Below are 288,358 nucleotides of genomic sequence, written 5' to 3'. Positions count from 1 at the left end.
AGCAACAGCGGTCTGCGCTTGATTGGAGTTGTTTTTTTTTTAATCATATAATATTTAACAGTCCAACTTAGTTGGCAGCAACAAAGAAAAAATCCGTTTGTTGCTTTCTCACACCAAAAGACATTTGTCAGCACTTCCCGGTTGCGGCTCGCGAGTGCCTCGGGCTTGCTGATAAACAAATGCTAACGAAGGATTCGCTTCCGAGGGCCGCAGCTGCCGAGGGACGCAAATGAAAAAGGACAAAAATATCTCAGTTCTCACACAGACGCGCAGACAAAATGGACACTCACACGTTCGCCATTTCATCAAATGTTCATTTAAACATCTTTCTCGCGCCTCCGTCGGGACGCCCGCCGACATCACTTGCCAGATTGTTCTTCAAGCGGCGGCCCAAAGGCCTCGTGTGCGACTCAAGCACATTAATAAAACCATTCTTTTTTTTTTTCTCGCTGGTCCTCCCGCACCTCCACTGCGGAACGCAGACATGTCGCCGCTGAAATTGCCTTGTTAAAGCAACCCCACGTTGGATTTCATTTAAATTCGCTTTCATACCGTTTGCCTCGTCTTTGTTCTCGGGTTGACATCTGGGATGCAAAGCAAAAAAAAAAAACAAAGTTTCATCAAAGAAACAAAGAGAAACTGGTCTCATTAGGACAAATCAACAGGGATCAACGAGGACTGATTTATCTTGGCTAAATCATCAAGAAAAGCCCACAAGGAGAAACAAAGTGAAATAAAGAGAAGGAATTATCGGAGGCGCTGCGAAGGGATATTCCGTTCCCCGACAAAATCCATTTGGGTTGAAAACGACGGAACGCATAGAGACTCGCTGTCGAGTTATTTTTCAATCACTGCTTCCCCTCGTGGGAAAATGTCGGCTTTTATTTGAGGGAGGTGTTTATTTGGAGGCGTTTATTTATGTTTATTTGTCACAAGTGGCGACTGGAGCGATGGCGTCTGTGTATTGCTTTGGAAAAAAAAAAATGCATTTCTGAAATAAAATAGTCACCTCAACTCACACATAAAAAAACTCTGGAATGTAAATTTAAAATTAAAAAAAAAAAAAAAAAAAAAAAGGGTTCAAAAAGTTTCCCGAGAGAATTGGAGCTTCAAATTTGGGTTTCAAGACAGGTTTAGGGTTTTAAATTAGGGTTTCAACAAGGGTAAGGATTTTAAATTGGAGATTTAAAGGTTTCAAGTTGGGGTCCCAAAGTAGGGTTTGACACTTTGGTTTTATTTCAAGACAGGCATGGGTTTTGAAATTGGGGGTTTTACAGATTTCAAACCTGGATTAGGGTTTCAAATTTTGATTTAAAACCGGGATTGGGATTTCAAACCCTGGTTGGGTTTCACTTTCGGGTTTCAAACAAGGGCCGAGTTTTCAAAGTAGGATTAATGTCTTAAAGTAGTTCTGTTCCAGCCCGGGTTATGGTTTGAGATTTGGGTTAAAACCCAGTTTTAAGATTTCAAAGTAAGTCTTTTCAGTGGCATAATCAACAAACCACACAAGAGAGAGACGAGGCGCTAAGGACTTGAAATACAAACCTCGTAATCAGTTTACGCCGCAGATTGATAAAAAAATGAAAAATTGGCGGTCGGTGCTGTGAACGCGCCGCTTATGGAAGCAAATGAGTCATGTGACCAACACAAGCGTGGTCGAAGTCAATGCAGCGTTTACATCAGATAGCACGTGAGCGGCTAAAACAGATCAGATCGTAGCACAAAATGGCGTCGCCCAGTCCAACGTTTTGATGACAGAGGGAGCACGTATGGGATTAGTGGAGCCGGACACTCCCTCTGCTGTATTTGTGTGTGTGTGTGTGTGTGTGTGCGCACTTCTTCTCCACTTCACTCCCACTTGCTATTTGGCACTGCTCTAAATTGTTTCTGTCAGCTTAGATAAACGCACCCCGGGGTTGGTCCATCTCGGCCACACACACACACGCGTACACACACTCACATAGGTTTTTAAAGCAGGTTTGTCTGGTAAGTAAAAAATGTGTGTTTGTGTGTGTGTGTGTGTGCGTCCTCGCTTTGTAGGCACGGGTCCTCACCATGCAACAAGTACAGGAATGTGTGTGTGCATAAATGCAATAATGCTTTGTGAATGATTGAAAATATGAAGACATGATTTTTGTGTTTCGTTTTTTTTCCTCCACTGATCTACTCAACCGTGCAACCGTGTTCCATTGCGGCCTGCAGCAGATAGCGAATCCTCTTTAAAGTATCTTCGTCTTGGCAGCACTTGCACCGTGAATACACTCCGCCATTCACATCATGAATATAGACAGCTAATATGGGCCCGGTTTTATAGGCGAACCGCCCCCTGAGAGGACACAAAGCTTCTGAGCTTCGGGGAGTTGAACACCGCCACTGTGATATATCCCCGCGCTGCGCTCAAATGACAGCTGACGCGTATTACGGCACAGCGCTCGTATATTCCGAGAAAGTCTTGTAAATAACGCCGCGGCAGTTTTTAATGAGCTATCAAAAGTTCATGAAATTCTGCACCGATGCGGCCTCGCTGCCACCGCCAGAGGTGGAAAGTAACGACGCGCGAATACTTCATGAGGGAGGTTTTTCAGGTATTTGTGCGTTTCATTTCCGGATAACAAGATGAAACAAGTCCACACCAAACGCCGGCCTAATGGTTTATTCATTTAATTTTAAATGAAAGTTGGGAAAAAAAGCATTACAACAAAATACACAGTATTTAGAAAATAAAACATTAACAGGATTTATTCTTTTAATTTTTTTCAAGTTCGGCGGGCCGGATTAAAACATTTAAGGGGCCGCATGTGGCCCCCGGGCCGTAGTTTGCCCACCCTTGCTCTAAATGGTCAGGGAGTTGCCTTAAAGCTTCCCGGCGTGACACAATGCAACAGGAGCATTAATCCCACTCAGCGTGAAGGCGAGCGGCGCAAATTGAACGTTACACCTTCTGATGTACGAGCATCGCGTCGGAGGCGACGCTAATAAAGCGGAACCGCGCCGGGGACGTGTATTGATAATCAAATCCCGCGGGACACTGTATCACGTCGGGGGGTTATCGGTGGGTTATTGATTAGAGTCCATGAGGATTAATGCCGAGTCGCCGAGCGTGATGCCGTCGTGCCGCATTGCTCAGCGCCTGAGTGGAAAAGGAGGCAATCCTTAATGGTGACTAATGCTCACCGGTTTACGCTCTCGTTGGCGCGCAAATGTGATGATCACACACGACTTTTTTTTTTTTTAACAATTAAAACTGAGTCCAAGAGCCACCAGGATGGAACCAGAACTTTTCCGGTGCCAGGGTGACACACACACATGGATGAGAAGTCCATCCACAGTCAGGGCTTCATGGAATGAAATACACGCTTCATCAGAACTTGGACTTTTTCATTTTGTAAATTTTCTCTTTATGGCTGTGCGGCTGCTTGTGCGGCACCTACGTGTGATGTGGAAATTATGTTCTCGACGCTGATTGGCTGTCGCAGATAATGGACTGATTGGGCCCATGTGGGTCAGCCTGAAAAACTGACAAATGCCCGCTGCTGTTACTAACTGCCGTATTTTCACATCCATAAGGTGCGGCGTATTAAAAGGCTCGATCTCAGTTACGGGTGCTTTTTTTAAATTTAAGACATATGAGTTTACCATATTGGGCAGCGGTAGCAAAATTGAGTCCGGAGGGAATTTTTTTTAGTATTTAAGACGTCACATTCCCTCTCGTCATTGTCAGAGTAAAAGCCTCGCTGCCCTGTGGTTCTTCAGAAATGCCGTGTTCGCCTTCTGTCTTGCGTTGCTAGCAACGCTCCGTCACGTCCGCCTTTCGTCTATATAAGCAGCGCGTCGGCAGGAAATCAGTCGAGTGCAGCGCTCATGAAAGTCACACAATATTTACAGATTTTGCAACTCTGTACGCTGCATTCTAAGGCGCCCCGTCTATTTTGGAGGACACTTTAAGGTTTATAAGTGCGCTATATGGTCGTGAAAATACAAATATTTCCTTCTCAGCTAACGTATTTTGCGGACTAGAAGCCACTACTTTTTCCCCTCGATTTTGAACCAGGCGGCTAATAGAACGGTGCAACTTTTCTGTGGATTTTTTTTTCACCACTGGGGGCGCTCTATAGTCCAAAAATATGCAATTTTTTTCTCTTGCGTCAGCTCTGTTTTAATTAATAAAAATAAGTTGTTGTCGTGTTAAAAGGCACCGTTTTAAGAATATTGATGTACTTTTATGTGCGTTCACAGTACAAAATTGTTCTGTAAATGCAGTGAACAACTCATTTTTTTCAACATAGAAAACTGCGGCTTATTGGTTCGGAAATTACGGCAAAAACTTAAATTTAATACTACCAAATAAAATCGACATGATACTTAGCCACTTCAGATGATTTTCTTCATTTTTGACTCCGATACCTTTTGTCCATATCATACCAATGCAAATCCCGTCATTTCAAAATGGCCATAAAGGACAGCTTCAGCTTCTTGCAGCACAGCGGCAATGAAATATCCAATCAGGGTTTAATTACAGCCCATAAAAACACCATCTTTCAAGAGCAAATTTTCCATTTTGATATAGAGTTGCAGAAAAAAAGAGGCGGCGAGTCTCAAGGTGATCCCGCAAAGTAATCATGAGCGGACACCAACACGGTTGTTTATAGCACGCGGCTTCTCTTAGGCGTTTCATTTCCATTTTTATAAGGAAGTGGCCCGCTCTGGTCCGTGTAATGAAGGTGTTTACTCGGCACAAAAGAAAAGGGGAGATTAAGACGACGGGATTATCAAAACCCAGGGCCACAAAAGGCAGCCAATCACTTTGAGGAACAAAAAAAAAAAAAAAAAAAAATCCCTCGACATCTTTCACCGCGTTCCTCGGATGCCGTTTATTCCCCATCTGGCTGCTTATTTTCTGCTTCATGTCCTCCTTTTGCTTACGATTTAAATGGGAGGGGGGAAAAAAAAACACAAGTAAACCACTCGGAGTAACTGAGAACAATGACAGTAAATTGTTCGGTGATAGAGAAAAAAAATGGATGCCGTTTATTTATCTCGCAGAGGATGAATTTGAAAACAAAAATCAACCTGACATTCTGGAGATGTATTTGAAATGTCCATTATAAGATTGAACCCTGAAAACAATTAAATATAAACCCCCCCCAAAAAAATTAGGCAGATCATAATCAGTCTTTTTAATTGTTTTTAATAAAACAAATGAACTCATTGACTTTTGAGTCCAAATAAAAATTCCAATCGGTGGAATGTGGCGCCTCACGACGACGCAGCAAATGCTATCCTTTGAGTTAAATCTTGCAATATTCCACTTATTTGCCAATTCTACAAAAGAAGAATTTCATTCCTCCAGTATTTGTAGCGAGACTTGACAAACACCCTCTGAATTAATTCCTTCAATTCATTTGATAGTCCAAACTCACAGCATCACGGTTGTCTTTCCGGCACTCCCCCCCCAAAAAATCACATCACTTCGACAATGAGATGTTTGAGTGCGAAATGATTCAGTTCAAACATGAAGACGAAGCGACTTCTTTGTATGCCTTTTCTTTAGCGGCAATTTAGCTCCATGAGGCGTATTATTCAATGTTTATGATTCCAAGCGACAACTTAACTTGCGCAACATTTTGCCCCAAAAAATCATGTCGGCTTGTTTTGTTATTTCTGTTAAGCGTTATTATTTTTTGCAGCACACACGCAGGCATTTTTGTTTTTAATGACTCGACACAATTTATCGCAAATTATGTATTGAGCTTGAAAACCACAAATCGAGATTCCCCTCTGGTATTTAAATCGGCGCTCCAAATAAACAAGAGGTTGAGGCGCGTACAGACAAAAAAAAGGGGGTTGATTCCAATCAAACGGCGAAAAGCATAACGTGGCTAATTGCACTCAAGTCGCGCTTGTCATCGCGAAGATCAGCGTCTTTCACGTCTGTCGGTGACAAACGCAGGTTGCACCGCCTTGCCCTCGTTTGTCATTTAAGGCGCCATTTGACATCAACCTAGCGCTCCCGCAAGATGCTCTAAGTCTCGAATCACGTCCCGCTCGCTATCGATTACCGACCCTGAAATACAAAGTAGAAAAGCGCTTCACGGGAAGGACAAAAAAAAAAAAAAATCCACTTCTTGAATGGAATATTCACAACACATTTAATCAAATGAACAAACAAATAAATAAACACACACACACACACACATATAAATATTTATATTATAAAAATATATAAAAATATGTAAAGAAAAAATATATAAAAAAATATATATATATATATAAAATATATTATATATATTAAAAAGAATATATATATATATATATAAATAAATATAAAAAATATGTATATATTAAAAAAAAATATATATATATATAGATATATATATATACACACATATATATACACACATATATATATACACATATATATATATATATATATATATATATATATATATATATATATATATATATATATATATATTAGAGGCAGAGACAATATCGAAACAATTCCACCTGAAATTTAAGCTCCCGGCTACCCGTGGAGTCGATACAATCTGCGAGCAGAGGCCTTGAGAAAGGTCACAGATAAGAGCGGGCCCTGCGGCACATGGCATTGTCTCCGCTTCAGACCTTTTATTTTCTATAAAATGAGCCGGAAAGAAAAGTAAGTCGGCAATCAGAAGTAAACTACACATCCGCACAAAAAAAAAAAAAAAAATGTATGAAAATACAAGTAAGAATACACACGTATAAATGAACCCCGACAAAAAGTCCATTGTATGTGTGAACATGGTACTTTCCGTCTATGTCGTTCAAGTAAATTGTTTTCAGAAAACCCGAAATTGCTTTTGAAACCCGAAAGACAATTTAGTGTCGTCAAAGGATCAAATCTGCATTTTTGTAAACATCTCAGATGAACTTCATCGTACTTGTGGCAATTGAGCAATTTCAATGCAAACATTTGATGTCTTTACAGTCGTAGCGCAAAGTTCTGAAGGCAACGTTTCATTTTCGGAGCCGTCATCCGCTTTGCCAGAAAATGAAAGTCGTCACTCCGAGACCACCGCGAGCCAAACGAGCCCGCCCGCACAAAGCAACAAAAGGAAGTGTCACTCTGTGTGCGGATTTCAGGCGTCACACAGAATCAATCTTGTAAATGAGATCGGGGGGGGGGGAGGCCGACAGCAAATCTGCCGCGGCGCTTTGTGCACCGCAGGTGTCCGCTAACCTCCGATGCAGTCGTCTTTTTGGAGTAAACAACCGCAAATATCTGTTTGCCTTACATTTGATACTTGAGCCTGCCTCATATGTGGGAGTGAGCACAAAGACAGAACAGGAACCACTTAGTCGATTTTATTTTTTATTGTTTTGTATGTTAAAAATCATCCATTCAGTCTTAATATTTCAACACGTCTAAATACGGGTTCCAACGTCAAAAACGGAGCGAGTACTCATAGCAGGTACCAGTATTGGCCTAATTTTAACGTATCGGGTAATTTGTGGAGGTTGCCGACCATCGATACTTAAAGGGAAAAAAGAAAATCAGACATTGAGTGAGTCCTCCTCGCCAGTAGTTGGCGCTATACTATGGCAAGCCTGATGGTGAATCCTCATCTGCAGAGGGAAAGGCCTTTGATCACATTTTTTTTTTATGTCGTTTAAAAAGTGTAAACTGGCATTGGTATTGATCTGGATAATAAAAAAATAAAAAAAACAGGTCTCAAAGACAGCTAAAGGCTCCCATAAGAACATGCCGACTATAATTTTCTCGGGAAAATGTGAGCAGTTGCGCCCTTTTTCTGGCTCTGCGTTTTCTCTCGTCCAATCGGATCTGTGATTGACACACACGTCGGATCTGCGCCGAACGACGACATCTCAAAAAACACATTCGTTGGACAAAACGATCAAAGTTCAACATTCTGCTGAATTTTGAATTTTTGACGTTCTGATTAGATTGTATTAAAATGCCGCCTTAGATTCTGATGGCACACATATTGGACAAGGGTGAACTTTTCTATTCAACTGCGCTCAATTAATGGCGTCTGAGGAGGTTTCAGAAACACACAAACGTAGCGAAAAGGTTTTTGTTTTTTTTGTAAACTAAACACATCCCTTATTTGTAGATTTCTTAAGAAGCAAACCGCAAATCGTCAGGAAAACACTGCACATGATTTATTCTCAAGTATGATCATTAAGGCGTTGCAAAAAGATTCTCAGAAAAAAAAAAAAGTACTTTGGACAATTCGGTAATCCAACAAGAGGCTTCACGCTGACAAGAATTTGCGACGGTGAGCATCAAATAGACCCGAGGGCGCGCTTCTGAGCAGGTTTGATGCTGAAATGCAATTTGCGGTGAGCTCCACCTGTAAGATTGCCGCAAAGTCTACAATTCAGTCGGTGGAATAACAATCATCACAAAAGTTGACCTTAGAGACCACTCGTCGTTTTATGCGTTACAATATACAAAATAAATGTGTTTTTAGCTTTGCTCTTTTAAAAAAAATCTTATCTATGAGGACAATATGCACTTGGGCGCACTTCACTCATTAAAAGTCGCGTATGGAAATGTGAATTTTCCACTGTCACTCTTTTCGCAAGGTTCGGAATTACTCAATTAGACAAAGGTCAGCGGCGGACGCTTGCAGGTCTCATTCAAACTCTTCCTTACGTTCGCTTTCAATCTTCTGACAGTGTTTACCTTCACGGGAGAGAGCAAATGTCATTGGAATAATTATTCACGAGCAGCGCCGATTCCTCTCAGCAATTTATTTTTTTTAAAGATTATTACATTTTTTTTTTTACTGTGGATCTTGGAAGGACACTTCTAAAATATTCGGTTTGTTCTCAGTACAAAATAATAATTCACCAGGAATTGTGTGAGGAAGCCACAACAACTTTTACATTGGAATCAAGTCTCGCGGTTGCCAGCCAATCGATCGCAAGGCACACAAACGACAAACAAAAATTTCACAATCACAACCACACTGAGGGATAATTTAGAGTGTTTGATAAATGTTCTCAAAAAAGCCAAAAAATAAGAAATGTGAATTTAAGAAAAAAAAAAAATTTTTTTTCATTTACTGCCATTGACGGCTAAAGACGTCAAAGATCCATTTTTTTTTAAAATGTTTTCTTACTCGGCTGGTAGTGAATGAGTTGAAAAAATAATTAATTTGTTATATATTCATATTTTTTTTAGTCATAAAACCTTGCTTCAGGACCTTGCAATTAATGTGTAAAAAAATTAATATTGCTCGAGAAAATTACAAAATTGCTCCTAAAATGATTTGCAAAACTTGTCCACTAGGAAAAAATAAGAAATGTCACCAAAGCACTGTCGAAACAAGAAAGTAGTACTTTACAGTGTCGAGGAAGTGGTACATCTTGACTGAGAAACTTTTTATATTATTTATTCATTTTTTTTTTTAACTCCAACAGTCGGTGCATCCCTTGAAATGCAAATCAACTTTGAGGGTATTAATTTCCGATGACTTTGAAATGACTAAACGCCTTTGGATCGTCGTTCATTTTGTGATTAAATGATTCCTATACGCATTTTATAATGTTTTCTCGATTCGGATTGCTGCAATCGCCCCGAATAAACTGATATTGTTCTTTGCGTCTTTCACACATATGATTGACAGAACGTTGAATTTGACCGGATGCCACTGCGAAAAAAAAAATAATTTTTTTTTTTACAACAAGTGGATTTTCGAGCTATTAATCTACATAAATATGCGCATAATAAGACGGCAACTCCAAGGTGACGTCAGCGTCGGAAAGATAAGTGAAAATATTTACTTACGAGACACTGGAGTGGAAGCACTCCATGAATATTTCACAGGAGAGACTCTTAAAAGATTCATGACAGGGAATTTTTCAAGGCCTCAGAAAACGTTTTTATTTTGAATGCATTTTTTTTTTGTTTTTTTTTTTGCCAAGATCCATAAACATCCCTTGGAGGACATGGTCGCATTTTTCGAGAGTCGCTCTAAGCTCTCCCCACATGACGACTGTCAAACATTCAATAGAAAGAGGCAGAGTATGTTTAAAAAAAAAAATTAAAAATCCCAAAAACTTTCATCATCATAATTCATAGAGCAGGTGGGATTTAGATAAGAGAACGAGGACACTCAGCACTCGCGTGTGCGCTGATGCGCAATTAAGCAAATCGCACAGGCTCTTAATTAGCTGCGAGGAATCAGCGTTTCACTGACATTTCGCTGATTATCTGTTGCGTCTCTTGCCCATATTTCACTTTTAACGCGGTTTAAAAAAAATAAATAAAAAATCCTGTTTTGATGTTAGCACAAAACAGTCTTTAGCACCTTTTGGTCTGCGGTCGTCATTTTTTTTTTCTCTCATTAAATTTAAAAGGCTGACATGAGCTGAATTACTCAAAGAGTGACTGACTTCTTTTATCCTCCTCCAAATGAAACATTTATTTATTTATTTTTATTATTACAACATTTATTATATTTCTTGCAACTGCAACTAATGAGAAATAAGTGGTTCCTAAATAAGTCCAACGATTAATCGATTAGCAAATTATGTATTGATTAATTTGAGAATTTCTTTTCCCCCAAATAAGTAAAATTAAAAAAATTGGGTTATCTTTGTCTGAAAATAACAATTCGTCTGAAACAAAAAAATAAGAATAGTTTTTCGTTTACAGTGTAATGAAATTTTTAAAAAGATTTGTTTTCATGAATAACAAATGATGGCACAAGACTTTGTTGGCGATGGAATATTGAGTAAAAAAACAAAAAAAATGTGGTCACAAATTTGCAGATAGAAAATATTTAAAAAATGTGACCACAGGTTTTTTAAACTAGGGTTAGGGTTTCAAACTGGGCTCAGGGTTTCATAGTCGGGTTTTAAATGGCTAATGAGGCAATGCAGTGCCCGAACGGGTTGCCGCTCCGTTTGGATTTGAATATGATTAAAATTTTAAAATTGCCGGAACGTCGATGATGATTTCGGTTCTGCACGAGCATGGTTCCGAGATGAAAAAAAATACTTGGAAAAGTACTTACCGAGAAGAGCCACAATCCATGTTGTTGTCATGGAAAAGTTGTGCGTCGATGTCGAGCGTGTCCACCATGACCAAGGTGCGTTTTTCCCTTCTGCTGGTCGTTCTTCATCTTCGGCGAGAGGATTTTGGCAATTTTAAACAGCGTCCCTTTCATCTGCCGTGCTTTGTCTCGTGTTCAAATGCGCCGATGATCGGACAAGGTCGATTTCGTGTTCGGAGATCCGCAGCCAGTAGACACTGAAAAGTGACGTCACTAACGGCTCCCGTCAGCATTTTTCGGATGCGGACGAGAAGATTTGGATTTCTCGGCTCTGAGGACTGTCACTGTCCCATGAAGCTCAGTCTTGTTATCTTTGAGCTCTTCTATTTGTTCGTGCGTGAACTCCAAGCTGTATTTTTTTCTTTTTTAGTTCTTTGAGTGCCTTGATGTAACATTGAAGGAGGGGCCGTTCCCGGTCGGTCAAATCAAAGATGCCGATCTCTCTCTCGGGCCAACCAAGACAGACAGAGTTGCCTCGAGTTCCTATTCCCCCACTCGATGAGAATTTGTTGTCATTTTCCCAGTGACTCTTTCTTCTCCCTCCCTCTTGTCCTCTAATCTTCTGTGCAGAACTGCTCATCCCTCCCCTCTTTGCCCGCGGAGAGAAAAAAAAAAAACGATTGGCCTCTCATTAACTTCCAGTTTGAATATAAACAAACAACTGCCGTTTCTTAACAGCCTTGAGTTTTCACACATAGAGAAGGGGTCTTTCCCCAAAACTATGTACAGGGAAACTCTGTCTTCTCTGAGCAGCAGAAAACACCCAACTCCTCTTTATTTATTTTTTTTAAAAATGTCATATTTTGCCTTCCAAGATGAAATGTCTGTTTTTGAGCTAGTATTTTGGAAAATAAATGACCCGCAAAAAATGTGACTTATAGTGATTTATGGAGATTTTTTCTGAGCTCATTATGTTTTTTTGGGCTGCTTCGATTTATACTTCGGAACGACTTGCAGTCCGTAAATTGGGTAATTGTCAGCCAATCAGAGGAGAGGCGTTCCCTGAGTAGCAGACAAAACGAAAAGGGTTGAGGAGATACATTGAGAAATAATAAAGAATTTATCATTTGTTTTACTTTTTTTTTTTTTTATACCAGATTTACACGCCCGATTTTCAAGCTTCTTGACTCAGCATTTTAACCGACTGCCATTTTTTAGATGACTTGTCACTCAAAAATAATCACCTTGGTTCAAGTCCAGACTTCCTTCAGATGTGACTAAAAAGCATACAATTAATATTTGTCTTCCCGATGTTTGCCACAATTACGAAGAGAACGACACATCTGAGCAGAAGCAAAAAAAAAAAAAGGAGTACAGCGCAATTCCACGGATTCCCGACCCCCGCTGTCCGTTTGAAGTCGGCATAATTGTATTTGTGCACAGATTTGTGGCCGCCGTCAGCGCGTCACTTGGCCAGAAATAAACTGCCGTGCGTGAGCTGTGATGTGGCAGAGCGCGACAGTGGCGGCAAACCTTTCATGAGTCAACACACACACTTTGGATTTGCATACAACAGCCCAGCATGAGCTCGGGGGATATTCCAGCTGGAATGTGATAAAACACAACCATTTTTAATCACATGCAGTTTCAACGTAACATTTGTTGGCTTAGCTTTTGACCGCTATTGGGATTGCGATTTTTACTGGGGATGGTCATAATTAATAATCACTCAGTGTGTGTGGAACTGATTGTTGATTAATCATGTGATTAAATCTACTCAAGTTGGCTGAGACCGAGAGAGGAACAGTCGAGTCGCTCGTTTGTTTGTTGCTAATTGTATTGTCCAATTAAGCAAACTAAAATCATTTTAGAATTAGAATTAGAATTAGAAATCCCTTTATTGTCATTGTACTCAAGTGTGCAACGAGTTTAGTTTTTTAGGGTTTTAAAGCGCTATATGTCACACAGAGAGAGTGAATTTAAGTTATTGCGCAATAAATTCAAAATAAATCAAATAAAAAATAAATTAAGATAAAATAAATAAATAAAAAAAATTGTGGTTATTTTAATTGCAATGAGTAATTGAATTGAAATTCGTATTCAAGCCGTTTTCTTTTTCCTGGTCCAAAAATAAAATAGCTAAAATTAAATTGAAAAGAATAATAAAGTGTAAATCGAAGGAAACAAGACATCGTCTCTAGTATGAAAAATAAATCTCAACGACATTTCCTCATATTCTGAGACGGGGTATTTTTGACCAATAACACCGGAGAGGATTTTTGTTGAGTTCGGTCTGACAGATGGTTTTTGCGTAATCCAAAACTGATTTCAGTTTTTCGCTCTCATGTGAAGTTTTTGAGCCCAGTTTTTAAATGTGAAACATTAAAAAAAAAAAGCATAAAATATAACTTACAACGACATGTTCATGGTTACAAGATAAAGAGAAAAGACAGCACTAATCCTACTCCTAAGCCTTAATTCTTACTATGATCGCTTTCAATTCGCAGATATTGATAGTCGTGACCTACTGGGAGCTGCACACACCTCTCACCGCACTGTCTCAATTATGACCGCAACAACACTGTTGATGATTCCAGTCGTAATCAGTATCTAGCTACGGCGAATTTGTGAAATTTACCGAAAAATGGAGAGTAAACTTTTAGAATTCATCAGCATGCTGAATGTCCTGTGAATAAAAACGTGTAATGTCACTTGGTTACTTTCAAAAGCAAGTACTCAGTTAAGTCACTGTTTCCACAATCAAATAATCAAGAAAGTTACATTTTCTAAGTACACAAACTTCGGCAAAGTTGATTTTTTTTTTCCTGCATTTATTTTATTAAACTTGTGACAGGATGATTTACGCCATTTCAATTCTCGACACGGTGATTTGACTTCTGCACTATTTCTGGACGCTTGGTTGTTTGCATTTTTTATCTTTTGGAAAGGACGTGACGGCCAAGTGCTAAATGAAATAAACACTTTTTTTTCATTTTTTTTTTTTCAATTTCTCAGTCTGGAAGCCTTGCCGTCAATCAAACGTGCCCACTAAGAGGCCGTGAACACAAACTTCAACGCAAACTTGTAATTATTGCACAAAGGCAAAAAAGCTTTTGCAATCTCTATTTTGCATTTCAGGGCGTCGTGGAAGTCACTCGTTGGGTCCGCTTTGTTTAATTTGGACAAAATATCCATTTACGGGTTTAGTCAGACACTTTCCGAGCAGTTGGCAGTGCCGCGCTTTTATTTGATTACAGTAATTGCAAGAGTCGGCTGGGTCAGCGCGTCTCGTGCGCGTTCTGTGACAGCCCGCTTGTGAAGTTCCGCCGCTCAAACGGCGCTGCGGTTGGACGATTTCTGCTCCGATGTTGTCATCTGCTGACGGCTTGCTTCCATAAATCAAGAGGATGGCAGTCCTAACCAAACATCTGAGCAGTTTCTAACCTAATCAACAAAGCAAATTTATCTCCGTCCGATCCGAGTCCATTATCGGCGCGACGCTAACAACAGCTGCTCGCGTGTAATGGGATTCTTAATTACACACATTAATTCTACTTGGATGAATGCAAGAGAAAAATAGACAATATATGAGCCATTATCGTCAAAATCAATTGGACCATGCAAGACCTAATGAAGTACACGCAGATGACTGGGAAATGTGCCAAGCTTAGGAAGCACATTAAAGGCGGTGTTGACACTTGTTCGAACGACTGGTTCACTTAGCGCACTCGCTGGCATTAAAGGTTGCCCGATTAAAAAAAAATAAAGTCGCGGACCAATTTTCCGAATTGGACGACAAATCAATGTTTTGGGTCAATTTCCTGTTGTTTGTGAGCAAGCATTCGGATTCAGAGTTTTTACCAAAAAAATAAATAAATAAAATCGAAATATATCGAGAAATGTATCGAATCATCATTTTTAGTATGAACAAGTTCATTCAAATGTTTGTAAAATGACAACAATAAATTAATTGCATCATACTCTCTCGAACGGAGCCGTATCGTATCGAGTTGGATTGAACGGAATCGTTCCACTTTCAAAATCGAAGCGGCCTTGAATCGTTTCGCACCCAGCGTATCGAAAACCGATACTCACATTTTGCTTCGGAATAGCTTAAAGGGAAATTTCCTTGTACAGTACAGTGACCCCGGCTTATTCGCAGCTCAACATTCACAATTTCATTTGCGTGGAACCGACCCAGAACTAAACATGCTATGGAAACGAATGCGATGACATCTGCCACAACATGGCCGCGAAGCTCAGAATCGGTCTGACCGCACCTCCATCAACTTCAACTAAATCGCCCCCATTTGTAGAGCTTTTTGTTCTCCGTTTAAATTTTCACCTGGGTAGAATCCGCCTCGCAGGAATTGGATTGACAGAATCGTCTTCAAACGTGCAAAGTATGGAAATTAACACGTCATAAAAGCTGATAATCCACTCATTCAACGATATTTTTGTAGCTGCAATTGAGTCCCAACGTGGCAAAAATGAACCGGAAAGCACGTTTTCACGTCAACAAATCAAGAAGACGTTGCATCCGCCTGTGGTCACGATAAACGCCAAATTCACGCCATTGCGTTCAATCGGACCAAAGTGAATTGTGTGACTTCCCGTCGCTATCTTTGAAAAGCGCCAAAGGCCGCCTATTTAGAGGTTTGTCAGCCCGAGAGGGTGGAGCGCTTGGTTCGGATCAACTCGGGCAGCCGCCATATAACCTGCCATCTCCACCACAATCAACGACGCCCTCAAGTCCCGGTGTTTACCCACATGACAGCCTAATCGTCACCACTGGTGCAATAAGGCGTCGCACCTGTCGCCTCGCCCTGCATGACGATTCGGTTCATCCAACTCTGGGACTTGAGAAGCATCTTGTGAGCAACAGAAGCTATCCAAGCAGTTATTACGCTCAACACTGTTCGCTGTGATTGCGATCACATGTCCACAATCTCGTCTCACAGATGCTTCGAGGTCTGTTTGATGTGATTTTTCTTTTTTTTTCTTTGCTTCCCTTGAACAAACAGGCAGATGCACGCAGACTGTGTGTTTTGCTTCTCTGGCTGTCATAACGCCACAAGATGAGATTTTAGGCTGTGACAATGCAATTGTGAGAGAGAGAGAGAGAGAAAGAGAGATACAGAAGGGTGGGTGTGCACTTCGAAGGACTATTTTGGTTGTCATTGTAGTCCATGACAGGACTAGGTAGGATTTTGCCGACACAAGTCAAAATCCGTAAAAATCCTACTTATTTTTGAATGATGGCTGACATGCATGGTAAAAAAGCGACTTTCTGACAAAGTGGTCCAGTTGCTGCCTTGCTTACAGGTATTGCAAGTTTATTTGACTTTGCGACATCAATATTTTGATATAATCCACAGTTTACAATGGGACAAATGCAAAATTAAGAATGTGACAAAAGGCTGAAACATACTGCAAATGTTTGATTCATCTTCTCTATCAAACATTTAATAGCTGTCTTTTTTTTTTTCCAGAGGATGCAAGTGTTGCACGTTAAGAATGGGGCAAAGCTCATCTGAGTCCAACACATTTATTTATTATTTTTTTGGAAGTGGGGGGGAATTAACACGGAAACAAAAGTACAGGGTGTCAGCAGATCGATTGCATCACGTCTCATACATTGTACAGATAACCACTCTCCTTCGACGGTCTTCATAGCTAGGACAACTGGCGTGACTAACGTAGCTAGCGCGGCTACTATCGTTACTAGCGCGGCTAACGTATCCAGCGCGGCAAACACAACCAGCGCGGCTAACGAATCCAGCGCAGCTAACGCAGCCGGCGCGGCTAACGTTGCTAGCGCGGCTAACGTAGCTAGAGCGGCTAACGTAGCTAGAGCGGCTAACGTATCCAGCGCGGCTAACACATCTAGCGCGGCTCACGAATCCAGCGCAGCTAACGCAGCCGGCGCGGCTAACGTAGCTAGCATAGCAATCGTTTCCTAACATGTATTACGCATCATTCGTAAACTTGAAGAACATATTTTACCTGTTAACATAGAAACAAAAGTGTCAGCACATCGGTTGCATCCCGTCTCAAACATAGTATAGATAACCACTTCCCTTTGATGGTCTTGGCTCGATTTTCTTTCACCACCTTTGTGACGCAGTCGCACAGCGCCACCTACTGACCACCGACACAACAGGTAGTTACTTGAATATGCAGTACAGTAATATGCACCCTAATGGACACTGACCCACACTAGGGTGACGCAGTCCATAATGTTGTACTTGCGCATCAGCTATTCACTCAATGTTGAAAATGTAAATGGGAGAAGTAAGTAGGCAGTTGTAACCTTCACATGGTGTTATATCCTCCGCAATGGTTGAATCCACCACTCTAATTACAGTCATTTACATCGAACCGGAGCCTTTTGGATCTGGTCTAAATGCCCATTATGTTTACCGTAATGGACTGTTAAGTGTCAGAGATGTGACTGCCTAATCACATCCTGCGGTATTGACTATTGCGTAAATCGGGATTATTTATTAAAGCATTAGTCCAAGAAAAAGAAATCTTGGTTGGAAAAACGCCGGTTTCCTGTGAATTCAGTCACTGTTAATTAAAAGTTGGCCGTTGACGCCTCCAGGACGATCACACGGGTGATTGATTTGGCTGAAAGCTTCGGGAAAAACAAAGATAATTTGCGTTTTTTTCTTTTTTTTTTAAAAATGGGAATGTAGTGTTGAATTGAAGGTTAAAGAAAAGGTTAAACAAACGTAATCTCACATACTTATTATCATCACACCGAAGGGAGGTCCCTTTTTTATTTTATTTTATTTTTTCAGTGTATTATAGTCCACCTACTAATTATTTTTTTTTTTCTTGCTGGGCGTCGCTATTTTTTAAATTTGTCCCATCTGGCTCGTCTCGGCAGCAATATTGCCCGATGAACTTTTGTCTCCAGCGTTTGTTAAATAGAAATGAATCGTCTGTCCGTCACAGGTGGACGCCGCGTCTGACTGACTCCTGTTAACGTGTTTTTCGACCCGCTACACCTGCGCACGTCCATTTCTTCCTCCACGCCTGCCACTCCAGTGGCTTCATCCTCTGACGGCCAATCACGTCAAATCAATGTTGTCTGATAATCATTCGATTCAGGTGTGTTGGAGGAGGGAGACATCTAAAAGAGGCTGGATAGGGCCCCTCGAGGACACGATACGAAGATTAAATAATGATAATCTGTCTTTTTTTTTGTAAAGGAGACGTCAACCCAATTTAATTCTTTGCAATAAAATGTTCTATGTGCCTTGAATTTTTACAACACACTTGCTTTGGTCTTTTTTTTAAAACTTGCACACAAAGTAAAACACTTTAAAAAAGATAAATAAAACCAATACTAAAACTAAGTTAAGTGAAAACTAAAACTAATAAAACTAACAAAACAGCCCTGAAAATAAAAAAAACTAAATTGAAATAAAAACTATATTTCATAATAAAAACGATCATTAAAATGTCAAAACTATAATAACCCTGGTTTACATATTCGGGAAGAAGTCTTAAATTGATCAGATTGCGACATAGGAGGTTTTGGTTGCTTGCTTCAACCATCCACCCCCCACAAAATAATTGTGGGGGCTTACTGTGTACAGTACAAAAGCAAATCTAGAGTCCTGGGGGAATGTTTTTGATAAAAGTGTGATTTATAGTTAATTTGAGCAGAAAACCACCACACTGGCTTAAAAAAAAAAAAAAAAAAACTCCAATGGCTCTCTGCAGGATTTAATTTGTCTTCAGCTCTGCTATGATGTGAAAGTATATGAAAGCAAAGTGAAAAAAAAAATATGGCTCTTCAACACCAACGTCAGCTTCCTCTCGAGTCTCGACTTGCCCCCTTCCACACCACAGAACTGAAATTGGATCCCGTGAAGAAATATGATAGGAGAGAAATTAACATTTACTCTTTGTGGTTTTCTGGCAGCCGTCATCTTTGTTGATTCTGTGGCGAAAAGTCTAAATTGCTGGAGATTGTTTTTGTGTGTGTGTGTGTGTGTGGTGGGGGGAGGGGGCAAGTTTCACAAGCGAAACACTTTGCAGGCAAACATTTCTTTCCTTCCTCGGCCTCCTGTGAGGTTAACAAGAGGCACATTCAGGCGAGCTGCACGCCACGTCCTTCTTGTTCGCCAACATGGAGGTGAACAACTGCAATTAAACGGAAGAGAAGCCAATCCGCATTATGCAGTCTCTTCTCGGTCAAACTTTTAACCTCATTTAAACCTTTCAGTGGTACAAAAAAAGAGAGAGAATTAATAAATAGTCTTTTCAAAATGGGAAATTAACTCAAATGAGCTCTTTGGCCCACACATTCAAACTTTGGACCTCCTATGGAGTTGAAGATGGTGTGACTCTCGTTTTTTTTTTTTTTTTACAATCCCAACTATTTAATACAACTATTAATATTTGTCAAAAATTCTATTCCTGAATTAAACACTGTGGAACACCAAGAGTTGGGTTTCTAATTTACATACAAAGCAGCCGCTGTCCCACTTCTGAAGACAGTTATTAAAAAAATAAAAATAAATCAATGCAGATTCAGGGTTTGACTCTCAATTTCGGTTTCCTTCCTGTGTGAAGTTTTCAATGTTTTCCTTCTGTTTGTGTGGGTCTCATTTACGTCTGTCAATATTGAATGGTTTTAAAATCGATTATTCCATTGATTATTCGAATAATCTGGAAAAAAAAAATCGTGTTGCACTCAGGTGTATTTACACATATTTTTTTATTAATTAATTATTGTTGTTTAATTCGTATTTTTATTAATAAAAAAAAACAGCTACACAACAATTAGGCAATATCACACAAGAGGAACTGATACTGCACTCACCAAACCTTTTGAAACGGATTCAGCTACCGATTTGGTCATTTCTTTCCCCGAGTATCAGCCATTGTTTGCAAATGTTTGATTTTGATTAAACGCAAAAGATAATCGGTCCGCTTTCATGACGGACCTCAGAAATTAAAGAATAATTACGGTGGAGAAGCTAAAATCAGAAGATTTGGACAATTTGTACTTTTAACAATGACTCGATTAATAAAATAATTGACAATGAATTTGAAAATTGATTAGTTGATTAATTAATTTATTAATTGTCGATTAATCGAATAATTTTGACACTTTTAGTTTTATTTCTTTTTACTTCCTCCGGAGTGAAAATGAATGTTTTTCTACAAAAAAAAAAATCGTACTTTTTTTGGAAGATGTACTCATGCCGAGCAAATTTTATGTTGGTAAGTAAAACTGGCACTGGCGGCAGGATTTTCAAGAACGTATGCCATTTCTTTTTGCTCCTTGGGACACAACAATTATCTAAGTGGCATGACAGAATGTCCATTGTTGGCTCCGTCATTGTTCCCCGCCGCAAAACGGTGATGTCACGGCACCCACGCCGCTGCCGATTTCTCACAGCAACATCTGTTAGTGGGAAGCCGCTTAGCGAGCGCCCGCGGGGTTCAGAACATCGCGCCAGATCTCGCCAAGCGCGTTCTCCCAATTCCCGCTGGCAACAACAACGCGCATTGCGGGCCAAGTGATGGAAAAGCGCGTTTCACACCTAAACACACCTACACAACAAGTGGGCGAGATTAGAGACAAGAGGCTTAGGGCATGAAAAGCACGAATCAGATTTCTCGGGGCATTCCGGCACCGTGGCGCACCCGCGGCCCTCAGATCACTTTATTAGCCGCTTTGCGTGCTTTGACAACAAAAGGACGAGAGAGAAAACGCTCGCCTGCCGTTGGTGATTTGGTGGCTTTTCGGAAGGATGCTGCAAGCAAACTCTTTTCGAGAGAGTCAACGCAGCATTAAAGCCAAATCAAACAAAGTTCAGGCGCGTAATCCATCATTAACAGGGTGAGTTGAGAAAATTGATGAAGCGAAAGGACAACACGATATGTACCATGAAGAGCCCATTTGTCTTGCGGGGAGCGGTTCAACACTCAAGAAGAGTTAATTACGGGGTCGATACCTGCGTCCTTGCGACGGGACGTGCGTTATTTGTGGATTAAGACCACGAGGGGCAAAGATACTCACATTTGGATAAAAAAAAATACTTTGGTGAAAATAGAAGCATGAGTTCAACTGCTTTGAGTAAAACAAAAAGTACGTACTCTTAAAGGGGTAGTCCACCCTTAAAAAAAAAAAAATTTTCAGCAGGCCCACTCATCTAAACACGACATACTGATTAATAATGCGTTTGTGGAATATGAGTTTAGGAACAAAATCCCCTCGTTTTTGTCTGTTTCAGGCGGCGCCCATTTTGTCACTTCCTGTCAACTGAAAATGACATCACACTTGCTCAGGGCTCAGATAACAACCAATCATGGCTCAGCTTCAGACAACCGTCCTTAGTATACAAGAACAAATGTGAACTTCTCAGATTTTTTTCGCCCTCCATGAAATCAGGAAAATAACGATCTTTGTGACATTTGCAAACATCAACTTTGGGTTTTATTTTTGTCTATTTTCTGAAATGTTACAGACCCAACCAAGAACAGAACAAAAACTATTTTATGCACCGTCAATGTCATGTTTTCTAATGAATGCATGGAAATTAAAAAACATATTTAAATTTGATTCATCCAAAAAATAATTGATTAACTGATTACACGGGTAAATACATTTTTACTAAATTTTGTAATCAGAGGTTTTTCTAGATTTATTTTGTGCTGATTCAACACCTGCCCTTGTTTTCTTTTGTCCAGGTTTTCATAATAATAACGATAATATAATAACAATATAATGTTATTGTAATAATATATAGCAATATTAATATTTTATTAATATTTTAGAAATATTCATGTAATATTTATGAAATAAGGATTCAGTTCAGCAACAGGTGGATTTTTTTTCAGATACGTCATAGCTATAAATGATAATGCATCGTAAAATCTGTATTGCATGAGCTTTTATAGGTCAAACTTTTTTTTTTTTAAATAAGCATGACAAATATGTTCAGGGACACAAAGTCATCGCTGATTAAAATGTGCTGTCGATCAGTGTCATAAATCATCCGTCCCGATTCGCGCAAACCCTTTTCCTCGACAAGACCATAAAAGAGTTTTACGGCGAATTGTATCATCGTGGCCCTCTCAAGTTGAGTCTTGGCCACGCTCCCCCTCGGTGCTGCGGATGTCTCCGACATGGATTAGTGGACAATATCTGGCTCATTCCGAGTGCTTCTGTCTGTTTTAATCAGCGCTGTCGACTTGACGGGCAGGTGGGAAGGAAATTTGGCAGGCCGAGTCACACTGGGGCTGCTGGCGAGGTTAATTGGCAGTGGGAATAATCGGCCGCCGGGATCCGTTCGTCTCCGAGACGTTTTCCACGATGGATTCCGAGGTTGGCTCCGGAGAAGCAAAATACTGCCGCCGTTGCTCGCTTGCGTGGATTGTGCTCAGTCGTGTTTTCTACTCAGTGGACTTTGATTTATTGTTACGGAGACAAAGCCGCCATTCCAAAGAAAATGTCAAGTTGTCATTTGATTTCATCAGGTTATTTTTATTTGTGACGTGGATGACACGTTTCATGATCTAATTGAGGCATGATGTTTAAAAAGTTACGATTTGAGGATATACGAATATTTGTTTGCCATTTTTTTTTTTTTTAAACCAGACGAACTGCAAGGCTCGACAGAAAGACACGAAGGTGTCTAGTCACTATATTACTTGTACATTTGTGTGTGTCTTGTGTTCATCTATTAACAGTAACACTCTGAGATTAAATTGGAGACTGTGTTGAAAGAAGTGATAAATGAGGCTCCCGGTTCGGACTGAGTAATTCTTATTTTCCACAGCACGGCAAGCTGAGGCAAATGTGTTTTTTTTATTATTTTTATTGCTGCATCTGTATACGAGTGCTGTAAATAAGCAAGACGTTAAAATTTGCATTCCATAAAAGAAGAGAAGCAGCGGCTCAGACAAATATGAGAGAAGCATTAGGAAGACATTTACATAGCATTTACAAGCAATTTAAAATTTGAAATGAAAGAAAAAAAAAGAGAGCTTTTCGTAAATCCCACTTGCTCGGCTGATGTAAAATGACGTTTTCTTTGCGTCTGACGGCAGCCTCGGAGATGCTTTTTAAGCGCTGATGAATTTTGAGATTTAGCTTGACAAAAATCTCGCCCCTCTGAAAACTTGTATGAATAACAAACGTCTTGACAAAACAACCCGGACACTATCCAGAAACAAAATGGCGATGCACGTGTAGCGGTGAAAATAAAACCCTTCACATCGCCGATTTCACTTTTGACTGGTGCACCATTTTTTTTTGGGGGGGGGCATGTGGATTTTTAAATGTGGATTTTTTTTTTTTGAGGTTTTGAAATGAATGATGAAGCGTATATTGCCTGTTAAGCAGCATTTTTTTGGAGGATTTTTTTGTGATTTGTAATGAATATAAAATAAAATAAATCAATAACATGAATAATAGTTAAGAATAATATAATAAAATTAAATATTTTTTCCCCCATGAAAAAAAAATTCTCTATAACCCAACATCCAATTTTCTAAATTCTTGGTGTGGCTAACGTTAGTTAACGTTAGTAAGTGACAAATGTTTTTTATAAATATTTTTTAAATCTTTCAACCCCTTGTACTCACTGATGATTTTATTTATTTATTTTCTTTTTCTTCAGCAGATTATCATTCATATTAGCAGAAAAACAACAGATGTACCAATATATTTAATTCATATTTTCCCGGGCTATAAGGCGCACCCGTATGTAAAATGCAGCAACAATTTTGGGGGAAAATTTTTTTTATATACAAGCCGCACCGGGCTATAAGCTGCAGTTTTCTATGTTGAAAAAAATGTGTTGTTAAAACAGTGCCTTTTAGCACGGCAACAACTTTGCTCATTAAAACAGAACAGACCCAAAAGAAAAAAAAAATTGAGATTTATATAGCGTATTTTCTAACTATAGAGCGCCCCTAGTGGTGAAAAAAAAAATCCTCAGAAAAGCCTCACCGCTGTATTAGCCACATGGTTCAAAATCGAGGAAAAAAGTAGCGGCTTATAGTCTGGAAAATACGGTAAATCAAGTACACTTATTTGCAAGTTTTAAGCGAGGATTGCAAATCTTATTTGTGAGCGTCAAGTCAAATCGCCCCATTCGGGTCGGAGACGTTTCTCGAAAAAAGAAAAAAAAAAAACAGATCGATGCTGCCGCCAGCCGTAACGTACGATCACGGCCTTACAAGTGATTAAAGCGTTAAGACGTATGAAAGCGGCGCTCTCTTCCCATCAAGTAGAGAATAACCAGATCAAGTAATAGAATTAACTTGTGCAACAAGTCTATAATGCAGCCCAATTGGCACTAAACATGCTCAATGTCATCTCGTGTCGACTAATTTAGCACATTACAGCATGCAGCTGTGGGACGCTGGGCTCCGGCGCACCGAGGCAAGTGAACCTTCCATCCCGGCGCTAAACAATGCACCGCCCACCGTTACCTTTGGCAGCAGGCGAGTTCATTGGGCGTAACGCACCCATCACGCTAATCATTACGGACAGGACATGCAGCTGCTAATGATCTTCTCTTCATCACACTTAATCAGGTAATAATGATTTTTGAGGTTAGAGATGACGTGCCGCCACGCCGCTTTCGACAAACGGGCCGTGGAGTCGTACGGGTTTGCCTCTGCTGGCAAATGGAATCGTTCAACACTTTTCGGTGGGATCGCCATGAGTGTGCATGTGTGATCGTTCGCTCCTAATGGGGGGAAAAGGAGTGGAGATTTATTTTTTATTTTTTTTGGGGTGGTCTTAAGTGAATGAGACCCCGCAACAAATTGGGGTACGGAGGATGGCCACGATTTGCGGACAAACGGCACCGCGTGCATTCCAGAATGTGAGACTCAAAGCAGGTTTTGCACATTTCCCCCTGCTGAAATTCAAATGAGAAAGTTTGGGAAACTATCCGCACTTAAAACTTTCGAATGTGACACACGATGAACTCGAGAGTTTTGCCGAAACACGTTTGAAATGGAAAGATTGAAAATGGAATTAAAAAAAAAAAACACCAGTGAGACATTGCATTAATGATGGTGTTCGCGCGCGTGTGTGTGTGTGTGTGTGTGGTCAACCCAGCAGCAGCCCGATGTCATTTGCAGGTGATTTAATGAAGGCAGACATGCCGGACAGTCGTAATGGCGGCGTAATGGCGCCACTCCCGGCACTTCACACAACACACACGGCTACAGATTTATCAGCGCTGTTTGCCTTAATAGAGACTGAGAGGATTTAATGAAGCACTACCGCAGACACCATCCCAGTCATACGAATTAATGAATTAATGCCACACAAACGCCTTTTGTTTTGGTCTCTTCCTGTGCTAAAAGTATTGAGGTGTAAATCTCAGATTGCATTCCATTATTTGGACATGAGGAAAATAACATTTGAATAATTTCAAGGATATATGACATAAAATGTGAATAATGATCATGAAAAAAATGTTCATACACATGCATCTGGTATTTCAAATTATTCGATTCTAACTGATCTAAACAGTCATTATAATTCATCAATAATTGGAGCATTTTTATAGGGTTGATAAAATCTCAAGTGTGAAATTTCCCATGCCAAGAGCACATTGGGTTCTAAAATTTGAAAAAATACATTTAATTTGAAATGAAAGTGAACAAAGGCAACACATTTAGAAAATAAAACATTAATATTTATTTATTTAATTTTTTTCAAGTTCGGCGGGCCGGATTAAAACGTTAACCGGGCCGCATGTGGCCCCCGGGCCGTATTTTGCCCACGCCTGCCAATGATTAATGATAGCCTAAGCCCAATTCCGATTTATGTCACGTTGCAACACGAGTCACAGAACTCCATCGTCAACCAACTTCTCTTTGCATTTGAGTTGCGATAAGCAAACGGCGTGGGAAAAAAAACTGCACCAATATCACATCAACGTACAAAGATGTCGAGGCAAAAAGATGAAACCAGGAGTCAAGTTGACTTCAACTCCAAAAGCCCAACGACAAACTTCAAACCCTGAGATAAACGTGTTAAAAAGCAAACGCGGCTCCGCCCACTTGGTGGTCTCGCCGACTGGCGGTGAAGCGTGGCCTTTACTAATTGTAAAGTCAATGAAGCATTCTTAACAGATGCCAGTGGAACGGCTCCATTAGGAATTGAGGGGGGGGGGGGGGGCGGCTGTCATCCACATATCACCGCCCCCGGGAAGCCAAAGTGTCATTATCGCTCCACTCCGACTGCATCTATGCGCCCGCCAATTTCATTCTTATTAAATGCACATTAAAAGTGGAGATGGATGGTCTTGCTCGAGTGGACTTGGCGCTTAGCAAAGACTTTTGCTCGGACACGTTTTGCCGGGGACTCGGCGGACCACGGTCTCCTTAAGTGATGACCATTAAGTATTCATAAACAGGAAACTTTGATTGGATCCGTGGAGCGTGATCGCGCGGCAAACTCGTTTTCCCGCAAAGGCTCCACACGTCACAATTAAGCAAGTTTTGCAACGGCGACTCGCCACAGAACCTACAGACCTTGATGCCGCTCTATAGAACGAGGGGATAAATATTGCCTAGCAGACACTGAAAAGAGAGTAAGAAGCTGCATTTAGCAGATAAGTAATACAGTCAGTTACTCCCCCCCCCAGGGGGTAAGAAAAACGGGCGCGGGCTGCTTGAGTGTATTAATAAAACAACCAGGAGAGGCACAATTGGACACATTTTTTCCTTAATTAGCACAAACAAATACCAAACATTAACGGCTGCACATTTCGCAAGCGGCGAATGTTTATGAGCGCTGCTGTGTAAATGACTATTTGATCGACTATTACGCAATTAGCATGCAACAATCATTTTCGGTGTCAGCCATCCAAAAACAAATCAGAGCGATATTAAGCTATTATATCCCAGTGAGAGCCTTTGCCACATTATTGCCTTTTTCGGCATGTAACCCCTTTGCCACATTTAGAAAGGCCGTTTTTTTTTTTTTTTTTTGCTTCAAGGGCCACGACAAACGCCACATGTGCATGTAGCGACTAGCCTGACGCCCCTTCGGGACAGCACCGCTGCAAATATTCATCAGGGGTGCAACACACATATTCAGAGATGATCATTGGCGGATACAACAATGCGCCTCTGATCAAAGGAAGCTCATTATCTCGCCGTCGTGCGGCAGAGTTTGAGAAAAAAATAAAAATAAAAATAGAAAACCCAATCAGTAGCGGCTTAAGCTCCTTTTCTCCCCGTCTCCGCACACCATCGCCTTTGGTCGGGCCACACAAAGAGCGGGACGCATTTAAATCCCGTCCTTTTCACCGAAATCAGATCGGAGTGGCCGCTCAAACGGCACTTAGCTTGCATTAGATGAAGAAGTGTGTCTGATTCGTGTCTGAAGCGGACGTCGATTCCACTGGGACAAAGAACGGCGTTGGTCCGATTGTCAATAGGCACGATATGTAATTGCCAAGCGAGATGTGACATCATCGGATTGGCTGTTAACTGGAAAGGTTGGTGGCTCAAACTCACCAAGGAAGGTTTTGTGGTTGCTGGAGTCCTTTCAGAATCGTCCATGCGCTTATGAGGAAGCCACAAACGTTTATTCTTGGAGTACCAAATTGTCTGAGAGTCAAGATCCACTGTTGAATGTTTCTTGCTGTTCAGTCATGGGTAAACGAAGCTTCAGATCCGCTTCGCGAACCAGTTCTAGTATTTTTGGACTCCTGTAGGTGGCACTCTCTGGCATGAAAGTGTTGAGGATGCACCCAAGAGAAAACAAGGAATGCTGAGCTCAAGGGCACCTCGGCAGGGCAACAGAAAGTGCCGCTCCAGCAACCCCGTCCAGGTTTTACATTGCTTTGGCCGAAAAGAAACCAAAAGGACCTTTCCTTTTTTGGGGGGGGCGTCCATATTGACTCCTTTTATTTAGCGCCCAGCTCATGTCTATGAACCGTGCCCTTCCAAGTCCCAAAGCCAGGTCCTCACGGATGACCCACTGACTTCCCAGAAAGAGAGATATGAGGTGCTTACCAGCAAAGCAAAAGTGCCAGTGGCTAAATTGACTGTAGAGGATCAATACGATTAAATAAGTTGCAGAGAGTGGGCAGAGTCTGGGCTGCAGTGCCTACGCCTGCTAAAGGAATCCATTAAGCAGTTTCTGCTCTTGACAAACTTCAGTGCTCGGTTCCTGCGCATGCTCAAGCAGAGGCCTTGGACAAGACGGCGTAGGTTCTTTTTGTGTGATATACAATCCAGCTCCAGAGTCAAAGTCATCTCGTAAGCAACACACAATCAGGAACATTATACAAACACAAGCCCACCGCGTCCTGGTCAGCGGAGTTCCGCGCATACCATCGAGGATCTTAGTATGACCCGATGAATCATTGAGTGAGCAAATCATTCGCACGAATCGGGATTCCGGACCTCTTAGCTTTCAATATTTCGGATCGGATAGCATTTAAAAGCATTCAAGATCTTGCTCTGACGCTGAACAAGAACCACTGAAAGCTTCAAGTAGATTGGATGAAAATTGATAGGTAGAAAGCTGAACTGATCATGTAGCGTTGACATTTAATCACTTTGAACATAAAATGTACGGTTTCTTTTGGAAGCGATTACCGGTGACCTTTTATCACGGACCTACTTATAAAGAAACAGTTACGACAGGGTAGTGAAGGGAAAAGGACGCTTCAAATTTGCTTCATGAAGCAGTTGTTGTATTTTGGAGTCCTCTAGATGGCGCTGTTGCTTTAAATAAAGGGTTTCAAAAAAATGGCTTTCAGCCCAATGTTGAGTCCAAAAATACTGGTTCATGAAACCGATTTGAAGCTTCACTTACCCATCACGACGACAAGGAACTTGGTCAGCTGGGGTTGGAATCACGACAAACTGATAATGCATTATTTTACGGCTATGTATCGACTTAAGCTAATTCAAGATTGACCGCGACAGCCCAAGCATGTAAAAATGCGCTCATCTATCAGGTCAGCTGGTTAATCATCTCGTCTAACGTGCTAACCGTCGCCTCGGACCCAGAAGTGACAATTACTGGGGCAGTTGAAATAAAACAAGAGAACAGTAAGCGCCACAGAGAAGGTTTAGGACGAGCGACAGCGGTGCGGAGGTCGGCCATCGAGAACGAAAACTTAGATTTTTAAGAAAAGTGCTACGGGACGGTCCTGGAACTGCGGCTTGTTTAACGACGCATTCGACAAAGCAGTAAATTTGTGAAAGCAAAAAAAATAAATAAAACCCGATTGTTTGAAAAAATAACCTTATGGAAGCCGGCGTCGCGCCGTAGACAAGCACGGAGTCCAAATAATTAGCTTGTACCGCTCAAGTAAGCATCTTGCGGCAAAAAGGTTTTGCGGGAAAAAAAAGAAACCGATATTGCTTCTGTACTGTTTCGGAACGTGTACGTTTTTTGAGTACTATGGATTTACTGACAAGCGCTGACTAATAATGAGCTCCGGCGAGCAGCACACGAAGCGGATCCAAACAAAAACAATGGGCATCAAAGTGATGTTTCAGCACTGGTTCAGCAGTCTCGGGAACACGCACTGACACGTTCACCAACATCTCTGTGAACAAAAGTGCTGTCACATTCATCTTTTTTTCCCCGAGATTGCGCTCATGTTCTGAAGTGAAAGTCACAGGGCCAAATCCAATAGCGCCATCGATCCGGTGGTGTGTTACATTACAGCAGGATTTGGCGGCCACTCTCGTCTTTTGCTTGAAAACCGGCAGCGGTTTTTATTCTCGTTTATTTGCCTTAATTTAGTTTTATTTTCGCTGCGCCTCGCAGCTAATGGTCTTCAACGTTCTCCCAGAAGTGCGGCCCTCCCGGGGTTTTTTTTTTCTTTTCAGAGTAATTTGGTTCCACCTGAGGAGGCGCACATGCTCGCTCAAACGCGCAATCAATATTAATCGACTTTGCCGAGGCTGAAGTCCTCAAGCAGACGTTACGCCGGGCGAGATCATATTTTAGCCGGGCTGAAGGGTCGAAAAGTGCACACGTGGTCACCCGCAGTGTTATTGATGACGTGACCTTGAGAGGCTTCTTGTGTCACGATCTTTTTTTTTCTTTTTTTTCTCTCCTTTCTCTTTCACAGAAAGCCCCAGAGCCTCCATTCCACCACTCCTATGACTTTCTTTTTTCTTTCAGATTTCGAGATCAGTTCCTATCAAATGTGTTCAAGGCGCTCCACGCTACAGATGAAATATGGATCACTAATGAGGCCTTGATTAAATGTTAAGCACAGCAGGAATGCTGATCTATTTTACATATCGAGGTGCCGCTGATGTTTTCAGATCTATTTCTGCAGAAGTCTGCTCGCTAAAATTCTAACAGGATTAACTGGAAGGACTGAGATGATCTATTCAGACCCAGCCGGCGTTTCAACAATCAAACGCGGTTGAACAAGGTTACTTTGGTTTACAGGGCTGGACTAAAAATGCGTCCCTGAAGAAGTCGATGGAATTCAGTCACACGGGAGGATATGCAAGACTTCATTATGGTTACCGTTAGTTTTAGAGTTGGAATTAGGGTGAACGTTTTTGTGAGTGGTTCGTGCTAAGATTCTGGGTACAATAAATAAAATTTGTGTTCATGTGACCAAATGGGGCGGGACTTGACAGGTAACCAAATGGTATGATTCGTGCCTTTGTTTTTGGACCACAGTTCAGTCCGTTTTTTGTACGCGTTTCTGTATAAGGGGTCATATTTATACGTTTCTAACTCACTATTATGACCAGTGCAGCCGTAATAGCGACGCCGGCGCTTTCAAACAATCAGTAATATGTTCCCCGACGACTATCGTATCCATTTTAATTAATCGAAAGAGGTTTGAGAGGTTTCTCTGCATTATATATTATTATAATTAATTATGTGAGGTCACATAATTGTTTAATTAGGTCAGACAAACAAATTTGTACTATTAACAGTATTTTTTAATTAAATTTTTTTTTAAAGAATGTTAAGACCATGAGACTGTCCAACTACAAACAAATCAAAACCTAACCAAAATCACCCACTCCTATTTGGAATGTTATTTTCAGCCATCTTGAATTGCCGGCGAGCTTCTTCTTGACATATTTCCATTTAGATGGCGGCGGCGCAATGACAGGCCGCCGCTGAGTGATGCGATTGATCGGCGCGGCACACCCAGGATGTGGACAGGTGAGGTTACCGTCCTGTCACTCAGCCATAACGCTCGTCTTACTTATTCAACCTCTGCAATTAACAGAGGCGAATCCTCCAAATTAGAACGGAAACTAATTCCTGGAGTGTTATATTCCAGAATGCCACAAGAAAACAGATTCTTTTTTTTTTTTAAGAATTAAAAATACAATTAATTATTATGCTTAATCTAGTTAGTTTAATTGTGGGAGCCTTGCACGTCCTCATCGGAATTGTTTCAATTCTGTCCAATTTAATATGTAATTTTATTTTATTTTCATTGCAGAAAATGCTGCTTTACAAAAAAATTAATTTGGAAATACAAGAAAGATGGTGCAGGGGAAATTTTGCAGCGATGAAAAAATATTGGCACCCTATTAAAATAAAATTAAAAAATATTATTTTATTTATTTATTATTTTTTTTACACCTTAAATCTTTCTTAAGGATATTAAAAAAAAAAAAACATTTAAAAAATGTCTGTTTTTCACAGATTTTTGTTAGCTTAGTGACCAAGACGAGTAGTTTGACTTGTTTACAGAGGCGGTCCACCGCCCGTGGTTGGGGACCGCTACCCAGTAGGATGGGCTTAAATGTCCTTTTTTTTTTCAAAGTAAAAAAATGAAGACAGAGTAGGACAGTTAGGTTGACAGCATGTGGGCGCAAGCTGAACAGTTCGACTCATGCTGCAAACACGAGATAACACAAGACCCCATCCCATCGTTCTCCAAGCCATCAAAAACAACACACGAGTTTTACTGTTATTGCTACAAATGGATTTTTTTTTTTCCCCTCCATCTAAAACAAAATTCCACCTCGCCGCGTATGTCATTTTAATGGTTTCGGCTTGCGCACAAAATGATGGCCGAACACCAGAAAGTATAAACTCATGAGGAGATGAGACAATATAGATATAGAGTGAGCAACTTTTTGAAAGTGAGAGCCGCTTCTGGGCACTGATTGATGTGAGGGCCCTCCGGTTGGAAAACACTTCTAAAATAACACGTTTGCTCAAAATACCACTCAAATATTGGAAATGTCAAAATGCGCCGAAACATTCGCTGGACGTTTTTTGTGTTTGCTGCAGCTTGACAGCAACGGAACACTTGTCGTTTTACAGCTTTGAACCGGCAGCAATTTTGAAGTCAGACTCATTTTTGTTTTTTTGTTGAGCCGAGGAATGACAGTGGACTGTCTACGATACTGCAGCGAGGAGTGGCATTGCGTGGATTTGGATTTGGTAAAAAAAAAGACTTTCTCACGTGGGTTATGGCAGGTGTGGTGTATTTTGATTGGAGGAGGATTTTGTCTTTATATTCACGATTTTTTTGTGTGTGATCATGTGCTATGTGTTTAGTTTTGCGTCCAGCTTGTGCACATCACATTCTGAAATGGAAAATTACAGCATGTCATCCAACAAGTAACCACGCAAACTCAATTAGATTTGAAAAATCACACACACATAAATGATCAAAGTGCTGGAAATATATTTACATTTTTTTTTTTTTATTATTTATACTCACATGGCAGCTTGCCACAAAATGACATCTTCTGGTCACGCTACAAGCTTACTTGCTAGTTAGCAAAATGCTAGTCATAACTTTGCGCTAATGGAGCTCCTGACAGACTTAAAACGCAGAGCACGACCCACACACGGTTCGATAAACTGTAAAAAAAAATCATCAAAACCGGGACTGGAGAGAACCGTAATGTATTTGAACAATATCTCAATAAATACATTAATTATAGTTTCTAAAACATTCACGTGTTTTCAACAAGGCATTCGCTTAGCCCTGACCTTTATAAAATGTTGCAGGATCTGATTGGCTAATCATGAGTGACACCAGTTTGCCCAATGCAAAGAAACGGACAAGAGACGTTCAAGGTTTTTATATCAACAAAACCCTTCTTTAAAAAAAAAATAAAAAAAATCCCATTTAATTCATATACAATACAACAACAGGATGTAAAGTCAATTCAGTGAACATAAGCACAAATTATATTAATTTTGTGAAACTAAATAAGTAAACTCTTGTTTAAAAATGCAAATAGCGGCCAGCTTTGATGCAAGAGCCAATGAATCACTCTCCGATTTTTTAAAATTTATTTATTTATTTTTGAAAGGAGTGCATATTTGAGTAATTTTGATGAATGCATCTCATTCCACCAGTTGTTGTGGGTTTGTGCATTTTAAAGATACTCGGTTTGCATCCCCGGAACTCACAAGCACTCTACCTGGGCTGTCCAGTCGGACGTCGAGGCGCCCCAGAAAAAAAAAGAGAAATAAATAAAAACATACACGAGTTTCCACACTTCCGCTGGCTTTTAATGATCCCATAAAGACTTAATTTATTCAGTGCTTAATTTATTTCTGCAAGCTTCTCCAAGCCGCATTGTTTATTGTTGCTAAGAGCTTTTGCAACACTACAAAGCTCAACCAAATAAGACGGCTCGCAATTATTAACTTGTTGCCAAGTGCCTGTCTTGCTGTTTAATTTTTTATTTTTTTGGGTTGAGGGGGCAATAAGAGCCAAAATCAGGATGAAAAAAAAGAAATTATTAAAATAGACCAATAAAAATGGATTGATGCCAAATGGTTTTAGTAGAACAAGGGAACGCCAAGAATATGTTTTGCCTCCTTTATTCGTTTATTTGAGTAAAATCCGAGATGCCGTATTTCCTCATTGCATATCGGGGGTTCAAAATAGTCAATCTGAGGCCCGGGAAATCAAAAAATAATCAGGCTGATTATTCTCCCAATTCTGCCACTTCACCGGATGAACAAACCGCAGATCATTTTATGTTTTATAAGATTTGCCCCAAAAAAAAAAATTCAAAGAAAAGGTCGAGGCCAACACTCTTCTTCGTAAATATTTTATGTGCTCACAATCTTCTACCGCGACTAATACCAAAAATCTAGATGCGTGTGGGAATTCTTGAAAAACAACAACTCCGGGGCCATGACTCCATGACGTGTGACATGAAAGAGAATAATGCAGCTCAAAGAGCAAACCGGCCGTAGATTAAAAACAAAAGTGTCCGACCAGCTCGCTCAGGAGAATATAAAGTTCATTTTAAATCCACATTCTAGAGTGGTGGCGGAACAGAATAAATCATATTTTTAAACAATAAAATAAGATAAAATATCTCTTTTTGTTTTTGACAGGGTCCTTATTTGTACAAATACATTTGATAGGTGGCGCTAGACACACATGACCATTGATCGTCAAAATGTTACATCTACGGGCTGACTTGTTTTTGGGCTCAGTAACTTGGCACTTGCCTAAAACTTGAAGGTTAAGTCTTGCGACTCCCACCTCTGATACTCTACATGGTCATGTTAGCATTAAAAGCCATCCGGTGCGCGATAAGCACCGGAGCAGGCGCAATAAAAGAGCATCCATGTGTTTAGCGGCAGAAGAAGCGAGAAGAGACAGATACGATGTATGAGGCAAAGTCCTCGCCGCCCTCGTTATCATTGCAAATGGAGCTCATTTTTCAAGCCCACCACAGGTCCTGGCCCCTTGAGCACTCGCCCAAGTTGATGTCCGTTTCCGCTTCAATGGAGCGCGAGTAGGCCGATGGCCACCCGAGCGGCTCACGTCTTAAGTGTGTCGCACTCCAGATGAAGCTATCGGCATCTGTGACCGAGAGGCACCGTTCAGTGGGTAAATAGATTTGGGCAACCCACTGAAAAGGATACAGTCGAATCTTGCCACGAGCTCCATGTGGCTTCTTTGAGGGCAAAATCATGACGAGACGAAATGCGAGTTTTTATTAATGATACGAGACTGGACAAAAATGCGTGCATGTTTTCTGTCAGACAGTCAAAATGCACGCTCATACCGGCGGAGACGTGCACGGAGTTTGCCCAGGAGAGATGTCCTCCCCAACTAGCTAGCTAGCTTTAGCTACTAGGATGCCGCTGAGCCCTGCCAACGAGGATATATTACCGTATTTTACGGACGATAAGCCGCTACTCTTTTCCGAGATTTTGAACCATGCGGCTAATAGAACGTTGCGGCTTTTCTGTGGATTTTTCTTTCACCAGTAGGGGGAGCTCTATAATTCAGAAAATACGCAAAAAAAATACCCCAAAAAATTCTCGATTTTTTTTTTTCCTCTTGGGTCTGTTCTGTTTTAATTTGCAAAGTTGTTTTTGAGTAAAAAAGGCACTGTTTTAACAATCTGTTTATGTACCTTTACGTGCATTCACAGTGCAAAATCGTTCTGTACATGCGGTAAACAACTCATTTTTTTCCAACATAGAAAACCGTGGCTTATAGCCTGGTGCGCCTTATATTCCAGAAAAATACGGTAAGTACAACCCCAATAGGTAGTGATGGGTAAACGAAGCTTCAAATCTTCTTCATGAACCAGTTGTAGTATTTTTGGACTCCAGTAGATGGCAGTCTCTTTTCAACATTGGGCTAAAAGCACACTGACTTGCCCTTTTTTAAACCCTTTACTTAAACCAACAGTGCCATCTACAGGACACAAAAATACAACAAGTGGTTCATGAAGCAAATTTCAAGCTTCATTTTCCCAACACTACCAATAGGTGCCGTAATGTGAATGTGAGCGTACCAAGCAGGGTACATTGCACCTTCCACCCAAAGTCCTCTCCGAGAGCTTCCAGCTCATCCGTGACCCTAATGAGGACTAATGAGTGCTTTATAAAAACGGATGGCTGGGTGACATTAGTGGATCATGTCATATTAAACGTAATTTATATGCGGCAATTAATGAGGTCACCATGTGTTAAGAGTCTCTCTCCATATACACTTGAAACCAGTTCTTTTTCTCCACAAACCCAAACGACAAATTCACAAAGTTTAAATCGCACTCAAGAGCCCTCTGATAACTCTTTTTGCCATTTTCATCAGTCACCCCCCTCCAAGAAGTTTTCTCCCCCACCCCCCGCCTGAACGTGCGCTTTACAGAGAGCCTGCGAGAGTGATTGAAAATGTGATTCTCAGAGTGGCTCTAAAAGAAATCAAGGTATTTTGTAAGAGGGTTATATATATTTGAACAAGGGTTGTTCAGGACGTATCCACACGCGGGCCAATTGTGCCGCAGTTGAGGTGGAATTGCTTTCAAGAAGGACGCTCTCCAATGAGGCCGATTGGGCATTTGATTTGATTTCAAATCTCAGATGATTACAATTTGGCCTTTGAGGTGTTCTGGTACTGAATCAAGCCCTTGTGGCATATGACAGGTTGGATTACAACAGAGTAAATATTTGGATGTGTGATCATATCATTTTTGAATATTCATTAAAAAAAATTGAATTTAAAGAATGAGGAGTGGGCATGAAGGCCTTACACATCTCGTTGTTCAACTTAACTTTCACAAAACAAAGTAAGCTCTAATTATCCCTATTTGCCCTTCTGGGGGGGGCAGTCAGTGTGCTTTCAGTCCAATGTTGAACAGAGAGCGCCATCTACAGGAGTCCAAAAATACGACAACTGGTTCATGAAGCAGATTTTCATTTACCGAATACTACCAGCAGTTCATGCCTGAGCAGCCCTAAATCAGATCGCAAATAAAGCCTTCCTGGTTGATGCAGATACAGAATCAGTAGCTGCACAAACCATTAAACTACATCGTAAATTTGGATTAGCGGCAAACCAAGTGGCCACGAATGGAACCAGAGTCAGTCAGATTCGGCAGAATCACTCCCGGTACGACAGGACTCGGATTTTCCATACACGGTAACAAGCCAGGTTGTTTATTTAATATGACAAAGGCGCAGTACACTTTAATTTACCATCGTCATGGTAACGACCATTTTTCGAGCCACATGTTGCTAATGAAACTGTTGCCACGAATGAGTCACGGCAAAGCAACGAGCAGCCAACAGGATGATTGTCCTGATGTGGTGCACATAAAAGCCGAGGGTTGCAATCACGACCACTTTAAAAATAAGTCCTCCCCGGTTTGCAGAGTCTACTCATGTACTGCATCTAGTTTGCTAGCTGCACTGTGGCACGCGAGAACTAAATACAACTTGTATTTTGTTAATACAATGACAATAAAGAGCCCATTTTTTTTATTTAATAAAGAGACTTAAAGAGTTGCTTGTGGTTTTCTGCCAAGCAAAGACGTGAAAAAAAAAAAATCCCACAATTCATCTGGGATCTTTGCACCCAATGTTAAGACAAAAAAAAAAGGGATGATGAACAGAGTTGTTGCTGTGGTTACAAGAGATATCTGCTTGGAAGAGATACTTTTGAAAAAATGAGCGTGTTAAGTTAATATCAGACAAAAAAGAAAAAAAGTATTGGATAAATCAACAGCGTTTGAGAAGACAAGCTGCGGGGACGCCGCTTGAGGCGCTTCTCACACACAATGGACGCCCGCTCTGTTTAAATGAAAGGCCCTCGACGGGATAGAAACGCTCGCGCCGATCACATTGGAAAACTTTGAAATCGCTACTTTGCTTTTGCTTTCATGACTGCACGCTGAAAAATGTTTTTATAGAAGCATCCAATCCTGGTTAATGTGTATCTTGAAGCAAGGCCTCCACTGAGAATTCAACCAATTTCCTTTTAAAGTATCCGAACTTTGTTACTTGCCATCGCTTCATATTTCTAAAGACGATCAGGTTTCGGCGTCTTGGCCGCAGACTGCGTCGCTATTGACAGTTAGACTGAATGGGCGTCCCCGAGGACAAATCACTTCCTCCCCCGCAGAGCCACAAATGGAAAGCGCTTAAGCCGTTTTCACTCGCAGGGCAGCGCAAAGGCCCTCGCGGGAGCCGACGGCGGGCCACCGGCGGGCTGGCGGCCGTGCTGCGATTATTCGCGAGAATCTGACATCTAACATCTGCGCTAGCAACGCAGATGTTATCGGCAGCGGTGCCGAGAGTGGCGATCGTCCGGCAAGCGTCAGATCACAGGGACTTATTTACGGAGTACTTTACGGCTCCTCAGCCAGTGCAAACGGAGGAACATACGTGAAAAGCTGTTTTTTTTTGTTGTTGTTTTTTTTAACTCTTTCACGACCCGCCGAGTAAAAAAAAAAAAAAAAAAAAAAAAAAATTGACGTCTTTAGCCGTCAATGGCAATGAATGAGTTCATAAATACAATATTTGTTAGTTGCCATTAAAAATGATAACACACAGAAAAGATTTCTGCACTCGCCACAGCTTAAGCAGATGCGCCAAAAGGCCATCCACTCCTCCCATCCTCCCGCTGTGGTGCTCTTGAGCAAGACACCAACTGCTTCTCAATTATTTTCAATTATTTGCACCCCCCACCCCACCAACGACTCTCAGCCGCAACTGGAAAAAAAATAGCCTTTTCATTGCAAAACAAACCGACACCGTAGAGTTAATACTCGCAGTGCACAATGGGCAAGGAGAGCGCCACTGCCAACTAGTGGAGTGGAGGTGCAATTACACTTTATCGTAGTACGGCATGTTCCCCTTGTTCACACGTGCTGCCTACTATTTGGGAAGCACTGCGCTAACGGAGCGCCAACAGCAAATTATGACAACGACAGGACAGACTTTTTTATCGAACGTTAGAATTTAATGAGCGCACTTTTGTGGGTTAATAGCATGAAGTGACTTTTTTTTTTCTTTTTACGAGGAATGACCTCACTTGTGTGATGGGCTCAATTTCCTCTCAAATTGACTTACTCGGTGAATTCTGGGACGATTTAGTTGAACACAACGCTGATTTCCGGACTGACAACAGGCGTACAAACAGGTTAATTGTACCTTCTGCCATCTCGCAGAAGAGAATTCAATTTACCTGCCTGTCACTATACGTCACAAGCATAGATGGATGAAGAAAAAAAAAAACATTAAGTGGATTAAATAAATCATCATTGCTTGATTTCCCGCATCACACCTGACTTGGTTGGGATGGACCGCGTTGAACAAATTGCAGAAACAAAAGCGTTTGTTCCGTTAGAACAAACATGGCCTTTTGTCAAGTTTGTCGAAACGTGCCCGGGGGTATAAAAGGCTTGCTTAAAGGAACACATCTATGTTTCACTAATTGCTATCATTTATTTAGGCCTCAAGCCGGGAAATGAAGGAAAAAAAGTGAGCATCGATTCTCATTAGTGTTGCATTTTTTTTTTTCTCGTTGCCGATGGAAATCAATGAGATGCCACTGACTTTAACATCTTATGAAGAGGACAGTGGCGAGTAGTAATGATGTACAAACGGAGCAAGCGCCTTTTTTTTTTTTTTAGGCAAAACAGCGCGCGAGGACTTTTGCCCCCTCCTGAGTGTGGATGTATTGCACTCCCATATCGCGGCCGTCTCTTCTTGGCAATTCTTCCGTTGTGTGTCAACATATTCCTGCATCATCCCCGTTCGCCCCGAGGCACTTCTCTCACTGCAAACCCCTCCCGCTGACCTTCCGCAGGAAGACGCCCTTGGAGCAGGCGCAGCATCCCCTGTGGTGGGCGTGAGCTCTTGCTGGAGCTCCGGCAGGGAATTTTTAGAAGCGCATGCGAGATGTCAATCCAAAATCTAAAAAAAAAAAAAAAGCAGCTCCGAAATCTTAAACCCCCATGATGCGATGCTGAGGGGGGGCACGTGTGAACCTGGGGAACATGCATTTTTTCCCGCCGTACTACAGTAAGGTGTAATTGCACATTAACTCCACTAGTTGGCAGTGGCGCTCTCCTGTCCCATCATGCGCATTATTATTTATAGTTGCGACGGTGAGTGGGTGGGGGTGGGGGCGCGTATTGTTTTCTTCTTGCTGGGGCTTGCGTAACAGAAAATAATTGAGAAGCACTGAGTTTATGGAAGACTCAGAATTCTCCAGATGTGTTCATGTTTGTCGATATGTTCCCCGCAATTGGCTGGTGACCAGCCCAGAGTGTACCCCGCCTTCTCGCTCATTTACAAAATATTTCAGAGAGTACATGAAGGTCCATACCTGGTTTTACTTGTACCCCGTCAGTACTTTTCCATTCAACTGCTTTCCTTGCTCACCTATCTTCACCTGTGAGGGAGCACAGCATAGTTGAAATAAGGTTAGCTGCGTGGTTTGTAGTTCACGTACAGCGTGTACAGTACACGATTGAAATATTTTATGATGGAATACATTTGCTCCTTGGAACAAATCTGGCACTCGTCTTTTTTTTTTTTTTTTTTATGTGAGAATTTGTCCACAAGCCAAGCAAATCAGAGGTCAAACAGCCTCCAGATGATGTTCGACTAGCAACTTCCCAAAAAAATACATACACAAGCAGAGCAGTGATTTAAAAGCACTTGGATCTGACATCTACTAATCGCATTTCTTAATCTCCGTTTTATAGGGATTTCAAAATCCAAAGATGCGCGAGTGACAAATTGCGGCACTCCTCGCCGGCTGGTTCGACTTTGGGCAAGGACGCGGCGGAGCAAACGGACGCCACATGGGACGTTGGCTTTGTCACACTTAGGCCGGACGCTGGCGTGAAATCGACAGTTGACTGACAGCCTCGGCTCCGAGCGGCGATACTCAGGTGGACGGTGATTCCAAGAACATCGCGGTGACCGCTACGGATCGGCGTCCTCGTCAAGTCGCCAGCGAGTACAGCGTCAGTTACAATTGATGACATTTTTTTAATTGTTTTTTTTTTTTTTTTTAGATGCCATCAAAGGCCAAACGGAATTAAAGATGATGGAAAAGCTCAGAAATGATCACGCTTTGAAACCATGCGAGGCAATTTAACCACATCCATCCGTCTTCTTAGTAGGAGTTTGTTGAGCTCTGGAATTTACGCAATACATAAATTTTCACCAGCACAAATGGGCTTGCCAAAACTGGTGACTTCTCGGGCATGTTGATGCAACTGCAGCAACGCTTGCACATCAGCCGCTAAAGTTCATGCATGGATGCAAACACCATTAAACCAGCATTGGTAAAACAAATGCACTTTTTGACGTATATACCCGTCAATGGGAGTGAAGGAGTTAAACAGGACACTTTTTAAAATGTACAATCCGTGAAAAGTGGTAGCACTACCTGATATTTCACAAGTATTTTGCCATTGGCGTTTTGTGTTTTATTGAATTATAATTTGGGCGGACAACTGATTTAATAAAATGATAATGACAGCTTTTAAAATCAGCAAAGGGTCGCCGATTTTTTTTTTCCAGACTTTTTTAAACACATTGCAGGATAAGACAAAGATGACATTCAAATATTACTCCCCGCGACTCAAAAAGTTTTAAAGTTTATCGAATAGTAAAGGACAAAAGTGCTGTGGAAAAATTATATTTTTCTGCCTGTAATTCATCTTTATTGTTTTAAGTGTTACGAAACTAAAGAGGAAGTTATTTTACGCATTAAATATATTTTTGTATCAATCCACCGATTAATCTGTAAGCGCAATTTTATTCAGCCAAATATTGGAATCAGTATCGCTTTTATTCATTTAATTGTTTCTCTATGTGAAATTTGCGTTCTAAAAAAAGCGGAAAAAATTTGAGAAAAAATTGCTTTTAATTTGAATCAAAATTTAATTATTATACTTAGTCTTTGATATATAAAATGACCTGCATCGGATCATGAAATCTTGCCCGTATTGCACAGCAATATACAGAAATATCTTTTTCAACTTACATCCTCACAGCAGACTCATTTTTAGATTACTCATAATTGCTGCAAATTCGTTGATCAAACAATATCAAAGATCATTTGTGTTACGACACCAAACGAGAATCAGTGAATCCATAAGGAATCGTATCAATAATCGGAATCTGAATGGCTTAAAGTCTAACGCATCCCCATCCGTTGCAGCCGTACAGTTGCAATTTACACATAATCAGTACGAGGCCTGTTTTCATATCAGTCCTAAAAGTCAAATAGAGAAAAGGAGCATCATCCCCCTTCCTTCGTTAAGATGCTTTGTGTGTTTTTTCTTCCTGCGCACAATCCGATCGGGTCAAGTCAAGTTGGCTACAAGCGCTCCAATATGTCAATAATGACCAAGTTGATTCTTGCTACACCGCAGACTCCTTCCAGCAAAGAAGCACAGAGTCCCCCACCCCCCTGTTGGGAGCGAGCGCGATACAAAGACAAATTTCCCGATGTTTGCAGAGAAGTTTGTTGTGAAAGTGAGAGGGACGAGACGTCGAGACGCTTTCTGCCAACAAGCTTTATGCATTTAAACTAGAAATTACGATTCCCTCGCGGGTGAATGCTCAGTGATGATTTTTTTTTTTTTCTTTCCCCTGAGCTGAAACGCCAAAGCGATAAATGAACTGAGGACCATTACGATGCTTGTTAATGCATCGCGGTGGATCGTAATAGTCACCTTATAGCAAACAGAGAAGATCCCTTTTGACGGCTTTGTCAAATTTGGTTCGGTTTTCTTTCCGCACTAAGCATCGAAAGACGTGATGGCTAGGGAACTTTTATAGGTCATAAAAAAACCAAATGAAATCAATTAACTCAGTAAAACGAATCAATTATATTGCGGGTCAAGATAGGTTGAGTAGTTAAACGTATTAACAAAAAAAAAAAAAAAACATTCCATAGCTCAGCTTTCAGTTTTTGGCATGTGATCTATTTTTTTTTTAACTAAAATTTGTTTTGTTTTTTTAATAAGATTGAGTGTGCTATTTTGTAACCTTCAATATTTTTGTATAGAAATCAATAAATTAGTGCGGTATATTGTTACTTTGTTTGAATTATTAGGAAACTTGATTTTAGTTTTTAAAAATAAAAAAAGAGGGATTTCTTTTGTTTTATTATAAAAATATTTTTAAAAAAGTACACTCAACATTTACATTTTTGTTCAAAACAAAAAGTAATAGCTTGCAAGAGCACATTTTTCAATATTTCTGATTTAAAAATAAACGTATGGCAACATTCAAAATTGTTGAGTAAAAAAAAAACTTTTAAATCAGCCAACTTGTATTTATTTCTTTTTCTAAAAGAATTGTCATTTCCATTAAAACATGTCATTTAATTTTTTTTTTTAATTACCAAAAACCTTTTTTTAAAATAAAGCATATTCTTTGTTCAGAATTTTTTTACGAGCATAAACTACAGCACGACTAAATAATGTATATTTAAGTCGCTTCAAACATGCTATTGTTATCTTTTTTTAATTCTTTATTTTTTTTAATAACTGCGATACTGTATCAAGCAAAATTATTTTCTCATCTTCTTCTAAGAATTGAGGACCAACAAAAAAAGACGCACTGATCGAAAGGATGAACTCAAATTAAGTGATCTTTTTTTTTTCCACTTTGTTTTCTTTGAGTGTACACCAAAAAAAACAAAATTGAAGGTGAAGGACAGAACGGTGTGAAATTAACACCTTTAGCTTTTCCTTGGCTACCTCCGACCGTATTTTCCAATTGCGGCGTTCTTTAATCAGAATCTCGCCGTCACAAGACTGGTTATGTATTAAGACCCTTAAAGCTCAAAGCGTTCATTACATCCCTCATCTTTCTTTGCACTCATTAAGAAGCTTTGACTTGTTATTCCCCCCCCCCGCGTTACGTCGTGGCGCTCCCCCCGGCGGGAATATGCAAATGTGAAGGTGGCCTCTGGCGCAAGACGTCCATATTTGACCAGATTATGAGCCGTGATGTGTAAATTAAAGCCAGAACGAATCGAGGGGGAGTCTTTTTGGCATTCCATTGAATAATAATTGAGGTAATTAACTGAGGTAAATTGCTATTTAGGCTGTAATTGAGAGGCGGATGACATTTGAAGTTCACGCAGGACTGAGAGCCAGTCACCCCGAACCGTGCGTTAATGGCCTCCGCCAACCGTCCAATTAGTTTTGGACAATCAAAGCTTCTTGATGGCGCCGACCGTTGGGTCAGAAACCGATCGGGAAGTACGACGGGCGGGATTAGGACCTCTGCCACTTTTGAAAGAGCCGCCAGAGCCTTTGTGCGTAAAAGGTAAAATATCTTCTCGCAGATATTAGAAGCGGCCTCAAAGGAATGAAAGAACACAATCGATGAGAACATTTTCTCCAGACTAACAAAGAGCGGAATTCAATCAGTTCCTTGTGTCTTCTTTTTTTTTTTTCTCCTTTCAGAAACCCGCGCTGTAAGACCAACATCATCTGGATTTAAAAACGTGAGCCGTCCAACAAAAGACTTAACACACAGTCGAGCGTAGACCTCTACCAAGGATGAACTGTTCATGAAGGAGGAAGAAAATGATATGTAAAACTTTTTTTTTTTTTTGTGAGACCGCATTTGGTGCTGCTGGTTCACTTCGACTGGATTCGCGCTGCATGGCTCGAATAGAGGTTACAAAAGTATTCACACTCCCTACTAAAAGGACAAAAAGCAGAAGAAACGAAAGGTACCACGTTGCATGAAAGCCTCGTTATATCACATCTTATTCAGTAATTATTTGAATAGCAATGCTAATTTAGGTTAGCTCGTCTATGGCATCTCCCATTATATGTTAGCATTAGGCTAGCAGACTTTTGGTTTGCTTACGCATTTTTTTTTGTTTAAATATAAAATGATTGTGTTAAAAATATGGCTAAAGTGATGCGCGGCTTAGCCAGGGGTAACGGCAGTACAAAGAAAATTGGACTCTTTAAGATACAATGTTTAATCCTTATTTTTTTGGAACGTGTCGGTTTTGGAGTAAGCTTCAATTGGGAGTGACAAATAAAACAGTTTGAAGCAAACATGCTATTCATCTTATGGCATGTGTGTTTTGATAAGTTTAAATGTTTTTAAAGCACACAGGAGTGATGAAACTACGATAACATGTTTATATATGATGTCACAGATTTTTGTGACCTTCGTGGTTTAGAAGCACTTATCAATCGCGAGCCCTTGCTGACAATTTACTTGCCGTCAACATTCATCAACCAATAAGAGAAGAGCGTGACATCAACGTAGTTTGTGGGGACACATCAGTGAAGCTAGGAATTTTTTTGTTTACAAACCCATCAACAGACATCAACAGTGCTGTTATTGGCAAATGCACACTTGGTTATCAAATTAATTATCTTGAGTGGCATTGCGAGAGTCCCGCTATTGATATTTTCAATGTCATATGCGGACATGTTTCATTTAAATAAATAAAAAGGTAATTTTAAAATGTGTCGATGAGAAAGATTACGTGATTGACCGTTTTTTAATAACTTCAACTTTGAGAACAGTTTCTGACTCCAGAATATATATTTTTCTTGATTGATGGGCTTTATACATATTTTGTAGATCTTCAGTGCTCTCCTTACATCAGATTTTATTTCCTTGATGAATTAAAAACATCAAATTTCAAGTCACCTCTGTCCCCAACATGTCCCAAGTTGCTCCGTGGAAAAATTGCCCGGTGTGAAATGGACACCTGCTACTGTTGCTAGCGGTGTTCCGCAAGGCTCGATACTAGAGCCAATCAGTTTTAATGTCCAAACGACTTGTCATTCCAGTACGATGGATTGAGGGATAGATTTCATTTCATTGTTTCACCTTCATGACTGAAAAATGTTTTTCCATAAATATTTACTGGAATTCTGACCTTGCTCGTGTCCTTGAGTAAGCTAGAGACTATGGTGCGCTTTTACTTGGGTACAAATGTGAGTTTCCATGCCGCTGTAAAAATATAAAAAATAAAATAAAAGTTGTCAGGCTTTTTAGTTGAAGATATTGTCCCAGTGGCAAAATGATAAATGAAACGGTAAATAAGAGGTGCGAGAACGCAACGCTTCCATGGCCGAAGCTCGCAGCAGAAGCAGACAAACGACTTCAAAGCTGCTAAATTTGTGTTCAAAATTCAAGGCCGTGATTCGGGTTTCACATTATTAACTCGGAAAATAACTCCAGTCTGCCGGAGATGATGGAGTCATTCATCAGCACTTCCAAAATTAATTTAATTAGGCCGACAGAGTAATTACTCCGCTCCGTTTTTAGCAGGGTAAAAATCAGTCAAAGCACGAGTATATATTCACGTCACTTAACACATATGAACATCCAGTCAGAAATATTCAGGTGAGGATGACTCAATTTCTTCTCAGCTTCAATGCAACACGTTGATTCTCCGCCTTTTGGAACTCAATTTAAGTGACAACAACACAACTTCTCGGACCGGGATCAAATCACTTGAGACCCTTGTCTTCGGCGGCACTTATTAGTGCGATTATTGAGACGCTTGTCTCTTGTCAATTGCAGCAGATTACAACCATTTGATGTGTTTAACTTCTCACTCAGACAGACCCTTCGGGGCTGCGGTTTATTGGGTTGGAATGACACGGAGATGGAGACGGCTTTCTGACTGCCACTCGTAATGCATTACAAGCTGCCTGTGGAGTCCCGCAGGGATCGATTGTCTGACCTGCAATCTTTACGTAGAACGTTAACAGATACAGAGTTACCTTGATGGTCCAATTATTGTTGAGTATTTTGGAGCAATGTGATGTGGTCTAAGAACTCAAGCAGCAGCATTCTGGAACATGAGGACCCATCAGTTTTTTTTTTGTTGTTTTTTTTGTTTAAGTCTGAAGATGAACTTCTTGACTGTTGACGAGTTCAGTCAAACTATCGTTTTCGTAACGAAGAGTAGGCCACTCCCACGGGAACACATTAAGCAACTTATAGTACATAGTTGATTCTGGGTCATCATTTCTCATGTCAGTGGCGATTGCGGAGCACATAAAAGTATAAATACATGTACAAAATGTATGCTTGTTAGGCGTTAGCATCAGTTGCAAATAAGTCCGCCGAGGATACTAACGATTTGAAGCTTTCTTTCTCAACATCTTTCACCTTTTTTATAAATACTGCATTGTTGTTTTTTTCTATCTTAAATACAGCGGCAATTTTAACATTTCTAAGCAACTAAAAAAAATCCTCTCGGTTTACTGTTAAAATTACAAGTTGTGATCATAAAGATCCGCAACTTGTTATGCCACTGTGCTTTTTCTGTCTGGAAAAGAAATGAGGAAAGAGTAAGTTGATGATTTTACTCCCTCACAAAGCACAAAGGTGTTTTTTTTTCCAATGTTGACACATATGACAATTGACAGCGGATCAATAGAAATGATCGCAGTCGGCCCTCCGGGGAACATAATGAACCGCTCGCTGCCTGTTAGCCGCCGGTCAGGCGTGTGATTAGGGCGGTACTTATTGACCTCTTCTTGCGTGGACGAGGGGGTCGAGCTGGATTGGTGCCGGGGAAGGTCCGTTGAGGAAATTAGCGGTGGGAATCCTGCCACATTGCAACACGGCGGCCACTAGGGGGAGGCGAGAGTGGGTTTTACTGACCAACCTGTCTTGCGCCCGGCCATCTTTTGAGTCTTCCTTTCTTTCCATTCGTGCCACCTTCAGTTCTATCCTTCATCCTATCTTTCGTTTTTTTTTAGAAGAATCTAACGATCTGGGAAGGTGTCACCATGTTAAATTCCACAAACAAGTGTGATGTGAGCGACCGCAGTCACAATGAGCTTTTCGTTATCAAACAAAGCAGCAGTGCGCGCCTGGCTTTTATTATTTTACTCCATGCCATCTGTTCGCCACACGGCCGCCCTGAGTGGTAAATATGCCGCTTAAGTTCATTAGGCGTCGGCGAGGAAGTGGGGAGGATGGTAATTATTCAGAGTCCTGCGTGCTTCCATCCGAAGAGCTGTGGACTCAATTAGGGGAGCGACAACGGAACGTTAACAGGCTCATTAGAGGGCGGGACACAAAGCAAATGTCACATTTCCATTGGCCGCTTGGCGTTAAGACAAGTTAATGACATTATGGTTTTGTGGACGCACCTGAGGAGGCACGGTGGAGCTTGTTCGGTTCATTGATGACGGTAAATTCCTTCCCTTCCTTCTTTTGATCACTCCGACCTCCGTTCCTCCGCCATATCTTTCTTTCTTCTTCTTCCCACCTTGCTTCCTTCTAATCCTCTTTCATTTCACATCCATTGTTTCATTCCTGCCTTTCATCTATCCTTCGCCTCCCCATTCTTCTTTCATTTCATACCGTGCTCCTTCCTCTCACATGCTTCTTCTCTTAATTCCTTCCTTCTCTTTCCGCCTTCCTCTCATAAATTCTTTCCTTCCTTTCTTCTTTCATCATCGATCTGTTGTTATTCCTTCTTTCCTTTCATATGTTCTTGTTTTCTTTCTTCCTTGCTCTCTTGCTTCTCTTCATTCCCCCTTTCGTCCTTCCTCCAAACCTTTCATAAATCCCTGTTTCCTTCATTTGTTTGTTTTTACTCAACAACTTTCATTAAAAGATCCCAAATTGTTCATAAATATAAGTGTGAATTTGTCTGTACGTGCCGGTCAGATTGTCTGGCAACCAGTCCAAGGTGTACCCACATTTTTTTCACTAAAGCCAGCAGGGATTGCCTTTCATTGACAGGAAGCGGAATCAAGAAAAATCCTCACACACTCCGGTTGCTTTCTGTTTTCCCGCTAGCGCAGCAGGAACGTTACTCAATTCCGACGCTCATCCATCTCGATGCAGTAAATCCTCGCCACTGCGCTGGCAAAGTCTCCTGTGGGCGAATGTGCCCTTCAGTAATGAATCCCGGGAAGACGTCTCCTCTCCATACATTGTCCCATGTCGCTTTATATACAAAGTAAATCAGAGGTTTTTAAACTAAGATCCCGTGAGCTGGAGCTTGGAGGTTCTGCAATAAATGATGTCGTGCCATTTTTGAGGAGTGCATACCTACACATGGGAAGCGCTAAAATGGACGTGCTAAACCAATTAGGAGTCTCTACCTTTTGGTCAATTATACTGGGGGTTTTCAGTTTTCAAACTGTTGGCAAAATTCAAGTGCAACCTCACCGGAAGTAACGTGCACGGTAAACAAGCTGGCGTTAGCCATGACTGCTATATTAGCAGCATTTCGTATTCGAATCCCCAACCTGAAAACCGTGAGTCAGATTTCAAAAAGGGTGGTTTGCGCCGTTGTGGATGTGAACGCCGCCGCTTCTCGTTAAATGTGGCACATCTCACACGGAGACATCTCTGAGTGGAAAATGACGCAGGGATTCGTGTGTAAGAGGACCATTGTCATCGCGCTATGCCAGTATGGAAAAATAGATAATGAGCAAGCAGGTGCCTCCTGCTCCCAAAATAGCTGAGTGCTCGCCGGTGGGATGATTTAAAAATGCTAATGATAAGCAAAGTAAGAATAAATTCAGTTCTACGACGAATCAAATGGTGTTTGATGGCTGCTGTTGTCATATTCACAAATGAAATATGATGGCATCCACTCACATGTCCGCGAGGCTCGGAATCCGTCCGCCTGTGCCATGATCCAATTCACCCAAAGCACGTTAGACTTGCCGTGGAACTGTTTGGACGTGGTCAGAACAGGCGTAACTTCAGAGCGACTTTCTGCCACCAAATTGTCATTTCGCCAGCAGCTCTTGACTTCGACGTCGGAACGCCCGGCATGGTGCCGAGCGGTCTGACAAACTGGCGCAGTGAGCCTTGCACCTGCATGAAAATCAGAATACACCAACATTTATTGATGTTCAGCCAATGAAACTAGAGCCATTGATCTTGGACATTTTTTTATCCTCCACATGATGACAACTGTTTGGAAAATAGGTGACTTTCTATAAAATCGACTGCATTTAGGAGCACACAGGGTAAGCTAGTTGGCATTTAGATTGAGAGGATCCTTGAAAGAAATTCTCAAGAATTTAGGAACCTCTGATGTATAGCATGCATTTTATGCTTCATTCATTCATGTAAAAAAAAAAAAAAGAAAAACCTCCATTACAAAAGGATTTGTTCCCCCCCGCAGGCGGAATGCAAATGAGTGCGCACGGCTACACCGTGCATGCCCGCGCTCATCTCCCTTTTTCCAAACACAGCTGAGAAAACCGGGAGCAGAGCAGAACAATTGGACCAGAACGTCAGGTTAAACATTCCCAGCTGCGCCCCCGCGCCTGTTTAGTGGCGGGAAAATACTGTATGCAGATTAGAAACAGAGGAGATTTTGATAGGCACCTGGCCCGGAAAATCAGGCGGGGATCATGTGACCAACGTCAGAGAGAATGTTGACAGTTTGGCGTTGGTGGGAATGTTTGTTCCGCACAAACACAGTGTTTAAATATAGGAAAAAGACTTTTGGGACCGGGCAGGCTCGCAAAAAGTCATTATAAAGGCATGGAATTTTTTTTTCCCAATGGGAAAATTGTACACAAAAAAAAAAAACAGGTCCTCGACAGTGATATCGTTATATTATCCTAACAATTAAATCCTGGAATATCTTTCCCCTATGTTGGTATATTTTATTCATGAACAGTGACTTTCATATGCAAGCAATTATATTACAATAACATATCAAACCTGCTAGCGGTTGCACATTCCCATATGATCCTAAAGCAGATGATAAAGTATGTATCTTTAGATGTGTGGTTGAATCATTGGAAGTAAACAATGTGTAATTGATGCGGCATCAACAGCAGCTATTTTCATTTGAGTCAATTTAAAACTAAAGCTGCTGGATCCATTAAATCTTATCAAATGACATTCGGTCGTGACGCGTTTGCGTGTGAGTGTGTGTACTTAATAATAAAAATGGCCGCGTATGAAACCTAATAAAGAGAGTTCAGGCTGCTTTTCAGCACCAAGGACAGCTCAGTTCATCTTGGAAGTTAATTAGCATGCAAACACAAAGTTCTAGAAGTCCTACTCCAACGTGACAACACGATACTTTTACGAGATGGTGACTGACATTGTCCGAGGATTTTATTTCAATTAATTACAGAAAAAAAAATGTAATATGTTGATTATTGTCGTTCACAGCGGCGCATGATTGAGTGGCACTTGTGCACTGAACTCTCACACACACACACGAGAACACCCTTACCTTGCAGAACAGCATTGTGATGTGTTTTTATATACCCTATTCAGTACTGAATTCCTTTGCACTCTCTTATTTATTTATCTAATTTATATATTTGTCTGTATTATTGTTGTTTTGCACTGGAGAGGGGAGCCCTCTAATCTCGTTGCACACTTGAGTACAATGACAATAAAGGGATTTCTAATTCTAATTTCTATTATAAGCTGCCTTTGGATGAAAGGCGGACACCACCCTGAACTGGTCACCAGCCAGTCACGGGGCACGCGTTCGCCATTGTTCATTTAATGAAATGATATCTCTTGGTCTCATATTTGTATATCACAACAACCTGGCATTTGAACAGGGGTGTGTAGACTTTTTTTTTTTTTTTTTTAGATTTTATCAGGATAAATTCAACATGCTCCATGGATGTGGACGGACCGCATTTTCCTTTCTGTTTGGATTTTTTCCGGGCTGACACAAATTTAAAAAAAAAAAAAAAGACTGTTTTCGGTAATTAACGTCAATGTGTTAGAATTTTTCTGTTGACTGTTTTGGTGGTAAAAAACAAGTCTAGATTGCCTTTTTATTTCTTATTTTCCAAAATTGTTATCAAACAATTCCTCATCCTGCAACCACACAAATTATGCCGTTTTCTACCGTAATTAATAGTGTACATTGATTTTCATTTTTTTTTTTTTTAAACATCTGGAAAATGTGAGATTTACCGGAAAGTGATTTTGTTACTTTCCACTGAGTTCTGCCTCATCCAAGGTAGAGCTTATTAAACACGCCGTGTTGCTGTTGATGTCAATCGAAATTTCCGTTGTGGCACCCACACACAAACACACACACAATAATATTCCCGCAAATGTGTGTGACTGCATTAATGTACATGTTTATGGTGAAAGTGTGTGATTAGGTCCACTATTTTTGTCTGACATTTAAATGCTGTTCTCTAGCCCCCGCTGTTGTTTGCATGTCTTCAAAAGAAGAATTAAAAAAAAAAAACACATCAATTAGCCAATGTGTAAATAGGAAAAAGATTGACGAATGAAATATTTGACAGTTGATTAAAACTCGAAAGTAGATGCTGACAAGGATGTCACTCAGACACGCACGCGACACACACGCTCATCGCATCGCTTTTGGCTTAGCGACATGCTCAAGTGTCGCTGATGCAAATGGAAGATGGAAGATGACATCGCGAGCCGAAGCGGCTTGTTTAGTTGTGTGAACATCTTATTACCTCCCCCAAGGCCAATTGGATCCAGAGTGTACAGTGTTGTGAATATTTTAGATGTTTTGTTTTAATTGTCTCAATTTTGAATAATAATAATAATTCGTAAATTTGATTCATTCAATAGGAACTTTGCATATTTTTTATATTTATGTACATTTCCTGTTTATTTTTTTGTTTATTTCTACCACTTGCTTTTTATTATTACATTTTCAAACATGTTCAATTTATTTGGTAGGAAAAAAAAGAACGGTTTTCATTTTTTAAAACTTTTTGTCATTTAAAATCCTTATAATATGTTGGATTATTTATTTTCTGTAAAAGTTGTATGTATTTTTTTAATGTTCTTTGCATACATTTTACAGTATTACGGTAAATATTTTGTCAATATTATAAGTTATATGATGCCATCTTGAATTTTGAACAATGATTCAATCCACCTCTTGTGTTTTTATTTTTGTCAAAATTTAAATTCAATAATTTTGGGGGACTACTGCAGCACCCTGAGGCACACCACTAACAACAAATCTTTTTTTTTTTTATTTAAACAACACTCAGAAAGTGTTTTAGCTTTTATGCTAACGTATCAGATAATGTCATTCGTCACTTTTCATTAATATTGAAGTATTTGCAGATATTTGGATTTAGACCACTATTGCACAAAAGCATTTCTTGTAATCCCATTTTCGTTTCCCGGCGAGCATCCAACCTATAAAACTGAATATGATGACAGTACCTCAGCTACGATGTGACGGAGCAGCTCCGTCAATAAGGACAACATCACTGTTGCACATATTCTGGCTACGCCATTTGTTTTGGAGGAGGTCGAAAAGGAACCCGCGACATACGAATAAAAGGATCTCATCATAATAATTATATCCAGCCAAAATAACGCAATTCAAGTATCCGAAAAGGCGATCATAAATCACCAAATTATAAATCTCCCAAATTTATTGCAGATATAAAACTTCTTCACTTTTTTCCAAAAGGAAAAATAAATAGGCAACACATTCTACTTCTTAGTGACCCAAATTTGATTCATTTGTCCTGACGGTGGCTGGGTAGTCACTGCACCTTTCATGATAGTTTCTATACAACTGTACTTGTGCACCATTGTTGACATGCAGCCCGTCGTGTCACCTCCATCGAGGCGGCGGCGGCAGCGGCCAGCATGCCTCAGAGAGGCAAACAGAATTATTGATGGCCGTGAAATATTGATTTGGGATATATATGTGTGTGAGCGGGTGCCCCCTTTACTAAAATACGACATGCGTTATTCAGCAGAAAGCACGCGGAACGCTGAAAAATTCATCACGGCTCTGGCGAACACGGCCGTGAGTTAGCATCGCAGAGGCGGCAGTAAATAAAAATAATTGTGTACAGTGTGTTTATGAATGAAATGTATGGCCTAGTAAAAAGAACACGAGTGAGACATGGTCTTTATTATCGGAACTCCCACGAGCTGCGACGAGTCAGTTCCTCGTAGACGCGAGTCCATTCATCACTATATTTCAGCCTGGTGTTTCCAAACCTTTTATCAGTTTTTAGAAGAAAGTATCATCTTTGATATCATTTTATTGGCTTTGCGAGATGAATGGAGAAATTGGGAATTGGAAATCAGTAGGATGTTTTTTTTCCCCAAGCTATTTTCATTGGTCATAAATATCAGTGATTTTGAATGGTCTGTCTTCTCATTAACATTCAAAAATATTCAATATAGATAGATATAGCTCGATAGATAGCTATGATTACTCCCTTAAAGAGTAATGAATTACTTCATATTTGTTTTTTCGTAATCTCTCCCGTGAAATTACTTTGTTGCAGTTGATTCAACCATAAACAATTTTAATTTATAGTTTTCATTTTGCACAAATTTTTTCTTCTAATTATTATTATTAATTTGGCCTTTATTAATCCCGGTAAGGCATTTGATAACAGATTTTATTTTGCAATGCAAAGCTGGCAGCAAAAACAACATTTTTTTTATTATTTTTCCCAAGATAATTTTTAATAAAGTTGATTTATTTTCCGAAGTAAATTAATGTATTTATTTTATTTGTAAATGTTTTTTATTTGCAATTTCACAAATATTTTCCTTGAATGATTTTTCTATTCATTTTCCCAATTTTATTAATACTTTTTAAACGTACTTTTAAAAATACTTCTATTGTATGACACAGTTTACAACAAATGACATAAACGGTTACGTCTCAAAATAGATGCCAGCTTGTTATTTCCACTTGGCTTCAATATGGAGGAGTCTCCATGTTCACGCCGCATTAATAACAAAACACGCACGAGTCATAAAAAGTCTGCATTGCCACTGTGATAAATAACGCCACCGCTTAACTTCCATAAATTATCTGCTAGTGTGCAGGCATGTGCATATTTTAGCAGTATGGAAAGTGACGATGGTGGCGAGAAGCATGAATTAGGGCAGTACCTGGAGCAGAACCAGAGGGAGCCCACATCGGGCTTGGCATTATGGAAATGTCAAGTGAACTCTCCCAAGGCCTCCTTGTTGCCTCCATTCAAATGAACACAACCTGGGAAAAAATGAGCCTTCTATAAAGCACAGAAAGTCACTTTCGACTATCGACAATAAAATTAAAAAAAAAAAAATGGCAGTCATGTTTTGGCCTTTTTCATACTGGCAAAAATGTACATTCCAATGAAATTTATTTTATCGCCTCCGACGAGCAACAACAAACACACACTGGACACGTGCTACTGTTAAACTGTTACTGCACTATTTTTGTAAAACTAAAAGCTCAACAAAATGAATTATGACACATTGTACATTTCAATACAACACATTTTCAAACATATTAATAATTAAGTTCTAGTACGTAAATACAATTGAATTACAGGACAATCTCACGCTTGATTTCTTTTTTTAATGGTTAGTATTTTTAACTTGATTAATAAGACATTCTCTTCAAACCCCGCCACTCACGTCACGCCGTGCTTACCTGCCAACTACTTGAACTTTAGTTGTTTTTTTTTTTTATGATGTCCATAGTCACTCCTCGCCTTCCATGAAGCAACACCACCAAATCGTTTTTTTCATCCATGGACCATAATATTTCTTTCCAAGCCTCCTTCTCTTTGAACATTTCGTATCCTGTTTCCTGGCACTAAGCGCAGACGAAAACAAGCGTGCCGATTTCTTCTTCGTTGGTGTCTGCTTTTCATTTTAACCAATGCACGCCATTTGTATTATTTGCATATCTGCACCACACTGCCCCTATGAGGCCAGAGTGTGCATAATCGAAAAAACACAGTAAACAGACACCCAATAAATAGCAGTAAGCCAAGGAATGGTCGTAAAAGAAAAACAATTGGCGACGTTAGTCAGCTAGTTGGTTAGTGAATTAACATTTTGATGAATGAATTGATGAATTATTGAATGAATGAATGAATGCTGGTGGGTAGAACATTTCGATTTCTATCTATAACACAGGGGATTTATTAATTAATTATATTGGCGAGAAGAATAGATAGATGATAATGAATAAATGGGTGGATGGACGAATAGAGGCTCTAATGAAGATTACAATGAATGAATGACTAATTAAAATGGATAAAAGATGGTAGCTAGAATGACAGATCAGTAAATAAATGAAAGGATCGAGCAACAAATGTAAAATGAATTAACTGGTGGATTGATGGATGGATGGATGAATGAATGAAAATGGCTGGATAAATTATGGATAATTATGGTCGATCGATTGGATGGTTCAACCCATGAATGAATGGACACACTGATAAATGAATGAATGAATTATAATTAATTGATAAATGATGGGATAGATGCATGATATATCAATAATTGGAATGGATGGATGGATGGAAGCTCAGATGAAAAGTCAAAGGATGGATGAATAAATGAACAAATGAATAATAATGATGGATGAATGATCAGTAAATGAATTAATTGAGTGCTGGAAAAATGGATGGATGAATGAATGAATAAGAGTAAGCACGTTTTCGTGGCCTGGCATTAACTCGGTGGCGTCTTGTTGACTGCGGTTTTGTGTGTGAATGATTTTGTAAGTTTGGGATGTCGCAGGTGAGTCACGCGCAGGACGTTGATGGAGTCAGCTTGTTGTTTCCAAGGCTGTTGGCAGCATCCCGCAGGCTTATCGGAGCTCCGCAGAGACGCTGGCTCATTCTTCAGCTTTGCTCCAAAATGACTTTCTCATCGTCTTCTTTTTCCTCGGCAGCCCCTAAAGCTCAGCTGTCATCGGGAATCACCGTGGCCAAACTTTGGAAATGGACGTGTGTCCTTGACTCGCTGTCAACAACCAACATGAAACTAGAGTGAAATTAATTTTGTTCATTCAGGAATTAAACAAAATGCAACATCACAAAATCGGGTGGGAATATTTTTTCTTTCCCCAGTAAAAAAAAAAGGCAAAATGTGTGGGCTGGCGTCGAGCCTAGGGTGTACTCCACCTACTGCAGCACATTGAGTTGCCCTGTAGATGAACTGCGCCATTGTTGCTTCATCCTAATAATTAGTAAAGAGAAGAAATGGATGAAAACTTCAACATTGTGCAAATAGAAACATAAAAGACAAGTGATGCACAATGTGTGTTCGTTTATGTTTGTGTGAGTCTCAGGGGAATGACATCCCTTCCTTAGATTTCATGTTTTTCATCCGAATTAAAAAAAAAAAAACACGATTAAAAAAAACAATGAAACTTTATTATCAAAAGAGTTTTGAGTTTTTTTTGCAAAATGATGTTTAATTCGCCACCAGCTCATTTGCAAGCTTTGCAGAATCCTCATAACGCTCCTGATCATTTGAAGAGCGAAACATCGAAAACAGCACCGGATAGCACCCGATTTGGGCACCCCTGCCCTATTCCAAACAAAACACAAACACGATCCAACTAAAACTGCGACTTGTGTTTTGCCCACAAAAACAAAAACAAAACCTCAGTCGTTGGACAAACAACAAGAAATCCAATTGTCCCCCGCTTACCTTCCCCAATATGAATTGCTTTTTGCAAAACGCCAACTCACAACATCTATAAATGTGAGCTGAAGCCGGCCTGGCGTATTTGCTGCCGGCAAAGCGCCATTAAGGACAAAAACGTGTCGCCGTAGGGCGCTGGGATGATGCATGGATGCACGCAAACGTGCTTCGCTTGAGAAGAGAACACAAGCGGGAATTTGTTCCATTAGCGCCAGACAGTTTGCTCTCCGCTTCCATTTTCTGCCAATCAACTTTCACCTACTTAACCCTTCCAATACTGTTCATTTTGCATTTGCGCATATTTCATCATTTTAACCGGGGCCAAGAATAGTCTCAAAAATAATTGTCCGTGTCAATTTATCAACGACAGATCATTATAACATGTGTTAAATAGTTTGTGTGATGTTAAAATGGAAATGATTTCGCACGTATTGCTGTCACACCCCTCAAAAAAAGGTTCAGTGATAAATCCCGCGTTTTTTACGTTTAAAGTGTTGCAAAATTGAGCTCTTATGAGATAATCTGTCAATCTCAAGGGACAGATTTAATTTTTTTTGTCGAATTAGTCAAAACGTGGATGTGCTTTCGCAGTTCCGCGGTGTTTTTTTTTTCAGGAAGCGCAGTTAGCCACCAATCAAAGCGTGCCTGACTAGCTTAGATTGTTGCAACAGGTGACGTCAGAAGCTCCGACTTCTGTGGGGATTTTTTTGCTTTCTTTTTTTTTTTTTTAAATGTTTTTACTTCCAAAGCAAGGTCATCCATCCTCTGGTAGTCTAGATGATGCACGGGAATATTTATAAAATTTAAAATATAAAGCAATAGTTTGGGTGAGGCTTTCTCACACTGTTGCCATGGTTACCAAACCGCAACACAAACATCCAGAGACTGGTTTTGAAGCATTGATGTTATTGAAGAATCATCAACGACAAAAAAAAAATGTAGGATAATTTGTGAGGTTTAATTTTAAACTGCAAGACTTATTTAGTATTTTTTTTTTGTACACACATCAGATACATTGTTAATATTTACAGCAAACATGATCATAAAATAAGAAAAACGGGTACATTTCTTTTGAATTTCACATGACGTCATTCCAGTAAGAAGCTACTCGGGTGCTATCCTCGCATAAGTGTCTTAAAAAAAAACATAAAATAAAGTAGAAGGAAGGTGAGTCAGGCCTATAAATAAATATACATATTTAGAAAAATAAAAGTTACAGTTTTACAAAAAAAAAACAACAGGAAGTGCAGTCAAAAGGTTTCGAGGACTAAATGTGAGAATCAAACTAAAGTTTTGACACTTGATGACAAACAAATAAATGCCACTTGAAGCATACTTAATAACCCTTATACTTACATATACATACATACATCATCATCGCTAGAATAATTATGTGTCACAAATAGAAGACAACGTTGTGTTTCAGTGGTTATGCCAACAACAACAAGCTCCTCCGCGGCAAATCGTACTCGCGCTTTTAAGAACCACCACTTACGAAAAAAAAAATAAAATCACTTTCAACACGTTTGTTTTTTTTTTTTTTCACATCAGCACAAACACAACAATATTGTTCGTATACATCGGACATGGCAAAAAAAAAGAGAGAAACAACAGCAAAACAAAAGCAAAAAAAATAAAATAAAAATATGTGATGCAAATTTGTTCTGCCGAGAGGACTTGCGTAGGTTTTATTTTTTTTTTTTACGCGTGATGTCGTATTAGCTTATGTACGCTCTCTAATAAAGTGTCCCGAGCGACACCAAGTGCTTCTGTACAGTTGCCGGCTTGGAATGAAAATGTAATGAAATAGTCACTAAAGACATTCCTTCTCGACGTTTCCACCAAGAAACAGGACAGTTCGGTTCGGGAATTGTAAATTGTGAGCGACGTTAACGAGGAATTGAAGCTTAAGGTCCGACGTTTTGGTCGTCGTGATTTGACTAAAGTCCGGTGGATGTCGTTAATGTGCCTTCCAAATTCTTGTTGACTTTCAAAGCAACAAAAAGGATCACGTTTTATGCCTCAGTGGATTCCCAATGCTAATGCTAAAAATGTTGCTAACAAACTTTGAAACACGTCACGATGACGTTGAAAGTGGCCTTCCGATGCTAACGCTAAAATTGCTGCCAACAACAAAATGATAAAAAGTCAGAAAAAGTCCCTATTTCGAAACAAGCAACTTTTCCAACTACCACTCATCCCAAATATATAAAGTCAAAGCGAACAAAAGTACATTTTTGTCGCTGTTATTCCACTTCTGTCCAGTAGATGTCGATAATGTGGCTTTCAAGTTGTTGGGCTGAAGACATTTTAGCCAATGCAACTAGCAAAAATATGGGTTTGAAATATTTTTGGATCATACCGAGCTGAACCAAAGTGCTTGGTGGAAACGAGGCTTTACTAGAGCACTGATTCCCAAATCCAATTACTACAAAATTATTTATCGACTACAAATAATACATCTAAGTTTTGGAAGCTACTTATAGAAACTATCAGGACAATGAAATGTTCTTAGACGAGCTAGCAGAAGGTTCAATTCGGGTTGGAGAAAATTGCGGGCATATTTGAAGTTGGAAACTTTTCATGTGAATTAAAAGGAATTTATGGGTTGAAAGCAGGAATTTGCCAACTTGACTGTTGGAAAATATATTTTATATATTACATTTTTTTCTGCCCGTTCGGTGGTACCATTTTAGGTGTTTTTCGTGTTCGAGACTTCAGATTCCTGTGGGCAAGGAGAGCTACAATATTAATTTTAGAGATGAAGATGTCTGCTTAAGATAAAATAATGTTAGTATATTCATGGTTGAACGTGATCCCTTTCTATTAAAATTTTTTTTAAAAAATTCAAAACTTTTCATGAGCTGGTAAACTAGCACACGTAGCCAATCAGTGATCGTATGCCTAACAAAATTTAAAAAAAAAAAAAAAAATGGAGATACGTTACATGGAGACACTGTATGTGTCTTTGGCAACTACTCCTAGAAAATATGTATTTACAAAAAAAAAACAAAGCGGATGGAACAAGAGAAATACGAAAGGATACTCTCGCATCGCAAGCCCTTTTTTTTTTTTTTTTTTTAAACGTGTGTTTCTTCATAACTAAACGTGCTAGCATTCACCTCTAACAAGCCGAAAGGTCCATCAAAAACAGCGAAGCGACGAGAGGGTTCACCATCACGTAACAGTCATGGGGCGGTCGGATATTTTTTTTTTTCTTTTCACGAAGGAAAACGTACACTATCACTGCCCCCCCCCCAAAAAAAAGAAAAAAATCTAATATCGCAAATCAAGTCAAATATATCTGCCAAGATATTTCTTCGAACCAGGCAGTTTTGAATTATGAGCATTTGACTTCCTTAAACATTGTAACGAGCTATTAATACTTGTTAGTGATTTGATTACAATTTTAGTTTAGTATACTAGAAAGTTGAGCTCAAAATAAGATGATTCAAATAATATTTTCCTAAATTAGTGCCGAGCAACTTTTTTTTTTCTTTTTTTAAGACAGAAATTTTTCTCGTTTCACAGAATCATAATGTTCTTATTTTATTGGCAGATAACCTTCCTGAAAAAAAATATTATAGTCCTCATTTGATGACATTTTTTAAGACCCGTTTTTGCAGTGTAGTCGAGGCGATAGCAAGCAAGAAATATGATTGGCAGATGACGAGGGAGAAAGTAAAGGCAGCTAATGAAAAGGTGACAACAAGCGAGCAAAGCGCCAAGAAAAAAAAAAGTAGACTTACATTTTTTTTTTCTTACACTGTAGAAACAACCGCAAAACTTTAAACTCAAAATAACCAAAATTAAATTTCTCCAATCAAGACAAAATCCGTTGATTCTGGCGAGATATTTCGTCCTACCAGGCAGTTTTCCTGGAAAAAATATTTTACTTGCTTTTAATGTTTTCTTCCAGGAATGAAACTTTTTGAGTTTAGATTACTGGTTATGAAAAAGTTTATTTGAAAACGCCAAATATCATAATTGAGGGTTGCAAATGATTTTTTTAATTTTTAATGTCTAAATTCCAATCCGTTTTTTCTAGACTGTAAAAAAAAAAAAAGAAAATGACAATAATTTGTGACACCTGTGTAAATGGATGTGTATCATTTCTCATTTTCATTTTTCTGAATATGTACACAATTACATCACCAAATAGTTTCCAGAAGCCTGGGAAGAAGTACGGACTATATCTTGGAGACAAATTTTAAACACTTTTTTTTTTTTTTTACTTTTCCATACTTTTCAACTTGCGGAATTGTTTCAATAGGAATTCCATATTTGCATCGGAACTCTGTAAATTGGTTTGAAGACAGGTGTTTGTTTTTTTTTGTTGTTGTTTTACCGAGTCAAATTTCTCTCTTATTTTGTTTGATCATTTTTGCTTATCTCGAGTAATATTTCATGACTTCTTTTAATCGACGTTCCAGGGGAAGCAAGCAAGCAATTTAGCAAGACAGAAAAGTCGGCTACGAAAAGGTGACAACAAGCTCGAGAATGAGTTGGCAAACTTTTTTTTTGTACACCGTAGAAAAGGACGCAAAGCTGGGAAAGAAAGGGCAGACGGGGGGGTGGAAGGTAAGAGGTGCTGCAAGTGGTCTTGTTGTTTTAGGTCGGGTGTGGGTGGGGTGAGGGGAGGGGAGAGGTTGTCACACGGATTGCTCCTTAGGAAAGGGCGCTCGTGGGGCGGCGGGGGCAGAGAAGCCGGTGTTGGAGTACATGGGCTCGTTGGATGGCGGCTGGGCGTAGGCGTGCTGCGGCAGGAAGGTGACGGGCGGGTGGGCCGGCGGGGCGGGTGGCTGACACTCGGGCAGGTGCTCCACGTCACGCTGGTGGCTCATGTACTCAGTCGGGTTCAACGGCTCTTGCGGGTGGTTCCCAGAGGCCTGTTGACAGGGGGGGGGGGGGGGATGATGTCATCAGGTGGGGAACGTTACCGGAAGCACAGTGCAGTGGACCCCCACTTTTTTTGTGGAATAAAATACATTTATTTATATAAATAAATAAATAAATACACTTATATAATTACATTAATAAATAAATAAATAAATACTAATATAAATAAATAAAAATACAAATATATATAAATATATATATACATATAAACTGCAAGTATGTGGGGGTGCGCTGTACTCACTAAAAGTTTGGAATAGCCTGAAATTTCAGGATGATCTTAAAATAAAAACTGCGCTGTAGGTTCATCCTGAAATTTCACCCAAAAGCCAAATATGCCAAACATTTTGTGAGTAGCGTATTTGTCAGTGTCACACTTGAGCACCCCCCCCCCCCCCCCCCCACACACACACACACGCACTCTTGAATGTTGAAATAACATTTTCTCCGTCTCTGGGCGCGTCTCCGTTCACCTGCCCGGAAGATTTATTTGTCCTCCATTTTTGTTTGGCACCAGAGGAGCGCGCTTGCAATTCCATACCGGAGCAAGACTCGATTCTCCCTCAGCACGGGGATCCGTTGTTATGAAGCAGCAACCCCGAGCAAATAATCGGACTGAAAACAGCGACGTCACCTCGCCATGTGAACGCAAGTCATGGGACACTCCTGCTCGTCTGGGTGACATTTATCTCCAAGATGTTCGATGGGCTCCTTCAGTTTTGATCGGTCCATGCCGTGCATCCCAATATCGGGTTGAACGAAGTCAATGGTTAAAGTTTGGAAGTGCACTCATCGAATACGACCGCTTGGAATGAGCAACAGTCAAAAATTTGAAAATGTCTTCCCATGTGGGGAGCGGCTTTCAAAACGTCTGGGAAGGAGAATGAATTAAAGGAGTCATTTTGGAGAAATCCAATTTGACCCCTTTCACGCAGCCCCTCAAAGATGGCTTTTTCCTGCTGTGTAATGGACCCACACGGAATGGTGGTGGTCGGGGGGGGGGTTACCAAATTCAGAGTGGGAACCGGGTGGAAGCAAATATAAGGAAATCGGAACTGGGGTGTAAATTCCGCTTCAGAATTTCACCCTGCAGATGCTTTGTCCTGCTCTGAGCTGCCGTCTGCATTCCGCGGCTGAAATCAAGAAGCAGGACGTTCCACGGCAATGCGCTCCAGCAGGAAAAAAAACTCCTCTGCTGTCAATACATCATGTTAAATTGATCACTCACACCACTAAAAGCCACAAGGTATCGATTACTCGGTGGCCCCATTTGTTCACAATCACGTTTTCGACCATTCTGATTGCATTCTGTGGTCGGCGGTGAAAAAGAAATTCATGATGGGACGTTTCAAGGGAACAAAAAGACAAGGCTATAAATCTATGAGGTGTGTCTCATGAGAGCAATTTCGTCGCTATTAGTTTAATATTAGCTTTTGTAAATTGTGTAAAAAAAAAAAAAAAAAAAAAAAAAAAAAAAACTCACAAAAACAACAAAACAAGAATTAAATAAGACCAGAAAGGAGCTGATTGGTTGGGCGTGGAGCGAGTGGGCGGGGCTAAACCATGAATGACTGTGTGGGAGGGGGGGGGGTGTGGGCGTTAAAATGAACAAAGTTGACAAAACGCACGACAACAACAAGTTTGTGGTCGCTGGCAGCGCTTTGAATGATTTAATAAACGCGATGACGCTCCCCCACCGTTCTTCTATTTGTGCGAGTGACAAATCAAACCCGCACAGCAGCGAAAAGCAACCTGATTTCCATTAGAAGAATATTTCTGTGACTCGGAGCCACAGTAGCTCATTACTCAGCGGAGACGTGCTGCATTCATTTAAGTCCGACGGGAATGTGTTGAATTGTTGTTTGACCTTTGGAATTAATTCAATTCAAAATTGTGTCCATGTCATATTTTTTGATGAGCAACACATTTTTTTCGGGTCAAATGCGCATGTTTCATTTGCATTGTGATGGACGCTTGCATTTTGAATTGTGCTGAACTGACAAAAAAAAAAAAAAAAAAAAAAAGAAATTGTTTCGTGAATTGAACATTTTTGCTGAGTTAAAGCGTATTTTCATATTTTTCAGATCCAAGGGATATTTGGTTTTCTCTCAGGACTCTTTCATAATCCCAACGCCAATTAAACGTAGCAACCATGTGCACCACTAAATATCATGGGAATGTAACATTTCAAATGAATAATTCATGACCTGCGGCAAAATTTCCCCATTGTGGGACTCGGAAAGTTGATGTTATCCGTTTAATTCAACTGAATTCAAATCCATATTCAGTCGTCGTTGCTAACTGATGTGCGCTTCTCACACTAACAAAAAAGCTTCAAAAAGACCCGAGTTATTTAAAAAAAAAACAAAAAAAACGCTGCCGGTTTGGCCAACTTTTCATAACCTTTTGGGGAAAATTAACCCTTCCTGGAAATGAGCGGAATAATTGTCTCGTTGTTTTTCATTTAGAAAGGAAGGAGCCCAATGGAATGCAAGAAGCGCTGATTCACGTTGATTCATGTTGGAAACTTTTGACCCGAGGTATGTGCTTCTAAGCCGTCGATATTTTCACCTGGACAACTCTAAATACGAAAAGAGTGTGAGATTGCAAGAAAAACTGAATACATACAAAGTTGCGAGACTTAACTAATTCACTACCAGCCGAGTAAAAAATAATTGACGTCTTTAGCCGTCAATGGCAGTAAATGAGTTAAGTGATATTTGCCAAACGGCGTTTTTCTTTCCCTTTTTTGTAGAGCTCAACCTAATGCTACGTTCACACCAAATCCGTTTTTTTGTCCCTCTGGTGGTAGCTGGCCATGTTGCAAAGCGTCCCGCCGCTCCAAATTTGGGGTCGCCACGCACGCCACCGCGCCCACTCGAGCAAATGCCATTGACGTCAATTCAATCGCACCGCCGGAAACGCTCGCAACGGATTCGATGTGGACCTCGCATGAGGTCAAACTCTGAGTTGGGAACACCTGAGTATAAAGCAGTACACAGGACGTCAATTTGATTTGCACAAAGGGAAATTGGTCACAGGAACAAAGTTGGTACAATTGCAAAAAAAAAAAAAAAAGGATAAGAGTGAAAAAGTAAACTTACGAATATTCGTCACACATCTCTACATCTACGAAAACGACGATCCCCATTCTGGAAAGGTTTTGGCGACAAAACCACAAGCAGATTTAAAGTGAATCCCACAACAATTGTTTGTATCAGACAATTAAAAAAAAAAAATGCACACAGAAGCTTGGCAGAGCACAGAATTAACTGTGAGGGTAAAACACAGGGAGTGTAAACGGGGGCGTTTAGTAAGCCGACCTGACGAAGACCAGTCGTTAGATGGAAAGAACAAACACACACACGACTTCAGTTCTTCTCAAATAAAGGGGGCGGGGCCCCCTGGAGGGGGGGGGCGTGGTGCGATGCTGAGGGGGCCGCGTGTGACCCTGGGGGACTTTTTTTCCCCCACCTGTAATACAATAAAGTGTAATTACACCTCCACACCAGTAGTTGGCAGCCTTGATTTTGTTTCATTTTATTTTCTGCAGCAAATGGTACAATAAGTGTCAAATATTTTTACAGCTTAAGCAAGGATTTTATTTTATTTTTTAAATTTGAGGCAAATTGATGCACTTGAAATCATTTATTTTATAGACTAATAACGTTAATAAAGTTATTTTTGTAAGTTGAACTACATCTCTTTCTTTTTGTCTTCTTTATGTTAACGGGGATTGGATATTACGAAAAGGCGTACCTGTAGCTATTTTATCGACAAATATCGATTATCAATAGTTGTTTTCTTCATGCTGGGGGGGGTCGTAACAAAAAATAATTGAGAAGCACTGCACTACTTTAACACTCCAGTTTGTAAGTAGATTTTCAGGCTTGAGTATTCGAGTTAAAAAATAAATAAATAAATAAATAAAATTCCGACTCACTAAAACGAACATCAGGAACATTGAAGGGCTCCCTTAGATCAGCTAACACACGGACCTTGAAATAAATGACAATCTGTTTGAATGGAGAAATGACAAACCCGACAGAACTCAAGGAGACAAAGCGGCTGACCTCGCGTCCGACCACTCAAATTTCCTCGAGGTCAGCGAGCGTGAGCGGCGGGGCTGCTTTTTGTCTCGTTGAAAAAGATCTTCACGGAGGGCGGGCTGAATAACAGACCGTGAAAGTTGCGCGTCTCAGTCACTCCGGCCTCTCGATTGTTTTCTTGCTTTTTTTTTCAACTCATCAGCAAAGCGTCAGTAAACCGCTCCTACCAGTCAACAAGCCATATTCTTCTAAAGTCTTGATGGATTACATCCCCGTGGCAGAGCGACCGTCATATTGATTTTTTTTTTTTTTTTACGCTCGTCAACCCAAGATGTTTGCAGAAGCGAAACCACAAAGGATGGTAGGTTGCAGCTTTTATTTCCCCACGTATTTCCGAAATGACCCGGACTGTTCTACATTGTGTTCGAACGCTAGGAAGTTGGTAGGTCAACAGAATTCAAGATGATTTGGGAACTGCGGGAATTTTGAAATAGTTTATTAGTCGTAGAGAGGTAATTGCCTGTCTTGTTACTGCACTCGGGTCGACGCAGAAGTCGGATTCTAGATTACGACACACCAGAGTACAATAAACTGTCGAGTAAGCACATTGGTCGGTCGGTTAGTAGATATTGTTAAGAAGCAAACAAGGTCGATGAGATGGACATCATTTAACATCATTAGAAGGCAGAAAGGACCAAGAAATGACGATAGCGATGTACACGAGTTGTGTATTTTATATATATATATATATTATATTTTTTTTGGGGGGGGGGCGACACACTAATTCATAAAATAGTCTTCAGGTTTGCTGCAGAGAAATTGATCAGGTCAAATGGTGCACATTCTCCCACACTGATGTCATTTTTTTTTAAAGCAAAAACGAATCAACAAAATAAATAAATAAATAAATAAATAAAAAGGTCCGCTGTCAAAGGTGATTACTTTTCTGACAGTAAAATGATGGACCGGACTCACGTTGACAAACATGGAGGTTGGAGTTTGATTCACCAATCTCATAAAATATATTTCTTTGCAGCCTGCCGACATTCCGAGGAATACATTCGACCAACTCAATCTCATTCGGATGTCGCCTTGGCGTGGGGAAACTTGGCCAATACCCCGCCGAGGAGTCCATCGTCTCCACGTGGACTTTTTGGAGATCAACTTATCAGGTCCTTCCTCTCTTTTCCCACTACAATTAAAGTTCTTTCCAACTTTGAGCAAACAGGAGGACCGGGGGGACGAGGGCAACTTTATCAAGCGCATACATTTGAACCGAAGGCGCTAATCTAAATGAAATCTGGCTCACCTTGAAGTCATTTTGTAGTAGTTTGAAGTAGAGCGGCCCACAAATATCTGATAATGTAATAAGTCTGTCAAAGCGACACTTAAAAAAAAAAAAATTACATCAAATACACACACACGCACACACACACACACACGCACACACACCATCAGGCAGCGATTAACAGGCGGCTGATTCATTTCCTAGATTATTGCCGACTCCAAAACGAGCGAACCCAAACGCATTTAGCGGAATTGGTGCAATGTCGGGCGAAATGAACGAGAGGTTCAATCAGGCTCTCGGCTGCGGTTTTATCGAGCGGCGTAACCCGGGGCGCCGGGGCCTTTGTAGGCAAGCCGGGAATGTCGACAGGCGATTCCCGGGAGGACTTTCATGTTGCAGGCGCGGCTGCGGCGTCATCACTTCCAGAGCTGCTGAGTGAACACTTGGGGGGGGGGGCTCGATGTTCACTCACGACGGAAGGGACATCTGTCGTATGAGGTATACTTGATATATTTAATAGACTTTACAACAATCTGATTGGCTAGTTCCACCTTTGCAACCTTGGCCATCCAGTTAAGTGAGTCAAAGTATTAGATATGTAAAAAGTAAAAATAAAAAATAAATAAAAATTAAAAAATTAATTTATTTACGTAAAAAAAATCTACAAACGTATGTTATTCATTGGATTGTAGCATCGCTTGAATTAGACAACGAACAGTTAGCGTCAGTAATAAAAGGTTGCAACAAGTGCTTTGTAATTGGATTGTTGATCGGGCCCAAAAATCCTGATTTGGGGCTGCAACTAATGAATGAAAAAACATTTTTGGTGAACGAAATAAAAACGAAAACGAACAAACCACATTTTATGTTTACAAAACTAACGAGCCTTTTGGGTTGATTTTAAAAGAATTGCTTTCGATAGTAACGGCACGGCCATTTCCCGGAAGAGGACACGGTCGAACATTCGGGAAATGTTTGTTGCACGGACGCAACATCATCAAGCAGCAGCCAATAAAAAAAAAAAGATATTGCCACTCGATAAAAAGTGATTTTCTTTTTGGCTTCAAAACATGTCTTTTTAAAACTAAAACTAAAACTAGTAAAAACAAAACAATTCCACCCTGAAAACTAATTAAAACTAACTAAATTAAAAAAAAAAAAAAAAATATATATATATATATATAATTAAAATTCCCAAAACTATAATAACCCTGGTTCGGAGTACGGCGGGCTTTAGCTACACCTGCACCATCTAATGAGATTCATTACAAAAGCTGTATCGACTCAATGCAACACTCAATTTGTCAGATAGGCATTGATTTAAGAAAATGTTTTGATTATTATAGTTTGTAGTAGTGGCGAGTTGCTTAGCGTCACGCTGAGAGAAAAATAAGATAAACATCATGAAATCAATATCCGGCATCAATACGAGGCTACGCATGCCACCTTCACTCCACTGGACTCCAAGAGAACGGCTGCCGCTGCAACGTTCCAACAAAGCCCTTGACTTCGCCTCGACCCCGTCTGCATCTAAGTGGCAGGGGTTGCCATGGAGACCATTCTGGCAACAAAGCCCGCTCGTCTGTGTCGCCATAATCCAAACTGACTTCAACTGATAGACAGCCTTGTTCCTCACCGGCGCGATGATGTCAAGAACCACAAACACTTGGCGGCTGCATTGGATTTTGGCATCTTTAAAGTGTTTTGGACATTCAAGTCTTTTTGAAATGATATTAATTGTCTCAAAGATGAATGCAAGGCATGCATAAGAAGACCGAAAATGAAAAGACAAAATGTGAATACAGTGTCGCTGATAAGGCGTTGAAGCCTCAAAATCCTCAGGCATAGTTTAACATCACCACCAGGTGTACCACTTAACTCATTCACTACCATTGACGGCTAAAGACGTCAAAGATCCATTTTTTTTTTCTCGGTTGCTAGTGAATGAGTTAATGTACATTTGTTTTTATTATTATTTTACATTCTACGATATATATTTTTGAATGTCATTTTTTACTTCTATATCCGTCAATGGCAGTTAAATAATCGGAGCCAAAAGTAACAGACGCACATTGGAGTACACGGTTATGCTTCTAAGTCAACAGGTTGGCGTGCAAGAGCATCTCGCCAGACGAAAGTATCGAATTGTAAACCACTGTAATAACTAATACATTACTGTAGATGGCGCATTGCATCATTTTGTATTGGAGCTCAGCACAGATTTTGAGTTGAAGATAAAGATAAGTGTATGAGTCTCGGTTTGACCCGTCGATTATGAGGGAGAAAAATGTCAACATGATGAAAGTCGGACCCGTTTAGGCACCTCACACTCGAACATTGGTGTAAACAAAGTATGGGTCGTGCTCGGAAGTAGAAAGTGTGAGATGCCATTGTGAAAAAAGGGGTGAAAGAAGAACACCCGATTAAAAAAAAAAAAAAAAAATCCTCATGACTAGAGTACATGGCATTTACGCGTTCATTAAGTTGCGAGCTGTCACTTCGTTTTCTGTCACGAGGCAAAATTTAAGGTACGAGCCAGCTTTCCATACACCACCGCGTGAGCACAGAGAGGGAAATGGAGCGATTAAGGTACTTTAATGCCCTCACATCTATTTTTTATGGTTGTCTCCTTATAAGTCCCCCCCCCCCAAAAAAAAAAGAAAAAGTTTAGATTTATGCTTGACTATGATACTGTTCCATAAAATGATCCTGACTTCCTAATTAATTCCCATAAATTCCCATTGAAAGTTTCGACAGTTGAACTTCCCGTGGAAATTGACCAGAAACCTTCGTGAACTCCGGTGGAACGATTCCAACTCTTTTGCAAACTCAAGCTCAATTACCATGCGTATTCATCTGCTGGCATTCGTACAACAGAATAAGTCACGACTTCCGGTGGCGAATACCAGCTTTGCGTTCAACGACTAAATTGAGCTCATCGTTATTTCAGCTTGTGGCCTTTTTGTTCGGGATTTTTTTTTTCTTTCAAATATGCCTTAGCTCAGTCACGGTTGGGAAAGATTGCCGAGCGACATATTGCAAGTCAATATGTTTTATATATATATTTATGTAATATTATTATATTTATAACAATATGGAAGTCAACCGTGAACCATTTGAGGCAGTAGAGCAACGAGCGGAACCACAAAAATAGTCGAGTAAAGCGCCAGCCAGTATTTCTGTTTCGATCGGGACCGCATGTCCTCTGAAAGAAATGATTCAGAAAATAATGAATCTCAATGGAAAATTGCCGGTGCGACCGGGGTGTCTTTTCAGAACACAATACGGCGAGGCCTCACCGTGAAGATTTTTACGAGCCCTCGTCCAGTTTAACGGGCTAGTTTTTATCTTGCGCTTTCACCGCCAAACTGCGCGCCTGAGCCACGAGGGCTGAAATAATAGCCCGGCGGCATCTCTCTGCAGAGGCCAGACAAGAAAAGACGGCCGAGAGCAAAGGAGAAGGTGGACGGTGGGGTTGGAGGTGCCGCTTGTATTATTTAAAAGGGAAGTCGGTGCGAGTCAGAGGATGACAGAGGAGGAGGAGGAGGAGGAGGAGTGCATCGGTCTGTGTACCTGGAGGCCAAAGTCTGAGGGGAAAGGCCTATAATGGCATGCGCTAGTGTGAGCTAGGCTGGATGGTTGCATACTCGACAAGGTCCCCGGGGCCAGAGTGAGCGGAGCTTCGCGGGCTGGGGGAGGAGGCCAAGGCTGCAGTATCCAGCTCCGCGTACTGGACCTCGCAGTCCTTGTGGCCCGAGTTCTGGAGACAAGAGAGGGCGAGAGGCGAGTGAGGAGCCACCCACGGACGCAGACGAAGAAGAGCGCCAGGCGGCGATCAATGCTCAAATCAACACAAATGAGGCAAATGGACACAAATGAAAAGTGGAGAGATGAGAGGAAAGCAAACTGAGACCATGTGTGGACGCGTATTTTTTTGAAAAACTTACATCATGCCCATCTCTGGTTATAAAAATGGAAGCCTGTATAATGCATCCAGAATTTTTTTTTTTTTTTTTCAAAGTGCCAATTTATTAAAAAAAAACAACAAAACAACTTATATTGATCAAATCATGTTCAACTAATTTTACCACCGGTAAATTATAAAAAAAATGTTGTCAATGCATTTCAATTGGAATGTGAATTTTCCCGATTATTTTTTCCTTATTGGCGTAATAATTAAACCTCAAACGGTTTGTTTTAGGACGTGTCAGTTTATTTGATTTTTTATTTTTATTAACAACTGACTTTTTTAACGAGAACCGAGCTCCCCAAAAGCATCGAAAATCTGTTTTTAAAAATACCCGAATTGGTGTGGACATGGCCTCAGACTCTTTACATGCAGATCACAAAGTTGCCTTCCTGTTTCCATTCGGAAAACAGCCTGAAATCCCTTCGCATTTAGGCAGTGATAAAGTGTTGATTTCATTGATACGCGCCGCAGTCCCAGGGATGCTGAGACGAGAGCGTGTTAGCGTTGATGTGATTGAGCCACCAATTGACCCGATGAGCAATTGGCCCGAGTGGATGACTGAGTAAATGACTTCAGTGAGCTAATCAATGGACAATGAAAGCGTTAGGCGTTGACTCTAAAAATACTTCTTCCTCCACCGTCCGCAGTCCGTCGCTGGAGTGGACACTTGAAGGCGGCGCGTAAACGACCCTTCAAAATTGAAATAGAAAACAAATGTAACATGGATCATGTTTTCTTCGCCATAGCCCAGACGTGAGGTACTGTTTTTAAGAATCGGGGTTGCGAGAGTGACAAGCAAGATTAGAAAGAAAAATACTGCAAAATATGTCAAACGGAATAGGAACATCTCCGTAAATATTTTTGCACTGGTTTCCCTGGCAGTGCCTTATATGTGAAAACAATAAAACACTTCTTGATGAAAGTGAATCAAAAGCTTGAATTGCTTCAAAACACAATCACTCAACCGACAAGTCCATAAAAAAAAAAATTAAATTATCATGTAAATGATGACATCACTTGTTAGACAACCTAGCTAACATAGCTAGCCATGTCCTATGAAACAATGAAGCAAAGTAGCTAACATGCTAGGTACAAACCAAAGCTAAATTAATTAGCAACTAATTAGCCTCTCTCTCTCTCTCTCTCTCTCTCTCTCTCTCTCTCTCTCTCTCTCTCTCTCTCTCTCTCTCTCTCTCTCTCTCTCTCTCTCTCTCTCTCTCTCTCTCTCTCTCTCTCTCTCTCTCACTCTCTCTCACTCTCTCTCACTCTCTCTCTCTCTCACTCTCTCTCACTCTCTCTCTCTCTCTCTCTCTCTCTCTCTCTCTCTCTCTCTCTCTCTTTCTCTCTCTCACTCTCTCTCGCAAATGGTAGTGGTATTTAAAAAAGCAGATAGTGCAGACGCAGCGGAAAATGTATGTAGTTGGATGAAAGCAGAAATTGTTTGAATAAAATGCAAATGCAGGTTCCATTTGCTGTCAAACTGCAATCGGAGAGCGGAAAAAAAAAAAAAAAGCAAAATAAAACCTGACAATTGATTCAAATAACTACGCCTCCCTAAGTGTTTTGGAGGAACACAATAAATTATGAAGGCGATCAATAAAATTAAAGTCCGATATGAATTTTACATCTCCACACTCGGCGTCTTTTGGACGGATGGCGATGCGATGCCACCTCGCTGCTCTCCATCTGCATCCGTGGCAGGATTACAGGGAAAAGATTGAGGCTTTTACAGAAATGGATGTTAATAATTCACATCGCTCCTCTGCCGCCGCCGTCGACGCTGGCGTTCCTCGCTGGCTGCCTATTTAAATATCGGGAATATTTGTCACGACCAGGGTGCAATCAGGGGGAAAATTACAGCGGCCTCGCATTGGGAATTGGCAGATAGTGTTTTGCCCCCGGAGAATCGTCATTAGCAACAGCTGGAGCACGCCATGTCGCTCACAAGTAGCGTTTGGGAAAATCACATTTTCCTGGGGCTTCAAAATGGATTCTTTCAAGAGGTAAGCATGATCAGGTTGTATTTTAACACCGCCGCAGTGTTAATTTAATATATTCCATAACTCATGCATTATAAGTGAAGCCATCCAGGGGAACGAAGGAGTATTTAGTGAGTGGAAAAAGTCCCTGCCACGAGTCATGAAAATAAATAAATAAATAAAATCAACATAAATGCCGAAGCAGCAGTTAAAAAAAAAAATGCTGACAGCTGAGAAATGCATCAACAGCGGAGCTCTGTTTTCCATTTTAGATGATGCCTGAGAGCGCCGAGAGCTTTGACTTGGCACTTTCTCTTGTTGGGCTGTTCAAAGTAACGCAACAAGAATATGTGAAGGATGCTTGGTATGGCAATAACAGCCACATCATCGCTTTGACTTGGGAGTCCCAGCAACGGCCAGGAAAACTATTTCAAACCAACACAAGTCTTGCATTAAAGAAAAAAAAACTAAATTTCAACTGAGAGACTGATTTTCCCATTTTACACCAAGCGGCGAACAAATTAGTCGGGAACTTACACACATAACATACCCAGTCGCTGCAACAAATTTTTATTTTTTTTTTTAGATCAAGAAAAGTATCGAATCATAATCCCACAAAGTTGAGCCGAATCGAATCGTTCCACTTTCACATCAAACCGTCCTTGATTTGTTTTGCTGTTACGCTTCCAGTCTCGTAGGCGTGCAAAAAGCTCACATGCTTTTTGTATTCATTTTTCATTTTCATCCATTTAAAAAAAAATAGATGAATGACCTGGCAACTTTTTAAAATGACCTTTTCTTTTTTTTTTTTTTGATCTGTTTGCGTTGAGATATTCCAAAATTTCCATGCGTCCTGAGTGATAAATGCACAAATGAATTTGGACATACACCAGATGTGGCCGTCAAGATTACGACTGTTTGGCCTTGGAGGAGGTCTGCGCTGCCCCGAGTGTCGGTCCATGGTTGCACAGTTGAGGTTAACTTATTCATTTCTCTCCTTGTAGAGTTTCTCACGTCTACATCAACACCATCTGCCATCAAGGCTGCCAGGGACCAAATGTTCTCCCCCTATTTCATGTCTTAACCCTGCGGTGGTGTGTTTTGCGAGACGTACATATGTTGCAATAAATATACAGTATTGTCACTTAAAATATACAAATAAACAAGGCAAACAGATGGACGCGGTTGTTCTGTTTAAGCCGGAGCAACAGTGGCAGAGGAAGGTAACTTCAGTCAGATTGTGATTAATATGTATTTGTGTGTGTGTGTGTGATGTTCAATTGTGAGCAATCGATTAGATTTCTTCCGGCTAGCATCGTTTCATTCTTGCATATTTTTATTTTTGTTCCTGTCACGGAGACAATTGACATGATCACACCCAATCTTCTCCTCTTGCTTTACTAATTTAAGTACTAAGCACCGCCATGACTAGGCAGCTATGCGGGAGGAAGATGCAGCATAGATAGAGATGTGACAGATAGAACAAGTTAGAGCAGGGGTGGGCAAACTTATTGATTGGTGGGCCACAATAGGTTAAAAAATTTGACAGAGGGGCCGGACCAGGAGTGCATGGATGGAGTGTTTTGGTAACCTCACCTCACATTTAATTGAAAATGAAAAGCATTACAACAAAATATCTGTGTTCGACACACCAGAGTATTTACAAAATAAAATATTAACAAGCATTATTCATTAAATTTTTTTCAAGTTCGCCGGGCCGGATTAAAACGTTTAACGGGCCGCATGTGGCCCCCGGGCCGTAGTTTGCCCACACCTAAGTCAGAGGGAGATAGAGAGAGTCAACGATAAATAAATAGGGTAATATAGATTTGAGAATTAACTTCACAAAGGGATAGTGTGACATCAAATCGATAAGATACAGTGGAAATAAAAAGTCGGCACACCCCTGTTCAAAGGCCATGTTTTTCTCATAAAAAAATAAGACGAAGACTCCACCGATTCATTTATTTTAAACCTTGGATTTATTGGCCGACAACAAATTTTCCCGCGTGTGCTTCACAATTTTTTGGGCCACAATTAAGTATGATTGGCACAAACACAACACTACATGAATGGTTCAAGCTTCTTCTAAAAACTTTTAAGTGCCATTAACAGCTGATTACAGCTGGAATTTACTTTGGGCAAATCAGTGGCACTAAAAATGTTGGCAGGTGTGTACTGATTTATCATTCATTGTGAGATTGAATTTGAGTGCTTAATTCTAAGCAAAGTCACATCTCAGTTGTAAGAGGTGCAACACATTTGTGCAACCACATTATGTTACATAGGCGATTATTTTCATTTCCACTTTTTAATTTTTTAAATAAATTCAAGGAAATATAGGGAAAACATTTCTAAATGCTAGCTAGCACGTGAGCTTTTCCCATATATACTAGCTAGCTAGCTACAGTTCAGAGAAAAAGTTAGCTAGCTAGCTTGCAGATAGATACATAGGATAGATAGATAAGATAGATAAAATAGATTAGATAGATAAAATAGATAAGATAGATAGATAGATAGATGAAAGAAGGTATATTCTCTTCCTCGCTTCAATCAAACCTGAATTCTAACAAAGAAAGAAAAACAAAGATTGATGGAAAAGCAAGCGTGAGTAGGTTATCATTCTGTTAAAATCGTGACCCTCACGTGCTGAATGCCCTCGGCAGCGGGCGATGTTGTGCGCCAGGCAGTGGAGAAACGCATTGAAAAAGCGTCTTTGAACTCATTCATAGTCGGGTAGCTCCGGCAAACATTTACAAAAAGCCCAGCGAGACGCACACACACGTACAAACGTAAGCACACAATTCATGCTCATTGTTTAAATGGCCCAAAAGACTTTGTGTAACTCAAACCGGGGACTCCAGCCAAAGCAAACTAAAGCTGCGAGGGGGGACTGGCGCGTTCCCAGGGGTGCGCAGTGCCTGATGAAACAAGGCAGCCATTTCATGGTCAACACGCACAGCCATGATGCTACACTTATCTTCATGCGCCAGCCACGCAAACGTCAAGTCATTACGACGGATTAGCGGGAGGCGGAGTAGAGGTGATGTGGCGTGTAAAGCAAGCCGGGGTCAGGCGCTTCGTTGCCGGTTCCTCAGGTAAACGGCGCTTCTCAAACTGGGGTCCGTGCACAAAAATTACCTACTGCTTTTTCAAATTCCTTCCCACTTCCAAAGAACAAAACCAAATAGATATTTTCTAAAATAACCTCTGACATCATTTAAAGTATTTTTTTTTAGTTGACAATTTTAGCACTGAGCGGGTTTCATTTTAAAACTGCAATTCTGTCTACTGACAAGTCTCTGGATCCGAAACAGTCATTTGAAGGACAGATTTAGGAACAAAGTGTAATTATTTATGAAAATACATTTAAACATCTGCGGACTCCGAGATAAGCGCCACCCATGTAAACGATGAATTTACGTGCCTCCACCGGCCGACTGGTCGTAAAAGCCTCCGTTGGTCAGTCACCACTGGGAGCGGAGGTCATCGCACTCCGAGACGCGTTTGATGTAAATCAATTCTCCGGCCTGCTCGCCAATTATGACAGGCCGAAAGCGCCGTCCGAGGACGCGTCCTCGATGGAGACGAGTACTCACCGGCTTATCGGTGAAGGGGGTGGACTCAGAGGGCGCCATGTCGTAGTAAGGCGGCTGGAGAGGAAGCTTCTGCATCTCCTCGTCTTTGTCCAGATGGACCACCTGCAGCGGAATAGAAAGCATGATGATCATTGGAGGATAGCATCGTATTATCTCATGACGATGCATTTGATTTTTTTCAACAAATTGTATCGGTTACATATTTCAAAGCACACACACACACACACACAAAAAATGGAAACACAACCTATGATTACAAAACTGTACATATTGTGGCGTCTGTGTGTTAGATGTGTGTGTTCAAGAGGCGGAGGGCGTGTGAGTGTCTGGGCGTGAGGTGTGATCGACAGCAGAATTGTGCCCGTTCTGTTTCTGAGACTTATTGCTCTCGCAGGATTTGATTCACGTCAAAAAACTTCATCTCGGAATGTGGGGTAAAAAATAAATAAAAAATACTGCATTTAATAAACTTTTCACATGTTGCATGATTTATTAGAAATTGCACCGGCACCTTTGTTTTTTTTTTTTGTTTCTTTTTTTTTTTTTACACAAAGAAATTGAATAATTCGGTCCATGCTGTAATAAAACAAAAATTGATGTTTTAATTGAAAAAAAAAAACATTTTACCATCAGAAGAACATTGACTTTAAGCATACTGGCGCCTATCGTAAAAATAAGAATACATTTTTAAAACTTCCTTTCGTGTTTTATTGGTCAATCTAAATCTAAATCAAATCACGATTCATTTTATTCGAGAATGTGTTCATAAAAACAAAATGTGCACTCACACAAACGGTGCCCTGAAACTTTATCATAAAAGACAGACACATGCAATCTGGAATATGCGCGAGAAAGAAGCTCACTTTTTATTTATTGATTTTTTTTCTTTTTACGCAATGCTGTTGTCCTTTCAAAGTTAACTTCGGCCCCCAAAGTGCTTCCTATGAGAATTCGCAGCAGCAGTGTAACGTCGTGCCCAAGGGTCTGACTTCTCTCACTCTGGTGTTTTTTTTTGTTTTTGTTTTTTTTTTTGTGGAGAGAATCTGAACTATGACAAGGAATTGTTTGCTTGACAGCGGTTTCAACTTTTGCCGCTTGGCTGAACTTCGCATTTGCATCAAGTTAACGGCGTGTGTGTGGCACGGGGGGCATGATGCAAACGGTGGAAATAGTGAGGCGCAGATGCTAAAACAAGCGAGAGCGAGAAATTCAACATTCAAGCCGACCGCGCTTATGAGCAGACGTCCATCCGTTTTCGATAGCGTCGAACTGACTTTGGGTGAAAGGCAAGCTATACACCCTCGATTGGTCACCGCCAGTCACAGAGCACGGATGGACAAACAATCATTCCGCACTTATGGACAATTTTGAGTCCTCAAAGAACAAAGATGTGAGAGGAAGCAGGAGCAAGAAATTTTCAATCCCCAAGATAGATTTCAAAAGTGCCCGTCGCCGTGGTAATGCGTAGCAAGTGTAATTATTGTATAATATAACACGTTTGAACTGTTGCTAATCAAAACAGCAGCACCTACCAAAGCATGTGAAAAATCTCTCCGTTGAATCAAAGTGTGCAGATCACAAGATTGACCCCTGAAGAGGAATAGTTGTTTCCAAAGCTTTCAAATATTTTGAGGACCAAGTATTCTTCTGATAAACCCTTTGATGAATTCAGCAATTCAACACAATCCAATTTGATTTATTTGGCGCATTTCACAACAGCTGGAGCTGGAACAAAGCGCTTACCATATGCCGTCATATAAATTAGAACAGGAATTAAAACACATTTGCATGTGATTGTGTGAGGCCTTAACGGGTGCGATCTGGCCTGGTGAGTGACGTGCGTGTCAGCAAAGGTTGTCGGTTGTAGGCTGAGGTTAGCTGCTGGTCGTTGACTGGCTAACCGTTAGCTCGTCTGCATTTTGCAGTTTCCGTTCTTTTTTCAAGCTTCCAGCCCGATGAGGAGGGCAGAAAATGAATGGATGCACATTTCGTACGTCAAACGCGCTTCAAAATGAAAGGGGGAAAAGCGGGACGGTCGTACCTGGATGTCATCGGATGTCAGGTGTCCCTTCATGTCGCTGTTCTTCTTCTTGGGCGGCGGCGGGGCGGGCTTGTGGGCCGGCGGGAGGTCGGTCCTGTTGAGAGGGAGACAGAGAACGCAAAGACAACGTGACACTTGGGCAGCGGCGGCGCCGCCCGCCCGTCACGTCCCCCCCTCACCTCCGACAGCACTCTATAATGAGAAGGCCTGCCTGCACTTGCCTTTTTTTTTGCACTCTTTCTTGGGCTTTTGATAGATCTGGACGTGGCGGCTGCGTGACGGCGGCGGCCATGCGCCCTGCCCTTTCAAAGGCTGCAGACAGACACTGTGCTAACGAGAGTAGGCTGTAATTGGACACTGAGGTGAGGGGGATGGGATTGGGTTGGAGGGAGGTATAAGTGGGGGGGATATAAGGAGGGGGGGTCCGGGAGAAGCGCATGTGTGAGTCAGGTGCGCCGGGTCGTTCGAGACCGATTGCCGACCGGCCCGTCATGCTCGCTTGACATGTCATCATCAAGCTTAAGGTTGCCTTCGAGAACTAAATGGGGAACCTTTAACCCTGATGATGGCGCCAACTTCCTCGAAAGCAGCCTTTTTTTTTTTTGCAATGGGACTGACCATTATTGTGAATGTTGATCACAAGAAGTCTGCTTAGGAAAGATGAAATCAAACGATAAACCTGCCGTGATTGAAAGTTTGAAAGGGTTGGATGAGCACCGAGAAAATGGTTTCAGACTTGTTTGCTCCCGTGAGGAAATCACGCTGCAAAAATTCTTCACCCCAAAACAAAACTGGAGTCACCCGTAACATCCTGACACAACATGAGGAGCCATGGTGGATAATGAAGACGACACGCCTTATCGGCGCCATCCGCCGCCTCTCATTCGTGTTGGTTCACGTCCTTATTGAATAACATGACCTTTTCCGGCAAGGCCAAGCCGGCGTTTTAATGCGCAGAAAATGTGTGCATGAGCGCACCACTTAACTCTTTCTTTCACGCTCATTATTTCCGCTCTGACAAAATGCACCCACCGTGGCTGCGAGACGAGGCCGTGATTGTCAATCGTGCGACTGCCTCCATTCCCGAGGCCCGACGGAATTGGTGTTCCCGTTTATGTTTTTTTTTCTTTGTTCTTTCATCATGACTCACGTTCCACGACACACATCAAGATTTTTGACCAAAAAGTCTCATGCTGAGTCAAAAGCCAAAGAATAAAAAATGAGTTTCAAGATGTGTTTTCAAGATGGGAAGCCTAACATTCCAAAAAGAGGGTCGGCAACGGAAAGGTCTTCGCTTTAGCCCTCGGAATATCCGCAGACCTGAGACACCGGGAAGGTGCGGGGTGGGGGAGCTCAGCGAGGTAAGGTGCGTGAGGCCATTTAAAGATTTAAAAAAAGCAAATAATAGAATCTTAAAAAGAAATGTAAAACGTAGGCCAGAGTAGGAGTTATCTTTTGCGAGAAGCCGTCACGAGGCGAGCAGCAGTATTTTGGAGCAACTGGAGACGCTCATATTTCCATCCAAAAAGTTCAGTACTGATCACTAGTGGTGGGAAAAAATGAAGCTTCAAATTTGCTTCATGAACCAGTTGTTGTATTTTTGAGTCCTCTAGATGGCACTGTTGCTTGAAATAAAGTGTTTCAGCCCAATGTTGATCAGAGAGTGCCATCTATAGGAGTCCAAAAATACTACAACTGGTTCATGAAGCCGATTTGAAGCTTCATTTACCCATCACTACTGATCACAACCGTACCGATGAATCTCATCGAAACGCCACACAGTCCGAATTGGTCCATTATGCCGTCTACTCTCAAGTTATACTTCCAAAAAGGTTCAGTCCAGATCACACAACGTACAGATAAATCTCCCACTGACTGTACGTTTTTAAACATACTTTTCAGAATCATAGTGTTCCTGTCACAGATTGACCTCAGCTCAGACCACAACGGTCCGAGTAAATCCCGTCGTGACCTCATACAGTTCCACGATTGACCAGGATACAAGTCAGTCATGAGCGACAATGTGAGGAATCGGTCAGTCACGCCACTCAGAGAGCTTGGCGCGCCTCTGCCGGATTGGTGCGCCAGCCCCTCGGCACGGTGACAAAAAGCCCCCTGCTATTGCAGCACTTTGGGGAAAAATCAAAAGTGCGAGGCATCCATTTTGTGTGGTGACGAACGAGGAGCTGCAGGAGCTCGCAGAGGTGAGGCGGCGGGCTCATTAGACGACACTGTAATCTCGCTCACTTGATGCAGACACAAACATAAAAGCTTTGACAACTGCCTTGGAAAAAAAAAACAAAAAAAAACGAGAGAAAAGAGGAAAAAAATAAAAGAAAAAAATCTCATTTCCAGCCACCGTCAACGCAGCGTGACATCAAACCGCAGTGAGTGAGAGAGCGGAGCTGTCGAACGCCTCCTGCACTGACCTACATGTCGCTTCTTTTCAATAACATCAGCCAACATTTGACACTTTTTAACATCCACCTCCATGTTGCCATGAATTGTGCCAGGGTGTACACACGTTTTGCAGCGAGATCTCTTCTTCAAACCCGCGGGGCCCTCTCATGATGACATTTCATCGGCAGCGGCGGCTTGGGGTGGGGCGAGGGGGGGCATCATGTTTTATGGCGCACACACACACACACCCCAGGCATCCTCTTTTCTGCCTGTCACACCTTCTTTTTCTCCTCGACGAGATGGTCAGGTAAGTTCATGACAATCCGGGGACAAAAAAAATGACATTTATGGTTGGTCTTCTTGAGACTCTTTTGCCTTTTAGAAATGATTCTTTCAAGTAGCGGAGACGCACTTGTATTGGATCTCTGCACAGTTTGGACTCTGGCTTTCTCCCTCGAAAAAAATCAAATAAATTCACGGTTCGGTTAATTCAGAGTCTATTATTCTAAAAATAAGTTTATATCTTTGAAGTATTCTATTCTATAGTCTATTAATAAGGTGAACGTGTCACAAAGGAAAATTACGATTGAAAATGCCGTTATTGTGAGCGTGATGCTGATTACGTACTTAATGGTAGGAAGTTTTAAAAATTGTTTTTTTTTTATTTAAAATTATTTTGTCAGTGTTTTGGCAGCAAGGCGATTCCTTTTTTGCAATTTCTATAGTTTTGGAAAACATTTTCCATGCAAACCTTTCTGTTCCGTGAAGCCTGGTGGTTCATGATAAAATTCTGAATTAAAAAGACAAATAAAAATACACATTCATACCAAATGTCTTATTTGCCGATAAGAGATCAAAATTCGATGAATCGATTATTCATCAAATGATTTAGTTTCCCCTTTAATATTAGCGATGTCTCAGATGATCTTTTTTGCCCCCTAGAATATTTGTCGTCTGACTTTATGTTGTGTTTACTCTCTTGGTAATCAAATATGTAAAAGGTGAATTATTAATATCATGGAGGATTATGATGAGGTTCAGACAGAGGTTAATATCTAAGCCAAATATTCCAAAACAAGCAGCCAGGACGAGACGGTGTTTTGGCGGCTGAACAGCTGCCGTCCGCTAACATCCTTAACGTCGCTATGCGCACGTGCGCTGACGACACGGGCTTGTTTGGGCAAACCTGCGCAGAGAGTGGGAACAAACTCACGGGAGAGTATAATAACCGATGTTGTCGGATTAAAATGTCATCAGTTTCAATTTGTACGCCTCCGCGCCACCAAAGGCTTCAAAGTCGCAGCTGTCGGCGTCACTCAAGGGAACGCTTGCCTCGCAGCTGCCTAAAGGACGTCCCATCCTGGGAAGTTGGGGTACACTTGGAGTCAATAGGCCCCTTTTACGCTGCATGTACAAGCTGGCACACGTCACAGATTTATTCATTTTTTTTCACGATACAGACAGGGAATCGGGGGGGGGGCCTTGGAGGAGCATTCAAAGCTATAAAGAAGTCGCGAGTAAATTTGCTACTGTAATTAAGTGAAGTTTTCAGCAATGTGTAATTTACTTGAGTATTTATTTCCACAGCAGTTTTATTTTTAGTAATCTACCTACATTTGAAAACAGATACAGGGGCGCCTTGAGATACACGTTTTAATTTGTTCCGCGACCACGCTCGTAACCGTAAAATGTTGAATCTTAAATCGCTTTCCCTGTTGAAATGAATGAAAATGCTGAAAAACTGTTCCAGCCCCGCCCCCAAAAAGTTTTGCAGTAATTTTTGTGTTTTAAAATACACAGAAATGAAAAAGAAATGAAATCATTTTTGCCACATTTTTACCTCATTTCAACGGACAATTATGCCGTTTGGCCACCTGGGGGCAGTGTAATCGACATCCGGCTATACTCTCTCTCAGCGCCTCCGTAAGGAATAGAAATAATTGTCGCTCTTGGCAGAGGATAAAAAATGTATGCATGTCAGTATTGTTATATTATCTGCAGATATTATATGATCAGCAAAGCTTGTGGAACTTTTTGGGAATTCTTTTCTTAGGTAAAGGCGTCAAATCAGTACTTCTAGTTTTACCAGGAATTCTTTTTTTTTTTCTACAGCAGTAAAAACATTTTTTCCAAGTGTCTGTGTTTCTAGTGAAGAACACGGTGAGCTTGCCACCGGTTGGGCTACGGGATATGCCACTTATGTTCTCCCTTTTCTCTGATTGCAGGAAGGCGCGTCAATACGCTTTCAAGCATAGCTCCCAAGGTTCTCACAATAGGAATGATAGTCACGGGATGATGGCGCGCTCACCATCAGCCAGAATCCCCATTGCAGTTAAAGCTTCGATGATGCGTTGTCAACTGTGGAAGGCTGGCTTCTTCTTTTTATACCAAGGTAGGAAATGGCCAGTTAGAAGTTCCACGTATTTTACCGGTTTCATTTGGACATCTTCGGGGGCCTACCACCTCACTCCTCTCCATTATTCCAGCTCAAAACATCACTTTGTGCCGCGATATCCCGCTTGGCCAGAAAGGCGCACATGTGCCGGCTTGGCGGGTCTTTCTTTTAGGCTCTGGTGTTGCAATTTTGGAGGATCTCGGTGCGAGACAACAAAGTTTGTCCCTACAGCTACATTTCAACTACAAATTCACGCTGAGTCATGAGTATTTTCTTTCTGTACCCAAAAAATAAAACAAATAAATGAGATCGAATAATTCCAAGTCCAAAAAGGAGCAGTGAACCCCAAACTAGGGATCACATTTTGACAATCTCAAGATAAAATTACAAAGTAATATTCATTTATCGTAACAATATCCATAATATTATAATATGTATACTTTCTGAATAACTTTGCATTCAGACGTCAAATATTCAGCACGTGTCATCTTCGATAAAGCGAATCACGCTAACTCGTCTCACGCAGTCACAGTCCGCCGTCGTCGTTCGCAAACTTTCGTACCTCAGCTGTGCCATGAAGCAGTAAAGAGTGTAGCAGCCATTCGGGGCGACTGACACTAATGGAAACTGATAAGCGCCACACGCCTGTGGCCAGTGGGTCGCGAAGGGGGTGGCGGGGGGGAGGGAATCGCGATCTCCGTCCAGGTTTGGACTCAGCCGTCCACCTTGAGGATCTTTCGCCCCACCATGCTCGGCTGGACACCAAAAGCTCAGGGCAGCTTAAGGGGAGATTTAAGGGGGATAGCGAGGGGGAAAACATTGCTAATCCCCAAACTGAGAGGAGTAATCTGGGCGAGAGATTTACGAGCCAGGACCGACAATGGACTCACAAAGAAGCGGCCCCTCTCTTGACCATCATTTATGACCCGCAGGAGCAATTTTTAGCCAATCAGGGCGAAGCCCGCCGGGATCACAATGCCGCTGTTCGACGAGTCGGGAACAACTCGGCACAAACGGCGGACTTGACCCTCGCTGCTCTCATTGATTTTCTGCTGATCGCAATCTTATTTGCCAATTTAAATGCTAATGATACTTTTAATTGCACTCGGGCGATCAACGCGATGTGATCTTCAGGAGGCAATTACTTTCTCACTTTGTCTCGTGAAGAAAAAACAAAACAAAAAAAAAAACACAAGAATGCAACAATTGTCTTTTGTTCGTGGACAAGTTTATCCAAAAAAAAAAAAAAATAATTCTGGTCGTGGCGCAGAACACGTAACTTTACAATTATACACAGTCGGCTTACATCCTGACCTCAGGCATTGATAGATTACACATCCACGGCTACGACAAGATAACACCGCATGAACAGCATTTCACATTCCAGCACCGGTTTAGAAGCAATTAACAACAACAGTGACACTTTGGTAGAGAGCTTCGAGATACCGGAGGGCGACATTGCAAAGGTTTTCGTACAAGAAGTTAGTGTGTCGCTCACACCTGGTGTTGGCTCACGTACGCGAGTTGACGCCTGCAGCAACACAAGTTCAAATGAGCGCTCGCCGACGATGTGTCGGAATCATGCAACTGTTCTCGGGAACATTTTGCAGGATTTTATGCAAGGTGACACTGGAATTTGCAGGAACGGTCAAGATGGGATGAACGTATTCTCATTTTATATTGGGTAAATTTCCTTGACAAAACAAAAGAAGTTGAAGAAAGAAAGGGAAAAAAAATGACTGCTAACGTCACGTCAGGGCATCAATTGATACAAATTTGGGGACAATGTGTGATTAGAAATGCATTAAAACGATTCAGAATTAAATATCGATGATAAGTATGAGAAGTGGAACAAAAAGTGGTTTGAAGTGGAAAAATTGTTTTTTGATTCAAAATTCATATATTTTTATAATTTGAGCTAATTTTAGCCTGGGTTGTTCCCGGAAGAAGTCACAAGGGCGTCTGTTTTTGCTTTGCTGAGAAGCTTTTAAAAACTTGAAGCTAACAAATGACGACGCTCTCGTTATTGCTTGAGAATTGCTATTTTTATGGGTCAATACCTGCGCACTTGAGTTGCAATTTTTTTTTTGCCCAAATCAAATCTATAAACCATTTATTTGTGAGGGTGATATTTTAAAAACGACTTTGAAAGTGCGGAAATTGTTTTGTTTGAATTATTAATATAGGCGATTATGCATTTTTGTGGGGCAGTGTCAGTTATTTGCGGCCTGCAAAATTCCCACAAGAACAAGTTAATCAATGAGGGTGAGGGCTAATCGGATCTTGGTTTGTGTGCACGTCTACACCAGGTGTGAACATTTACTTTAAAGCACTTTAGCAGAATTCATCATCAATTTTTTTGGGGGGATAATTTTCAACATCCTCTTCAACGCTCAAGTCAAATATCATCTCAGTCCCAGCGGTGGAAATCTGTTGACGACGTCCAGCGTCAACAAGGGGGGGGGGCATTCCGCGGCGCATGCGGAAGTTAGCCGAGACGGCGGTGTCAAAGTGATTTATCCCGGTGAACGTTTGCAACTGTGTCAATGTCAGGAACGCGAGGGAGCAAATTCATTTTGCGAGGGGGTGCGCCGCCGCCGTCGCGCTTACAATTGCGGACGTATTTTCAGGCGTGGGGGGCGGTCGTACATCACGCCGGGGGTGAGCAAGAGCGATGAACACATTCATCCCAGACTAGCGCTTTTGACAAACGCCCGTCTGTTTTGATAATCATTAGACGCTAGGGCCGCTAAATGGCTGTGTGATTTATTAGCCTTGACCGACAACGAGTCCCCGCCGTGTGCCGCTTGGCCGCGGCAAACATGTTGGTGTCGACGTGGCGAGGTTAACCGTCCCTTCTGTATCCCGACGTTATAAAAATCAGCAGTGGGCTAAACACGATAAGAAGCACTGACCTATATTAACAACCTCAATTTTATTTGTTCCGTGAAATTGTAGGAATTTATTCTCTCTTCATTTCGTGGCGTTTCTCTTGGCTGCGCTGAGTCTCGAATGGCAAGGTTGTAAAAGGGTTGGATTTTTTCATTAGAGTTATAAATTTCGTCTTGACTGTTTAATTTTTTTTTTTTATTTCAGTTAGTTTTAATTTGATGATAGAGCAAGTTTATTAGTTTTTGTGTTTTTGTATATTTCAAAAATGCTTCCTCGTGGTTTAGTTTTTTCCTGGTTTTAGTTTTAGAGTTTTTTTTTTTTCCCCACATATGGAGTTTTTGTCAAGTGCAAGATTTATAAAAAAAATTTAAAAAAAAAAAATATTAACATAGTTTCAGTTAGTTTTCATTTCTTAAAACATTTTCAATTGGACTGCATAATGTATCGGGAAAATATTGATATAGCAAAGATTGTCATCTTACGCAGCGCCAACCAATAGTTGGATATTATCTGGAGGAATTGCAATTAATTAGATAAGAACTCATTGCGTTTGCTCATTTTGTCGTCTGAAAAATAATTTATTTCATTTGATAATAAAATCTCATTTCTTTAGATGCGTTTGAAATATCGCAATAAAATTGATATTGCAATAGTCAACATCCATATCCATAGCGCATATTTTTCCAATATTGCACAGCCCTAATTTTCGATACACTCACTCGATAACTAATCACAGCTACGCACTCTTTTAATCACATGCCATTACGAATATCCACATTTGTGAATCGCACTCGTGCATGTTTCCAAGTAAGTACTAAGAGGCGCGACTTTGGTCAGATTCGGTTGAAGATTAGTGAAGTGAGGTTCCATTTCAATCTCGCGCGCACTTTTAACGCTGCAAACTCCCCCTTTAATATATTTGATGATCAGTATCATTTATTCTTTGAAATTTCCAACGTTTTTGTCATGTTATTAGATGAATATTGATTCCGATGCGCTCCAGTTGACGTACTTGACACAGTTGCGTGCTGTTATATTGCCGTATTGACGTTCTCGATAATTGCGACGTGATAGCGCCGCTATTAATCCGTGGATTAAGTCCCCCGCTGAAGGCCCGGGTAGCAAACGCATGGCCCGCCACTGATAAAACTAAGACTCCCCAACATTCACTTGATTAAACATCTGAACACATTTCATCTTAAGAAACTGAACAAAGTGGACACTTGAAGCTCTAAGTCACATTTTGACGACAAAGCGCATGCACAGTTACACACCACGGACACAACTCTTGTCATGCATGGGCGACGACAATCATGCACGGCGACTGGTTGTGGGGCGGATCGGCGAGGCGGGGGCGGCTGGAGAGGGTTTAAGAACGGCGCACAAAAGGAGAGGAGGTTGCACTACTCTTAACAAATGACTTTATCGGAGAGATTGGGCTCATGGGAAGATAACAGCAGACAAATCCTCTATCAGATCACGCATGATTTGCCCCTGATTAGCAATTTGATTTGATATGTTTGCCAGTAGTCAGCCCGAGCTCGCCCAATCAGATAAACGTGGAGCTTGATAGACCCTCTTAAGGCTTTTAATGGAGTCTGATTTATCGAAGTTTATCAAACGAGACAGATTTATTTGAACAAAGTTTGACATCAAACGTGCGGCGTTGCGTGTTGCTTTTTTTTTGGGGGGGGGGGGGGGACTAGACGGCCCAATTTTTTTTTAACCCCCTTGTTTTCTCACAGCGGCGTGCTCAAGTACGTCACTTGTAGGCCGCCATTGGAGGCGGGCAAGAGAATAGAGGATCCGGGGGGGCAGGACTCGGCGGGGGACAGACTGGGGTCAGGTGCCTCTACTTTCCTTGTGGCGGACTCTGGCTTCTCCGCAGCCTGTGTCACGCAACTGTCAGTTACAGCCGCAACGGCGATGCTGAGGGAGGCGAGAGCGGGGAGGGAGACAGACAGACAGACAGCAGTTACTTCCACGTCACAGTGAGAGAGAAAGACAGATTAGCAGATGGTGGGGAGTGGGCGACAGAAAGTAATGGTGGTGGAGGTGTGGGGGGGGGCGGTGTTAAGAGACTACTGCAGTTGCTTTACACTCAATCTTACCCAACATTTTTGGGCGCCAAGGCACACATTTTACATTATACGTGGATGTTTTTACCCTATCAACTGGAATCCAACTGTTTACTGCCAACTGCTTATACAGTATATTTTTCAATGTAGGTGTGGGAGGGAGTTTCTTGCCCAGCTTGCCTGTGAAATTCATGTTTGCCAAAGACTTCCCTGTCGCTAGCAGCATTGCATTGCTTTGGATTTGAGATCAGCACAGCTTTTGAGTAGAAGATAAAAAAGAGGCGAGGAATCTCGGTTTATCATGTCGATTGCATTTTTTTGTTTTTAAGCTTGACCTATCTAAAAGCTTGCGCAATACTTATTTTACCAGGTGCGGCAATTTATATTGTAGCTTTGACGTTTCAGAACAAAAATTCCACCGAACATAAGCCTTAATTCATAAATACGACTAAACATATTACTATATTACATATTTATAATTATCATATTTTTTTATTATTATGAAAACTTGATGTGCTAGAGGAAAAAGATGAAAGCAAGATTCAAAATCAGCACCCCGAAAAAAATAATAATAATAATAATAAATAAATAAATAAATCAAGAAAACTTTACTTGCACGTATGCTGAAAGAAATTTGCAAAAATATTTTAACCAGTGTTGAGTGAGAGGATCGTTACGTTAAGGGACATCACACTCAAAACTTTGTCGAGTGAATGACGAACGGCATGTAAAAAAGCCGCTGATACTCAAATCGAGCCATGCGGTTAGCCACCATCGCACACGCTGTTTTCATAGCTCTATCTGTAAATATTTCTTCCCCCCCAATCAAATCACCTTTCTTAGTCTTATTTTGGATCCTGGCAAATTAACAAAAATTATTAGCATCATAGTCACTACCATGTTTCTTTTCACAAAATGTTTCTTTTTTTCCTGCTTTTTGGGCAGAAACCGATTTTTGGGGGGTGAAACCAACACATATTCATCTCAAGAACAGTTTTACATTTTCCCGTAACACAATAATGTGTTGATCTTTAAACATAAGCAAATGGTAGTGAATATAAAATTGGAAAAAACCATAGTTGGAAATCCCATTTAAAATAATTTCCGCCGCAGATTCACACTTAACTATTCACTAATTGTTTTCTCCCGATGGAGCCTATCTCTGCCTATTCTTTCAAAAGCCACTTAATGGCAATTTTCTACTAACCATCCAAACATGCCACAAGATGCCGCCAAAGCTCTTTTAAATAGGAAAGTAGTAAAGTCCTTGTGGCCGAGGAAGCATGTTGAAGTGGTTAAAGCCTTGCAGCAAGTTGTGCAAAAAGTACGAAATTGTTGAACAGTTGGGCATTCGAAAGTTTCGAGAAGTTCGCCCTGTAAAGGTTAGATTACATTTTCGGTTCATCTTGAAATTTCACCCGGCAGCTGAATATCCTTTCCCTTTGCTGAATCGTCTACATGCGCTCGTTTTGTTAATATTCCCACAGAGGTCGACCCCTGCGCGTAACCGTGACATTTTCCACCATGATTGCTCTTCGCATCTTGTTTTTTTTTTTCCAGAGAGCGTGGCGGTAACCTCGGCAACGGAGCAACGAGCTATCCGCCAAGACCAGGTGTCTGCGACAGGGGCAATTAGTGGGATGCTCACGTTTTGGACCGCGTGGCTTTTTCGCGATTCTCCTTGCAACAAACAGATGGCTTTCTTCTACTTTTTTTTTTCCTTTCACTTTCGCAAACGCATTTCGAATTATTTCAGCTTGGTGGCTTGTTTTCCTCTCAGCTGCATCGCCGTTCCCTCGGCGGTTGCAGCAGCTGGCCACGTCGAGGAGTTTATGAACCTCGCTTTGTAAAGAGGAAGATTAGCTGATAAACTTTAAAAGCAAGCTGGCCGTCTTAAAAGTCTTGCACCGGAACACTAACAATAAATAGCAAACGGATCCACTCGTTGCTTTTTTTTTTTTTTTAAAGACCTGTTTGCATTGGGAAACAATTTTCCACAACATTGGATCGATCTTTGTCAAGGCGACATTTTTAACGCGGGGCTTAACCAAATCACATTCAAGACTTTTAACGCCACTTTGATCAAATAAAAGAGCTTGTATTTATTTAACTGTTATATGGCACATTTTTAAGGACATTGTTTCTGGATTTTTGAAGGAGACGAGCGCGTAGAAATGAACAAGACTATGATATTTCCAATTAGCAAATAGTGTGGCAAAATTCGGGCCAAAATGACAGTTGTGATTATTTTTTTATCACTTATGTAATCATTATTCCCAATTATTCATCAAATCAGGGAAAGCAGTACTTTTACCGTACTGTTTAAAAAAAAAAAAAGAAAAAAAGTAAACTTTAAAATCTAAACATCAAATTTACCGTCACTTTCACTTCAATCCAAAAACGAACGTTGATGCCTTTCAAGGCTCCACGTTTTGCTGTACGTTCTTCTCTCACCATAACTCAACTGGATGCCTTGGATTCTTTTTTTCCCCTCTTCATCTGAATGAAACTTTAAATATGGCTTGGCATAAATTGAGAAAGTGCTTGATTAGAAACAATCTCTGCTGATGAGACATTTCAAGGTTACACAATTACGCGGCATCAGAAAGCACGCTCGGCTATGACATCTTTTATTTGATTTTTTTTTCGAAGGCCGTGAAGGCAGATACCTCTTGTAAGTATGACTTTACGACTGCGTTAGGTTCATGAGTCCAAATCCGAGTCAAGTCACAATTAATGTGAATTTTTTTTGGATGACGATTTAAAAACTGCGTTATCACGGCCTTTGTTTGAGAATATTTGAATTTGTAAGGGATGCAGTTTTTCTATTGGGGCGGGTCATTGAATTGTGACTTGATTAGTTCTAGAATAGCGTTTCTCAACCTTTAATGGGCCGAGGCACTTTTTTTCTTTTTTTTTTTTTACATGAGGAAAAATGTCACGGCACACCACCAAACAAAAATGTCACAAAAATAATTACCGAAATGATGACGATGATGTCATCTGAATTTACTCCGAAATGTATTACGCTTGTCAAGTTGAACTCAAAAGCTATTCAATTGTCTGAATGAATCGCAACAGGTGGGTACAAAGGTTAATTGTGCCTCCTGCCATCTGGCGAGAGAGCATTTAATTGCTCTCTCCGTCACGATAACTCGCTGACGTACAGAAGACGAACAAACAAAGAGACATTATTTGTATTAAATCAATGAGAAGAAATTCCCGAACAATTAAATGAAATGGGATTATTTCCCCCGACCACCCCCTTGATAAGACTAACCTGGAAAACAAGCAAACTCCAAATAGCGCACTCATTTCCATCGCCAAATAATATTATGAAGCCACTTCCATTTTGTCTGCCTTCAGACTGACAAACAGCATGCTTCTCAGGATGAATGGGAAGGAGGCGGCGGCCGCTTTGCACTATTAACTCCTGGCGAATGGTGTTTTTGTGCCTTTCAAAGCCCTCGTCTCTCTGGAGGGACGACATGAGTTCACATCTAATCTCCCGCCTACCTCCCCTGCCCGACAACACTCTTTTGGCAAAAGGCTCTTGCTACTCACAGGTCATTATCTGTCTCCGTGCGGGTCTTCTGCTGCCGCCGGTGGACCGTGACCACGGTGACGGCCACGCCGATGATGAGGCCGATGGCCACGATGCCTCCGAGGATCCCGATAACGCCGCCCGGGGGGCCCCGCGCCATCGGTTTCTCTGCAAAGGCGGGGAGGGGGAAAAAACAGGAGAATAACAGTGTCAGCATGCGGACAAGACTGTGAAAGTGTTGCTGAGCCATCGCGGATTACAGGATGGCGACATGTGGCAGGATTCATACTGCGGCAGACACGTGAAAACGGTCCCGGGGAAAATAGTTGCCAAGTGTTTAGCGACAAATCGACTATGTAGTCACCAAAGAAAGCGAGACGTGCAGTTGAAAAAGGTTATGGGGAGGTGTGAGGGGGGGAAAAAAAACAACCCTATTGGCAGAAAAATGAGAGCTCAAGTTCAATATTTCACACCAGACAAGTATTTGCAAATGCGAAACAAGCTGCGCGACTTGTGGCTGCCTCAGTCGGATCGAAGAAGGAATGTTTGAGCAACGTAGCGAAAACTTCAGAGTCAAACGCAATCGTGCAAACAGTTTTTCATGAAAGTAGAAATAGTGAGATGATGAAGATGATAAAAGTCTGCGACACCGGCCCGCTGCCTCAGGTCTGCGGACCACATGCTGCTCGAGGTCGTAAATAAAATGACAATTTGCAGCTGTGAGCGAAACGGTCACGGCCATCTTTTATTTTTTGGGGGCATTGCTGAGTATTCTTCACGCCCCGCGACCGCGGTGATGTGTTCTACCACAAGTCGAAGCCAGAGTGCTCACCGGGGACCAATCAAATGCCGAGGGCAGCAAATTCTCGAGAGCCGCACTCGTGATGACTCCATTATTACGGGGGCTATCTGTCCCCGCAGTGACAAGACAAGGCCTCGCTCGCCCTGCTACCTTGATTCACCGCCCATAATAGCGGATCCTCAAAGGACTCGCTCTCGTATGAGCACATGATAGCGTGATAACGAGTCCTCGGACGCAACAATGGCTGCCTCGGAGGCGGCCAGGTATTTCTTGACGCACAATTTTCACCATTTTGAGCCTTTTGTGATCTTACCGCCGACCTGATTGCAAACCGCCGCCTGGTCGCGGTTCGCTCGTCACAAATGTTTGTGCTCATTCTCCCCCCATGCAGAAGTTTGCGGTGCGGCCCGAGGTAACATCGCTGTGAAACAATCATTAAATATCGTGTTATTGAGCTAATTAACGTGATAGTGAAGAGACACAGTCTGCGATTCGAGAAGTGATAGCAAACAGCAGTAGACAGATTTTATCTCAAATTCATGGCGTCGGTTTTTAGAACGGAGATTTTTTAATCAAGAGAAACAAATCTTCCAAACCAACCCAGACCCAATCTTTTTGCTCTGCTGAAATGCAATCACCTGTTAGTTATTTTTAGCAGCAATGTTGTAAGATCAGGTAAGATGGTATTAACGGGTTTTGGAATTATAGTTTGGGGCCGATTAATCAGATGACGGATTTAATTGGGCAATGTTAGCTCGTTTGATATTGGCAAAAATTGGCAGATTTGGATTTGTTTGCGCCCCATTTTATTTTTTTTTTTATGACAGGGGTGGGCAAACTTTTTGATTCAAGGGCCACCATGGGTTCTAAAATGTAACAGAGCCGATGGATGGAATGTTTTGGTAACCTCACCTCAGCTAAGAAAAAAATACATATAGTATACAGCAAAAACATGCTTTAATTTCTAAATGAAAATGAGCATTAAAACTAAATATTTGTTTAAGAGTGCGCCTCCTAGTGGGGACACATCAGAATTACAGGGAAAATAAAACACAAACAAGGTTTATTCATTTCATTTTTTCAAGATCAGCGGGCCGGATTAAAACATCTAATGGCCCACATGTGGCCCCCGGGCCATAGTTTGCCCATGACTGCTTTATGACATTCAAACATTACTCCACAAAAAATGAGGAAACATTTTTGGGGGTAAAGTTAAACAAATTGTAATACAGTCACATTTTCTGCTGGTAATTCATACCATAATCGTGAGAGTTACAGGACCAAAAAAGAAATGTATTTTTTAGTCTGCCTAAAAAAAAAAAAAAAAAAAAAAAATCCTTCACGGCCGGGCCTAAGTTTGAACTATTAATTCACTGCCATAGACGGCAAAAGACGTCAAAAATGTTTTTTTTTTTTGCTTGGCTGGTAGTGAATGAATTAAGATAAGCAATTTCAAATAAGGTAGTATCCATTACTGTTTTTCGCTTTTGACGGCAAAGCTTGTCACCTATCAATGTAATGTGACATGCAGCAAATTCAATTAAAGTCAAACCGGTTTTCCCCATAGCTTCACACTTCTTTTTCCTGGTGCCCCCCCAAATATGATGAGCTTTGAAGCATGTGATCTCGCTGTAGCATGGCAACAGCTAAGCCAGAGCCGTTACTGTTGTCTAACAGTGCAGTGCAATGCGTGAGCCAGTGGGCCGGATTTCATGGGCCCTAATGCAAATGGCAGACACAATCGTTTGGTGTGTAACCAACACACACGTGGCCACAGACTGGATCAGAATGCCAGATCCCTGTTGCGGCGCCCGCCGGCAGCTGGCATGGAGGATTTAGACCTCGCGGCGCATAAAGGGAGTGGAGCGACTGCGCTTCACAGGTGCCATCAAAAATTTAACTCCTCATTTTGTGTACATGAGCCGCATCCGACATCACAAATCCTCTCGCGGAATGTTCCCTGATGTAGCTGCAGGCTCTTGATGAAGAGCTCGATTTTTTTTTTTTTGCCTTCTGAACAGCAGAGGCGCAAACGGCACACACCTTGGCTTCGGGTTCAATGAGGCGGACGTGAGCTGGCGTGACTGGACCGAGTCAAGCGATTGTTTCTCTGATGCAGTCAACATGTTTTCAAGGACAACGATTTCACGCAGAGACATGCTGCTGAAACAACACCATATATGTAAATGTTTATATATGGCTCTGGAATTAATTATGAGGGCCCCACAAAACCAACACCGGACATTCGTTTGTATTTTGAGACATTTCTGCAATTTAAAATGACAACGGTGCCTTGAGATGAGAGTAACCTGACTGCAATGTGTGATGTCAGTCAACTTTGGTAGATGGGCGATTATTCCCCAAAATAAAAGGCCGCAACCGTTTTAATGCCACTCCCAATTGAAATTCATTTTGAAACTAAACATCGTACAGACTTACACATTTTATATTTGAAGCTACACTACCACCAAGTTTTGCCTAAGAAAGGTCCGCTTAGCTTAATGCTAACAGACAATGCAAAACACGATTGACCGATCAGTCGCTCGCAAAGAGGTGTCGGTCGATTGCATTGACTTACATTGCAGCCAGTGTGCTGCATTAATAAAATAAATATATATATATATACAAAGAAAAAAAAACAACTGTGTGCTGTCCTTGCGACACTTGCGGCTAGACAGCCAGCGAACAAATGACAAAGGCGTACTTTTCTCGCTTTTATAAAGTTCTCTTGTCCTTAGAGACAACAATTTTAAGATATATTTATAAATATAGTAACTGCAACAAGAAGAAATAAACATAGAGTAGATTAATATAGTGCAGGTCTGTACAGTTAGCAGTTAGCTTGATGAAACAACACATTTCCATACACCTGCGTTCAAAATAAAGTACACACTTGGCCTAAAATAAATGTTTATGAAATTAGAAACACTCACAAAAAAGTCATCCGAGGCTCACGTGTTTTGGAGTACGTTTATCTTATGCAAATACGACGATATCACTCTTAACTTCGGAGGTGAAATACGACAAAGATCCACTATTGAAACAGATGCGCTAACATCAACCAATTCGAAAACGATCCACAGAATGAAGAGTTCTTACTCTCACGCTTTTATCGGTAGTTTTAACAGCTTGCACTAAGCAATCGAGAATAATAAACTTATTTATGAGGAAATGTGAACTTATTCAGAATCTTTTACTGACATAAATTTGTGAAATATTAATGTTTCTTCAAGACATGACAGCCAGTCACGGACCTGTTACATGCATCACCCGCATGCAGGGCGCTGACTGGCAAAATTAGCAGTTTCCATTCTGTTCCATCGACTCGAAACCTAATAATAAAGTATTGGAAAAAATGATACAGGAACATGTAAGCTCAGTATTTCCACACAGAGTGAGCGGAGGATTTTTGTTTTGCGGTGTACGTGCTCCGTGGCCGTGTTCTGGTGCGTTAACTAATGTAGGCAGACAATATAACAAAACTCACAGGCATATATTATTTATCCCAAAATAAAACGGTTCACATTACTGCTGTTTAAGAGTAATCGTGAAACTCGCATTCATTTGTGTCTGTGTGCCTGAATTATATTGCCCCCCATGGCCAGGTTGCGGCAACCTAACGAGCCCAAATGAATCATTCATGATGCACAAACTACAGCTGGAGGTTTAAAAAAAAAGTCAATTTCTGAGAGATATATGGAGGAGTCAAGAGTTTGGAGTTTTGTTTAAGTTCTGGTTTAAGTCTGATCATTTGACCCCGCGCGGCCTCACCACCTGGTCACATTCGGTGTGTTTGTGCGCCACAGAAGCCCAACTGTGACTCAGCGCCGGAAAAGCGTTTATTTGAAAAGTTACCCTGCGCATCGCTCAATAAATGAAGAGGGCTTTTTTTTTTGTCCTCGTCAGTCGAACGCCGCCTCGCCGAAACCGGGGGCGCGCGGGCAGACCGCGTCGACTGCTGAGAAAGTGGCGGCAAACAACTAAAGTAGTCATTATCCTCGCCTTTTGTGCGTGGCTGTTAAACACACAGAGGGAAAATGAACATCATGCTGTACTGTGTGTGTGTTTAAGAGTGTCGAAGTCACTGCACAGCAAATGTACACACACACGCACACACAAATTAAAATTTTCAAGTTACACTGTTAGCATATTCTGAAGGGATTTCACATGTGTAGCGCTGATGCTAACGAACGTTTAGCTTCAAGTGAAGTTTTACACAGGACTAGCTAGCTTAGCAGCTAGCGGACGTTAGCTACATGAGTTGGCTGACTCACCTGATGTCACATCAGAAATAAGACACAACTTTCCTCTTGTTTTATCGATTTTGTCTTTGGAGAACCAACATTGAACTTTTGGAAAACGAAACGGACTCAAAAACTTCATTATTTTGTAAATGTTCTTTTCCACATGAATCGTGCTGGTCTGTACAAGGTCAAATAAGTCAGTTGGTCGCTGAAGTTGCTACTGAAACTAAAAGTCAAAATCATCTCCATGAGAGAATAGGAAATGAAGAGTGAATTTCCACAGTCTTGCAAACTCCAACCGCAATAACAAAACTCTCAAAACAAGACTCTCATTAGCTTGGACCTAACAAAATGACCCCCGTGAGTGCATTTCAAATGTCAGCAAAACAAAGGAATATTTTTTTTTGTATTTAAAAAAAAAATAAATAAATAAATGACCCGTTGAACTCGTTCACAACGTGTTCTCAAACTCAATCTAGCTGACGTTCGAATATGCCTGGCGGCCGCCGCTAAAGCATTGCAATTGATTTACAATAAGTGTAACGCAGCCAAGCGTGCACGTCACTCTGTCGCTGTGGCACATCTGACTTTGGCTTATTCGCCACCTTCCTCATCCTCTATTATCGTGTGGATGAGGAAGAGCATTCACGCATACGTTATTCTGCACACCCCAAAAAATATTTGTATTATTATTATAATTCAAAATTTTTAACATTGCTCTCCTTTGCTTCTCAACTAATTCAAACCATTCACATTTCAAAAGACTTGAAAAAAATCTGGAATGTGGGCAACCATTTTCTAGCACATTCTCCAAATTCACTCTTCCCACAATTCCTGCAACCCCCCCAAAAGAAACAGATGAAGTGAAGGAGATATTTAAAAAAAAATCATTTTCCCCATTGCCACCACAAATTGTTCTGCTCTTGCAAAGTATTTTTCACATTTGTCATGATTCTACATTTATCATGACGATGTTCCCAAATGAATGCTGACAGATTACAAATGCGCCTCCTCCGACGTCCACATTTCTCAGCCAATTCAAGCTCCAATCTGTTCAGCCCATTTGAAACAATGGCAGGCACTTATCAGAGTCCCCAAATGACCACATTTTCAAAATAACACAACGAGATATTTTGCATATTCATCTTCTGCCACATTTCTTGGACAGTTCAGTTCAGCTAATTGAAGACCAAAATTGTAATAGTTTTGGAATTTTCTTCACAGCTAGTTTTTATTTCATATTTTTTTTTTTTATGTAATTAGTTTGAGTTAGTTTTGGTTTTCCCAGCTGGTTTATCAATTTTAGTAGCATTTTTTTAATGCTTTGTTTTAGTTATGGTCTTAGTTTTTTTTTTTTTTTAATTTTCTGTATTTCTTGTGTACAAAGTTAAAATAACATCACGGATAATATAAATATAAATATAAATATAAATATAAATATAAATATAAATATAAATATAAATATAAATATAAATATAAATATAGCAAATTTTTGTTAGCTTTCAGTTTTCATTTTTTTTAAAAAACTTTCATTTTTTACTGATTGCATCAACGAAAATGTTTTTTCAATTTTAGTTTTCATTATTTCGTTAGTTTTTGTTAACTAAAATAACCTTGTTCGGGATGAATACAGAACCCTTTATAATATTCCATAAATACCTTTTTTTTTTTTTTTTTTACAATAAAATTCCCAAATTATGAGACAAAGAAGAATAACATTGTCGATTGATATTGAACGTGTGCAACAAAATTGAATTGTTTCAAATTTTCCATGACAGAATGCCCAAACTAAACAAACACATAACAACGATATTTTAACTTTGAATTAATTACGCAGCATTGCAGTCCAGCGTCAACACTTCTACCGAATTTGCATTCCGTGCTTATTAGGATCATTATTTTTGCAGCTCCTCGGAGAGTGGCAGCAACCTTCATCCAGCTGCACGGACTCGGCTGCTGTTCTTCGCGAGTGCGCTTGATGTATGAGCAATTGTTGCTCTGCACGGCACGCAAACATCCGTCGCTTCCTGTCAGCTCTGCCGAGGGCCCCCGAGCGCCGTGATGGATATGTCACGGAGCGTCACGCCTCCCACGCAGCCCCACAGGTGCGGCCTCATGCCGACGTACTGTGTTCGAGCCCTGCGGACCGTCGCCGTGGCCTCTAATGCGCTGAACTCGGCAGGGGTTGGATGTCAACTGAATATTCAGGGATTATTAAACGGGTTGAGCGCAAGAGACCCGAGAGAATGACGGTTGCCTCAAGGTGGCTAAAGTTAAGATCAAGTGGTCTGCGGCTTCAAGGAGACGTCCATCGACCCAGCCATCCATTTTCTGGACCAAAATGATTTTTTTAGTTGTATGTAAATTCTGTCCCTAGAGTGCTTGTCCAACCATCAAGTAAAATTAATCCGCAAACTAGACGGGTTGCGGTATGAATCAAAACAGGTAGAAATGAAGAGTTCAGTGAGGAATTTTGGATCTCTTGATCATCGCAGAATGAGATGGAACCCCCGGCGAGGTGCTATCAGCGGTTAAGCTAACTGCCTCAACGGGTTGCTGCATGCATCCGCGCTTCTCAAATAGTGCAGCGGGGTGCGATGCTGAGGGGGTGCGCGCGAGAACCCGGGGAACATGATTTTTTTCCGCCGTACTAAAATATAGTGTAATTGCACCTCCATTCCACTAGTTGGCAGTGGCGCTCTCCTTGCCCTTTGTGTGCAGCGAGTATTAACTCGACGGTGTAGGTTTGTTTTGCAACAAAAATGCTTTTATTTATAGTTGCGGCGGAGAGTGGGGGGGGGGCACAAATGTTTTTTTTTTCTTGCTGGGGGGCGTAACAGAAAATAATTGAGAAGCACTGGCACACATAAATTGAACGGGAAGAAAGCGGTTTTGGTACGGGTATGGACCGCTCCACAAAAAGACGATCTGATGTGTATCTCGATACACCGGGTGCAATATAATTCGCTTGCGTCCGAATTTTATTGTGTTTACTGTTTTTAGATCATTATGAGGAGTGTGCATCTCTTGCAATAAAAGGTCATTTGATAAACATCTTGATCTAAGGTGTGCAGGACAGCACATTTGAAAGTAGAACGATTCAACGAAATTCGATTTTCCGATTCCAATCGTTTTTTGTTACACTCCCAGCGTTCAACCGTGGGATTTTGCATCGCTCGGTCGCCACATTAGCCCTCACCTGCTCAAATGTCAACAGCTAAGTTAGCTTCCTAAATGCGTTGCTGTTAAAATTGAAAAGAAAAAAAAAAAGGGGGGGAGTTCCGTACCGGCTTTTAGATTAGTCGGGTGGTGTAGGTCGAGACTGAACACTAGCGCAGTGAAACGTACCCGTGCAAATGTCAACCGCTAAATTAGTTGCCGGAAAAGGAAGCATGACTCCCTAAGAAGGAATTGCCGATGTATAAAGCTTTGAGGATGAAATAAAATGTCAAATCAGTCGAAGGCTTTCCCAGATGCCATTTTCAAACAATTGTCTTTCCACTTTCGACAACGAGCCCTGCTGGTTTTCAGCCGGCACAAACAAATCCGTTACAGTTCTTCCTTGTTCAACCCCATTGCCGCTTTTTCCACCGCGCTCCCAGCAGGAGGTGGTCAATGTTTCGAGGCGATCCGGCTCGCCGAAATCGATTAGTCCAGCTCTCCTGCCGTCACCGCCGGTGGACGTTTATTTTGAATAACGACACGCAAACAGCAATTGAAGTCAATTTTCTGGGGGGGGGGCCTGTTGTGTTAGCATGCTCCCCCACTGAACGAGTTAGTCACGCATACCAACTAGAGCAGGTGGGGAGTCAAATGGTGAGAGGGCCACCTGGAGTATGAAAGGGGAAAAAAAAACAAAAACAAAAAAAAAACAACAACAATGGGGTCAATGCTGACATATGTGGGTAGTCGCTGGTGAGTGGGTGCTCGCTCGTGTGCTCGACCACCATTTTGAAATTGTGAAATATTCCAACAGCTGACACGTGTACAGGTATGTCAAGGTAAAATTTGATTTTGTGGACTTAGTTATAACACAATTTTGTAGTTTATTTCGGGTGCAATTACACCTTTGGCCACTAGGTGGCAGTACATTATTGTGTTTAACACTGTGCAAATTTGAAAGAGAAAACGGGAATTAATTCACGATTCGCCTTATTTTTGCTGAAGACTCTGCTGAATATGAAATCCCCTCACATCCTGCTTTTTACGCCGAGAGAAAGCAGGTGAGACGTATTTACAGTACAGTGGTCCCCTGAGATAGCATTTCAAGATACGAGCCCTTGTTTGGCACATTTTCTGCTTTGACTTGCGACCAAACATTTTAGATCGGAATACGATGCGCTGGCAGTGAACGCAAGTCATTTCATTTTTTTTTTGCTAACAAACAATGCAAAATGCCATAGACGGGCTAACACATCACATTTTTGTCACGCCGTTGTAAACCTTTAAGCAGGTATTTGGAAACAAAGCCGAGAAAAAATTAATCCTAACAAATCTCAGGGCATATATTCTTGATCATCTTCATAGAATGATTTACTGAGGCCAACTGAGGAGCTGTGACCGTCTCCATGTTTGTCTTCATTATACTGCTCCCAGGTGGCAAAGACCAGAAAGAGCAGCACAATGTCCACTGAATTGAAATGTAGCGTAAAACTGCAAAGTGCATTTTTTTTTCTTTTTCTGTTCAATATTGTTATAAGAGGTTGCAAAAATGGAGCAGGTGAAGTGTTTTTACTGCTCATCCACCATTTGACCACTTGCTGCATCACTGGAGCCAATTCAACTATTTTTTTTCCTACTATTGTGTCAAATTGGTGCAAGATTAGCATGGAAGTGGACAGCTTGAGGGTCTGGCATCTAAAACGGACAAGTGGGGACACCCGCTTTTTCGCCAACCCCAAACACCACAGCGGCTGCTCTTCTCGCACGTCGGGGGCCCCGGTTCAGGTATTTAGTGGCCTTTATCACCTCATTCGCCGATTACGTGGACCTGACGTGTGTGGAAAAGAGCAAGCTGTTTGCAATTAATCCACAAAATATCTTTCCACCAACACCACTGCTATTAACACACACACACACACACACACACACACGCACACACACATTTGGATAAATGCTGCAGGGCCGTCCAATAAAAAGACAGAAATGTGGCTTAATGGAGTTCATAAATCTATATTTCACGCTGCCAACCGCGAGGACCCCCCCCCCCCTCCGTTCCCCCTACTGGAGTTAGGAAGTAACTTCGTTAAAGTTTCCAGTGCTCTCTCTCGTCGGGGAACCGGAGGCTGCCGATCTCACCTTATTCTTCTACTTCTAGTTTTTTTTTTCTCCACACAGCATCCTCCGAAGAGCATCATTCACACCTGGTACCTTGGGAGGTGATTGCTGTTCTACACTCGTCCACAGGGGGCAGCACTGAATTCGGATCAAATTGAATAAAAAAAGACACAAAAAAAGTATTGGTCCGTTGTTACTTCCGACCACAGATGGACCTGCCGAGCCCTAATAAAGACCACCTGACAAGATGGTGGCGCCAGCACTGTTTCCTGAAAAAACACCCACTGAGCTCTCTTTACAGCCCCCTGTGCATTTAACAATTGTCAGCTCAACAGTACGTCAAGAAAGTCCGCGCTACTAATCAGCCTGCGAGAATAATTGTGGTGGAAGTAAACAGTTGACGCGAGTGCGCGGCCGAGGATCACGCACGAGTCAGCGGGAAACGAAGATGAGATGAACGACTCTGTCGTCAAGGACAAGTTGTGTATTCCAATTATAAAACATTCAACAGAACTGACGTCATTCGGGTATTCAATGGCACACCATAACTCAACAAGGAGCGTTGAATCTTTTTTTTTTTTTTTTTACATGCTTTTCATTCTAAATGCTAGTGCCCCAAATTAGAATAAAAAAATTAAATCATTTGAGGAAAAGTAATAACTAATTGACACACAAGAAGGTTTCCCACATCACAGGTTTTTGCGGTTTTCCATCCCGCTATTTTGCAGATTTCTTAGGCTCAGTTATAACTCAATTTTGACATTTATTTTGGGTGCAATTACACTTTAGGCCACTAGGTGGCAGTATACTGTTGTGTTTCAAGCTGTGCAAATTTGAAAGAAGGGAAAACGCAAAACGGGATTTTTGCTCAAGACATTACTCAATCTGAAATCCTCTCCCAATGGCTGTAGATTTATTTTATTTATTTATATCTTTTTTTACGATGTACAGGAACAGTCCAAAGTTTGGAAGCACTTTCAAATTGGAACGCTCTCCAACACATTAAGAGGTCAAGAACTTCCAGCGATTACCTCTTGAAAATGCACAGCTGTGAACTGAAGGTCATTCCAGGTCATCAAGCTGACTGAGCAAATAGCAAGATGTCAAAAAGCTGTTAACTGAGCAAAAGGTGTCGCCTTTGAAGAATCTTCATTAGAAAACATTCTGTTAGAATTAACTTTTTCTTTTTCTCTACCAAATAATTCCATCAATATTTCTTCATAATGTTGACGATTTATGTATTAATCTGTAATTTGGGAGATTTCTAAAGACGCTGAACTCGAGGGCATTTCCAAACTTTTGACGGTTACTGCGCATCTTTTGGACCTGATCACTGATTTATGTTTTGAGATGATAAACTAAATTCATTTTGGAGAAAGAGTAAAAACATGACAGGATCAGTACACGGTAAAATCTTTGTCTTATCAATTCTTTCAGTCTTTCAACACATTTGAAGACCTTAAAAAAAATAAAGCTTACAGCATTTTAGAAAACTATAGTTACATTATGAGAATAATTATTTGGTTAAACCACACCCACTGTGCAACCGATCTCTTCCACCATGCCTTCCTTCCTAACAAAGTTTTCGGCCTGTTTTATTGCCACTTCACCACCCCTTTTTTTAAACAATACAACATAATGATGACAATTATGGCAAACAGCAACGTTAAACTCGAGTCACAAAGGCGATCAACATTGGAACTGCCCACAACAATAGGGGGCGCTCTAGAGCCAAAGGTCCAATTCCTCCTCAGCAAGCGCCAGCATCACCCCTTGCATCGCCCGCAAATTGAACCTGCGCTATAAAAAGTGTGTCAATGTTATGTTATCTGCCTGCCGCTCTAATTCAATACACGGGGCTCCCGTTACAGTCGCCAGCGAACAAGTGCATGCATCATCACTAATCTACAAACCAGCTTCCGTGGCTCCATCAAATGAGCGCCATCTCTCCCTCCCTCCTCTTCTTTCCCTTTCATGTCCCGGCCTCCATGTTCGGAATGTTAATGCAAGCATCCCTTTCCTCTTGCACGCGCAAGCACGCACGCACGCGCGCGCATTCCCTCCGAATGTGTCAGCAGAAAGTCTCCACGCTCGGGTCACAGCTAATTTTCTCCGGCAAGTTAAAAAGCCGACAGACCAGCTCGCTCGTGTTCCGCGCAGACACATTTCAATTGTGGGCTTTTGAGGGTGGCGGGAGTGGGGGGGGGGGGGGGGGGGGAGGGCTTATGGAAGACCCCCAACTCCATCTTTTCCCTCGCTAAGCCGCCGTGTCACCACGCGATGGAGTGTATTCATACAAGCTCGGGACATTTGTATTCAGTGTCGGAAGTACAGTTCAGTAACGCTGGCGTTTGACACATCAGGCGTGTGTTATTCCTTTCGCTGAGGCTTGCATTTCTGCGTGAGCCGAGCCTTTCTGCATGCTCTAACTCAGAGCTGGGTAAAGTACGGTCTTTGGTGTGTCCTGGAAAATGGATCAAATCACAGTCGTGCGGCGTGTCACAATTCAGACACTTCGCAATTTTTTTCTGTTACGCCCCCCCAGCAAGAAGAAAACAATTCATGACCCCCCACCCCCATCCTCTCTCCGCCGTGACTCTAAATAATAGCATTTTTGTTGTAAAACAAACCGACACCGTAGAGTTAATATTCGCTGCGCACAATGGGCAAGGAGAGCGCCACTGCCAACTACTGGAATGGAGGTGGAATTACACTTTAATGTAGTATGGCAGAAAAATAAAAAGCATGTTCCCCAGGGTCACACGCGCCCCTCTCAGCATCGCATCCTAGGGGGGGGCCGTCCCACTATTTGAGAAGCACTGTGCTAATCTAAGTTTTTAACAATTAATTCACTCCGTCATGTTTACTTCAGCTTTGATTTTTTTTTTTTTTTTAACGTGAGTCACTAGAGTGCTATTTTGACTTCACCTGCTGATTAACGCAATTCAAAGTGGCCCATTTGCCGCTAATAAACAACACTGCTCACCCATCGCGCTTTAATGACGCATCGGTGACAATATTGCGACGCAATTAGCAGCTAGCGACAATCAAATGTGCAAAAGCCACCGCGAGATTTGTTGTTTTAATGGCCTGTCCCATTGCACTCCGTTTGATGCCATAAAAATGGAAATAGTACAACTCGTGCTGTAAGTTTGCAAGGTTACACAATCATGAAATGAACAGTTGAATGAGGATCTGGATCAAGGTGGGAAAATACTTAGGCAGGTTTGATGAGAATCTGGATGAGTTTCCGGCTGGTGTTGAAGGTCTAGATTAAGTTGTGAATTCTAGTAAAATCGGAATAAATAACTAAATTTTGTTGAGGATCTATGCACCCTTTTAATGGCGATTTGGTGGATAAAGGTGCGAATTTTGGTGATGACCGGGATCAACGTGGGAATTTTGTTGAAAATCTGGATAACGTTGCAAATGATGTTGAGGATCTGGATTAAGGTGTGCATTTTGATGAGAATCTGGATGGAGATCCAGATTGACTGGGGATCGAGATGAAGGTGGGAATTCTCGTGAGGAACAAGACAAAGATTTGGGTTTCGTTGACGAGGTGTCAATCTTGTTGAGGATTTAGATAAAGATCCAGATCTTGTTGAGGATCTGGATTAGCATCCACATTTTGTTAATGGATACATTTGTGAGAAACTGCATCATGATCCAGATTCAGAGAAAATCTAGAAGAAATCTTACATTTTGGTGAAGGTCTGGATTAAGATGCATATTTTGATGGAGGTCTGCATCGAGGAGTGAATTTTGATGAGGATCTGGATCAAAATGTGAATTCCTGTGAGAATCTGGATAAACTTCTAGATCCAGATTAAGTTTCTGAATTTTGGTTAGGATCCAGATTTAAGGTGCCGATTTAGACCAAATGCAGATTTTGTTGAGGATCTGGATCAAAATGTGAATTCCTCTGAGAATCTGGATAAAGATCTAGATCCAGATTAAGGTGTGAATTTTGGTTAGGATCCAGATTTAAGGTGCCGATTTAGACCAAATGCAGATTTTGTTGAGGATCTGGATCAAAATGTGAATTCCTCTGAGAATCTGGATAAAGATCTAGATCCAGATTAAGGTGTGAATTTTGGTTAGGATCCAGATTTAAGGTGCCGATTTAGACCAAATCCAGATTTGGTTGAGGATCTGGATCAAGCTATGAATTTCGAAGATGATCTGGATAAAGATCCAGATTTCGTTTAGATCTAGATTAACGTGGAATTCTGGCGAGGATGCGGACAAAAATGCAAATTATAGGAGACATTGGAAATCTCCTTTTCATTGTGACATTGCCGTTTTTCCCCCAAAACAGACTTTGAAGCAGATTCCATTAATAATTCAAATAATTGACGCGCGCCTGCCCTCGCGGAAAACACTCGGCTCCTCATTTGTGTCAGTAAAAATGTGAACGGTCCCGACATGAAGGTGACATTACGACGCCGTTTTTCACAATAACGAAGCTACCAATCAGCATCGTTATCCTGCCGCACGCTTAATTAGGAATGGAGAAAACATCAACATCAGTCATTAACAATTTGGCACAGTCTCCTTCATGGATACTCCTTATTCACATTATTATTTTTTTTTTTTTTTACACTTTGACATCAATCACTCAAATTATAATTAGAGCGCATGGAGCGTTATCATAATTGGATTTTGGACTGCGGGAAAAACGACACCAATAAAAATCTTTTTGTTACAAGCGAGGAAACAAATTTATTTCCATTAAACCTGCTGTCAATATGACAGATTATATGCGGACATGCTTGGCCAACTAAAAAAAAAAATAAATAAAAAAAACACCAATAAAATAAATTATGATATTTAATATTACTTTAAAACCTGGTAGTTACACGTGAATATTATTCGTAAATATTCTGTCACCTAAGTCAAAAACGATAAAGGGTTCGACACTCACTAGCCACTTGATTAGGAACGCCTGCACAATCTAATAACATGCATTCAAACAACACTAATGAGTCGTGAAGGCCGCATTTGAATTATTTATGAAGCGACCAGACCGTGAGTCATTCATTTATGTCAAGCGTCTCGCTAGCCGCATTAAAATAAAATTTGGGCTAAGCTCGGTAGCTTCGTAAAAACACCGTCTTCACGGAGCAATCAATACTTTTGTTGTACCTTGTGCAGTATTAATGCGGCCCAAGAGCAGCTGATGATGTCCAATTCTTTCATGGAAAACACCGACAGTGAAACAAAACATGTCCTGAGGCCTGGCTTTATTCTCTTTCACTGCTTTTATCGGAATGAAGACAAAAAAAAAAGGCGAAAACAAACAAAGGTGCTCTCCCAAGAGATAAGCATCTCGACTTCATGGTCCCATCACCTGAAAGGAAACAAACACTGGAGCCAAACCTGATTAGGTTGTCAAACATCTTTTATTTTTGTATTGAACGTTTTACTTAAGGCATTGTGCAGCTGTTGTGAAATGCGCTATATAAATGCATCGTATTGTATTACTTGTAAGTTTTGGAATTTTTCCGACAGTTACTCTGAAGTTTTATTTATGCTTTGACTTGAATCAGAATAATTTCCAGGTAGTGTTTGTTTTAACTGTATTTTTCAATTTTGTAATTATTTTCAACATTTTGCACACCTTATCTAAAAATAAATGTGAATATTCATAATTGTTATTTGATGTTTTATGTATTTTTATTTCATTTTTTTAATTTGTAATTCATTTTAGTTCACTATGTTTTATTTATTTTATCCATGGAGAGAAATGTTTTATTTGTATTATTACAAATCTACATTTTAAAATGTTATAATTTATTGTGTTCCTCCATTAATATTGAAGTTCATGTGTTTGTTTTCATTTTTTTTAAAATCAAATGTAATTAATGAATGTATTTGATTTGATTTTCTTTATTTTATATCATTTGTATTTTGTAAGCTGTTTTTTTTTTGGACTGTGCCTTTTCTTGCAATTACTTTCTTCTGGATTCCGATTGGCTAAAGCAGTCTCACAATCAAGATTCATATTGTTTCATTTCTTTATATATTTATTTAGATATTTTTATTTAGGGCGTTTCGCGTGCACTTGACAGCCTCGGTTGTTAACAGCCCCCTAAAAAGGCAAGAAAAGAAAATATAATAATGACATGACGTGCATCTTTACCACATCTTTCATCTGGACTCTGAGACACAAAAACAAACATTAAAGCAACTGTAAGGCAGTTTGAACAGGCTGGGTGCTGCTTGACTGGAAGGTAAAACTCCTTGACGTAGCGCTAATACGCACTCGACTTTGATTTATGGGATGCTGGAGAGCTAAAACACACACACACACACACACACACACACACGCACGCACACGTACACAAAAAGAGCAGCCATGCTCACCAAATTTGGCGAAAAAAGACAAATAAGCAGTGGCAAAGCGCAAACTTTTGTGCGTTGGAGTAAGCCGACAGTGGAAGGGTATGCCGTTTAGAAAGTCAGGTGTGAGGTTGTTTTTTTTTTTTATTTGATTTGTATTCTACCACAGACTCATCGCTGATGTGTCAGCAGAGCGCACAAGTGTAGCGGAATCCATTAAGCAATAAAAAGTACAAAGTACAAAAACATCCGAGCCAAATGGCTTCTTTCATGTAATGCCTCACAACTAAAAGAAATAGATGATGACATACCACGACAAAACAAACACAATAGAACAACTTAGAGACAAATTACAAACTTCACATGAAACTCCACTTTTATCTTTGTGAAATTATTCCCACTTCGAGGCTCCTTATCTGAGACAAAAGTAGTCACGCTTAGCCCTCTAGCGTTACACCCATAAACTTAGTTTAGCGCTTCTGCCGTGCTTGTTACGTTGAAGGACTTGCAGCCAAGTCAGTACTTCTCCTTAAAAAAAATAATTGATCATTTTCTCTGGTGTTTTTGTTTGCAAATATAATATTTCGGAATCCGCATTCAAACGTTAATTGCGTAATACCATATGAATTTGGTGAGGCTGTATTTAAATACGACCACAAAGAAGCACCGCGCTATCTTAGATAGCCTAGCTGGCTAAGATCGCCAGCACAATGTGTTGGAACGTGTCCTGCGCCGTGCTGGACTGTGATTGGCCAACGTGTGTTTCATGGGTGTGGCTTTATGAAGGGCATTTTGCCCTCACTTTTGGACACCACTGAGCTGACTGCTCATACCTTGACCAAGGACAAAAAGCTATCCTGTAAAAATCAAGTGGCAAGGCCGCAAACCATTTTGAAGCTAATGTACCCCGAAACTTTTTCTTGCCCCACCTCCCCGTCCTCGTTTGTGTGTGAGACGTTGTGCTCGTAAAGTATAGCTGTGGTGTTTGCAATGGCAGCGCTCCGCTAGCTCTCCGGCGCCATTGCGACGCCGCTCATGTCACGCTGATAAAAACGCACGCATATGCGCACATTCATCTTAGCAGAAAATGGAGTGGATGAAGGAGCGTTTTCTTTTTTTTTTTTTTTTTTTAAGTCTTCAGACAGCTGCAGATTTTTTTCTGGCTCACGTTTGGACTCTTGAAAAACATGTAGCCACAAAGTCCAATTTGAAAGCTATTACAGTCATGCCGATGAATGTATCACCTTTTCTTTTTTTTTTTGAGGGGCTCTCCTCATATGCCTGAAAACTCTCCAAGTTTTGCAATGTGTGTATTTTGTGTCAGGGTTTCTCAAACCTTTTGGGCCCAGGGGCAAATTATTTCCAAGGACCCCTCGTAAATTTTTAACACAAATATAAAATTACCACCATGTCTAAGCCTACATGCCGTAGGAATAAAAAAAAAAGTCACATTACGACAGAAAATTTGTATTTTTAGCTGGAAAAGTTGTAAGTGAAAAAAATCTTTTGTTCAAGGAAAAAAAGTCTTTACGAGAAGCATATTATTGGCATTTAAAAAAAATCATAGTTTTATGAGAATAAAGTTGTAATGTAAGTTCAAGACAATATGATGACGTTAAAAATAAAATAAGAAAAAAACTTGTATTTTCAAAAAGCAAAACATTTATTATACCTTGTACTTGATCAAAGCCGCAATTTGTCCTATTGTAAAACAAAACTATTCGCTGCCCATAAACCCTTAAAAGCTGCTGCCTTCAGAGTAACCCATTGTGGGTTATTTTTAACCCAGCAGTTAGAAGCCAATCACATTAAGAGGCCAGGAAAAGGTAAAGCAAGGCCTATTTACTATCACCGTATTTGGAAAACCATATTGAGTTTGTGTTTACGCCATAAATATGTGGCATTGTGTAGGAATGTGCGTATAAGATGCTTATCTTCTCCCTGAGAAGAGGGGGGGGGGCTTCTGTTGAGGTTTTTTTTTTTGGGGGGGGGGTGACCTAACACAAACCAGACCTGCCTTGTGATGTGCACCCGAATTGCTTTTTAAGTTGAAAGGAGGTTGCGACACGGATCTACCGAAGACCGCATAACGCATAACAGTCGTGGCGATTGTGATTCTGCATGCATACCATCCGGCCCCGCTGCCCAGCTGAGCACGACTACCGACGAAACCCTAACCCGCCACCTTCCTCATAGACGTTCAAAGGCGCACTATCGAGCCGCTCAAGCTGCTGTCTTCCAGCGCTAAATACCGCCGGAGAATCTCAAGACTCGACTGCGGTCGCGCGGAAAACGATCTGCGGTGGGAAAACTGCGAGGGGAGCGAGCACATGGGGAAGGGGAGGGTTGAAGGGGAAGGGGGGGGTAGTGTTCTGCTGGGAGGGGTTGTAAAGCCTTCCCAAGAAATATAAGGTTGTGCCAGTCTTGGGGAAATAAAAAATAAGAGCTGTGCAGCATTACTGTAAAAACACTGAGTTGCCTTTGTCGTTGCAAGGTAGAGGAGAAATTGTACGGAGCAAATGCAAGACATGGACCATACACGTGACGCCAAAACTATTTTTTTTTTGTCTTGGGCTTTCACAGCAGCACTCTCAGCTGTATTAGCGTAATGCACTTGATTTTGGAGTCAGCCAGTCCTCCATCAACCGTGTCCAGTTGGTCCAAAATGCTGCTGCTCGCCTCCTAACTGGAGCGTGTGCATGCTAGCGCTTCAGCTAGTGCGTCTCAATTATTTTCTGTCACACCCCGCTAGCAAGAAGAAAACATTGCAAAACAAAAACCTACACTGTAGAGTTAATACTCGCTACGCACAATGGGCAAGGAGAGCGCCACTGCCAACTACTGGAGGGGAGGTGCAATTACACTTTATTGTAGTACAGCGGGAAAAAAAGCATGTTCCCCAGGGTCACACGCGCCCCCCCCCCAAATCCCACCCCCCCACACACTATTTGAGAAGCACTGACTTAACCCATTTGAGGCCTCCCTGTGCATTTTAGAATTAATTTTGGGATTCTTTTATTTGTCTTTAAATCTTTTTACCATTTTGAGCTGCCGGCCCGTTGCCTCGGGGGACGAAACGCTCCCGGAGGTACCGAGGACTAAGCAGATCCTCGGAGGTGATGGCGCTCGCTCCGTTGCCGGTCGGAATGACCTCCCGTCAAATGTTAGGCAAGCCCTGTCCATTTTCAAAACTCATTACAATTTCTTTAAGAGCTCTATGAGAAAAAAAAAAAAAGTTGATTTGAGTTGAGATTTTGCAGGATTTTCTGAAAACAGCCACATGCTGCTTCACCAACACGCCACCGGTGACTCCTCTGTTGGCGAGCGAGACCCCAGCCAATGAGGACGACTTTCTATAGGTAAACCACCCAGCAGCATTATTTTTTTCACATCGGCCCTCATGTTATTCTTCGCATACTTTCATGTTTACAGAACCCGGCTGGGACGCTTGCTCCCATCAAGAATGAGCGCATTTGAATTGCTTGCAAATGCTATTAAAATGCATCTTTATAAATCGCTCCGGAGAGAAGCAGCGGTATAGATCATGAATATCCTTTTGTGGAGTGGTGAAGAGAAAAAAAGCATATACAGTCCACACGAGCCATTCTTATCTCCCACTGCGCCGGAGAGACAAGAGAAAATGGAATTTGCTTTCTCTTGCTTCTGTTTATTACTTTGAGAAATCACTCGGTTGTGGGAAAAGAAATTAGGGGGCAAAAGACGCTGTTATGACCCTGTAAAAATATCCTTCATTATTCTTCGGCAGCCTTGCAAAACGCACACGTACACACGCATGGACAAAGATGCCAAAGCAAACACACGCTAACCTTGAATCTACCTCTACTTGTCCACCGAAAAAAAAAAAAAAAAAGATCCAAGACAGGGGATGATTGTTCGCTTGCAAATTCATTTCCACCGTGTTTACTTCAGTATCAGCACGGCTGCCGGCTGCCAATCGCGACGTCGATAGGTTAAACCCTTCAACCGTGAAGCTTTTATGATCCAACATGGCGACAACCACCCCCCTGCTCCCCCCCTCAAGTAGTTTACATCTTTTATATCACCCCCCCCCCCCCCCCCATCGTCTCGTCACGTTAATGCAAACAGTGAAAAAATAAATAAATCAAATCAAATAAGCGAAATCATGCCTTGTGGAAGTTTGCCCCGTTCCAAAATGGTCTCGGTTTTGGCAGGCAAAACGATAACACGCTTTGTTTGAAACACGAGAGCAGCTGGGGAGTTGACTCACACTCACACACTCACACACACACACACACACTCACAATGGACGCTTATTCTGAAGTCCCAATAATGAACCCGACCTTTAGTCCAATTGCGTCTCTTACCGAAAATCTTCAGGTTGACTCGGCCAACTCAAGTCAATTCACATTTCAACACCGCTATTCCGGTTTGATGTAGTAGAAACACATGCAAAAAAAAAAACATTTAATGAGAGAGGGAAAGACGACCCAAACATTATTAGTCTAACTGTATTCTTTTGTGTTTACTGGAAAAAAAAAACATTTTTTTTTCCAAGCAAATAGAGATCAATAATCATGTTCAGATGTCGTTGATTCATGTCGGCGTAAAACGCAGGATGTGAGAGGATTGAAACGTTCAATATTGTCTTTCTAATCTCGTCAGCGAAAATGAGGCTCATCTTAATTTTCTCTCCTCCTTTCCAATTTACAGTTCAACACAAAAGTATGTCCCGCCTCCAATGGAAATGAAAAAGCAAAAAGCAGGACCGTGAACCCAAGATTGAAGGCGGCCTGTACTGTAATTTCAATTTCTGGACAATTCCCAGCATGAATTTTCATTTCACGGTCGACGTGGATTTTTCCGTGAAACTGATTTCCCTTTTTTGTCTAAAAACGAGCATCCTTAACTGATCATCTGGTTTGCGATGTGGGATGGATTCTGGCAATCCTCCTTGAAATGACTCTCGATCGTAAGCTTCAGTGCAAGCGAACAAAAGAGCCGCTTGGCAATGCGGGACGGTGCCGACCGCCACATGGGAACACTTTGGAGGACGCTTTAGCAATGTGTCTCCAAAGCGCTTCGACGATTCGGGCATGATTACCCATCACGATCTATCCTTCAGTTATCGTGAGTGACGGTGGGCCATGTTTAATCAATAGCAGCTCGTGTAATTGCACGTATGAGGAAGCAGATGACGACCAGGCCACTCTTTGCCTTGCTTATTGTCGGCTTTACTTCATAAAGCCTTCAAAAAAAAAATATATTTTTTTTTTTCATCAAAGACCCCAAAAGACCGCAAACAGTTCCAAAAAAATTTTTTTTTTAAATGGACCCACCACCAATCAGTGCTCTTTGGCCATAAAATGGTCGTGAAAGCAAATCAACAAAAGTCGAAAGAAGCTTTTTTTGTATCACATCACAAACGAAGCTTCAAATCTGCTTCACGAACCAGTTGTAGTATTTTTGCACTCCAGTAGAGGGCACTCTCTGTTCAACATTGGGCTGAAAGCGCACTGAACTTGCCATTTTGTTTAAACCAACAGTGCCACCTAGAGGACTCCAAAATACAACAACTGGTTCATGAAGCAAATTTCAAGCTTCATTTTCCCATCACTAGAATCAACCACCGAGACAGTACCACAAAGCTTCGCTGAGCTGGACAGACGCACGTTATTATGATTTTTTTTTTTCTCTACCAGACAACCTACAACAGACATTCCATATATCAAATTGACCCGCTAAGTGCGGCAACCAGAGGCAACGATGCACCTCAAAACATCACAACTAGCAATTTGCAGCAATTTGTACACCAATCCAAATTTCACAGCCGGTGGCCCTGCAGGTGTGAGGCTTTATTTGCCACCCTGACAGCTCCTATTTCATTAACTTGTCTGAAGTGTGAAATAGAACGTCTGATTCCGCATTGTGTCTGCGCTTCGTCGCGCGTGGCTGACAATTGCGGCGCCCTGACGAATAACTTGTACTTAAAGAAACTTCCACAATGGCTTTCAGGTAAAGATAATCAAATATTATATCAGAAATGGGCTTGGAAATAACACGTAATGACAGTGTTTGGAACGAATCAACACTTGTTAAGACGCCGTTTTTTTTTTTTTTTTTAAGATTTTAAATTCTCCATCCAGTTTGAACTCCACATCTAGGCTGCGGATTAAATATGTAACAAAGCGAGTGAAGTTACTGACAAAGCAGGATTTTCTCAGGATGCCCTTGAATGCTATTTGTTTTTCCTCCATTATTTTCTTTGCCACAACGACTTCAAATAAGAAACAGAGATGCCTTTGTCACATGTCAAAACACGTCATCTTTTGACATAGTTGCATTTGAACTATATGATGTACAGAGAGAGAATTCATATGAAACGGGAGTCAAATTTAACACTCCTAATGCACATCAAGCATGACAATAAACCCGAACAACATACATAATACATCTCATAGCGGAATGTGGTGGGCGGTCAAGGCCTTCTCTGCTAGCCTAACATAACCAAGAAATCATGATCATATTTCTGAAGTTAATTTCATTATTTATATATATATATATATATATATATATATATATATATATATATGTATATATATATATATATAATTTATTTTTTATTATTATATATTTATTCTATATAAAATAGTATGTATTTATTAGGTTATTTTTTATTCTAATATTAATATATATATATTTATAAAATATTTTTAAAAATATTATATCCCAATGATTTTAGGTGAGAGTTTTTATCCAATCAGAATTCAGCTAGCTCGTATTGCCAGGCAGATTTCATACGACAAGTAGCACGTACTATTCGGTCCGAGGCGTTCAGATTCTTCCGTGCGGGCATCTGTGCTGTGTGAGAGAACGGGCTCTTAGAGTATATGGACAGTTGCGATAGCCAATCAGATCACGAGTTGGTGACAGTAAGGTGAACGCATCCTGTGATTGGATAATCACTTGTGAGAGGGGCAGCGTTGTGCGGAATTAACAAATCCACACCAGACAGTCTTAGTTGGCGACCGTTCGAAAAATCTACAATATATTCTTGCTTTTTTTAACCCAGGAGGGAGGGAAAGGTGACGATTTAATCGCAGTTACACTTGCAAAACCCTTTTCAAGTGTCTGTCTGTATATTATTTCTCCAGCCGTGGTGTCATAAGTGAAGGTATTTATTCAATTCGGACTAAATAGGACTTTACTTTTACATCATGCTACAGAAAAAAACCAAAAAACTTTATTTTATACCCCCACGGACTCGTGCTAAAGTTTTGATCCAATTACCCTTTAAAAAAATGTCCTAACTACCCCGAATGAAGACCGTTAAAATCTCACCTGAGAGCACTGGGTATGCAAGTGTGTATTAATTAAAGTTTAGGGGGGGGGGGCGGAGGAGGAGGAAAGAGGTGCGAGGCTGAGTTTAATTTAGCAGCGTCAGAATGAAAAATGGTCTTGTTTTCGTGTCTTCATTTCTGTCGCTTCTTCTTTATCTCCGGACGAGTCGGGGGCAGCCCGCGGGCTATCGCCAAATGACCCGCATAGCTCATTTATTCTTCACTCCGATTGGACCTCGGGAGAGAGGAGGTCGACTCAAGCAGGTATTCGAAAAACGAAAAGCAGGCTGTGTATTTACGCTGTGGCTGAGATTGGACGGTGGATTTTTTTTTTTTGGGGGGGGCGGTTGGGGACTTTACCTTTATTGAAAAAGAGTGGACATTGAAAACATCCTGGAGGACCAATAAAAAAAAATATAAAAAAAGAGTAGACTCTTCTATCACCAGAAAACAAGTTTCTAGAAAATGTAGATTTACGATCAACTCTTTTTTTTCCCGATTTTTGATGCCAGCAATGATGACGTTCAACACTTTCAGGATTTTTTTTTTTTTTTTTTGTCTTCAGCGTGGCTTGAAAGGGTATTTTTTTTTTTTTTTTAAAGGTAAAATAAGAGTAGCTAAACGCTTAAGAGTGTTTATCCGCAGAAGAAGCCGTCAACTCTCAAAGGCTTTGAAAAAATTATTATTTTTTTTGCCATAAAGGAAAAAAAAAAAACCAAACAACAACCTCGACCCAGGGTGAGCATTGATGCCCTCTGGCTCGGTTATTTATATTGAAAAATTGAAAAGGTACATTTCAATAAAGCCCTTTTGCGAGGAGGCCGTCTTATGGAGCACGGCGTCTTTGTCAGCGTCACAGTGGAATATCATTCTTTTCAATTCTGCTCAGAAGATGGTTGAATTGGAATCGAGTGTCCTCCTCCATTGCAGCCTTTACCAATCATTACTGAAACAGGTCACATGAGCAAAATCTCGTGGATTTAACAAGGCTGAGTCAACTAACATCGGGAGAAATGAATCGCGACAATCGAGTACTACCGAGTTCACAGCGACAAACAGAGAGAGAGAAAGACAGAGAGATTTGCATCTTCAAATTTAAAACTTAACTCATTAATTTTATTCATTTTTAATTTATTCTGAATTTTATTGATTTTACTGTTCAGTTTTGAGGGTCCTCCCATATGCCACAAATGCTGTATGCATATTAGCATTAGAAAGGGGGCGGGGTCAATTAAAACTAAATATGTCCTCCTCAATATTTATTTGTGAGGTCAGTCACAGATTTAAAAATAATAATAATAATAATAATAATAATAAATCTTTTAAATATTTGAAAAATACTGATCTGTGTACCAGGACTAAAATCTCCATTGATTTGAATAAAAGTTTTTTTGTTTTTTTTTTGGGCAGTAATAATTAAGGTAGAACTCTCCTATTTGGTGCATTGTAATTCCACCTTTGACCAGTAGATGGCAACACACTTATTTAGTTTGAACAAAGATGTACTGCATTTTATCACAGCCTCGTTTTTGTTGACAATGATTGAACATTTTCTTCTGCCATCCTGCTTTTTATGCTTACAGAAACTGACAGCTGTTGTAAGTTTACTTTATTGGTATTTATTATCACCTGGTACACTGTTACACCATTTATTATTTTATCATATTTTTTGTTATCTATTGCCATTGCTCGAAATTTTAAAAGCGTATTTAAAAAACTTTGAAAAAATATTACCCTAAATGCTCTATAAAAACAAGCTTGTAGAATTTTTAAGTAGGGTATTTTGGAATTGTACATGTCTCTTTTTGCAGGGTGCCCTGGAAAATAAACGCCCGAGATGGAAGGCTGTTTACTGTACAGTGTTTGAAAGTAGCTAAAGATTTCCTTACTAGCAGTCCAGCGAGGACTGCAGACCAAAGCAAACGAGCCAAGATAGGAGAGAACGCTCCCCACCAATTACCCCCCCCCCCCCACAGAGAAATCGCACCGAGTCAACAACCAACCGCACACTCTCCCTCCCACCACACTCATGTGACAAAGTAGAAGCAAAAAGACAGAGTTAATGTGCTGTTGTGGGGACTGAAAATGAGAAATATTCCCCTTGTAATCCATTTTTTAAATTGCAGCCAGTTGTTCAGCTCATGAATATAAAAGACATCTTTTCCCACTGCGTAATTACACGAGGGCTTGGCCAGCACGGCTAACAGTGCTTCTTTCACTTTGTGCCTCGTGAGAAACATTTGTATAATCAAATCCTCACGTTTTTCGTTTGTTGTGTGTGCGTAAAGCACTTTCAAGAGCGTCAGAACGGTCGCCACGGAGACAGGCAGGCCTGTCAACGATGATGATGATCCCCAAGATCCCCCTCGGAACAAACTCCTGCTCCCGACATCTGCTTTCATTTTTCTCGCTTTGTATGACAAAGAGCAAAAAGAAGAAATTCCAAACTGTGGTCACACCAGCCCCCTCCTCTGGCCTCGGAATCGTGAGCGCTTTGCCAGGCGGTCGGTCGGGCCCGGCGAGATTTATAGGAGGGGGGGGGGGGGGGTTGGGAGAATGGTGGAAACCCGATCCGGAGAGGCGCTGTTAAAGCTTCCCATAAAGAGCCGGGAGCGTGGCCAGCGCAGACTAAAAACAACAGACTCGTTTTGGGGGTGGTTTGGAATCAAATAAGAGTGAGAGAGAGAAAATGCACAACAAAGTTTTCATCTCAATAAAAGCTGAGCAGATGGAAATGGAGAGCGTCGCCTTTTGTTTGAATCACGCCAGTCAAAGAGAAACTCTTGAAGTGCGATTCGGTCGACTTTCACAGCTAAACTTCCCATTGAGAACAGGATGAGAACATGAAAAAAAAAAAATCAACATAAAAGCATGGTAAGGGAAAGGATAAAACAAAACTGACAAAACAAAGATTATTGAAAAAGAATCAAAAATAAAAGCGCAGATAGACTCGCAGTAGCCAGGCAGGCCAATGCTCGCAAGGGAAGCTAATATAGCATCTCATTAGCTTTTGTTTACAAAAATCGGAACAATACCGGCCAGTCTACTATGAAGCTAAAAGGAAAAACGAATCAAAACAGGAAGTAGAAACCTACCAAAACAAAACCAGTTTGCCGACCAAAATAAAAGTGATACCGACACAAACAATCAACAACTAAGGTTAAAACAAACGGCAAGTTCAACCTCCAAATATAAAACCAGTAACAAAATAAAAATAATACCAAATGTACTGCAGACATCACAGAATAACAAAGGCAAAGTTGGCAAAGTCTTTGAGAGTCTTACATTAGCTAGCAAGAAGCTCACTCGCAGTCGACATCTTCACTCATTTGAGTCTTATCAAGCTAACGGAAATGACAACAAAAACAGGATGTAGAAACGCACCAAAGTAAAAGCATTTGTTACGAGAGGTGAGGAGAAAGTAGCTCCTTCCTTTTTGTGTTCCAACTTTTTTTTTGTGGCCATCGCAAGTGGAAGGTAGCAACGTTGATCATGTGATCTGTAAAACGGGCTTAGATTTAAGGTTCCACCAGCGGGAGCGACCCAAGCGACCATCCGTCCTGGATAATTGCATCCTGAGAAGAGATTGCTTTCAGGGATCTCGTAATTGAGTGGCACGTGAACATAATCATTTCTTTCCCTTTCCGAGTCCCTCGAGGACGTCGGGGAGAAGTCGACACTTTATCTACGCACTCTTCGAAAGAGACGCGGAACCCTTAATCAAAGTAAAGCGCGGGCCAACGCCGATGAATGACGATGAATGGGAACGATCGGGAACGGACCGTCGTTTTTTTTTTTTGGAGTCTCTTGGATGACGTTTCAATTTCAGCCCGCTCGACGTCGACATTGTGGGAGGAGGTCGCACTAATTAGTTTATTGTCAGTCAAGCCGAAAGCAACTCATCTTAATTAACACGAGGAGCTATTCACATTCCAAGTATGTTGATTTTGAAAAATATGTGTGGGGGATGAAAAAAAAAACCTGAAGGTTGGATGAAGTGAATGCTTTTTAATTAAGCAGTGTAAGGCTTACTTGCCGTCTTTGCTTTTTGCTCCTTCTTGTCAAACATCACAGACTCTGACTCAGAAGCCCGACAGTGGTGCCAGAAGACTAAAATCAAAGGCCTTTCTTGACAAAAAGCTTGCCTGAGATGCCTATCGTCGTCAGACAAACCTAAAGTCCTACCAAGCTAGCCGCAAGCTAACAGTGTGACTTCTGGTTAAACACCACAAAAGGATTAACACAAAATTCACAAGACCAGTCTCAAAATATCCAAATTCAAATCATTTGTGGACAAAAAGTTGCTCTGAGTCCTATCCGGCTAGCAACTTGCTATTTATGTCTTCATTCAGTGCTCTTTCTTGTCAGGTGATAAAAACCAACGACAGCAGTCTGAAAATATTATTCAACATAATCAAGTTCTTCGTCTACAAAAAGTTGGTCTTAGGGTGCTATCATGCTAGCGCAATGCTAATTTGCGATACACGTCAAGCGTTTTCAAACACAACAGCTACTGACATTCAGAAACAAGCTAAGCTAAGAGGCTATCAGGCTAGGCAGAAGCTAACTTGTCTTTACTCGGTGGTCCGTCTTGTCAGATGTCACAAATTCAGACACAAATGCCTGACAGCAGTTCAAGAAGGCGAAAATTAAAGGCCTTTGTTTGCAAAAAGCTGGCTGGGAGTCTTATCAAGCTAGCAAAAACTTGAAGTCGACGTCTTCACTCATTTGGAGCGTTTTCTTGTCAGATGGCGCTAACAGACAAACGCGTTCACTGAAACATTTCAATTCGGAATCCAACGCTTTACTACCACCGATGAAAATATTTGGCTAGACTCAATTCCCTCCCAGACCACTGGTCAAGCTCATTTTAATCTCAGCTGTTTGTCTGGACCAGAGCGGACTTGTTAAATTTGATTTAATTGAAAATAATTTCACAGTTTTGCGGGAATCCGAGGACTTTGAGATTTCCCTGAAATGCAACGTGCATTATAACTTGAACGTATTATTAGCGTGTTTTCTGGACTATAAGCCGCTACGTTTTTCCTCGACTTTGAACCATGAGGCGAATAAAACAATGCGGCTTTTCTGTGGCTTTTTCTTTCACCAGTAGGGGGAGCTCTATTGGTCACAAAACACGCTAAATAAATCTAGATTTTTTTAAAAATTTATTTTAGTTTTTTTTCTCTTGGCTCTGTTTTGTTTATTAGCAAAGTTGTTGATACAAAATAAGCCTTTGTGAAAAGATATGCATACAAAAATGTCTTTTCAATATTAACATAAGAATCCTGTGGAGGGCAACTGGACCAAAAAAAAAAATTTTGCAATAATTGAAAGTGTACAACTTTGTGTCTGTGGGAAAGACGCCCGATTTGGAGATGAGGGCCATCCAAAGGTTGCCGAGTGTCGGGTCTGTCATGTCAAAAGGCAACACTGTACAGTGTCAAAAAAAGTGGTGAGAAAAAAATCTAAAATACAAAGAGATGCGTACTCTTTTACATTAAACGAAGAGCTGTGTCTAATATTTCGGTTCACTGACTTGACAATATCAGAAACAGATCTCCGTTTGATCCACCACTGCAACCGACAAGCAGACCGAGCACAACTGGATCCCTTCCAAGCTTTCGTCAGAACTTGCCGGGTAATAGATGATGCGAGCACAAAAAGGCAATTGCAAATTTGTTTTTCTTTTTCGAGTGTTTTCTTAGGAGCCGGGATCCGGAAAGCCCGTTTTGATTGGAATTATTACGAACGGCACCTTTAGTTTGCATCAGAGGGTCAGACGACGGTCACTCCGGCAAATTCCGGTGAAAGCTAGTTCTCCATTTCGCGTCATCTGATTATATTTTATTGCCTTTCCAGAAAAGAAGCCGTTCCTCATTTGCGAAAGAATCGGAAATGAAAGTAAATGAATAACACAGCTTCCATTTTGCGCCGCTCCTCCCGTCAGCAGTCATTAGACATCTGCAGGAAGCATGTCATCACCCGCTCGCTCCGGCAAAACGCAGCTGACACGACGGATCCACCGGAGGGGCGGTCACGTCGGGCCTACGAAGTGGGGGATGGGAAATGGCTTTGGAGGAAGAATGTCGAGTCAGCAGAAAAATGCTGAGCTGTTCTCCGGAGCCGTGGTGACACAGGTGGTCGCTATTAGCAAGCACGGGATACTGGCTAATGCTCACGTGCGCTAAATCAACACAAATTGAATCAGAGACTAAACTGGCAGGAAGATTGCGCAGCACAATCGTAGGTTGAAAAACGATATGAACGTTTTTTTTTTTTGTGCGTATGTACTGGATATATAATTTCAAGGAAGTCATGTTTCATTTTCCGGCAGCTAACTTAGCATTTGACAGGTAAGGGCGAACGTGGCAACCGAGCGATACAAAATTCCACAGAATCGGAAAGTCGAATCGTTCTAATTTCAAATTTATTGTCCTTCAATCGTATTACACCACTTTTATTGAATATATATATATAATATATATATATATTTTTTTTTGTTTAACTATATATAATATTTAGGTAAATAAAGATTTAAAAAATGTTCTTATGCTGTAAAAAATCTATTATGTTATATACTAATTAAATAAAATTTAATTCACAAATGTAAAATATTTAAACAAAACAGGTGCTAACACCAATTTTTTTATTTATTTATTAAATATGATTTAATTGGATTATATAACATAAACATTGAAATGAAATATATGCTGATAAAATTGCAAAACAATTTTACCGTAATTAGGCGAAAAATACATATTTTACTTAAAATAATATTTCGCAAACACGAAGGTGTGAATTGAAATAATAGCACTTTTTTATAAAAAAGAAAATTCTTGAATAGAAATAAAACACATAAAAAAAATAAAGTTTGTTACATGACTGCAAAGTCGTCTATTTTTAAAACTGAACACAAAATGGAAATAAAAACAAAAATCATCCAAATTATACTTTGACATCGTGTTAGTCTTCGAAAGGCAAGTATTATTTGTGGAAAAAAGCGGCACGTTTCCAACCGTGACAAATCGCCGCCGCCACGCGACTTTGCTGCCTCCAAACAAAGTCAGCGTCCGCACATGCTCCATTAAGTGCGCCTGCTGTTGAGAAACAAGCTTTGACACCCGCAGTCGACCACATTCTTTTATGCAGCGCCGCTCGCGCTCAAATATTATTTATTCCACTGAAAAAACAGCAACAAAGTTTACACTCGGCGTTCATTTCCCCTTCCATCCACAAACTTTGTTTGTCTTTCCGAGCCGACGGCTGAGCGCCGACGGACGCCGGGCCCGAGCAAATGAAGACGTACAAACTACTCCTTCCTCATTTACGCTTTCAACAAAACGAAAACAACAAGCTCATCGATCAGCATCAGCTGGCCGCTCGCCGCTCGGGTGTTTTTCTTGTCGGTTCCGCTCCGCCGGCACGCCTGGAACGGCCAAACGCTTCATTACAGTTGCCATCAAAACAGAGCACTTTGAAAGCTTGATGCGCTTTACGCTTCTTCTAAATAGTCCATCCATCCCTTTTTACACTGCACTTATCCTCATTAGGGTCGAAGGTGAGCTGGAGGCGAGAGGCGGGGCATAGCAGTCGCCAGCCAATCGCGGGCCACGTACAGCAGACTGACAATTTTCAAACTGGTGGACTCGCTTCTTTCGAGAAAAAAGTTTCAAGAAAAAAAGTCGGCTGGCAGCGGATTGTCATTTTATTGCATTGTTTAAAAATTTTTTTTTTTTTAGGTTTGCAGACAAGAAAATTCCGCATCATCGACAGCACGACGGGTGATTAATGTTTGTCGGGAGAAGATCGTTACATTTGGTAGCTCACGATCATCTCAACCCCCGTTTGGATGGCACCCCGCTAAGTTGATAGCTCCGCCCCCTCAGCCCCGCCCTCACTGGCCTTTGTCAACGAGTATATTGCTCAAGATTTCTGTGTAATTTTAGAATTATGTGATTTTTTTTTTTTTTTTAAGATTATGACTCGTTTACTGATTTGACTCGACTTGCTTGATTTTCTCCGCAATAATCGAGGACTTGCGTGAAACATGAAGGTTGCGACTCGACACTTCCTCACGGCGCGCACGCACGAAACGTACCCCCACCTCTTGCTTGTTCAGTTGGATGCTGAGTTGAAATGCTTTATTCACATGCGACTGATTGTTTTGGAAAGAAAAAAAAAAAAACAGCATGAGATTAAATTCTTCCTGCAGCTCAGATCTAATTTAATAAGAAGAATCACTCTGTGTTCCATTGTTGGTATTAAAAAAAGAACACACACACACACACACACACACTCACACTCTAAAATCCTGCGAGTTTTTCCCCATTCAGTTAAGATGAAATGAGCGCATCAGGAGACGTCGAGAGCACAAACGTCATTAGCGGTCTCGTCTTGACACAGAAAAGGACAAAGCTTGCGGCCTTTACGCCTTTTTGCCGGCGCGCTCGGGGGGCCTTCAGATGATAATGTACCCTGCGATACGTTCAATAGCATCGTCAATTGAATAGAGAAAAAAGGTTTCCCCGGTGAGCACAATGGCTCACCTGATTGATGGCCGCTCCCCAAAGGAGGCACCTTGAACAAAACAAGAGCCTCCACTTCAATTCCCTCGCCGCCGATGAGTTTCGGCGCGCGTCAGGACGGACAAGGAAAGGAGCGCGTGCTCATTGTGGCTTGAAACGAGATGACAGAATGAGGCTAAGCCGGCCAGACCCTTCTTGGCTTCGGCCAATCACATCATCGACGACAATTACTGCATTTCCACATTCCGCATTTATTTACTCAGCTGCGCAGGGGGAGGCGGCGGCGAGATTGTGCCGGGTGGTACGGTCCAACTGTGGAACAGAATTGGCAGACGCAAAACAAGTAAAACATTTCGGATAACTGTCCCTTGTCACAGAATAAAACTAAAAAAAAAAAAAAAAACGATAGAACGTCACCCAGGACACTCTGAAGAAGGCAAAAGACTCGCCGAAACATTTCAAGTAACAAAACAAGCTAAAGCGATATTATCTGCTATAAATTATTCAGTTAGAATATAAATAATAATAAGACAAAATTAACTTAATACATATATTATTACTATATTATGACCATGTTATTACTATGTTATTACTGTATCATTATTATTATCACTATATTAGTACTATATTTTGACCATATTATTACTATAATATTCTTATAATTAGTAAACTGTGAAAAAAACAATAACATAACTGCGACTCAGTGCCACATTTTAGCATGGTATTTCCCCCCCCCCTCCATTTAGTATGAAATCTCAAAGGACTTGATAAAGAAGAAATGCTGAAGCGTAACTTTGTTCTTGCAGGTACGTTCTTGTCTCGAGGCCGTCAGCCGGCACACACTTCCACCTCAAAGAAATCTTCCGACAATAACAACAACAAAGCTCGTGCATCAAATTTCGCTTTCGACACAAAAGCGCGCCAGTTTGCTACCTGCTCCCTCGCCTCAAGTTATCATTCTATGAGGAAAACATGCAACACTTCGAGAACAATGTTGTAGCTTTGTAAAAAAAAAAAAAAAAAAAAAAAGCGACATCCAATTGCCAGATATTTTTTTTTTCAGTCAAGTCAGGAGCGCTTTGATTGAGCACAGAGGGAGGCTAAAATGCTAAGCTAAGCCAAGTTATTCACCAGGTTATAAATAAAGATCAACGAGTCGCTCGGAAAAGTAATCAGCCAAGACGCTAAAGGTCGCTGTCAAACAAAATGACTGCCTTTGCTTCGCATCATCCTCAAGGAGTCATAAATAAACATTAAACACATTAAATTATGCTAATACGTCCCCAGTTTTGATTGCTGGATTAAAGCATGGAAGCGATTTAAAAAAAAACATAAAAACACATAATATGTCCGGTACTTGACAATGATTGCCGTACTCAGAAAGGAGCAAAAGCCATCTGTGTCGGCTGATTAAAAAAACACTGAGGAGGTTGGGCTACGTTAAAGGCTCCCATTTTTAGGCCGTGCAGTTTCGTAGCAACGCAAACGTGTTCATTATGGGCAATAGCGAGGAAATTGGGCCACATGAGAGGGTCAAAATGTCACAAACGGCTCTGCGGGCCACAAGAATAAACATGTTGCTCATTTCATCGGAAAAGTGATTACTTCTTTTCTTTATGAAGTCTGATTTGTTTCTATTTTCTTCGGGCTTTCCGAATCTCATCATGCGACAGTACGAAATACCGACATCAGCAACAAAAACTAGCTGGCAAAGAAAAAAAACTATTTAAAAAAATTACAATATATATATATATATATATATATTAGAATTAAAAAATTATAATATATGTATATATTTTTTCCATATAATAAATATATAAGTTTATATAATAAAGATAATTAGAATTTGATTATCTAACCTGATTAATATATTAGATATTCTTTAAAACATGATCATTGAAAATTGTAACAATCAAAATTCTTCCTATGTTTCAAATTCATTTTTAATGAAAAAACAAAAACAAATAATGAAACCATGAGTGGATATACAGTGTAATAATATTTTTTGTTTTAAATAATAAAAACGAGTTCAACTATCAAACAACAAGGACTAAAATGTAAACATTCAGCCGTGCATAAAATGACCTCAAAAAGGAGACAATCGTAAAAAAAAAGAAAAATGTTTATTGAATTCCTAATAAAAAAAAATGTTAATCGCATTAAAATGAGCGCGCGAAGCCCGCCGACCATCCGTCGCTATTCTCGCTTCCATCAACGCAAACATTCCCGTTTGTGTGGGTGACTCTTAATCACGCCGTAATCCCTTTTATTTATATTTTTTTCACAAATTAAATCGCAAATCAATATGTAATCAGAGCAGTGGCGGCGTGTAATTAAAATAACACCGCACACGCCCTGCGGACGCTTTGGGAAATCCCCGCAAAGGCGCACGCTGGAAACGCTCCACTCACGTGCGCTACGCACAGTAAATTAGTTTTACTTAAAATACTCCAAAAAGTCATAAATCAATCACGTTAACTGCGCGGCAATACATTTTATTCAAAGCACAAGTGACAATTTTAATAGCGTGTCATTATCTTATTTTCCCATGATGACACCTTGTTAGTGCGTTTTTTTCGCGAGACCTTTTTCACTTTACTGACGCGGCGCCTTTTCAGTTTCACACGGCCTCGCATTTTGCACTTTGCAATATTAATATCTATATTCATCACACACAATTGCACCCATTTTTGGGAAATGTGGTTATGTGCTCATTCACTGCCATTGACGGCTAAAGACGTCAAAGATAATTTTTTTTTTAACTTGGCTGGTAGTGAATGAGTTAATCAAATGCCCTCTTCTCGTTTAATTTGAGCAATTACGCAATTTGCGTTCTAAATATAGTGGACTCTCACATACTTGCCATTCGGCAATCTCGCAAGTTCCCTGTGGAGTTAAATAATGAGTGAAAAAAAAACAAAAACGCGTCGACGTGTTTTGTGCTAATATCCAAGATGAAGTTAGTTTTAAGTGAGTTCACGTCTGAAGGTGTTGCTTGTCACGGTTAAAAGTGAAACATGCGCGAGGCGTGACTGATCATCAGACAAATGTCACAGAGACACTTGGCAGCGAATTCAAATGCACGTGCAACTTGCTTAATTGCGTGACATCGCTCATGCGAGAACTGATTGGGCGCCTTCTCTTATAAAAGTCTCACCTGCTCTTACAATTTTGAGGCTGAAAGTCTGCTGTTTTTTTTGTTGTTGTTGTTTTTTACAGGAATTATCAGAGCGACGCTTCAGTAGGTGCTGCTGTTTTAGTCAGCAACAGAGCTCAAATGGCCTCAGCTGTTAACTTGAACGAATGACAGTCTACTGAAAATATATCGTCACGATACGGAATATGGTCGAGATATAAAAACACTTCATTTGATCAGAGAATGATCATGTTCCTCTGTAGGCGCTGCTGTTTTGGCCAGCAACTGAGTTTAAATGGGCTCGTATGTTTACTTTCAACGATGTCACAGTCCACTGGAAATGTTGTGGTAAGTAAGATCCCATCGTTCAATTGATCAGAGAGACCGTGTCGGGCCAAAACCTCATAAGTCACATTTTGATGTTTTTTTTTCAAAAATATATTATATTGGTCAGTCCACACTTGAGGGTGTTATATTTACGCAATAGTGGCCAATCTAAAGTGTTGAAAATGGCTTGCTGTCTTTCACCATGAAATGCTCTATTTTGGAGATACAAGGTTTTGGACTGACGACAGCAATAAATAAATATATATATATATATATATATATATATATATATACACGCACACACACGTGCAAACACAAACATTCTCAGCGAATTCACAGCCGTTTGTTCAGGTTTCATTTACGCGAGATAATTTGTCAAATCATGGCCAATCCATTCCAATTAAACATCCGCAAGAGGGGGCGGGGGGGCAGCCAGGCGACGCTGCCATCAATCGATATGCGCCACATGTGTTACACAAAAGAGAGCAAACAAAGCCAAGAGACATTCAGCCTAATGAGAGCGAAATTGGAAAAAGCTAATTGGAAGTGAGATTAGCGGCGGCAGAATTGAAACGTCATGAAGGACTAAAATTGGCCCGATGCTAACTTTTGAATCCAGGCGTGAAAGAGCAAAAAAACGTTGGCCGTTGAATAAAAAGCATTTGCTCCGCTCATCGATTGGCGAGCGCTTTGGATTTCTCAGCAGGTGGAATCATTTGTTGTGCGTCACTCGCCGTCCATGCTTATTGAGCAAATGTCGGCTCGCATTTCAGCGACTTGAATCAAAGACTTTTGGAATGATATTATTTTTCGCGGATAGTGGACTAAATGACGTGATTCTGCGGCAATCGTTCACGGATCACAAAACTGAGATCAATCTCATGTGATTAGAATTTAAAAAAAAAAAGAAAAGAATTTAAAGTGGTTTGTTTTCGGAACAACAACAAGAAGTAAAGCGCATTTTACTAAAAAGTTAAAAACAACTGCTTAAAACAATGAAAAAAAATTTTGGGGGGGGCAATTTGCACAATTATATTTATTTATTATTTAATCTTTAATTCATTTCATTGTTATTTTTAATGAAATGATTGATTATATTTGCACTGGAAAGGTGAGCGCTCCAATCTGGTTGCACACCGACTCTTGATTCCGATTCCGTCGCAACACTTCGACAATCGCTCGGTAATCGCTGAAGTACAGCCCAGGTTGCCGTGGCAACAAGTTGCTCTTCTAATAATTACGAGACAGTCTCATAATTTTGAAAGTTATTCCCAGTCAAACAATTACCGATTGTTATACTTTCATCCCACGGCTTCGAAGCACAAAAGTTGCCCGGGTAAAGTGAATAATGGCTAACGAGCGAGTAAAAGCCGTCTCGATAGAGTTGCTCGTGCGAGTACACTTGACAATGATTAGCTATTGTAGCCAACTTTGGCATCCAATCAATGTTTATTTCAGCGAGCCGACGCGGCCGATAAAAGCCGCGAGGGGGCTAATGGAAGAATTTCTAATCAATGCCATTCACGAGAGAAGTGTAAAGAAAACTCATTAGCTCTTGGCGCAGCGTTACGACGTCCCGCCTCAACTTTTCAAAAATCATTTTGTGCTTTTTCTCTACGCTGCATTTAAATTTCTCGCTATTCTTTTCCATATATTTATGTGGGAACTGACTTTTTTTTTTTAATAGATATATTTGTAAGATTCCAAATTTGAGTGCATGCTAAAAGCTAAGCTACGTCATCATCGTCCTCCGCCATCGACGGACCTTTTGGAGCAAATGGACGGCGGCAGCTGCAAAATCTTCAGACTCGTTTCACTCCACTTGGCTCGTCATTAAAGTGCCGATGGCGACAAGCAATTTCATCGTAGAATCAATACAAGCCTTGACACCCTCCTTTATTAATTGCATACATGCTTTAATAAGCACGTGCTGGGATTCCGAACATTGATTTTTTTTATTATTATTTTTTTTTTTTTTAAGAAGTGCCCATGCGCTGTGTTGTCATCGAGCAGTCTGGAGAATTTGTTGGAGCATGTTCTCACGGTCCAATTAAATAGCTTCTATGGAAAGAGATCAATCAATCCGAATGCATTCATATCTAAGAACATTTCCGCTGTCAAATGGAGTAAACATTTTTTGGACGGGGCGATGTCGTTTGAATGTACTAAAAATTCATATTGCTAAAATGTAGTCGAAATGCGAGAAACATTGTTTTTCCCATAATGCTGCGGGGTATTGACTTGTCATCTACGCTTAATAATATATAAAAATTTAATAATAAAAAAAATGGTAAAAAATATTTTTCTTATATAACATTTCGTTTTACTTTACGTTTTAAATGTCATACGTGTTTTGAAAATATCTTTCTAGACATACATTTTAAGTGATATTTGGACGCAAAAAAATAAAAAAAAAATACCATCTACATATTTGTAAAAAATGAACTGTGTGTACATTCGCTCATTTTCGTGCTGAAAAACATTCCTTATTTTATGATAAAAATAAAATTTAGATTATAAAATTGTTATCTTTACATTTAGAATATAAACAAACTTAATTAAAAAAAAATATTTTCTAATATTTTATATTTTGCAATTAATTTCCTTAAACATTTGTGTCGATTGAGACATTTGATATTAATATGCAAAAAAAAAACTAAATTTGTGTCAATCGCGACAATATGAACGTATGAATATATGTCAATCTTACATTGCGCTTAAAAAAAAAGTCTAACAAGCTTGCAAAAAGACGACAAACTAATCATTTGCACATTGCAACAAAGAAAGAAAAACTCAATGCAGCATTCTCACTATTCACTAAAAAAATTGGCAATGCGTGACCGAGGCTCCTGATTGGCTCAAACAGCCTGCGGGCACGTTGTCATGTGGTCACAGACACTCGGATACTGTGCGGGAATGTCAATTTTTAAATTTGGGGAATGTGCGGGAGATTATTATTTTTTTTTTCCACTGCGGACTCTGGCAAGTGCAAAATCAGTCCTAGTCGATTCACATCATGTTGTGCGACTGAGAGACGCGAGGTTGCATGCTGGGAAAGAGAGCTCGCATCAAGCCTGCCCTGCAGACACTTCATTGCAGTCAAGAATGTTGGATGGTCTCTCCGCATTACTTTGCGCAGGCTTCAATGTTTGGCCTCCCTCAACCACATCAAGATTGCAGGTGGACATTGGCCGACTTTGCATCACGTCCGCTTTACGGATTGGGAAGTGTCAAGTCGGCAAATAGCGTGACATCATAGCGTGGCGACACAAGCAAAAGGCGCCGTTAAATGGCGCGCCGTGAACGACAATGCAGGACATCTTTCTTCTTGACTTTTATGACGAGGGAGAAAAAAAAAAAACAAGCGTTTTGCTTTTTTGTCTTCTCGCCCATTTAGGAAGCGATTGTTCTTTTTCCACATGTCAATCGACACTTCGTCCACTTAGCGGTAGCCCACCACAACACATGGTACCCGACTGAAAGGTTTTCGAACGTCTGGTGTGCCAAGGCACAGATTTTTGCATTGGAAATTTCTAAAAGGAAGACAAATTATTGATGTTGCACTTTCCTAATAAGAATTTTGGCGTAGCTTACTCCACAAATGATCATAATCGCTTTTTGGCTGAGACACACACACACCAAGTTGACTATTGAACTCATTTAATGCTTAAAACAAATACAAGTTACTTCACTGGGTCATCACAATTTTGAACAAGTGAATTTTTTTTTTTCCATATTTGCAACACCCTCAGAAATATACATTCACGTGGCTGCAGACAAACGAGTTCTCTGTTTTTTTTTTTTCCCCACCGCCATCGATATCTTGGAACGCAACAATGGACATTAAAAGCAAACATGTCGACTGGCGCCCCCTAGTAGTGGTAAATTGAGAAACACGATCATTGAGGGGGGGGGGGGGGCTTGATGTGGCGTCTCAAGGGCTGCAGTCCCATTTAGTTTACACCCTAACACACACACGCCCACACACACACACACACACACAATGAACCTACACTTTCAATCTTATGTACACTATTTACAGCGCAATGAGTACAAAAAAGTAGGCTGGAATGAAGTTACAGTTATTATTACAAAATGGTAGAACAATGTATAAAAAAAATTAAAAAATAAATAAAATAAAACAAGCAAAAAAGACGTCAACCAGCGTCCATGGCTGGACGTTTATTTTGTGCTTGGACAGCATTTTAAGCGTTTGTAATCTCTCTGACGAGGTTGTTGTGCTTACGCGTTGGGTTAAGACTTATTTTTAAGCACTTTAATAAAAAAGAAAACAAAACATGTTTCATGACGTGATCTTCATGGCTATGATAGGCACTGAATGCACCGGGGGATAAAACATGGACATTTAAAAAACTATTTTTTTGTATTAGAACAAAGCAAAAACGTACGTCAAAGCAAAAAAAAAAAAAAAAGAACTTGGCGGGTATTTACTGTAAAAAAAAAAAAAAAAAAAAAAAGAATGACACCAAAGAGAAACGTCTCGACACTCTCTGCTTTGTTACATTTTAAAAAAGTTTGACATGCTCATCTGAAAAAAAAACATACTGTAAAACATTCACCACCTAGATACTTCCCCCCACCTCTCCTATTTATTTATTCTATTTATATATTTATATAGATGTCATATTAAAACGCGCTAGCTTTGCTTGAGTGCCCATCAACTTTTGACTGCAAATGAGAACAAAAACACGCACACACACACACGCACGCACAAACATGCACGCAGTGGAGGAAATAATGATTTGATCCCCTGCTGAATTTGAAAGTAAGAACGTTAAAAGTTTTCCATTTTTATGCATTATGGTCATGGTCAAAAAAATGCATTTAAAAACGCCATCAAAGTTGTGACAATGCCAATCGCGATCTCAACTGGTCATTTGGAGAAAGACAGCTGTTCAAGGGAAACAATCCCAAGACTAAAAGAGATGTCACGAATAATCTTGTACAGGGCTGGAATGGGCGACAGAACCATCAGCGAAAAGGTTTGGAGCGAGAATTCCAAAGTGGAAGGCACACGAGACATCTGGAGATCTTGCCTGATCTGATGGCGTGAGGCTGACCATGACAAAGTAAGAGAGCAGCCGCAAAGTACATTGAAAGATCTCGTTCACCATCGCAAGGCTCAGTCACCAAGAAAGGGAACAAAATTGGGTGTTCCACGTGCCTCGAGTTTGTCGGTGAACATCAGAATGACGAAGGAAAGCGCTGTGGTCGGGTGAAAGCAAAATTGCGCAATCTGGCAATAACTCGAGCCGCCGTGTGTGGAGGATCAAGTGCGACCCAAAGAACACCATTTGCGCACTCGGGCATAGAGGTGGAAACAATGTTTTGGGGTACATTCGTAATGAACGTGCCAAATCTTGGATGGAAAACCTCAAGAACCCTGACGATGACTTGGGAATATGTCTTGATATTGTCAGGGCTACAAACGTGTTCCAAAATACATTTTTAGGTCATGGAGATGCCTAGTCAATCTCCTCACGGAAAACTGAGGGGAATTGAGGTTTAAATCAGAGGTCCTCAATCCTGTTCTTCCAAGGCCGGTGTCCTGCCGGTTTTCAAACCTGATTCAAATGATCAGATTATCAGCGAAGGTCTGCAGAAGATAGATTACGATCCTGATCATTGACTTGGATCAAGTCTGTTGCAGCAGGGAGAGTTTGAAATGAAGAGATTGAAGCCCCCCGGTTTAGAGTTTCCAAGGGGAAAGTTCAAAATATTCTTGCTCCAAGTCTTCTTGCAACCATACATTTTCCTAGCGCTTGTCCTCGCGAGGGTCAAAGGTGAGCTGGAGGTTATCACGGTGGTGTACACCCTGGACTGGTTGCAAGTCAAGCGCAGATTCTGGCATCCTCCCACATTTCAAAAACATGAATGTTAGCTTTATCGAAGACGCTTAATTGTGTGAATGGTTGTGTGTTCTGGGAACCGGTACAGGCTGGGCCCCATGTCTCACCTACGGCCAGCTGGGACGGACTACAGGGTACAAAAATTGGATGGACAGATGGATTCTGCCAATTACCGATAAATGAGCAAATTAATTTGAGAGAGGAAAACTTACAATTTCAGCAGGGTATCGCGCCATCAATTGCCCCACTGTAACGTAAGGCATAATACACTTTCTGTATTTTTCCAAGCACTTATTAACAGTGATTTTTTTTTTATATTAAAAAGACGAACAAGCATTCATTCTCATTGAAAAAAACAAAGAAAACATGAAAGCAGCAGGCGACCTGCCGCCGTCATGTTGGAATTCCCTTTGATAGGTCGGTGGTTCTGCTGCCGTCCTCGTCCGATAAACAGACGCTTAGCGCGCGACCTCAATAGCAGTGAGCGCTCGAGTGTCGTTGATGACATTTCCAACCCCCTTGAGCGCTCTTGGAAATGTCAGGACACGTTGGACAAGGGGGTGGATTGACAGCGGGGGGCTCCGTTTCGTTTCCGGTAGACCCCCCCCCTTCCAAAAAACAAAACAATAGCGGCTGTTTTTTTTGTGATCGCGACATTACAATCCACGTAAGACATCAACGCTGTAAAAAAGCAAAAAAGAAGAAAAAAAAAAAGCCACGATGAATCCAGTGTCAGACTTCTTTCCACAAATGTGCCCGAAAAACCCCTCCACCAGCGAGTGGTCTACACGAAAAGACATTTACAACATGAAGATTCAAGAGATCCAAGACACGGATGAACCAATCAGCTCTCGCCACTCCCAAAAGGGTCAAAGTTTGTGTCCCTGTGGTGGCTCCAGACTCAAACGGTGTTAAATATTACAACTCTTCGACTAGTGACTGGCGTCCGGCGAGGGGGGTGAGGTTAGTGAGGACGGGATTGGGGTGCCAGTTTGACCAATGCGGATTGGTGACATACCGAAAACAATAAGCCACGGATGTATTCAGTGTCGGACTCCTTGCCCGGCGAATAAACCCTCCACCAGCGAGTGGTCTACACTTTAAGACATTTACAAGAGGATGATCCATTAAATGTGTGGAGCTTGTCAGTCATTCGGGTCTTGGTTCTCGGCAAAAGTTGAATGGCGGCAACTGGACTCTTCTTGGCGGTTAGAAACATTTCGCATATCAGCCAAAAGTCTTCTTCGGTTCTAGCATTTTAAGTCTGGAGTCACACAACAACTAGTGTGATGGTGAATCTTGGGGAGTCCAGATCTAAAACTTTAGAACTGACGAATCCTTTTGGATTGAAGGCGGAAGTCTTCACCAACCAAAAAGTGGGCAGTTGCCTCGATTCAATTTTTGTGGGGTTGGTTTGTGCCACCGCAGGACTCCCAAATTTCTCCACACATTTCCCTCTACGAAAAACCCTTCCACCGGCAAGTGGTCTACACGATAAGACATTTACAATATGATAATCCAAGAGATCAAAGACATTAAAGAACCAATCAGCTCTCGGGACCGGATCCAAGTTTGTGTCCCTCTGGGGCTCCAGACAAAAACATCATTAAATATAATTGATCTCACGGGTCCGGAAAGGGGAGTGGGGTTAGTGAGGAATAGACGGGGGTGGGAGGGGCTCCGAAGAGGTGCCGTTTGAACAGTGTGGGTTGGTGATGGAGGTGAAGGGGTTGGGGGTGCGCCACTGCAGGGCTGTTTGGCTTCCTGGGGGGGGGTGGCGCCCGCTACACGTACCACTCCTTCTTGGAGATGACCGAGCCGTCGGTTTGGGAGATCATGTCGTCGGCTATCTCAGGCTCGGGATCGTATTGGAAGGCCAGAGTCCGCTCATCGTAGTCGCGGCTCTCGCCCTCGTCCACCGTGAAGTAAGGCCTCTTCAGGTCCTCGGCTTCGCCGTCAAAGTCGCGCTCGCCCCCCGTCTGCGCCGGTTTCTTCTCGTCGTCCGAGTCGTCCGGGTACTGCAGATTCTTGGGCATAGGGGGGTGCACCGGGAGACCCCCGCCGCCACCTGCCTTGCTGTAGCCGTTGCCGAACACGTGCTTCTTGGTGCTGTAGTCGCCCTTGAAGGTGCGCTGGCGGCGGCGCAGGAACACGAAGAGCAGTATGGCGGCGGCCCCCAACAGGGCCACGCCCCCTACCGCCACCCCGATGGCCACGCCTGCACTGTGCTGCTCCGGCGGGATCTCATCACCCCCGGGTGGGTTGTTAGGGAATTCTGGGTAGGAAAAGACAGATGGAAGGGAGTGTGTCAGTGCTCTGGTGGGAGGAGGTGCGACTGTGCAGATGGAAGGACGGGAAAGACCAGGACGGGAAAGTAAAAGGGAAAGGGAGGACCCCCCCCCAAACCTTGCGGCGGACCCCCGGACTCCCCAACCCAGATGAGGCAGCATGCAAATTCAGACAAATAAAAGTACAGAGCCCGAGACATGACATATGAAAAACTTTGTGGCCACAATAAAGTAATTGTTTATTGTGGGGGTGATGTTCAAGACCACCCCCACAGTAGATGAAATCCGCCAAGTAAATATTTCTTAGATTAGTTCTATTTTGAAACTTCACGCATATAATGCCAAAATATATGCATGTGAGGTGCGTTTCTTATTTTCGCCCACTTGGGGGCGCCTCCTTATGTTCGGCACTATCTGGGACGCTGAATGTGCGTTGGCTGGCTGTTAATTGTCGAAACCGTTACTCTGTCCGCAAAGTTACGGTGTCAGTTGCGGCCATCGGCAGGCCGTCGAAGAATGTACTTGTTTACGCCAATTTGTTAACGTTTCTCGTTTCAGTTTGTTCTAATTAGCGATGGTCAGCTGTTTTAAATTAGCTAATGATGTTTACTTTACTTCAGTTGCGTAATTTAAGTAAGGTCAAACTTTGCAAAATAGCACTTCAGCTTCTTTTATAAAAATGAGTCCAAATTTGGGACACTTAAAAAAATAATCCCTGTGAAATACCCCAGATTGAGCGAATAATCTACAAAAAATGTTAACCGCGACTGTATCGATACTGTGGCCATGAGTTAATCTTCATCATGTGTGGGGCTCCATACAAAAGTGCACAGTGAGTTATGAAAAAAGGAAAAAAAAAAAATCATGCATGAACTTGGAATTGTTCGGAATTCCACGCGGTCTCATTGGACAAGCAACAAACATGGCGGCGATAAATCAAAGATCATCATCATCTTGGAGGCAATGAAAGCAAACACAGCCAGAGAGCAAAGAAAGCAGGCAGCCGTCAAACAAACGACGAGGAACTTCGGCAATTCCGCCAAAGCAAAAGGAAGAAAACGCGTTCCGCCGAGCACGCTAACATCGCAAACACAGAAATGTTCCCGCTGCTGTAAAGCTTTCGTTTCGTTTCGACAAGTCAAACGAGGGAACAAAAGAAGACAAACTGCACTCTCGAGTCACGGCCTGCAGAACGATGACATCAGCCGCTTCCTCGGGCGGGCGAATACCACACCCGACTAACAACCTCCAGTGAACATCCGCTTTACGTTACCGTTTATGCAGCGTGTCACTTTTGTAAAGAATGTCGCAATAAACACCTTTACCATTTGGTAACCACAGCAGCCCGACTAAGCGGGCCTGTATGAATGTTATCCCAATTGTTTGCTCACATCACACATCCTTCCTTTGTCCTAGTTTCCATTTCATATTCCACAGCCACCCGTCTAGGCAGGCTTCTGTGATTTTCCATTCCATGTCCATGTAGCAAGCGTTGTCAGATTTCTTTGGATCTAGTGTGTCACACAAGTGCCGAGGTTGCAACAAACCCCCTTCCTGATTCATTTTCTACAGCAGCCCATCTAGGCAGGTGTGAAGTAATAGTGCCTCGATGAAGACCATCAACATAACATTGTTCATATTTTCCAAATTATAATGATATAAATGTACAAATAGATGCATTTCCATTGCTAGTCGCGATGAGACACGAATCTTTCAGTAGGCAGCCCGTCTAGGCGAGTCTGAATGAATTACCCTCCGTAAGGTTTTGAAGACAAATGACACACATATCAGCAGCTCACTTCCTGAATCCGTGCAAGTTTCTGTTTCATTTCCCACATCAGCCCGTCTAGGCGGGTGCTGAATGAATTACCGCCATTTTCTCTCCTTAATGTCTCCGTGATTTATGACGCACCATAACTTTGTCCACTGATCAATCAATAACATTTTAACGATTGAAATCCGCGAAACATTTATCGGGCCGTAAATTGCAGCTTTTGTCACTTTTTTGTGTGATAATTTGAAAGCGATTAAACTTAAAAGTGTTGGCAAATAAAACAATTTTCTTCCAAATTCGCTCGCAGCCAGACGTTCCAAAACTTCTGCCCATCTCCCGACTCGATATTGTCACTAAAACATGCGCGGCGATAAATCTTCCACCTGATCGCGTCGGATGCAAACGCGTTATGATGAATGCACTTCTACAGAGGATGGCGCAAAAAAAAAAAAAAAAAAAAAAGCTGCAGTATTTCATGTTATTCATTGCCCGTATAAATCTATCACGCCCCTGGATTGAATTATCGCCTCTCACGGCGCATCTTGGCACCTATTAATCTCAATGGTAGGTTTTAGCGCTTCCAAGTCAAGGTTAAGGCGCTGCCGGAATATTTTCTCGGCGTGCCCGCGAATAGAGGCTGCCTTGTGTTGCTGGGAACAGAATCAGGGCTGTTTTATCAGTCGGATGGCAGGTGTTGCCGCTAGCGACGTGTTGCTGGAACGCCGGCTCCCTCCCGCGCGCTGTCAGAGACAATTCCACACCCGCTACGTCACTTCCAAAGCGCGTTATTAATAGTGTTTCAATAACGACAAATTAAGACAAGGCCACGATGGCGAGCTTTGTGGGCTTTGCAAAGCTATGCTGGCGCTAGTCGCGCAGGGATGGGCTCTTTTTTTTTTTTTTTTTTCAAATCCGGAATATTGGACTAAAGATGGGGAAGAACGACACTACAGAAAAACCACGACAAAAAATTGCGTAATATTCTTGGCTGTATTGTCGGTTCTCTTCTTGCGATTACTTGGTTACTTCATCGAGAGTCATTTGGTAAATTAAACTGGCCAAACCTTTTTTTTTTTAATCACAAATGTAAGTAATGTAAACTTTAATTTTTTGCACTCATTCTAAATCTGCCCTTGTTTTTTCGCTAGCACATCTGTTTTTATAATTTTTTTAAATTAATAAATAATAATAATAATAATAATATATTGTAACTTATTTAGTAAGATTTAATTAAAGGCTTGGTTCAGCAACAAGTAGATTTTATTTAAATGTCAGAGCTATAAATAGTTCAAAATGTCAAATTACATTTTTTTTTTCAAAAACCTGATGTGCTAGAAAAAAAAACAATCATAAAAACAATAAGGTGTTAAAATTTTTGAAAAATTAATATAGGACATTTTAATCCAAATTAAGGTTTTATTTTTATATCCATGCCTTGTAAGACTTTTTAAGAAGGGCGTAACATTCCATTTAATATTCAGATTCATGTTTGACAGTTTTACCTTTAAATAAATAATAAAAAAATGAATAAAAGCTACAATAACTTTCTCGCAGAAAAAAAATACTTTTGCTTTTAGTTAAAAAAAATACAAAATTAACACAAATCATTTGTATGACTTTTGATGGAAAATAATTCCCAGTACTCTAGCAAGTTGTGTCAATGAACACAATTGATTGTATCGATAAAATCAAGCGCTGTGTTTGAATCCAAACATTGTAAAAAAAAAAAAAAAAAGGAAAAAAAAGGGCCTTGGAACACGCTGCTCATGTCATCGTTTAATTCGACCTTCCTCCTTGCCGTCTGCACGTCGCCCTTGTAATTTCCTCCTTTCTTCTCCTTCTCGCTTTGTCACGTTACCACGCCCTGTTTCATTTCGACTGCCCCCCCCCCCTCCACTCTTCGTCAATGAATGGGAATGTCTCATTGGCGCGTGTGCAGACATGCAAGTGGAAAGACGAAGCGGCTGCACGTCGCCTTTAGGAAGCTCTTATTCTTCCCCCGCCGTGTTTGCTTGTCGCATTCGTACTAGCGTCGTGTTTACTTTCGTGGAACGCACGTACGAAAATGCGGCGTGGTGTGTCCGGGCCTGTTACGCTGGAGGGGCTCGACAAAAGTCTTTGGACACGCCTTCGAATCAATGTGTACATCTATCAAGGCTTGGACTGGACCGTCTGAATGCTGATTCCCTTATCTTAGCGAGCTCAGTTATTTGTATTTGCAATTTGTGCTATGCTGGTTTATGTCTCCAAACCTCCAATATAAACCTGTTAAGATATGCAGACAGGATAAAGTCATCATAGGATCATAACTTTGTCAACTCTAACGTAAGCAACACACTCGTACCTGTAAAATAACAATATACTTTGAAGTTGTTATCTTAAAAGCTAACATTACGCTACCATGTTCCATCCTAGCCACCGTACGCGTTCCTAATAATCAAACGTGAAGCCAAAATAATAGAAAATCCTATTTCTGCTGGTTTTATTTTCTTTCCTAATCCCAATGGCGCTAAATTCAAAGACAGGGTCTCTCTCTTTTGCAAAGACAGCGTCTCCAATATCAACTCAGGTTTTAAGCCGAGCACCTAATGGGATTACGGAGACACAGGCCCTCATTACGCACATGAATCAGAGGTCGCCCTGCCCAGGAACACAGTCAAAAGCGGGATAAATATGGGAAAAGGCTTTCCCGTAATCCTCGCCCTTCGATTCGCGGCCGTGTCGTCGGTCTCGTCATCGGAGCCTAATTATCTTGGACAAAGATGGAGGACATGAAAGCGTGCCGGCCGCCCGGTTCCCATGAAGGATCAGGTGATGCCACCCTCTGACACCTGCCTTGGAAAGTTTGCCAAACACACCACGGTGCAAGAAAGCGTTAAACGCAGATTTAGTATTTTTGGAAGTTCCCAAACAAGAATTATTAGCATGATTAGCTCCAGCAGGCGGTAGGTTTGCAGATCTTGCTGTAAAAGCCGTTCTACCGGATTGTCCAGAAACTGAAAGCAAATCAGAACCTTATTTCTACTCAGGAAAATGTTCACTTTTCTTCCTTTTTCAGTGATACCATGATTTAATGCATTGGTTATCATTCCGCGTTTGCATTTTTAGTTATTTATTTATTTTTACTACATAGCTTAAAATAGGTTTAAAAAAATGACAAGTTCGCATTTTGTGCCAAATTAAAAAAATTCTGCTTGTAATTCATGTCTTCATTGTTAAAAAAAAAATATATATTATATGTCCGATTTTCGGAATATTACTTTGCCAAATAATTGGAATCAAATAAAAAAAAATAAATAAAAAAACGCATAGTGACTTTTCAATCACTCTATATGAATTTGTACATCAAGGTACTATTGTACGCGTAAATATGTACCTTTTTTCCTCTATGATCAGAATAATCAATATTATTCGGAGAAAAGGAGGCTCCCAAAATGTCAATTTGGATCTCATGGAAGAGTGGGCCGGCTGTCGAGTCCCCTGACTTGCACACAGTTCTGCTTCAGCCGTCACAATTACTAAAACCCCAAAAGTGGTTTGAAAGAGGCAAGTATGAGTCATAAACATGGGTTAACAAAAAAAAAAGTTTCCTTTTAAAAACCAAAAGCATGTCAAATATTCCCCTGGCAGAGCCTCGGGTGTGTAGGGGACGAGATAACACTGAAAGCCGCGCATCAAAACACGTCTGACGTCATCGGCGAGGGATGTTATGCGGACTCGCAGGACGCGTCTTGTTGGGAGAAGCCAGGGTGCGTTTGTTTTTTTTTTTGGGATCACACGGTATCGGTGTGGCGAGCGGTGTCTGGCGGTTGCGCTGGTCTCGATCATAAAGTGGCAAATTCAAGATAATCGTTGTGATTTTTTTTTTTCAATAATTTTTCAATTTTTGATTATGCTTAATTTTTTTTATTCATTTGCAACGGCAGAGCTTTTGGTACTGTTATTCAATTACTCTCTCTCGCATATTCTTTATTATTATTAGGTAAAGGCTGAAATTTTATTACCAATTTTATTATAATTAATTAACTATGTAAAGTAATTAATTTATTTGTCTTTTTTTAAAGCATTTTTAGTATTGTTAATTTAATATAATTGTGTATGCATGTATAATTATTTTAACTTGGATAGTCATATTCATATTTGTATTATATTTTTTCGATTTGTTGACATTTTTGTATAATGTTTGTAAGGGCCGACATTTTGACACTTTTATTATTTATTACTTTCATTATTATTAATTTTTACATTAATTAGAATGTTATTTTTTTACTTACTGTATGTGTGATTTTTTATTCTAATTTGTGATGTTCCATTAATATTAATCGAATCATCACAATAATAATCAATCGAATAATCATTTATGTACTATTTTATTCATTTGTTGATATTTTTAAAAAATTAAATCACATCTTGTTACATTCTTACAGCAGACATTATGATGCTGTGAGAGAAATATTAATTTGATACTGATGATTCAGAAATTTGATTAGTGCTATTCTTAATTTAGAATTTTGTTATATTTTTTAATTTATTTCATTTATTTGCTGATAAAAAAAATAAAAGCGCATTATTTGATTCGATTCTTGCTCCCTGTATTTTGTATTTGTGAAGTCGGACATTTGGATGACGGCTTCCATGATGTCGCATGTTTCAGCAACTCGTCTGGCCTCCTTAATACACTTTCTTTTTTTTTTGCCTGCGAGAGGCTTCGGTGCAGAGTGGACGAGTGACGTAACGACGAGTTATTAGGTCAGCGCGCATTACGCCGTGCAAATCTGCAGGCTCGTGCTCTTTTTAAGCATTCGGAGCTCATCTTTTTTTTTTTTTTTAACCATCCCACATTTCTTGCTGCATTTATCCATTCTTTCACCACTTGATGATGACTATTTTTTTCCCATATCTCCAGCTGACGCCGTCTGACCTACATGACGGAGCCGTCGGGGAGGCGTGACATCGCGATTGAGGACGCGAGGATGCTCGGGCAGATTCGTCTCTGTCCCGTCCCGCACTCATCGTCTCCTCCGGATAGGCCAAACAAGCAGAGCTCGCAGAAACAAATGTTGATGATGAATGGCGGCCCGGCGATCACGTGCGGAGGCTCCCCCTGATGACATTTTACTCCTTCACAAGAACAAGATGGAGGAGCATGCCTCCAAGTCCCTTCTCCATCTTGTGAAGCCTCCGTCAATACGTTTACATTATTTAGAAAATATTCACTCCCGCTGGAAATATCAGACGGATGTCAGCCTTCTGTGCTGGCCGAACATAATCAAGAAAAAAAAGGATCATATTTTTCACATGGATGTCATATTAAATCCTAGTTTTATTATTTTTAGGTGAGACTTTTTATCCAATCAGAATTCAGCTAGCGGATGTTGCCAGGCAGGTTTCACAATACCAGTGTGCGAGCGTCTGTTCTGTGTCTCAAGGGGGCTTTTAGTTGCGATAGGCAATCAGATCATGAGTTGATGACAGTAAGGCCTTCTCGCTGAAGGTGTCTTGCGAGGGGGCCGCGCTACGCGCAATCTACACAGCCGAAAGTCGGAACTGCCGACCGTTCGGAAATCTAAAACATATTCTCGCTTTTTTATCCCACTCTAAATTGTCTTTGATGTTTTTGAAGCTGAACGTTAGACTAACTGAAGACTCAAAATCATCTTGGCGGTCACGAAAAAAAAAAAAAAAATAATAATAATAATAAGAAAAAAAACAATGTCTTTGACGTTAACGAAAAAGTGAAATGAAGACTCAAATTGGCCTTGTCGAGGACGTGCGCCACAAAATGACCAGCTCGGATTAAAGCCCCACTTTCAAGGGCTTTAATTCCCATTAGCTTAAGCGCCAGCTCAACTAAACCGCGAACAACGTCCGCGCGCTGTTGAACCGCGCTCAAGCTAACGCCTCATTTGGATAATGAGGGGTGATCTTGTCCGAGGCAAGACCTCCCGCAGCGAGGACGCGTCTCTCTCCGCCGTCGGTCCGCGGCGTCCCAGCCCCCCCGACCAACCGCGTCGCTTGAGGAGCGTTTGGCAGAGCGACAAGGTCGAGACGAGTCAACCTGCCCGGCGGCGTGCGGCCTACAAACCACGCTAGCGTGTCTTCATACACAAATGTGGTCGCCAACCTGTTTTTGCACCTTGGGTCGGATTCACATGAGGCAATTTGGATGGACCATAAATGAAATGCTGAACTGAAGTCCGAGCCCATTTCATTCGGAAAGCAGTAAATGTTGCGGAAGAACGACAGCAAGAAATCTTAGTGTGACGAGCCAAATTTAGCCCGGGTCGTTAGCGTAAATTATGGAGAGTCTTCGCTTTGTTGTTGGCGACTTGAGTGGATTATATTTTTTTTTGTTAAAAAAATCACACAAATATGTCATGCAAGTATGACATTTTTTTTTTATTTAAAAAAATAAAATCATTGCTTTTAAAAAAATTAAAAAGGTGTGATATTGCGAGGAAAAAAAAATGCAAAAAATACGTCCTCTCGTTAAATTTTGATGTCTTGTCAAAATATACTTTAATCTCATAAGACCTTCGAAAGATCCCATTTTTTTGTGGTAATAATTGACTTTATTACAACTTTTTCTCCCCAAATCATAACTTATCATAACATTCCAACTTTCTTTCTTGAAGAATTGTCGAGAGCGACAATTGAAAATAAGACACCGACGTGACAAACTAATTTCACAAGGCGAAGGAAGCGCAGACGAACAGTCGCGTTTACGTTTTGATACACGCCAGCTCTTCGTTACTTGAATTCCGTAGAGAAGCAGAACAGAAGGCGGCGGCTGTTTGTCGTCTGATAAAAAGAAAAAAACAAAACAACAACGGTAACCATCACCTGGTGTGCTTCTCAGCTTCCCGGCGCGGGAACACGGCGTCGTCTTCAGAGGAGGAAAACTAGTTCTTGCGATATCAGCTTTACTTTGATGTGATGTAAACACGGCAAGTTACGGGGAGTTACGAAGCACTTTAAAAGCCGAGGCGCGAGACAAACACGTACGTCAGGTTGACAGAAGATGCTGATTTTTTTACAAAGACGTACGTTCAGTTCACTGGCAATGCGAAATTGTCCGGCCCTTGATGGTCACGAAACGTATGTTAGGTTCATGAACATCTACATATTGTACGTAGAGGAATTTTTTATTCGGTTCAGGGAATGATATAGATTTTTACAAAAACACACGAGAGGTTCTTTGAAGACAATTGTCTGATGTCTATGAAAAAAAAAAAAAAAAATGGACGTTAGGCAACTTAAAATGCTAAGTTGTCTTATTTGTTTACGCCAATGCTTCTCAAATAGTGGGGCGGGCCCCCCTGGGGGGGCGGGGGTGGGGGTGGGGTCGCAGTGCCATGCTGAGGGGGTCGCGTGTGAATCTGGGGAAAATGCTTTTTTCCATGCCATACTACAATAAAGTGTAATTGCACATCCACTCCAGTAGGTGGCAGTGGCGCTCTCCTAGCGCATTGTGTGCTACGGTGTAGGTTTGTCTCGCAATGAAAACCTAAAAATGCATTCAATGTTAACAAAAACACAAATATATATATTATATAATACGTACTCAAAATTGTTTTGGTTGCTTACACTTGATGCGAACATTTACGAGTCCCAGATTATATTTGATATTCGCGAAATCATGCGTAAAGTTAATTTCAACAATATCTTTGATTATGATTATATTAGCTTCATTAAATAAAAGCATCTGTGCAGGTTACGGCTACAAACGAGAAACTTTTTCAGTGTCTATTTTTACTATTTAGTTAAAATATTTTCAAAACAAAGTTTTTTTTTTTTTTAAATAAAACTTGAGACATCTACAGTAGTACAGTAAGAAACTTTCTTAGAAAATGGAACACTAATAGTTTCATGTGGATGTTTCCCAAAAGTTACTCCAGGGTCTACTTTTCATCTAAATACATGTACATCTTGTATTTTTGTCTTCCGTTGCTCTCGTGCCAACATGAGAATCTTTATACAAAAGTGTCGGATTATTCACATTTCCCCCCAAAAAAAAAAAAAAAATCGCGACATACACTTAGTTTGTAAAGTAAACTTTCTTTTGGTCTTCAATCCTTTCCAAAATCCACTTTCATCATGTGCCTGAGCCCATCTCATTTCCGCTTTTTCCTCGCTGCCGGTTGTTATCCACGTATGAATCCACTTTCCTCGTGTTCTGGACGGATCTGCTAGAATAAAACGCTTTGTGCATCTTCACTCAGATTAAAAAATAAGCTTCGGAGGGGGGAAAAAAAACGTCTCCGGAAGATTCGCCCACTGGCTGAACCTCAACTTATCTGATATCTTTTGATCCACCGTTGATCCTGATAAAACGGGGATACAAAACTGGTTTTCATTGCGGACTACATCACAGTTACGGTTGGCTCAATGGAACGGTTAAAAACCACAAAAAATATTTAATTTCTCGGAGTGTAACGGTACACCTTGAACATGTTATGGTACGTACGGTCCAGTTTATATCCGGGCCAGGAAGTGAACAAAAACAGCTTATGTTTTAGTTCATGAGGGCATATTTAAAATGTAATAGCTTGGAAATATTAATTTAGAAGAAACTGCAACTTCAGAAGTTTTGTTCGTTTTCGGAATATAATATTTAAGTATCCAAAAGTATCTAATGTAAAATTATTGCTTTGGCGCCATCTAGTGGCAGTGTGCTGCCAATAACTAACTTGAAGCGAGTTGAGGAGTTTCATGCAACCCTCCGCTGCCATCTTGTGGCCATCATTTACACTGCACCATATCGAATCCAGTAATGTGGCAATCCTAATAATCATATTACGTAATCACCGCCGCATTCGATCTTTATCATTTTTATGGCGACTAAAGTTTCCCACCTGCACGATAAAACGTCTATGTGGGTGTGGCTTTTTTTAAAAAGATTTTTTTAAATGATCGCTTCCGCAGGTGGACTCACGGCGAGTGGAAAAAAATGTTCCCACATTTGTCGGTACAGTGAAAACAAAAGACAACAACGGCAACAGAGTGGGCGATTATGGCATAATTGTGAGGCCTTTGCGAACACAGAGGCCATTCATCAGCACTTATTGTGCCGGGAAGAAAAGGAAGACGGCAGCACCAATTTGTCCGCCGCACAAAAACAGAGCGCGCTTGTTTCGGAAAGGTGATTAGCGTAATGAAGGGGCTGATTTCCTTCTCTTAAATGACCACAGGCGGCGCGGCAGTTGAGTGGTTTGCAATGGGGTCTTTCAACAATACGGGATCAAGTTCATTTAACGGCCTTTTTTTTATTTTTTTTTTTTACGTTCACAAAAACATGTTCATTAGGTTAGTTTGAAGTCCCCACGTTTTCTTTGCCGTGTACGAAAATGTACGTAATGCTTATTGAGACTCGAAATTGTCTTTTGATGTTTCCCAAAGCAAACATTGAGTTGAGGACTTGGAAATGTCTTTTCGGTGGTTAAAAAAAAAAAAAAAACAACTATTAGGTTTAATGACTGTTAATTGCCTTTGATCTTCACAAAAAAAATGTGCATTAGGTTTGTTAAAGACGCAATTGTCTTTCACGTTTATATAAACGTTTGGTTTAAATGAAGACACTGGTCTTTGGTGGTACTGGAAAAAAAATATAAAGGACACGGAAGACACCATATATGACAAAGATGTGAGATAAACTTTCTTTGACCTAACTGGAAACGCATGGTCGAGTCTTTAAAGGGGGCGTCACCCCCGAAAATTCTTTGCAACAAAATGTTCTATGCGATGTCACTAGTCTAAAGACGGCATTCTGATTAATATTGCGTTTGTGGAATATGAGTTCAGCAGCAAAACGCACCCGTTTTTAGCCATCTCGGGGGTCGGCCAATTTCTCACTTCTGTCAACTGAAAATGACATCACAGTTGCTCCGGGGTCAGGTAAAGATCAATCACGACTCATCTGTTTTCTTAACCTGAGCCATGATTGGTCGTTAGCGGAGCCCTGAGCAACCGTGATGTCATTTTCAGTTGAGAGAAGTGACAAAATGGCCGCCCCCGAGATAGCTAAGAACGGGAGGATTTTGGTGCTTAACTCATATTACACAAACGCAACATTGATCATCGTATTTAAACTAGTGAACCTGCACACAACAATTTTTGGGTTGACTTCCTTTTTAAAGACTTTCTTGTCTTTGGGTTTCGAAAAAAAAATATTTTAGGTTAACTCATTTAATCCCAGAAATTTTCACTCGAGGAAACCCTTCAATTCCAGTGTTTTTCTGGATGTCGACTCATTTTGCAACAGAATATTGTGTTCTAATGCTATAAAACCGCGGAGATATGACGCAAAAGGCTAAGACGTATAAATACGTCTTTGGGAGGCGGGGACTAGAATTTTGAAAACGTATATATACGTCTTTTGGATTGAATGAGTTAATTAAAGAGCACGTCTTTGATGTTTACAAAAACACATGTTGGTAAACTCATGTAAGATTAAAGTGTCATCATTGTCCAAAGTTTATGAAAACGCATGTTGCATAAACGTGACAATTTATCTTTAAGTTTAAAAACATGTCATCCCTATATCGACGTTGACGAAAGAAGACAAAAATACGGTAAATATTCAACTCTGCCTCGCTAACAGGAAGTCTGAGTGTCATTATATTGTATTTTTCTTGAAAGTTGCGATTTCCTTGGACTTGGAATATAGCATGTGTCCGCCTCGGGATTGACAGGTTTGACAGACTTCAGCCTGTCTGAAACTCGGACCAGGATAAGCGCAAGAAATAATAGATAGCTGCAAGGACAAGCATTCCACAGTGTTGCGACGATGACGCACGGTCGAATTGACCGGCCAACATTGGCTGAGTAGAAATTCATGTTGACCTTTCCAATTTGCTGCCGAGATTAGTTAGCACATCAACAGCTCTTCATCCCCTTGATTGTTGAGAATTAGTTGATCAAACGTTTGCAATTTCTACAGCCGGCTGGGCATGAATGAATTTTAGCCTCACTATTTTGTTGCTGAGATCCACGAGCATACCGGATTTAGTCGTTGTGTGGCAAAACTTTGGACTTCAGATTTGGTTGATTAAAGGTGAGTAAAATCCACAGACAATTATTGGAGTGATCCGTATTATCCGGACTATAAGTCGAGACTTTTTTCCTCGATTTTGAACCGTGCGGCTAATACGACGGTGCGGCTTTTCTGTGGATTTTTCTTTCACCAGTAGGGGGCGCTCTATAGTTCAGAAAATACACAAAATATTTTTTTTTTCTTCTTGGGTCTGTTCTGTTTTAATTAGTAAAGTTGTTGCCGTGTTAAAAGGTACTGTTTGTTTTAACCATCCGTTTATGTACCTTTACAGGAAGTACAAACATTTGAATCTGTTCGTTGAGAATTTCACCCGACTCCTTTGCAGAATAAACTAAAACTCATGCACACAAATGTGATATGATGAATGTTTGTTTTTTCCAACAAATTTTCTCAAGCAAACAAAACATTCCAGAGCAAATTACAATTTCACTAATTTGCTCCCTCGACAGGCTAAGCCCCAGGTAGCGTATATTTTTAACACCCGATGCCCAACGCAAACAAACGGATTAATCGGAGCGGACCACTTGTCAGCGTCCCCTCTGTGGAGTTGGGAGCGAAAGGAGAATCGACCCTGTTTTTCTTCAGTTTATCGTTGGGGGAGAAGTGATTAAAAGACGAGGGTGCTTCATTAGATTGCAACGAGCGATGCGTGTCCTTGGAAGAAGCGCTCCATGTCGACGCCCCCCCCAGAAAATAATAATAATTGAAACAAGGCGCTCCTTGGCCACCGCTATCTGCTGAGCGCTGACAAATGGCGGCGCGAAGAGCAAGAAGCTTGATTAAAATTTGCCTCTCCTAAGTGCTCCATCAGTGTTGCTTCCCGGCGCAGAGAAAACAGATTTCTTGGGATACACAACAGCTTGTCTCTGACGTTTTATCTCGGCGAAAACTGGAACCGGGGATGTTTTTCCTGGCAGGCGTATATTGCTGTGTCAGTCCACGCTCATGCATAATGCACGTCGCACGCAGCGGTGCCGCATTCGGATAACGTCCCAATCTCAATAGATGCCGGACCTCTCCTATTTTTTTTTGTCAGCGCCTCGGATACAGTTTGGAGCCGGCGGGAAAAGGCCAAGCCGTGAACACGTTATTGACTAAATATGAAATGATTACATTTCTGCCCTTTAAAGAAGCATTTGGAAATCAAATGCAAGAGCAGGTAAACAAACTTGTCTGGGAGGCAAGAAACAAGAATTGACCGGAAAGCAATACTAAAAATTAGCTTGCCAGATGACAAGACCACCAAAAAAAAAAAAAATAAATTAAAAAAAATGTTTTTTAAAATTGCTCTGGTGTGGGCAAACTACGGCCCGGGGGCCACATGCGGCCCGTTAAACATTTTAATCCGGCCCGCCAAACTTGAAAAAATGTAAATGAATAAACCTTGTTAATGTTTTATTTTCGAATTTGTGTTTTTTCAAATGTATATATATTGTTGGAATGCTTTTGTTCACTTTCATTTAAAGCTGACGTAAAAAAGTTTAGTTGCTCACTGTATGTATCTTGAGCAATGTTAAAATTAAAATTGTAAATGGGTGATGTCAATAGAATAATCATTCCAAAAAAAATAAATAATAATCCCTCTGGAATTTAGGGGTGCATCTGGTAGTTATGTTTAATTGGTGTTCGAATGATGAGGGTCCTTGGAAAATATTCTCCCGAACCCAAAGAGTTTAAGAACCCATGATTTATGACTTCCTCCGTACGTCTTGCATTTGCTGCTCCAGAGAATCAACAGGGAACTGGCATTGAACAAATTGAAAACAAGTCCAGACCCGAATTGGACCAGGAAACAATTTCATCTCTCTGTCACATAGCACCTGCGAGCGCGAGGCGTGTAGGCAAGTTCCAACACGCCGAGCATTCCACCTCGTATCAAACAGCAACCAACCCCGTGTTACCCTGCAATTTGACCGGCCGCCATGTCGGAGCTCCCAGCCGCTGCGTTGGGTTAGAATGCGATCTGGACTGCTCACGTTTGATAGTGAACTTTTGGGAGTTTGTCCAAAACTGGATTCTGGTTGCGCAATAGATCAACTCATATGAACAAAGAAATCTAAGTAAGCAAACAAATAATTCTTACGCCAAATATTTAGTTGATCAAACCTTCGCGATGACACCAGGCTTCTACTAGTACACTTTTTGTGAGCTGCAGGAAAACTAGCCTGTATTCAAATAGCGTATGCAAACATCCAGCAGCTGAATGTGCTTAAATGAAGTATCGCCTCTCCGGAGTCACTCAACACAAAGACGCAGAGGCCGGCAATAGAACAAAGCCTGCTCATTTACAATAAATATAGCAAATGACTTCAGTGCCTTTCTCTCTTTGTCTTTGTGAGGCATTGTGTCACGTTTAGGGGCCCTCGGTACGAGGCGATTGCTTCCTCGCTTTCCTGTCTGGTGACTAACGGCCGCCTCTCACACCTGAATGATCACACAATACACCGCCAACACCCCTATCAGGAAAGCAAAAAAAAGGAAAAAGAAAGACACTGTGTGGCAGCTGTTCTCAAAGACGGGATGTGAGTCAACAACAAGCCTGAAGAATTGGTACACCGCCACCCCCGCCGAGAAGGAACGCGAAAAAAAAAAAATCTATACATTTAAGTCAGATGTTCCACCGCCCACCACAAGAGGGCTGAATCATCCATCATGTCAATAAATCCGACACCCATTTCCCTGAAGTTATTCCAGGTATTATGCCGCTCATCTTCGTTCCTACGCTTCCAGCTTTAGTAATCACGACGCTGTGTTTTGCTAGCTGTTAGCAGCTACGTATCATTAGCTACACAAAGATCTCGCTCGCGCTTGCTCTCATCAGGTAGTGCGCTACTGTCCGATAAATAGTCTATCTCCTGTTTTCAGTGAAAACCTATTGTGGAGTCATTTCATATAGTGCTACAAATGAGCATTTTGACAATTTCAGTCACTTAGCCAATGCTAAGCTAGCACTTAGCAACTCAAAACTACCAGCTTGCATTTAAGCAACGACTGCTACTTCCCTGAGTAATCTCAAAAGTAGCGATTTATCATTCTTGGCAACCACAAATCACTCAGTGTCTTAAAGACCACCAGCTAGCATTTTAGCAACATCACTTAAGACAGATTAAGAGCTACAAGCTAGCATTTTAGCAACCTGATCGCCTTATGAAGTGCTAACCTAGCTAGTCACTGAGTCAATACAACACGACCAACTAGCATCTTGGCAAAGTTCTGTTTCAGTGCTTTGCGACCAATTAGCAAAAGAACTTTGCTTTGGACACGGCTCGTAGTTTTGTTAGTAGCGTTTGCGTTTTAGTCAATTATGAAGCCATGCCAGAGAAAGCGAAGAGAATGAGGTGGAGCTTAGGGACGTTCGCCTACCGGTGATGTTGACGTCCACAATGCCAGTGCGCGTGCCGATTCCGTTGGTGGCGTCGCACACGTACGTGCCGGCCAGGTCGTAGGTGACGGGACCCTTGAAGAAAAGGCTGTTGTTCTTGATCTCCACATTGCTGGGCAGCGAGCCGTTCAAGCTGGAAAATGAGGGAAAATAATGTGATTAGCCAGCATATGGATTGCAAACGTCATCCATCACTCTAAATAACGGGGGAACCCAACGGGGAGACTGCAGCTTAGTGGGTATTGCTATAAAAAAGATTATTAATAGCAATTTAAATACAGAAGTACAAAAAACTAATTCATAATAATAATAAAAATACATGTTTTTATTCATTTTAATTTAAACAATCATTTTTAAAAAAATTATTTACTCATATTTGTATTTGTTTTTCTTATCAATTTATTTAATGTTATTTTAAGCCACCCATTACTGTATTACAACTATTATTGCTGCTGCTACAACCATGAATAATATTAATGGGAACAATAAACAATGTTTATCATTTAATTAATTAAATAGAATAGAAATACACGTGAAAACGATACATTAAAATACATTAATAAAGGAAAAATAAAAACAATCACAGCAAATAAGAAAAATATTGACATGAAATCACAGCAAATAAGAAAAATATTGACATGAAATGAAAACCGGAAACTTGAAATTAAAATGACCAAACATTTTTTAAATGAAAATTAAAATAAAACCTACATAATGAAATGAAAATGAAATGTAAATAGAAAAATATCAAATCTGGACGTGAGGAGGGGGGTTGCGTTTCGGGGCTTACTCCCTCAGACGAGTGGCTTATTGTCTGCATTTCATCAGGTCACGCACGGCCAGCATTAGGACAACAAAAGCTGCCCTGGAGGGGGGGGGGGGAATAAAAGAGCATTCGCGGGGCTGAAAATGGGGGGGGGGGGGTAAGCATTCCGTGTAGACGTAACATTAGACACAGTTGCATCTCAAGCGTAATCCATCAGACTAAATTATCAGGCGACCAGGTCCCAACAGGTAAGTTGCAGCCTGAGGGGGGATGTTAAACAGGTATGTAAGTGGGGGGGGTTTGGGGAGGCGACATTTGTGTCTAGAGGGGCGGGGCTTAATCACCCCCCTGTACGGCCAGCTGATGGAATGATAACGTGTCAATGAGAAGTCGCCTTAGGTGTTCCGCCCGCCTGCATTTGATCTGGTCATGCATCGAGTAGCCTCTACAAGAGGTGCGTGTGTGTGTGTGTGGGTGGGGGTGTGTGTGTGTGTGTGTGTGTGTGTGTGCGGTAGAGAGTGACGCAACCCCTTGGACCAGCCTGTTCCGGACGCTTCCGTCACAGCCTTGCGCTGACCTCCAACGCGGAGCCCAGGGGAGCCTTCACAACAAATTTGGCGACTGGCTTTCAGCACCGCAATGGCCGTCCCCTCCGATCTGTCAGCGCTTTGCCCTCGTCTTGCTCGATCACATCTCTCCTCTCTGCCGCCTTTATCTCCCCCACCCTTCATCGTCCTTTTAGTTCTTAATCCGAGTTTCACTTGCTTAAAGCTCTCGCTATATATATATATATCTATATATATATATATGTGTGTGTGTGTATATATATAAATAAATGCATGCATAAAGGCGCCTCATTAGACACTAACGGGAGGAACGATCTATTAATCTACGTCCACTCCACTGCCGTGACTTATTCGTTCACCTCGCCTCCGCTGAGCAATTACCGCATAAATTGCCACATTTATCTCTGTGTACTTGGGCTCAACGTTGGCGTTGACAAAAGTGTTCACGGAACGGGCTTTGGGGTACGCTGGGAGAATACAAATAGATGCATCATTTGAAGCAGGCATGTAAAACATTTGCTCGCCGGCTCCACTCAGGTTATCTGGTATGTTGGGACAAAAAAAATGTCGCATGTTGCCGTTTGATCAAATGTCGTATTGGTGGCTAGCGTGATTTAAAAAAAAAAAAAATGTTGCACGTTGTCAACTCATTTCTTTGTACAGACGTGCGATTTAAAATAAATCATGCCATTATACCGTCACGCAGGTTCTTGTGAAAAATAAACCTTAATTGATTGACAACTCCTCCATTAACTGCCTCCGCTACCACGAATACCTCCCAAAATTTTAAAAGCCAGACCCCAAATAAAAGCTCTGTTTATTTTTGGCTTCATTGCTCCAATGAAGCTATTGTGCTCCGCCTTGGGTCAGCTTCTTATCTCCATCACAACAAACAACCAACCGGAGAGAAGTAGAACGGCAAGGACACTGGCGATATCCTTGTTGTGTTTACACAACTCAAAGATGTCTCAGTTAATTAAAAAAAAAAAAAAATTAAGATGAATAATATACATATATAATATTATGTGTGAATGCTAAAGAGGTGACGCCCAACAGAAATGCTGTGCAATTAGTAAAAACGGCAAATGTGTTGAAATGTGAAATCCTTTTCCATCCAAGTTCTCTTGATCAGCGCAATTGCACCTGAAAGTAAACTCAACCACCCCCCCCCCCCACCCCCACTTGTTTGACAGTCAAGAATGCTTTAGCGGTTTATCACAAGGACTGATTGTTATGCTCCGTACGACGTGTGTCGTCTTTGCTATGCAAAGAGGCCGTGGTCTCATCATTTTAAAAAAATGCTTCGCCACATGGAGACCAAGCTGAGCGCGCCCACTCATTCCGTTAACTTGTGTTCATTATGCGCTTTTATTATGCTTTATTACCCGCGGGTGGTGCAAATTTGTCATACGCCAGCCTGCCGGGTCGGCTTTGGTACAGGAGTTTTTGCAAAAACAATAATAATAAAAAAAAAAAAAAAGGGAGGAAAATAAATAGAGCTTGTGCTTCACTCTGCGTGAAGCTGTGAGCATTTAGGTGAAAAGGACAACAGGTAATATATACAAATACAAGTAAAGGTAAAAACAAACAAAAAGGTTTGGGTAAAAATAAGATGGAAGGGGGGGGGGGGATAAGTCAGATAAAAAAAAAAAATAGAAAATATGTGTAAAATTGGGTGATTAAAAGCTGGAAACAATAAACGGGTAAAAAAAATACGACCAAAACAAAATATTCCAAAAAAATACATTTAAAAAAAACTAAAACTAAAACACTGAATAAAAAATAAATAAAATTGAGTCAAACAAATGAAAAACATAATTTGGGGTTGAAAACCCCATAACGCAGATAAAAAAAAATTGCATAAAACTGGAAAAAATATATATTTTTAAAAGGAGGTTTTCAAAAAGCCCAGATGCTTTATGTGAAGCGTGGGCGACACTCACAGTTTCCACTGGTAGATGGTGACCGGCGGGTTGGCGTCCGCTCGGCAGGTCAGCTGCACGTTTTGGCGGTTCAGGTACCAGTTGGCGTCGAAGCCCTCGATCTTCACCTCGGGTTCATCTGCGCAGGGAGCACACAGGGGAGGGGGGGGGTCACAAAAACGCATTTGTGCGGGACTTCCAGATTAAAAAAATGGCAGGAATTTGCTTCCACTCAAAACAGACGTGTTGCGCTCTGTCCTTGCCGCTTGGCTTCATACCGAAGTTCATACGCCGTTCTTCGCTTGTCACTGCTGCATATCAGTTTGTCAACAACTCCTCATTCATCGCGTGTAGCTACAAGCTGGCGATATATGAAATGTTTACTGAGAACAGTAAAAATTGGAGATATCAGGTTTTTGTTTGTCAGTGTTGTCAGGATTATTTTGCTTGACATAGACCTGGTCGCATCTTATAATCCTAAAATCCAAACAGACTAATTTCTTATGCCCCAGAAAGCAAACACAAATAATTTAGTCCTCCAAATGTAAAAAAAAAATCTGATACTGAGACCCCCCCAACAAAAAAAAACAAACAAACATTTTTTTATCCACACTAAAATCTCAACTAAAACTGTATTTTTTTTACTCCTGTAAAATCCCCCTAAAATACAAAATAAAAAAAAAATCATCATAAAAATAATTAATAAATTAAAAAAAATTTAATTAATTAATTTAAAAATGTTTTAATATTGTAATGGTACTCCTCCAAAATCCCCCAAAAGATTACTCCCCAAAAATCCAAATGAAATGTCAACAGCGCACGTTTCTCCGAGGCCTCGAAAAGCAAGTGGATGCTTACTTACACTGCACATTGAGCACCACGCTGTCGGTGAACCTCTCGTTGCGGTACGTGACGATGCACGTCAGCTTCTGCCTGTGCGTCTCCCGGCCGGGCACGATCACGTAGTTGCTGCGCACCGTCACCGTCCCGTTCTGATTGCGGGTCTCCTGGAAGGTGGCCTCGCCCTTCAGCCTGGTGTCCCACCGGATGATGCTGGGCGGCTTGCCGTTGGCCGACACGCACGTGGCCACCGTCATCTTGCGACGCTGTGAACGGGCCACGATGGTGGGCGTGGTCAAGGTCATGCGAGTCAGTGGGCGAGCTGCAAGGGGAGGAGGCAAAAGCGTTGGGACATAATGAAATGAAGCATCTAGATTGGAACAATGAGTAAATGAATTTATAACAGACATTAAATATGTTGGAATAAAAGTGCACCCCCCTTTTTATAATGTGTAAAATATGAAAAACTTCCAACATTTTTTATCAATCGGGGGTCAATATTGGATCTTTTCATTGCACAAAAAAAAGCATATTAACTCATTCCCTATCAGCAGAGTAAAAAAAAAAAAAAAGGATCTTTGACGTATTTATCCGTCAATGGCAGTAAATTGGTTATTCATTGGTAATTACGCTAATTATCCAGCCCTAATTCTGACTCGAGTCAAGTCATGTGACTCGAGCCACCCACCTCTGGTAAATTAAACTCATTAAACAAAACGACTTTGTACATGAAGTGCATGCGTGCTAAGTAAGCAAAACAGCACTAATCAGGCAAAGTCGCGCTGCTTGCTCAAAGCTAAAAAAGCAAGCGTCGCAGATGGGAGAAGCCGTTCGGCCAGCCCAACATGCGCACTCATCTTATTCGAATTCCTTGTGAGGTGCCAATTAGCAATCTCCTCTTCAAAAAGCAGGCTTGATCTTAAGTAAATGCAAAGAGGGAAGGCGCTTGCAGATCCGCAAGAGCTCACCATGCTCAAAGGAAGAGCGCAGAGGGCTCTTGGATTTAAAACGAGCATCTAGGAGTAGTTTGGGAACTTAAGTGCTCATTTCTTTCAAAAGCACATCAACCCTTACAGATTGGGTCTGATGAGACGGCGAATCAAAGATGCTTACTTCTTGTGAGGGGAGGGGTGATGTTTCAAATCCGAAACCAGATGATTCAAAACCCAAGTGACATCGCCTCACATTCCAGCCTCACCAGAAGGTTTTATTGAATGTGATACGGGGTGCACCAATAACGACATCATATCCATTGCAGAAAATCCGGTTTAACATCTTTTGGTTTGTTGAACGAAAACAGCTTGCGGGATTCATAGTCTCGAGTAAACAGACGAGTATGATAAAAGATCTATTTTTTTTTTTTTTTACATTCCAAAAATCAACACACCACAACACAAGGAATACATTGTTGTGTTGCAACGTGCACATCGGCAACCAAATTCAACGACCTTTCTAGCAACCACAGATTTTTATGTGTATTTCTTTCCTAGAATTTGCTTTCTTGGACACTGTAAAAATAATTAAAATTAAAAAGCAGCAGCAGTAGCTAAAAATGAACTCCACATTTGGATTACCGAGATTCTCCGCATCGGATGACGACATTGGAGTCTATTAACAGAAGATGAAAAAAGTTGACATTAATATTGAGCAGGCCTACATTTACACTTCTCTTTTTTTAATTTTTTCTTTTTCTTTTTAGACCTGAAGCAGACAGTCTGTACAATGCCCATGTCGGTTAGTCATAATTTGACATTAATAATGTCAAACACACACAAAAAAAGAAGAAAAAAAAGGAAAAAAGGATTTTGCTACAAAAAAGGAACACAAATATTTGTGATAGTTTAATTTCTTACAAGAAATATATACCAGGAAATGTTTTTATTTTTAATTTATTATTTTATTTTTAACTTGTTTATTGGAGAAAAACACTTGTTAGCTAGCTAGCTACCTAGCTTTTACAAAACAGAAAAGAACAATACATTACTACCTACATGCCTAGCCAACCAGTGAGCAAGCTATTTAGCTAGCTAGCTAACTATCTAGCTAGAGAGAAAGAAAGCTATGCAAGACAGGGGTGCACCAATTTGACATGATAAGGCTGCTTGTTTTAAAAAAGTAAACCCAACACAGCTATTTGCTGCACTTTCTGGTCATTTCCTGTTTAATAAGAAAAAAAAATGCTGTGGTTGTGAGGCGTTCAAAGGGGGTGCGTCACCCCAATAATCGCACTCGACCCGTGGCGGAGTCATCGGCAGCAGGCGCGGCGGCTGACACCAAGGTTGCGCTAACACAAACTGTGAAAAGTCACTTTATACAAAAGGCTTTAGAGCGGAGGGAAAAAGTGCAGCTCGCCGGAGGCCTTCAAAGGCAGTTTGGCCACACATGAGCGCCGAGCCCAAAACACGGCGACCATTCTTTAAACGCTTCAATAAATTGGAAGAGGTACCTTTGACCGCGCTTTATCTGACTCTGCCAAAAAAAAAAAAAAAACATTCAAGCAAAAAGATGACTAATTCGACAGAAAAACCTTTGACCCGTCTTTGCTGCTATTATAAGAATTTTTCAGCAACCCATCATTGCCTGACAAATAATAAAAAAAAAAAGGTTTATGGAAGAAGCTTGCTGCTAGTGGTAAACAATCTCAGAATGGTAAATTCAAGTTGTTCTCTTTTTGAAAAAAATAAAAAAATATTTGAAACCCAAACTTGAAATCACCACACTGGTTTCCAAACCTAATTTGTGAGTACTCCAGCTTCCTCTCACTTTTAAAAATTGTAAACTACCTTTACTGATTTACCCACCGGTGGGAATGTGAGTAGCTACGAGTGTTAGCATATCTACAACTGGTGAAATAATATTGACTCAACGAAGCTAACTAGCTAACTAGCATGGCTAACATTTCGTTAGTTTTGTTGGCAGCTTCGAAAAAGTGCTGCTATTTTTTTTTTTTTTTTTTACTTTCATTTCTATTTTTCCAGCTTTTTTTTTCTCCTCATTTAATGTTTATTTTATTACGTTATTTCACGGAAGAGATGTGGAGAGCGATGAGGGTCGTAAAATTAAAGTGAAAAATGACTAAAAGGCAGTTGAGAATCGAACCGCTCTTTCCGGACGACCCCTCGGCTGTTAGAAAACGAAAGTTGCTCATTTCCTTTCACCGTTGCGGTTGTTGTAAAAGTGTTATCTTAATAAAGTTGAGACGTCCCCGTGGTACGTTCTTACCGAAGACGGTGAGGTTGACCATGTTCTCGCGGTTGCCCGCCGGGAAGGTGGTGTACTCGCAGATGTACGCCGCCTCGTCGTACAGCTGCAAGTTGGAGAAGACGATGGTGGTGTCCTCCAGCGAGGGCGTGCGGTGGCGCACGGCCGCCTGCTTGAAGCTGACGCGCTCCTTGAAGGGCGGCAGCACGGAGACGCCCAGCGCCGGGTTGGCGATAGCCACGTTCTGCTTGGTGCCGTTGAGTAGCTTCTGCCAGGTCACCTGCGAGATCTTCACCGGCGGGTTGCTGTTGATGAAAATGCAGCGCAGCTCCACCTGGGAGCCCACGAAGCCCGATTTGCTCGAGTCCATCTGGACCATCTGGGAGCGGGCACCTATGGAGGCAAGAAAAGACGGGAACATTCCTCAGCAACGTTGGTCAACTTCTTTCGACAGTTCTGTGACGGAAACAAACTTTTTTCAAACATTGCCCATCCCAAAAAGTAAATGGTTTGATGACGACAAAAGCATGAGCTTGGGATTCCCATTTTGCACCCAAAGACAAAAAAATGGTCCGACCGTAATTAGGGCAAGAAATCAACCCTGAAGCCATTATTTTAACCTTACCAAGGTTTGAAAACCTACACCAGGCTAGAAACAGAAAACCAGACTTTTAAATCCTAACTCTAACCCAAGCTTGAAACGCTAGTTCAAACCTCCAACCCAGGATTCGTTATGATAACTTGAATGAAGGGGTCCTCAATCCTGTTCCATCACCTGTTGCAATACACCTGATTCAATTGATCAGATAACCAGCAAAGTCTGCAGAAGCGAGATAACCATCCTGATCATTTGAATCGGTTGTGAGAGGTGAAAAACCGACAGGACACCAGACCTCGAGGAACAGGATTGAAGACCCCTTCATTAGTGTAATAACACAACTTTGTCTTGGCCAATTACTTGTGTCCCTTCACGTGTACTTGTTTTTAACTTGAAAACAGGACTTTTTTTCCCCCCTGACTCAAAATATGAATTTGTCGTCGTGGAAATTCCATCGAACAAGTTTGAGAACAGACCCTGCTGTGCAAGCAAATGAGCATGTGACCCTGGGACGCCCATTTGGCACCGAAAGTCAAAGCGTGGTCTCAGCCTCCTGGTTAGGGACGCGCATACACAGCAGTACATCCATTTAAAATGTAGGCCCATGCGCTGAAAGCCGAGGGGGGCGTGGAAGGAGGGGGGGGGGGTATTGAGGGGGTCGGGGGTGCCGCTCCTGATAAAAAGGGAGGTTCCCGGCGAGAAGCAATGCATGGCTAATGAATGCGTGAGCGAGTCAGGACGAGCAGCCCACGCCGGAGCCGCCTCGTCGGTGTGTCGCACAACTACCCCCCCCCCCGTACCCAGCCGCCTCCTCCTCATGTAGCGCTAAGGCTATTGCGGTTTTAATTACCTTTTACTCTCTCCCACGAAGTGCCCGCGGCCGCTATTAGCGACGTGGAAGCTCTTAATAAACACAATGGGAACACGCGCATATAGAAAACTCAAGCGCGTGTTGACGCCGTTGAAGCGGTTTGGTTGTAAATAATTGAAAAAATAAAAAATTTGAATGAAAAACATGTTTGGGTTTTTTTTTTTTTAGTACACACAAAAGAAGTTAATTAAGTCTCTATTTAATCAACTGCAGATGGGAGGCCGGGGGGCAGGCCTGTACTTGTTTGCAATTGAAGAAAAACTGTTAATTATATTAGCTGTATATTATATTTCTGGTCAAGTGAAACGGAAGTTAATAATTAAAAAAAAAAAAAAAAAAGGACTCGCTTGCGAAAATATTGATGAGCAACCTTTTTTTTTAAAATGGTAACTAATTTGAACCCAAACCTGGGCATGAAACACACATTTGGTTTTCAAACACAGGCTTGAAACCCTACCCTTGCTCAAATTTCAAATGTGAAACCCCATCTTCAATCCATAATTTTCAAATGTTTTGAAACAGTCTATATATCCTTACTTGAAACCCTAAACCAGTCTTAAATCCCAGGCTTGAAACCCAAACCCAGACATAAAATCAAGACTTGAATCCTGACCAAATTTTCAAAACCCAGACATTTAACACCCTTCTCAGGCATAAAACCTCCTCCTGAAATACTTATTTGATAGCCTAGTACAGGCTCAAAACTCAAATTCGACCCTTACAGTTATTTACACTTACTACCAACACAAATTGAAAATGAATAGTCATTATCTCAGGAAGAGCGGTTCTGAAACCAGATGGACAATTATGTGAATTAACGACATTCTTTGTTTGTTTGCGGGATGTCGGAAGCCAACAGGCAGCCCGGTGTGCAGAATACGTCTTGCCGTCAAGTCAAGTGGCTGCTTCATGGTGCTTTGTCTTTACCGCATCTTCGTTACTAGGCGGGCGCCCTTGATTTACATTTACTTGCAGGTGAAGTCTGATGAAGTCCCACTTCCTGTCCCCCAACACACACACACACACACACACACACAACGCCTCCTGCGAGGCCTCGGATTTACAAGCGGGTGTAATCAGCCACAAGGTGCGGGACGAGCCAGCAGGACTTGCCGCGAGGGGAAAGTCCTGTCTTAACGACTCATAAAGCGCCCAGTGAATCATGTAGTAAAAGCGGAGACTAAATATGCTGGGGTACTTAACAAATGGTGCACACATGCACCCAAAATAAAAACCCTAACATAGGCTTGAAACCAACCACACTTGATACCCAAACTCAATCTTGAAACTGTATTTTAAAAAAACTCAACCCAGACTTGAAACCCTAAACCAGGTGTGAATCCCCGAATTAGGCTCTAACACACATTTGAAACCCTAACTCAGCCTTGGACGCCTACTTGAAAATGTAATATGAAATACTACCCAGGGCTTGAGATGTAATTTCAAACCCTAACCCAGGTTAATTAGAACCTTAACCCTTGCTTCTGAAATCTTAACATTGGCTTGAAACCCAAATTTGTTTAGAACCATATTTGATTAGACAGATAGAAAAAAATAGGACAGATTGGATACATTAGCTACATTAGTTAGCTAGCTAAATGGATAGCTAGCTAACTAGTGAGATGGATAGCTGGCTAGCTGGCTAGCTAGATAGACAATCATATCGGATTCATGGTTGTTTTCAATGTGCGCTACCTGATGCGTCGCCGGTGTGACACACTAACAAACATCAAGCTGGTGGCAAACTTTGCCGTCAACGCCGTCCAAGATGTAGCAAATAAGCAGGAGCGCAATCCATCTCCGACACCGTTTCGACGAACGCGCTCCCATTCGGAGCGTGAAAAAAGAGCAATTCCATGCATTGTTATGGCTTTCGCTCAAACGCCGCCACCGCCGAAGAGACTTAAGTGACAACCTTTACAAGTTAGCGAGCGCAACATCATCTTTCATCCCCCCCCCCGCACCACGTCTGTGGAGATTTGGACTCGCGCCGCCCACCAGATGACAGATTGATTCGCTAACGCGCTTTGACAGCGAGGACTAGCAACCTTGTCATGTGTACCTTGAGAAACACCTGCGTCCTTGCGCACCTCTGCTCGGCTTTATCACCGCTCGCATTAGCCGGCCAACGCTGCCGGCCGTAAGGTATTTTATGAGACGACAAATGCAATTTACTGCGTGACAGCGCCGGGTTAAGTTGGATCTCGAGTTTTTTTTTTTCTTTGTCAAAGTACAGAATGTCTGTGTGGATTGTCAGTCATCCGGGTCATGGTAATCTGCGAAAATTGAATAGAGGCAACCGAATTTCTCTTGGTTGTTAAAGATGTTCCACCTTTAATTCCAAAGGCTTTTTTCGAGCAAAGTTTTGTTGACAGTTTTGTGTCCCTAACGCCTGAGCCAGACGTGGGCAAACTACGGCCCGGGGGCCACATGCGGCCCGTTAAATGTTTAAATCAGGCCCGCTGAACTTGAAAAAATTAAATAAACTTTGTTCATGTTTTATTCCCCCCAGTAATGCCGATGTGTGCCCACTAGGAGGCGCCGTCTAAGACAGATATTTTGTTGGAACGCGTTTGTTCATTTTCATTTAAAATTAAAACCTAGATTTTCTCTATATGCTTTATGTATTCTTTTCACAGATGAAGTGAGGTGCCTAAAACACTCCATCCACGTGCTCCTGGTCCAGCCCCTCTGTCAAATCTTAGAACCCATTGTGGACCATGGATCAAAAAGTTTGCCCACCCCTGGCTTCAGAAGTCACAACTTCACGTATTGTACTAGAACGTCTGAAATGGAGCAGCTGTGGCTCAGAGTTTTTTAGAGCCGGTTGTAAACATTTTACTCTGTGATTCAGAGTAATTTCCCAGCCTCCAAGAAAGTATCAGAGGCAGGATAGAGGAACACCAGAACCGGGTTGTTGAGTTTTAACATGTAGGACTGTCTTTCCTTACCCTAACGTGTTAAATTAAATTAATTGGCATGCAGGGAGATATATGAATAGACAAAGGGTGTCAAATTTACCACCTGACATTGACTTGCTTGAGTGTGTTCTGAGTGAAAGACACGGAGTGATGAATTACATCTCTGATACGCTGATTTTGAGGAAACCCGATTTCCCTTTGACACGGCCAGTCAAACGCTGTCCATGTTGTGCGTTTCATTCGGTACCCCTCTTAAAACACACTTGCGTCGCTGGGTTCTGTGTGAAAGACCCCAGCTGTACTACTGTAACGTTGCTTCTATTTTCCAGAAACTCTGTCCTAAAGGTTTTTTTTTAGGGGGGGGGGCGGGTTCTTTAAAAACACAAAGCCTGCCAGACCCACAAATACTGGCAGGAGATTTTCTGGTGTGAAACGCTGCAGCCCCTCCCATCATCTTTGCCGCCCTTCTTCCCCCCTTTTTTTTTTTAACAGACTGAAGCAAATAAACAGGCACTGGCGCAAATGGAAACCAGAAGTCTATGCGTAATTACGCAGCCGCAGAGCCCAAATCCCTGCTGTCGGAGGGCCAGGGGTGCCCACAGGGACTCGAAACCTGGAAGAGTCCTTGCCCGACACGGTGGTGCCGTAATTACAGCGTTACATGGAAAGGTAGATGGTACGATGAGTCCTGCGGGAAAAGCGGCGCTTGAGGGAGATTTATTGGCATGCTTTTGGTTTAAGGATGGACGACAGAGCGGAGGTGGAGAGCAGAAGAGAGGACAGGGGCGGAGAGAAAGAGAGTATGAAAAACACTTTCAGGTGAGATCACTCGGATGGAGGGCGATGAGGTGTGTCATTAAAACAGCTGCACAGCCGTCTGGCCCGCCGCTGATAGCGACGCTCCCTCGGCCTCACGAGCAAGCATTCCGGACCGGTCGGATCCAGCCAGCGTGGGCTTTTGTGTTGTCTGGCAAAAGCCAGCCTTGTGTCAAAACCGCCTTCCCACGTTCTGACAAGAGCGGTGACTTTTTACGACAAACACGGACGGGGGAACGGGCTCGACTCGTTTCTATCATGTGGCTGAGGGATGTTTGCTTTTTCATCTCTGCTGCAGGGAGAGAACGTTCGACCAATCGTGGCGTTCTGTTCCCGGGCCTTGTGTCAGCAGAATAATATTGCGGTGGTACCTTCAAGTGCGACCACAAACCAAACTGTCTGTCGCCATCATAAAGTCTGTTTTCACAGTACAGGGAATTTTTTTAGTCACGTTAACATTCTTAACGGTCTTAAGTAAAATCATCCTTCCAGTGCTAGTCACACATAGACGCATACAAACTTTTGTTTTTGTGTTCTTTCTGGCTAATCAGACGGTAGACGTGTCAATGTGCCAACGAAAAATATTGAAGATATATAACACGAGGAGCTAACGTTAGCCCGGGTTACATTATTTGGTCATCAAGTCATTTATTTTTAAGAGCAACAGTTTGAACTTTTAATACAGTCCACGCTAGGAAATTCTAAACATTTTTAAAAGATCATATCTATCTTATTCATTCACTCATACAAGAGGCTAGGGCTAGCGCATGACGCTAAAATAGCCGACTAAATCTTCGCCCAGTGGCCATCACAAAAAGGAGGGATGCAAATTTATGACACCAGTCACAGACAAAAAAAAATACTTAGTAGTCACAAGGCCGCGAGCTAGCAAGAAGCTAAAGTAGCAGTCTTGAGTTTCACTTGATGCTTGTTACGCCGGACAAATAAATAGAATCAAAAGCACCACACAGAAAATCCAAATCAAATTCCTTTGTCCACACACACACACACAAAAAAAGTTGCTTAGAGAGTGCTATCAAGCTAGTAATAGCTAACTTGAAGTTGACACCTTTGCTAGGTGCTGCTTCATGTCAAATGGAACACAATGACGGCCCGATATGAACCACAGCAGTTACATATCCAAAATCAACTGTTTTGGGGGGCCAATCAAGCTAGCGTGAAGCTAATCTGTAATTGTCTACTTGGTGTTCGCTCATGCCAAACGGCGAAGAAACGTGTACTCAAACCACTTTGATCACAAAGTTGGTCTGAGGGTGCTAGCAAGCTAGCTAGCAAGCGATAAGCTAACTCGGCTCAGTCCTCCATTCAAAGTGTCATTTCCCTATTTTTACAAAACACCTCACACTGAAAACAAGGGCACCCGTCCCCCCTTCAAGCCTCTCTTGCTTTTTTTTTTTTTTTCGTTAAAACAAACGCTCCCTGGCAGATACGCGCCGCCCAGCTGGCCGGCACCCAGGCAGCTTTTCAAAAGACAATTATTGGCTCGTTTGCCGCCGCGCTCATCCCAGAAGAAACTAATTTCTGCCAGAGTCGAGGCATAATTCACGGGCCGCGACGTGAGCGGGGCCAAGACGAAGTAGGACCCGATGCATATTTCAGAGGAGACGCTCATTAATGTCGTCTATTTAAAGCCACGCCAGGGAGCTTTGGCGGGCGAATGGCGTGCTCGGAACGCTAGCGATACGCCGCCGCTTTTTACATTTTTTTTTGAAGGGTGACGCAAACTTTACGCTCATTTAAAGGAGTGATGACAACACCTCCAGATGGGCGCAGCTGCTGAACGTTTTGGTCAGTGCGACCCGAAAGGAACAAACGCCATGCGACCCACTCGGGATAATGAGCGTTTAATGCGGTCGCTGCTCCCACGACGACGGTGCCCGGGCTGTCCTCATTGGCTCACGGCCACACATGCGTCCATTTAGGGAGCCGGGAGAAATGTTCTGGGCCGTGTGAGGAATTGTCAAAGAAAAACTATTTCAGCTTTCATGGTCAACTCCCAAAATTATCATCTTACATTTTCATAAAGATACACGCGCTTTTTTCGGGCATGTTGAGGTCACCCAAAACATTTTTCGTCTTAATAGTAAAAATAATAAGAGCCGTTACAAGAGGGCTTTTGCACTGGCCTAATGAAAATATATTCAACTCTAAGTGTCTTATTATTAAATCATAAATAAAAAAGAAAAAAAACGACATTGAAGGTCAGTGGCTAGCTTTCGTGTGCCAAGAAAAAAAAAATCCATCCAACAATCATGGTGCTTTGACTCGGTACTGCCAGGGGTTATAATAGTTTGGGAAATTTTATTAGAGTCAGGTCTTATTTCTTTTTGAGGTTTGCTTCATTTAGTTTTAATTAGTTATCAGTGCTTGTTTATTCATTTTTATGACTTTTTGTTTTGAAAATGTTTCATTTGAGTTGGGTCTTTATTAGTTTTAATATGATTTTTAGTCCCTCTCCCTCAAACTCCCCCCCGCCCCCCCCCCCCTCTCTCCCTCTCACTCTCTATTAATTTTTCTAATGCAACATTTTGCTATTTGTGGCAAAAATGAATTCACGGCTCTGTGAGGTTTTGATACATAAATTAGACGTTCAGCAAAATGTGCTTTGAAGGCAGGACATTTCAACTATGATTAATTAATGACAACAAATATTTCATGATAGAGAATCTTTTTTTTTTTGTCGGCTATGAAAAATTAGACTGTGACGGTTCCTTATGACAAACAAAAGCCTTTTGTAAACAAAAGAACACAAACATGTCGGCGCAGAAATAATAAGAGACAAATAAGTTCACAAGACGACAAAGTGACAGATGAACAACGACAGAACTATTTTTGACATTCCCCAAATCCTAAATTTTCTCCGCAAAATTCCCAAATGAAGAAATTGTGACATAATTCACTTGACTGTCGACCAATTCCATTCGTTTATTTCAGTATTCCGCATTAAGATAATTCGATGCGTGGCCACATGCGCAAGACAGCAACAAGCCATTCCGACCTGCCTGAAATCATCCAGCCACCTGCTTCCCATTTCCCGTTTTTCAGCGCGCAACCCACCGAGAACAATGTAGCATCTGATGCGGCGCTGTAAATGTTAATGATTATCGACAATATTTACGGCCTCGGGCCAACGTCCTGGACTGACTTCTATCTGCGGCAAAACGGTTGTTTGTTTTCAGTGACGACGTTTGGGGGGATGTGGGGGGGGGGGGAATACTATGATCCCATCCAAATAAGGATGATCGATACCACTTCTTTTCAGAGCGAAACCAGAATGAATATTTACCCTTTGAGAGAGTACCGATACCCTTCGTACTTTTGCTTTTCAATGTCATTTAATACAATGACAAAAAAATTGTGGACAAAGATATATTTTTATAAAGTATCGTGGGTGGTATCGACAACCTCTCCGAGTACCCAATAACTTAAAATAAGGGCTCCACACCTGTTTGCTGTACTCGTCCATCCCTGATTCTGAGCTCACTGTAAAAACTCACATTTAAAGGGGAAGTCGACCCCCATAAATTATTTGGAATAAAACCTATTGACATTTTATTATTGCTTGTTTGCGGACAATAATTGTGGTACATTTATGCTTTAAATTGTTAATATCGCCAGTAATCCGATTTATTTTTTTTTTTGCAATTTCCGGGAGGGTTGAGTCCACATCCTACATTTTTTTTTTTTTTTGGCAGTGCGATTCTCACTGACTGTAGCTGCACGCATGGTTACCATGGCAACCACACTTTTCAGAACACACAAACAAAACCGCCCAGAAGAGCTTCAATGCATTCCAAATGTCAAGGGGACACATCAGTGAGGCGGCCTTTCATCGGAGTTCAGCGGGATAACGATTCACCCCCGACGACGCATCGCAACTTGTCATTTTCGCTTTTTTTTTCCCCAGTGTAAATACGCACACCATTCTCATTTCCAAATTGGCTATTATACAACAACATGACCACATTTATATGATTCCATGTCAACATCCGGCAATGAATAAGCCATTTTACACATTCCGCAACCGATTCGAACCATTTCAACGTCGCACGTTTGAGCTTATTACCGATATTGACGGAACATTCCCCAAATTGTCTTATTTTTTCTATAACATTTCATATTGCATGTCTACTAGTGATAGACCGATATGCTTTTTCCAGGGCCGATGCCGATTATTCGTAGTCATGGCGATAACCGATATTTGAAGCCGGTATTCATTTCTCGAAAAAAAGGGGTAAAATGGGGTCAAAATTTGGAAAAATAAAAACTCTAGAACTCGACTTGGTTTAAATGCCTTTAAGTACATATTAATTAAACTGGTGATAAAACACGTTCATAGACTGACATTTATTAAAATAAACCAGCTACTTTATTGGCCTTTAAATTGGAAAAAAAAAATGCAGATGCCGATAATCGGCAAAATGCCAAATATCGGCCCCGATAATCGACCCAGCTGATAATCGGTCTATTATCACTAACGTCTACCTGCGTCCGTCCACATTTGACAGATTCAAACATTCAGACTTCACATTTATGTGAACGACTTTTCAATTCCCATTTTTCAAAATCGCACAACTTTCATGCAAATAATCCCAAATCCATTTGACATATTTACCAATTTCTTCTACACTTCCACAATTTAAACCATTCCAATTTTTTTTTTCTGTTCAACTCATTCAGAAAAGACAACTCACAGGTTACCGTTTTGCTATTTGTTGGCATACTTCTCGTTAGCATCTCATCATTTGCGCAATATTCATTAGCAACAGTACATAAACTACAGGTTCAATTGCACATTTTAGCAATTGAGTATTTTTAAATTGCCCCCCCCCCCACTCACGTTTCCTACATTTCACATAATTGTAACGACAGCTCTTCAGCACTCAGACGTAATTTCGGCACAAATTGCACTCTGGGGTTGTAATTAATGCTTTCATGTTCGCAGACTACACAGCGCGTTTTGTAATCTGGGATTTTTGCTCGTCTTTGACCACAGCAATGACAAACAAAAAGCGGCTTTTGGCTGGCTGAGTGAGTGTAAAAAAACGCCCCCCCCTCCCCCCCTCGCCAAAAAACAAAAACAAAATAAAAAAAAAACACCAGCCTCCCCCACCCTCCGTCTCTCTTCTCCCCTGCAGCTTAACTAAACAAGGCCACAACCGGTTTCGGTGCGACGCCACAAAATAAACATTGGATGACGTAAGCTGACCAAATGGTGGGATGACATCACCCGCTGACACCCGATACTGAGCAAACAAGAGTGTACCTGGAAAGCGAGGGAGGGGGGGGGTGAGGGTCTGTCCACCTGGTGAACAAGTTACTGTCGGCTCTCCAGCTGTTCTCTCCTGGATACCAAACTGAACCAGAAGCAGGTGGTAAAGGTGAGGTTGGGGGGGGGGGGCTGGTTGGGTGTATATTTGACACCGTACTGCCGGGCAGACCAGGAAGAGAGGCTATTGATTTTCAAATATTAATTTCTATTATGAATATAATTAATCAAAAAGAATAATATGTATACATATATTAGGGAAACAACACACGTGGACTGCAGGTAACAGTTTTTGACTATAGAATCCACCTCAGTCTAATTGCTGGAGCAGTTGTGATAGGGAAAAAATAAATAAAAAACAATAATAAAAAAATAATAAAATGCAATTAAATAAATTGGGTTTAGAGTTTGGACGATTCATCATCCATGAAATAATATAATACAATCCTGCCCACATTGGAGATTCCAATGTACGTATTGATTTGAAATCATGGCGGGTGCGCAGATTGACTATGTTAGCATTTACTCAACATTAGCCACAGTGTCAAAGCGGTCGATGCAACAGCCTGAATGTGAAATTAAATAATACGTATTTCACTCTAATTAAACACATTTATATTTTAGTGGGCCCAAATATTCAATAAAATTAAGCAAATCGTCAACAACGCTTATCCCGTACGCTCGCAGGCCTAAACCGCCAAAAGGATAAAAAAAAGAAAGTCAAATTTCTATTTATATATATTCATAAAAATTAATCAAAATAAATATAGTTGACTATTTATGGGCTGAAAGGAGGCCTTCATATACACAAACACAAAATCCATACACCCACTGCGAGGTGACCTTTACAAATATGATTTTTTTTTTTTTTGCATTTTTTTTCCACTCTTGTGTATTTATTTATTTTTTTTGACAAAGGCCAGCGTGACGTCTCCAAGATGCGAGTAAGGCTAAGGGTAAATATGTACAGATGCTGAAGACGCCGCTGCACGCCGGCTGGCTTTATTAAAGTGAAAAAAAAAAAAAAAAAGTATGCCAAGCCTACGATCAATATTTGATAAGAGGAGAGCATCGACTGTCGCCGAAAGAATTGTGTGTATCATGCATTTTTAAAGACATGCGAGATGAAACAAACAAGAAGAAAAAAAAAAAAAAAAAAAGCAGTCATCAAAGCGCATGCTTAATGTGCGGTTGGGACCTATGCAGGACATGTTCTTCCTCAGCTCCCAAAAAACTCCTCCTCTTCCTCCAGCTGGATCGAACGTCTGCTATCAATTAGCGGATGGCGCATCACGTCGGCGTGGGCGACGCCGTGACCTGCGCACGGCGCATCGGCGAACGTGTCGGGAGGAATTAAAGGCAAATCGAGGCGATTATGAATATGGCCCCCCGAGGGTCACGTCGTTTAGGTACGGATTAGCATCTCGCGTTTAGCCTTGGCTGATCCACTTAAGACGCCTTCGACTTATTTTAGCGCGGAACATGTTTTTTTTTTTTATTTTTTATGATGGAAATCAGGATTGCGCAAGACGCAGACGAGCTTACGTCAGAATCCGCGCTCCTCGCTCGAGTACGTTTCCAAATCAGTTCACGCTGTACTGTATTTCTTTTGACAGGTTTTTTTTTTTTAAATAAGAGATTTACAGATTTTACCATGTGTCATTCTTAGCTATGACATTTAAAAAAAAATTATAAAAAAATTCGGAACCTAACCTAAAACTCATTTACTCTCATTGACGGCTAAAGACGTCAATTTTATTTATTTATTTTTTTTAACTCGGCTGGTAGTGAATGCATTCATCATAAATATCACGAAATATATTACAAGGGATCTTCCATAGCACTTTTTTTTCCAGAGGGTCAAGGCCTTCTCTGCTGGCCTAACATAATCAAGAAATCATGATCCTATTTTTCACATTGATGTCATATTATACCCTTGTGTAGAATTTTTATCCAACCAGAATTCAGCTAGCTCGTGTTGCTGGGCAGATTTCACAATACCAGTAGCAAGCGAGGCCTTCAGATCCAATCGTGCGGGCGTCTCTTCTGTCATCGTCAATCAGCTTTTAGAGTTGATTGACAGTTGCGATAGCCAATCAGATCACGAGTTGAGCCTTCTCGCTGGCCTTACGCTGAAGGTGATGATTGGATACTCACCCGAAAGTCGTAACTGGCGACCGTTCGAAAATGTAAAATATATTCTTGCTTTTTTTAAACCACAATGGCCGAAGGAGGGAATTTAATTGCCGATACACTTGCGAGGCCATTTTCGAGACGGACCTTTCAAGAGAAGCAATGTCGTCCAAAACTCACTCAGGAGTCTGTAAGTGTCTTTCTGTTCATTATTTCTCCACCCGTTGAGTCATGAATTATGGTAATATGAGGGGAATTTATTCAAGTCGGACGAAGTAGGACTTAACTGAAGGCCGACATGTGAAATGCTCGGGTATTTTTCCGCTAATAACGGCGTCTGGGTTCCCCCACAATATCAGCGACAAGACAAATTTGTGAACGTCAACTTGCGAATACCCAGCGTTTCACTGTCAGAATTTTTGCAATTTATTTTGCGAACCCTCAAGCCACAGCTTGCGGACCCCACATGGTCAGACCCGTCCAGTCGCTGCACTCGCGTCATCTCTCCCTAACCTCATCTCACAAACCGCAGTGAGTTTGCAACGCTAACGCAAACCACGAGCGCAGCGCTAGCACATGGCGGCGGTGGCGGCTGGCACGAGAACTTCACGAAGGTTTTCAGCGAAGCGACTCCGCCGCCAAACTCGGCTGTTTTTCATGTGTGTTTTTGAATCCCGGCGGTTGTCGCCAGCTCTCCGAGGCCGGGGGCTGAAGCGTTTCCTAAACCGCGACCGCAGCCTGGCTCGGCGAGGCCAGCGCGGCTCCATGTTCCACATACATATGAGCATTGGAATGCTCGCCGCGTCGCACCGCCGCATTCGCGCCACGCCGCATGTGCGCTCCAGCTGGGAGTCCTTCTCGGCCACTGGCGACCTTCCCCAATGTACTCTTCGCACGTGCAGTAAATCAAAAGTCGTTGGAATAACATCGCTTTGTCACAATGCAGCTTGCTAATAAAACACTCCAGTTTTGGGTGAAAGTCTTAAAATTGGCGAATTTCAAACTGTCCCCCCTTTTTATTTTTTTTAAACAAACCAGTCCAACTCAAAATCCCTACTGACATCACTTGGTCAAATAATCAGTACTAAAGTTTCGAGAGAACAAAATATTGCTATGCTCACTTTAAATTTAAGAAAAAAATGTGATGACCTAAAAATTAAAACCAACTTTTATTGTTAAGCGAAATTTGTTATTTTTTCTTCTGTTTTCATTATTTTTCTCGAACTAAGCAAAAATATATATTATATACGAATTATATATTTCTGAATTCTCAATTATTCTACAGAATTTTCAGTACATAGCTGCAGCACTCAAAGTGTTAAATAAAAAAAAAAAAGCAACCTTTTTAATTTTAGGCTATACGCATGGTATTCATATTAAATTGGCGTTAGGATTTCGAGGGGGAAAAATGTCCCCAAACTTTGGAGAACCCCTGCTTCAGAAAAAAACATTCAAGGAGGAGTCGGGGGGAACCACAAAGCCACACGGAAAAGGGGAAAGGCGGAGCGCAGCGCAGCGCAGCAGGTTCGGGTTACTCGCGTCTCCGCCGCTCGTTAGATGTCTGACAACAAGTCGCGACACGCAGCAACCTGGGCCGACGAGTCGTGCGTTGGGATCAAAAGCGAGAAAAAAAATAAACAAAAAAAAAGCTGGAGGAAAAAGGATGGCAGCCGAGCTCAATCACGGCGCGTTCGAACCGTAAAGCGACTTTTGGGGTTTGCGCAGCGCAGCATCGCGGTGGGTGGGCTGCGGGCTGGTGGCACCGAGAAAGGCAGGAAATTAACTCAGAGCCCCCAACCCCCCCCCCTTCTGTCAAAAAAAATGAGGAGTGGGATTCGCGCAACGACAGAGAAGGGAACTGTAATTGCGGGCAGGGTAGCTCATACATGGAGGGAGAGGGGGGGGGGACGCTATTTTTATTTCTTGGCTTTGAAATGTCTATAAATCTTTGAGTTGTAAATGTGCTTAAATGTCAATGTTTGCTCTTTCAGTCGTTTTAATAACCAAGCGTTGTTGTCGCTGATTCGCTAACGTCTCAAGTTGTTTTGCTGATATTCGATGTTGTGCCTTTGCTTGTGTGAAACACATCGAGTCACCTTGTGAATATGAAATTAAAAATAATTTTTCACACCGTCTCGCTCGATCTCGGATTGTCACGTCTCGTCGTGAGTCACTCTTCCCCCCCCCCCCCCCCCGCCAAATGAACAAATGCAAAGCGCAGGAAAGTGACAGGAGGGTTAAACTGAGCAGCACCCAGGTAAAAGCGCACTGAGCGGAGGTAATTGTGCACGTCGCGCATTTCAAATCAACGAGCTCCCCCTTTTTTGTGCGCTATCAGCGACAATAAAAGGGAAACCCGAATTACCCGGCAAGATGGGGGGGGGGGGGGGGCGGCGGGAGTTAAGAGGCCCTCGCCTGGCCGCGACGAAAGACGGCCAACGGACCCGAATGGGCTGCGACTCGCCGAAGCGCTTTGATGAAACAAAGGCAAAAGCATCGCTGACACATCCTGATAGTGTCGCGCTATTGATCACGAGGCGGCCGAGTGAAGCGGGCGAGATCCAGCAACTCAATTAGGCCGCGTTGAAATCACTGTCACTCACCCTGGGAGAGCCAACCATGCTAAAGTACTGGGTTGTTTCTTCTTCTTCTTCTTCTTCTTTTTTTTTCTTGTAGTTGAGACGGAACAGCCTAATTAGAATTTTCAAAGCACATAAGAGGTTGGCTTTGTTGTCTCGCTGAGGGAAGGTTGGCGGATCAAACCCGTGCTGGGCTCTCTAGCCTTTCGGTGTAGGACAGGATGTTCTTCTCCAAATCCAAAGTCCTCCATCAGTGGGAAAATTAAACTCACAGAGACTCCGAAATCGGTTGTTGTGGGACGAGCTCGTAGCGAGCGGATTATTATCTCGTACCATTCTGAAAGGCAGCATCAATTAAATAAACTTTTGATTGTCAAAGTATCACTTGAGGTATAAAGGCTCCCTCTAGTGGTTTGTCAAAGTATCACTTTTTTTCTGTTCATTTTATCAACAATTTTTTGATTTGGTCTCAGTTTGAATCCGCTCTTAATTGCGCTTGTGAGATTTTAAATAACATTTAGTCAACCTCTTTTTATTTCGACAAGATTTGGTCAAATATAAATCAAGCATTTTAGTTTTGTTTTTTTTCCTCAGATTGTGGAGTTGCTGTGGTGACGGCCAACTGCATGTTAAACAAACTGCATGTCTTTGAAAAAAAAAAAAAAACCCTGAGCTTTCGTTTGGCAGATTATAACCTGACACAAATGTCCACCTTACATTTCCTTCTTCTATCAGGTCGCCCAAAAATCCGAACGGATAGCGAGGACGCGACTCTCCACTGCAGCGCTTATCTTAATTCCCCATCATCCCGACTAAATTGAAATGTCCGCTTGTGGATTATGACTCCCGGACAGCACGACCGGCCCGTGTCGGACCCTCGCTCGCTGGTGGAACTTAATCGAAGAGGTTTCAAGTGAACTCGAGCATCTCTTTCATGATCTATAATCCCTCAGCGGGCAGCCGGGGACTCAAACATTTTTTTTTTTTTTACTAGTATGTAGAAAAGGATGAAAGAAGATCTGACGCTGCAAGTCTAGGGGAAGGAGGATAAAAATTGTTTCAAAGGGTAAATGTCATTTATTTATTTATTTTTTAAATAATTCAGGATAATCAGCCATTTTTATTTTCTGTCTGTAACTGTGGGGAGGAATTTGTCACATTCTCACTGGTGAAATCGGTTCGTTTTAAGGTTTAAAAATCAAGAAAGAAAAAAAGGAGCAATCGTTTTAGTAATTTCTCATAATTAAGGATGAGCAAGTACCGATACCAAATATCGATATCAGTCGGATACTGATACCAATTATCAATATCAGGCCGATAACGATAGATGTATCGATATCAGGCTGATACCGATACCAATTATTGATATCAGGCTGATACCGATACATTGTATCGATATTGGCCTTATTTATGCGCTATATGAACAAAGTTGTTTTGTATTGAGTATCGAGTACTCATGGAGGCTGCCAATCCTAGCCACAGATGCTTCAGGCAAAAAAAAAAAAATTGCATAAGTCCTCCTTGGCAGTAGTTGGCGCTATACTGTGGCATTTGGTCACATTAGAAAGAAAGGTCTTTCCTCACAATTCTTTCGCCAATGTGAGAAATTTGATATCTCAAAAATTCTAGAGGTATCAGTACTCTTTAATGGTGAGTATTCTGAAGTGTTTATAATCTTAATGGTATCAGTTTGCAAAACAGTGGTATCCAACATTCCTACACATAATACTTCGGAAACCAACAGATACCAGTATGCAACACTTTGCTCTATAAATCCCCTCTCACTGTTTTCATTTTCAAATGATTCAACCTTCCTAGAAAATCACAATGTCACATCCCTGTTGAGGAATTTGTGGAACACGGGCTACCGACGTGGCTTTTGAGGGCTACCTGGTGCCCACGGGCACCACATTGGTGACCCCTGACTTAAAGGCTGAGCGTTGGGGGTGTGTGGCACATTGATACATGCACTTTGATACGTAGAAAACGCACGCAGGGGTTGTTTGTGCTGCCAAAAAATAGAAAAAGGCCGGCATCGATCTTGTGTGCGAGGAAGCAGGGGGACCTCCTCCGCATGTAGAGACAGGTGTTGTTCGATATCCGTCCCACTTTCTTTGACCTTAAAGCTTTTAATCAGCTCGGCCAGGGAGCTTGTCAATCCTGTCAAACAACGCGGCGGCCGCAAGCTGGGGGGGGGGGGGCAAGAGCTGCAAATATCGCTCGCGTAGCCACCAAGGAGAAAGACGCCACGTGGCGCGGCCGGCTGTTTTCCTCGGCCAGCTTGTCGGAACTGGTCGAAAAGGAAACTGACGGGTAGCGATTCACAGCTGTGAGGAAAAAAAACTTGCGGAGTTCAATAAAACTCTGGTATGGTTTTGTTGACATTGAAAACAACTTAGACAAATTATTACGACAGAAGAGAAGAGAAAAAAAATAAAAAATCGCAGCTACATGGAGGTTCTTCTTCAGTTTTTCAAAATAAAGTAAAAATACGATACAAAAGTCAACATTTCCTAAGGGTATAAAAAAATTAAAATAACATTTTATTTTGAAAAAAAACCCCTAATTTTTTTATAAAAAAAAAACCAAAACAAAATAAACTAACATTTGGCTCCAATGATTTTTGGTCACGTCTTTGCCAAAATTTGAACCCACGCCGCCTCTTCCACACCGACCAAGTCGACGCAATCACATCAAGCCCGATCAAGCTCGCTATTCAAGTGTTATTTTCCTTCCGACTTTTTGATCCAATGAGCCCTCTCCATTAAGAAATAGAAACGTTAAAAGGCTTGCGACACATTTTAGGCACATGAAAAGAGTCCATTTAAGCTCAGCTGGAGATGATTGTGTGAAAATGAACAATGAGGTTCATTCACACACACGCCTGCTGTTAAAACAATGAAACAGAACAAACGGGAAGACAGGACATTCAACTGTATTACAGTAAAAAAAAAATAAATAAAAAATGAGAAATTAAATAAAATTATTTTTTATTTTTAAATGTATTTTTGAAAAAAGATTAAATTGGACAAAGGAGTCAATCCGCAAGTGACTTTATGTAACATGAGTTCATGATTGTGTATATTCTAGATCGGGTGTGGGCAAACTATGGCCGGGGGCCACATAAGGCCCGATAAATGTTTTAATCCGGCCCGCCAAACTTGAAAAAAATTAAATGAATAAACCTTGGTCATGTTTTATTTTCTAAATACCGTGGTTTTTCAAAGACATATTTTGTTGTTATGCTTTTGTTCACTTTCATTTAAAATTAAATGTTTTTGTTTTTTTACTCCGATGAGGTGAGATGACCAAAACACTCCATCCAAAATTTGGTTGCAAATTATTCAAATGTGCTCAACTGACGTCATTTTCCACTCTTTTCCTCACAAATATTCAAATTATAAAAATTTAATACCGAACAATGTCCGAAATAAGTCAACCCAATGACACCAAAGGACTTTTTTTTTTTTTTTTTTTTGGTGCAGTGAGGCGTAGGTGACAATTATTCCCAAATTTCCGCTATTCACAGCAAAGGTCAAGCCCTCTCCTCCGCTAACGGCGCCGTTTAACTCTATTCAATACGAAAGCTCCGTCCTGTCTTTTGTCTTGCGATACGATTTCACTCGGTAACCTCTCGAGCTGGCACGTCTCTGGAGTCTGTTGCCGCGTGTCCTTGAGCGGCTCGACCTTGAAGGCGGCCGAAAGAAAAAAGAACTGCGAAGCGCGTGGTTTGCAATGCCGCCGTTGAAACGCGGTCCACTTTTCACAATTTCATAACAGAGCGACAAATCTGAAATCGCCTTCAAGCATGCAAGGAGAATTAGTTGTGTCATACGAGGCTCTTAAAGCGGCTTTTATGTGCGTCTATACGGCCGCCGCGTACGCTCGCATTCTATACGGTGACGTCGCATATCCCACATGCATAATAGATAGCAACAGAATAGCGGAGGTGGCTGGATGAAGGCCGAGAGATGTTGCGGGCCAGATGCACTGAGAGGCTTTAAAAAAAAAAAAAAAAAAATGTAATTATCTTTTTTTTTTTTTTTTTTTTTTGCTTTGCTAATAGACGCTAACCATCAACGGTGGGCGGAAGCGACATACATGGAAGTCCCAAATGGAGTCACGTCATTATGTGGGTTAAACGTGACATAAATCAAGTCTTAAAATCTTGCTAAGGCATGCATTTTTTTTGTGTGTGTGTATATATAACGAAAAGTGGTGACTAACAAAGTTTGTGAGACATTCCTCAACAGTGGCGTCAACAAAATATTGTGTTCTAATGCTATAAAAAAAATTTTAAAAAACCAGCTATGACGCAAAAAAAGGCTAAGACGTATAAATACGTCTTCGGGAGGCGGGGACTATGTTTTTGAAAATGTATATGTATTATCTTATGGATTGAATGAGTTAATAGCACAGCAAAAACGGTATTTGTGGAAATTGATCTGATTTATGACGTGTTCACTAGGGCTGGGTATCGATTCGATTTTCGATTCACTTTGATTGATTTTTGATTCAATCAAGGATTTCACGCAGTATTTGCAAAGAGTACAAAGTGCTTGCTGTAACTCGGTGCATTCGTCAAAATATTCATATTTGCAGTGAGAATCGAAGCCAATGCAGTTCCATTAAACTTGTGCGTTTTATTTAACATGACCTGATCAAAACAGGAAATACGTTTGGCTTCATGCTTGTTGCCGCTGACTTCACTGCCTCCGCCATTTTGTTTTGATACGCTACTTTCGTGTAGTGACAAGATCTCGCGTGAAGTCACGTAAATTTATGGGGGAAAAGACATCATTAAAAGTATCGATATATCGGGTTATGAAACGGAAAATCTGTCAAAATCGATATATCGATTTTTTTAAACGTAACCTGTGAATATTTGCCATTCTTTCTCAATTGTAGGCATAGACAATGCAAAGCTAGTGCTATACTGATATTCCGTATTTAAATGCCACAAAATACCCAAGCATCGAGAATCGAACCCCGAACCCGAGAGCTGTGAGACAGACGTGCTAAACACGTGCGTAACGTTGACCATTTTCCATGAAATCCAATGGGAATATTTTTTTTTCCCCCCAAACACCACATGAACAAAAACCGGTAGAGCCCCTTCACTGTTTTTATTTATGAATAATCTCATCAGCGCTGATGAATGCCGACTAACAAACTCATTTGCATTTAATTGCATATCTTTTGTCCTCGCCACGATCAAAAGACGCCCGCTCCCGCAGCGATTGTATTCCAACTCCCCAAACGGCATCATTTAGCTCGCCATTATTTTGCCTGTGCACTTTATTACGTATACACACGTCCTCTTTATTGCTCTTCGGGGAAAAAAAAAAAAAAACAACAAATAAAAAAAAATAAAAAAAACACACTCACACATGAATAGCTGTTAAATATTTATCTAGCTACGAGCTGCTCTCTCGCTCGCTCGCTCGCTCGGCTGCACTAAAACGATGCTGACCTAGTTAGGGCCTGAGATCACATGACCGCGGCCGCGCCCACCCTGCCACAACGTGAGCGCGGCCATGCGGAAAGCCACCGCGGCCGTGGCGTGCTAAGCACTTCCCTCCCGAAAGAGTCACCTTAGATATTCACCTTCAAAAAAACAAATCGCGATCAAGCACATCCGAAGTCACTCCAAGTGACTCTTTCGACTTTGTGGCATTAAAAGAAATGCCGCCACGCCGCACACAAACAAAGCAATTTGTTTTGGAATAGCGGAGGGACCTGAAGTACGGAAAGAAAACAAGATGGAAATTCAGTTATTTGAATGTTACTTACTGGATCGCTGAAGGAAAATGGCTGTTATATACTCGGAGGAGAGATGTGAATTTTGTTTTTTTTGGTAATACTTTTTATCCACAAGCTCATGCACATTTATTCGGTTTAAGCATTTTTCAAACCTTGGACACCACAAGACTAAAATTCTACATGTCTTACATCCGATAGTGATTAATAGACAACTAATTGATAACAAAAAAATCAATCGATAATTATTTTTTTTAAAAAATCAATTAATCGTTTCAAGACCTACAATTCTCCAATTCCTCAGAATTTCAGCTTCTTGACACTATTTCCGGATGACTTTGGTCCTGATATGATAAAAAAAAAAAACAGGAGTTATTTTTCTAAAAAATAAATACCCTTAATACAATTGCTTTATCCAAAAATAGATATTTTCTCAGAAAATATAGGTATTCTTTATATATTTAAATATATTTTAGATATTTATTTGGAATCCGCATTCTTTTAATACATTCGATATGCGATATGGGTGTTGGAATAATATTTTTATCATCTAATAAAATATTATTTTTTATTTTATGCAGCAAAATGGCTCAATCTATTCTGAGCTAATTAATTGTAGAATATGGAATGGTACCATGATTTTTTTTTTCATTACACACAAACTTTATCAAGAATCTTAAGCACCTCGAAAATGTTGTAGCCAGAGGTACGCAAACAGAAAATGTTGTCAAAGTGTTCCATACAAAAAAAAAGACAGCGCCAACTACTGGCCTGGCATGCCTATTACAGCGTGTTCCATTGTATTTGCACATCCATGAGATTGCCGTTTGTTTTCACAGCCTTTATCCTGAGGCGATTTTACATTGCGTTTATTCTAAACATCACAGCGCCTTAATTTTACAAGCCTGCGGGGCGGACAAGTCCAAACGGGTCGAGCTGACGCGACTTTCTTAGACTTGACAACAGTGGCTGCTCCCAAGTTGGCAAACAAGCCGGCAACAGCGGACACGGTGTCGACCTTCCTATCGGGCGACACACTTGGACGCACACCTGAAAGATCCACGCTGCTAGCTTAGAGACAGGCGCATCAAAAAAAAAAAAAAAAAAAACTCGCAATCCTGCCCGGACATGATTTACCTCTCGGAAAACTTCCAAGCCTGTGATCGCAGGAGCCGAAGCCATAAAAAGGCCGGGGAAAGCTGCTTCACATGTGAAGAAAGCTTTGTGTGGCATGCAAAGGGACGGCGACAATGTCTTCGAATTAGCATTCTCGGGCGCCATCTGCACCTTGACGTCGCCACTTAGGGAATCTCACAGCATCCTGCAGAGTCTTTTCCTTTTTTTTTGGGATTGTTTTTTTTTTTCTGATTTGGGTCTGGAATATTCAGTAGCAAAATCACTTGCTGGAACTGAATTCATGATAAATGTTCATGCCTGGCTTGAGTCATCGAAAAACTTTCGAGGAAGAAGAAATGCAGAAATGTTTGAATAAAAAAAGAAATCCAAGCTCGAGGGAAGGGAGTAATACATGCCAACAACCAAAATAGGTGGTTAATGGTGAAACAAGTCCGAAGCTGACCCGAATATTTATTTTATTTTTTTTCTAGAAGAAAAAAAATAATAAAATAAAATTTTTTACTTTCAATATTGACAAAAATTAATTAAATTTGAACGATATAACTTTGTCAAACAAATACCCTTTATCCCCAGAAAATATACGTTTTTTCTGTATAATTTTTCTTTCTAGAAAAAAAAAATGAAAATATGATTTTTTTTTCTGAGATATTGAAACATTTTAACAATTCTAAGCACTAAAAAATCTCAGCCTCTTTTACAGTGCAACATAAAGTCCTGCTGACGATAATTATAACGAGCAGGCAGCGTGTTAAAATAGCCCGGCGACAACAAATGACACATTTTTCTATAATTGTCAGGTGACAAACCTCACATCAAGCGCGTTGTTATTTCGCAATGAGCAACCTTTCAAGATAACTGCTCTCATAATTGATCCATCTGGGCAATAAAGCCCCCCCCCACCCCCCCTGCAGTGGCGCATTTCTAATACGGCGTCTACATCCACTCCTTTCAGAATGCATGCTGGGACCAACAAATTTCCGGATCCATAAAAGTAGCAACATAAAAATGTCATTCATCAACTAAATAACTAATTAGCATTGGGATCAATTAAAAGTCAAATCTTCATAGCCTTTACTACGTAAACATTATCGAACGTACACGATAACTTAACGCAAGTCAACACGGGCGAGCTTGGTCGTCCGCCGACGCGTACCTGCGGCACTCTCACAGGTGAAAATGTGCGTTCCCGTAAAAGCTCAGCCTCATTTGCATTCCAGCGTTCTGCTGCCTGTGATTATAATGAGCAGGCAGCGTGTTGAAATAGAAGCCCGGCGAAGACAAATGACACATTGTGGGCTGCTAGCGTGTGCTTATTTTGCAATCAGCTCGTTTTCTAAATAAGAGCTCTCAGAAGCAGTGGCAGCTGCTGGAGCGTTTTCTCCGAGGTTATTCATGATCTAAATCGCTAATGTAGTGAATCATGTCAAATATCACTGGCAACGTTATTCGTTTATCTTTTTCATTTAACACCTGACGTTAGCGTCGACTTTGGTGGGGATCGCGCTACAAAAGTCGGATTTGAAATACGGGAGTTTGCCCCACCTTGGCCCGATCTATCGCATTTGCGCATGTTGGACTTTTACGAATCAAGGGGGGTCAAGATTTATGCTTCCGAGACTGGAAATGATGTGGTGTTGATTCAAATTTCCAAAATCGATTCGATTTGATTATCGATTCACTTTGATTGATTTTCGATTCAATTAAGTATTTCCTGCAGTACCAATTTTATATTAACGCAGTTCCATTAATCATGTACATTTTATTTAACATGACCTGATCAAAACAATAAATTCATCTGCCTTCATGATTGACTTCAATGCTTCCGCCATTTTGTTTTGATACGCTACTTTCGTGTAGTGACAAGAAAAAAAAAAATATTATTTAAAATTTAAAAATATTATCATTAAAAATATCAACATATGCATTTATGAATCCATATCAGGCGATTTTTTTAAACCCAGTCCTATGAATGAAACAACTTTATTCATCATTAACTCTACACAATTAAATTCACCCATCTAGAAAGAGACTGATAATTTAATTTAATTTAATTAAAAATCTGATTATTTTAATATAATCAAAACTTAGTTTTAAGACTTCAAGTAATAATTCTTTTATTGACCGGCAGCCACATCACATAATTTGTCTATCCAGATTTAGTGCATCCACCTTTATTCAATATGCATTTGTATTTCATGAAGTCACCAACCAGCTTTGTTATCAATAGAGGGATGACCTAATCAACCAACAAAAATGTTGTGACATTGCGACGTAAATTATTAAATCATTTAGGGATCAATAAAAAAAGCTACCGACATCGCAACTTACCCAGCAGTCTTGGCTTCAAAAGGGTTGCAAAACTCTGACTACAAACATATGTGTCCTAAATGTACTGATTGAAATATCAACACCGCATTTCTCATGAGATGCTGCCGGATCCAAAAGTGGAATTCCAAAACAACTGCGATGATGCAGAGCTAAAACAACAACAACAACTAAATCACAAGATCAAAAGGCCTTGATGATGAAGAATATGTATGCAGTTTTTCATTTTTGAAAAAAAAAAAAAGTCCCGTAAACGAAAGCAATAAAAGTACAAAGTCGCACTGAGAGAGCCACACAAAAGCCCAGAACACAAAAGCTTGACTAACCAAAAAAAAAAATATATGAAACGCTTGGCCGGAATAAACGTTGTCAAGACGAGTGTGATCATCATGAGATCAAAACGCGCCCACACTTGAAGTGAGCCCGAGTATTTACGGCACTTTTTAATCAGTCGTTTGATGCAAACAATCTGACGAGTGTTCACGTCGTCGCTCCATAAATTATGAAATATATCCACGTGACGGCTTTCGGCTTTCACCCGGCATTACGACGATTTGACACGCGCCAAGTTGACATTTCTATTTCCGCCACGCTGGCATTTTCAAATAATTAATAAGACATGTGTCACTGCCGAGCTCTTTCCTAACTCAAAAAAAAAAAAAAAAAAAAAAAATGAAAGCCCCTCACTTATTACCGATAAGATAACCTCATTTACGTGCGAACGGACTCACTTCAATATCACATCAACAACATATACTGAAGCCGTCAAACGTTAGCAACAAAATGACCGACCACATCAATTCAATATTGATGTAGCCAAACTATCCAAATAGTTCAGAAAATGCAGGAACAATCCAACATTTACATAATTAATCATTAAATTAGCTACACGGATAACCGACTGCACACACAAAAAATAGAAAAAAATGGAAAAAAAAAACAAACTAGCTAACAAACAAGCTAACTGACTGACTAAGGTAGCAATAAACAACTTGCCTTACTCACAAACTCTGTGGGGATCAACAACTTTCCTACCTAGCATCTGACAAACTATCTCACTAGTTAACAAATCAACTAGCATGTTAGCTAGCTAACGATAATTTCTCTTCCTTGAGCTGTCATGGTAGTTCATCTGTGAAGATGCCCAAAAAAAAGAAAAAAAAACACTATGGGATAACAAATTAAAAAAAACTAATTAGCTAACAAACAAGCTAGCTGACTGACTAAAGTAGGAATAAACTACTTACCTAACTCACAAACTCTGTGGGGATCAACAACTTTCCTACCTAGCATCTAACAAACTATCTCACTAGTTAAGAAATCAACTAGCATGTTAGCTAGCTAACGATCATTTCCCTTCCTTGAGCTGTCATGGTAGTTCATCTGTGAAGATGCCCAAAAAAAGAAAAAGAAAAAAAAAAGAGAGAGAAAGAGAAACGTCCTTGAAGCGACCATGCAACACCTCATTAATCTAAACTCTGATTCACTGAAGCGGCCGCTGAGATCTAAGCGGAGAGAATGAAAAAAAAAAAAAAAAAAAAAGGTTCCACTCTGTTTCAATGAATATGAACAACACGCAAAAGCTGTCAGTACACAAAATGGTGGTGGCGTTACATTTACTGTACGCAATACGCTTCGGTAGCATTTACGCTAACGGGCGACAGTGGAGTCGTAAAGTCAACTAATAAGATTGCGTCGCGTTTAGGAGGCTGTAATCTCTCGTTTATCACAATTCTTACCTTCCACACCATCTAAACACTCGGCAAAAAGGCGAGAAAAAAGATATTTAGACGACAGGGCCATTTCATGAACAATTAGCTAATAGGCTACAGACCAGAGCGCCGTCGAATGACCGCTACTTAAAAATTCAGCGGACTCCAGTGGATTTATTTGGGGGCGAGACATCACAAAACATGACAATCAAGTCGGTTTCGTTTTCATGCATTCATCGCATTGCCTTTAGAAAACGCAGAAGGGGGTTAACGTGGACGACACTTCACTTGCCAGCTCGTATCGATTTTTAAATGAGCAGATATTCAGGGATGATGCAAATATCTTCTATCTGCTTTTTGTCATGTTTCTGTAGATGAAAAGGAAATGCCACTTTTTTGGTGCCTTTGAAGGTGCTGCTGTTTTGGTCAGCAACAGACGTCAAAACAGGCCCAGGAGATGAGTCATTCGCAGTAGAGTTGACTTAAATGCTAATCGGCGCTGTTAAAGATGGACAACTTGTATAGTAAGATTCAACGCTTTGATACATTTTGGGTTTGCTTTTCTTGGTAGGTGCTGCTGTTTTGGTTAGCAAAGTGGTGAGGTCTTAAGCGTTATCAGTCTACAGAAACAATAATTTGTTACACGTGTCAAGAGTTCAAATGAGACAAGCTAGTTCACATCTTCAAAAAGTTGTTTTTTTTCCATCAGAGTATAAAAAAAAAAATAAAAAAAAGATGAGTTCATTTGTTGAAAGTGGAACGTGCACCTAACAATTAATATGGGCAAGTTGCCTATTCCAACAATGACCACCGTGAGAGTGTACTTTAATAAGACCGCTAAATTTAGCCGAGCAAAAAAAAAAAAAAAAAAAAAAAACGGGAAAATGGAAAATAAATGTCATTTATGCAAAATTGGTGGAAACAGTTTGGTAAGCATATTTTCCCTAAAAAAAATAAATAAATAAATTAAAAAAAAAAAAGAAAACTAATAATTGGGTTTAATTTGCAGAAGATGCGCTAGAGAAGCAAGCAAAGGCCCTTGACAGAGCATGTACTCGTGAATAAAGTGAGTAATTAAGTGGATGCCACCTTTAATCTGCGTTAATTAAAAATCACATCGAGTGGAGCCGAGCGCTGACATTTTCCCCCAAAAGAGACTTCAAAGGTCAGCCAAATGGAGCATTCCCAAAAAAATAAAATAAAAAAAAAATTCTCTGGGTGTCGCCCCCTGCCGGCATGCGGCGAGAAGCAGACGGCCGACACAATGGATCAGCAAAGAGGCACGATGAAACATCTGGCAACGGGAGAGTGGAGAGGGTGGGGGGGGGCTTGGGTAGAAGCGGGCGTGCGGTGCATGAAATTTTCATTGGAACGTCAGTGGAAGTGCATTATGGAAGCAAAGCAGCAGAAAATCTCCTGGAGGAAGACGAGAGGATGAAAAAAAAATATATTCCTTATTTATGACGTGTGCTGGCAACACAAAGCTGTCTTGCATTCATTAAGCTAATTAAAAGGACAGCAAAACGCCAACGCGCGAGAATATGCAGCGCGTTAGTTTTGCAATCATATTCCGATGTATAGCTTTACCAGTCGTATACGTCGGCCATTTATATGCTCATGTGAATTATTAATGAGCAGATGTTTGCTTTTAAAGGCTCAATTTCAAGCAAGGTCACAATATTAGGGACACTTAGTCGATGATAACCTTTCCTCCTAACATCTGTTTTTGATTGCGCTTCTCGTCAATACGATGCAGCAAACGGCAGCTGATTTGTTGGCGAGAGGGTTCGGGTACCACCTGGACTGGTCCCAGTCAACCACGTATAAGCAACACTTTATACTTAGCGTATTTTTTTTCCGGACTATAAAGCGCACTTCTCGAGACCCTTTTACACCAAGTACCACTTAAAAAATACTTAGCTCTCCAAGTAGCGCCATCATGGCCGACATTAAAATCGAATTAAAGATAGATTATTCCGCATAGCTACAAGTTACCGTGTCACCACTGCAAATTTGTTTTCTATAATCCTTTAATTTCCGCAAAAATCGACGGTGAGCCTTATAATCAAGTGAGTCTTATATATTGATGTCGGTTTGGCTGTAATTGTTTGTTTCCTTAATGAGCAGTAATGTAACTGATAACCGGTGCGCCTTATACTTTCAGTCTGTCCTATATATAAAAAATTCACCCAAAAATAAATCGGTTCATTGATGATGCGCCTAATAGTCCGGGAAATGTGGTACAAATCACACCTATGGGTGATTTTTATAGGACAATCTTTTGGATCAAACCCAGACCTCTCGACTGTGCGCTGTAAACGGTCATCGATTTGGGTGCCCAGCCATTGTAAATTCACAATGGTGCGCCAAAAAATAAATAAAAAATAAATTTTTTAAAAAAAGAGGTTGCACTGCTTTTCAAGGGGTGGGAAATGAAATCTTCATCATTCTGAAAGCGTTAAGGCCTTAAAAGTTCAAAAGTCCGAACAATACTTTTAAGTTACCTATCTTGTGGCATTGTGATTAAAAAAAAAAAGAAAAAAAAAAAAAACTACGATGACCAAGGAAAAAAAAAAAAAAAGTTGGGCGCACCACTGCAACCAGTGCAAAAAGTTCGACGTGTTAAATGCTCCATTTTAACATCAGCGTTACAGTAAAACACTGTAAGTTAACTTTTGTCAAAATTCAACTCTATCCTTTCAAGACAGCTGACTGAACAGGAAGTGGTGCACCCCCCTGACAAGGATTTGCGGCAGCTAACCGGCAATCCTAATAAGGAGAATCACTTTAAAAATCTGTATAGCTTTTCCTACAAACTGATTTTCAGTATATGAGATCACACATCGGTTCGCAACCCATGGCGCTCATTTTTCCAGAGCTGCTTCGCGGGGGGTGCGCTGGGAGAGACCTATATAAGCCCCTCCACCACCTCCCCATTGCCATGTTAACTTTACTCCGGGCTGTTTATTCTACTTTCATATGAGTTGAGCTTCCTTTGCCGATAAAATATCAAATAAATATAATAAATAATAAAAAATAACAATATGGAGGTCGTTGGTGCCATGTACGAGCTAAGAGGGCCCTGAGAAAATGCTTCAACAAATTACATGAACAGAAAGATATATATTTTTTTTTTATGCCTTTGGCCTTCAGCTGGTTGATAGAAAATGCTAACAAAGCGCTAATCTGCTACAATTCTGGATTAAATGCTCTCATGGAGAACAATGCTCGAGTGTTGAGCACCCGCAACCGAGTTCAGCCGTCCTCTTTTCAGACCACGATGGCGGGTTCCTCAATTGGTTTTTCGATCCTATGACCGTTGCTATTTATGTTTGGTTGGGAGTTTTTGTGCTCCCATTTGTTTTACGTACGATGTACTTTACTGTTCTGTCAAAGTGCTGTAAATGCCTTCCTTGTTTACAAGTGCTATTTCAATAAAGTTATTTTATTGTTGCTGTTATGTAGGAGAGGAGAGGCTCCTCTTTTTAGCGTTTTGTGGCTCGGAGATGTGCAAGCGGCAACATTTCATTGACCAATTAAACGGGATATAAAATCAATCATTGTCGTCTTTGTTAGCTGGATCGCTAACTAGCTGGCTAGCTAATGCCTCAAAGTTGACACGATGCACTTCATGTGGAAAAAATGCTTTGTACACTAAATGTTGAGCACATGGCATTTTTGGTCAAATCTGTCAGTCAACAAGTACACAGATAATCTATTCTATCTAATTTCAGAAGATTTATGTTGTCTTTGTTAGCTAGTTGGCTACCTAGCTGGCTAGCTAATGCCACACACTTGACAAGACACACTATCTACATGTAACTTGAAAACATACTTTGTGAACTAAACATTTAGCGCATGGCATTTTTGGACTGATATGAATAAACATAATTTATCACTAAGATGTATATTTTTGAAAATGTATGTTGAAATGGTTAGCATGTTGGCTAACTAGCTGGCCAAGCCAATGCCACAAAGTTGACAAGTCTTGGAAAAAAAAATTGACGCTTAGCATTCTTCGAAGATTAACATAGTCTTTGTTAGCTGCATGGCTAACTAGCTGGCTGGCTAATGCCACAAAGTTGACAAGACGCACGACATGTAATGTGAAAACATTTTGTACACTAAACATTTAGCACGTGGCATTTTTTTGGTCTAACATCAACAAGTACACAGATAATTTATCAGTAAAATTCAGATAAAAATCAGATTTATGATGTTGTTGTTAGCTTGTTGGCTAACTAGCTGGCTAGTCAAAAATATAGCGAAGAGCGTTCTTGGTCTTCCATTCCTTTGATCTAGCTAGGAGAAAAATGCTTTATTATGTTTGTTTTTATTGATTTATTAGCACACCGATCCCCTTATGTAGGCATTTATTTATTTATTTTTTTTTGTAAAATGATACGCCAACCATGTTGGACCCCAAGCTCCGTCTCACTCACTTCTGGGGAACCCGGTTTGAGCAACACTGCTTTTTGATTTGGTCTTACGGCTTTCTGTGTGTGTGTGTTATTGACCTCGGTTGATGCGAGCGTGCCTGTGACTTATTGTTTTCCAGCTCTAGGGAGTAAAAAAAGGAAAAAAAAAATGGACATGCTTCCGTGATGCTTGTTCATGCACTTTCTCGGACGCAATTACACGGCAGCGAGACTGTATCCAATGTGTGCGGAAGTACATATGGGCCCCTTCTCGTTTGTTTTACACACAAATGACACGGCGGCACATCTGCTCGCCGCATCTGGGATACGAGGGGAGCGGAGTGGAGGCGGAGCTGGGCGAGGATAGGAAAGCAGGTGTGTTGTTGAATTGTTTGACAGCTTCGAGTTTAGAGCAAGGTGGTTCTCGAGCTTTTTGGCTCCTCCTCGTGATCCGCCACGTTCAACATTATGTGTGCGGCGAAATGCCGTGAGAAGTTATCATTGATCCAATTGAGTAAAATTTTAATAGGTATCCGTCATGACGCGCTGGTGAAGTCTTTTAAAGACAACGTCATGCTGCAGGTAACAAAAAAACGGAACACACCAAGGTGATGAGACCCGTCTGCTCGAGATGCTCCACTTGCGACGACTGAAAAAAAAATGTCATGTTTTATATTTACTCAAAGGGAAAACGCGTCGACCCAGAAAGCCGCGATTTTTACATAAATTAAGATGTTTTTTTTTTTTAAAGGAATTTTTTTTTTTTTTAGAATAGTCTTTTTTGAATACAAAAAAAAAAAAAGAATGACCCAATTTTGAAATAAATTTAAAATATTCATTGACTTGATAAAATTTATAGTGCAAAAATACGACTTTATTTTTCGGAAGATTAAGATTTCTATCCTGACAAATTACATTGTAGTTCTTTTCTTAAAAAAAAAAAAAATAAAATGAAAAAATATTCACATTTTTTTTCCAAAACATACAATTGCATTCTTTAAACAGAACATTTTTTCTCCCTAAAAAAATGATTTTGTTAAGTGACTTTTTTCCCCTCAAAAATAGGCAACTTTTTTATTCCTGACATTTAAGGCATGCTGTGTTTAATTGGCATTAGTATTTTTTTTTTAAATGTTTTCTTCCCTGTAAGGTCTCCCGGGAGATTCCCAGCTTTTAAGTAGATGCACAATAAAACACAGCCGCTGTGAACGCACAATTCCTTGTGCAAACGGGCTAATCACTTCCCCGAGTCTCAATGAGACATTCTATATGCTCCCCGAGTGCAAACAAGTCCCTGATGGACGCACGTGCTAAACAAACACTCCATCTTTGGCAAACGCACCAATCCAAAGCTCAGGCGAGGGACTTTTAACGGCTCTGAATTTCTCACTCTTGTCTGCAGACCGGTTTAGCGGCCCGCAGCTGATCCGACTGACAGACGAACACACGGGCGTGGCCGCCCACGCCGCAGCTTAGCTTTTGGGCCCCAATGGCGTATAATTTGCACACGTTTGGCTTTGACCGCGACAAGGCCGCCATGAGAGAGCCACACGCGCCGCGGCAACCCCAAGTGGGTTCGACCGAGCTTGATTGTTGCCTCGGTCGCAACCGCAGCTTGAAAGCCAACATCGTGCGCGGCGGCATCGAATTTGCCACTGGCTCAAAACGGTTAAAAACAAGAATCTGTTTCACGATGTGGGAATTATCATTCACTAGCAAGACATTTTTGTTTGTCAATTTCAGTTGGTTCTGCTTCCGCTAGTGCATGCAAACTACGGTTCGGGGGCCACATGCGGCCCCTTAAATTTTTAATCAGGCCCGCCGAACATGAAAAAAATTAAATAAATAAACCTCGTTTGTTTTATTTTCCTTGTAATTCCGATGTGTCCCCACTAGGTGGCGCACTCTAAAACAGATATTTTGTTCTAATGCGTTTGTTCATTTTTATTTAATTTTTTTAATTTTTTTTCTCCGATCAGGTGAGGTTACCAAAACACTCCTGGTCCGGCCCCTCTGTCAAATTTTAGAACCCATTGTGGCCCACGGATTAAAAAGGTTTTGCCACTTGCCTCAAAAAAAAAACAAAAAAAAAACTCTAACCCGGGTACTTAACGCAAAATGGCGGCATGTGGTGGGTTGGCCCACCAAATGGTCGGGAGGTGGCTACGGGGGCCTGCATTTGTCTTGCGAGCTGACAAGGAACAAATGTCAACGTGTGGAAATATGGCGCACAAAGATCAACAGCAGCAGTCACCGTTATTATGAGTAATGGTTCCAGCCGAGTGGGTTTGGCGGGTCGGCCGTGGCGAGCTCAGACTTGTCTGCCCGTCACAGATGAACTCCTTGCAGCCAGCAGGAGCGCGACGGCCATGTGTGGCAAACCGTCATCTGATAAGTGCACGTGGTCATTATTTATTCAAATCCGCCAGTGACACTTTGGCAGCGTCGCATTTTGGAGGTTGGAGGGCAAACGAAGGACGAGAAAAGGGTGTGGTGTAGTGGTTCTCAATCTGGGGTTCGTGAGCCATAGCTCGGTTCGCAAAATGGTTTGCAGGAAGGACTGGCCGATAGGGATTTTGAATTTTTTGAAATTTTTTTTTTTTAAGGCCGAGGCAGATTCTAATATTTAGTGGTTTGAAATGCCGAAAACCAATTAATGGGACAATTGATTAATTTTGACTGTTTGGCAAATGTTTATTTTTATGCATATTTATTTTTTGGGGTATTTTCGAAGGACATAATCTTTACTTTATGTTCTCTTACTGTGTCGATTTTTTTTCGCACACCAACACAACAAGAATGGAGACTCGCAAACAACCGCAATGCAAAGCTGACACCACGTAACACGAACTGCTCCAATTCGAAAAACCGCCGCTCTCTTTTCCCGTTTTCGTTAGCTAGCTATTCTTCAGTGCGTGTCTGCGTTGACACACGCGGCAGTTGCCGGGTGTTGAGTGAGCAGTGGTTTCTTTGCATGAGACAGGCCGACCCCATCAAAAACTGGATGATTGTAAAAGACATGGGGGGGGGGAAATAAATAAATAAAAATAAATAAATAAATCAACAAATTGATGCTAGCCTGCATCAACATGCGCAACAGTTTACAGTGTTGATTAGTTTCCAACATTCCATACACTCCAAAATCAAAATAAATTGGATTGTTAATTGGATTTCTTGTTTTTAGCGTCCCCCCCCTCAAACGCGATACCGACCTAAAAGAGAGGTTCTCATTAGGACTCGCACACATGCCGCCTTTTGTTGCAGCACATTAACAACACAAAGTCTATTTGCGCTCATTTTTAAACCCGCTGGCAAGCTGCCATTTCTGGAATCGACTTTTAATTCCGGAGCGTCGCATTTCCATGAAGCGGATCCAAAGAGGCTTTTTTTTTTTTTTTTTCCACCCTTCCCTTTGCATATTTCCAAGCATTCATCACAGAGGACTGATTAACTATATTCGTGAGTTCATCTTGGAAAAAAAAAAGGTGCACTAACCTTTTGCAAAAGTGAAAAAGTTAAGTACAAAAGGAAAAAAAAAAAGTCGGGTGAAAAAATAAACAAACTTAATTAAAAAAGTAGTACTTAAAAAGGAAAAAATAACTTTTACTGTAAATAACAGATCACACATTTTCCAGAACTTAAAAATAGTTTCCCTCTTTTGAACTTTCATTGTGAGGAGAAAAGAAAAAAGATCCCTGTTACATCTAACACGTTCCGCGCTTGAGCTAGCATTGGCTCGACTTTTATCAAAATGTGGTCCATGTTTGCTAATGCTGTGGACTACATAACAAAAAAAAATAATTTACAACTAATGATAGCTGAAAAAAATCTTAAACATACAGGATGTATTTTTTCAGAAAAGACAAAATCTTTTTAAAAGACCAGAGGCAGGAAGTTTTTAGGCGGACACGACAACGTACGAATCTGAGCCGACAATTTAAACAATTCTTTTAATCAAAGCCATGATTCGGGAATATCATTGTTATTTCTTTTTTCATTTTTTCATGTTTCTCCATGTTACCCCTGTCCCGTTTTTTTTTTTTTTTTTTAGATGCCGAGATCTCATCCACGTTGACTTTAGCTTTCTCTTTTTACGTCGTCGTCAATAGTGCAAAGAGTCTATTTTTGACAAATTGGAGATGCAGAACGTACTGGTAAGTGCTTTCGCATTTGTCGAGTAAAAGCAGACGCTTATCAGAAAAATGAATACAGACATGAACACAAAAACTTTTAAAGTACACTTGTGACATTTATTTCATCTTTCAACCAGTCACGCGCTGCGAATTAGCATCAGCATTTCACACAAATTAATTACCACGGAAAATACCCTTTCACCATTCTCCACCCATCATATCGCCCCCCCCCCTCCCTTATTGTTTTGTACCTCAATATTTGTTGCACCACACAGCCCCCCAGCATGTAGCACTCATATAATTTCCCCAAAGTCCAGCGCTGCAGTTTATCGTTACAGTGCTGCTCCTCTAACCCCCCCCCCCCACACACACACACACACATCCACTTCACCCCCCCCCCCCCCCCACTGCGCTACATCACCACTTGTGTGATCAATTAGTGGCTGGCCTCCCTCCACTAATTGCACCAAACTGGGGCTGCTACCTCTTTTTACGCCCGCTCAGCAAAGGGGCGAGTGGTGAGTGAGTGTTGGGGTGTAATCACAGGGGGATTGGAGCGGGGGGGTGTCGGGCTGTGGGGGGGCGGCGGTCCCCTGGCTTGAATACATGCTTTGGCGGAGGACAGGCGGTGACGCAGCCAATTATTCTCACCTATGTGCTGCAGACGTGTAATCTTAAACGGCTTCTGTGATCCCCGAACAGGTTTTGCGCCCCCGCCGACCCCAGGAGGGTACGCTTGCACAAATGAAGCCGTCACTGGAAGCAGCGGCTTGTGTTCGCGCCGATTAGGCCAGGCGTTTGCTGACTTTTAAAGAGGAAAGATGCATATTTTATATTTGGGGTACGATGCTGGCATCGAGACGGTTCAGGAGACGAACACACGGTGAATGAACGTTTCTTCAAAAAAAAAAAAAGAAGCTCCAAACTGTTTTTTTTTTTGTTTTTTTGCCATTTCCGGTTGTGGTTTACTGCCAAACCTAAAACCGAACCCTAAAACAAAAGAAGATTGCACATGGTGTATTTTAAACAACCACATAAGAGTTGTGGAATTAGTCGAACAGTTACGATTATGATTAGTCCACTTAACGATTCCAAAATTGGCATAATCATTAAAAAAAATTATTATTCTACATCGTATTATATAAAAAACTTATTAAAATTGTATTAATGTTACAATGTCTAATACTATAGTTAATATACATGAGTTCAAAATTTGACGAAAATGAAAATGAACAAACACATCACAACAAAATATCTGTCTAAGAGTGCGCCTCCTAGTGGGGACACATCAGAATGACAGGGAAAATAAAACATGAACAAGGTTTATTCATTTAATTTTCTCAACTTTGTCGGGCCTGATTAAATCATTTAGCGGACCGCATGTGGCCCCCGGGCCGTAATTTGATTTAAACAGTGCATGAACACACACATGCAAAGTATTCATCATCAATCAGTCCATTATATTCCTGGTTAATATATATTTGTTAAAATCCTTCACGGAAATGCCATCAAATACGCCATGTGATGCAGACCTAGCTTATTACACATTCCGACAATATATTATTGCAGCGGTCGATGTAATTGACAGCCGTAAGTAATCGAAATTGCATGATTAGCGGCATGCAACCGGCATTACGACTTGGCCTTGGCGGGAGTCATCTCTCCCCGGAGTACCATTGGAGTTCTGCTCGCTTGACTCACTTCACTTACATAACGCACTGCTGCATTATATAGGATGCCGATCATATAATGCAGCGGACATGGATGGATGCAATTTCAGCTGTGTGCCGCAAAGAATGGAGAAAAAAAAAAAAAAGCAAGAGGGATGCGTTTACACGCCAAGCATCGGGTGACGCAAATGTCTCCCTGGGTGATGGCTAAAAATAATAAGATGAGCGGCTGTGAAACAAAAAAAAAAAACAAAAGACTTTAAACTTTCACCCCAAAAAGAGATCGTTGAGCCACATGCCACAGTGCACACACTTTATAGAAATTTTATTTAGTTATATGCAGAGCAGACTTCCTGGATTTATCTCGACAGGAACGACTGCCGACCCGAACGGCGAGCAATTACGCGACGTGAAATGTGTCCTTATAGCGAAATGTGAGCGATAACAAGCTATCAAGCTTCAATGTAAATCCCGAACAAAGCCTCGACACACCGACAGACGGGAGCCGGAATGACAGCTTTGCAAATGAGCCGACGCTAACCTGCAGAGTTTCCTAACCGAACATTTGCATACTGTGTCGCCTTTTCAACACAAGGACAAAAAAAATTCACTGCAACGGAGGGAACAGAAACAGATAACGGTCTGGTTTCTGACGAGGATCGACGTTGCCTTATATTTCATGTTCAATTTTAGAAAGGCCTGATTTAAACCACCTGGTTTTGAGTGAGACGATTTTCTTTTTTTAATTTTCTCATAAGTGACACGATTATATAAGCGCCAACAACAAATACTCCATATATTTAAGCAAAAAATAATAAATAAATTAGAAAAAATAATAAAAAATATACAAAAAAACTAATTAAAAAACAAATAAATAAATAGATAAAAATAACAATAACATAAATAAATAAATAAAAATAACAATAAAAAATAATAAATAAAACTAATAAAAACTCAACTAAAATGTAGCATTTTAGGGGGAAAAAATAAACACAAACAAACCTGCTCGAAAAACTAATTAAAATGAACTGAAATTAAAACCCAAAAGTCCAAACAAATTTTAAAAATCTGATGAAAAATACAAAACTATGAGAACGTTGGTCCGCAGTACCGTACCACCGGGTGGAATACGGCCTCCATTAAAACGTGCCCTGGTTAATATTCTGCCCTCGATATATGGCGCTAAGAAGCATGAGGCGGCGGCTTGTTCCCAACAAATTGAAGCTTTTGAAGCGTTTTCAATCACAGAGAACACGGCGAGGGCGTCCATGTACGTTTCAAAGTCCATCGCCGACATCAAACCCGCGACCGTCGAGGTGTCAAGAGCGCTGGCGTAATCTGATGGCGGGCCCGTACATCCCCGTCAAGCCCCCCCGGCCTCGATGGAAAACAGCGCTGTCAGGATGTGCGTGGCGACCCACTCATACCCCCCCCCACCCCCCACCCCACCAATCCCCCCTCCCCCCTTTTTCTTTGTGTCGCTGTCATTTTGCATCTGCGGCCGCCTGTCTTGCTGAATGCCAAGCCGGCGCTGGCTGCGAGCCCCCGCATCAGACAGGATGCGGAACAAAGGCGGCGGGATGATAGATGATGTCGTACAACGCTCGCACTCTTTGTCACGAGGAAGAGGACGCCTGACGTCCGCTGATGGATACCGTGATGGAATCGCGTCAAACGCCGAGGTGGAGCTATCGCTGGACACCAAGATCCTACTCTTGATTTTATTTTCCGTAGATTTGTCTTGTGCAGCGCGGTGGACGAGTGGTTGGGAGTTCTGCCTCGCTGTTCTGACGTTTGAGGTTGGAATCTGGGCCTTGCGGTGTCACGTTTATTTGTCCTCCCTTTCGGGTGGGGTGATTCCACGTAGCACTGCCCCCTCACGAGTGAGCATCCAATCATAAAACGCGTTCATCACCTTCAGCGTAAGGTGTCATCTGATTGGCTATCGCAACTGTCTATCAAATCTCAAAGTCCATTGACGATGACAGAAGAAACGCCCACACGATTGCATCTGAAGGCCTCAAACGAACGCTGCGTGCTACTGGTATTGTGAAATCTGCCCGGCAACAGGAGTTCGCTGAATTCTGATTGGATAAAAACTCTCGCCTAAAAATACAACGCTAGGATATAAAGACATCAATTGAAGAATATGATCATTTTTTTTCTTGATTTATGTTAGACCATCAGAGAAGACCTTGACCGCTCACCACTGGTTTTTATGGAGGTAAATTTGCGGTAAACTTAGCTTGCAGTTGGCGAAATTAAGTACTGCTTAAAATCGACGGAAAGGTGGAATTCATTCGATTTTGTTCAAGAACGCTAACTCTCCCAGGAAGGTTTTCAAACTGCTGGGTTTTCCCGTTTTTGTTTGTTTGTTCGCAACTTCCTGTTTTTATAACAAGTTGGGATTTTCCCGGTCAGGATACTTCAACTATAAAGCCAAAAACGTCCATAAAACAATCCCTCGGGCTTGAAATTTGCAAAATCATTGTTTGTAGTTTTTTTTATTTGGCAGCCATGTTTTGGCGTGACTTTTCACGACGCCTACGGATTTCTCAAAGTATCTTTTAATTTCACCAAAAAGCCCCAAATTCCATTTTTAAAAGAAAACGAAAGAAAAAAAAAACCTTTGCGTGGAAAATGATAAAAACTACTTTGGTCTCGTCTTGGCTTGAATGTGAACACGATTTGCATTTTTATTGTTCTACTTCTTCCCGTTTTCATCACGTTGAAAGATATTTGTCAGGACCTTCACGCTTAAAAACAATCACAGCCTGAGGATTCAGTGAGATGTTGAAATTGTTTTGTTTGCCATTCATCGGACAAATTAATCGACATTCACTCGCTAAATTTGCAGGAGTATAACACACAAATGTAAGCTCTGTAACAGACCTGGGTGTTGACACACACAAAAAAAAAAGCCCTTGCAGCTAAATTAAGATAACATTGAAATTTGATCGGCACATCTACCACGAGGAGACTCACAAAAACAGTCTCAAGAACCCAAGATGGAGAACACACAAGAAGTCTGCCACACTTCTTTGAAAACGTTTGGAAGGTCAATTTGAACTTCACGCCACAGAAGGACAACGACAACCAGAAGAAAAGTTAACTTTTCATCGTTGCGAATGACGAAAATGGCCTTTTATTTTCCATGTGATGTGAGGTTCAAGTTCAGAAAATAAGCAAGAGCGCATGACAGGTCAAAGGTCGACATCTACCTGATGGGGATTTACTAAGTCAACAAAGACGCAAAATGGGAACCTGGTGCTAAATGACAACAATTCCAGCGCAGCTGTTGTGATGAGAACTGCTCCACTCGCACTTTCTCACCCGCATACTCTTCGCCCCCCCCGCCTTTTTTTCAACTTGACAAAAATCAAAAGTCATTGTTTAAAACCCGCCTCTGCTGCTATGTCAGTTTAAGAATTAAGTGACATTTTTCAAGATAATTAAAGCCTTAAGTTTGGAAAATCAAACAGTCCACTTTTTTTAATGATCCGTGGAGACCTTGTTAAACGCCGCGGCGATCCGCGCTGTGAAATGTTTCGTCGCTAATCGTCGCGCCATAAAGGCTTTAATACCTGCTGGACGCCACTGCAAAATGAACGTCAATAAGCAGCCGAGAGGCAACGGCACTAAACGATATCGACGTTTCACGCTGACCCGCAGACAATCCTCCACGAGCCCTGCATTTCTGTCGCATCATCGACGGGAGCGGCGAGGACATTTTTTTTTTTTTTAAATCCAAACGGAAAGGAAAAAGTGTTTGATTTAACCACTTTATCAGTCAGCTGCCAGCCGCTCCTTCGGCCCACACAGCTCATGTTGTTGCCCAAACATGTGCGGGATGACGCGGGCGCTCGCACGCCCGAGTTTTGGTGGTGGGAGCAACCGAAACTTGTTGTGTGACGCCGCACAGCTTCATGACTTTTCAAAGAAATACAATTCGCTTCAAAGAAGTGTTCTCTCTGGATCAGGGAACCAAATTAACATTCATCCTGACACACCAGCGACCACCACTTTTGGGATTCAGCCCTGGACCAAAAAACAAGATTTTGTCACCTTGTCATCATGAGCAGGCTCACAAAAAAAAAAAATATTTGAATATCTTGTGAGTGAAAACACAACAAATCTGACATTTTGACATTTGACAGTTACAAATATAGCTCTCGAAAACACAAAATTTTGCAAACATCTCTGATGATTAGACGCACAAAAAAGTCCGAAGCGAAGTAAAATCTGCCATTTGGGTTTGCAGTGGTGTCGTACTTAAAAATTGGAATTCTCAGAATTTCAGGAAAAAAAATCATGGAATTTGGTTGCCGCGTTCATCATGAGTTGACCCACCAAAAAAAGACTCAAGAACAACAAAAAAGACACTGGCTGTTTCCGGTGGTGTAGAATTTATATTTTCTATCCATTAATTCAGCTCCCGGAACTCGTGTTTGTTAAAAAAAATGACATTTTGTAGAAATGTCCATAATAATTACACCCACAAAAAAAATTCTCAAGAACTGTTGGCCATTTTATTTTGATGCGCGGTCATTAAAAAATACGATTTTGTTTTTATAAATACTGTCCACAAAAATTGTTTCATTTGACGAGACCCACAAAAAATTCTTATGATACATGTCTGAAAAGACTCAAGAGGTCTGCCATTTTGGTTGGAAGTGATGTGGTTTCTATTAGTAAAGTATCGGAAGAATAAATGTAACGATATTTTCATCATCGGCCCACAAAAGGAATTTTGGTTTATCCACAAAAATATACCCACAAAAAAGCCTCAATGCCAGAAACAACATTTCCATTTGAAGCGGCCATTTTAGGATAATTTGGGTCTTTCCAGTGACGTTACCTAAAAAGAATTATTTTTGCTACAACTTGAACACAAGACGATCAAAACGACACGATATTTATGATCGCTTGATGGGATGTTTCAATTCTTGTCATAGATTTTTTTTTTTGTCATACTACATACTTCAAAATGTGGGACAATTTCTTCGATTTTGAAGTTGTGATTTTTTTTGGCTACAACTTCCTATTGTGGTCTGTATTTAAATATTCTTTGTGTGAAAGGCGACAAAAGAAGAGTGAGTGTGCTTCTACACACCTGGAGACAGTGTCACCGACCTTCTTGATTAGCGTTATTAACCCCTCCCACTTCTCACCACCACCAACACAATCACCCCCCCCCCCCCTCCTGCCCCCCTCCCCCGCCAGCTTTGTTTTTCCTGTGTCGGCATCTGCTTCCAGGAAGCATGAGTGAATGCAGCCCTGAAGGAAGTTCGACAGCTGCGATGTTGGAACGTCCGAGGCGCGGGGGTGCGCGGGGGACTTTTATGAGGCTAATGTTCACATCAACACAAGTGTAAAAAATTCCTCAACTGGACATTTAATAGCCAACACACGCAGTCATCAATCACATAAACAAAAAAGTCACCATCTAAACTTAGTTCCATTTATTCATTCTTTAAACATTTTACTGCAGTTCCGAAGATGTTTTTTTTTTTTCGTCATTTCAAATTTGGACATTTTGCCCTTTTTAAAATCGAGATTCAAGTCACTGTCATCATCGCCCCCCCCCTTCTGCATAATGAATTTTTTGGGCAACTAATTGGTGCCAGCTGCTGCTTTTGCTAACAGTTTTTATTTATTTTTTTAGTTGTTTTTTTTTTTTAATATCTTGTGGTAGTCCTGGTATAAAATAAGAAGCAAAAGAAGATTATTGACATTTTTCACATATCTTCACCTTATCCGGAAATGACTTTCTTCAGGTGTCTGATTGACTGAAATGGCCCAGCTGTTGCAAATAGTTGTTTGGCAGATTTATTATTTTATAGTTTTCTTTTTTTTTAAGCCTTTCCCCCAGACGTGTCTTTCTTTGAGTTTCCGATTGGCTAAAACCGTCGCAAAGTTTTTGTCAGCACTTGTTTTGACGTGTTTGATCTCCTGCAAATTATGTTTCTATTGAAACTTCTTTTTTTTTTTTTTTCCATACCTTTGATTTGGACTGACTCACCCCCTATGCCGCACCCGCCCCTAAAATTGGCGAAACCGCTGTCAACTGTGCGTGTGCCAATATGTCAATCCGGTGTGTGTGCGTGTGTGTGTTGGGTTGTGTGTGTGTGTGTGTGTTAATGTCGTGAACATTAACCTTTTTAAAAAAAGCATCAATCTGACTTTTATAGCGACACAATTGGAAGTTGATGTAGCACAGAGTAGGAAAACGGATGCGGGAGGAGGAGAAGAGGGGGGTGGGGTGTGTGCAGGGTGGAGACGCCGAATGTAATAAAGCATGTCAGCTCCCTTTTTCTAGGGATAAAAATACTAAATCTCTCCCAATTTTACAAACGGATAAAGAAAAATGTTCCTGTCTCTGCTTTATTTGTGTCAGGGAAGTCAGTTGGTTTTTTCGCAGTAAGCCGCCTGCGAGATAAGTCACTCACTCTCCCGTTTACATCGGCCATGATGCCGCCGAGCCGAGCCAGAAGCCCGCTCGTGCGCACAATGAGGTCAGCACGTGACCCAGCGCACCCCTCCCTCACCACTCACACAACTCAACCCCCTCGCACCCCCTCCAGCGCTCGGTACAAACTCATCCCTGCGCCCCCGGTGTTAAGGACCATCTGACTGAATCTTTAACGTGATGCTGCCCATTCCTGTGTGCGCGTGCATATGTGTGTGTGGGGGGGTGCGTGTGCGTCTAAAAATAGCTCCGCATCCCAACACAACTTAGTGATGTGTGTAAGTCGACCTGAAAGAAAGCCATGCGCACGCTCTGTTGCCATGCGTGCCTCCCTCCCATGTAAAAGACACCACATGGAAGCAGGAAAACGCAGTTTTTCCTGAACACTTTAACCGACGCACCACTCGCAAAATCCAGAGTTCGCACACCCCGATACAACGGCAAAATAATCCGGGGCAACCAAAAATATATTGAAGCAAACGATATTCAGCACTTTATGTAGCGTAAATATTTGACACCACGCACCCCCTTCAACGCCCTGATGGAGTTGGCGCACCACTTTCGCAACATAACCCAGTTGACCAAAAATGTGCCGAAAAAAACCCCATTCCTCACTTATCTATGTTGATTATGTCGCGGAATAGGCTTTCCGAAAAGCTTTTAAATCGCACAAACCAGTTAACACGCTGATAGAATTTGCGCACCCCTATTACCAGCCCAACAACACAACCCACCAAAAAATATCTCAAAACAAACGCCATTTCGCAAATGTTTGCAATAAATTAAACATCGTAGCACAGTGATGGCATAGAACAGCCCTTCCCAAGACATATCCACACCCCCTTCAACATACCAAGAGAGATGGCGCACCTCTTTTCCCAACACTACAATGCAACAGAGCAAAAAATTAAACAGAAGAAATCAAACCCTCTTTTGGAACACTACGACAGTGATTTGACATCACAAATGTTTTACATGGTGCATCCCACCTTCAAGATCCCGACAGATTTGCCGCACCCCTTTTCCCACCACAACTCTCTTGAAAAAATTAAAAATCTAGAAACAAAAACCTGGCATCTTTGCAAAAAGCTACAATGACTTACTGTCATGGAACATGACTTTCCAAAACAGTATCCCGTGCACCTTAGAGTTGGTGCACCCCCAGCCCGCCAAGAAAAAAAAAATTACAGTCAGTCTTAAAATCAGTTTAGCATAGTTCAACATATTTCTATACTGATTTTACACCTTGTGTGATTTACAGACAAATTTACAGTTTTGATGCAGCGCACCTTGATAATCCCCCAGATCACAGTGTGGTGTGTCAGGAAAATGTAGTCACTTGTGATTTCTGCAAGGTTTTTACATTGACGCAGACTTTCCCAAATTTTTTCATCCTATGCACCACTTTGAACACTCTGCGAGAGTTGGCGCACCCCGATCCCAAGAAAAAGTGTGGAGGTATGTGCGCTCCCTCAAGTGGTGCGCAATAGAGTTATTGAAATAATTACAGTTCAGTTGGATGATTTGAAAGTTTGTTTTTAAATATTTAGGAAGGAACCATTTTTATAAGTGAAACATTTCAATTAAATCTTTTTAAAAAAAAAATAATAATTTAATGCTGCCATTTTATTGACGGTGGTGCGTAAAGTATTTTTTGCACACCACTCTGGCATACTGCGATGTTGACATGACACCTTGGGCGGAGAGAAACAATGTAAATCTTCAAAGTACATCCATCGTTACAATTTTAATCCAGCGCACCCCTAGAGGGCGCATCGGTAATCCCCCGGATCGCAGCCAGCGCTGCATGTTGGAAGGTTACTCACTCCTAATTGTCTCTTTCCTGCGTACCTAGATGGGATTCTCTACCCCCCCCCTCCTGGTTTGGATACTGATTTACGACACATCAAGCGGCTCTTCGTGGCTGAAGCCTTGTTGATTCATCGAAGGCCGCCAGCTCCTGACAACCCCCCCATAAATATGAATCGTAAATCTAAGGTCGAAGTCACGGCGGGGGAATAATCTGACGTTACCGACTCGGAACATTAAAACGGGCGCATTTGAATAATCCCTCCTGGATGTACTCCTGTACATGAAGTCATCTCCGCATGTGTTAGCATGTTAGCATGTTAGCATCTTAGCGCCAACTCATTAGGCCCTTTTGTGTCCTCAGCAGAGACTAAAATTCAATCAACAATAACTACTTTTGCGAAGGCGGCCGAGCTGTGGGAACCAGTTCGAGACCGCCGGGAAGAGCGAGGCAAAGTAACTGACAATGAGGCGGGATTACGGTGAAGTTACGGTAATGCCTGTAATCCGCATGTTATTCATAACTCTCGCATCTGTAAAAGACAAAAGAAATGAGTCGGCGCACGAGAGTACAAAGAGGCCATTTATGTCGGCGAGATCCTGAAATTCTTTTAATGCATAATATCAACAAGGCACCTCCTGTGGGAATAAATCACATCGGAAGTCTTTCAAAAGGCTTTTGTTTCGTCCTCATGGAGGTTTTAAGTCACGCTTTATGCTAAAGTGCTCACCTAAATTGATGTCCAAAGGTTACGCCACAAGTGGGTGAAAAATTTGCTTTCTGTCCCTAAATATATTTTGATACCGATTGAAAAAAATATTTTGACTTTTTTTTTCAAGCACATTTGGTTTATGAGAAATTTAAATTTTTTGTTTTGAAATTTGACTCGACTTTAAAAGCTTGCGCAAAACAGATTTTTACATAGAGTTGTAATTTATGTTTCAGTGGGGGAAAAAATTCCCACCTTAATTTTGAATTATTAACTATATTGCAATATTAAAAATTGAATTAATATTTTATTATTATGAAAAAATGTGCTAAATAAACAAAATTGGGGCACATTCAGAATCATCAAGAATAATGTAAAAAGAAATGTTGCAAAAAAAAAAAAAATGTGCTATGCAATATGCCATGCTATTTTCTGTCAGCAACCTAATTTGCCAAATTGGCATAGAATAAATAACCAGGAATCAAAAAAAAATCTCAACATTTACGCTAAATTTAGTCGTGTCGCATCTTGCGTTCTGTATCATAGCGTTTTATAAAATTTGGCATTTCACTTTTGCCGTTTCTATTTTAGATACCGGGGAAACTTTTCGGGATTCAAATGATCCTAAAAATTATCCTTTAAAAAAAAATTTTTTAAAAAAGGCCTCGATAATGAGCGGCAATTCTATGCAAATCGGCGCTATTAGCATCCCTGTCCTCCAAAAATAGCGAGGGAGCCCCACTGCGGTGGCATTTTATTTCCGATTCCACGACAAAGAACGTTTTCTTGAAAGCAACTCTCAATCCAGCAGTCCACCCGCCGACTTCATTGGCACAAGTGGCATCTAGTTGGAAAATAACAGCACTGGCGGCCGCGTTTTAAGCAGCCTCCGCCCTCCCGACTGCCTCCCGCTGCGATTGTTGTGTTTCTCTTTTGATATCGTCTGCTTGTTGTGATTGCAGATGGGCTGATTTTGCGCCGGCGGGGTTCACAGGGAACACGGCGGGAATGCGCATATTCTCCGCACGGAGTCTTAGGGGAGATGAGCTGGCTGATGAATACCGAAGCCGCTATTAGCTGCGGATATGTACGACCGGGTGGCTGTTAGCATTCATCACAGAGCCGAGTGGAGGCTTAGGATACCAGCCACCGCTTTCCAGTTCTTTGCCGCGAGCCGGCCTCGGGCTTTACTGATAAAGTAGGAAAAAAAAAAACATTTCACATGGTTAGTATTTCCGTTTTCAAATTGGATTTATCGTTTCTACCGTCGTGTCTCAGAGAGTCAAAGAATGTAAGACAACAACTCAAGTCACAGACGAAGACTATGATACTTTTTTTTTTTTTTTTTCATTTGAGATCTCTCTTTCTCGGTCAGATTAAATACATCGATAAGGGATGGTCGAGTATTGATAAGCACGCATCCGTATTGGGCTGATACAAGTATCAGGTACTCGTGTTGGCTGCTGATACTGACCACTGATACTGAAGGCAAACAAATTCTCACATTGAGTGAGTCCCGTTTGACACTTCGGCGAATCATCCTCTGCCACAGAAAGGAAGCTTTTTGTTAAGGTCATTTTATTAATTAAATATTTTATATCAAAAGTAATAGCGGTATCATTACATGGTATCTGTTGTACTGGTAATGGTATCGGACATCCCTAATATATATTAAATATATTTATATTTCTTTGCTATTTATTTGTATTTTGTTGATGTTTTATTATTTTATTATTATATATGTTATCCATTTTATTTTTTGAATATTTGCATATTTTTATATTATACATTTGATTAAAAATATTTGTGGGTAATATTTTTGACTTGAAATATTTTTGGGGCAATTTTTTTGTAATTTAAAATTTTGAGGATTTTTTGAAGAGTTTTTTCAATTTTCTATTTGAGTGTTATTTCGGAAAGTTTTCTAAAATATAGTTCTATTAGTCATTTTTTTCAACTACAATGATCACTTTTATCTAATATTTTTTATATTTTTACATATGTGTGGAATTTTCAAATTTTAATTTTCTTTATAGTTTGTGTTTTTTCAAAAGTATTTTTCCTTTTTTCCCCCTAATATTTCACTTGCTGTTTTTCTCCCAATTCAATTAAGGAAAACTGAGGTTTCCCAGTCAGGCAATAATCAGACCCAGAATTGGAGGCTGTAAAGGAGACGAGCCAAAAACGTAATGATGCAAAACAACACCAAGGCCACAACCTGATCCGAGGGGCCTTGTTTGCGCGAGAGCGGCCGTCCAGTAAAGGAGAGATGAAGCAGACGTCCTTTTGTCTAAACATATCAAAAGCGCGAGGATCGCTAATGAACATGGCCGCCATTCAAACCGCAATCAGCACTTTGGCAACCGCAATCACCAACCGGCTGCCGTGACGCTCCAAATCCTTTTCCGCTTTTTCATATCACATCATTTGATGCTCTTTGGTCTATTCACGTGAAGGACGGATACAAAAAAAAAAAAAAATGGAGATGAAGGCCAGCTTGAGGGGCTTAGCGCGGCCGGCCGCCTCAAACTTTTAGAATAACGCACAATTTAATTACTCCATGAAGCTGGCGCGCGGTGTAAGCTGCCACAGGACGACACACAGACGGCGTTTTTGACCTTCACTCCATGGATGGATGCACGGACCGACAGACAGATGTGTTTTTTTTTTTAAAAATACCATAGTGATTTTTTTTTTCTAATGAATGTTTATGTTTATTTTATGATAAATATTTTTTTACGCCTAACATTTTATTTTACAATAAAAAATATTTGTTTATGTTTATGTTTGGATTTTTTCTGAGAATAATTACAAATATGGAATTTTATAATATGAATTTATGTTTCATATTTTTTTCATTTCATTGCTTGAGGTTTCATATTTTTGTGCATTTTTTTTTCAAATCAATATGTGCCTTTCTTAACATCATTTTTGGCAGCTTGGGATTTTTTGTTTCAATATTTCATGTTCCTAATTTTTACCTACCATTTTTGTATAAATATTTGTTTTGCCTAGTATTTTACAAATAAGTATTTTTTTTTAAATATTTGTCTATTTTTTGTCAACTATTATTTTCTTTTTGTCTCATATATTTTATGTGGTTTTGTCTAACATTCTCTCGCTCTCTATTTTATATAGAATTATATTTTAAAAATTCTGTTATTTGTTCACTAATTTATTTTTCATCTTCACATTATTTGCATTATTTTCTTTTAATTAGGGCCCGACCAATGACCGCTGCGGCGTCTCTATGTTTGTATTTCCAAAGTATATTTTTTTCTCTTCCAGCATCTCATATTTTCTCAATAGCCTTTGTCATAATCATCCATCTATTAATTTATCATTTTTGCATAAAAAAAGCAAATGAACCGAAGCGTTGCAAACACATTGAGTGTCCTCTCCTGAGTCGGAGGGTGCAAACAGTGGCATCTTTGTGACACGGCCGAAACAAACGCCGGCGGATTCCTAATGAGCTATTGACCTATGAATGGCGCCTCCGAAAATGACAGCTACCAATAGTGACCTTTAGTGAGACGAGTAAACATTAAGCGTTTCCTGCAAAATCTCGGCTTCGGCACGCGGCTGCGGTCAATGCCAAAAAAAAAAAAAAAATCTCAGAGTCATCAGATCACATCTGTAGAAAGCTACGTTAGCTTCTCGTGCTAGCCACTGCGCAAAATTCAACTTCCCAGGTGCAAACCCGTTTTGTCCTGGCATCACCCCATGAGTGGCCAGCACAACTCCCCCCCCCCCCCCCCATCGTGCCCTGCGCCCATCCCCTGACCTCCATTTCCGTGTCGGTCACTCTACGGCAAATCCGAAAAGCCTCCCGGCATCTCCATGGCGACCGGGCCTCAGTCGGAGCAGATGGCCTCAGTGTGCCGCGCGACAATTAAACAGCCAGCACTGAGCAGCGAGGAGAAAAGTGGGTCAGGATCAGGAGGCGGGGCCGGAGCGGCTCGCGCCCGGGATATCCTCAGCGGTCGTGGCTCAGAGGCCTCACCAACACCCCCCCCCCCTTAAAACAAACACACGCCTTGACACCGCACGGCAAATAGTTGGATTTTAAATCAACAAGGAAGAAAGTGGAGGCAAATAGAACAAGAGCAAGAACATCGCACGCCTTAAAAACGTCACCATGCTCAACAACTCGAGGTTGTGCAGAAGTGCAATGATCACAGACAACTCATGAGTTATAAAATTAATCGAGAAATATTTTTCAAAACACCGATTATATGTTTAGATTTGATGAGCGACAGGGTTGACGGAGGCTAAGAACAAAACATCAGCGAGTGAGGACAGTGGAACTTCAGGCGGGATTACGGTGGCAAATCCCGCCATCCAATCGATAGAATTAACCCTTTAAGTCCCGCATCTGGATTCTGAACAGAACACAACTGGATTTCTTTGCTGGTCTTTAGCAAAAAAAAAAAAAAAAAAAAATGTGGGTCACTGCCAGTGTGGTGGTTCGCAGCAGCTGTAGCAGGGAATGAGACTTTGAATGGTTGTTTCTCTATTGTCAGTGCTCTTCAACTGACTGGCGACCAATCCAGGGTGTAAAGCTGGACTCTTGTCATCGCTATTTGCAGCGTACATGTTCACGCGGCTCATTTTTACAAGGCTAGTGTAGTATTGATTCAAATTCAAATCTGTGAGTGGCCGCTTGTCTCAATGCGCCCACGACTGGATGGCGACCAATCCAGAGTGAAGGGATGGGATTTTTTGTTTTCATCATTGCTTCACATAGCTGATTTTTTTTTGGTGCAGGATGGATGGAATCTATTCATCCCACTTTGACTGTTAGTCTGAATACAACGGAACGGTTGTTTGTGTCGACTGCATACGCCCTGGCGACCAATCCAGGGTGCACGGCTGGACTCTTGTCATCACTATTTGTAGCGTACTAGTGCACACGGGTGATTTTTGCATGGCTAGTGTGATATTGATTCCCATTCAAATGCGTGAGAGGCCGTCTGTCTCAATGCGCCCACGACTGGATGGCGACCAATCCAGAGTGAAGGGATGGGATTTTTTTGTTTTCATCATTGCTTCACATAGCTGATTTTTTTGTGCAGGAAATCTATTTATCCCACTTTGACTGTTAGTCCGAATACAAATGTGAACGGTTGTCTGCGTTGACTCTATTTGCCCTGGCGACCAATCCCGGGCGTCTTCTGCATTTGGCTCAAAACGACGTACAGTTCAATGGAATTTTTGCCATGGTAGCATAGCGGTTCACACGGCTAACTTTTGATCGATCCCCACCTCGTTACTGTTAGGTATGTGAATCTTCAGCTGTCTCCAAGTGTCAACTGGCTGCTGACCAATCAATGCAGGACGGATGGACGGACAGAAGGGCTCATTTGTCATCATCACTGGCTGTGTAGTGATCGTAAAAAAAAAAAAAAAATTTAAAAAGGCTCGAAGTGCCTTTCCCTTGAATCGCTCATTAGGCTCATGTAAAAAAATAATTTATTCATTTCAGCAAACGACGACGCAGTTAATTAAATTAATTCTCACTTTTCAGTGTCATTAAGTGACAATTATGCAAAATACAAAAAAAGAGAGAACGTGCAAAGATAGCATTGAGTGGCTTTCGCAAAAGGGGAGAAAAAAAAAATACAGATGGAAAATAATTAACAAGCTTTTAATGGTAGCAGCGTCCCCGACGGGTCCAAGTGGCGACGCCGCCAACTGGAATCATGCTTGGACGTCGGCCACCGACGGGAGCAGCAGGTCTGTTCCCCCGCAGGGCCTACATGAGGATCTTTATCTCCTGACTTTCTTTTTTTTTTTTTATTTTTTTTTTTACTTGCATTTCTCTTTTTTTGGTACACGAAGCTTTTAAGGAAATTAGACTTTTTAATTGCTTAAATGCAAAATTGAATTTTGTCAGCACGGTGGTTTAATGGTTATTAGCAAGTCGGCCTCACATTTGAGAGATTTACGGTTTGACTCATTGTGGAGTTGTCACGTTCGCGGCGTTCTTATGGGGGATTTTTTTTGCTGGCTTCCTCTCAGAATCTAAAAATGTTCATCGAGGAGTCTAAATGAGGGGTCAGCAAACCTTTGGGGAAGCTGAGAGCTACTTCTTGGCTAAGATTAGTGTGAAGGGGAACCAGTTTGACACACACAAATGTACTCAAATAATGATTAATCATAAGTTATTATTAGAATTTGAGAAGAAAGAAAAAAAAAATGCAAAGTCGCCCACAAAAATTTCTCTCACAAAACAGGCTGTGTGCAATTATGGAATAATTGATAGGAGTATCTTTAAAACCGCAGCCCCTAATTTTTCGCACTCTTGCCGGGGAAAGGACGAAAGCCAGCCCACCGAGCGATAGACGCTGGACTGCACAGCCGCCTGTAAGATCCAGCACACCTAAACGCATGCATGAACTGAGAAGATCAAGAAAGTATGGGGTGGCTTTGTGCCTTCATGACCTGGACGACGTCCCGCCGAGCGTCTACTGCATAATGCTGAAGGCAAATGCCCGTCGCATCAGTCAAACGCTCCACTCGGCTACCTCCTCCCAGAGTGACCGTCATTCCCGGCCACTTGTCGCTGCATAATTTAGCATCATGTAAACGCCGTAACACACACGTTTGACCTGCAGCGGTCGCCGCCCTCGACGTGACATTTGGCATCTTCTCCGCTCGGCTGACAATCACGGCGGAATACAAAATGGCTCCCCTGCGTGATGCGGGCGAGCGGTCTTTTTTTTTTTTTTTTTTTCAAGATTCAGCGCGCTGAGGCAAGATGTGTGCGTGCGCTCCCATGTGGAAAACCCGGGCAAAGTTATTCAGATGGAAGAGGCGCACAGGCGGCGGGAGCAGGAGGAGGGAAGCGGAGGTGGGCGGCAAGGACTGAAGGAATTTATTTACAGACATGACTAAAAGATACGCCAAGTCGAATATTTTGGCAGAGATTCAATCGTTTGCTGCTTCCGAAAAGGAGAGAGAAGATTAGAAACATTTCTGATGTAATGATCTTGTGTCAGTTTACTTAGAAATATAAATACCGGCTGAGAAATTAAGTTAAATACAAATTGACAACACATTATAGACGTAAGGTCACTGCTTATCATAATTATTGTTTCATAAAACATGAAAAGTTGAAGCTATAAAACCTCACATTTGTTTGCATTATTTTAATCGAGTCGTGTGATCGTTTAAAAGACAACGTTTTAGTAAATTAAACTCAATGAAGCAGATAAAATTTCATATTAATTCATCGTTACCTTGCCGTTATTTTAGCACTAGTCTAACCTATAAGACCAAACCACCAATGTAGAAAAAATCTGATAATAATTTCAACAAATACACAAGAAGAACAGCTTAATCAAATATATGAAATCATATTGAGGGGGGGGGGGAAATCCCACGAATTACTAAATGCTATTTGTTTTGTTTTAAATGGTACTTAGCATTCTTCGATGTTTGTCTTCTACATTTTCCAAAAAGTTTCCTGAAATGTGTCAAATTAAAGTAGTAAACTATACACGAAATGGAGTTTAGGTAGGTAAGGCAAGACTTACAACGGAACAAACAAACATACCGTTGAGACGATTTAATGAGCTTAACCCCGAGAAGAAAGTCAAACTGCGGCTTTACCTGTTGTGGAAACGACAGGACGAGAGCTCCTTACGACACCATTTCTTGCGCCAAATAAAAAAAAAAACACGATGGATTAATTCATCCGGTGTCAGTAAGACAGAAAAAAAGTAAATACGGCAAGTAGGAGTCCTCTCGAGTCTGTCATAAATAATACATTTGGGATGCTGCAGTTGGCCTGGTGAAAAGCATTAAAACTCCAAAGGCTCACTCGTCTCGTCTCTTCCATATCAGCTCCGGCAAACAAAAAAAAGCGCACCTGATGCGGTGTTTTTCTATTCCTGTGTGTTTGTTTCACACATCTAATTGCACCGAGGGATCTCGGTGGGAGCTTTGCCCTCTCACGACTCGCTCGTTTCAAAAAGCCAGCCAGCCATTTTCAATCCTCCCGACGAGGGCCACATCGCGGCGGGCAATAAAGGCAAGTGGGTGAAGGCTGTTTGACACCTGACATTATGCAAACATCGCACTGAAATGCAGCAAGGCTTGAAAGTGGCCAATCGATCGCAGGCTGAGTTCGTCCAGTTTGGCTCCGACACGGACGGCAACTGCCGAGGATCAATGGCAAATTGCAGGTCGCCGCCTTGTTTATCTTTACTGCACTCGCAAGTATTGCTGAGCGCGTGTTCAAACTGAACGGCATGGTTCTCCAAATAAAAGCCTAAAATAATGTGTCACTTCTTGTTGAAGTTGACTGCAAAACGAACCCACAAAGCAGAACATAATTAGGCAATGCCTATTTACCAAGCCACATAACTTTATCTCATCATAGTAGCTAGCTTAGCCAAGGTAGCTTCATTGACAATATTTAGCGCTTTTCATACACGAGATAGCTCAACGTGTTTCACAAAGTTAAAAAAACAACAGTCAAATGGAGTTACAAACAAAAGTATTTCAGACAATTAAAAGCTATGGGGCGGGGGGGGGGGAGCTTAATGCTAACATGTACAATGCTATAGGTTAACAGATATTAGCATTCATGTTTTGGTCATTATAAAATGTCAAACAGCTGCTTTTTTTTTTTTACCACATAAGGAGCAACATCATAAAAAAACAGAGCCTACAACAATATTATGCGTAAATTAACGTGAGGCTTCACACAATCAGGATTTTAGAGCGTATGACCAAAAAGAGAACTGATCACTAATCCCATCAGAAATGGTCTCCAACTTTTTTTCCGCCGTGGACCGGTTCATACAAGTTCCTAACTTTCGCGGACCGGCAACCGCTTGCTGTGCGAAGCGGGCTTCGTACGTGGTCCATTATTTATTTATTTTTTTACTCATTTTGCTAGCTTGTGGGTTTAATATTAGCGTAATTTTCGAACGGTCGCCAGTTATGACTTTGGGGTGTGTTGATTCCGCATAGCGCTGCCCCCTAACGGATCTAATCACAAGACGCGTTGCAAAGCCAGCAAGAAGGCTCACGGTAACTAACTGGTGATCTGATGGGCTATCGCAAGTGTCTATCAACTGTAAAAGCTCCCTTGAGACGCAGAAGAGACGTCCGCACGATTGCGTCTGAAGGCCTCGGACGAATAGTGCTTGCTTCTTGTATTATGAACTCTGCCTGGCAACACAAGCTAGCTGAATTCTGATTGGATAAAAACTCTACAAATTCAACACTGGAATATAAGATGACATAAATGTGAAGAATATGATCATGATTTCTTCATTATGTTAGACCAGCAGAGACCTTGACCCTGGCCTTGACCGCCCACCACTGGTCAAATCAAATCTTTCGATAAGTTTTCACTCAGCAAGTCGCAGCTCCTAAAGTCGTCAATTAGCAACTCAAGTCAAATCATGTGAATCGAGTCTGCCACCTCTGCTCCGAATGCTGAATCTCCCCCAGTAGGAAACACTAAGCCAGTGTCGTCCATGCAAAACCTTCCCCACCGCTGCCAAAACCGCAGCCGCCGACACCCTATCACAAACACGCCGTTACTTTGAAGCGTCGTCATCTCCCGGAGCGATATCATCGCTGCGTATTAAATGAGCCAACATCATCACTCATTAAGAAAAAGGAAACATTTCATGCAACAAAGCTCCCGTTTGTACCGCGAGTACGGAGACTCGGTAAGAAGAGCGAGGATAGGAGATGTTTCGGTGGGATGAGGAGGGGGGCTCGGAAAAAGATGTAAAAGTCTGGCAGCGGAACCTGACGAAATAGGCGCACGCGCACGCGTGTGGCGAGGATGGAAATTTCATCACAGAGCACTTCTCTGGCAGGCGACGTTAGCGCTACGGTTTAAGAGTTCAAGACTTTCATCAAAGGGAGGCGGGAACGGATGGTTTGAGTCACCAATTGGACGCGGCGACGGTTCGTGAAATCGGAAATGGATCTCACAGCACCGTGGAAAAATAAGTCGCTGTTGGCGCAATAATGTCGCCGTTGGTGCGCAAATAAAGACACGGTTGTTTGTTTTAAATGTTTCAATTTCAGGAAATTGAATTTGAAATGATGGGAGGCTCGGATGTCCAGTCGACAAGAGCCCCAAAATTCAGCAACATAACTTTTGTCAACGTTACACATCTTTTTTTTTTTTTTTTCTCCGGATCCCAAATAAGACAAAAGTACCTTTTTCGACTCGGCATAGCTGATGAATTTGAGAATTTTAATTAAAAAAAAAAAAAAAGAAACTGCAAAAAATAGATTTAAAAAAAAAATACTTTTCCGACAGTTTGACGTTTTTTATTTTAATATTACAAAAAAGAAAATCTGGGAACTAAAATTTGGGCAATTCAACAAAATATTTGAAGTTTTGCTCATGTGAAAATTGCCTTTCTCGCATTTTCAACAAAGAAAGAAGAGTTTCCAGAACAATTGTTAAAGATTAAAAAAAAAATTTAAAAAAAAAACTCAACAAATTGTTTTGGAGCAAAAACAATGTTCTCGCTTTGTTGTGCTCACCAACATTGTTGCCTTAAATGTCAAGAATTTATCATTTGAAGCTGTTCCGATTTAAATGACTGTTTTAGCGCCCCAATAAATCCAAGTTGTTATTTATTTTTACAGTCAATGTGAATTTTGCAAATGACATATCACATGTTTTTTTTAATCCAAATAAATATTTAATCTTTAATTCTTAATCTCAAAAACCATCTGATTAATTTTGTTCGCTTTCCGAACAGAAATAACTTTTTATTTGAGGGTTTTTTTTAAGCAAAAATTCAGTTCTTAATTTTTTGGGGATAAACATTAGCCACTGATTTTTATTTTATTTTTTTTTTTTTGGGCATAAATTTAAAAATTCTTATCCCCAAACATAGGGAAAGGAATCCTTTTTTTCTTAATTACATATACACAATTTTCTATTCTGATAATCGACATAAAAGACTCATTTTGAAAAATAAATAAATAAATATAATTCTCAAAATTTTTCAACAGCCGCTGATAAATCTCGCTAAACTTGCTTCCTTTCAAAAGCTACAGCAGCCCATTTAGGCGGCAAATTAGTCCCGCTCGAATGAATTGAGGCCATTTGGAGCAAAAACATGCAACGTAACCTTGTCGATGTGAACCTTTGAATTCATTTAATTTTGATAAACAATTATTGTTTGCTTCTCATTCCTGCTCGCCTTGACTATCAGAAAAAAAAAAAACTTTTGGAGCCTTTTTTAAAAAAATTTTTCCCCAATGGCTTGATAGAGCTCACCGTTGACGAACCATTATTGGCTAAGTGTGTTTTTTTGCAAGATCCCCCGCAGCCCGCAGCTTATTGGACGACTGGTCACGAGGCCTAATGGAGGCTCATCTGTGACTTGTCGGCGTGGAGGGGCCGCACTGACCAAATCGACTTTATTTTAAAAGCAGACGACTTTCAAAGACTTGGGAATTATCTGCCTACAATCCTTTATGAGCCAGCGACTGAACGTCTCACTTGTGTATTATCCTTTTTTTTTTTTTTCTTCTTCTTCAGATGAGCGCATGAAAACATTGCTAACAAAGGCCGCATTTCCTTCCAGCATTCTCACCTATGAATAAAGATCATGTAAAGAAATAAATATCATTCGCTTTGTCGTCCATGTACTGTAAGCCGAGAAAGGTTGTCACTATGGTAACAGGCGAAGAGCCTCGGAGCAATCCTACCAGCTATTTGCAAACCAATTAGTGTAAAAAAAAAAAGAATAAATAATAAATAATAAAAAAAAAAAAATTTAAAAATCCCTCGGCTGTCAGAATTCCTCCAACAAGACTTTGGTGAAGATTAAGATCAATTTAGGCGGCATTACAAGCCTGTCAAACAACGCCGGAACGCCCCAGTCAGACAAACGGTCGAGAGAAAGCGCTCGGGATGGACGCAGTCAAGTCGAGCGGGGATTTTAACCGTTTAATCCCTCGACAAGAATCTGTCTGCTAAATAGGAGGAGAAATGTTGAAGACAGATTAATGCCGAATCTGAAAAGCTCGGGGCGAGATTTGATCCCCTTCATTGATTTCCTCTTTTGCCTCGCTTTGCTGAGTCGGCCATTCCAGTTGAAACAGAGTGGAATGTCAAGGATTGAAAGCAGAAAATTGCAGATAGCCGTGTTCGCCGCTCGGATCCAACAAGACCAAATATGAACAACCTGAGAGCAGCATGACATATGCAGGAGACCAATTTTTGATTGGTGCTCATTAGGCCAAAATCTCGAGTCAGGACTTTGTCGTGGGTACGTGTGACAGATTTCACCCCAAATAGTTGCTTCAAACCCAACTGTTCAATTTCAGTCGTGGGTCTTTGGGAATTTTCATGTTGCGCGATGAAATTACTGATAGCTGCTCATTTATTCCAATGATTTAACAATTAGCATAAAATAGCCTTCATTAAAGGGGAAGTCAACTCAAATTAAATTCTTTGCAAAAAAGTGGTCAATGCGTCTTTACTCGCCTAAACATGGCATTCTGTTGAATATTTTTCACTTAAGCAGTAAAATGCCTGTTTTTCGCCATCTCAGGCGGCCATTTTGTCACTTATCGTCGACTGTTGCTTGGTTAACGACCAATGACGGCTCACATATTTTCCAAATCTGATTGGTTGTTATTCTATCCCTGAACTGTGGTGTTATTTTCAGTGGAGAGAAGTAACAAAATGGCCGCTCCTGATATGGCTAAAAACTGGAAGATTTTACTGCTTCACCCATGTTCTACAAGCACAATATTAATCAGAATGCTGTGTTTCGACAAGTAGGCCCGCATGGGACATAGTCTAGTAAAAATCATTTTTGAGTTGACTTCCCCTTTAAGATGACACTTATGACTACATCTGGTCAATACTCCAGGTGGCATTAACCTGAAATCGCTAGAATAACTTGAGAAAAAAAATCTCCACTAAAGCGCTCAGCCGGGAATTTCAACCATTCATTTATTCTTCATCATGACTGGATTCTCACCCCTAAACAGATTCCAAGCCTCGGCCGAGGGTTGAACTTAATTCATCATTCATTCTCTCTCTTGATTCTATTGGCGCACAGAGGGATGGCGCGCTCGCTACCATTCAGGTTCAGTGCTTTAATGTCATGTTTTATTCACACCCGTCCAAATGCGACCTTACAAGCAAAACTCCAAGCGGTTGCTCCTTGAACTCCGGCGCCGAAACACAAAGAAAGCAATTTGAATATTTTGACGGGACAAAAAGGAATTTGGAGAGAGTGCAAGTTACCGCTGGGCAACTCGTGGAAGACGAAACGGAATATGAACCTCCTATTTAACAGTATTTACAGACACAAAAAAAAAAAATAATATCCTTGAGTAACTTTTAGGTCTTTTAAAATCTGCAAACTGCCACTCGTAATGTCTCCAATAAATGTAATCTTCCCTGAAAAATAATGTCCCCATTTAAGAAAATATGCAAACAAATATGAATATTTTCTTTTAAGGAAAGCAACAGTTTGCCTTGTAAGGAAATAAGAGCTTCTTGAAAATGACAAATCCGGTTAGACCACTTTTTAGCAAAGCACAACATCGATAGTGTCTTCTTTTTAGGGACGTTTTACAATTCTAGTGTTTTTTTTTCTTCCAGAAAGTGCAAAGTACACACTAATTGTGAGCAAATACATCAAAATGTTGGATTCATCTTTCTCAGACCGATACAAGTACTAACTGGCACTGACACCGCTCGTTCGTGATGGCTAAATGAAGCTTCAAAACTGCTTCATGAACCAGTTGTAATATTTTTGGACTCCAGTAAGCAAACCGGCTTGCCTTTTTTTAAACCCATTATTTAAACCAACAGTGCCATCTACAGGACTAAAAAAATACAACAACTGCTTCATGAAGCAAATTTGAAGCTTCATTTTCCCATCACTAACTCTCATACTTTTGGTGTATAAAATCGCGAATGTGTCCAGTATAGCGCCAACTACTGGCAAGGAGGACTTCATGATGTTTAATTTTCTTTGCCTTAAGTTCCATAAGCCACCAAAACTTGAAAATATCAGCGGTATCAGCCCGATACCGATACCTGGCATCGATACTCGCAGATCCAATGTCATTTAAAATGCACACAAGTTCAACAAAGTAACGGTGTATCGTCCGCTATTGCCAGAATCTGATCCGCACGGTTTGTTCACGGAGTAGATGTGCGACTTGAGTGTGAGGCGGCTACGCCACGCAACCCTTGCCTAATTTGTTCCTCAAACGGCGGCGTGGAAACACAAAGAAAGCAATCCAAATATTTTGACTGAGTAAAAGTAGTTTTGAGAGCCTGGAAATTACTGCGGGGCAACTCGTGGCAGACAAAACGGAATCTTAAACTTTCCATTTCACGCAGCGTTCCGGGAGAGATTTGACAGCAGCGCCGCCGCAGCGAGCCCGTAACGCTCAAAGAGAAGTCGGAGCGAGCGAGGAAGCGAGCGCTTCCATTAGCTCCCGCGAGCGGCAGCGGCAAGAGAGAGAGAGAGCGAGAGAGAGAGCGCGACGCCGCTTAATCTCCTGTCAGCTCGCCTTCTAGCAAGTCTCCCAGGAACGCTCCTGCCCATCCATCACGAGAGGCGACGCCCCCAAGAGGAGGCCGGAATCACAGCAATTAGCATTCACACTCCAACTATCAAGCCTTACAATCCCCGTGTGACTTCGCCCACGGATCGGCGCTGTCGTCGACGTGGGGTACAAATTGCCACAAACGAGCAAATTACAGCGGGGGGGGGCACTAGAATGGCACGAGGTGGAGTGCTGACCTCCGCCAAGGCAAGACCAGCCTGATTTGGTTCCGCGTCAAATCGTCAACGCAGCGCATCCACTTGCATGAATGTGACCCTTGGGAATATGCTTTGTTTTTTTCCCGCCCTACAACAATAAAGTGTAATTGCACCTCTACTCCAGTAGATGGCAGTGGCGCTCTCCTCCTAAAAAGTCTCATACACACCAATGGACACAAATACATGTCTGACTCTTGAGTCCCGTCGTTGTCACTGAGAACTGAAAATGCAAAAAAATTGCACAAATTTTTCCTTCACTCATTCTTTCCTTTTCACGCAGTGCACAGGAAGCCAATCCCGTGAGCCCGAGGAAATTCCTAAATTAACCGAGGACCATCGGCAGTTCTTGGTTCATCTTAGAACACGACATTAACAAAGCAACAAACAAGTACATGCCGCTACCAAGGAAAGAAAGAAAATGAAAGAGTTATTATTTTTTTTAAGTTAAGCAAAGTGAGGAAAAAAAAAGGTGTGGCTGGCCTAAACCTACGGCGCAGCGTCATACATCCCACCACCAAGGCCCAACAGTCATCATGCATCATTCACTGGCGGAAAATTCCACCAAATTGAACAAGTCCCATCACGACAATGCGGAAGCTTTGTTATTATTGGTTAATTTCCAGCACAAAACTAAAAAACAAACAAACCGGGGCTTACCTCCACCAAGGCTTGACATTTGTGAGGCATCATTTCCTGGGAAATTGAAAACATTTTAGCAAAATCTCAAAAACTAGGCCAGCAATTTCAAAGGGTGACATTTCTTTTTTTTTTTTTTTTTAATTCCACTCAACTCAACGAGCCTTACTGGAAAATCGTTACATTTTATTGGTTCATCTTGATCCCTACAAAAGCAAACCATGTCGTAACTCCTCCCACTCCAACAATTTGACCAATATTGCAAAATCTCCCAAATTGTCCTTCAAACATTGCTTGTCTTGGTCGGGAATGGTGTGACCCGAACCGATTAGTGGTTTTTAGTTCTTGGTTGTCACTAAACAAACAGGGGCAAACATCCGCCAGCGCTTAACCACTCCAAAGCCTCGTTGGCTGGAAAACTGGGCGAAATGTTGCAAAATGCCACCAATGTTAAGGAGTCACACCGCAAAAATGCTGCGTTTGGTGCTTTGATCCGTAAAAAAAAAAAAAAAACAGGGCATACTTCTACCAAGGCCAACTCTTAAGGCCTTTTCACACTGCACTTGTTTTTGGAGGTCTCCCTGTTACAAGGAATTAACACACTCGAATGAAACATTTTTCAACCGATGTTTTGCTAAGTGCAGTGTGAAAAGGCCAAAAATGTTGCTCATTGAAAAGTGAAGGAAAATGTTGCAAAATTTCCCAATATGTCTTCGATACGTTGATATTTGAGGGTGGAATTCTGGAATTTGAAGTCGTTTTCAGTTTTTTTTGGTTCATCTTGATCACCAAACCAGCAACCAAGGCCACCAAACTCTAAAGCCTCGGTCACCGAGAAATTTTGAAAAATGTTGCGAAATGCAATCAAATTCAAATCCATAAAAATCCTAAAAAAAAAAATTTAAAAAATCAAAGATGGCACATGGTCGTTCATCCAGTGACATTTTAGGATGACATTTCTGGATCTGAACTCAACAAACAAGCGGCATACCTCCACCAAGGCCCAACTATGCTTGTGAGTTACGCTCTGGGGAATTATATAATGTGTTGTGAACTTGAACCATATGAGTAATTGCTTGCTTGCTCAACGTTGTGTGGAAGTAATTTGGATCACCAAAAAACCAACAAATGGCCTTGGCGGAGTTAAAAATGTGCAAAGTCAGCATGCTAATTAAAAACATGTGCGCCTTTACCAGCACTTTCCTGCTTGAGTCACCATCAAACATTCACCTTCATGTGGCCCCGATGACCTTTGACCCTCACGACTGCACTGAACTCGCACATCGCAGTGGGCAGAAATTTACGGACGCCCGCCCCCCCCCAAAAAAAAACAAGCTGTCAATCACCACGACAGCAAACGCGGCGCGTGGATCGGTTTAAACGGCCAGCGACGCAGACACACGCGCTCATCCCGGCGGCCAAAGTGATGACTCACGCCAAAGACGGCCAGGATGTGATTTATACTCGCCGTACGTCGTCGTTAATAAGTCACCGCTTCCCACTAAATAAAAGAGACATCAGAGCCGTACCTCCACCGAGGATTCAAATTAAACCCAAAGTCTGGAATCGCGGCCGGCCAAAGACAGCAGGCGCTCGTATTACCCGCGCGCCGATCATCTCTTTGGCGAGGGCTCGCCGTTTTGGAATCTGGCGTGTGGGTTTTTTTGGGCCGCGTTCCCACTCGCAACATGGGCCATCCCGCTGCGAGCGTTTGGACCGGGACGCTCCCACTTGGTTGTGCTTCCACAATGAGGACAAAGTCGGGGAACAGGCTGTATATCAATTAGGACTTAAAAAAAAGAGGGCGGGCATTTACAGCGACGCCCTTTAACCCCCCGGAGGCCACAGAGAGCAAATTCTTGTTGCGGCGTGTCTGATGGACAACAATTCAGACGGTACAGCTTCTTTCCATTAACACACGCTCACTCCCGGGTCAATAAAAAAAAACTGCTGTGGCAGAACTGCACCGTTTGGTTAGAACTGGAGATGAACAATTAACAGAGTCCGATGTCAAGCCTTTTTGGGGAGGGCACTTTAATAGCAGTTGGGTCAAAATAACCCAATTTGGGTCAAAAAGCCAATCCACTGCTTGGATTGAAATCAAAATGACCCAAGTTGTGGATCGGCTGTTAGACCCAAATTGGGTTAATTTTGGGGCCACCACGAGCTGTTAGAACTTGTATATTGTATATTCTGGCTTCTGAAGAGCCATTTATTGTTTATCTGTTTCTATCGTTAGTTACAGAGGTGCGTTATTTTGTAAAGGTATATTTCTTATTGTGAAAAGCAAACCGGATGTTGTTGCGTAATGCACTTCCTGTTTAGCGACGTACACTGACGCAATGAAAGATGGACTACAGCTTCGTCTTCTGAGTCAAGCACAGCCTCTACGTATATATGTTACAAATAAAATGAAATATTCTCCGATGTATGTCAGTATTAATGAGAGGGGTTTGTTTATTTTCAATTTACATTCCGAAATATGTTGAGGTATCTTCTTATGATTAGCCCATGCTAACTTAGCCAACTGTTCGTCATGTAGCAGCAAAGTGTGGCACATTGTTTTGTTGTGTTTTATTCTGAAACAACACTTAAGTATTTTATGTGTTTATTGTTAAAGTTTTACACCTTCCTAACTCGCCTTTACGGTGAATAAATAGCAAGATTCATCAACAAGTGTGGTCGTTTAAGGAGTTGTCGGCAAGGGGGACGTGGCAAGGGCAGATCATTGAAATATGACAAGTTCAATAAATATTTTATATTTGCACCGAATTATTTAAGCCTTTAAATAAATGCATAAAAAAATTGCACGTATTTGTTGACTTCTTCGGATTCACGACGTGTCTGTCTGAATGTATGCGGCGGCCGTAGAGCGCCATTCTGACCCCGGGCCATCGGGCCACCATTGTCGGACCCTAAGATTAATCGAGAATGCGGTTTTCAAATCAGAAAGGTGGTGTTTTGGAATACAAGTTAGAAATCATCCTACGTCTTTCGATTTGGTCGTGGACCTTGCTCTGATCACCTGCTGGAGATATTACAGAACAATCATGCTCAATGAGAAAGAGGAATCTGGATTTGAAAGTTCTGAACTCCTATTTCCACATTTCCACTTATGTCATTCCGCTTCTTTAGGCAGCAGACCAGTTAGAACTGAATCTTCTTTTTTTTTGTCTCCGCCGTACAAATCGGATTTTGAAGCATGTGTTCTCATTTGGATGCGGCGCCCATCCCAACTGTGGAAAAAAAACAAATCGGAACGGCGTCGCGTGTAAAAGCACCCTGAGGAGTATCTCATTTGGCTCGCCATTTTTCTTTTCTTTCACTTTGCCCGAGACGCCTCCAGTACAATTTCGGAGACGTTTTCCATAAACACCCTTGATTGAACAGCTTCAAACGCTTCGTGCCACCTGCCCCCCCTCACTACCCCCGTAACCTTCCACACACACACACACACACACACACACACAAGGGAACGACACTAATCCTGATCTTCTCCACAAGCGAAGGGATCATCTCGCCGTAAATCACATGAAGCTCTTTGTGATCAAAGTATCCCATCACTGTTAAAACACACCAATGAGCAAGGTCGACATCTCCTTGTAATTCACCTTGGAACAGGAAGGGGGGGGGGCACCCAAATGGGAATATGGAACATTCTTCCATGAGAACACCACTGACCACTGACAGTTATTGAGTTTAAATAGCCTTTAATGTGCACACACACATACACACAGTTAGTGGCTGGAATAGATCCCGAGATGTAACATTCCCACTCCAACACGGTCGAATCCACAAAGCGGAATAAAGGATTTGGACAAGAGAGGATGAAGGGAGGGAGGTCATTACATTAAGGATATTCATCCCATTACAACTGGAGAGCAGAGGATGCTTTTATTCCAAACCCCAACCGCCACCCCCTACTCAACGTGAAATTAGCCAAACTTTGCAGTGCCTCGTTCACAACGCCATCTGCCGGCCACCTATGGAACTGCACCCCCCCCCCTCCAAGCTAAATAAGTACTCTGCAGCAAACACACTCCAAATTGCAAATGTAACGCTTGTATGTATTTATGCATGCAATGAATACAAAACGCGTGACAGCAAAATAAAATACAGGAAAACCATGAAAATAAAAGTATTTTCTTTGTGTTTTTTTTTTTTTTAGTTAAGGGGCTTACCTTGGACGTGCAGCGCCAAGAGAAGCACGCAAATCCCCGCACACAGCTGCGCCATGGCACCTCAGCTCTCCTGGGGGTCTTCTGCGTTAGAACCGCGCACAAAGAGCGTGCATGCAACTTGCGCAAATCCCACTTGAGGGGGCAAAAAAACAGTGGGAGGGAGAGAGACCAAAAGAAAGTGGGGGTCCCCTGGAAAGAACTGGACTGTTACCTCCAAAGCCAACCAAAAAGGGGGGGAAAAAACTAGCGGATTAGGCGTCGCTAAAGCATCTACTGGTCGGGAAGGTTCCACGCGAGACTTCCACGGCTGTTGCGAATTGAGCGTCAAGCGCGCCGCTGTGGCTCCATCCAAGTCTGTGGATCGATGGCCGGCCGCGGGGGAAGTTTCCCAAGACTTGGGCGTCCCGCTTCTCCTCGCCTCGGCGCTTCAAGTTCCTCGCGGTGGCGGCGGGGGGCGGGGAAAGATCCGCAACGTTCTCCCGGGAGTCAGGTTGTCGATTCCCCGCTTGACGCGGCGAAGCTCCACGCAAGAAGCGGCGGCCGTGTGTTCACGTTGCTCAGCGAAACGAGCGACTGCCTGGCTGGGTGAGTGAGTGAGTGAGTGAGTGAGAGCGTGCGTGCGTGCTCGTCCCCTCCTCGCGCGCCACCATCCAAGGGACGAAGCTCGGGAGAAGCTGACGTCACGGGAGAGGGGGAGGAGTCGACATGCCCGGGCCCGCCGAAATGGACGCGCACACGGACACGCGCATATTTGGAGAATGTATTACGATACAGTTGCAGGTGAAATCAAAAGCTAATAGGTAAAATGCGGTACGTTTTTGCAGGGTTACCGAAAATTCAGCGTCTGTTTAAAATAAATCCAGTCGCTGATTAGTTGTTAAAATAAGTAACATTTTTACGGATTAAATTTAAAATGACAAACATGTACATTAAGTTCAGAGGTGATAGGTAAAATTTAATTATTTTGTTTATGTGTATGTATTTATTTTAGTATTTTGGGGAATTTTTTCCGTTTGAAATCAACTGTTGATAGATATTAAAAATGGATGTTTGCATGCGTGTCCATATATACGTGTGGGTGTGAGCGTGCGTGCGTGTGCGTGTGTAGGTGTGAGTGTAGGTTTGGGTGGGCGTGCGAAAACAAGAGCCAATAGAAATGTGACGTGACGTTACACATTTGCTTATTTTTTTTATTTTAATTAAAAAATATGTTTGCATGAAATGAAATGTGTTTATAAAATCACACAGCCAATAAATAAAATAAAATAAAATAATATAAGATAAATAAAATGTTACCAATCTATGTATTTATTACATTTTGATTAGAAAACAGTTGCTTGCAAAACAAGAACATTAAAATCATATCTACATCTCTACCTGGACTCACAAGTTTCAATTTACTTAATTTATTTGTATACCAAATGAGTATTCCCTATTGAAATGAACTGAAATTCAATTAATCTGTTTCATCACCTAAAAAAAAAAAAAAAGTACTTTCCCATTCTGCTCCTTGTTACAAAACAGCATGTGCATTGAAACTTGAGAATGCCAACATTAGTTACACTCGCGCAATCAAACAAGAAATCATTTGTGCGGATTTGAAAGTATAGTCCTCGCACAGGATGCAAATATCCCCCCCCACACCCAAGTAGCCAGGAGCGCTACATGTATGAAATCAGCGCAATTCTGATTGAATGCTTTCCAAATGTACCCGACAGTTATGTAACTGCATAAGCACTTAAATCATGCGTATGCATTGCTGTATCATTTCTTCGTTGCCACTTTTTGCCACACTCCTGGGAAGCCTCACACAGCTGCACAATGGCTGTAAAATGGCGTCGCCACGTGAAATGACCAAAATCAAACGGCTAAATTGGTTTGGTTGCTCATTAGAGATGCCTGGCTTTGTTATCTGGAATTCCGCATGACCGTTTCCACATCACCCGCCGGGGAAGCATTCTCCAACATCGCCACCTCTTTATGTAAAGCATATTGTGAATGTCCAGAAAAGAAAAACAATGAAGTGCGGAACTGGTGGGCGAGTTCATAGTATATGGCAATTGTTTCCGGAACGCAAGCATGGCATGGCAGGGAAGCATGAGCGCACTTTGCTGATCCTGCGCGACTTCAAAATCTACGGAGGAGCGAAATCGGTTCGATTTTGTCAATGAATGAATGCATACATCGTGACTCAGAGTTTGCTTTAAACGCTTGACTTTTATCGCAAACTGTGCATTTGAGTCAAGATTTATTTAATAGCGGCCGGATATGGGTAGTTTACAACCCTTTTTGAACAAAATCTCAACCCAACATGCTGGGTCAAATCCTCAACCCAACGTTCACAAAACTTCAAATATTTTTTGTCGAATCGCCCCAATTTAAATATCAGTTTGTTGCATTGAAATTTTGAGCTCATCCAATTTTTTTCCCTTCAGTATGAATAACCCAGCATTGGCTTGGTCCCTTTTGCACCCAGTGCTGGGTTAGCCATTCCACCCAATTTGGGTTACTTCTAACCCAGCGGTTTTAAGACCGTAACAAAAATGTTTATTTTAGTATCGCTGTAGACTAAACTGGCTTAGATTGTTAGAAAAACGAGTTAAATAAATTAGAGAATAATTATCTTTGTTGTTTATGAAATTGTTTAGATTTTATTTTGTACTAAGTTACCGATTCACAGATTTAAAAAAATCTTTTGATGGAAACTATTCAACATTATTTATGGGAAAAAAGCTGTTATTTATGTCATAGCCAAAGAAATATTGCGTCTGCGCCATCTTGGTTTCACAAAACTATGCTGAAGTGAGGGGAGTCAGGCCATAGCCTCGTTTAATTGGCAGCCATCTTGCGGCATCGGATGTCAAACTTTTTCGTGTGGGCATCAATCATTCGCAGATATTCCAATTCGGTTTTGCTCCCAGTGAAATATGGAGGATCATGCCACTTCAATTTTGTGGGTGACCTCTCGCTTAAGAAAAAAAATAAAAATAAATAATGATGCTCATCAAAGTCTCAATTGTCTTTCATGCTTACAAAGACGTTCATGCTAATGACTTCATGTTCATTTCAGAATCCAACGCTGACAGTGTGTAAACATCGCACGGTGTCTTAACGTAATGCCGTGAAGCTGACGCCGCTTGAAATTCTGCACACTAACTTCAAAGTCAAGCTGAGATGCTGCCAAGTGAATGTTTAGCTTACTTTTGAAGTGGAAACTCCCGATGAACATGCCAGACGGCTTGAGTTGAACAAAATATACACGACATGAAATAACATCTGCCACAAAAGTCAGTGGTGGGAAGTCAGAACAAATACTTCATTACATAGCTTTTCCTGGTATCTCTACTTTACTTGAGTATTTTTTATTTTATGACAATTTTTACTTTTTGATCCTTACATTTGAACACAGATACAATACATCGGTGCTTCGAGATACGATTGACCCCTTTTTTTTTGGACACAAACTGTCATCCGTTCGATTTTTGATTTTTTTTTTGCTCTGACTTACAAGCAAAATCCTGATACGAGGGCCGTTGGAGGCAGTCTATGGGCTGATATTTGTGCCACTAGAAACTGAATATTTGAATTGAAGACTGGATATTTGAATTAAAAACTGAATATTTGAATTAAAAACTGAATTATTGAATTGAAAACTGAATTATTGAATTACATGAATTGTAAATGGAAAATTGTGATTAAAATAAACAATACATATACAATTGTTGTTATTCAATAATTCAGTTTGTAATTCAAATATTCAGTCTTCAATTCAAATATTCAGTCTTTAATTCAAATATTCAGTCTTCAATTCAAATATTCAGTTTCTAGTGGCACAAATATCAGCCCATAGCAGTCAACTCGCAAAAGCTGACAGAGACGCCAACTACTCCAGCCCTTCTGCGCATCTAGAAGTAGTACCCCTCCATGCCATTGGCGGCGCTAGTCAATGCGTAGCCTTTGACGGTGATGTCGAATAATGGCGGCGTTTCGTGAATGAGAGTAATTAATTCGTCTTTGCGCTCTTCTGCCCAGCCAACGACCATGCCCATTGAGGACATTCAAAAATGAGCAAAGTTCATTTAGTTTTTGCTTAATAGCTTCGATTTTCACTGTTTGTACGCTTTCGTCACTTCCTGTACATGCCCGGCGCGCTGATTCGCTAGCCAACAGCCAAGCCAATCACAGCACACGTCGAATCAGCCGAACACGCCCCCCAGACGCCCCAACAACGGCTCTGTCTTTCCGACTTGGCTCGCTACACTAAACAGCCGGCGTGTAGCGACTTTCGAGCGACGTCGAATTGGTGACGAAGCCTTGTAGTAAGCACGCGCCGATTGGGCGGAGTCAAGCTGGTCATATCGTTTTGTAGTCTGACTGCGCTGCTTCCACATTTAGCGACGTCTTCCTTCTCTGTCTGCACCTACGCTTACTGTAAGCAGCACTGCAGCAGGAGTACTTTTGCCACCTTTGACCGGCGTTTAATCACTGCGCTAAAAGGCCGGCGTTTGGTTCACATACGGATCGATGGCCGTCTTCCTCTTGAGCAGTCATGCCCGGCAGACACCACAAAAGATTTCGCTTTGGCCCTTTTGGATTTGCCGCATTGACCCCCAGCGCCCCGGGTCGTGATCAATTTATGGGCGAGCTGGTGGCATTTGATACACCAGTAGCGAGTGACTTTGACGATAAACTCTTCCGCTAAGCGGGGTTTCAAAGTGCGTCTAGTGTTTGAGGTTTTCGGTGAAGTGTGAGATTACAGTTTACTGTTAATGTTTGATAAGTAAGCATGGCTGCAAATGAATGTGACTAAATGTTTTACTCTTTACAAACGTTCCTATGTAAAGTGTGTTTAAATGTAAAAAAGTTTGAAGCACTTGTGTTTAAACTGTATCAACCTGACAGTTGAACATTAGTAAAATGATTTGTGGGGCTGAGGGGGGAGGGGCCCCTTTTGGCCCCATCGCATACCTCTGATTTGATTTTTACGAAACCACCACATCCAGAGAAAAACAACCAATCAGAGAGTGTGAATGCCAATCATTTGCTGTGCACTTCCCCACGCTGACTTCGCTTTTTGAGGATTTGCTGAAACCACTGCGGAATAGCCACATTAAAATAATTAATTTCTCTGGTTATTATCGCACAATTCCTCTTTGTTAGCTTAAGTATCCTTCTGTGGTGACGTCACCAATACAACTTTGAGATGTTCATTGAGCTGAGGTCGCCAGTAAAAATGTGCGAGCAAGAATCTATGGTCATTTTTGTTGCCGTCATTAGCTGTTGTGCTACATGCTAATCAAGTAAGCATTGTAATATAGCGTTAGCTTGGTAAAACTCGTGAATGAATATCGGTGATATTTATATAACAAGAGTAGTGCTCATAATGTCCTGAGCAGCAGAACACATTTCGTGTCGGTTCTATGGTTATATCATCACACCTTTTTCCACTTTCTAGATCGATAAGATTTGCTGATGTCTTAGTGTACTTTACACGACAATGTTGGTTGAACTCCAAATTGTAAATAAATAAAACTCCAAAAAGTGTACATTTGTGAGGCTATTAAGAGACTTTTTTTTTTTTTTTTAATGGGCCGCCAAATCATTAAGCGCACGCCTGCAGGCTCGGTTATCTTCAGTCCAGGGGTTTCAAAGCGGCCAGCTCCAGCGCTTCATAAAAGCTGACATCTGTCCCACCGATGGCCTCGTGAAAGATGTCACAAATTTGCCACTGCTGCTGCTTGCTCGCTCGCCCATAAATTGCGCCACAACTTTGGCAAAGCGCTGACGAGGGCGAGCAAAGCCGTCCAGATCTGCGACGTGAAATCTGCTCTGGGATCAGCCCAATTTTTTTTATTTTTTTTTCATACTTCACCGGTTCCCGATAGAGCGGGTCAGTATTTTTGTAGTTTTCATGTTCCTCCATGTCGCAGCTGCCGCTGTTTCGTTTTGTTTACATCTCTCCATTTGAGTATTTGACCCAGTACGCGATCCGTTTGTTTTTGTTGCCGAGCAAACAAACCCTCACATTGGACTTTCTGCATTTCCGTTTTTTTGAGTCAATCCACACTGCAGCCACGCTTCAAATGCAGCGCATGCAAATGCGACGGGTATGAAAGCCAATTGACGCCAATATCGCTTCCATATTTCATGAGCGCCTTTGAACAGCGCCTGCGACGGAGAAATTGCATCCTCATTAAAAGGGAGGACTTGACTTATGTACATTTTACGCCGCAATGTTTTCTACGAACGGTCACGTTTCATACTTGTCAGCCTTTTGCACAGTAGAACTTAATAATTCAAACGGCTCCCTACAAGTCTGTTAGGGCGTCTTCAAACGCTCGGGTAGTTTTACTTTACGACAGACAGACAGACATTTCTTAAAGCGCGGGCTCGAAAGTTAAAGGTTTTATGATGGCTCAAATTGAAACCTGGAATGAATTTGATAGCAGTGATGGAAGAATTTTATTGGGTGCTTTCGTAGATAGGATCTGTTAGAGAGGGGGGGGGGTTCCCCGAACACATTTTCAAGCCAAGATGTAACAAAATCATGGCTGATCAGTGCAATTCTGACGCCCACTTTTTTTGTATTCTTCGTCTGAATTATGATCGGAGACGTGTGCCCTGACAAGACAATGACACGCGTTGGACGCGATCTGCGGCGCCGCCGTACGTGATTTACATCGATCAAATGTCCCCAAAATGAAGTTGCCAGAGATCACGCTTCGCAATAACAGCACAAGATCCACTTAACTCATAACTGCCACGCGCAAGTTAGCATTAGCTCACGAGTTTGCCGTGGACCGTGTTAGCTTCGGAACAGCAAGTGCTAGCTTTAGCTTGTTGCCAAAAAAAATACTCCATGAACTTTAAAATCCATACAAAAACATGTGATTGTCGTCCAGTTGCTGTCCTAATATGAATAACTCGCTGCTATCAATAAAAAATGATTTTTCTTAACTGCTACTAGCATATAAGCATTAGCTTGTTAGTGTTAGCCATGGTGGATTAGCTTTAGCCAACAAGCAATGAGTCAGATTTTTTAATTTTTTTTTCATTATTAAAACCAAATTTTACAAAAAATGTTCATCTCACTGTTTTAATGACAGTAACTCCGTCAATTGTCAGCTTGAAGCAAATATTGTGAGTTTTCACGGCAGTGAACAATTGGTCTTGACTTCATCTCGTGTAAGTCAACTTAAAAAGCGAGTCTGCCTTCCACAAAACTCGATGATGGAGGTTTGGTTCATAAACTGTCCGTTTACAAGTGGCCGCTCCGACAAAGACAAAACAAAAATGTGAGTTTTATAGTATCTGACGGCGCAGTCACCGTACACAACAATTTTTCATGTGATCGTTTTCAGTTTAGGTCAGGGCTAGTCAATCACTTTCTGCCATCCTAAACGACGATTTTTTTTTTCAGAGAAATATGAAAACTGTCTCCACCAACGGACTGAACGTAAATGTCAACCTCCCTCTATTTCAAAAGTGAACGCCCCCCACTTTCAATTCCATTTTTCCGTCCACACTCCGCAAGTGTCGAGATGACACGGAGTGGTGATGGGCGGTGGGATAAAATCTCCGCTTGCCAAGACGATAATGGCACTTACTATGCTACATGGTTGTTAACCATCGATCAGAGCGCTTGTTCTCAACACTCGAAGCCGCCAAGACTTCAGCCAGCCACAACTTGCCGCTTTACTTTGGAGTCAGCCAGCCCCGAACTGCTCCAATTCTGATGTAATTTATTCAAATTATCACAATGGCAATTATGATGCAATATGATATATCTAGCTCATTATATTTATTAATTATTATAATTATACTTATTATAATTATACTTATAATTTTTCTCTCACATGCTCAATATACACAATCATCGTTTTGCAAAGCGGCATTGTTAGGACAAAAAAAAATTGCTTTAAACATTGAGCAGCCAAGGCTCTCATTACGTCGGAGAAATTCTCCGGATCTTCAAGGGACGATTTAAAGTCAGCCACACCCACAAAAACCCGGCCCCGCTCGACTCAGCATGCAGCGTGAGCGGGGGTTAACGTCTGCAAGGTCGTAGAAAGAAAAACAAAACTTTGTGGAGGACGATAAGAGCAATGGAGAATGTCACGCAGTGAAAGCAAGGAGCGAAAAACAGAAGTAGCTCAGAAAAAAAAATGACATGATATCATTTGCTTTACTTTTGGTTCTGAATAATTTGCCAGTTAACACACAAAAAAAGCCTAATTTCTTAAAACAAAACAAAAAAAAATTATTAATGACGCAAAAATCTGATTTGTTTTATTCCCATGTCGTTTATTACGCAACAGTTGATAAGGAAACAACATGAAAAAAAAATCAAAAGTGGAAAACAGGAAATAATCCAAACCACAAAAAAACAAAAGCTTCGATTTGATTGGTGTGGAGAAGCAGCCGCAATGATTCCGGAGCTATTTTAGATTCCCGCCTGAGGCCAGTCATTTTATGTCGATTATCCGAAAAGAAGCACATCAATAAATATTTGTACGGAGACACTCGTTGCTGTACGCCTTCCATTTACATCCTGTGATTTATTCATCTTCCGCTTGAGTTTATCACAAAAGCCTGACTCACAAGGACATTTTATACGCCGCATCGATGGCGACGTTTGCGCCATTATAAGCGGCGAAATTGAAACTTACAAAGTGTCCTTTTATCCGGACTTAGTCGTAGTTATCGCGCGTAGCCTCGTGGAACTCGTATCTAAAAAGGCCGCAAAAAGCTTTTAGCAGTCACTTCATCGCCGCTCTTCTTCATTGTGAGTTGTCAAGTTAAGCATCCAAATCCAATCAATGGCGTTCCCGTGAAGATGTCAGTAAAAGCGCCGCAGGCGGTGGCTTTAATGTACTTGTGGCATTCGAGTGCCATCTAAATATAGCGCCGACATGAAGTGAAAATGCGCGATAGCATGATCGCTTTAAAAAACACGCAAAATACTGCATAGGCCATGAAGACTTATTTTGTCAAAAAGATTTTTGGATTACTTTGTAAAAAAATAAGTAAAAAAAAAAAAAGGTTTTCTCTTGTTTATGAAAACATTAATAACATTCATGTCATTTAAAAACAAAGTCGTCGGAGCTTACAAAATAAATTTTCTTGTTCGTTTTGAGTCAACCAAAACATACAGAAATTGCGACAAAAAAAATCAATTAAATGACATTTAGCTTTTCAGTTTTTTCACCCGAGGCATTAGTGATTGTGCGCCTTGATTTCTGCCTAGCAACAAGTGGTCACATGACCAGAAAGATTAATTCAACCGCTTGTACAATGAAACCGCATTTCAATCAAGTTTTTGATCTTATTTTTTTTGTCCGTGTTGTTTATTACGTTGCTGATGTTGGTGGTACAAATTTTTGTGTGCCACAAATTTTGTCTAGAGAGAATAAAAGTACAGAATAAAAAAAAAAAATCATTTTAACTTACTTCAAAATGTATTTCAGTTGTGATTATCAAGAGTCCAAGATTACTCGCTGACCTTTGAATTTAAATTATCGTGAGCCTCTTAAAATATTGGCCGAAAGTCATATATGGACAAAAAAAAAAAAAAATCCTTTAACCTGCTCAGGATGCCATGTCTCCAAAAATCGGCTACATCCTTGGTTAAACATATCATTCATTTCTATTCCTGAAATAAAATTAATAAATAAAATCGAATTAAGATTCGATTCAGTTATTCGTGTTTTCAGAATAAAAAACATTTTTTTTTAGGGTAAAGTTGGGTAACTATGAAACAACGATATGATGAATCAATTCAACCAGTGGTTGTTAAACTTTTTTTTTTTTTTTTTACTTGGTATAAAGAGTACTTAACTCACACCTTTATGACAAACAAAATAGAGGATTAAAAAAAAAAAAAAAAAATTATATATATATATATATATATATATATATATATATATATATATATATATATATATATATATATATTATATATATATATATATAGATTGAGAAAAGAAATAATTATTCAAATAAAATGCATGCGCATAAATTAAACTGTGCTCGAAGAAAAAATAAAATAAAAAAATCTCATGCAATGGCATTCAGTTTAGAAGTGAAATACAACTGAATGGTACTTGAGCAGTGATCCATTTACTTTGAACATAGCACAAGAGTGAGCCCGCATACCACAGTTTGAGAAGCATTTCCTTTTACTCTTTCTTGCTTAATATGTTGCCGTTGGAGCCAGCTGTGACTGCGCCCTCGAAATTCTGCAGGCAACAGCTGGCTGACAACGTTTAAAATGAGATATATATTCGACTTGTGGACGGCGCGTCATCTCCGAAAACCTCTCAGCCCAAACAAATTAGCGAGCAGCACATTTTAATGCTGTTCTTCATATTCATCTCAAAGTGCATTTCAAAGAAACCGCTGAGTGAGTCCATCCGCTGGCTTCGTGCAAATTTTTCCGAGGGGTTGTGTCACGGAGATAAGCCGAGAGTTGGTCTCCTCCCTCCGACAGAAGCCGACACGCCGCCTCGCTCGCCGGGCTCGTTCAGTCCGTATCGAAGCATGCATCAAAGTGGATTAATTAGCGGAGGTTCGCTGTCACAGCCAAAATCCGGATTAGCTATTAGCGTTTAGCTCAAGGACAGCTGTGAGTTGTCGCACTTACGAGCGTCAATCAGTTATTTGATGTGACGTTCAAATATTGGAGCCATGTCACCGCCCAATAAAATCAGTGTCCAATTTACAGCTTGAGTTAAATGTTTAAATCATTTAGATTTTAATAAACATCATCCAATAGCAAATCTATTGATGTCATTTTTTTTCCCCTTTGAATGGAATTTTTCCTTCTTTGGTTTTATAGTAATCTCCGCGACTGAGAAATGGGGATCAACCCCTGACCCCCCCCCCCCCCCCCCCACCCATCCAGAAAGGTTTGTTGCCTATATTACAAGTTGTACATTTAAATAGAATCATAAACTACAATCGCAAAATTTTTAAATGCAATTTCAAACGCATTTTACTGCAGTATCAAAAATTAATGAGGGGGAAATGAAAAAAAATATTACCAAAAATGCACATCTAAGCGAAGACTCTCCGTAATCTCCACTAACGACCCTGGCTAAACTTAGCTCCTCCGTAATATACAAATTTTTCGATTCCTCAGATCCGTATCACTTCAACGTGCTTCCTCGACCGCAATTACGACTTTGCTGTACACAATCAGGATTTTGGTGCCGATCACGATCAAGGAGTTTAAAAAAAAAAAAAAAAAAAAGGATAACCGATAACAGCTTGTTTATCTACCATACAATCAACTCCCGCTCTTCCCAGAGGAATAGAATGGAACGACAAAAATAATCTAGAATTGAAGCTCACTGAAATGCATTGGAATAAAGAAAAATTATTAAATAAATAAATAAATAAACGATAGGAAAAATATTCAAAAATCAAATCAAATAAACCTTCAATTATCAACAACAGCACAGAATCCTTGGAGTGAACAGGATTTTATCTGCTGTCATTTTTATTTTGTGCATCCGGACGATGACATCACCGATCGATCGGGCAAATTGTGACATGACAGCCGTTGACTGATTTTACATGAAACGCGAAATATCCGCTGAGCTGATCAAGTTGATCACATCTGCGTAAAGTTTAATTACTACTTTTAGGGCTTTCGGTGTCACCTTGTGTAGAAAGAGAAGAGTACCTCCAAAAAATAAAAATGAAAAAATGCTGTGTTTTTCATTGACACAGCGGTGAATTTGCAAGTCGCTAATTTATTGTTCTTAGTTTCTCCGTTTATTTAAACAAACCCGGCCTTCTGTTTCGGTCAATCGGGTCCTTCCTTCCCCCTCGTGTTCGACCCAGCTGTGTCCTTATAATTAGTTTCACAGTTTCTCTTCAATTTCGTTTGGATAAATTGGTCTGTGTAGTCACTAATCTCACAGTAATTGGATAAAGAAGTTGCCTTCTCCCGCTCGCCTTCTTCTTCTTCTTCCTTTGCTCGTATTCCTCCGAGAGTTTTTTGCTCTTCGGAAATACCTTTTGGAAGTTTTCCGTACAGCAGAAGAACAAACTTTGTCTGCTAGTTTGCAAAATTTGGGATTGTTTGTTTAGTACTTCCCCGATGAAAGACAATTTGATTGTTGCCAAGTAAATAATGAGCATGTATATTTTTTTTTAAAATATTTTTGGGATTTCATAAAAGCTGCCGAACAATAATTTAGTGGCCACAAAAATGTGGCGCATATCCAGAATTAAAAATCCTACTTGTACTGTATAAATACAAATTTGTGCAATTAATTATGTCTGTCGCTTAATATGTTGTGACTCGCGAAGTCTGCCTAGCAACCGGGACCCGCAAAAATGTGTCACATGATGACCAAAAAGCAGAATCCTAGCCTTCTATTTGTTTTAATAAGACAAAATTTCACTATGAATCACGTCAACCTTTAATTTTGGTACTTGGTATTTATCGGCGTCTGCAGTCATTTTGCCTCGTGAAGTCTGCCCAGCAACAAGTGACCAGGAAGGACCTGAACGAAAAATCGTAGTTTGCTAACTATCTTCAATTCAACGTACAAATTCAGTTTCACTTTCTTTCGCTTCTTACATAATCTTTGGGGGCGGCAGTCATTGTGCCCCATGAAATCTGCCTAGCAACAAGTGACTCCACGCATGTCCCATGGCCAGAAATCATAAAGTGAGCCCTTTAATGTTAAATTAGAGGCACAAATATGCCTCTAGTTACAAACAAACAAAAATGACAATGGCCATCTGCCTTCTACATTTTTAAAGATTGACTGGTTTCCCCAAAACTATTATATATATATTAAAAAAAAGGACATTGCTGAATATTCATTCATTCCAATAAATGAAATCCAGCGCATTTCAGCTGAGCAAGGTGGAGCGAGACGGGCGGGTGGGCCGAGCGCAGCGAGCAACGGGGTGGGTGATATCTGCAGATCTTTAATTTCGGTCTCGGGCTTCAAAGGCCTGCCGAGGGAAAATGAGAGCGCTGCCGACTGACCGGTGGGCTATCAGCAAATGGGTGGGCAGTGACACTGGGCTCATCAGCAGAACCGTCCAAAGACGAAATGATTCTGTCTGAACGATTCTAGCTCTGGGCGACAGAAGCTTCCACCTTATTTCATGTTGGGGTTGAATGGTCTGAAAAAATACGGCTCGCAATATGAACTCATTTGTGATCCTTGATAAAAATTTAAAAAAAACTGTACCGTGAAACATGGATATATATATATTTTTTGTGCTGCCTGTCATGAATGTGTAAAGCTTCATTCCCTGTATGTGTTGGAATGCAAAACTAGTAATGAAGTCAGAGAACAGGTGAAATTTACTTCAATTTGGAACATGGAGTTGCTGCGGCTTATATTCAGGTGCGCCTTATAGTCTAGAAAATACGGTAATATAAAGTTGACATAAGTTGCGATAAGAATTCAGCCACACAGACGGTTCATTTATTATGCGTGGCAAAGACGTGACATCATCTTTAGACATCTCCCCTCCAAAATATTTCTTCCTCCTCCCACCTCGCTACTCTGGCAATACGAGATGATTAAATGAGCGGCGACATGTTAGAAGCATATTTACATTTGAAAACATTGCGCTAATAACGACACTACATTCCAGCAATATCTTTCAATTAAACAAGATAATCAGCCCTACCGAACTTTGCTTTAGGCCAATGAAACCCGGATATTCTTCTGAAATATGACCGTGCTGATTTCTCATCGCTTGCTTTTCCCTCTCAAATACTTACCTGAGCAGGGATCCGCATGATAACAATTTCATTGCCTTGCCTTCTTATCACTGCATTTATTTCCATGATTTCCTAATCTATGTGGTGCCCGCTCTTCTTCTTCGACACGCCTGACCAAAGACTCCGAGTTAAACTGCAGACCAAAGCATTGCTGGGTCCGCGTTCTACGATTCCTTCCAAGGCCATCAAGATAGCAAAGAACTGTAGAGGATATACAAGAAGGTAGATGTCCTTCTCAAAATGTCCTCTTTGTGCTTCGGTACAACTTGTATTATCACGGCTGCCTCTGTGCTGCCTGCTTTTTGCCTCTTTGGATCGCCTCTCTTTTAACGTCCCCAAACTCAAATAAAAAGCAAAATAAGACTTATTTCTAAACTCGTTTGGTTAAAACACATCTAGGACTCAACTAGTTTCTCGCTACGCCTCATTCATTGACATCAGGATTTTGGCCTCTTTTACTGCCGCTTCCCCCCCTCCTCTCCTGAGAGTTTTGCCTTTTCAGAATGTGGGGTCGATATCGGGGGGGGGTGTCATTCCTTTTTGAGAACATTGAAGACCTTTGAGGGGCCTTAAAAAATAAACTTGTCGACTCTCAGTGACTCGAGTTGATTCTTATCCAAGTCGCAACCACTCGAGTGCCCATCTCCGGTACACGCCGATATACATTTTTTTTTTTTTCGATACAAACGGCGTTTTCAATTAGTTATTTAGCTATCGCCACACATGTGGACGTCAAGCGGAGCTGTGGTAATGGCGCTGCTAATGTGCGACACGCGGATTGAGAGCTCAGGCGGCAGCGCGCCATCTCACACCACGGCTCCGGTGCAGTCTGCTCCGGCCGATAAGGTGCAATCTGATTCAAGGAGATCAAACGCGCCGGAGGAAGAGAAGACGCCTAACAGCAAATAAATCCCAACTGAGATGAATAAATACACACATTCAATTGGGCGGGAGGGAGTTTGGAAAAAATAAAATAAATAAATTGTGACAGTACAGAGCCCAACTGATTCATCCAATGAAAGTCAGGTTATCACCACTCACCTTGCTGGCAACAAGCCGTCTCATCAAGTTGACAAAAAAAAAAAAAAAAAAAGTTATTTTCACCAGAGGAAGCATCGTTTGAGAACTCAAAGATAGCGGTAGGAAATAACTAAAAAATGAAAAAAAGGAGTGGAGGGAGTCTGGTGATGCTGCTGGTGGGGAGGATCTGCAAGTGCAGATAAGGCGCCGGTGGCCAAATTGATTACATCCTGTTTTCTTCAGCGTGTGAATTTATGCCCAACAACGAGGATGGATTTTTGTCTCCTCGCATCGCCGATGCTTGTCGAAAAGTTCAGCGGCCACTTAGGGACAACGTGATGCGTTGAGGGCCTGTCTGACGGCTTAACGATGGGAGCCTTTCAGATGACGTGTTGGAACGTCGAAAGGGGGGAGGCGGAGTGCACCATTATTGACAACAGGCCACTTAAAAATTTGAATTGTAAACTTCTGGCAGATTTTAAATGCATGTCCTAATTCACGCCCCATCAAATGACACCAGAGGGGATTTTATTTTTTTTTTTTAAGCAACCATGCTGCCGGTTTGTGGTTTGAATTGCAACCGGGCATGGCAACAGTAAATTTCAAATTAGCAGATTTGATGAAAAGAAAATGCAAATCAAAAATACATTCCGTCTGCGCTATGGTTTCCAGTTAAATTCTGTCATATTTTTTTTTTAGACATTAAATAGTTTTAACAATAAGTATAGCACAAAATATGCTCCTAAAACTGTTTATTATCAATTCAAACTTATTTTACAACACGAACCTTTCGGGATGCAATGATTCACTCAAGCCTCGATTCAATTTGCAGCTCCGGATTTGATATATATTTTTTTTTTTGTTCAATGAATAATTAATTTTATAACCAACACATGTTTTTATGTTACCATCTGCACTTTTTCCTTGTTGCAAAGAGTAACATTACAAAAATTGACCAAAACTGTTTAACTCCAGAACTAAATGTGAAAATAAATAAAGGTACAATAGGTTTGACTGTTATATTCCAATTTTTTTTTTATATCAAAATTATTTTATTTTATTTATTTTTTTTACATCGAGCAATTCGATTCTTAAATCTATTTTCGATTAATCGTTACATTCCAACTACCCAAACAAATGATTAAGAAAAAGGCTTGCAGATGATTTGCTCACCAAGCACACGACCACCCGCATGCAACCGATTCATTCACTACTCCCCATCGTGCACTTTCTTGTCAAGATTTATTTACAGGATAAAGTATAAATAAATAAATAAAACAAAATGTGTTTTCAGGAAAACCAGATGCGTCTGCGTACATTCCGAGTATGGTTTCAAATCAACTGTTGTTGAGACTCACTCTTTATCGAAGGCTCACTGTTTGCAGGAAGAAGAAGGTGAGCAGCAGCTGTCTGGAGCTCACGCCAGCATCGGGGCCTCGCTATCTTTTTGGCCGTGAGAGATGATAAAATGACTTCAGCCTCCTCCTAGAAGAAAGGGAAAAAAAAAAAAAAACTTCTTTAATCAGGCTGACGCGCTCAGCGAGCAGCCAGTGTGGGAATTGAATTGAAGAAAGTTGAGGTCAGATAATGAGGCTTACATCTGTAGCACACAATGCAATTTCCTCGCATGCAGCTGAAGGAGGAAGAAAAGCTCATTATGCTTATCGCTTGTCAGGAAGGCCAGATATCGATATTATGCATGTTTTCGGAAATTAGTTTAATTCTTCTTTTTCTAGCGTCGTCTGTGTCCGTTTTCACGCTTCGTACTCAGAAATGCATGAGGCCGCCGTTTCAATTTGTGGCACCGGCGTTATCGACGAGCTTTATTTTTTTCTGACGCCTTTTCATTCATTTTGTGAAAAAGCTGACAGTTAATTGAATAGATGGATGATAATCGTAACCCTCGCCAGCTCTCCTCTCCCCTCCGCGTCCCCCCCTCCCCCCCAAGAGAGACTTTTCTCCCTATGCTGGCATTTTTATTTATTTTTTTAATTCTCCAATATCCACTGAAGCACCTGACTAAATAAAATGTGATGGCTATTGGGTGACGGACGGCCTGGCACGGAAAAGAACATTTTAGTGAGCCATGAAGACAACAAGTCGCAACGCTCAGTAATTGCTCTTGCGTTTGTTAGCAATTAGCCGAATTATTTGCATTTTTCAGGCATTTTGATTCCAATCTTCACTCCGTTCATTCGAGTCTGTCTTGTCTATTTATTAAACCAGTAAATTAATGAGTTAGACAGTCTGTTAGTCAGCTAGTTAATAAGTGAAGCAGGAAGACCTTTCAGTCAGTTAGCTAGCTGTACATTGGAAGATTTGGAAATCACTCATCTCGCACCTTCTCAGTTTTTAGTTACAGAAAATAGTCTCAAACTGAGATTTTTACAAAGTCTGCGGATTTTGTGGGGTCACCATTTACAGGACTACAATTCTTTCTGCATGTTTTTTCAATAGTGTAATTTTTTTCCTCATCATGATCTTAGTAGCATTTCCATTTTTTTGTTAGAGCGTATCTATTGGTTGTTGGTTGTGTCACTTCATGAACCAATGAAGCAGTTATTTGCTTGGTTATTTCACAAGTGAAGCAGTCAGTCCATTGATTAGAACGTATGACGGTCGGTCGTTAGTTCTTTTGTCGGACAAAAAAAAAGTTCAAATCAGTCAATCCGACCAAGTGGGTCAATTTAGGCCTAAGGTCAAACTCGACACTTAACTCGAGATTAATTTTGAAAATATTTTAACGCAATTAAATATTTTAACTCTGTTAATTCCGTTTAACTTTCCATATCATGCAATATTAATATTATTGTTATTTTTTATAGTTATTATATAGAAAGACTAAAGTAAGAAATAAAACAAGAAGAGCCAAAACTGGGGAACAGAAAAAGCACTGAAAACAATTTGGAAACTAACTGAACTTTTTGCTGCAAGACAAATAGCAAACCAACGCACCACAACAAGCAAAGACTAGAAAAAAAATGTGTCTTACGGGGATGGGACGAGGGAGCAAAGAGTGTCACCAGGAAGCTGTCAAACTCACGGGAACAGCTACAAAAACAGAGCGCCAAATCTGCACTGAGTTATTCCAAGTAAACAGCCAAAGGAACGAGACTGGGTCCTCCAAAGGCCGCATTTCAGCCACAAGACTTCCGGTCCATTCCGACCGCACGTGGTGTCCAAATTCACGTTAAACCCACCACAATTTCACCTCATATATGGGGAGAAGCCAGTGAAAGTGCCGAAGAGCCCAGCCTGCGAATTATTTTTCTAGAATTAGGCACTCACGTGGTGGCGGGTCGTACCGGAAGTGACGGAAGTGTGGCCTTTGAAGGACGCAGCCTGTGAATAAGGACACTGCCTAAGTAAGCACACTTGGCAATCAATTACAAATCATTCCCATGTCAGCTCACCACGCCTCCTACGGGAAACGAGAAAAAAACACAGGTAAGATCACGCAGACAGCAAGAAACAAAACGGGACACGTTCTCACTATTATTCATCACTTTGGATTTCAAATTAAATTTGCTGGCATAAAATATATTGCACTGCAACGAATTGGGTCATTTGTTGTTGTGTTGACATTTGTGTTTCGCTGATTTGTTTCCGATTTTTGTTAATGCATCAGGCGACTCACAGAACGGGAGGTGTGTGCGATAGAAAGAGTGAGAGCGAGTGATCCGTTGTTTTGATGACGATGCGAGTTGCCCGGAGTTATGTTCGGTTTCGGCCAACAGAGCCGTTTTGTAAGAATAAAAACGAGAATTTAATGGAAGTCCGACGTGTGTCCTTTAAAGACGCCACATTACATAACGAAAGAGAAATTCCTCTGCAATTGTGTATGGTAAATTTACGGCATATGACTTTTTTAACGGGCATAAATTTGATGGAGAAAGACTTTGACACCCCTTGGCTGGTGCATTCATTAGTCAGTGGGTCTGCTAGGATCACATTGCCTTCATTTAACATTCCAAAATGTGTTTGATTTTTTTGACCTTGGTGGAAGTCTTTTGAATGCTTTAGAATTATGTCCAGCTGGCATTTCTTTTTAAAACACACACATTAAAAGAAGCATTGTGATTGCGTTGAAACGAGGTGAATATTTGCGAGACGCCAGGCGCGCAGGATGAGAGGTTAATTATAAAGTACACGCGGCACGTCGCCCACGGGCTGACATCTTTCCTGTCTTGAGAATGAAGCCGATGTGCAAAGCCTGTCGCTCCGCTTTCAGGGGGGACTCAGACGGGCGGAGGGCGACAGCTGTGCCACATTTGACTTTGAAATGAATACAAGACTCAAAGCACACAAATTCGGCTTGATTTCTATAAGATCTCGTCTCTTTCCCGTAAAGTTTACACAGCAAAAACGAAGCTTGAAAAAAAAAAAGACAAAATGTCACGGACCCCCATATTCAGGTGGGTTTGTGATTAATCCGTGTATGGTCTTTAAACACACTTTTTAAATTATACAAACACATTTAGAAATATGATATAATAGATTAAAAAAATATTTACAAAGAACAAGCATATTTGAGTTATGTAATCTTAGTCAGATTTGGACTTTTTTTTGCAGGCTGCTGCACACAAACACACAAACACACAACACACAAAACGCACCACGTGTGCAGCTTCCAGTCGGTCATGCATATGAAACGGGCTCACTTCCATTTTACATGAGCGACATGTCGGGGTCGTCCAGCTGGCTTGAAAATGGAGGAATTACAAGGTTAGGATTTCCAAGTAGGGTTAGGGCTTCAAATCATGGCGAGATTTTAAAGAGACGCTTTAAACTTGACTTAGTGCTTCACGTTAGACTTGATGATTAGGGTTTTGAAATACAATGGTTAAAGGGGAAGTCAACCCCCCGGAAATTTGTTCCAATAAAATGTTCTATGCACCTCCACGAGACTAAAAATGGCATTCTGATTACTATTGCATTTGTGGAATATGAGTTAAGCAGCAAAATCCACCCGTTTTTAGACAACTCAGGGAGGGCGGCCATTTTGTAGACTGAATATGACATCACAGGGCTATGGTAACAACCAATCACAGGCTCACCTGGTTTCTGATGCTGAGCCATGATTGGTCGTTAGTTGAGCCCTGAGCAACTCTGATGTCATTTTCAGTTGGCAGAAGTGACAAAATGGCCGCCCCCTGAGATGGACAAACATTTTTTTGCTGCTATTGCTATGTTTGAAACCAGGAGTGGGGTTTCAATTTAAAGTTTCAAATCAAGGTTTAGGTTTTCAAATTCGGTCTTAAAGACAAGGTTTAGGGTTTCAAAGTTGGGTTTCAAGCTCGAATCAAGGCTTTGAACGGTTTTAAATTGGGTCCATGCCTGAGTTACGGGTTCAAATTCCGGTCTTTGAAAAGATGGTTAGTGGATGTTTTTTTTGGGGGGGCCGAGTCGCAGACCAGACAAGTCATTATGTGGAGCCCTCACCTCACCTATCAAGCGTTGCATAAGAGACGTCGAAGCGGGCCGGGCTGACGTCCTGCTGATGCGACAGGCAAGCCTGCACGCTCGACATCCAGTTAGACGGCCTCGGCCTTACCAAACCATTTCAATTCACTCGCATGTGAAAAGCTCTTTTACGACACGGCAGACAAAGAGCCAATTTGAATCGGCTCCTTCTTGGGCGGAGTTCAGGTTTTAAGACAGTTAAGCTTTCACGTCTGGGACTGCTCGCTTGTTATATTTAGCCAGGTAAGGCAACTGAGTACAGATTTTCTTTTGCAATGCCCACCCGGCAGCAAAAGCAAATTCAAGACGGAGAGCAAACTGTTTTTCCTTTTTTTTTTTAATGAGACAGAGAGAGAGTGGGAAGAGAGACAATCAAAGACACACAGAGTAAGACAATCATTTTACCAGAAATGTCAAACAGTTCGAAAAGGCCCTCGTGGGGAAAAAAAAAAAAAGCATCACGAGAAAGATGTCGTCGCTCAACTAGTGAGCAGAAATTCAGTTGTGGAAAAACACTCGTAAGAAAGTCGTGGACCGCCGTCATAAATATTTTTTTTTTTAAAAAGTCACTCTTCCAGTAGTTGTCTGCCAGTGTGCCTTTAAAGTCGTTCTACTAGAGCGCAGAAATGTCCGAAAGTCGTGGGACGAAAAAAAAAAGACTGGATGCACACTGAAGAGCTCGGTGGTCTTACGAGTGTGGGAAAAAGGAGTATACTAGTTGTTGGATACTGAGCAGAACGCTTCGCTTCAGCGGTGCGCCAACAGCTCGCAGGCACCATTGCCGGTTTGGCGCGCACGTGCGTGCGTGCGTGCGCACGTGTGCGTGTGTAGACGCCTTGCTCCGTGATGTCCTCCATGTGACAAGCAAGCCATCATTTTGGATGCTTTTGTTTGCGGGGTCAAATATGAGGTGAAGGCATCCTCGTTGTCATGGCGATGAAGATTTCACCTCGAACGGTGTAGAGCAAAAGCGGGCCAGGAAAGTCTCAACGTTGTTACGTCGTTCAGGTCACCCACCCCAAAAAAAGTCCCAAACTGGATGTAGATTTTGGTTGATTCACAGCTTTTATTTTTTTTGTTTGTGTGAAGAACAAGATGGCGCCCAGTGTCAAGTGTGTGTGTCCATTAAAAGAACAACCCCCCCCCACACACACACACACTCACCCTCCCGCCAAATTTTCTGCTCTAATTCCCTCCTTTAAATTAGGCAAGAGGCATAAAATATGAACAAGGCTGAGATTATTTTAGAGAGGTCATGTGACGTGCGGAAAGGGGTGGGGGGGGGGGGGGTGGGGGGGTAAATAAATAAATAGTTTAAAGCGAAGCCCACACATGAACTGCAAAACATATTTACTGAACATACATGATCGTGGTCACGTGTGTTAAAATGAAAAAGACACTCGAGGGAGATGACGCAAGTAAACAAGCGAGATGTCGACATCAATATGTAAAATAGTAAATATATAAATATATTTAAAAAAAAATACGTCAAAAATGACAAAAGATTCATTTGAAAAATAACGTACAAAAAGTCCATGTGAATTATATAATAATAAATAAATAAATAAAATAATAATAATAATAATAATAATAATAAATACCCAATAATAGTTTTGGAAAATTAAATTAAATTTCTTTATTTGGGCATCTTATTTAGGCATCTTTTTTTCATAATTTATTGCTTCACTTCATTAAAAAAAAAACAAACACACAGCATACATCAATGTCCGACAAACACGCACGTGCCGTAGCTACCTGCTAATATTTACGAGGTGTTATTTTTTTCCTCCCAAATTGCACGCACACACAATTCATTTCCCCCGAGGCGCCTTTGTGGCAGCGGGACCGGCGAGCTACAGCGGGAGATATATTAGTATCCGGCGGCGCGGCGGCGACAGGCTAAAACCCGTCGCCGTGATTTATGCCAAATTCGTCGGCACCTCCGACCCGGCGGGAACGTCTTGTCAATCCCGCCGGCATCACCTCGGGGTCGCGTCAGCGCGCCGGCTCAGAGAAATCCCAGACAGTTGTTTCGAAAAATCTTTTGCTTTGATGCCGTCGCAGATTAGCCCGTAAATAGGGCCTGATGTTTTTCTTTTTGTTGCGAAAGGTGAAATGTGAAGAGGGGCTGACACGCGGGAAGTGCCACATGGCTTCATACGGCAAACAAGATGTTGTGTTTTTCTTGGGTGCTCATGTGTCACCTTACAAGGGACATGCCGGGGGTGAGCTTTCAAACAAGGGTTCGGGTTTGAAAGTAGAGTGACTAACCAAATACTCCATAGTATTTCTATAGATATAGAAAAAACTAAAACTAAAACTAATAACCTGCTAGGATTAGGGTTTCAAGCCGGGTTGGACGTCAGAGTACGGTTTCAAGCCAAGGTAAAGGTTTTGGTCAAGGGTTAGGGTTTGTAAGTCGGAGGTCACCCCAGGGTTAAGGTTTCAAACAATAGTTAGGGCTTCAAAGTAAGGTTTTAAAACATGGCAAGAGTTTCACACAAGGGTTACGTTTTGAAGGTGGGGTGTCAAGCCAGGTTTAGGGTTTCAATTTAGGGTTCGGATCCAAGGTACAGGTTTTAAATTAAGGTTTCAAACAAGGGTTACAGTTTCAGAGTAAGGTTTCAAACCAAGGTCAGGGTTGGTAACAAGGGGTAATATTTCAAATTACGGGCTAAAGAAAGGATCTGGGCTAAAAGTAAGGCTTCAAGGCAAGACAAAAGGTGCCAAACAAGGTTTCAAATCAGGATTGTAAACATGGGTTAGGATTGCAAATAATGGTTAGGGTTTCAAGACAGGTGTATGGTTTCAAAGCAGAATTTCGAGACGTCACGGTTTCAAAGTAAGGTTTCAACAAAGGTTCACAATTCAAATTAGGGTTTGGGTTTAAAATTAGGGTTATAAAAAAAGGCTGGGTTTGTAAAGTGAGGTTTTTAAATCCTAACCTCGTTTTAAAACTCCAACCCAGACTTGAAACCCGACACCTGAATTGAAACCCTAATTGGAATTGAACCCAGTCTTCAAACCCTAATTTGAAACCCTCGCCCTGGACGGAAAAAAATGCCTTTTTGACACCCTAACCCATCTTTCAAAAACTTATTTCGACTTAAACCTCCAATCTAAAACACCGATGCTCGTTTTAAGCCCTGCCTGCCTTACAACCCTAACAACGCTGAAATTGCGCAATCGGATGCTAGCATTGCGCTAGCCCAACGAGACGCCTCGGGCGTGCGGCCACTTCATGTGTGTGCGTTCACATGATATCACGCGCATTCATGCGTGCTCATATCCTGCTTTCGGAGACTGTTGATGTGTCGCATCTCCATGCGATGGAAGTGCGGACATTAAATCACCCACCCCCCGCTTCCATATTGTATTCCCGGTGGGAAGCATTCATCCCAGTAAGGTTTATTCATGAGGACAGGCGAGTGTGGCGCGCTTTATAAATAGAACGGCTGCGAGCAAACCGAATCTGGGCTTCTCTTTCACAAGTGTGCCCACGCCAGACGTGCATATTTGCTGATTACTTCCACCCACCGCCGCTAATGGGAAACATCAGCCGACTGCTTTCGTTGATAAGATGGAGCCAAATTTGAGATTGACGCGTGCTCGTCACTCTTTTCTTGGATTGCGGCGCGTTGCATCGGCGCCGTGACCACGTTTTTCAGTCGAAACAATTGAAATGGCATGAATCATTTGGCCATTTTGTTACCACGGGGCCCCCAACATTTATGGGGCCCCTGAGAAAGTTTGTGCATTTTTAGCTAACAAAAAAAATAATAATTATATGTAAATCTTAAATTGAAAAAATATTCTCATTAATGAAAGAAAAAGACTTTTTCGGGGGGGTTGACTAATTTAAATGACGTTTTACCTTTCACAATCCAACGAGAGCATTTATTTCCGTCTTTGTCCTTCAATATGATACATGTGCTTTGGAGTTTATTATAAAAGTATTTAATCAGTCCTTTGTCTATTGTGGTTTATTTAATGTTCTTACAATATATATATATTTTTAAAATATTGCACTCAATAAATCCTTCATATAAAAAAAAACTAATGCTAAAACTAATAGAATGTAAAACCAAGCATCTAAAAAAAGTAACAAAGCCACTCCAAAAACTAATAATAAAAAAAAACACTTCAAAATTAAGTTGTAGGGAAAAATCCCAAACTATTGAGACGCTGGATTGTAGCTTATAAAATACATGTTTATTTTTGAGCATTTTTACAGATTTTTCTTGACTCATTTTAAATGCATTCATTTTTGACATATCAATTGTAATTCACTGAATATTATTGCATAATACGGCATAATTTTTTAAAATCTGGCAATCAACAAATACTTTATATTTTAAAAAGTAAAACTAAAATATAAAATTAATTTAAACCAATAAACCTACCTAAAAACTGAAACCAGGCTAATGAAAAAAAAATTCAGAACAAAATTTTAAAGTAACTATAATGAGAAATCAAAAACTTTATAGAATTCAACTCTTTTTCTGGTGATGGAAAGAATTCAATTTTTTTTATTTGGTGGATGCATCCAGTTGCGTCTTTATCATTTCTTGTTCTGGGAGTCTTGAAAAATCAGTCAAAGCGATCCCAAATGAAGAAAGACTATGTCTTCTATCCTTTTTCATTTGTTATCGGAATCAGCAATAGAACAATTGCTTTTTTGTGAAAACAAACGTTTCAAGCAGAACCGCTGACTTTGAGGCAAACATTTTTACTTTCACGACGCTGCCAACGTTTGAACGGTGGTTTCGTTCCACTTGTGTTAAAGCAGCTAAAACAACATTCCCAAATAGCTTTTGATTACAAAATCGATTTCCAGATACACACCAAAAAAAAAAGCAGTAAAAAAGACGACATTTTGTTTCCTGTAAGCCGTCTCGTGGCCTTAACATCCCTTCACATATTTTTCCTTTTGTCCGAAGAATGTCTAAGATTAAATTCCAAAAGACGGAAATTGTCGTTCTATTCAGCAGCGCACCTTTGATGGCCGCGCCGTCGCCATGTTGCTCTTTAAAAGCCGCTTTTAATGGTCTTTTTTTTCTTCCGAAGCATCCAAATGGCCTGCCCGCGTTATCGGAGCCTCTTTTGAAAGGCGTCTTTGTGCCTCTTTGGGCGATTTAAACTTGCGATAGAGTGTGGCGCTGATTGCGGCCACAGAAAGCCAAGGTGATTATCCTGATGGACTCCATTGCTAAAATGTAACCTATTATTACGCGCACCTGGGAAAGGCTTGATTAAAATGGATAAAGAGTCGATTGCTTTCTCACCTTTCGCTCCACCATAAAGAATACGTCGGAAATGTGCTAAATCTGGACAACAAGTCGTTCTCAAATTGGGGTCCGCGAGCCACAGTTTGGGGCTACGTAAACTTTTTGGAATACATTGTTCATATTATAACGTATGATTCCAAAAATAAAACCAACAAAATTACCAAACATTCACTTGGATATTTTATGATAGTTTCAGTTTTGTTCTTATTAGTTTTAGTATCAGTTTTCTTTTGTTTTTGTCAAGTGAAAGATTAATAAAATAATAATAAATTTTGAAATGACTGAGAAGTTTATGGATTATATTAACATTATTAATTTTTTTTTTGGGGGGGGGGTAATTTTGCTCTGAGATTCTGGATTTTGGTAGGAGGTATTAATATTCTTCTAATATTATTGAGATAAATCACACCGGAAACATTCTTATTGGACTTTTTTGGGAAGGCTGGAACGGATTAGTGGCATTTCCATTCATTTAAATGGGGAAACACGTTTTGGGTTTTTTCCGTTTCCAGCACAGTCTGTCGAAATCTGCATATGACCCAAATGGACGCAACCTTTTCAGAACGCAAATAAAAGCACATATGCACATTACGAGCATCAGCATTTTTGACCGCACGCCGCCCTTCTCCTCTCCCGACGCCGTTTGTGTTTTTCCGCCCGAGATAAATAACAGCCAAAAGACATTAGCGAGCTTGCGTATTGCCAGCACAGCGCAGAGGAAGCGCTGCCCCCCCCCCAAACCCCCCACGGCCATGTCACCATACGTTAGAGTCATCCGCAAATAGGTAGCGAGGATAGGAGTTGAACACGTCAGGCCGACTTAGATCAGGAGGAAGAGGAGCTGCGCCAGAGAGAACAAAAACACAGCCCAAGTGTCTCCCTATTGTTTGCACACGGCACCGTCACGTCCACGCTGATGCGTCATCATGTGGCGGATTCGCATTCGTGTGTCTTTTTGGAACACGTGAGGAAGATGGCATAGTTCGGGGTCTGTTGGGAAAGAGATGTTGGGGGTGACGAGATGTTTTCCCATAACAGCGACAAAAATACGAGCCCTGAGGCACCGGTAGACCTTTCCGGGGCAAGGAACCGCATTACAGATGTGGGTGTTGAAAATGGACGGCTTGCAGCCAGCAAGAAGAGAAACATGTACAGCATGTGCACAGATTCACAGATTATTTTTCATTCGGTTACTCCCATTCTGGAAAATTAATCCGATTTTCTTTTGTAGAAATTTTGTGATAACGAAATTTTGATTTTATTTCCCTCCAAAAAGGAATTTCGATACCTGCAGTTAGACAAGGATCTTGACTAGATTTATCTCCCGTGAACAGCGGGGTTCCACTGTACAGTTTTAAATTGTTGTGTTACCTCTCACCACTAGATGGCAGACATCATATAGCTGCACTTGCATGTTCTTGTCAGGGTTCGTTCAAGGTCGTAAATGTTTGCCAAACGGTCGCCAAGATTCATACCTTGACCATCATAACAAATTAATCTGAGGGGGGGGGAATTAAATGGTTATGGTCTATTATTATTACCTACTAAATGCGTCATCTCACTACTTTGTGGCTCATCATTGAAGAACACACCTCAGAAATATTAAAAATCAATCGGCTCTCTGCAAACAAAATGTGAACGTCAAAAATGACTCTTTATCCCATTCCGCGAAATCATAATTCATGCAAACCGTCGGACGATTATCAGCCATCCATCTTTTATATAGCGCCTCTTCGCTCTGTGCAGGTTGACAGCGGCTGTAAAACACTCGGCAAGCTTTTTATATTTACCTTATTAGCGCATAGGAAGGGCCAGGAAATGAGTAAAGTGGATGCAGCCACGTCGTTTTATTTCACCTGAAGGGGCAACTTGTGCAAGCGTTAGCTTTAATGCTAATGAGATAAAAGCAACGTTTTCCCCAAGTGGCGTTTTTAGTGCTCGGACGCTTGGGTGTATTTTCTCACCGCTGGCCTGGCTCGAATTCTTGAAAAGTCTGACTAGTTCCTCTAATAAACCTAATTCTTTCAATAAAGTAAAATATTCCCGCTAAAATCAACTAATTCGATTAAGATTATGATTATCGACCTGACAAAGCTCTTTTGAATAAATCATTTGTTTGACTGGTGAGAAGTTACAACACACATCGGAAGACAAATATTTCCTGCTTGTTTAAAACGTAATTTGATTTTATGAAAGTTGTAATACCACCATTTGCCACTAGATGGCAGATACCGCTTAGTTGCTTATAACATTTACCTCCCCCAAAATAGATATATAAATTCAAATAAAAAATACCAAATTAAAAGAAAGTATTTTACTTGTGACTTTTTTAACGAAAAAAAAGACTTCTATTTTTTTTTCTCAAAAATATTGATCTTACATTTTTGTTTGGACCAAACGCCCCAAAACCCCCCCAAAATTTAAAGTGCTTATTGGAAAAAGCATTTCCACGAAGAAGTGAGTGGGAGTTGTCTCATTGCCTAATCATATGCGTCCTGCTGGCTTCATTAGAGTTGTAGCGCGTGGGTTGACAATCATCTCATCCGACACGCGCCATTATATGCGGAACAACAGGCCAGTCAGGCTCGCGAAACATGAAAAACGTCATGCCGCGTGTCACATGACTAATCAATGGTGATGCCTGATGGCCGCGGGCGCCCGTCTCGCGCCACCACAGACCAATCAAGCGCAAACAAGGTGGATTGCTTTAATGAGTTATCACAATTTTGTCACATCCTGATTTGTTAACGTGCTAGCTTGATATGACCGCAAGATCACGAGGCCAAATGACTCCTTTGTTTCTATGATGAAAATTTGTGACTCTTTTGAGGGGCTGAAAAATGCTCTCTGCGCTCCCCAAAATGCAGCCAAAGCGCTGGCTAATAGGAAAGTAGTAATTGGTGTCAAGGAAGTATGTTGGAGTGAGACAGCTTGACTGTGTGAAGAAGACCTTTGTATTTCAAGGAGAAACGGCAACCGAAGTTGTCAGTATTAGACAGAATTCCCTTTGTGTTCACACGCGAGTGACCAACTGTTAGTCCATCACATAAAAATCCGTGGGAAACCTGCCACAGCTTTTGGTTAGCTTCTAAACCGACTGCTAACTTAAACAAGAGGCCTAGTTAGAATTCAAGGCATTGGCAAAGTTAGCTGGCTAAGCTAACAAAGAAGGCTGGTGGGACCGGAAGATGATAAAAGTAAATATGGAGCTAGCCACCTTCACACAGGCGTGATTTTGAGAAACTTGATTTGGCTTTTAGTTAGCTTCTTAACCAACTGCTAAGTTAAACACAAAGCCTAGCTAATATCCAAGACTTTGGAAAGTTTAGCTAGCTAGCCAACTTTACCCAGGTGTGAGTTTGAGAAACTTGCCAAGGCTTTTGGTTAGCTTTTTAACCAACTGCTAACTCAAAGATGAGGCCTAGCTAGTATCCAAGACTTCTGAAAGTTTAGCCAGCTAAGCTAACAAATATAGCTAGCGGCACCATAGAATTACACTAGCAAACAGAGCGCTAGCTAGCTTCACAGGAACATTTTTTCCTCTTAATATTGTTGTCCAACTATAAAATACTGTATGACCTTGCCTCAAGCATTTTTTCCCCTAAATGATCTAAATCAAAGCTGAAGTGGTTTATAGGAACAAAATGACCTGAACTGCTCGCTGATGTTTGTTGTTGTCGAGCGGGCTGCCCAATTTGTAGTCACTGGCTTGTGATCACTGTTATTACCGTGGCACCTTAAATGGAGTGCAAAGAAAATCAAAATTACACCCATGAGCGTCCATGTCCGCGGTGCAGTTTCTCACAGTGACTAAAGTGGATTTAAAAAAAATTTTTTTTAAAAATCAAACTTCCATTCATAACGTGCTTGCTGTCCTGTTAAACTGTTAAAAGTCCATAATACAGTTCATTAGATCCAAGGAATGATTCATTTTCCTTTCATGGACACCTCCAGGCGAGAGTTTCAATAAGATTTAACGCTTTATCAGACTGCGCTTATAGTTTGAGAGCAACAACTCGACATATCATCAATCATCAAAAATCTATCAGCTTCAATCGTAGCCGTGTGGATTGTTCCAAACACAGCCCCAAAAGGTGCGACGGGCTGCTGAAAAGAAGCCAGAGAAACGCCGACTTCACTTTGTCTACTGTAATCTTCTCTGGGGAAAGTTATTCCAGAAGAAAGTAATCCCGCCGAACCCGGACTGGCGCCGCCGCCGCCACCGCCGGCAACCTGACAGCACAGATGCTCCGGCAGGCTGCGGCTGGTCATAGAGTGTCAATCACAATCAGCCTCTGAGTGCCAAAGTGCATTCATCCAGAGAATGCCAGATTCCACTGTAATCACTTTTTTCTTATTCCATCTCCTCGTCTTCATCCGCCGGCTTTCACGGATTCCGAGGACAGGCTGTCGTCACGTTTGACCTTGGGGCTGACTGACAGCCCCCCTCGTGACAGCCCCCATTCAATTTTTTGTTGATGAAAATATTGCACTCACCTGTTTACCTCTTGAGCGTTACACACAAATTAAACTCATTTCCAGCAACCCTGCAGCCAGAATTGTAAGTTGAAGCTGTCCCCTTTTACTCGTTTCGGGCGAAACACGATATAATGCAGGATTAATTTCTTATGGCCCGCAATGAAAGTAAAAGAGGAAGGCACCTAAAAGTTTACATCAGCATAAAAAACAATATGCTTTTATTACCCCGCAATGGGAAAAGTTTTTTTTTTTTTTTTAGCAGTAAAGCGTACAGTAGCAGCAAAGAATGTGGACATGAAGAAAAAGATAGTACATATGCATATAGATATATGAAAAAGAGAGATTGGCAGCAAAATTAGTCAGCAGTTATGCATGCAGAAACATGAATAAGTACCATAAATTCAGTTTAGAAGGGTTACACTAACCGAATAAATAAATATGACATAAGCAGCTGGCATTGTAAACAAACGACAAAATTAATCATTTAAAAAAATAAATAAAAAAATATAAATAATTAAATAAATAAATAAATATATTTATTAGGGGGGTGTACATTTCTCCGCAAAAGACGATTCGATACACAATGTGAAAAACGGTTCAAGGACAGTTTCATTTGTAAGGGGAACAATTTGATTCGGTTAGATTTAGTTCAATTCCGATTTGATATGGTGTGACTCAGTTCACGAGGTTATGATGCAACTGCTATTTTTTTTTTTCGTCATTATTCATGTATTTGGAAGACCTTGTATATGTCTCTCTCTCTCTCTCTCTCTCTCTCTCTCTCTCTCTCTCTCTCTCTCTCTCTCTCTCTCTCTCTCTCTCTCTCTCTCTCTCTCTCTCTCTCTCTCTCTCTCTCTCTCTCTCTCTCTCTCTCTCTCTCTCTCTCTCTCTCTCTCTCTCTCTCTCTCTCTCTCTCTCTCTCTCTGTCTGTCTGTCTGTCTGTCTGTCTGTCTGTCTGTCTGTCTGTCTGTGTGTGTGTGTGTGTGGGGGTGGGTGTGTGTGTGTGTGTGTGTGTTGGAAAGCTCCCACTGTGGAGCATTCGTTAAACTTGGGTCGTCGTCTCTCCAACCTGCTAATGTCCTTGAAAAAAAAAAAAATCCGTTTTGTAGTCCATTTTCCTTCAATTTTGTCCTGAGGAAATGAACAGGAAGTCATTTCAGGTGCATAAATGGCCACTGCAAAAACAGACTGGAGAGGAAGTCTGCAGATGAGCGTGTCCACCGCTTAAATCGACAAGTGCATAATTCTGTGCGTAACGTCAGAAAGTAAGACTTTAAAAAAAAAATAGAGGGCATGTTGTGTTAAATAGACTTTTTAAAAGTGCGTATACAATTTGTCTCTGGAGACCTATCAAGTGTGAAATTAAGCAAGTAAATCTTGCGCGAGCAGCCCGTTTGTGGAAATGCACCCGTGAGCGGGGCCGTTGACAACTGCCAAATTGTGACATCAGTGACTTGGCAGCGTTTGCTGGCTGAAGTTCCAGCGCCACTTTCAAGCCACAGCCAGACGACGCTATCTGAAAGGCTGCAATGTCAAAGCCAAAAGGTAAAAAGAGCTGCACTGAATTTTCTTGGCAATATCTCACAATACACCACGGGACAAAAATGTCACAGAAACCAAATGATGATCTCATCTCAAATTACTCACAATGGGCTTTTTGTTAAGTAAAATTAAATTTGTCTTTACGGGCCCGCGTTTCATTTCCCCACACTCTGCGAGTAGAAGCTGCTTGCGCACTTTTCTCTCCAAGCTCCGCCCCCCCGTTGCTACAGTAATGAGAACTGTATTCCGTGCTGGTTCCACATAGATTTGATGGTAATTTTAAACTCTCAAACAACAGCTACCTTAATACACATGGAGGAGCGACGCATATAAATGGAGCAAACAACAATTCTCAAGCTTTGGGGACCTTCTCGGCCTCTTCCTTCCTCACATGTGCCTCCATTAAATTGTTGGGAAAAAAAGTCTTTCTGGATCTATTGATTTAACTTGGAGTTATTCATCCATATATATCGTCGCTGTCCTTTGAAAAACACACGACCATTTTTAATAATTATGTGAATGGGGCATCCCATTAACACGAACATTTAAAAAATGAATCAATAAAATTGGACTTGTGTTCTTCACAGGACAGCGACGATAGATTTTTTTATTTTTTTTTCTAACCATTTCAGCTTTGCTAATGCAACTGTAATGACATTTCCCAGGGATGACCATATCGGTCTGATTTTTGTCATTTTCAACTTCAGAGCTTTGAATATGTCAGAAAATCAGCAAACCATCCAATCCGTCCATTATCCAAGCTCCTTATCCTCACGAGGGTCGCGGGCATGCTGCAGCCTATCCCAGCTGACTTCGGGAGGTAGGCGGAAGAAACCAAACCGGAGTACCCGGAGAAAACCCACAAAGGTGCAAACTCCACACACGAAGGCCGGAAACCGGAATCGAACCCTAAACTTCTGAACTGTGAGGCCATCATGCTAACCAGTCGTTCACTGTGCCGCCCCGTTTTACAACCTGTGCATTAAAAACAAATAATCTCATATTTAATACAAGAACTGGTCTTAGTTACAAATCTTTGTGCTGTAAAAGAAACCAAAAAGTGTTTAAGGTGCAATCTGTGCCCAAGAAGAAGCACAAAGGGTCGCTCCATCCAACGAGGCGTGAGTGTTAAGCAGGTCGAAGTGGCGTTGATTGATGCGAGAGGAAACAAGAGGCAAGATGGAGACCTTTGAAACGCTACATGCGAGGCCGGCCGGCCGGCCGTTGATTCGCTTTGAGTCTCATATTAATACCCCACACTGATTGCTCTTTGTTGGCCGTACCTCTGGGGAAACAAAAGAGATTGACCTTCCACCAAGGCGAGGCAAGTATCGGCACAAAAAAAAAAAGTTCAGATCTGCATGCAATCTAAAAATACAGTCTCATTTACATGATTAGAATTGGGAGCCGGGAGAGAATCCTCCCCTCGTGTGCTGCATGATAGCCCCAAAATAAAACTCCTCCATGGACGACGTGTTTTAAAAGGGAGATGAGGCGCCACGCGTAGACTCGCACGGCGCGCTTTAAAAAATGAGGGGTCACCCCTTCGTCGCTTTAACGCCCGCCTTTACCATCTGCATACGTTCGCTGTATAATGTCGCACTTCTTATCGACGATGAAGTGCGCGCACTGATCCTGGATAATGGCGGCGTTTGCTGAGAATGCACTTGTAAGATAACGTACGGGCAAACGTGCGGGGAGCTTGTTGTCCCGTAAATCAGACAACAATGTGGGAGGGAAACGTCGTTTGTAATCTGACGTCTGCAATGTAATTCAGATTATTCCGAGTCCTTGGCTGGCATTCATCACGGGAGTATGCATTTTAAGTGGATGCGGGGAAAACAAAACGCGGCCCTTAGCCCATCCAATAGGAAAGATCTAGATCGCGTAATAGTGAATAAAACATATGCGAGTCAATAAATCTTTGCATGTGTTTGTGTGTTTAGCCGACAGCATAAAAGATAATACGAAATAGACATTGCCAAAACAAGCAAATCATGAAAAATGGAGTGGCATTAAATCTGCCTGACGACAGATGATGAGCCACACAAGCACATGAATTAAATTATCTGATATCACCCCCCCAAAAAAAAAAAAAAAATTATATATATATATATATATATATATATATATATATATATATATATATATATATATATATATATATATATATATATATATATATATATATATTAGGTGTCATTAAATCTGTCTAGCAACAGGTGATATTTGCAGTTTATTGAACTTCAAGGACCCCCCAAAACACGGTCTTCCAAAAGCTCTAAAGACATAATATTAGGTGTTAACTGAATTAACAACATATACAGATATAAGTATACTGTAAAAACACGAACAAATAGATTTTATTGGCAAATCTGCCAAGCAACAAGTGAATAGGCAATTTTTTTTTTTATTTAAAGTAAATGTAATTGAATTTTAGACATAATATGCCAGTATAAAGCATTTTGAGAACATTTTTTAACTCTACACACAAGCGACGACTATTTTGATTCTAATCAATCTGGCAACAACCAAAGTTGCGAAAGTTTTTTCTTGTATACACCAAGATGACCTCTGATGACTTTTTTATTTTTTTTTTTTAAACTGCACTGCAATTTAAAAAAGTAAAAAGACTCAGGAATTGCTTTGAAATATCTTTCTCATTCCCTTCTGTCACAGCTATCGCACCAATTGTCACAGGCTGGGTGTCGCGTCGTAATAATCCCGTTTGACGAAGCGGAGATATACTTTACGCTCCCCCAACCAAAAAAAAAAAAAAAAAAAAACGAGGAGGAAACTAATTCCTTTGCGGCAAACACAGTCGACATGATCAAAACTGATAAACCACCGTTGGCGCGATTTGAATGTCATCAGATCGTTTTTTGCGATGGTTCAAAAGAGCCCGAAAATGTGCACCGTAAAACCTGCGGAGGGGAATTTGACTCTGTGGTGAGTCGTAACATTTTGGTGCAGCTCAGGATTGCGACTGAAAATGTCGGAAAGTCCTGCTATGCCTGGGAAGCGGCGCAATTGAAATGTTTGAGCTGAAACGGGCACTTGGATTGTTCTGTTTTGGTAAATGACAGTAAAAAAAAAATAAAGATGACAAAAGCAGTATGAAGTGTTTCAAGGACAAAAAGCCTTCTTCCATCTATCTTAGAAACTGCATTTCCATACAAACGTCAACAAAACTCAGTTGACAATGGTGCAGATATATCAAAGGTTCCAAAGTTAAAACAGCATGCCAAGAACAAATCCGACGTGTGTGCCACAAGACTCTATTCTAGGTCCACAGGTTTTTGCATGTACTCCACATAAATGTAAAAATGTCTTGCTTTTACAGTAAACAAATTGGTGATGTTCCACAAGGCTCACTACTTAGTCCGCAGATTTTTGCAGCATACTAATATGCATGTCAATATTGCCTGACATTCCAGGACGAAACTGAGGGTGGGCCACAAGTCTAGAACTAGGTCCCCTCCTTCTCAAAATTACTTAATGTTCAGTACGGAAAGGAGGTGAGATACTGACAAACAGCGTACGACAGTTTGAGTGGTGTTCCAAAAGGCTCTCTACGCAGTCCACATATTTATGTTCAGTGTAGCGTTAGTGTCTTTAATTTAATTGCTATATATATATATATATATATATATATATATATATGACCTAAAAGGCTTTTTCAAATAAATCTTTTCTGTGTTTTTTACTATAACTGCCTTAGCATTCGTTAAAGTATGACCCCTTCCGAGGAATTCAAGTTACGTTACCACCATAAGAACGGAACGCTTTTATTTTATAGGTCAATGTGATACTTCAGATTATTTTTTTTACAGGTTTATAATTGCCTGTATTAATAGTTGGAGCGATGAATATACATGTCAAACTCCCCTACAAATACTTTGTAAATGCCGTACTAGTTCTTGAGTTTTATAATAGCCACTCAGTCCAACAAAAAAAACTGCAGGAAGATTCTCCCTGACTTTGGCTAACAACCACGGGTAATTCAACGCCTTTCTGACATACAACGATCTGCCTCTTGTTAAAAGGTATCACTTCAATTATATTTGCTTTGACACCACTTATGTTTGTCACAGCTTACTCCGCTGCGGCTTTCAACGAATTGGTGTCATGTTGCCTTTGTAGCAACGGAAATGGAGGATCTCAAAAAGGTGCACACGGCATTCTCCAACCAGATCTGTTCTTTGGGCTTTCCGCCATTCATCACTTCAGAAGCCATCTCCAATTCCAATACGGTGACATCGCTCAGCCCCGCCGAGCCACAGGCGGTGATTTACTATCCGCACCGTTGGGCTGTCACGGCGTTCCCGTTTTTGTAATTCTGCGATACGCGCAGAACCTCCCGATCATGTGTGCTACGAGGCCCCAGCTACGTGGAGATGTGCTGCGGATCCGGTTGATTGCGTAAAGAGCGGCGATTACGACACAGGCCAGTGCGACTGGCTGCATGATTGAAGCAATTGTTGCTCGTTCACTGTGTCGAGTCAATGTGATGTTTTATCACTTACACAGGCAGGCTAATGCTCACTTTTGACACCGGCAGAGTTATTACAGGGGGTGCTCGTAATATGACGTCTTGACATCTGTGGTGACGAACAGCGTGCATGGAAATATTTTACAATGCGGCAGAATAGATCCTCACTGAGCTCATTTTTTAAATTTTATATCAATGGCCTTAAAGTGTTTTTAATTGCAATATTTGCCGTAGTTATGACTTAAATTAAGGGTAGACCACAACTCGGGTTACAGCACCGTCTTAGGAACGCGACGCCATCCTAAACAAAATGCCTTCAATAGTTTGCGAGACAGTGTTAGTAATCGACTATGGTGCCTTCCAACATATTTAGGTAACCATGTCATAAATGTTTTAAACCGAGGACCTCTAGTCAAATTTCAATATAATATATTGGCTTTATAGTCTCTAAAACGCAGTCATGCCATTTACAGTTTAATTCAGAGCATACCAGGGCTGTAACGGTACTGTCCAGGAAGCTCCCGCTATTTGTGATATTAACAAAGTCCTGCTACCAAAACTGAAAAATGTATGTACAAGTGACACCCCCCCAGGAATGTATAAAATTACCAATATCAATTAACTGTAAATATTCATCACATACATACAACCATCACACAAAATAAAAAATTAAAAGCTTAGAAATGCTTTAACCTCAGCAATGCAAAGAAAATGGTGAAGACTCTCCGTAACTTCGACTAACAACCCTACCTAAACCAACTCCTCCTTCAAATCTGTACCCGAACTGAGATTTTGACTAACCATGACACAAGCTGTCCCCAAATCATCGAAATGCCTAAAATTAGATTTTTCGAAAATGAATGCAACAACTGCTCTTAAAAATTAGATGTAAATTTTGTAATCCTTTAATCCGCCACAGACACTAATGACAGCGTTGAAAATGAGCAAATTCAATCATATAGATGCCCTCAAAATGAAAACACGCAGAAATATCCTAAAGCAACCAAGAAAAAAAAAATATCTTTGCTTGATGTTTACTTTGACTGAACTTCAAATGGGAGTGGCATGAAGCATCTTGAAGCTTCACCAGCTCTGCACTTTGAAGCCAAGACTGCGACGAGAGAAACGACGCGTCGACGCTTGACCCGCGACTGTGGCGCAGGTTTACATTTTATAAACCCGTCAGATCAGCAGCCGTCCATCTTGGCGTGCTGACACCTGCGATTAAAAAGAAACATTTGTGTCGCGCAGAAAGAAACAAGAGCATCAGCATCCTTGAGGGAGCCGCTGCGTATCAAGCTAATTTTCAATTCCATGAAGCAAAACACAATACAGGAGATCACGTCCCCGCAGCCGCAAAAATGCAGAACATCACATAAATCACACTGCGTTAAAAGTAGCCTGAGAATAAAATATTCCGCTTCCCAATGAAGGTGCCGGCGGCTTTTAAACTGAAATGATCTTTGCGTGCGTCTCCGTGTGTGTGTTATCGCTCACCTAGGCAAGACGGCACGTCGGCAGAAAGCCACAAAAGCGCTTGTGAGCGGGGAAGAAAAGAAATAAAACTTGTCAAACATCACACATCAGCGAGAAAGTGTTTAAACTATGCAAGAGCGTCGTGTTCTTTCTAAAAAGCCAATTACCTTTTTATAGGACGGCATGGTGCGCTAGTGGTTTGAAATTGTGTCTCGGAGTTAAAGGATTTGAAGTCAGTCTTTAATGGCAGTTTAAACCTAAAGTGGATCATTTCATTTAAAAAAAAATATTTTTCAAGAACGAAAATCTACTCGTAAATGCAAATTAATTTCACAAAAGCTCACGTTCGCTGCGTGTAATTGACTCGTTAATTAAAACATGACAATACAGCCGAGATCAATACGCAATTACGCACACGAAAAAACAAACGCCGCCGCCATTGTCTGTCACTTGCTCCATCATCTTCGTCTTATTTTGTTGACGCTCGTTGGTTAACCAGCTTGTTCTTTATCATTATGGAAATGGGGGAACAGCGACAAACAATTACGCGCCAACTGCGGCACTGTTGCTCAGACTTGTTGTCAGCATCACAACGAGGAATTAGGAACACAAAGCAGCTGCTTGGCAATTAGAAGTGTTTTTGTCTGCTGCGAGTTTGGCGGCACCCAAAAAAAAAAAAAAAAACATATTCAAAGTTAACTGAGCGAGCTTTGGAAGTTGAGTTGGACAGCAGTTGAGAGTTGATTTGAGAAAAGCAGAATAAAGCCAGGTAACATCGGCTACGCGCTAAGACAATTTTGCCGCTCGTCAATTTTGACGCGAGTCATCCGAGGAATGTCACGTGGAAGGAATGGAGCCAATCAGTGAAGCGCCCTGACTGACCAACAAGGAAGTGGTAACAAAAAAGCTGGCAGTAAGTATTTACCAAAGCAAGTCCTCTTGAAAAACAATCGCCGCATGGCCAAGACATTCGGTGTGAACCAAGCCTAAGTTTTTTGGGGGTTTTTTTTGGTCACGTTTTCCATATGATCTACTCGTTAGGTTTTTGTGCCCACCTGTTCTCGTCATCTCTGTTCCTTGTGTCTACCAAGCTTCCTCCCACCAGCCACCCGTGACTTCTCCAGGTGTGCCTCGTTGTCTCATCAGCGTGTTGTCGGTTAATTGCTGTTGTTAGTCATCCAGTCATGTTGTGTTGTGTTAGGTTGTGAGTTTATACCCGAATGTTTTTTTTTTTTCTTTTTTGTATCTTGCTTTTTGGGAGTTTGCACATTTTGTGATTTTATGTGCTATACCTTGGATCAGGACTGGGCAACTGGCGGCCTGTCTGAATTTTTTTTTTTCATGGAAAACGGCAGAAATGGGTGGGGGAAAAAAAATCAAACTTATGAAAAAAATATTTTTTAAAATAAAATTGTCGTATATCCAAATCCACAGGTGGCGAACTGCAAGTTTTAAGTTGTAATACCACCAATCACCACTGGATGGCAGACATGTTTTAGTCACGCTTACACTGGGTCTTTACTGCCCTTTCCTGCAACATGTGCAGGCCTAATAATTTTTTTTGCAGATTTGGAATAATATGCAGGACAAATATAGTCCCTCAATAACATTATTATAACATAATTAGGAGTGAGTTGATTTTTTTTGTTGGTTTCTTGTTTCAGCGGTTTTGTGCCCTCCTTGAATGGACTGTCTGAATTAGCCACTAAACTAAAAATTATGTTAATTTTAGTGTCACATATCAATGCAATGTTTTGAATGTACACATCCACCATCCAGTGAGGCTATGAAGAAAAATTCCCGGTGTTAAAACGTCTAATAAATTGTCCAGGCTATGTTATTCAAAAATATTTTTCCCCCTCTCCTGGATGAAATGTGACATACACCGTGACAACAAGCGCTTCCTTACTTGACACAATCTCGTCGCCAAACAACCTCATCATAATAAACATCATGTCCCTGAAGTCAATCCAGCATCCCGAGGAATTTAAATGGTAATGAGACCGACCGGGTCGCAATTTTTACACAATTAATCCCTGTACAAATTAATCTTGTTGACAGGATTTTAAAAAAGTAACGTCAGGCGGCGATCATCTGATTTGCATGATTACCAAGTGAACTTTTTTTTACCTCCATGTCATGAACTTTTCCTTTACTTTTCGCTCACTTTGGAAAGTGGGAAACTTTGGAAAGACTTTGGGCCGAGCGAGTGAAATTGGCCTTGCTACTGGCGGGTGAGAAATGTGCCCATCTTGACTTATTAGAAGACATTGTCGAGAGCTCATTATCGTATAATTTCATGCTGTCTTCACTGATTATAGATATGAGGTCGCCCGATAAAATGCATCACACATAGTTGGACATAAAGCTGTAAAAAAAAATTAAAAGAAAAAAAAAAGAAAAGAGCTATACGCCGCACTTTCGGCCAGCAGTAACCCCTCTCACCCCTGTAATGCACATTTTTGGTTATGGGAAACTTTTGTCTTGTAAAACGACATTATTAAACCTCCTGTTGGCTTTGTTTCTCAGGAGCAGCAAGAATGTCCCCGGGTCGATTTGAAGACTTACAATAAAAGTGTAAAAAAAAAAAAAAGAAGACATCATTAACTGCATTAACTCTTACAGATCATGCTTCTATTCGAATCACCCACTCTTTTTCCCCTTTTCGTTCATTTTCTTGTTCCTTTTTTTTTTTTTATTGTCGTAGAGGGACAATGCGCACTAATGAACATTTCAACAAAATGTTATAGGGTGGCCATGGGGGGCTAGCCAGAGAGTGACAAGCGGCCACCCTGTAGCTCCGCCCCTGCACATAAAAGAAAATCGTTTCTGATGTAATTGATTATTCAAATGTACATGTGATTTTATTTTTTTATTTTTTTTTTTAGAAACGTTTAAACAAGACACATCTTTTTCTTCTGAGTCAAGGTGTCACACTGATGAAAAATTGTGACAAAACGAAGCATTTTCATGGAACACAGCGATCACACTTATTAAGCGAAGCAGAAAAAGCTGGGTCGATTTGACCCGCATGACAATAGTTGTTTAAAACAAGATTTCCAGGTGGTGCTCACTCGGGTTTACGATTTTGGATGTACGTTTATTTTCTAAAAAGATAGTTATGCATAACACCCCTTCAACTCTGAAAGGCAAATTTTTGCTCTTTTTTTCTGAAACCTTTGGCTTGTAAAATGGCCTAAAAAATCCTCCTATTGTGTTGGTTTCTAGGGAACAGCAATAATGTACCCAAGTCAATTTGACCCAGTACACAAAAGTGGTAGAAATGAAGAGAGATTAAAAAATAATATTAATAAATAACTCCATTACCTTTCACAGATCATGCTTCAGTGATAGGATTTTTCCATAAAAAATATGTCATCTTAAATCTTTTTTTTTTTTTCATTATTATTTAATTTATTTACTCTGCTTCGTCTTCCTGTCCTTGGTCAAAGTGAACCACTCACTGAAAATTGCGACAAAATGAACTTTTTTTAAAAAATATAGTTATCACACTTTTAAGCCAAGCGGTCAATTTGACCTCCAACAGGAGATCTTTTAAAACAAGATTTCCTGTGAGGGTTCTCTTTGCAGTTTAGTCATTAAAAGAATAATTCTAGTAAAAAAAAGAAGAAATGACTGCAAACGTATAATCTCATTCCACGCAAATGTAAAAGATCTACTTTAACGTTTTCCATTGGAAGCTACTGTAAAATGTTCACGCAAGTAAACTCTGCCGAGGAAACAGCACACAATCATTGCCGTGATTATTTTTCCCTGCTTGCAGACCAAATTCAGGCTTTCCTCAAAATAACAGGGCTGCTATCTCATTAACCAAACTGTAAATATCATGCAAATTCACTTATTCGCAGATTATTATTTTTTATACTCCATTTACAATGAAAAACAAGTTATTTCTGTGCTCAAGCCAAAGCCATGTCAAATCTAAAATAAATATTGCTATTGGCGCCATCTAGTGACATTTTAGTGCCAAGAAACTGATGAACTGAGAGGAGGAGCTTCATTTAGTCAGCGCATAGCCAAAAGCACACATTCATCACACAAATACTACGGTACAGAAATCAGAATGAAAAAGCCAGTTGTTGCATTATGATACCAATTTACGTCTTCCCATCCTCTATTATTATGATTTGCTTTGTGTTTTATGGAAATCAAGTCACAAGCTTTGTCACGAAATAAATTAAACACGCCAGACAAGATGCCACAGTAAACTGAAAAATAAAAATATTATATTATGTAAATTTATATTGCCATGGTATCGAGGAGTACACGTGATAATTATGTTCGGATTATGGAGGTCCTTGTAAAAATGTCACTCCTTTAAGGGGTCCCTGTACCCCAAAAAGTTTTCAACCCCTTGGCAGAGCAACAGCTTGTTTACATTCCAGAGTGCACAGAAATGGAGACAAATCCTCACAGTGTGTTTTGCCAACGAAAGAAATCCATTTGCCAAATGAAGTGTAACAACTAATGTGTGTGAGTGTCGAAAAAAAACTGTGCTGCGGGCTTTCAAGCTTAGCAGAGGCGTGAACCCCCCTCGCCGCCCACTAAAAAGATGACCGGGCAAGTTCAGTAAACAAATTACGCCGGCAAAGTGGCAACGCCATTTGGCCCGCTTAAGCACCAGGCAATTTATTTTTACTTTCTATATATTTTTTTAAAAAAGCTGTTCCATTTGCACCCAAAGGTTTTACAAGCCTGTTGTAGGTTATGAGCAATAGTCGCAGATTATCAACATTTTAGCACAGAACTCTTTAAGATTTAACTGTAAAATCATTATTAGCCTAAACAAAAAGCAAAAGTTCGATACAAAGGTGCACATAGCTTGACTCGTTAGCGACACAGATGGTAACTGCGTCTTGGTAGCATAATGTTAGCATTTGTGTTTCATGAACAACAGACCATTACTTTATGAATAACATTGCTGACCTTGGAGCAGACAAAAATGTGCCCGTGCCTTCTGATTTTTGAGTGAAATGACCAAGCTAACGTGGGTTTATTTGGGGAAAATTAAAAATGAAAATATTTCAATAGAACAAGAGAAAATGGCAACCACGATCACGTAGCAAGCCTTGTTCGCAAGACCGAAAAATAACCGAGCTTTACAAGCAACCTTTACTGGCTAGAAAATTATATGGGGACGACTGCATTTCTTTATCCAGAGAATTTATCTGGTTTCATTTCAAGAGAAGGGAAGAATACAAATTGTGGTGAGGCCCGCCCAGACTGTTTATGGTTTGTCATTTGCAAATTCATCCATTTGTTTTTGGAATGTATAATTGCTAAAAAAAAAAAAAAAAAAGATAAAATCTGGTTGCTCTCTTTGTGACCAGAACAAATCACCAACAAGATTGTTTTTATTTCATGTGGGGAAATATTTGCATTGTTCAATTTAATGTTTCTTTTTTTTCGGGTTTTGTTGTCCACGTTGCAGTTATCCTGTTTTTTGAGTGGTCCTTGAATGCACCTTGCGAGCCATCAAAAGCGAACCGAAAAGTACGTTTTCCAATACTACTACTTACAGCCTCTGCCCTAACAGTGATGCTGTCTTTCTTTATTATTGTACGACAATGCTTAATTTTCTTCGTGTAAAGTGCGCGTTTGCCCATATGTGATATCGCTTCTGATATCGCATGCTAGCATGCTATCTAAGACAACTGCCGAGTCTCACGTGAAGGTGGTTTGCTTGTGTCGAATGATTTAACCAGTGGTGAGCGCTCAAAGCCTTCAATGCCTTCTCTTTAACTACTGAATACAGACGTTTGCGTAACATGGGTTCATTATTGCATGCATGCTCGATCCATGTTGTTTTTACATTTACTGTAGTGATGGCCATCAATAATTCACAAGGTCTCATTTTCTGTGGGAGTGCTTGCTTCCTACCCCCGGATCGCGGGCGTTTACTGTAGCTACTAAAAACATTCAAATGAAAAAAAAAAATAGCTGACCTTGTTATCACTAAAGATAGTAACAAGGACTCACTTTGGCAGCAAAACTTTTTTTTTTTAACGAGCTAAGAAAAGCATTGTTAAAGACAATGTAAGCATAGCTGACCTTAGCGCAGATAGACTTGCTGACTACGCAATTATCTACAACAATATGATTAATTGAAGAAAAACAAAACATGTTAAAATCACACTAAAGAAAACAAGTAATGGATTGTGACAAACATTACAAATAGACTCGCAGACAAGACAAAAGGGTGCCTGATTATCATGCTGATGGTCACGCAGCTTTAACCAGAGCTTGCAATCAGCTTGGTTACTTTTGGTCACTTCTGCCTTTAAATAGGAAACGAAACGTAGACTATATCCCTTATACAAACCTTGAATAAGAAAATATCAGATGTGTTGATCGAGTCAGTTCTGTGCTGTGTTGTGATTGGATCGCCCGCGTTGCAAGGGGTTGCTCGGTCAATTGACCTTGAGCTCGATCAATGAGCCTTGATGGGCAATATCCATTTATGTATGCAGCCAAATAAAGCAACTGCTGATATTGAGTACAAAGTGGCAAAAGTGCGATTAGACGTTATGCTTGAGCAAGTTCGCATGACTTGACTTATGACTTGCCGAAAGTAAAGTCTTTACTCAACTTGCTTGAAATTTAGTGGGGACTCGACTCGGCTCGTTTGATTTGTGCCGCAGTAACTTGAGGCTTGCCTGAAACTTGAAGGTTAAGACTTGAGACTTACTTATGACTCGCAAATATGTGACTTACTCCCTATCTATTGGATGACAGAGATAAAGCGGAAGTCATTGATCGGTACCGGCAAGACATCAAAAGGTGGTTACATTTCAGAGAAGCTTCAGCGCCTGCATGTTTTAATCATCGGAAATGAGAGTGACACCTCAGAAACTTGAAAGCGACAATCAGCGACATCATCTCAAGCGTCGGGGAAACTCAATTAGCACAAAGTACGAGGTAATGCAATGGCACTCCTCTTTAATTTCGAGATTAAAGACAAGCAGATTCTGTCTCTGTCTCTCGGTCATTTCTTAACGATGCCGAGATTCGCCGCGCCAGCACAACGGCGACAATGGGAGCCCGCAGCCGCGAGAATCAAACAGATGACAAAGTAACAACAAAAAAAAATACATCCAAGTGTGCGTTGGACCTCAAAATGTTGCTTTAATCTCAGCAAAGAGGACGCTTGTGCTCCATGCGCCTTGAAATCCTTTTTCATCTTATTAGCCGAAAGACACGAAAGGGCCATCTCTGCCTTCCTCCCCCCCAAAAAATGACATCAAAAGAAACAAAACGGCACTTTTCTTGAAAAATCGTCCCCCCTTGCCTAAAAGCCCGCCATGGACGAAAGTGGTCCCACAAAGTGTCCCTGCAGGAGTTCATTTTGTGCAATCCTGAGCTGCGATGCCATCGATCGGCTGCGTTTGTGAATTCGTCTTCATGATAGGTGACAGTTGCCCCCGAAAAGGCTTTTGATGAGCTTCCAGTTGCGCAGTTGAACAAAATGGACTCTTCTGGATGTGTCGCAGGAAGCCGGCAAAAATGAAGGAAATGCGATCTTTGCAGGACTAAATGACCGGCATCATATCAAGTACGGCAATATGACTTTAGAGGCCCATTTGAATGAACATGTACATTCAATTCATTATATATTTCCTTTTTGGAGTTAGCATGCTTGCGTGGACTTTCTCGAGGTACTCAGAAACATGCATGTTGAGTTCATTGAAGATTCTAGATGGTTTCTCTCCAATATTTAGCTTGTGACCAGTTGAGGATGTACCACGTCTATTTCATGAATATCAAACAATCAAATGAAAAACTTTAAGTATGGTGGTAACCGAGCATGCCACCTTGTGCCACATGCTAACGTGATATTCTGACACCACTGCTCCAAGTAGTTCATCACGCGTCAGTCATGTCAGTACCATCGGGCCCCGTGTATTGATCGATCCTCCCTAACTTGCTGACTGGAAAACCAAGTCATGACATTTAGGTAGGGTGCAAGCAGTATCAAAACTTGTGAAACAGTACTAGTTTTCCGCCTTAACGCCAAGCAATTTTGACAGATTTATTTCGGGTGGAGTTGAAATCTGTGGACCGAATAGTGAGCCTTGTGGAATGTAACCATTTTTCAGCTGGACCGTCTATAAAGTCTGCCATTTATGTAGTCCAATGCTAAAATAAGAGGATCTAGTATAGAGCCCTGTGGAACGCCAGTAGTCTCAATCTACAGAAAAACACTTTTAAGCAAAAGACATCACATAAAATAAGCAAATGAAAAACAGTCATCAGGGCAGTAACTTGAGTGTGACCTCTAGACCCGCACGTCCGCAAGTCTTACTCCACTGCGCAAACTAGTTCATCAAGTGCCTTTCATGTCTTATGTGGGTACCATCGTAAACTGAGGATCCCTTGTGCAAACAATTTAAAAAGCCACTTTGCTGTAATACATTCCCTTAATGTATAATTAGCCTCACTGCACTTCATTAACGTAAATGGAGGACAGTGTAAAGCTCAGTCATATGTGAGAGAGACGCCCGCCGTTTATTGTAGAACTCAAGGCTATCTGGGCCCTGCTGAATGGTACCCGCACATGCCTCACAGCCCAGCCAGGCACGAAGTAAACAGTCGGGCTTTCAACATCCCAAGAGGAGATCTCAAGGTCAAAGCTGTCCAGGAAAAATGGATTACAATGGTGTCTAAACACTCTCCAGAAGCGCGCAAAAGCTTTTATTGAATCTCTACCCAAGTGTCTTTAAATGTTCCATCAGGGAGCTCACGTGTGACCATGTCATGTGTGGCTTACGTAACGGCAAACATCCCCTGCAGTCGGTCGCACGGAAAATGTTGTCTTCAGCTCAGTGAGGCGTGCCAGGCTCTGACAGCCATTACTGCCGCTTCCTTGTACTACTGTGAGCATGAATACCATTTCAATGACTCTCACACTGCAAAAACTGGTCTTAGAAACACAATAAAAGATCATGAATGTTATTTGATGTAAGCAAATATATCTGCCAGTACAGTCGAGCAGGAGCATTCGACTTGGCAAGATTGTTTTAAATCAAGTAAACTGCAATGAACTGAAATCTAACCAAGACTAAAAACCCCAAATCCATTTGATCTGCTCCGTTTTACTGACACTGCCGGTTAGAAACACTGACCGGAAAAAACTCAGTCTTTGACAATGACAGCCTCAGGCGCATCCTTTTCTGCCGCCATCTTGATCCATCAGCAACCGTACACCAGCAATGCTGACTTAACGTTCTCGTTGCTTTTCTCCTTCACTCACGCACTGCCGATAATTTCTTACCTTATTAAGATTTATAAGGGAAAACAAGCTTGAAGCAAGTTAATTGTCCAAACAAAAAAAAAGAACAAAATAAAACCAGATCACGCTTATTTTGCCTCGCGTTGAGGTATTTACTCTAGATTAGAATTTAGTTTTTGTTGCGCAGTCTCCAAACAGACATCGCCTGGCTCAACTTTGCCTTTGGTGAAATCCTTCACGGGTGCACTGAAATAGAGAAAACAAAGTAAAGGTTGAATACGATTCGTGCAGAGTCTGCGGGCTAATGACGGAGATTCTGTAACAGATTGCAGCCAATGAGAGGGAGCGAGCGGGACGAGCGGCGGCGGCGTCTTTATTCGTGCGGAAAACGGCGAGGGCGAGGAGGTGAGCTGAGCATCACAGAGGAGGAAGGGGGGGAGGGGGTTTGTTTACACTTCAAAGCATCCACTGACTCAAAATCCTGACAGGATATTTTTTTCCTTCATCCTGTCTATATTCAGGAAGCAATTACTACTAATATGTTCAGAAATATCCCCAAAATTTGACGATTTGCGCTTTTATAATCGGCGAACCTACCGTCAGCTATTCGCCCGAAAGCTGGCCTATTTCTGACCTGTGATTTTTACTCAATCATACCAAAAATCTTGCGTAATCAATTTTCTTCACCCAAAAATGCATATCATATTTTCTGGGCTGTAAGGCGCTACTTTTCTTCAAATATTGCAAATATTCCATGTTATATTGTGGAGACCTGAGGGTATTAATAAGAAACGGACAATGTATGTGCACATTTTTGTTTTTATGGCTAAAGTTAGCTGTTTATGCTTTTTATCAGGTGCGTTTTGTAGTTGGGGAAATTACGGTAAATGCTTGAATCGGAAGTTTGTACCACAGCAAAGTTAAATTTAACTCTGACTTATAAAGAGCCAAAACATTTGAGATTCGTCCCGTCAACATAATTCCTTTTTTGCAATTTCTAATTTCCTATTATTGAGGTCATCGCAGGGCATTGTAGACAAAGCACCAAAATAGCGATGGACCATTTATCAGCCGGGCCAATTATCGGGGCCGATATTTGGCATTTTTCTGATTATCGGCATCTATCTTTTTTTTTTAACTTTCAAGCCCGATAAATTAAACGCTGGTTTATTTTGGCTAGCTGCAGCACACTGCTCTCTCGCTCTCTCTTTCTCTCTCTCTCTCTCTCTCTCTGCTGTGCTGGTGGCCCTGCCTGCAGAAGCAGATTGGCTTTTTGGATACTTTGGATTTTTTCAACACGGGAATATCGGCTTCAAATATCGGTTATCGGCCTACATGACTACTAATAATCGGTCAAAAAAGAGAAAAGCTTATTGGTCTATGACTACACCAAAAGTTCTTCAACAAATAGATGAGGGTAGTTTCCACAGGAAAAGAAAATATGCAAAAAGTGAATTTGCAATTAAAATGAAACGACTATGCAAACTGCTATAGCCTGAGCTTGCATCAATCTGGCATCAATGACGCTTTTTATCGTGTATATGAGGTTGCTGGGCTTGAAAAGATGCGTTGTTTGTAATGATTGTGTTGGATTTTCCAACCCTGTCTCCACTGATCTTTTCCGGACTCATCTATTAATATGTTGCTCAGGGCAACAGCAAACCTTGGACTGCTCGTTATGCTGGCATATCGTCACCACGTTTCCCCACACCTCAAAAGTCTGCGAACATTTTTCCAGAGTCGTTAGTGTCAGCGCTCCATTTTAAGTATGCAAAAAGATATTTAATCAAGTTATTTGGCTGAAAAAGTCTGAAAAGACGCCGCGCGCTATCTGCGATATGAGCGTCATTTATCACCAGTAATGCGCTTGCCCGTGCGCTTCATCATTTTTCTTACCTTTTTATTCTTTGGTCACATTCTGCAAAACTCGACCGTAAAAAGCGACATTAAACAAAAAAGTATTCGCTCAGGGTGCTATATTTCTTTCTCTTTTTTTTTTTTTTTGTCTGTTTCACTGAATGGCGCTATTATGTCGCCGAACGGGAGATTAACGTTACGAATTGATAATGAGAGCGTTCTGGTCAGTTTTGAGTAATGATAGCATACCGCAAATCACAAATGCAGCCACGAGTACCTAACTAACCTTTTTAGCATTGTTAGCTTGAAGTTAGCATTTTGTTTAACGAGCTAATGGCAACATGCCATCATTTTAGAGGAAATCTATATTTGTAGAGGACGGTCCAGTCTTCGTAGCATAGCTGGCTAATATCGATACCGCCACTGGTCTGAAGTAGTTCTCATTTGAGTAGCATAATGCTGCTTAAAATAGCCAATATGATTGTAATAAAAACCTCAAACGGCAAACCTGAGAATAGCTTCATCTTCACGACAAACCATCAAAACTGACAATTGCGCTGACGTTTTTTTTTTTTTCTCCCAAACTGCATCCAGGTAGTACAAGCTTCAATTTTCTGCTCCAACTGTTCAAGTACACATTCATCAAACAGCCCGGCACTTGCTTTGGCACAACACTGTGACGAGACACAACTAAGACACCATCCAGTGTAATAACTGTCAAAAGTTATGTTGGAAGGAGGGAAACGGAGCTCAAATTCTCATGTGGGGAATCCGCAACATAAAGTCAATAACACTCGGAAGGGAGTTTGTCATTAAATTATCTTCAAGTGCAAATCTGCCTGCGAGCAAGTGTGAAATATTATTTTCACTTAATTTCGTTAATAAACGCATGTCATTTTGCAGGCGTGTCACACGCCGCCGAAAAAAGTCTCAAAAACCCCAGATCAGTTGGGTAACGGATCAAAAATGAAATTCTCTTAAAAAAAATTTTTTTCATTACAATTGTCATTTTAAACTAGTTGTGCTTTTGTTTTTGCTTGTGAGCAGGACAAGGGCGGTGACGTTTTATGATTAACCATGAAGCACAAAACTCAAAATAATTGTGTTTAAAATTTCAGACTTTGAAGCCAATTACACTCCGGAACATTCGATTTGGTGTCTTTCATGGTTAGAGGGAAGACAGGAAGTCTGGAATTTGGCTTTGAAGCACCCATCAGGAAGGGGTCATTTTGGTAGTTTTCAGGTGTTTTTCCAAAAAATGAGCTTGTCCGAGAAATGTCGCTGCCAAATTGGAACCACACAGACCAGATAAATGGGCGATGATACATTTTGGCAGATTAGATTAGGATTAGAGTCAGAGCCTGTTGGCAAATTAGGAGGGCAAAGTCTGATGACTCCTCATCAAACGCAAAACTTAACTTCACAAGGTTAGGACTTGACTAAACAAAATATCTTGTCATGATTATTTTTATTTTTACACCTTTATTAGCGCATCCTTGTTTCGTTTATAGTTTTCAAAAGCAGTTTATTGATAATAATGGCTTTATAACCCACTTACACTTTCTGAGGGTTTCAATTTGACAATTCTCGGAAGGCAACGTGCTTTTTTTTGTTTGTCCAATAAAGATAAATTTGCAACACTTCATCTCCCTCTGCACCACACAGAGAGACGATAACATTTCATGCCAAAGAACATTTCCTTTATGAGCATTAAATGGATGGAAATGAAACAGGTGTACTTTTCTGCTGCCGTAGGTTTTGTTTTCGCTCCGGGCAGTATAGTAATGAAGTGCAAAGCCCTTAAAAAAAAACAAAAAAAACAAGTGCATGAGTTGTAAACTTTGCAAGTGATGACGCTTGTGAAATGTCTAAAAAGAATTGATTGGAATTCTACATCCAAACAGATTTGGATCTTTAATTAGTTTGCCGGCGTTGGGCCAAATGTAAATTAGACATCTGACTTGAGATGGCATCAAAATGGTGATGAAAGATTCCCATGGTGGCCCCCCGGCAATGGAACGCCATTGTGTCTGCTGTCCGAAACCAATCTGATTACCACATTTCAATTGTAGCAAGCAAAATGCGGGCGCGTTAAAAGGGACAAATGCAATCGACCGCAAATCTAATGGCACCAAAGGCCATCACAGTCGCTTCCTCTGCTATATTTCTTTAATTGAAGTCAAGCAAATTACATTTGCTGCAATCCGGGATTTAGCATTACCATCAAACTGGCAATGCGTCCAACTTGCATTGACCATTTAATGCCATGGAACTTCAGTGTACTCTGCTCTAACGCTGAGAAAGGCCACACGATGGTGTCCTGACCAGAGAGCACTTTGCACTCGCGATGGGTAAACGAAGCTTCAAATCTGCTTCATGAACCAGTTGTTGTATTTTTGGAAATATTTTGCTGGGAGCTCACTGACTTGCCATTTTTTACACCCTTTATCTAAACCAACAGTGCCATCTACAGGTCACAAAAATACAACAAGTGGTTCATGAAGCATATTTGAAGCTTCATTTTCCCAACACGACTTTGCACCAGAGCGAAAGGACATTCAATTATTTAATCATGGAAAAAATAACATTTTACAGGGAATTTCAAAGAGGAGCAATATGATATCTTCCCGTAGTTCCAGGCAGTCTTTATGCAGCAGTATTTTGGGCCACCTGGACGGTTAATCCAATTATATACGTCATGCTATGAAGGTGCCTGTCAACGTTGTTTTTATTCTCCCTCAGTTATTGTTCTTTTTGAATTTCCTCCCGTCACTACTTGGGCAGCAGCATTTCGGACGAGGTGGAGAGTCTTGGGGACTTGCTGCTAATGGAATTACAATAATTCAGCCTTGAAGTCACAAAAGCATGGACTACTTTTTCACCATCATTGTGCAGTGAAAAAAATGCTGTCCTTGAAACTTTTAGGTGGGAGTGGAGCGATAAATTCGAACAAAGGTGACGCCAAGGTTCCCTCCGGTGTTGCTGGAGGCGAGCCCAAAGCCTTCCAGAGCAGCTATGTCGTTAGAGGCCTCGCCTCCGTGGTCCAGGGAGCCGAGGACTGTAATTCTAGTTTTATCGGAATTCAATGGGAAGAAATTTCAGGTCATCCAAGACACAATGGAAGTCGTGATTTTGTGTGTGAACAAGAGCGTCTTCGTATAATAGCGCAGTAGGGAAGCGTGCAAAAACACAACAGTACTGGTTCAAGCATGGAGCCCTGTGGGACATCGTGATTGACTTTTCCTCATAGTTTTTTTCTACAAACTGTAAGCGAAACAAATACGAACAAATGACCTCACCTTTTTAAAAATGCTTTTTTTGGTTGCTTGACAAAGTGAGTCTTTCATAAAATGAAATATAGAAATTTTGTCGTATTTTTGTTTCGTAATTTGGGTTGTGCTGCACTTGATGTCCCACAGTTGATTTATTCGTATCGTTTCAAACATCAATTGCCAAGCCACATTTCTTGTCGTGACTCATAATGGTCCACATACTCTAAAATATAAATGATCGACTGACATCCTCCCTCACGGCCGTCGTACATTTTTTGTATTTTAAAGAACGTCAACATTGACGGAGTACGTAAACGCTACCTGCCGCGCTCGAGCAGGCACTTTGCAAAGTGTTGTTGTTGTTGTTGTTTTGACACGGACATAAGCCAACGCAGCCGCTCGGACCATTTAATCAATCTTGGCAAACCCTCAGAGGCTTAATGAATGTCCCTGCCAAGTTTCATAAATGGGGATCAATTCTAATTGATTTGGCAGTCTGATACATTTATTAAAGTGACATCCATTTATTCGCCCGCTCACCTGCCTACGCCGCCGGGCCAACGAGTGCAGCATCTCATACGTTATTCCGAGGATCAGTCTCTCGTATTTGTGTAATAATAATTGGATGAAGATTCGATAGCCCATTTCTCAAAATGTTTACACGCTTCTGCGATTGGCCCCGCAAAATGACATTTAGTGACATAATCCAAGAAAGATGACTACGGACAAGGTGCTGCAAAAATGCTGCAATGCCTTTGTCAGAGAACAGAGACATTGGGGGCAGCACGTTTCAGATCCAACTTTGGCATGGGGAAAATCCCGATTCAGCTGTACGTAGCGTTTCTTTGACACATCTCATTTAATTTAATTTGCCCTTTATTAGTCCCACAATGGGGAAATTCGAGATTCGAACCCAGGCCTCCTGGGGAGACTGGGTCCTGAACGCGGCGCCTTAGACCACTCGGCCATCCTGGCAGCCATGCTCCCGCCGATGTTGGGGAAATTGTCGGACCCCTCCGTTCCTACCTCTCAAGTCAACTTGGCTGGTAACCGTTGTCGTTAAATAGTTTTTTACAGTTTAGGTCAGGTGATTGCTTCTCGTACGAATGTTCATGTTACGTCAAAGCCGAAATTGACTTTTTTTTTTAACCTGATTATAATAACATGATTTGTTTCCGCGAGAATTTATCTTCTTGTCACGCAAACGTACCGAAGATGAGAAAGTGTTCACAAAAAGTGAAGGCCATGCTTCAGTGATTTCTGTGTGTGTGCGTGTTTGTGTGGTGGGGGTGTGTGTGTACACTGCAAATTGAGACAGATGGTTGGCTCGCTTAAATCCTCTCCGACCCGACGAGAGGAACCACACCATGACTTGTCAAGGACAATAATCAAGATGTCGTTTCGATCATTTGTGTCATTTTTGAATTGCTGCAATCAATGTTGGGGTCTTTACTTTTTTCGTTTTTTTGCTGAAACTGTTCCTAAAAAGGAGCCTTACCCCTTATGTGCTTTGTTGGACAGTGAAGTGTGAAGTCAGTCAGTACTTGAACAAATTAAACTTGTTTAGCTAGCGCTAAGAGAATTACGACGCAACCTTTACTATCAACGACGTTAAATTCACATTTTCTCACTTTTGCATTACGCTCTTTTAATTATCGTCTCAATATTAGCGTTGGCTAACTTATTTTTACACTTGCATGACAACTAAGCAACAATAAAGCACGGATTAAATCTGTGAAACTCTCCAAGACTGACTTTGCGGTTGCCTCGATTTGACTTCTGCCGATTGACCGTGACCCGGATGGCCACGATTCTACACGAACAAATCAGATTTTGTTCCAGCCGGCGAGCACCCAAAGCTATCAATTTTCAAGGGTGTATAACTGAGGTCAAATGATGAAAGCTGCACCTGTTCCTTTCCAGCCTCAGTGTCGGAAAACAAGCATTACTCTACTTTAATCTTTTCTGATAATCAACTCATTGTTGGTTTCGTTTCTTAAACCTTATTATGTGCTGACACGGTTTTAATGACTTTGATGTCTAGGGGCCTCGGTTTACGATGGCTTTCCCTTACTGAGGTGTGTGTACCTCAGAATCTGCTGTAGTCTCTCATTGACCAACGCTAAAATAGTAGTCGGAATTTAGAAAATTGCAACTTGTAGTTTATAGCCTTGAATCGTTATATGCAGGGGCAATATAACACGAGGATGTCCTGTATTTATTTATCTGCGATAGCTTTCCGACTATAACGGCAGAACATTTGAATGAGTGGAATGAGCAGTGAGCCTTGTGGTACACCACCAGTCTATTATTGTATCAGCGAGTAATTGTGACAATTAGGCAATTAGGAAGAGAATAATGCTAAAATGCGTGGACCGAGTATAGAGCCTTGTGGAACATCACCAGTCTATGCCCTAAATATGTCATGATCAAATCACAATCAGTAAAAAACAGCTGTAACTGAGTGTGCCATTTTGTGCTGCATACTCATGTGCACTTGACGACTTGTAAAAAATGCAAAAAAAAAAAAAAAAAGCACGCAGCAAATGTGATGCGGCATCTTTGGCTTCACGGCGCGTTGCCTTCAGGTGCCTCCGACTATATCAGGACTTCATGCAACTGCTTTCTCTTGCTCTCCCTCTCTCTGGCGCCATTTTCTAAGCGGCTGCTGCTGATGCTGCGTGTGTTTTGTGGGTCGTCGCGTGGCTCTCGGTGATGAATTCGAGCAGCACTGAGGTCAGCGCCTTAGCCTTTAGCTGACTCCGGAGCTTCACAAACAATATGTGAGGGTCCGTGGGGGAGGGCAGAGTCCTGTGAGAGATGTACTAGTAGCATTAATGAGCATCCTTCTATTAATACCTTGTTGGTTTAAATGGTTATGGACTATTTTTGGAGCTTGAGCGTTTCAAAAATGTGCTTGATGGTCACGAAGTTTGCATTATGGTTGAGGTGACACAGTTGTAATTATGTTGCAGGGAATGGAATGAATGCAAAGATGTTGCTCATGTTACATTTTCAAACTAACAAATTATTCCTTTTAACTTTAGTTGTTAAATAATCTGGCCAAGCAACGATAACCCTCCTTTGCGAGAACATGTGTGTCTCCTTTGTACCTCTGTGAGCAGCTGTGGTCGTGACCAGATGACTGACACATGACTCGGTCACGCCTTCGGTCTCACAGTCTCTGATTGGCTAGTTTTGTCGCACCGTGACGAGAAAAATAACAATGTCCAACAGTTTTTTTTTTTTTTTTTGCGGGCCCAAAATATTTGAATTGGTTTCTGGGTAATTTAGCGCTTCAGAGTACAAAAATTACACCCGTTTCAGATATTGATATTTTTAACAATTAATTGATTGCTACTTGATGTGCTTTGAGAGTTTACGCAATGTGCTTTCTGTACTTTACTAAAAGTAGTACTTTGACGTCACCTGTTTTAGCATTTGTTTCTTAGTTATATTGCCTAATTTTGAGTTTTTGCTTGCTGATTATCTTAGAAAATATGTTTTGTATATAGAAGTCAATAATAGCAATTGTCGCCATTCTCGATATTGCATCAATAATGAAAAAATACTGCATGGATATGATTAAAAAAGAGATACAGCCTTACAAAAGTTCTTGTATAAAGAGAATACCAATGTCAACATTTGCATATTATTAGGGAAGATTTTCATTTTAGGACGCCAAAACACCTGAAATCCATTGAAACTTTTCTTGGCACCAAAATGTGTGTTGACCTGCGTAATTAAAAAAAACAACTGTGGTAAGAAAAGAGGTGATTTTTTTCAAAAGATCTTTTGAATAATATTTTCCTTTCAGGTCAGAAAAAAACACCCTAAAAATGAAGAAAACAAGAAAAATGCAGAATTCAAAAGCGAAGACATAAATTGTGGACAAATGATCAGAGCAGGCAAACGAAAGCCGAAAGTATACTAGTTGTCACTTGAGGAGTTATATAATGTCAATTTTATTTCCGGTTATTTTGCGTGTTCCATCATTGTCAGCACAGCCAGATGAGATGCGTGTCACTTGAACTGTACAGTACACGGAAAAAGACGAGTCGAAAAAATAGGCGATATCAGCATCCCATGTAAATCCAGACTAAGACAAAATGGCTCCTCTCATCCAGACGCGTCTTGATGTTGTTGTATTGCTGAAGGCATACAGAAGAGCCATGTTTTATTCAAGGCTCTGTGTGTGTGGGGGTGTGTGTGTGTGTGTGTGTGTGTGTGTGTGTGTGTACATGAGCACCTCACCGAAAGATCTTGTTCAAAAGGCTAAGTGTGTGAGCGCCACCCGTTGGCGGCCTGGCGTCACTGCACAGAGAGGAAAGTGACCATATGAATGCGAGACCGTGAGGCCTCCATTTTTTTTTTTTTTGCCAGGGTGCCTCTCCATTTTCCAAATGCTGTCCCTGCGTAACGTACGCAGCCGCCTCACATCAAGTGTTAAATAAGCTCCCGAGCCGTGACTCGGTTTTGAGGCGAAAGCAGGTGAAAGCGTCTCCTTGGATTTGCCCGTGAGCTCATTTCCCTTTCTAATGGAGGACTTTCAAAGACCTGCTTGAATGCACAAACACACACACACCAAACCAGAGAGCATTTTCTCGAGTGCATCCTGCCATGACAACACTTGACTCGGGTGGGGTGGATGAAAATGTGAATATATACTCATATTTCCGGTTTCCAGATATTGACTGAATGCTCACCGCTCTCAACCGCAGTTTGTGCTTTTTCTTTAATTGTCATAATATGCCACAAGATGGCGCCAATTCCCTTGATAATAGAAAAGTAGAGTAAATGCCCGCTATTGTCACAGGCTCGGGACGGAGCCCCGCTGCGAACAGCAAATTAGTCAGCGAATAATTGACGCCACACCCAAAGAGTTTGGTATGTGCCGCACCATTTTCTTGTTAAAAAAAAACAATTTGTATTGTCACTGACATTTCCCGCTTTTTGTGACATTTTTATTTGGTGGTGTTACGCGAGATTTCACTCATGTAAAAAGTGTCTCAATAAAAAAGTCAGGAAACATGTGCTACTCTTCAAATTGAACAGTAATCTGCTGTGTAGTCCTCGCGCTGTCGTCACCCTTGGCGGAGGTAACGATCCCCAGACTTCAAAGGGAACCGCTGCCAAAATGGACTAAGCTGCTTATGAAGTAACACTTTTTTTTTTTTTAAACGTCTGCACCCCCCACCCTATAAAAAAAAAAAAAAAAAAAAGACTAGCCTGAATTCCATCCAGCGTGTCAGCCAGACCTTGGAAGCTCAGCGGGATTCTCGTCCTCGGGCCTCCGAACTGGGACACGGCAGACAAATAAGAGCGTGATGACACAGCTGTATGTACTGCCCGACCGACACAGTCGCATATGAATCATCTGCAGTCTGTCTTATTTGACTCGCATTCAAATGGAGCCTCCTCAAGACGCTATATATAGACTGCAGCCGACATGACTGATGGAACAAATGCAATCTTTTAAAGGACAAAAAAATGGATGAGAGGTGACTAATGCCACTTGATAGAACCCTTGTTAAGACTCAAATTTGAAACACCATGGCAAGCTTGAAATCCTCATTTGAAACCATCAAACTTGCTTGAAATCCTATTTTGAAATGTCAACCTTGGTTCAAACGGTAATTTCCATTGGTTGAAACGAGCCACGAGCCGATTACCGGTTTGATGGTTTACTGTGGTTTTAAAAAAATAAATATTTTTTTTAATTTGGAGGGAAGCTCCATGCAGGGAAAAATATGATTGGCCGCTTGCACAGTTGAGCGAATGTCTCCTCTTTCAAGTGAATTGCCTCAATGAACTTTTTCTGGTGAGCAGAGAGGGGATGGGCGAGCAGTTGCGCTTGAAAGAGGAGGAGTAGGTGCGAGGGAGGAAGACTGTAGAAATACGGATGCCTTTTTGCTCCGTTGATTAATGTGCATTATCACCCAAAAATAAATAAATGGCACCAGCGAGTACAAGTTAGCCCCATCATGAGTCTGTTCTAAAAATAGCTCCGAATGTGGATTTTATTTAAATTTAACATACGTCACATTTTTTTTCTGTACCAAATATTCTCTATTTTGTCTGAAATAAATTATGTTCAATGAATGAAAAAAACATTTGCCCAAATTTTATATATGACAAAAAAGATCATTCGATAGCTGTGATTGTAGCACAGTGAAACCGTAACTCACGCTTAAAACCCTCGCCGGGTGAGCAATTTGCTTTTAATGTCAACGCTCCTGTGTTTTATTTCAATCTTTTGTCATTTCCACTGAATGATGTGCAAATTGAGTGCTTGTAATCTTTGGCAGGTTAATACACGTCGATTAGCAGCTTTCATCAATCAGCAGCTTTGAAGCGTTAGAAGCACACTCAGCACTCAAATGGGAGGCCGTCAGTGTGATCTGAGTTTTGATCTGAATTTCTCACTCAGATTCGTTTGGGCTGTTAGGAAATCAGTGGCAAAGCCAGCTATATCATACGTCCTATCATAGCATATATCATATCATATATTATTGTCGCACTTGGAGAGCTAAATATTTTTTGCGGTGGTACTTGGTGAAAAAAAAATATTTTCAAGCGTTTGTGAAGCGTCTGAGTGTCTCAGTGTCCGGGAAAGTAAAAAAGTATCCATGATGAACACAAGCAGAGCAGACCAGTGCACAACCGAAATAAGAAGTGCAATGTGTCCCTCTAGTGGTAGATGTTGATACTACCAGGAGTGTTTCGGTTTCTTTTGTTTAATGTTATTTTCTTTTGGCTTTATAGTCTTAAATATTTTATTCCATTACATTATATAATTGAATATTATAAATCAGTTTTTTCCAATGTTTATGATTATATAAAAAATGTAAAGAAAATATTTAAATATGGTCGGTTATATGTATGAAATACGACATGAATTATTAATATTACAGTTAAAGTTAAAACAAGCACGTCATAATTAGTTTCAGGGGGGTTAAAGTATATAAACGTATCACACTTCAGTAGCTGAATGTGTTCAAAGAATCTATAAAATATCATCTATATAAAATAAAATTGAGTACAATGTGTTGAGAAACAAATGTGACACGAGAGACAAACAATAATTTTTAAAAAATGGAAAAATATCATCTTGTATGGTCAACCTGTCAAAATACAAAAGTGTTTGCTTACCACGCCATGCAATTAATACACTTTAGTCAAACAAAATGACTATAATCACGCTGTTTTAATTGGATGCACAGGTTCATCTCCACTCCGTAGAAGGGCATTTACTGAATGTGCCTGTCACTATATGTCACCAGCACGGAGAGATGAACAAAGATGGCGTGGTATTTTTAAAGGCTTCCCATCACCGTGCAAAGTCACTGCAGCTAACCACAAACACCAATGTGTTCAAAGTCCACCTCCTCTACCGCCCCCTCACCCGATTGGCTGCCTGCACTTTTTGCAAGCCGGGCTCAAAGCATCACTTTCGACTCCTGCTCTAAACCGACAAGCCTTTTTTCTCAAGAATGGCATCGGAGCACGACCGAGCGGTCCTGCAGGCCATCTTCAGTCCCGACACCCCCTTCGGGGACGTCCCCGGCCTGGACCAGGAACAGGAATTAACGGACGATGGTGAGCCTCGATGCCGGGGAACGTTTTCCGCTGAGGGCCGCATACACGTGAAAATTGCTATTAAGTGCAAGTTCAATAGAGTTCAGTTGTATTTCACTTTAAAAACAACACATTTGCATTTAATCTTCTTCAGTTGTGATTTAACTTCTGTTTTTGGTATTTACGTATACTTTAACATTTTCCTGACCTTTTTTTAACCTGCCCAGATTTTTCTGCCTCTATGTCAAACATGCCTCCCCTTCACTAGCGTTTTATCTCTCCCCTACCAGACGGCCTCTTTGACGCGGACTTACTGAGGCAAGTGAAGGACTTGGAGACTCGAGGGGTGTCTGCGGCTGAGTCGGGGGATTTGCAAAACGCTCTTGAGCTGTTCAGCCAGGCCATACATGTTTTACCCCGGCGTGCGTCGGCCTACAACAACCGGGCTCAGACTCTCCGACTGCAGGGCAATACGGAAGGTACATGAATATGCAGTAAATAAGTTATTTTTCTCAGAGGATAAAGAATATATATGCCTGTGAGTGTTGTTATATTGTCTGTCTGCATGTGTTGCTGCACCGTATGCCCAGCAACACACACAGCCTTCGAGCCTCATCTGCATCAAATATTTGCCCCTAATGAAAGTGGACTGTAAGATGTCAATATTTTTTTTTTTGTCTCTAAATATGATCTTCTGTGACGTCAGGCGCTCTGGAGGACCTGGACCGCGCCGTCTCGCTGAGCGGGGGCCGAGGGCGGACGGCCTGCCAGGCGCTGGTGCAGCGGGGTCTCCTGCGCAGGCTGGCGGGCCGGGACGACGAGGCGCACCAGGACTTCCGGGAGGCGGCGGCGCTCGGCAGCGAGTTCGCCCGCCAGCAGGCGGCGCTGCTGAACCCGTACGCGGCGCTTTGCAACAAGATGCTGCGCCAGGTCATCGGCAAGCTGCGCAACCCCGACGTGTGCGAGCCGCCGCTGTAGGCGCGGTCAAGAAACTAAACTTTTTGCATCTTAGAAGAGATATATTGTTGAAAATGCACTTTTTAATCACTTGCATACAAATATTTTGGCCTCAAGTGTGAAAATAAACAACCACATAAATGTTTCATGCGCTATTGACTGCGTTGAATGTGTTCTCAATCTTGCCAAAAAAAAACTAACAGAACAAATATGCCCATCACTATAATATATTTCATCTCAGCATTTATTTAAAATGCACTTTAGCATTCCACCAGTAGATGGCAGTGTAACCACCATTGATGAGTGTGTGGTAGTCACTAACTGGACACTTGATTAGGTACACTTGGACAAGCCAATATGGCCCAACCATTATCTGGTTTCGATCAGCTCCGGCTACGCACAAAAAAAATGGAAAAAGTAGAGAATAGTGAACTCCGACTATGCGGGGCAATTACTGCTTGTTGCATTTAAAGTCTTGCCTCTGCTGACCTCCTGCAGGCCACTTAACGCCACGGGCTCTGTGCGCCGCTCCCTCTGGTAGAAAGAGCACGTTTGGAGGTGGTCCGCCATGGAGGGCGTGTCGCTGAAGTGCCAGCGCTCCACGGGGCCAAACAGCGAGCTGAACTCCCAAACCTGTGCATGCACAACACATGGCAGGAGTGATGGAGGCGATGACATGTAAGCAGAGGTATGTTTAGACCCCGCGCCAAATTTTTTTCTTTTTTTTTTTTTTAAATGAAAAATTAGTTCATGTCACGTTCACAAATAATGGAACGAATAATGAACCCATTTGGACAATAGTGGAAAATACATTGTTCTCAGAAAACATGGACTGTGACGTGAGCCTGAAACGGAACTTATGCAAAACCAGTTAAAAAAAAAAATCAATGCTTTAAATCAAACATTCCGGCAGTGTGCTATGCGAAAATATATTTTCTCTGCCTTTTATTCACAGGAGATTGTTGAGTGTCGTGGTCGGTGTGTTTGTTACAGGTACGGTTATTTCATGGACACTAAACAAGTACCACATTACTTTAAAGTTGATTATTTTTACACCTGAACAGCTTCATTACCTTCAGACGAAAACATTCAGTTTAAAAAACGTTTCAATGATACAAAAGAATTACCACTAAGTGGTGAATAAATGGAAATGTTGGCTGTCATATGCGGTCGGTCTTTTCGAGGCACGGTGGACGGCGCCAACTAATCAGTCTTTGCACTGTAAATTGCAAAATGACTGCAGCTGATCTGAACGCCATCTAAAATTTGATAACTCGCATTCAGGAATGCAATTAAAACAAAAAAAATGTGTACAATTTGCGTGGAAAAAATATATATATATTGCGGGGTCGCTCGTCGTATTTGTCAACACGAACGAGATGATCACGCAGCTCGTTGTTGCTGCGGCGCAAGCTAGCTTAGCACCTAGCATTCAAGCAGCCTTGAAATAAATTCCTTCCTGGACTTCGGGCGACACTTTATTTATTTTAAATTAGTACTCCGCTGGTTCGTGTGACCTGCTTTACCAAAAAAAAGACGAGTAGTGTCACCAGTCGTTTCACGCACTCCGTGTGAGCGCCGCGTGTTGTTCTTAATAAAACAAACAACAACAATTTACGACCTTGATTCGGGATCACATGCTCAGCTGTCGGCCACGTCGCGTTATCAATGTCCAGTTTCCATGAATGATCACCTCGCTGGCCGCATGCTGCTTGTCTTGTGATCCCCGTCTATACATAAATATACCGCCGTTGCCCTTTCAATCTCAAAAAGAGACTCTGGTACAACTTCAGCGTGCAACAACTTGAAAATTGACCTTCAACCTTTCATTTCACAACCTATTGGGAGGATGCGCGAACTCCAGCGCACAAAACCAAAATATCCCGATACTCGTTTCTTTCGAGTGGCTGTCACATGACGTTTGCGCATATCTTGAACATGACCTGCTAAAGTCTATAATAGGGAACTGATGAAATGTTCCCGGCATAGTTTGTATTGTTGCAGAGACGTGCCGAGAGTCTGGCTGGTGTTTACAATGCGGCAGCTGTTTGATATGGCTGAAATTTTCCACTGACAGCTAACGGGGCAAGAGTTAGAAAGCAGGGAGGAAGCGATACGGACACGTATGCACGACTCAAAATGAAAAAATCGCGATTCTCTGTGGAGTTTGCATATTCTCCTGGTGCCTGCGTGGGTTTTCTGCGGGTACTCCGGTTTCCTCCCACATTTCAAAAATTGCAATGATTGGACACTCTAAATTGCGCCTGCGTGGAGGGTTGTTCGTCTTTGTGTGCCCTGCGGCTGGCAACCGGTTCAGGGTGTCCCCCGCCTACTGTCCGAAGATAGCTGGGCTCGGCTCCAGCACCCCCCGCGACCCTCGTGAGGACAAGCGATACAGATAATGGATGGATGGATATTTGAATGACGGTGTGCCGAGGTCATTCGATATCTTGTCACTTTTCATGCAACGGTAAACTGTCGACGGGGGACGGTGGGGGTGCTTATTATTTATTTATTCGACGGCACAATGCGTCCCCTTGTGCAAATTGGGGCCCCCCCACAGACAACGGCGACCCTGATTTCACGTCTGCTCTATGTAGCTCCTCTCCCAATGCACAATGAATTCATGTCAAAGTCCCTCCAGCGGCATCATGTGACACATAACCCACGCCAGGTCACCTCTGTGATGCCAAAAAAAAAATTCTCACAATGTTTGGAGTAAAGCTCTGAGTGTTAGCCTGCGAGTATAAGTGGTGATTCGTGTATACATGCCCTTAGGGCTGTGACGATAATTTGATATCGATATGTATCGCGATAGTTAGGTGATTGATATCAATAGAAAGTGGGATCGATAAATTATCCATCCCAAAAACAATAAAACTAAAACTACGGAGCAGATTCGACCTATCACAGCCCATTTAGGAAATACAACCTGAGGCTCACAAATGCGCCGCTGAACTAGCGTGACTCAAAACAAACAAACAAAAACAAACAGGTGGCGAAAGGTCGCCTTTCTTGCTAAATTGACGAAATGG

General features: G+C 41.2%; 3 protein-coding genes and 2 long non-coding RNA genes across 11 annotated transcripts in view; 1 reads left to right on the top strand and 4 right to left on the bottom strand.

The window, feature by feature from the left end:
- Positions 1 to 40,087: 40,087 nt before the first annotated feature.
- Positions 40,088 to 54,652, bottom strand: LOC148333093 (uncharacterized). The gene is made up of 3 exons (XR_015844224.1): positions 54,616 to 54,652; positions 49,351 to 49,572; positions 40,088 to 40,153 (listed from the first exon to the last, which is right to left on the bottom strand). It is a non-coding gene; the product is annotated as an uncharacterized LOC148333093 (long non-coding RNA).
- A 6,560-nt stretch (positions 54,653 to 61,212) lies between these two features.
- On the bottom strand, positions 61,213 to 225,554 carry nectin1b (nectin cell adhesion molecule 1b). 7 transcript variants are annotated; one of them, XM_088300019.1, is made up of 12 exons: positions 224,891 to 225,554; positions 220,731 to 220,766; positions 159,949 to 160,320; positions 156,749 to 157,048; positions 155,908 to 156,025; positions 152,614 to 152,765; positions 92,308 to 92,455; positions 88,409 to 88,594; positions 78,979 to 79,072; positions 76,938 to 77,039; positions 71,037 to 71,149; positions 61,876 to 62,045 (listed from the first exon to the last, which is right to left on the bottom strand). In XM_088300019.1, exons 1-12 carry the CDS (start codon positions 224,943 to 224,945, stop codon positions 62,015 to 62,017), a joined length of 1,707 nt encoding a protein of 568 aa, XP_088156145.1. In that variant the 5' UTR covers positions 224,946 to 225,554; the 3' UTR covers positions 61,876 to 62,014. The 7 variants fall into 7 exon arrangements, with proteins under 7 accessions (XP_088156142.1, XP_088156146.1, XP_088156147.1 ...); XM_088300018.1 differs by having other exon boundaries at positions 61,901 to 62,045; positions 70,963 to 71,149; positions 224,891 to 225,553; XM_088300016.1 differs by lacking the exon at positions 71,037 to 71,149 and having other exon boundaries at positions 61,213 to 62,045; positions 224,891 to 225,553.
- Positions 225,555 to 262,033: 36,479 nt separating this feature from the next.
- On the bottom strand, positions 262,034 to 263,394 carry LOC148333091 (uncharacterized). The gene is made up of 3 exons (XR_015844214.1): positions 263,335 to 263,394; positions 262,431 to 262,469; positions 262,034 to 262,151 (listed from the first exon to the last, which is right to left on the bottom strand). It is a non-coding gene; the product is annotated as an uncharacterized LOC148333091 (long non-coding RNA).
- A 20,821-nt stretch (positions 263,395 to 284,215) lies between these two features.
- ttc36 (tetratricopeptide repeat domain 36) lies at positions 284,216 to 285,466 on the top strand. Its single transcript, XM_088301000.1, has 3 exons — positions 284,216 to 284,387; positions 284,657 to 284,845; positions 285,073 to 285,466. The coding sequence occupies exons 1-3, from the start codon at positions 284,282 to 284,284 to the stop codon at positions 285,342 to 285,344; spliced, it is 567 nt and encodes a 188-aa protein (XP_088157126.1). The 5' UTR covers positions 284,216 to 284,281; the 3' UTR covers positions 285,345 to 285,466.
- Positions 285,467 to 285,761: 295 nt separating this feature from the next.
- Positions 285,762 to 288,358, bottom strand: part of LOC148333089 (F-box only protein 40) — a 4,733-nt gene continuing 2,136 nt past the window's right edge. The window contains exon 2 of the mRNA XM_088301030.1: positions 285,762 to 285,956. Within this exon, the coding sequence (XP_088157156.1) occupies positions 285,762 to 285,956 (195 nt within the window). The remainder of the gene's footprint in view (positions 285,957 to 288,358) is intronic.

The sequence above is a fragment of the Idiotropiscis lumnitzeri genome, chromosome 7 (genome assembly GCF_059441095.1).
Source record: "Idiotropiscis lumnitzeri isolate Australia: NSW breed Sydney's pygmy pipehorse chromosome 7, RoL_Ilum_1.0, whole genome shotgun sequence".
Classification (NCBI taxonomy): domain Eukaryota; kingdom Metazoa; phylum Chordata; class Actinopteri; order Syngnathiformes; family Syngnathidae; genus Idiotropiscis; species Idiotropiscis lumnitzeri.
Note: the sequence above shows the minus strand (reverse complement) of the source record. Positions and strands in the feature narration are given on the sequence as shown.

Excerpts from the sequence above, each read along its gene's own strand:
- ttc36 (XM_088301000.1), top strand. The coding sequence starts at position 284,282 with ATGGCATCGGAGCACGACCGAGCGGTCCTGCAGGCCATCTTCAGTCCC. Across the intron at positions 284,388-284,656 it reads ACAGGAATTAACGGACGATG|ACGGCCTCTTTGACGCGGAC; the intron begins GTGAGCCTCGAT and ends CTCCCCTACCAG. Across the intron at positions 284,846-285,072 it reads ACTGCAGGGCAATACGGAAG|GCGCTCTGGAGGACCTGGAC; the intron begins GTACATGAATAT and ends CTGTGACGTCAG.
- nectin1b (XM_088300016.1), bottom strand. The coding sequence starts at position 224,945 with ATGGCGCAGCTGTGTGCGGGGATTTGCGTGCTTCTCTTGGCGCTGCAC. Across the intron at positions 152,766-155,907 it reads ACCATCTACCAGTGGAAACT|CTTGAACGGCTCGCTGCCCA; the intron begins GTGAGTGTCGCC and ends CTCATTTTCCAG. Across the intron at positions 88,595-92,307 it reads ACGGAGACAGATAATGACCT|CATCGCCGTTGCGGCTGTAA; the intron begins GTGAGTAGCAAG and ends CGCCTCCCTCAG.